This window comes from Monodelphis domestica, chromosome 5 (assembly GCF_027887165.1).
Source record: "Monodelphis domestica isolate mMonDom1 chromosome 5, mMonDom1.pri, whole genome shotgun sequence".
NCBI lineage: Eukaryota > Metazoa > Chordata > Mammalia > Didelphimorphia > Didelphidae > Monodelphis > Monodelphis domestica.
The window spans coordinates 48,331,821-48,573,163 of NC_077231.1; the positions used below are offsets into that span (position 1 = coordinate 48,331,821).

General features: G+C 37.7%; 1 protein-coding gene across 2 annotated transcripts; it reads left to right on the forward strand.

Annotated features, from left to right (window-relative positions):
* Nucleotides 1–19,911: 19,911 nt before the first annotated feature.
* LGR5 (leucine rich repeat containing G protein-coupled receptor 5) lies at nt 19,912–212,950 on the forward strand. 2 transcript variants are annotated; one of them, XM_001370010.4, is made up of 18 exons: nt 19,912–20,481; nt 98,312–98,383; nt 124,849–124,920; nt 141,987–142,058; nt 166,833–167,048; nt 170,052–170,123; nt 177,873–177,941; nt 183,344–183,415; nt 186,410–186,481; nt 186,581–186,649; nt 186,791–186,862; nt 197,491–197,556; nt 198,211–198,282; nt 202,632–202,703; nt 203,927–204,052; nt 204,825–204,970; nt 208,524–208,607; nt 210,169–212,950. In XM_001370010.4, exons 1-18 carry the CDS (start codon nt 20,261–20,263, stop codon nt 211,254–211,256), a joined length of 2,733 nt encoding a protein of 910 aa, XP_001370047.1. In that variant the 5' UTR covers nt 19,912–20,260; the 3' UTR covers nt 211,257–212,950. The 2 variants fall into 2 exon arrangements, with proteins under 2 accessions (XP_001370047.1, XP_007503113.1); XM_007503051.3 differs by lacking the exon at nt 183,344–183,415.
* The last annotated feature ends 28,393 nt before the right edge of the window (nt 212,951–241,343 follow it).

A 241,343-nucleotide genomic window follows, 5' to 3' on the forward strand; every position in this document is an offset into this window, starting at 1 on the left:
ATTTGCTATCTCCAACTAGACTCAGCTCTGAGATCTAGTAGCCTCACAGGAAAGACCCAATTTAATTTTTGGTTAAAGAATCCATAAGAAAGAATACTAAAACACTTGGTTTTCCTCATTATCCCTTTCTGACAAGGAGACCCAAGGTGAAGCTACCCAAGAATACAGCCACTAATAAAATGGAACTCTTCCAGTGAACTCGTCATTCAAGTAAGTCATCAGGGCTCGCTCCTCAGAGAGTTATGCTCAACATAGACAGCATTTTGCTCCATATTTTCTCCAGCTAGAATAAAATGTCTCCATCAATGTCATTTCTCCTTCTAATGAAAACTGACTATATAACCTTTGGCTCAGTGCTCCAAGAACTCGGTCAGGTTCAATCTCAGAGGCAGACCCTGAAAATGACTCTTTGTTCCCCTATACTTCAGACCCAGAGGTCCCTCCAGGAAATCCTGACTTGGCTCAACTATACAGCTCATGTCTAGGTACTGACAGATATAAATGGGCAAAAGGGGCCCCAGATCTTAATCATACATTCAAGGTAACAAATGAACTCATCAGATAACAGTATAATTTTGGTTCCAAACCACAGAAAATGCAGAAAACCAATAAAGGATTCAGAGTACAGCTTCCTGACCTTCTAGAGAGCCCCTCATTCACTTCAAAAGCTCACAGGAATCCTGCTTTATGGCAATATTCTGAGAGCATTGAATCTACCAGAAGCAAAAAAAATGGACTTGAGATTGCTGGAGTGGCAACTCCTTTCCCCTGGGACAATATCTTGTGGCAATAGCAGAGGGCAAAATTTGTGTCTTGTGCTCCCCTCTGTTATTGAGTAGGGTACTGCTTCTCCAGTTTCAGAGACCACATATGTATGTGATGCTTCTCTCTCTCCAAAAGGCTGGCACTGCTCAAAAACACCTCCCCTCCTTCCAGAAGACTGGATCTAAAAGTCTCTGACTTGGAGTTGCTTGTTCCTGAACAAGAGAACACACAGCAACTATGTGCCCCAACAAAAATAACCATTAAGAGTCCCTAGAACAAAAACATCCACACATCTCTAAGAGCCAAGCCTCTAAGATCTGCCCTCTGTAAAGTGAAGGGGGAAATGGAAAAAAATCAAAGGAGTAACAGTGATTACCTGCCTTTAAACACTCCGGGGATGGCTCTTCCCATGATGATGACTCTTCCCACTCCACAAGAATTCAACTCCATCAATTATAATCACTGAGAATCATCTTGAAAGAAGAATCAAGAAATATGTCCAGAGCTCCAAAATCTTCTTGGAGTCCTTACTCTCACTCACCCACATATATCTCTTCAATTGCCAGTTCTTGTGATTCCTGCCTCTACTACATCTCTCCTGTATTCCCTTTCTTCTAATCACACAATCACAAGCCTGATTCAGGTTCTCGACATTTTCCTCCTGTACCATTGCAATAACCTTCTAGTTGATCTCCTTGACTCAAGTCTCTATCCACTCCAAACAGCCACCAAAGTGGCTTTTCTAAAGCAAAAAATCCAATCAAATTTCTGCAGTAAACTCCAGTGGCTCCTTCTTACTAGCTCCCATATCTGGCGTGACTTGTGTTCTACTACCAATGGAACAACTCCCTCAACTCTGGGATCAAATTTAAGGATCTTTTGACATTTAAAGCTCTTCACAATCCACTCCCTATCTACTTTTTGATGTGTGTTTGTGTGTGTGTAGTCTTCTTCCCCTCCACACATTCTACATTCTGGACATACTTACCTACTCTTCCAGACACCCCATCTGTCTTCTTCTTGGTACCTTCACATTAGCTCGCCTTCATATTTAGAATGCTCTCCTTCCTTGCTATCAACTCTCAATATCTCAAGGCTAGATTTTAAAACATAATAAACCACAAATTCACCCGAGTTTCTCACACTCTCCATCTCTCAGAAATTACCTTGTATATATTTCATATTTAACATTTCCCACTCATCTAATTTAAGTTCTTCCAAGGCAGAGACTGCTTAGGCTTTGTCTTTGCATACCTAGAACCTAGAACATCACCTTGCTTATAGGATGCATTTAACAAATCCATTCTGAATAAATGAATGTTGAATTAATTTCCAAATATGGTTGCAACTAGAGAAAAAAATCAACATTGATTTTCTAACTAGAAAATATAGAGAAAGAATATTTTTAATTTTCCTAGAGATTTTTTTCCATTGCCAAATGGGCTATTTTGCATTTCAAAAAGTCAAAAAAATTTTCAATATATTTTCTGAATAGGTAATAATTCTGGGAAAGCCTTCTATTTAAATATTTTCAAGAAATTATTGTCTTTTCTACATACAAGTATTCAAGAATTACACTTTGGAGAATAATACACTTCATAGACTTTTTAAAAACCTCACTGCAAGGTGTTTTGTTTAGAGAATTTCATTTTTATTAAAGATTTTAGGTCATTCTATTGCTAATTAATATTATTTATGGAGAAAAGAAATATTCTGAAATTACCGTTAGAAAAAAATTTATCTTAAAGATGGCTGTAGAAATGATTTTTTTTTAAAATACAAAAGTATTCTTTGCATTTTCTATTTACAAAATGGCCTTTGGGTGGATGGGTTTGGCCAAAGCCCACTTCAAATTGGTTAAGTGAATAGCTTCACCTGTTTGGAGGGGAGAATATTAATTAAAACCCAACAAATCAAATATAATGATACCACTACTAACACCTCTGGTGCTATAGCAAATACATATTACATTACAAACTCTGTTCAACAAGAATCTGTTTCTATCATCACTTGGCATTTATTTTCTCTGCTGAGCTTAAATAAGAGCCACAAGAAAACCTTCTAGGTAGGAAGACAGACAGTCTTTAAAGTGCATCTAAACTTGAACTTAGTGCTTCATTATATGATACTTGCCATTCCGTCCACCAGTGAAATCCCATTTTCACCCTGATTTTTGAACCACAATACAGAATGCGTTTTCAAAAATGGTTATTTGCACAGTCTCAATTAATATACTAAATTAGGAACCAAGGAAACATCTATTTTTCTCTCCCAGAGATTTTTAATAGAATACAGTCAATGAATTCTTTCATCTTTTATATACCCCTGATCAAATATCCACCCCCAAAAAAGTCAGAAAGACTGAACTACATCATAACCCTCAGCAACACTTTCTTATTAACCACATTCCTCTGCATTCATCCATCACTTTAAGAAATTCTAGTTCATGTAATGTTGCCAGCATAGAGATAGATGAGCAACTCATTAAAATAATGACTTGTGTTCTACTAATCATGGAACTCAAATATCAAAGCTTAAACCTCAAATAAGTTTCTTTCCTACTTCTCTAGATTTATCACTTAAAACCAAACAGACTCCATTATAGATCCTTCATTGAAAAAAGAGATTTTCCATTGTTTCTCTTGTCCAACAGGATTTTAGGATCACAGATATAGAGATGAAAAGCACTTCAGAGTTGAAAACATCATCATATTATTGATGGGAAAACTAAGGTTGAGGTCTAGAATAATATAGGTAATAACCATCAAAGGTAGGATCTAATACTGTTAAAAAGATGTAGAAGTGACCAGAATTAACAGTAGACATTGCTTTTTTTTTTTAAACCCTTCCCTATTGATTCTAAGACAGAAGACTGGTAAGAGTTAAGCAGTGAGGGTTGAGTAACTTGCCCAGGGTCACAGAGCTAGAATGTGTCTGAGTCCTGATTCATACTTAAGACCTCCCATCTCTAGTCCTGACTGTCAATCCACTGAGCCACCTAGTTGTACCCTTACATGCTGCTTTTTAAAGAAAGACATATCCTGAAGAAAAAGAACAGAGTAAACAAGTTAGTTCATTATTTCAATTTTATGAATTGCGGTCTCAAAGGGACTCACATACATACATATTTTGTAAGAATGTCTTCTTTTGAAATTGTTTTGATGGAGCAGCTCGGTAAGGTCGTTCAGTGGAGTGAGAGACAAAAGGTCCTGGGTTCACATCTGGCCTCAAATACTTCCTAGCTCTTGTGACCTTGGGCAAGTCACTTAACCCCAATTGCTTAGCCCTTATCACTCTTCTGCCTTGGAACCCATACTTATTATTGATTCGAAGAACACAGAAGACAAGGTAGAAAGAAGGAAATAAGAAAAGAAAGAAAGAAATCTTACTTTCTCACAAATCTGATCACCACCCTTGGTTTCATTCAAAAATCGGTTAAGTGGATATTTATCTAAGTAAGGCTGACAAATTCTCTGCTTCAGGTCATGAAGATGTGTACTTGGTGAAGAAGTCGGAACACCAAAAACTAAGAGGCACTTTGGCAAACATGCTTGTATTTCTTGGAAAATTACAAGCTTCTTTGACATCTTAATCAGGCCAATCAAAAATCAGCATAATCGATGTAAATGTTCTTTATAGAACAAACACTGGGTAATTGGCATTGGGTTGGCCAATAAGGACATTGAATATGATATAGGGATCTTCTCAGCCATCAAATGGATTTTGACTTGCTAAAATGGAAGGGAATTTTAGCTACTTAATATTTTGCACACATACTTTTCAAAATCCTTTAATGTAACTTTGAAAATGATTTATTAAACCTGATCAAATTCTAATACTTTCATTGGCTCCACCCACATGTTATTCCTCTACATGCACTTTAAATGCTTAGAACAGAGAACCTAAGAATGACGGACCATGAAACAGAATCTTTCCCTACAAATAAGTAAAGATAGAAAGACAGAGGAGACAGAAAGAGAAAGATGGAGATAGAGGGGAAAAAATACTTGATAACAAACTTATATAGAACATTAATGTTTGCAATTCTGTTGTTTTTCAGTTGTGTCCAACTCTTTGTGGCCCTGTTTGGAATTTTCTTAACAAAGATACTGGAGTAGTTTGCCAGTTTCTTCTACAGCTCATTTTACAGATGAGGAACTAAGATAAACAAGAGGAAATGACTTGCCCAGGGTCACATAGCTAGTAAGTGTCTGAGGCCTCTCACGGTTTGCAAAGCACTTCAAAAATATTTAATAATAATTGCTAACATTTACATAGTACTTTAAAGAAAGTAAAACATTTTACGTATGTACATGTTACATGTTAACATACATATATTACACATACATGTATATTGTATTTACACATATATCATTTGCTCTTAACTTGTGGGGCAGGTGTGATTATTATACTCATTTTTACAGATGAAGAAGCTAAAGCTGAGATAGGTGAAGTGATTTACTCTGGATCACATCTCACTCAGATCTTTTTTTTAAAAAACATTTTTATGTGTAGATACAAGCTTTTATCATTTTTTTCTGACAATTTGATATATATATATACATATATGTGATCACTTTAAATTTTTTAAAAGACAAGGAAGGGAAGGGAAGAGAAAGGAGAGGAGGGGAGGGGAGAAGAGGAGAAGAGAAGAGAGGGGAGAGAAGGGAAAAGTTAAAGGAAAAAAGGGAAAGGGGTAGAGGGGATGGCCAAGGATAAAGGGAAAGGAAAGGGAAGAGAATTCACTTAAACATTCCTTTATTAGCTGGTTACTAACTAATTGTTTTCAGAGATTTATAATGAGTTACATTGAAGAAACATTTGTTTCAAACTGATTCAATAGCCATGTACCTCTGAATAGGCAAGATGCACTCTACAAGTTTTTTCAATGGATGCTTGACCTTAAGCAGTGGCCACCTGTTGGAACTAAAAGACCTGAATGCATGCATCAGAAAGCTGCCATAAAACCCTTAATTTGGCCTGAATGAATGTGTCTTCCCTATAAATTAGAAATGGTTTGGAGACAGCCAGGAAACACAGCAATGAGTCATCAGTTCTGAGAGGGTCACTTAGCAAGAACTCTCAGATAATTCAATCTGCAGAAGAAAGTTCAGCCAAAAACCAAGTTAACAGGTGAACGTGGAGGCAAAGCTAGTTTGCATGCAAGTCCACAATTTGAATTTGAATCCTTGGTAAAGTGTTTACCTTGTTCTATCTTGCTGGAGTTTCAAACTTTTCTATGGTGTGCCCCTATCACTTAAGAAATTGTAGCATAGACAACCCTACATGTAAATTCACAACCATGTGTGTTTTCTTATTTATAAATAAATACCAAAACATTCCTGGTCATCCAGCCTGAGAGTCTGGGACCTTGATCTGAATTTCATGCCATAGACATCCCAGTGAGGTAACTATAGGGTCAAGAGTTTCTGTATTTCTGCCTTTGCTGCTTAAAAATGAAACACCCTCATTTCAAGTCTTCCCTCTTATAGCAAATACTCAGATTTTTCCCCATCCTGTATTCTTTCAGCCTGTGGAAAGCCTGATTTACTTATCTTACCCCAGAAGAAGAAAAAAACGACTCATATAGAGTCATCCCAGTTCTTCAAATAAAAGACTTAAAGAACTTTTAAGAGATGCTAGAGAAATTGAGACTGGAGAGAAAACAAGGGTGTTTTGTCAAAGTTTTAGGTTCATGAAAGTGCTAAAATGGTGTGGGTTCCAATCTTAGCTATGATCTTTGGTGGTCATTGAAGATCTCATTCCTCAACTGAAAAAGAAGTTGAGTCGCTAAAGTCCCTGCCAGCTCTGAATCCTTAAAATGAGCAGCAAAGAACACAGATCCTTTCAAATACTAACTGAATAAAATTAATTTATAATTTTCATATGAGTATGGAGCATTTTATAAACTTATTGGTGTCTTATACTTTAAAATAACACTAGGTTTATATTCAAAATACTTTTAAAATCCAAATTTTGCAATTTGCCTTCTGAGTAACAATGAAAAAGTGACCTTTTCCCCTATTTGGGCTTCATTTCCTGCTCTGTATGATTAAAGTGTTGGATTGAATGATCCCTAAGGTCTTTTTCAGCTCTAAATTCCAAGAGGATGTCATCTGCAGGTACAGAAAGATATGGAAGGCAAAAGAGGGGAAATCTTAGGAGAATATAGGGATGGAGGTCCATGAATCCTGTAAACCAGAGGTGACAGCCCACCCTGGACCCTGAAGAGTCCAGGACACCAGTCCCAACTAGCTCAGCTGTCTCTAGATGTGAATTCGGTGAGACCAATGATAAATGAAAGCCTAATCTTCTCTTCCCCTTTCTCCTACTAATATGGTATAGGGGGATTATGTCCCAGAAGCACTAGGAGAAAATGTTTGCATGTTAATTTTGCCATATATAGTATTGAAGAAAATACCACTTTGTGAAAACTAATTAATAATAAATGGTTAAATGGACCTGGAGTGCAAACCCTATTCCCAATTATTAGATATTAGACATTTAACCTAAAGCCCTCCATTCTTGGCCAAAGTAATTTTTCCAGGGCCCTGAGGTGAAAGCATGGAGAGCAGAGCTTCTTCCTCTGCCTCTACCCCAGAGCTTAAATCCACCCATAGGGGCTGGAGGAGCAGGGAAGGGGTGGGAGGGGGACAGAGAAGGAATGACTGAGAGTCAAAGGGACAAGGAAAAAAACAGAAGCACTTCCCTGGGCAACACCCTCAAGAGCCTGTGCTACAGGATGATTTCAGAAAAATCTAGAAAGACATACATGAGCTGATGTACAATGAGGTGAGCAGAGCCAGAAGAACATTGTATACAGTAACAGAAAACTGTACAATGAACAACTTGGTTATTCTCAGCAATACAATGATCCCTGACAATCAACCCAAATGGCTCATGATGAAAAATGCCATCCACTTCCAGAGAAACAATTGATGGAGTTGAATGCAGACCAAAGCATACTACATTTCACTTTCTTCATTTTTTTGTTCATTTGCTTCCACAAAATGTCTAATATGGAAATGTTTTATGTGATTACACATGTAAAAATCTATATCTTACTGTCATTGGGAGAGAGGATGGGAGGGAGAGAGATAGAGGATTTAGAACTCAAAAATTGTTAATAAATGTTAAAAACTTTCCACATGTAATTGGGGGAAATAAAATATATGTATATTTTAAAAACTAGTGCTAGGAGGAAAATAATTAACAACTAGAGACATTAGCATCTTCTTTTCACTTACCCTATGAAAGATATCTGTTAATATTTAATAAAATGTAAATTATTTTTTAAAACTTACTAATAAAAATAAAATGGTACATCTACTTTTGAAAAGGCATTTTTATATTTTGTACATATAATTTTCTTAACTTTAACTCAAATTATAAAGAACAGCAGCCTCCAGGATCAATCTCTCACTGGTTAAAGGTAAACAACTGTCCTGGTTTCTGTGGATGTAACCTGATTAAACTATGATGGTGCCAATCCTCCACTTTCTTTAATCAGGATAAAGGATTCAAATGATCACATCACTGAGAAGAAAGAAAAAGTACAAAAGTTCACCTGCCACTTTAGCTCTCTAGCTATCTATCACTCTGAGGCTTACAAAGTTAACTTCATCTTAGAGGGAGAATAAATAAAAAGAGAATGAATAGTTAGTTCCCTTTTTTTAATACCCCCTCTATTGTTATTGTTCAGTCTTTTCACTTGTGTCTAAGTCTTCATGACCCCATCTGGGGTTTTCCTGGCAGAGATAGTGGAGTGGTTTTTCATTTCCTTCTCCAACTCATTTAACAGATGAGGTTCTGAGGCACATCATAATTCGACCAGGATCACCCAGCTATGAAGAATCTGAGGCCAGATTTGAACTCAGGAAGAAAAGTCATTCTTTTTCCAGGTCCAGAACTCTAACCACTGTGCCACCTAGCAGCCATCTCCATTTTCCTCTCCATATTTCCACAGAACCTATTCTCATTCCAATGGCTTTCGAAAAAATGAGAAGAGGAAGGGAGACCATCCAAGAGAGTAGAGACAAATAAAAAATATTCTTCCTCCTAGAAGGTGAATTTGTGATTCAGTCAAGATCAAATAAGCTAAAGAGATAGCCCTGAATCTACATAAATTTTAGTTCTAATATATGCTGGCTATGGACTCTAGATAAATTATTTAATCTATCACTGTTCTAAGCAACTTCCTAAGACTCTAAGTTGCAAAGAATGAGCCAATCTGCAATCAGAGAGGGAATTCCTCTCCTGGGAGCTCCCTATTCCAATAAAATTATATCTAGTCCCTATCCTAAATAAAATCACAGATCCAGAGCTGAAAGGGACCTCAAAAGCTATCTAGTTTTACCCTCTTACAGATGAGGAAACAGAGGTCCGCATCATTGAATACACAGTTTAATTTCTTTTTTTTACAAGTCCAGAAATTAGATGCCAAAGAAAAAGTCATGTGGCCTCAAATCAAGTTTTACTTCATGCTATAACTTTTTTCTTTTTTAAGGAACAGACTTGTCTTATTAATGCACTACCCTAGCCATACTAACCAAAACGTTTCTGTAAAATTTAACTGCGGAAATCTGGAAAAGTTTTTACTATGGCTCATTTACTCATTGTGTTTGTACATTGTACTTTGGTCTATTTCATGAGATTATTATTCCAATGAAATGCTTTAACTGTTTACATACACTGACCATATCACAATAAACTACTTCATGGAATGTGTGGATATATATTGTTTCATATTAGGTTTTTAATTTATTTTTCTTTTTTAAATTCTTTTTCCTTATGAACTTAACAATTATGAACATTTTAGTCTTTTTTTCAACTAATAAGCATTTGTTTTCCCTTCCACATACCCCCTTTTTCAACTAGGGGGTGAGAGGAGGGAACCCTTTGTAATAGATCTTAATGTTTAGGAATGACCAACTTCCACATTAGCCACATTCAAAAATGTGTCTCCTTCTGCATCTTGAATCTATCACCCCTCTGTCAGGAGGCGGGTAATAATTCATCATCAGTCCTATAGACTCAAGGTTGTTCTTCACATTGGTCAAGTTTAAGTTTTTTTGAAGTTGGGTTATTTTTTTCATAATGATGCCATTTTTGTATGAATCATCTTCCCGATCCTACTCGCTGTTTTCTATAGCAGTTCATATAAGCCATCATCATTTCTTATAGCATTATAATATTTTATTAGATCCAGTTACTCACCAATTGATGACCCTCCTGTTACTTTCTACTTCTTTAACACTACAAAAAGACCTACTACAAATATTTTTTAAATTTTTATTTATTTTTTAAACCCCTACCTACCATCTTAGAATCAGTACAATGTATTGGTTACAAGGCAGAAGAGTGGTAAGGATTAGACAATGAGGGTCAAGTGACTTGCCCAGGGTCACACAGCTGTGAAGTGTCTGAGGTCAGATTTTAACCCAGGACCTCCCATCTGGAGGCCTGGCTCACAATCCACTGAGCCCCCCAGCTGCTCCTGCTATGAATATTTTTGCATGTGTACACCTATCTTTTTCCTCTTCCTTTGATTTTTTTTTTGGGGGGTCGAATACCTAGTAATGCTATTTCTATGTCAAGGGTATACACACTCTAGTAACACCTATGGGGAATAGTTCAAAGCTACCTTCCAGAATGGTTAGACCAACTCATAGCTCCACTAATAGTGCACTAGTACACTTATTTTCCCACAATCTCTCCAACATTGATTATTTCCCTATTGTTGTCACCTTTGCCAATCTGACAGGTATGAGGCAGAATCTCAGAATTGCTTGGAATTCCTCTAATTATTAGTGATTGAGGGATTATTTTCTAGGGTTATTGATAATTTGGATGTCTTTCTTTAAGCAATGCTTGTTCATGTTTTTAGGCCATTTATCAACTGAGGAATGGTCTTTATTTTTGTAAATTTGAATCAATTTCTTTCATATACTGGAAATTTGACACTTATCAAAGAAACTTCACCATTTTTTCCACATTTAACTATTTCCCTTCTAATTTTTTTTGGCAAAAACTTTAAAATTTTGTGGAACCAAAATTATTGAGTTTGCTTGCTATGATCTTCTCAATCCCTTATTTGGGCATGAGCTCTTCCCCTATCCATAGACTTTTTCATTAAATTAGTTAATTTTTAATTGACTCTCTAGGATAATCTAAGTTCATTACCATATCATCTGCAAAAATCAGTAAGTTTCTCTTTTTTCCTAGCTTATCCTCTCAATTTTTCTCATCTTATTGCTCAGGCAATTATTTCTAGCAGTATATCAAAGAGTAATAATTATAATGGATATCTTTGTCTTACTCCCTGGTCTTACTGGAAGAGGTGCTAGTTTATCCTTATTACCTATAATATCCACTTTTGTTTTTAAAGAGGTGTGTTTTCTATTTTGATCTTATTGTCTTTGTTTATAATTTTCCTAATAATAAACCAATCTTGTATTCCTTATATAAACTCAACCTGGTCATAGTTTGTCATCTTTGTGATAGTTAACATAACTTCTTTGCTAATATATTATTTAAAAATTTTGCATCAAAATTCATTAGGCATATTGTTCTAGAGTTTTCTTTCTCTCTGGTTTAGATATCAACACAGTTTTTTTTTGTAACAAAGAAAGAATTTGGGAGGATCTCTTTTTTCCTATTTTTACAACTAGTTTCTGTATTATCAGAATAAATTGTTCTTTGAGTGTTTGATAGAATTCACTTGTAAATCCATCTAGTTCTAGGGCTGTTTTCTTTGTAAGTTCATTTATAGCTCGTTCAAATTGTTTTTCTGAAATTATGTTTTGTAAGTTCTTTATTTCTTATGTGCTTTTTAAATCTTTCAAGTCCTGAGAACTAAGTTCATAAATCTATCCTTTCTCTAGGGCAGGCAGGGGTTCTTAACCTTTTTTGTGTCATGGATACTTTTAGCAGTTTAACGAAACATTTGGACTTCACAAAATAATGTTTTAAATGCATAAAATAACATACAAAGGATTACAAGGGGAAACAACTGTCTTGAAATACAGATATCCAAATATTTGGGGGGAAAATGAATTCATGACCCTTAGGTTAAGGACACTTGCTCTAAGTGATGCTATACACATGACATTCCTGAATCTTTCACTGTTTCTGCTTCACATTTCCTTTCTAATGATTTCCAGTAATATTTTGTTCTTCTAAGTAAGGTTTTAAAGAGAAGATATGAGAAGACTATGCATGTTGCAATTGTGATAGTGCTTCAACTCTCTTCACTTCATTCAACTTCGACAAGCTTATACTTCGAAAAAGCACTGTACTAGGCACAGTAAGAAACACAAAGATAAATAAGATGGCAAGAAATTACAACCTCATAGTGGTAATAGGGAAAATGAAAACTTTTTTTTCTGGACAATGGGAAGGGATAGAGGAGGAGGAGATCAGAGACACTCTTTTGCTAGGGGTTGAGGTTGAGAAGAGGTAAAGTAGTAGAATTATTTGTGGGGACTACTTTTTCAAGAAGCTTCTAGGCAAGGAGAGAAGTGGGATGATAACCCAGTAGCTCAAGGTGGGTAACAGATTCATGAAGCTATTGTCTAGGGGTAAGGATTCCAAAGTATATTTATTGGTTGAAAGGAAGGAGCCAGTAGAGAGGGAGATGGATGGATGGGTGGATGGAGAGAGAGAGAGAAAGGGGGGGGGTCTTGAGAGGCCAAAGTTGTGGAACTCTTTGAGGCTAAGTGTTTATTTTTTGTCTTTGTATCCCTAGTAATGGGTATATAGGAAGTACTTAGTTTGTTGGATTGATTGATGGATAGATGGGACACATGGATGAAGGGATAGATGGATGAAGGAGATAGGAGAAAATGCGTTCAAGAGAAATAAGTAGAGAAATTAGTCTCCATAGGAAGAGGACCACTTCTTCCTATGGAAAATGTTAAAGTAATTCATTTTAAAAAGCTTTGGCCTGATCACTAAAATAAGAGGTAAAGTTAATGGAATAGAAATAACCAAGGCTCTAAAGTCAGAGGAAATAGATCTAAATCCCATATCACATTACTCATAGGATTTTGGCAAGGTCCTTAAAAAACAAGGGCCCCTTGTCTTAAATGTGAAGGAGTTGGACTAGAGAGCCTCTGAGGTCCTTTCCAGTTTTCAATCTATGATACTATGTCTGCCATAGACAACACACAACACTGACTAATTTTACTTCCTGATTCTCTTTCCACTTTTTCTATTCTAACATTCCTTCTCTTCTTTGAATTTTGTCTTTTGTTCTTTTTGTCCCTTTTTCTTCTTTCTTTCCTCGTGTTTATTTATTAAATTATTTTCTGGAAAAATATTTTATTTTACTAATTACATATAACAATAACTTTCCACATACGTTTTCTTCCTGGAACTGACAAGCAATTTGATCTGGGTTATACATGTTACACACATACTATCATGCAAAACACATTTCTATATTGTTCACTTTTATTCTTTTCTCTCTCTCTCTCTCTCTCTCTCTATATATATATATATATATATATATATATATATATATATATATATATTGTTCTCTTTGCACAGGAAACTAAATTAAACTATTTTCATAGTATACCCAACTACAAATCCCGAGAGAAATCAACTGTACTGGAATGGACATGTTAGCACCTAATCTCATTGGAGTCTTGTAGATAAGATTTTGAATCTTGCTAGAAAAACAAGTTGGAAAGTCTAGAGAATGGTTCAAGGAAAGATACAACAAGAGCAATGCTATTGAGCATATGGAATCTATTATCTAACATTATGTCTAGCAAAATTAAATGAAGCTTATACATGATTCTCTGTGATAAAATACAAATTTTGTGGCCTGACATTTAAGGTCTTTCATCATTTTCCTTCAACCTAAATTTTCAACATTATTTTGTGCGCAGAATCTCTAAACTCAGTGTTCTATCTCCTGCTTCAAGGCACCTCGTAAACCATCTCTTATCCCATCTCAGACCTGAGCTGCCCTTTTCATCCCTACTTCTCATTTTGTACAATTGGTTCAGTTATTATAGAAAGCAAAGCCCCCGAAGAGGAGATATGAGAAGTCACCTACTTTCCAGGTATAAGACTTTGCACATCACATTTTTTCCCGTGAACTAATTGATTTTTGCTGAGTTTTTTTTTCTCTTAAATTCTTTACTGCATAAAATGGCTCTCTGGGAGAGAGGGGAAAGGGATACAGGAGGAAATGAGCAATGAAAACAGATAATAAAACATTTTCTTAAATGAGATAATTTCTTATGTTCGTGAGATATGGATCTCATGGTTAGAGGACAAATACTGAAATTAATATTTATAGCTGGTCTCAAAATAGTATGATTCTTTTCTCTTTCCCCTACCCTGAATCACTTCAAATGCAGGAGGTCACATAGGACTCAGACTCTCTTGGTAATTTCTTTATTTCATGGGTTGTCATGGCCAAAGAATTCATCACTTGCTGTCTAATTCACTGATGATGAACTTCTCTGCACGTTGTTAAGCCAATCCTCAGAAATCAGATATAGCCTATAGCTGGAACCATATGCGAATTATTTCCATAATACTAAAGCCAGAGTCTGTGCTCCTTTGGCATACCTTTGGAAATGAAGGGTCACCTTCCCAACCCAAGAGGTATTAAATTGTTGAAGACCCTGCTTATATTAGGCACTCAATAAATGTTTGTTGAATTGAATCAAGGCAAGGGAAAAAGTTCATTTAGATTTTTTAAAATTATTTTCTCATTTTAGTATCACCTTAATTTTTTTAAAACCTTCATGATTTAGATGTTAGCTTAATTTGACTGATGTACAACAATGCATTTCACTGCCTAAAACCAATGAGGATCATACAAATTTATTAAATGGAAATATGAATGAAATTATGCATGATAGTCAAAATGGATGAAAAATTGATAAGTACAATTTATCACTAACCTTTCTTTTTACACATTGTGAACATCTGGATATATTTAAATAAAGGTTTACATTTTTGTTGGGTCAAATCAAATACAGGCCTGACTGATTTTACGTAATAGACTATTTAAAAGAGTGGATTAGTTGAACTAATTCTTTTTCACAAAATAAATATTTCTGAAAGAAAATAGATCTTTACTCTTAAATCCCCCTCTATCCGCCTCAATTAATTAGACTTTGATGGTTAAAAGGAAGTTAAGAAATTCAGCCTAAGACTGATTATATCATGAATGTAAAATGAGCAGGACAAATAGTGGGCTCTACATTCTTTTGAGCAAGTTAAATAAGTCCATAATAGCCCACCAGTTGTGTAAACACGATTTCCCTATACTTCTAAAAGAAATATTGACTTACCTGTTAACTAAAATTATCCTGGCTTGCTTCAGCTGAGCATATTAGTAATTCTTGTGGTGTACCTAAATGTTTTTTAGTAGTGAACTTTTGTCAAAGATTAAAAGACTTAGGAAAACATCCTTTTAGCAAACCCGGAAAAGAGGCACATGGAGAGTGCTCCCACAAAGTCTGCTTCAGGGACTATTCGCCTTAGGAGAAACTGGATTTTTTTTTTCATTTCTGGGGTGTTATAAAGCATTGAATTCAAAGTAAGAAATGAGGATCTTGTACCCAAGTATCTGTGACTTTGGCACACTAACCTTCCTCAGTAACAATATAGTCTTTCTCCATATTCCTGTAATATTTTATGTTAGGGCTCAGCAGGATAAAAATGATAGTAGAGAGCCTTCTCCTAGGACTATATACAATTAGTTCTGTCCATCTGTGGGAACCCTGCCTTCGAATGCAAAGTAAATATTACTGATTCATTTAAAGATGAATTGAACTTAAAATACCACTTTCTGACCTAATATTTGTGTGATCTTGGGCAAGCCCCTGGGGGAACCTCATTTCTCTAACTTTAAAGTTGTAGTGTTGGCTTCTAAAGTCCTTTCCAAGTCCACCTGCTCTAGAAGAATGGGACTTGAGTACAGCCCCTGGAACCTTCTCAGAACTGCCTTAGCTGTTTCTAACCCATCTTAGGTGAATCAGCATTGAAGAAACTGGGTGCTTTGGGATGATAAACAATGCTCTTATGAGTCCTTTGGTCTCATGATAGTAGCAATGAATGTTTACATGGACAGAACCAATCACTACACCAAAAAAGAGCCAATCACTGACTCAACTTTAAAAAGAAGAGACAATTTCTCTGTCTCTAGCTCTGAAAGAAAGGAAGAAAAGAAGGAAGGAAGGAAGGAAGGAAGGAAGGAAGGAAGGAAGGAAGGAAGGAAGGAAGGAAGGAAGGAAGGAAGGAAGGAAGGAAGGAAGGAAGGGAGGGAGGGAGGGAGGGACGGAGGAAGGAAGGAAGGAAGGAAGGAAGGAAGGAAGGAAGGAAGGAAGGAAGGAAGGAAGGAAGGAAGGAAGGAAGGAAGGAAGGAAGGAAGGAAGGAAGGGAGGGAGGGAGGGAGGGAGGAAGGATAAATAGACAGAAAGATATGACTCTCTCTGCCTTTGTTCTGTCTTTTATGTCTCTGACTATTTTTCTTACTCTGTATCTCCATCTCTGTCTCTTTCTCTCCATAACTGCTTCTCTGCCTCTATCTTTACAATTCTCTCTCTCTCTCTCTCTCTCTCTCTCTCTCTCTCTCTCTCTCTCTCTCTCTCTCTCTCTCTCTCTCTCTCTCTCTCTCTCTCTTTCTCTCCTTTCCTCTCCCCTCTGCTTTCCTCTCCTCTCCTCCCATTTGTATGTATGAAAGGGGAATAGAGCGAACAATATTGGCCCTAACTCCTTTTCCCCTGACTTTGTGTTTCTTTCCTAAACATTGCTGACCAAATGGTGATCCTGAGATGCATATTCCTAACCTTGTGAATGCAGAGACTATATGCTCTTAGGTCCTTCAGTTGGTGTTGGATGCATTGGTTGGTGTCTGAAAGTAGAGGTTCCCCCTCTAGTACCTCATAGAAATGAAGATAACCATTGACCGGAAGATGAATCTAAGCCCTTGCCTGGACCTTCAAGAAGACACTGAGGAGAAAAAGTAAAGGTAAAATGTTCACAGGACAATGCTACAAAATGCTTAATGCCATATCTCTAAAAATCAACATCCTGGGAGGATATAATAGCAATCATACTTCTTCATGTTTAAGTTCTAGTCAGTTATATACGTTGAGTTTTTGTGTTTTTAGCATTATGCATGTATGAAAGGAAATAAATAGCTGCCCTATACCTTGGATTTTGAGTATCTTCCTCCTCATCCTTTTTGTGCCAAATCTAACCTCCAAGTGATTCTCTCCAGGGCTTGAGAATAAGATGTAAAAAAATTAAAGAACTTTTTTAAAAAAGAGTTTGAGTCCTTTCTGTGAAACCAGGCTCCCTTAATCTGGCCTTAATCTGCATCCATAGGTCCAGAACTAAGAGGGGACCCCTTAGAAAGAGTATTAGTTTTAGTTTTGTTTCTGCAACTAGATGGCAGGGACTGGTTCAAATATTTAACTCTATATCTCCACTACATTGGACATTTACTACTCTCTTATTTGACATACGTATGTATGTATGTATGTATGTATGTATGTATGTATGTAGGTAGGTATGTACTGATTCATTGACAATGTATCGATCAAATGAGTGCTCAGGTACTTATTTCAACAATATTTCCTGACTTCAAAATTACTTACAGATTTCCAACTTTCCCTAAGGATTCTGATTGTTTTTAAGTTCATATTTTTCCAAAGAAGTTGATTCTGGCTTAATACAAAAGAGGAGGCAGAAATCCCAGGAAAGTCTTAAAAAAAAAAAAAACCCAAACCAGCATATTTGACTTAATCATGTAGGATCTCTCCTTACCAAATCAGATCAACAACTGCTCTTCAACTTTTAGTTTTAAAGTTTCCTAAACCACTGTTAGATGACTTTCCCAAGGTCATAACTGTCAGTGTCTATCAAAAGTAGGCCTTGAACCCATATGGGCTTGATTGCAAGTCAACACTCAATGTACTAAGCCAAAGAAGACTCTTGCTACACTTAAGTACATAACAATTAAGCAGATAAATCTGATAGAAGTTGAGAGGAGGAAAAGATGAATGTGGATTGGAGAATAGGGGCTTGAGAGGAGGAAAGAGGCTTGAACAGGAGGCAGAACGTCTAGCTAGGTTTTTTTAATTAATTAATAAATTTAATTTAGAATATTTTCCATGGTTACATGATTCATGTTCTTTCCTTCCCCTTTTCCCTCCCCCTTCCCATAGCCAATGAGTAATTCCACTGGGTTTTATGTATATTATTGTTCAAAACCTATTTCCATATTATTATTATTTGCAATGTAGTGATCATGTAAAGTCAACATCCCCAATCATATCCCCATAGAACCATGTGATCAAGCAGTTGTTTTTCTTCTGCATTTCTGCTCCCATAGCTCTTTCTCATAAGTCCCTCTGAATTGTCCAGGAACATTGCTTTACCTACCTAGGTTTTGAAACAAATTGAACCTATATAAGTAATGAACAATAGCATATATAATATGCTATTGTTATATAATTATATTATATATAAGTATATAAAAAGTATTATATAATATATAATAACAATATATAAATAATGAACGAAAGTAAGGAATTCAATAGCTATTTGCTGAATAAGTGAATGGATGAGAGAGTGAATGAATGAATGGGTAAATGAGTGAATAAATTAAATAATAAATTTCACCTTTGGGAATATGGAGGAGAGGGAGGGATAGCACTGAAGCTGTCCTGATTGGAGTGGAATATTGATGTTGCAGAGTAGTAGAAAATTAACTTGGGAAGATTAGATGTGGTCAAATTATAAAAAGGTTCATATTAAAGAAAGCTACTTAAGAGAATCTGGAGTTTGAGATTTGATAACAAGAGGCAACAGGAAATCTTAGCAGAATCTTGAACAGAAGAGTGACTTGAGAAATGCTTAGGTTTAGAAAGATTAACCTATGGTGGTCACATTTGAACTTCTTTCAGTCATTGTTTAATTCAGTTCTTAGGATCATAGAAGGGAAATTAAAAATAATTTAATTCAATTTTTATTTTAATGATAAAGAAACAGAGGATCAGAGAGATGAAGGTTTGTGCAAGGTCCACTAGATAATCCGTGATAGAATTAGTATTCAATCCCAACTCCTCTGCCTCTAGAGACAGCATTCTTTCCAATATATTACACTTTCCCCTCCAGGAAGATCCTTGAACTAGCTAGGAATGGGTTTTCTTTTAAAGGAAGTTTAAATTTCTGGTTGTTTCTTCTTAATCTTTGGAGAGTTACAAGGATTCATTTACTCCCAGAAGCTTTTCTGAAGGCTCCATATCTTTGAATTCAGGAGAGCACTGAATCTATATGAGAAAGCCTGGCAAGAACCATTTATTACATGTGTGACCTTGAGCAAGTCATTAAGCCTTAGTTTTTAAAGGAAACTAGAAGACTCCTAGGGGCCTTTCTAGCTCTAAATCCCAAGTTCCTCTAGGCATTACTATATTGTCGGGTGCAAGAATACAAGAGAGGTGTGGTTCAGGACCTGAACAAATGCAACTTATTGGTAGAATGTGCAAAGTTATTTTACTGAAGGTAATTCAGTTGAGATCCCCAAGCACTTTCAAAAATAATTAACCACTTCCGACTTTCCTACTGTCGTATTCGTTCAGGAGTCGTATTTATTTAGCAATTAAGCATAAGTCTGATTTCAGTCTAAAAGCAGGCCGGACCATGTGGTGAAAGCCGCAGAAGGCAAAGCCATACCATTGTATGTCACACAGTTCTCTAGTGACTACCTTGCTTATTGCAATTTTCCGGACCGAGTATTAGAGTTTTTAAGTGGCCTCTGACAGTCGTATTGGGGCAGTTTGAGCCTGGGTTCCGAGGCCCAGTGCTCAAGGTCGCTCCTGTCTTTCCAGCCCCAATACCGCCCCTTCCAGGAGGGTAGGAGAAGACAGAGGTAGTAGGCGACTACTGGGATGGGGGTCCATCCTGCCTGCTGTGTGCAAGGACGCTGGAATCCTCAGGCCTCCGCCCCCGCCCCCACCTCCTCCTTCCCTCCGCCCCAGAGAGTGGGGGAAGGAGGGAGAGGAAAGAAGGAGGGAAAAGTTGGGGCGGGAGGGGCGCAGGGGAAGCCAGGCTGCGCTGACGTCACTGGGCGCGCAATTCGGGCCCGAGCCCTTTAAAAAAAAGCGTGAACTGGGAAATATTGCTCCAGCCCGCCTGCAGCAGCAGCAGCCCCGCAGCAGTGGCGGCAAGATAACTAAAGCTGAGGCCAGCGCGGCTGGGACTGCAGGGGCAGCGGCTGCAGCAGCCGCAGCGGCAGTGCTCTAGCAGACTCTGCAGCTTCGCGTCCTCCCTCCTTTCCCCCTACAGGGCAGAATCGATCGCAGAGCTCCCAGCTGCAGGTCAGCGCTGAGAGACTTCCCGGGGAAGGCGACCAAGGGAGGAAGGAGTCCAGTGGAGCCCCGCTCTGCCCGCCAGCTCTCTTTACTGCCCTGCACGATCTCTCTCAGCTTTTCTCCCCCACCCTGATCTCTCTGGCACCATGGACACCTCCCCAGCCAGTGCGCTCCTGTGCTGGGCGCTCCTGCTGCACTGGGGGCGCCTGGTTAGCACAAGCCCAGCGGAGACCCTGGCGGGCAGACAGCTGGGGTGTCCGGCCCACTGTCAGTGCGATCAGGACGGCAGGATGCTGCTCAGGGTGGACTGCTCCGACCTGGGACTTACGGGAGTCCCAGCCAACCTCAGCGTCTTCACTTCTTACCTGTAAGTGCTCTGGGCTCAGGGTCAAGCGGCGCCGAGTTAAAACGGGGGCAAGGCAAGAGTAGGGGCGGGGGAGGGGGTATTGTGTGAAAGAGGTGGCATTGGCCGGGGGAGCCCCTTCTGCCCTCGCACGGAGGAGCAGGAGGTCGAGTCTTGGGTGGTGTGTTTGCTTCCAGAGGCGTGAGTCTGGACAACGTGCACATTCGTTTGCAAATGCAACCAACCATCCTTTCATTCATTCATTTTGCAAATATTTACTGAGCGCCCACTATGTGCAGGGCACTCTGGGTCAAGCAATCTTGATGAAACGACCCCAGGAAAAGACAGACTTCTATCGCTCCTAGCATAATGACGGACGCTCAAAAAAAGAAAGAAAGCAAAGAAAGTACTTGTCGAAATGAAAGGTTGGAAGTTTGAAGGCAGTTCTTTCTCGAGCCGTACAGAACCCAGCAGCTGGGCACTGGGCATTCCATAGAGAAGCTGATCCTTTCCTTAATCGCTAGAAACATAGTGATGGAAGTTTGTTCTGAAAGGAGAATCTCGGCTTCTGGAACTAGAAAGGGACTCCCAAGCTTACATCCCACCGCCGTCTGATGTAACTTTTTTTTTTTTTTAACTTTAAAACCAGGTGATTAAAAGTGGGGCAACCGCAGGACCTGATTAGACCTGCAAGAATGTTATCTTTACCTTTGGCTCAGTCAGGGAGGCTTTGAAGTGTGCCGGCTGCTGTGTAATCTTTAACTGATCTCCTATCAGGGAGAAAGAGGGAAATGAGAGGACGGCAGTAAGAGTGACGGAGGAAATAGCGCTCCCTGAGCAGTGGCTAAACTCCAGCTTTCTGTCAGTCCTCTACAAACCCCTCACCTAACCAACCCTCTCCGTGGCTTCCTCTCCTCTTCTCCTTTTCCTCGGCAACTCTGGGCAAGTCACTTAACCTGTGTCGTCCTCGGTTTCCTCCTCTGTAAAATGGGGATAATAATAGCACCTACTTTACTGGGCTGCTCTGAAGATCAAATGTGTAAAACGCTTTCCAAACCTTAAAGCTCTAAATAAATGTTAACGATCATTCCAGAATTATAATGCGGAGAGGAAGAGAAGCTTCTTTTCCCACCCGTCTTATTAGGAAATAAGGGGCGAGCAGGATAACTAGTGGTTGGAGACGCTGCCCTAGGGAAATAGATTCCCTGAGAGCCTGTACCTCTCTCCGTCCTCTGGGAACAAGTAGGTGCCTTGCCTCGAACTTGGTACTGTGAATTTGATTCGGAGTCCTAAAGTTGGCAGCCTCGTTTCTTGGCCCCAGTGACGTGCTGTATGGCTTTGAGCTGACACGTTTTAAGTTTTAACACGAGGTGTTGACTAAACCGTGAGCCTGCCCCAAGACAACTGCAATTACATTTTCTGCTTCTGTACCACACTGGCATTTGGATGCCATGCTGCTTTAATATTCTCCTTTTCCTTTGTCGTTTTCTGGAAGAAGAAGAAGGCTTAAGAGATGTGCAAAGTTTTCCCCAACGTAGTCATTCTTGTCCTGAAGAGGAAGAAAGGGGGAGAACTGGGAATCTTTAAGATCATTTTTGTGTCTACTTTAATGTTTGGGTTTGGAGAGATGGACCATGTCTGCAAAATTTCAGTAAGAATAGATGACATCCTTTCTCATTTACCCTGTTGCAATGGAACATGATTCTTCATATGATTTATTGTAAAAATTGTTCCGGCCATTTCTATACTTCTGATATACTTGGTCCCATTTCACTCTGTATTCTTAGAGATCTTTATAATAATCATCCTTTCAGAAGTCACCTTTTCCCTTCTATGAAGTTCTATCTCTTCTAGAGAGAAAGAACCACGTTGTCTTTCTGATTCCAAAAAGCAGTCCAGAAAGAAATCTGCATCTACTCTGGCAGTTTCACTTAGTAATCTAGAAGTAGTAGCACCAGACTAAAGGAATTATATTTATTACATTAGAATTTAACATCAAACTAAAATAAAGACCAATACAGAACCACAAAAGCAATATGCAATGTCTCCAAAGTCCTCAAGATAAAGTAAATAATAAACTCTAACTTTAAAACATGTTCAAAAATATGGAAGATCGTCTATGTTGGGGCAATGATCTAAAAGTAAAATTAATTTTTTCTCCTGCTTTAAAAGACATTTCTTTACTTTTATTGCTAAATATGAAAAAAATAAGTTTTTCTCCACGTATGATTTATCACTTGTTTATATGGGCATATGATTTGGGGTTTTGGTTGTAGAAGATTACTCTATTACAAAAATGAAAGTTTTTTTTAAAGCTTTTTCTCACAAGTCTCAAGTAGTAACTTCAGTGTGCTTACCTGAAGGCAAGAGTTCACCTGTGCTGGGCCCTTGCTTTCTCTTCCCTATATTATCAAAAAAGGAAGTAAACTTTTGGAGTTTTTGGAATTACATGGTTTTCCTTTTTTAGTTAAACATAGCAGGCACTTAATATGCTTGTTGAATTAAATTGAATTTTCAAGTATTATTTAAGACAGTCATGCTTTTTCTGAAGTTGTTACAGTTTGTTCTCACCAATGGAAAACAATTTATAACTTCATATGAGGGGGAATTTTTGACAGGACATATGCAATTTCACATCCAAAGAATCCTTTTTAGAGTAAAGCATTTAATGCTGATTTTTAACTTGCCACAGTTTCAGAGGAAGACTGCTAAGTGGAGATAGAGCTCCTGCATTAAATAACTCACCAAATGCTGCTAAGTTACAGTGGCTAATTGGTTTATTAGAAACCTCTGCTATGTAGTTTCTGGATTTGCTTTCCTTATAGAATTTAGAAAGCCTATGCCCATGTAGGGCCCATGTCCCATGTGTTGAGATTCCATTGACATCTATGGGAGTTTTGTGAAGACACTAAGGGTGGAATATGCCCTCTTTTGGTTACACCTAGTATCGTCCTATTTTTTTTTTTGTATTAAGTAGAATGACCATACCTTAAACCAAATAGAAAAAGAACAAATGAAAGAAAGCAAAAGTGGGAGCTTTACTTTTCTTAATTCTATCTTGAAAAAGATTTTCAATTAACTATGGGTCCAACCATTTGTTCCCTTTTTAATTAAGAACAGTCCTGTGATTCTCAAATCAGTGGTTTTTCCACTGTCCAATAGAATAGGGGTCCTAAGTAAATCCTAAAAACTGTCTTGATTAGCCTGAAGGTGAGATGAGAAAATTAAAGAAATGTGCAAAGAGATAACATAAATGTCTTTTATTTGCAATTGGTTATCACCATTTATTCAAGTCTAAATGTTATCTCTTAATCCTCTTGAAGCAAAAAAACTAACTTTGCTCTACAAACAGATTAATGGTAGTAAATTCCAACTATTTGTCAAATCCTTGGATACTCAATAACTGGCTAGTAAGTTTAGTTTTTTCTTTACGATTCCTTAGAAAGTGAGAATTATTTGCTCATCACTATTTATAATTTTTCTCTCTATGATAAACTATGTTTAAACTGAAGCCCCAGCACTAGCTACCTCTGCTCCTGACCTTAATACCTTAGCAGGCATCAAACTGGACCATTGAACACCATGGAGATACTGAAAATTCTGCTGATATCTTATGGTCACGGGCTCTAGTTTTTACTGGTAGGAACTCATAAAATTTACTTAGTGGAAAATTAGAAGCAAAATAAATTTGTGATGTTAAAACAGATGAAAGTGGTTCCAACTTTTGATTTCTTTAAGGGTATCTACTTAGACCCCCTAGAAGTCAAGTTTATTCAAATAGTTTGAGCTGATTTTCATAGTATATTGGCAATTATTGTGAATATGATTAAAATTATGCCCAAGAGCCTACTAGAGTCCATTTAAACTGAAATGCAGGTAGAAAACTAAATTCTAACATCCTAGCTCAGAAAACATAATTTTCTTTCATTTCATTTCATTCATTTCATTAAAAAATAATTTTAGATTTTTCCCCTAGCTACTTAATAATATGAAATGTTGCTCAAATTTGTCCTCAACTCTCTGAATATAGGGGATTCCTAATTAATCATTTTACATACATAACTGACAAATCATAAATCTGGAAAGGACCTTAAAGGTCCTTAAAGGTCCAAAAGAAATTGGATGTGATATTATAGAGGGAGAAACTGAGGCCAAAGAGATTAAATGACTTGCCTAAAGTCATGTAGGGTGTAAAGAACATACTGGAGTGTGCAACATGTTCTCTGATTCTGAAATCAGTGCCTTTTCCTATAGGCCATCTTGTTGCAATAAAGATCAATTTCTACTTACACTTTCAATTTATTTTAAATAGGGAAATGTTCAGAAACATCAAATGGTAAATACATGCATGGCTCTGATGATATACAACTATGAATTACAAAGCATCTTTGATGAAGTTCAAGATCTAAAAGTATTTTTAAAGAAGTCTTCCATAGTGGGAGGGGAAAAGGTTGTACTATCTTTTCCCCTAACCTTCAAGGAAAGATATTAAATAAAAGCCCTCTAAATTTAGAAATTATATCAGTCATACAAGTTTTATCTCTTTTCAGAAAAATATACAATGTAATCTGCTTTAATGTGTTCCAAATAAAATGGCTTTAATGTCTTTGGGGATCTGAATAAATACCTCTATTTTTGCAGGGCATCTAATATTTATTCGTAGTATTTTTCATATTGGGAGAATGAGAATTGAGTCACATTTTGAGAATAACATTTAAAGAGTTAAATCTAGGTGGTAAATTTTAGGAAAAATGTTTTGTTACATTTTCAGTTTTGAGTTATTATCATCATCATTCCCTTCCAACCCTGCTCTAGTGAATGCCAATTTGACATACTTCCATATATCAATTTTTCTCTGAAAGCGAATATAGCCTTTTCCTCCACAAATCCTCCTTATTGATTTGAATAATCATATTACTCAAAATAACTTAATTATTTATATTTACTATTTGAATAATATTGCTGTTGCTGTATACAGCATATTTTTAAACTTTACTTTCTCTTTCAGCAACAATTCTAAGACAGAAGAGCAAGGACCAGGCAAATGGGGATATGTGACTGGTCCAGTCACATATCTAGTATATGTCTGAGGACAGATTTGCACCCAGGTTACCCTGCCTCCAGGTCTGGCATTCAATCCACTCTGCTACCTAACTGCCCCTTCCCATGTTTTTCTAAAACCAACCTATTCATCATTTTTATAGCTTAATAGTATTCTATCACAATAATATAGTAAAGCTTATTCAGACATTCCCCAATTGATGGGCATCCCCTCATTCTCCAGTTCTTTGCCACCACAATGAACTGCTATAAATATTTTAGAACATTGAGGTTCTTTTCTTTTTTTCCTGATCATCTTGGGAAACAGATGTAATAGTGGTAATGCTGTGTAAAAGGACCCAGGATTATAACCCTTTGGGAATAATTCCAAATTACCCTCCAAAATGGTTGCATCAGATCATAATTCCACCAATAATTAGCATCCTAATTTTTCCAAATCCCCTGCAATAGTTGTCACTTCCCCCCATCTATTGTGTTAGCCAATATGATAAGTGTGGAATGGTACCCAAGAGTTGTTTTAATTGCCATTTCTAATCAATAACGATTTAGAAAAATTTTTCCATATGACTATGTAAAGTTTTGATTTCTTCTTCCAAAAATTTTCTATTCACATTCTTTGTCCATTTATCAACTGAGAATGACTTGCATTCTTCTAAATTTAACTCAGTTCTCTATATATTTGAGAGATGAGGCCTTTATTTGAGAAACTGGTTTTAATTTTTCCTCCTTCCTTTTATATGGTCCTTCTCGTCTTAGCTACATTGATCTTATTTGTACAAATCTTTTAATTTAATGTAATAAAAAATTATCCATTTGACTTCCTGCAATGCTTTCTCTCTCTTGTTTTCTCATAAATTCTTCATTTATCTATAAATCAAAAGGTATGTTCCAAGATCTTCTCATTTATTTATATCATCCACTTATATCTAGGTCATGTATCCATTTTGACTTAATCTCAGTAAATGGTATAAGATAATTGTCTTGACCAAGTTTCTGCCAGACTGGCTTCCAATTTTCCCAGCAATTTTTACCAGATAACGAATGCTTATCCTAGAACTTACATTTGCATTTATCAAACATGAGATTATTATAATCATTTACTACATTAAATTGTATAATCACCCTATTCCACTGATCTACCATTCTCTTTCTTAGCCAGTACCTGACAGTTTTGATATTCTCTCCCTTATAATAGAATTTAAGATCTGGTACTGCTAGACCTCCTTCCTTTATATTTTTTCAATAATTGCTTTGACATTCTTAACATTTTCTTCTTCCAAATGAATTTTGCTATTTTTTTCTAGCTTAATAAAATAATAATTAGTAGTTTGACACTAAATAAGTAGATTATTTAATGTGGTGTGGTCATTTTTTATTATATTAGCTCAGTCCATTCATGAACAATTAAGATGATTTCATTCCCAATATTTTAAATCTGATTTTATTTGCAAAAGAAGTATTTTATAATTATGTTCATATACTTCCTGGGTTCGACTTCGCAAGTATACTCTCAATTTTTGTCTCTGGTTATTTTATTTTTAAAACCCTTACCTTCCATCTTAGAATCAATACTGTGTATTGGGTCTAAGGCAGAAGAGTGGTAAGGGCTAGGCAATGGGGGTCAAGTGACTTGCCCAGGGTCACACAGCTGGGAAGTGTCTGAGGTCAGATTTGAACCTATGACTTCCCATCTCTAAGCCTGGCTCTCCATTCACTTAGCCACCCAGTTGCCCCCGTCTCTGGTTATTTTAAATGAACTATCACTTGTTATCTCTTCTTACGGGGTTTTGTTGTTGATAGATAGAAATGCTGATGATTTATTTGGGTTTGTTTTATATCCAGCTACTTTGCTAAAATTACTAATTTTTTCAACTAATCTTTAGTTGATTATGATTTTTCAAGTATACTCTCATATCACGTGCATAAAGAAACAGCTTTATTATCTCATTGCCATTCTGATTCCTTCAATTTCTTTTTCTTTTCTTATTGCTATTGCCAGCATTTCTAATACAATAATGAATAATATTAGTAAGAATGGACTTCCTCATTTCATTCCTAACCTTATTTGGAAAGCATCTAGCTTATCCCTGTTGCATATAATGCTTGCTGATGGTTTTAAGTAATGCCTCTTATTAATTTAAAGAAAAATTCATGTTTACCTCTGCTATTAAGTATTTTCCAAAGGAATAATGTTGTATCTTGTCAAAAGCTTTTTCTGCATCTACTGAGATGATCAAGTGATTTTTGTAGATTCTGTTATTGATATAATCAACTATGTTAATAGTTTTGCGGATATTGAGCTATCACTGCATTCCTGGTATAAATCCCATTTGGACACAATATAAAATCTTTGTGATATATTACTGTAGTTTCCCAGCTAGTGTTTTATTTAGGATTTTTGCATCCATATTCCTTAGTGAAATTGTTCTGTAACTGTTTTTGTTTCTGCTCTTCCTGGGTTAGGTACCAGCACCATATTAGTTTCATAAAATGAATTTATTAGATGTCTTCTTTGCCTATTATTCCAAATAATTTATTTATTGTTGGAATTAGTTAATCTTCAAAAGTTTGGTAGAATTCTTTGTAAATCCATCTGGTCCTGCTGATTTTTTCTTAGGAAACTTATTTATGGTTTGTTCCATTTCTTCTTTAAAAGTAGGTGTATTTACATATTCTATTTGCTCTGCTAATCTGAACAGTTTACATTTTAAAAGTATTCTTCCATTTCACTTAAATTCTTCAATTTATTGGCATATAATTGGGCAAAATAAGTCCTAATAAGTGGCTCTAATTTCATCTTCATTAGTGGCATATTCACTCATTATTAATCCTAGTGATTGTTTCTTCTCTTTTTAATCATAGTAACCAATGGTTTATTTTGTTGTTGTTGTTGTTGTTTTTCATAAAACCAGCTCCTAGTTTTGTTTGTGAATTGAGTGCTTCCTTACAACCATTAATATCACCTATAAATCTCAGTATTTCCAATTTGGTGTTTAATAAGGGATTTTTAACATGTCCTTTTTCTAGTTTAAAACATTTTATACCCGATCTATTGATCTATTTTGTTATTTTATTGATGTAAGCATTTAAAGATATAGGTTTTCCTCTGGTTACTGTTTTTGCCGTTTTCTTTGAGTTTAGGTTGTTTCATTATTATTTTTCTCTTTAATAAAATTATTTATTATTTCTATTTTTTGGTCTTTGACCCAATCATTTCAATAAAATTAGGTTATTTAGTTCCCAATTAATTTTAAATCTGTGTTTCTATGGTCCTTTAATGATTATAATTTTTATTGTATTACTATGTCAAACTGATATGCTTAATATTTCTGCTTCAATGCATTTAATATAAGCCTTTTATGCCCTTAAATAGGGTCAACTTTCATAAATGTATCATGTACCACTGGAAACCTTTTTATTCCAATTCAATTCTCTCCATTTGTCTATCATATCTAGTTTATCTATGATTCTCTTCATCTCCTTGACTTCTTTCTTATTTCTTTTTTGGTTAGGGGAGTAAACTTGTAAAGAATACTTAAAATGTCAATTCCCATGAATGAAATTTTAACAAATATATATCAATTGTGGTTGCTTTCATAGGTGGATTTGGATCTGAAAGGGAACCTTAGAAATGAATTCAATACCTTCATTTTACAGATGAGTAAATCAAGGCCAAAGAGAATTAAGCAACTTGCCCAAGCTCACTCAGGTAGTAATTATCAGAGATGGGATCTAAACATAGGTCCTCCAACTCCATAGCCAATGTTTTCCCCAATATGCCCACATCTACTTTTCTAGATCCATGGTGCAACTGTGGCTCTAAATGTTTATAATATGGAAGGAAATTATGAATCTGGCTCTAAGACATCTTAAATATCTTGCTAGGGAAGAAGCTTTAAAGTGAGAATATCTGTAACAAATTATGGGAACTAATAATACACCTAAAGGTATCTGGAGAAATTCCCTTAGGCCAAGAAAATACCCCTTTTTTCCATTAAGGCAAAAGCTTTTGTTCTTTGTAAAGAATTAGCAGAGTACTTATCATAAGGTTCCCTCTGCTGATTTTTTTAAACTTTCCCTCCTATGCATTTTCTTCATGGAAAAGTTGATTAAGCAAAGCAAGAAAATATAACGTGCATAATGGCATGGAAAGACCTATGATTAAGAGTTTGGCCCTCAAGAAATAAGCTTTGAAATGAAATAAAATCTTTCTCCTGGAAACATTCGGTTTCTCAAAAATGATTAAAAAATATGGAGAACCTAAAACTTGGTATGTGATCTTCTGTAGTAAATATTCTTCATTTGATACAGTTGGTTGTGTAGGGCTAGTCTCAACAAGTATTTGCCAGAGGCATAGAAACAAAAGCTAGGTAATACATCAAGCTAATGTGCCAATCTCAAGGGAAGAAGGTATTCTGCAATACCACCCTCGTTGGATGTTGTAAAGCCAAAAGCTATTAAAACTCAACAAACTCATATAAATTCAAAGCATTACAGTTGGAAATCTTTCAAATTTTAAAAATCATATTAGAAGGTTGGTTCCTTTTTCTAAAATATGATCATGCTTAGATGGGATGATGCATATTGGAAAAATTAAACCCAATGAATAAAACCTCAACTAGATATGTTGGACTTGGCTCACAATTGGTTCTTCTCTATAGAAAGGGAAATCCCCTCTTCTAATCTCTAACTAGGATTTTCTCCCAAAGTGCCATTTTTCCACACTAGACAGCATTCTCATTTTTATCAAAGTGAGGGGTGGTGACATGGGAATCATTCAACATAGGATTAACATTAGCTCACTTTTATATAGCATTAATGTATATGTTGTTGAACAGAATTCCTCACAATGCCAGTTCTGAAAGGTGGATAATACAAGTATTATTATATCCATTTTAAAGATGTGGGAAACAGTCAACTACCTACTACATTCCAGGTCACTGTGTTAAGCACTAGGGGAATACAAAGACAAGAACAAAATAGTCCCTTCCCCCAAGAACTTTCATTTTATGAGAGCTGGGTGAGATGAGATCTATGGGTGAGATGAGACAGGTAAAGATGACTTGCCTAAGATCACACATTTAATAAGTGTTGGAATCAGGATCAAGCTAAGTTTCCTGAGCTTAGGTTCAGTGCTCTTTCTACTATACCACACTGCCTCCCATAATCCATACCGACCAAAACTGAAGAAAAATTTCTCACCCCAATATTAACCTCTACTGGACTATTGCAGAAATTTACTTGTTATATTTGCCAAAAATCCCCCCAAACTACCATCACTTCTTTATTTCCTGATCTCATATTTTATTTTTCAAATCTACATTTCCATTCATTGAAGAACAAAATGGCATACGTCATAAATTTCATAAGGTTCATATCTTATTAGCAGTGGGAAGGAAACAGAATAAGATGAACAAGGGTTGGGTGGGGGGAAGGGTCTGCAATGGAAATTTTTTTAACAGAAATTTTCCTTATTCAGAAAATTCAATGTGAACCTAGTCCATTCTAAAAGCAGAAAAATTTCCCTCCAATTGTTTTGGTTAGTATTTTTGTCTCATTGACACCAAAAGAAGCTCCTCGCCTTAGGTGACTATGAAGTGATATTAGTAATTCCATGGAGTACTATGAAATATATTAAACTATCCCATGTTAAAATGTTTAACTCTGTACATTTTTGTCCACATCCAAAAATAACTGCTGAAGGTGGTATAGAGAGTGTGAGTAAAACTAAATTGATTGTAAACCCCATAGTCTATCCCTTATGTAGTATATTTTTGAACATTGTCCATTGTGTAATAGATAAAATAAATTTGGGGACTCTATATGTAAAACAAGGGAGTTAGAGTATTAGTGTTTCTGAAAGTATGGTGTGGGGAGACCCCTGAGGGTTCCTGAGATCCACATGGTCAAAAGTATTTCATAATAACATTAAGATGTTTTATCATTAAATATTTTATCATTTCCATTATGATAAATAGGACTATGTTTAGCCCACATAAATAAAAGCTTTTGGAGAGATTTCTTAGTAGTTTTTAAACATATAAAAAAGTTTTAAACATATAAAGCATTAAACATATAAATCCCAAGGCCAAAAAGTTTGTCACCCATTGGACTATTTAGATTTGAAGCCTAGAATTGTGGTAATGCTGAAATTTGCCCATAGCTCTTGAAGAGGAACGGCCCCAACAGTCTTATGATGCAGCTCCCCAACATGATGATCATATTAATGTTCAATACAACTTTCTTTAAAACCTAGTTAACACCTCTACCAACAAATCCATTGTCTGAAGGTCTAGCTTGATCCAACTGCTCAAATGACAGTGGAAAGAGCACAGGCTCTGGAGTTCAAATCTAACTTCTACTGCTTAAGAACCAGATGATATTGGGCAAATCACTTACATTCCTTGGACCTTCGTTTCCATATCTATAAAATGAGGGGGTTCAATTAGATTACTGCTAATATTCCTTCTAGCTTTACTTCTAAAACATATGTTATTGTTCAGTTGTTTTCTTCAGTCATGTCTGACTCTTGCATGACTCCATTTGTGGTTTTCTTGGAAGAGATACCAAAATGGTTTGTCATTTCCTTCTCCAGCTTGTTTTATAAATGGAAGGAAACTGAGGTAAACAGGGGTAAGAGACTTGTCCCAAGTCATATAGCTACTAAGTGTCAGCAGCCAGATTTGAATTTAGGAAGATGAGTCTTCCCAATTCTAAGCCCATCACTCTATCCATTGCACCATCTAGTTGCCCAATCCTATGTAATGGTCTGAAAAATACAAGATATGGAGTAGACATGCCAAATTATAGTGGAATAAGTTTCCACAGTTCTCATTTGCCTCACTAATGAAATCAGATCAAAACTTGACACTTTGGAAAAAAATAAATGTTGATCTTCAAAGTAGTCATATTGATAGACTATACATTTATTCCATTGGGTTGTCATTGCTTAAAGTCTTATTAAATTCCTAATTTGGAAAGTAGTTTCCCCAGCACAGGAGGGGAAAAAATCATGATCTTTTGAACATACACTTGTATATTTAATCAGCAGTCAATAAATATCAAGTGCCTCTTGTATGTATGCCAGGAACTGTGCCAAGCACTCAGGGCACAAAAAAGACCAAAAGAAAATCCTCCATCCTCAAAGAACTCACCACGAGGGAGACAATAAGCAAGCAAATGTGTTCAAACAAGCTATCTACAGGATAAGCATGAAGTAAATAAGAGAGAGAAGGTTCTAGAATTAAGGAGGGTGGAAAAAACTTCCTCTAGAAAACAGGATTTTCCTTAGGACTTAAAAGAAGCCAAAGATGAGGAGTAAGATTTTAGTCGGAATGTGCTTTTTTAAAGTTCACTTTCTACTGCAAACATTAGCTTCCTTCCCTGTCTCCTAGTCAGAGATAAACGGTAATAGCTGTCAGAATATTACAAAAAGTGATCAATAGGTTAGTACCTCCTTAGACAAGAACAAAGCTCCCCACCAGCACCACTACCACCTTCCTCCTCATATTTCCAGACACATGAGTAATCAGGTGTCTGGTAAACTAACTACCTTCTTTTGAATTATTCCTGGTTATTCTGGGACATTTGAGTCAATCTCATCTAAGTTTTTAACTTTGCAGGGGGGGGGGAGGAGTTGGACTAGTAAGATTATATCCATATATTGTCAAATTTTATGTATTTTATTATTAAATTATTAATTCCAGATGAAAAATTTTCATATCTTTTCTCACATTTCATCCTGAAAAATGAGTAACAATGAAAGTAGAAATTGATATTAATTATCTAGATAATTCATGCCCAAAAGAAACCCTCTTAGAACAAGTAAAAACCTCTGGAGGAATTAGCCACTTAATTACTTCAATTTTCTACCTGATTTCGCTGTTATAGATCTGGTTTGATTTAATTTTTTTCTTACAAAGTCAACATACAAATTTAGAAGCTACTATTACAATGTAGTCAATGAAGTCTTCCTTCTATAAAAAATGACATAAGAAAATTCAGGACAGAGTTGAACCCCAATTCTCTCCCATATGCTACTAAAGTCTCATTAATTATAATTTTCTAAATTTCTAGTTGATCATTTTTTTACAATTTTAATTCAAAAATTTGAAATATGGCTCATTTTTTAAAAGTAGGGGTTGGATTTTAACCTTTTATTCTCTGGAAATCTTTAATAGTCTGCAGATCCCTTATCAGAATAACATTCTTAAACACATAAAATAAAATACATTAGATTACAAAGGAAATCAATTATGGTGAAATCTAGTTATCAAAAAAATATTCTTCTAAAGTGCAAGCCCATGGAGCCCAGGTGAAGAGCATCTATTTTAAAAGGAGAGATTGTTGTTGTTGTTGTTGTTGTTTGGCCAGTCACTTTAATCTCTCCTGCCTTCTAAAACAATGCCCCAAAAATAAATGTTTCCACTTCTAAAGAATACTACTCAAGAGAAAAAGAAACTCAGTTACACATGTCCAAATGGGAAAAAAAATCCCACCCCCACCCCCTCTTTGTACCATTTGCTGAGTAGAAATGATACCCAGGTTTACAGGGGAATGACTGGGGAGGACCAAATCTTTCAATTAGAGACCCCAAAGAAGTGGCCGAATAGAAGGTACCTTCCTTTCGGTTTGGTAGCTGAAGTGCAGAAGAAAATTGTCCAGGCAGAGGAAGCCCAGCTCCAGCTGGGAACTTGTGGACTGAGCTGACCTTCCTACTCGGCATGCCAGCTGAAATTAAGCTTTCCTCAAGTGCTCCCTTGTTAACACAGGCCTTTCTTCCCGTGTTGCTCATCTTTCACAACTGGAAGCCAAGTGATTCAAACCCTGACTCAATTTTGCAGCCAAATCCTTTCCCTTTCTCCCATTCCTCACTTTTCCTTTCTATAAAAACCCAACGTAAATGCACATATCCCTCTCCAAATTCTTCAATAAAAAGGCATCTAAAGATGCTTTATATTTTACTTTTAAGTAACTGATAAATGCTCTTTTCACATTCTTTTTTCTTTTTCTTTTCCTTTTTTGACCCTAGAAGAAATCGGGCAGGAGCCTTCACAAAAGAGGCTTGTTTCTCTTTACAGAATTCACAATCCTTTGATCTGCAAGCCACAAAAGTGAATTTCTCTTCAGGACAAATTAAAAAAAGAAAAACCACACATGATCTCAGATGGAAAAAATGGGAAGACTTTGTTGAATTCATAACTCTAGCACATAGCTGAGATATTATTTTAAAGGCAGTTGGTTGATATGGGCTCTGGTGTGTCTTTCACCAGGTTCTGTCTTGGTCCAACCAATGTTGTTTTAATATATTTATGGCTTTGACACACCGAACACTAGATGGGAACAAGTTTTCAGGTTTGAGAGTGTTCTCGAATACTTATTTAAGAGAAGCTGGTTACATAATAAAGTAAAATTTAAGGAATTCCTTACAAAAGAAACCTTTTGGTCTTATTGAATGTACAGGGAATAGAATTAATTGCTGGTAGCTTGAGAGAAAAATCTCTGGCAGCAATACAGAATTGTCTCACTGCAAGAAAACAAAGGTAAACGAAAATCCAGATTTACACACACATACACATCAGAACTTAGAGGGTGATCATTTGTTTGACAAAGGGATTTTCCAAAGCATTTAGGCATTGAGATTCCCTGGTGTGGTTAAGATATAATTCAAGTTATCAGATGCCAATTAACCCGCAATGTTACAAGATCCCATAGACTTCAAATGGACCATTTAATCTCATTCTCACATTTTGCAGATGAGGAATCTGAGGGTCTACTGATTAAAAAAATAGACACAATTTCCATCATACAATCATTTTTCCCTTCAACGAAACTTCCACCTTTTGAGGAAAAATATGGGAAGGAGTTCTTGAGGAAAATCGAGGATATAGAGATAGTAGCCATTAGCACATAACCAGGGTGTGATCATGTTCATTAAAAGGGAAGTTAAGTGACTTGCCCAAGGTCATATAGATAGCAAGTCTCAGAGGCAGAATTTAATCCAACTTTCTGACTCTTCCTCACTCTCATGACTAAGGCACATTTCTGTTTTTTCATTAATACCAGCATCATATAAGCTTATCCTTAAATTTTGCCTGAATTGACAACTTGATATTTGTAGGATTTTGAATTTAAAGAAACTTTAGAAGTCATCTAATTGAACCCTCATTTTATGGAAGAGGAAACAGAGAAGCAGAGAGAAGAAACAATTACTTCTCCAAGATCACACAACACCCTGGACAAGTCACTTAACCTCATTTGTCTAGCTCTTACCACTCTTCTGCCTTGGAATCAATAGGATTCCAAGGCAGAAGATAAGGTTTGTTTGGTTTTTTAAATAAAATTTTGTGAAGAGGTGAAAATGTTTGGAAGTCTCATAGCAATGAACTATGGAATAATTAGTAATCATTTGTATTTGTTGATTTCCTATACAATTTGATGTACATCAAATTTACTACTGTTATATTAGGTGTTCCCAAAGTCTATTAAAGCTCCAGATTGCCCTTGGAGTTGGGGACACCCTGGGTTGAATACAAATCCAAGTCAAGAAAGATGGAGATTCAAGTATTAAACAATTTTATCTTTTTCTAAATATATTCAATCACTTCCCAAAAAAGGGAATCATCAAAGGTGTGCTAGCTACAATCATTTTTACCCACCTACCCATAGCCTACTAAATAATAACAAGGAATTAATAATAATAATACATTCATATAACATTTTTAAAGTTGCAAAGATCTCTACTTACATTAACTCAGTATTAAAGTATTATTATCTCCATTTTACAAAGGAGAAAATTTTGGCTCAGAGTAAGAAAGAAGGGACAATTCACACAACCAGTGTCAGAGGTGGGATTTTTATTGTCCATCCTCCCTAATCGATTTTTCAAAATGAAGGAGCTCAGAAAAATGAATAAGTAAAAGAGTGTGAAAAAGTACTAGTGATTCAAATCTTGTCTCAGAAACTTTCCTCCTAAGTGACCTTGGGTGAGTCACTTAACCCTCATTGCTTAGTCTTTTTTTCCTGCTCTTTTGCCTTGGAACTGATCTTTAGTACCAATTTTAAGACAGAAAGTAATGGCATAAAAAAACATTAGTGAGATCTGCTTTGCCACAGTAGAGCACAAAAACCTGGGCATAGGGATATTAGCTAAAGAGTCAAGTTGTAAGGCAGCAAATGAGCCAAGGGTCTTAAGGAGAGATAAAAATGTTTGGAATAATCTCTTAGAAATATGACAGAATAAATAGGATTAGCTCATATTTCCTATGCAATAAGTACACTTGGAATTTACTGGTATTATACAGGGTGTCCCAAAAGTCTTCATGCAGTTTTAAGCTAACTTTTAGGACACCCTGGGGAATAGATATAAAAGAATGAATTGGAATTCTTCCTACTTAAGTTATTCCAATACTCATTGGATTTTCCTATCCATCACTTCCAGAAGGTTTCAGCGAAGTATTTGAATTGTTTTGTACCCTCCTCCCAGATATCTCCTTCTCAGTTTTTGTGAGCTTCAGGAAAGGGGGCTATTGAATGGAGGCAGATCCCAAGGATGGAATCATCATAGTCATGTCTGGCCACTTGAGGGACCAAGGGCAACCTGGAAGAGCAGAATGAACACACTGGATTCAGAATTAGACTCCGAGGTTCAAATCCAAGCTCTGCCACTTACTAGCCATGTGATCTTTGGCAAGTTGGTTCATTTCTCCAGGTCTCAGTTTACTCATATAGAGAAGCAAACAGCTCCACCACACCCCATTCCGGTGCAGCCCTAATCTCCCCAGCTTCAGGCAACAGAATCCAAGGCATTCAAGGTCCTTTTTCCCTTGGTGAATCTTCAGAACTCTTATTACAGAAGGAAATAAGATTTTCTTAAACTGGCTTCACTCAAGCTGATAGCATCTCATTTGATGATCTCAAAGTACTTTAGTACCTTAATAAACCAATAGCACGTGTCCACAATTTCCATCTAACCATCACTACCTTCATTGTGACTCTTACCTCCCAGGTAGAGACATGAAGAACTGCTGGAAAGGTTGGGAGGGGAAAAAGAATTGAGTCATCTGCAGGTATGGGAAGTCACAGGTGTAGATGAGTTCACCAAATGACATATAGAAGGAGAGGAGGGCATTAGCTACAAAAAAGAGAGGATGAATGCCTGGACTTGAGAAGCCACTGAGACCCTCTCTCACTCAGCTGAAGAAAGAGCCAACCCTTGCAGGTGCAGTGGAAAGAGTACTGCCACCAAACTCAAAGGACCTAGATCTAATTTCACCTCTGAGTCTTTTTACCTGGGCAAGTAATATAATCATTCTAGGACCCAGTTTCCTCATCTTTAAAATGAATTGAATGGCCTCAGAGGCTCTTTTCACTTCTCTATCTATGATTCTATAAAGTTGCTTTTGCTCACTGGGTTTGTTTCCTTACCTGTAAGGTGAGGAGTTTGGTAGCCCCTAAGATCTGAATTCAATTCTGGCCTCATAGACACTTACTAACTATATGACCCTGGGCAAGTAACTTCACCCTGTTTGCCTCAGTTTCCTCATCTGTAAAGTGAGTTGGAGAAAGAAAGGCAAGCCATTCCAGCATCTTTGCCAAGAAGCCCCAAATTGGGGTCCTGAATTCCTTCCTGTTCTAAGAGGGTTGGACTAAACAGCCATTGAAATCACTTCCAGCCCCAGATCTGTGATCCTATATTCCTATTAAATTCCTTAACCTCCCTAGACCTCAGTTTTCTCATCTATAAAGTGAGGGGGTTGAACTAGGTGGTCTCTGACATCCTTTCTCCTTCTAGATCTCTTCTCCTCAAATCCCAAAATAGTTGAGTGGATTACCTTGTATTATGGTTGGGAAATTTAATTTGGAGAAAGGGTGATATGGTAAAACTAGTTCAGAGGTCAAAGCTACTAGCTGACAACATTTGGAGAAAATTTTATGGTGGGGAACTCAAGGGATAAGCCTTTATAAACAAATTGTAAGACCAAACTAAGCAGCACTAACCCTTGCATATAATGCAGAAAGCCTCACAATTAGGTAGTAAAAGGCTGTGCAATGTAATCTCTATTGATAGGGGATTGGCCTAATTACCCCCAATAAACCGATTAAACATCTTTCTGTTAGGTGTGCTGCAAAGGCTTTAGATGAGTCAAAGCTAGGTGAAAAGATGCTAAAACAGCCAAAAAGAAAAGAAAAATGATGGTCCATTTTCTAAATGTTACCAAATCGAATGCTCTAAATCCAAGTGTTTGTTATCATGGAACTGAAATATTCAGAGAGGTGACTTTCATGCTTATTCACTTTTCTGACCTTTGTAAGGGGAAGACTTCCTGTCTTCACTGCTAGTATCAAAACTCCTCTTTTTAAGTCAAGAATGGCCACTTTGTGGGTCAGTCCAATGCCTTTTACCCAGCCTGTCCTCTTTTCTCAATGAACTTTCAATAAGTATTGTCTCTCTTAAGTAATGCTGTTTCTAACCTTCTTCTCTTGGCTTCTGTGATACTAAACTTTGCAGGATCTTCTAGCTCTCTAACCACCCCTTCTCTATCTCCTTTTCAACCACCTCAACATCCCCTCTATACATAAACATAGGTGTCCAATAAGTTTCTGTCCTTGGTCCTCCCTTCTCCTTAGTTCTCTCTGAGAACCCTTCCATAACTCCAATTATCACCTTCATTTGGATAATCACAAAACTAATGTCTCATACTGTAGCCAGTCTCTCCCAAGACCTCTAGCACCTGATTTCCAACTTCTTGCTGGATCTATCTACCTGGACTTCCCAGAAACATCTCAGAGTTGACCATATCTCCAGCAAAAATTCACCGCCTTCCAAAACCAAAAGTTTGTTCCTCCTTTGTCTCATCTTTCTTTTGCTAGCACCATCCTTTCAGATCCCAGGCTGCAGTTCTCAATCATCTTTCCTTTCCCTCATGCCCATCTATGTCCAAATTAATTACCATATCCTACTGGTTTTACTTTCATAATGTCTCTGACATGCATATATCCTTGCTATTCTTACTGCAACTGTCTTTGCTTGAGGCCCAAATATGTAAGTTGTCATAAATTTTAGTGCTGGTTGAGAAGTCCAACTCTCATCAATCAAGCGATCCTAAGAGGTGGTGACATTTATTAATCACCTCTAATAAATGTTTTGAGCAGCTAGATGGCCTGGAGTCAAAAAGACTCATTTTCCTGGGTTCAAATCTAGCCTTAGACACTTGCTAGCTGGGTTAGCTTTGAAATTCATTTACCTCTGCATCAGTTTCCTCATCTCTAAAATAAACTGAAGAAAGAAATTCCAGTAACTTTGCCAATAAAACTCCCCTAAAATGGGGTCATATGATTGAAATAACTGAGCATCAACCACAACAATAGCTTTTGAGGTAGGATTTGGGTATTAGTCTTCTTAATGTAAAATCTATCCCTCACTGACTATATTACTCTGCACTTGATTGTTTCTCCCATGATCCTATGCTATTTGGAAGAGGAGTGGTCCTCTTCCCTCTGGATGGTCTCTACCACACTCAATCATCCCTCCCTTTTAAAGCAAATCCCACTGTGTTCGTGTAGCTCTGGGCTAACTAAATCCATGAATCTTCCAATCAGAGTGATAAGATTCCAGGGTCCAGACCATTATGGGAAAGGTTACCTCCCATAGAGATAAACATTAAAGCTAGCCTCTTACTAGGCTGACTCAATCAAGGAATTCTTTTTTTTTTTACTTTATTTTCTATCTTAGAATCAATACTGGGTATTGGTTCTAGGGCAGAAGAGCCAGAAGGGTTAGGCAATGGGGGTTAAGAGACTTTCCTAGGATCCCCCAGCTAAGAAGTATCTGAGACCAGATTGAAACCTAGGACCTCCCATCTCCAGGCCTGACTCTCAATTCACTGAGCCACCTAACTGACCCCCAAGGAGTTCTTCAAAGATTTTGTCTGTTGGTTGTTCTTATTGTTTTCAAACCCTTATCTTCCATCTTAGAATCAATACTGTGTATTGGTTCTAAGGCAGAAGAACAGTGAGGACTAGCCAAGGGGGGTTAAGTGACTTGTCCAGGGTCAAATAGCTAGGAAGTTTCTGAACTCAAATTTGAACCTAGGACCTCCTATCTCCAGGACTGGCTCTCAATCCACTAAGCCACCTAGCTGTCCCCACTTGTTGGTTTTTAATGAAAATATATTTGCTTAGCCATAGCTGGGAAAAGATATTCATTAAGGATATAGCATTCATTCACATAGTTTCAGGTTCCATTAACATCTAGAAAGTGGCAATCTAAGGTGCTAGGACTTGGAACTGAGTAATCTATCATTGGTATTGCCATATTAGTCTCAAACTTTCTCTTTTCTGGATTCTCTACCACACTGCTAAAGCCTGGACCAGGACCTCAAAAGTTACTAAAGTCCTTTCTCTGGTGATATGGAATGGGTTCAAATCCCACCTCTGCTGGCTTAAACCCTTTAATCTAGGTCAAGTTGTTGAACCTTCCTGATCTTTAGTCTCCAAAATACCTACTTCCCCAAACTACCTAGACTTGGTTATTCCCCATTTCCAGTGTTCTTCTTCCTTACCTCAGTCTCTGGGGATTCCCCACTCCCTTCAAGATTCAAATCAGCTGCTACTTCCTATTCAAGGCCTTTGATGATTCTCCCATTCTACCCTTCAGTAATTAATGTTTTCCCCTTCAAAAATTTTACTTTATGCATAGATGCTTCATATGTAACAATTTGTGTACCTGTGATAGACCATTTGCTCATCCGTCACCAAGGAGAATTTAAATTCCTTGAATACAGGATCTAGACACTCTTGTTTTTGTCTTTGCAAACCCACCCCTTTCTGGGCATTTGCCAATTTGTCAACATCCTTTGTAACTTTTGAAGTGAACACTACTCCACACGTGGTATAATGAGGGCAAAATCAGTCCCTGTAGGTTATGATCAGCTCTTCCTTCATCCTGGCCATTGTGTTTCTAGTAATTTGGCTTCCATGTCATGTTGAGCTTGTGGTTCCTTAAAACCTCACCTTTTTCATGAATTAATGAATGAAAAAGTGTTCATTAAGTGCTTACTATTGTGCCAAGTGATAGGGATACAAATAATCTATCATAACCACGCCTATAACTTCCTGCTTTGGCACAGATGGTTTGTTTGCTTTTTTTAATAAGCCACCAGTTGAGAAAGGATAGTGTAAGAGTTTCTTGAGTCATCCTCCATGTGAAAGAATAGTGAGATTCCTGAGTTCCTAAAGCAGTGACAAAATAGAAAAGTAACTGATTTAATACCACCTGGAGCCCCAACTTTAGGAATTTTTCTGGCTGTGATACATTGGGTCCATTATGGTAATATGCATTTGAATATTTGGCAAAGTTGGCTGATTCATACAAATGTTGGTAAACTGAGGTATTAGGTCCACAATACTTCCCGTTATGGTGGTCCTGGATAATGAGTTTTAGTGGCAAGTCTATCATTCTTAGAGTCAATAGACCAAATTGGAATCGGAATTGTGATTCTTTTTTTCTTAATGACCCTTATCTTTTGCCTTAGACTCATACTGTGTATGGTATGGCCAATACTGTGTATTGGCTCCCAGGCAAAAGAGTGGTAAGGGCGAGGCATCTAATTGTGATTTGTAATAACTGAGAGTCCCTGAATGCCACCCTGAGACTTACATTTCCTTCATTTCCAGTCAAATGGGACTGATCATACTTGTTTCTTTCTTATAATATAGTGGTAAATCTAAATTAAATTAAAATTTATTTTACTATAAGGTAATATTATTCTTTCCCATGAGAAAGCTGGAGCAGTATGAAAAGCAGTATAGTTACCTACCCAGCATGCAATGAAAGAATTAAAATCTTTCTGTCGAGTTACAGCGCCAATGATAACTCTGAAGGGAGGGAGAGGAAATAAACAAAATGATAAGGTTTTAGCTAGATAATGTATCATGGCTGATAGATAACATATAGATCACCTGACTGACAGACTGGATTTTATAGGAGAATAAATAAACTACCTAGGAGTTCCAAACTCAGCTGGACAACCAGTAGTCCAACAATTAAAATAAAGAGAAGTGACATATAATAGGATCACTTCAACTGTCCAAAACACAGAATTGCACTTACTGGTGAAGTGTGGTTGGAGCCAGAAGAATGCATGATGACCATTTACTAAGACACCAGTTCACATCCCTATTTTACAACATAAATAATCATTAAATAAATAATCATTAAACAAGAAGAAAAGGAAAGGAGCAAAGTGATAGGAATTCCAAGTGTACATTCAAGAGATTCTCAGGTATGGAAACAATTTCAAAGGTGGAAAGGATTGTAAACAAAAGTGACATAAATGGTGGGAATAAAATAAGAAATAACCTGATAGGAGAAAAAAAAATCTCAATAAAGATATTGCTGCTGAGGCACTTCAGTTCTCAGTATATCCCAGCACAAACTGCCATCTCTACTTGGGCTCACCAATAGTTTTTGGTTCAATCTGTTGAAGAATTCTGACCTCACCCATGAGAACATAGAGCTCAGTTTGTAAGCAAAGTGAATGGGAAAAAGCAAAACTGGCTTCAATTTTTTTTTTAAACCATAGTATTGGTTCTAAGTCAGAAGAACAATAATGGGTTAGGCAATAGAGATTAAGAGACTTGCCCAGGGTCACACAGCTAGGAAGTGTCTGATGCCAAATTTGAATCCTGGACCCCCAACTCCAGCCTAGACTCTTCATCCACTGAGCCCTGTATCTGCCCCGCAGAGCTTTAGAACCAACTTGGGTAGAATGTATTTACTCCATAGAATGTGTCTATTTCACAAAGTAACCTCTTTATAGTCTAATAAAAGAGGACCACATACTGCCAATGCAGCTAAGCCTTACTTTATTCTAAGTAATTGCTAACTTGACATATGATTAGTATCTAGTCGCCAATGCCATTGAATGGTGTTGCAAGTTTGGAGGGGAAAAGGCCTGCCTCCCCCTCTTTACTTAAGGTTACAGAACAAGCAGGGCTTCCTTGCTTCTCTATATTGAGCATTACTGAAAATGACTATTTGTTTTACAGTTTAGAAGACTCCACAGGTAGCCTCAGGAGCCTATTCAATTCATTAACATTAAATCAACAAGCAGCCCTTCTTCCTGTCTCTCTCTGGCAGGATTAATGGATGTGGGCAGGGTTTGGGCAGCTCATAGCAAGCCTCTTACTGAGAAAGCTCCCAAGCTTGACTAATTCCTCACAGTGCTAACTTCATAAACTTACTTTAGGCTTTTAACTTTGACTGAAGATTAAAGGTAATGACTTCATGCTGTTACCTTTTAAATGTGGGATGCTCAAAGAACTGCTCTGCTTAATGCACACACAGAAGAAGCATAACCCACATATCTCATTGGTCTGGGTACATGGATGTATGTCCATGCGTTCAACTGATGCTCAATTTGGCAGTTATCCTCGTGGAATTCAACATGTAAAGATAACGATAACAATGCCAGTAATAACAACAAAAATGGCAAGCATCTATAAAGAACCGAAAGGTTTTTAAAGCACTCATTTGAATCTCCAGACTACAAAATCAACTTGGGCAGGAACCAAGAGGCAGCCTCATATTCCAAGTGTAGTATCTACACATGTGTTTCTAAAATGTAAACATGAAAGAGCCTGGTTAGAGTATCAAAGTTCTCTGATGTAGTCCGGTTAGATGGGAAGGCTTAGCATCACAGAGAATTGTGAGTTTAGCCCCCCAAAATTGAGTATGATTTCCCACTTAACAAACTTATCGACTCAGAAAGGGCTTTCATCACCTGTAAAGAATTCCACACATGACTATGTTTATATCTCTTTTTTTCTCCCTAGCCAGTCTTAAATTAAATTCAGAATTCACAGAAGGGCACACAAAGAAAGGGGGAGAAAAGGGGAAAATACAATATTTCCAGCCCATCTGACAAGACTACATAAAAAGCCCCTGATCAAAGGGTCTTAAGTACACTTTACTGGTGTGACAAACATCATTTTTATCCTTTTATTAGATTTATTTTTCTTCTGAAAACTGCAGTGGCCAGTGCAGCGTTTGTGAAAGAAAGGTGGCAGGGCTGTGTTCTTTGATTCCTAATTAACACCTTCAGTCTCCAAAGAGAAGGAACAGAAATACCATAAAATGTTGCCGCTGCATTGTTCTTCCGCTCTGTTGGTTTGCTAAAAGTCGGCTTGGGCACTGGCAGCTGCAATAAAGGACCAACTCAATGGGTGTTTTGTATTGTGCCTACTGGAGTGAAAGAAGGCAACCATTTTATTCTCAAATGGGCAGCTGCATAGTGATGTTTAAATGGAGCTAAATGCAAGATTTACTGTTAATTTATAGTAATTGATTATAAATAAAGAAAATACAGTGCACTTTCAAGTTTGTTTATGTGAGCTCTCTCTCTCTCTGTCTCTGTCTCTGTCTCTCTCTCTGTCTCTCTCTCCCTTTCTCTCTCACCAGAAAAGAAGTTTGATGGAGAAATATTCAGGACAAGGAAATCATATTTGTTTTCAGTATAGGGCCAGTGATTAAATTGCTCCTCGGAGAAATGAGCCACAAGGGGAAGCATCCTTTAAAAAAAAAATCAAGATAGTAACTTTGCAACATCCAGGTTAATATGTTCTTTAGAAATTAGCACTTTGAAAGGCAAAAGGTATATGACTATACCATGTCTAAAAGGTTCCCTGGGTTAACATGATCCTTACTACACATATACCCATTTCCCATTTTATTGAATCTCTGAAATTTCCCTGGATGGGTGTTTATTGTATAAGAATTTATAGACTTTTCCTAGTCCCCCTCCCCTTTTTTTCTTCAGAGTATAGAGTTGTATTTTGCCTTGGTTAGAAGAATAAAAGAAGCATTTAACTCTGGTCAGATAAATCTCACTCACATTCAAAAAATGCAATTAAGGAAATATGTAAATCTAGATGTTTCATCAAATGCTAGCTAAGGGGTTAGTAGTTCTTTGCTCACACAATGACAGAACTGAAGAACTTTAGTGTCTGTATAAGGACTATTGTCCCAGCAGCAGTGCCTGTTGGAAACAGAGTCCAGCCTGGCCGTGGGAAATACCTACATATTTGACACAGACCCTGTTTCTGAGAGAAAAGGGGGTGGAATAGAAAGTATGGAGATTTTACTGTTGCATTCTAATCAGCCATGATCTGCCTAATTTGCTTTGATCAGGAAGATAAACTAATTTTCCTATAGGCTGGATAAAAGTAATTAGCAATCCAAAGCTTTCATGTGATTTGAAAGGGACCAAAGAAAGGGGGAGCAGAAATTGTAATGGTGGGAGCTAAGTACATCTTTTCGGCTCATCTGAGAGCATTGTGAGTTAAAAAAGGATGCTGACATAGAAGAGAGGCTCTGGAGAAAGATAGTTTCATGGACCCGACTGCCATTGTCAACTGTGATCCACAATACTTTGTAACTTAAACAAAATTATGGAAGGGTGATTTATAATTGGCTGCAGTGTTCTCTAGGTCTGTTCTCTTGTAGGCATCCTTTTGCCTTCCTGTGAAAAGGTACAACTGTAGTCTGTACCAAAAACATTGTTACACTTTCTCAAAGTTCAAGCTTTTTTACTTTTTCAGATTTTTGTACAAAGTTACCAAAAAATTGTGTTTATTTGAACTCCAAGCCACTGCTCCAAGGAGATAAACAGAGCCAAGCATTTTCTGTTACAATTGTGATTCGAGAGATGGAGATGAAAAGCTATCTAACTGTACATTGTTTGAATTTTATACCCTGGGCAGATCCAGGACCTACACAGCAATAATTGCTGTGGTTTTTGGTTTTTTTTTTTTCCTTTTTCTCTCCTAAAAACACAAAAGTATTTAGCTAGGAGATAAGAAGGTGGGGGTGGGAGTAGACATGGTTTTTTTCAATGGCAAAGAAAGCCACTCTTTGGTGTGATTTTTTTTTTCTATTGATGTAACCTTTGCACCTTGATACTATTTCCTGGTATTGACTCCAATATTTGATGCTGCATTTGTAACTCTATTACCGGCTTAATTGCCTTTTTGGCTTCCATTCTTCCTTCTGCCGTGTTTTGGGGCTCTTGGCTAATTTGTATTTCATGTCAAATGCTATGTACCTACAGTACAAGTGACTCTTTTAAAAGTTTTGCTGTGAAATTGGATTGCACTGAATTTCAACATTATGTAGATATGGTGGCTCTAATACTTTGAAGATTGATAATTTCACAAGCGGGTATTCCCCCAAAGATTTATAGAGCAATTCCTTGGTGACAGGAGAATGCCTTGGAGAGTTCATCTGGCCCAGGTTTCTTTACTTGGGTCCATAGAAAGATGCGAAAGGGTCTGTGAAGTTGGATGTGAGAAAATTACATTTTCCCTAGTCTTTGGTTCCTTTTATAATCCCATGTGCTTTATATGTGTTTAAAAAAATTATTTTGGAAAGAGGACCACCAGTGACAAAGGGTTCCATGACATAGAAAAGATTAAGGATCTCATCTGCAGGGTGGCCAGCTTTCCAGTAATAAACTCTTCTGAATTTTACAAGATAATAGTCTGTTGTCAATCTGTTGGTGGACACAATGCTTTGGTTAGCACAACCTACCAAAGCTCCCCAAATGCTGGCAGAATCATACCATGGGGAAAAGCTAAAGAAGGCCTTTAGTGGAAGATAGAATCGAATACATAGTAATTCCAGAGTTGTGGGGTAAGGGAGTTGACAATCTGCTTTTTGAGATTTTGTCTTATGTCAAGGATTTCTTGGGTATAGATATTCTACTGATACATATCACAACCCCTCCATATCTTAGTAGAAGGTCTTTGTAAATGGTTGTAGTCCTATACACACTCAAAAAAATTGTCAACCATTTTGACTATAGTTCTAGTAATCTAACTCAGATCTTAACTAGCCTCATCCATCAATGACAAATATACAGTCCAATGCTGAACCATTCCTGAAGCCTTTTCAGGTTGATAGGATTTCTGAAAGCTTATGCTCTACAGGGTTGTTTTGTTTTTTTGTTTTTTTTCTGTTAGTGAGACATAGTGGAGATGTATTTAGGTTGTTGTTTTGGTTTTATTTTGTTGTGTGTGTGTGTGTGTGTGTGTTTTTTAATAGAACAATACTGACCTGGATTCAAATCCCACTCTTTCCATTAATTAATTATGTGACTTTAGTTGATCAATCAATCAATCAATAAACATTTATTAAATATCCACTATGTGCTAAATACCATTCTAGGTTCTGGGGAGGCAAAACAAAAATTAAGTAGTCCCTACTTTCAAGAAGCTTACATTCTATAGAAGAAACAACATGAATAGATATGTGTAAAATATATACAAAATAAAACAAAGCAGCAGCAAGTTATTGAAAATCTTTGAGTCTTAGTTGCCTTATGTGTATAAGGAAGGGGTTGGTCTCCATGACTTCTAAAGTTTTTTCTGTCTCTAAATATTCAAAGGGGCAGGATCAAAAGCTGGAGGGAGAAAGGGAGATATAATGATAGATAGACAGCCAGATAGATATGACAGGATTGAGATGATTGATAGGCTAGAGGTGATAGATTGGAGGGAAATGATAAATGAATAGATAGGCAGTTGGATAGAGATGATAGAAAGATGGATGGATGGATAAATACATAGATACATAGAATGGAGATGAGACGATCCAAAATATCAACCACACTGCTTCTAAAACTACCATACCATCTCTTTCCTTTCATAGCCAAAATCCACAAAAGAGCATTCCATACTGGGTGCCTCCATTTCCCCATCAGATATCTGTTCACTCTTTAATCCTTTGTAATCTGACTTCTTTCCCTTACACCACTCAAATCACTTAAAACCCCTTAAATCTATTCCACAAACATTAAGCCATACTAATCCATAAGAATAAAAACATGAAAAACAGCCCTGCTCTCATGGATTTCTACAGTCATGAGGGATAATAACAGGGGCTTTCTGCATCGTGTACAAATATGCATGGCACAGATCAAAAGTCATAGGATTCTAGGAGAGCTTCAGAAAATGGCTCTAGGTCAGTGGTGCCAAACTAGTATAGAGACAGATCCTTGAGGAACGTATGGAATAGAAAATCACAAATGATAACTATTTATGTTGTATTATATGTTTATTTATATTTATATATATTTCTTCATTCTACTTTAGTCTGTTTGGGGAAGTTTTGCTAATGAGGTTGACACCTCTGCTCCAGGAAATGGTGATGAGGAAGAAATGATGTGAAGCTGGGAGGGCAGGGAAAGTTTTATGAATAAGAGGGCACCTAAGCTAGGCTTTGAGAAAAGAATTGATATAAGTTGAGATGAGGCAAAAGGGCATAATGGGCTCTAAGGGTGGCATGGAGTTTGAGAATATAGGATACATATACCCAGGGAAATGTATAGACAGATAACTATAACATATCTATCTATATATAGATATACATAAAAATATATACAGATGACTACAATAACAAATTATCCTATCATTAAGTGTATATTGCTCAATCATTTTTGAATTGTGTCTGACTCTTTATGACCCCATTTGGGGTTTTCTTGGCAAAGATTCTGAAGTAGTTCACCATTTCCTTTGCCAAATCTGAGGCAAACAGGGTTAAATGTCTTGTCCAAGGTCACATGGCTAGTAAATATTTGAGGTCAAATTTGAACTCAGGAAGATAAATCTTCCTGACTCCAATCCCAGCATTCTCTCCACTGTTGTTACCCAGCTGCCCACATTAAATATACAGGGGAGGTCAAAATACTATATGTATATTTTTTTGGGCTTCGGAACGACCTTGTAAAATAGATATAATTATCATTTCCATTTTCCATAAAAGGACACTAAGACTTATAAATATTAAGCGATTTTCCCAGAGTCACATAACTAGAAAATATTTGAGACAGGATTTGAAATAAGGTCTTCCTGACTTCCAGGTCCCGAAACATTACCCACTACATCTCCTAGCTAGCTGCTTCTGGTCCGTGATGTCTAAATTCCCACTGAACCTCCCTACCTGAATATCCTGTTGGCATCTCAAAGTTAAAATGACCAAAATCAAACTGTCCCTCTTCTCCGTGAAATTTTTCTTTTAAGTGGCCATATCATTTTAGTTACCCAGAATGAATGAATTATCCTTTCTTCTTCCCTGTCCCTTTCTCTCTGTTTCTGATCAATTGCCAAAAACAATTAATCTTACCTCTAAAACATTAAGTTTTTGCATTTCTTCTGTTACTATTTTAGTCCAATCTCCTATTACCTGTGGTATTGACCATCAAAAGTCCCTTCTAATTTTGTGTAATAGTTTTTTTTTTTTTTGCATGCATGTCTTATTTTCCAGTACATTGTTGTTGTTGTCATCATCATTGCTGGTCTTTCATACTCAAAGAGGACCAATGGCATCATGACACTGGGGCCAGGGTAGAGTATCTTCCACCGTGACTAATCAATTCAAGAAGCTGATCAGCTCAGAAGGCTCTACCAAAAGTCAGTACAAATAGTCTGCTTGAAGTTTTGGGATGGAGACATTGAAATTTGCTCATCTTAGACTTCCTTTGTTGTTGATTCTGCTTTGCTCATGGAAAGCAGCACCTTCTTTGATGCAAACACACCATTCTGAGTAGTCCTGTGCTAGCATCTCCCAGGTGTCACAATTGATACTAAAGATCTTTAGAGAGACCTTGAGAGGGTCCTTGTAATACTTCTTCTGACCTCCACGTAAGCGCTTGCCTTGGGTAAGTTCTCCACTAAATAGTTTTGGTTTGTGCATTTGCCTCTTGGTCTATGTGACCAGCCCTTCAGAGCTGCTCTCTCTGCCTTCTAAATTAGCAACTCTTTGAGGGCATGGATTATGCCTAACTCAGATTTGTATATTGCAGTGGACATAGGACAACGCAGTAACATTCAGGAAACATTTGCTGAGTGAATGAATAGACTTGCCCTGTTTTAGTGAATAACGTCACTATCACTCCCCCCTAGCAACTAACTGGACTCCATTATGGATAAACTATTGAGGAAAGGCAAGGGACAAACATATATTAAGTACGTATTATGCACCAGTCACTGTACTAAAGCACTTTACAGATTATTTCATTCTCACAATAACCCTGGAAAGTAGGTGCTATTTATTATTTCAATTTTGCAGTTGAGGAAACTGCCAGGATCACACAGCTAATAAGTGTCTCAGTCTGGATTTGAATTCAGCTCTTCCTTACCTTCAGGTCTATCCTTCTTGTCATTACACTTCCTTTTAAGAAACCTCAAAGATGTAAACTTTGACAACTTCAAAGCCACAATTTATTCTATGGTTAATCATGGAGTAATTTGCTGCTCCTCCATTGCTCCCAAGGCTAGATGGTCCAAATGTGATTCACTCACTTCCACACCCTCAAGTTACTGATCTCCTCCTTCATACTTTCTTCAATACTCAATTTTCACCATTCATCCTCATTTGACTCTTTGGGCTTACAAATAAGCCCAGACCACATTGTCCTTATTAGTGGACTTCTTTGGAGCCTATGGGCAACTAGGTGGTATAGTAGGTAGAACGAGTGCCAGGCCTGGAGTCTAGAATTTGAACTCAAGTCTAGCCATTGATATTTACTAGCTGAATGACCCTGGACAAGTCTTTTAACCCTATTTGCTTGGGTTTGCTCATCAGTAAAATAAGCTGGAGAAGGAAACAGTAAACCGCTTCAGTATCTTTGCCAAGAAAACCCCAAACAGGGTCATAAAGAGTCAGACAACTGAAAAATGACTAAACCACATATATTTAATGAAAAAATTCAGCAACACTAAGAATTGGGCTCCGTAGTAACCACTCTATCCATTTTCTTCCAATTCTTCTCAAGTTCCTACCCCTATATTATACACTTGCTGACAGCTATTTCTGTACCTTCTCTGAGAGACCTGGAGAAAATAGCATTAGAGATCTCCATTTCAGACACCTACAAGACGTCTGGGATTATCTTTGCCACCATCTCTCAAACAGAATATCACAAAGATACTGTCATCTATATTGATTCTTCCTTACCAAAACTTCCCCATCCTCTTAGGGACTTCTAGCATCTCTCTTACAATCTACATCAGGAATCTCAGTAATTTTCCATTTGTTTCTGTCCTTCACTCAACATATTTAAGCTGTTGTGTATTTTACATTTCTGCCCACATAATATCCCACATAAAGCCCCTTTTCCCATATCCCTATCATAACCCCTGCCTTTATCCAGGGATCTCAATATTTTTGATCTGGACTATCACAACTTTCTATTCACTGTATTCCCTTCCTGTAAGAACAAACTTCACCAGCCACCTCATTATCATCCAAGCAGGACTGTCTGTCTTCCTTACTTGTACCTTTGATCATATCACTCTATTCCTTGGAAAATGAAAGTGTCCTGTTATTTTTTAATAGGTCAACTCCACAATCTTCACCCAGTGCTTCTAGACAACCTCACTTCTCTCCTTTGCTGTCTCCTCTGCCACTATTCTCTTTAGTGTCCCTAGTGAAAGGCCCCTTTCATCTAGTTGGTCTATATTTGCCTCAGTGCCCTTTTTTCTACCAGCACTTTGACATATCATGAAAATGCTTTATCAAATTCATTAGGCTTTCATGGAATCTCAAAGTTGAAAGTTACCTTAGGGACCATCTGCTTCAATCTGGATCTGAAAATGAACAAGAATCCCTTCTCTAACATCCCTACCACTCATCTAGCCTTTGCTTAAAGACTTTTGATGAGGGGAAAATGTGCTATGGTTGAAAAATTCAATCCAATTCAATTCAGTGAGTACTCTTTACATCAGAGCTTAACTTAACTCTCTGAAACTACCACCCATTATTTCTAGTTCTGCTCTCTGGAACCGAGCAAAAGATTTCTACTCAATCTTCCCCATGACAGCCCTTAACATACTTTCAGAGCTATAATTCACTCCCTTCCCAAGTCTTCTCTTCTCCAGACTGAGCATCCCCAGTTCCTTTGGCTGAACCTCACGTGGCATAAACTCAAGGCTCTTCACCATCCTGGATGCCTTTCTCTGGTTCAGTTCCAAAACGATCCAGGAAGGGTTGTGAGAAGCACCTTCATTCATCTTCCATAATTCTGGCAGGAACACTGCATTGGAACAGTCATTTAGCATTTCTTGAAACATTTTAGCAACTGACTAATGGTGTGTTGTGTTAGCCTTAATCACAATCAGAAACAACATATTTTTAGAAAAGGGATATTTAATGAAGACTTGCAAGCATATGGACCAAGGTGTAATAGATAGAAAGCTGATCTTGGAGCCAGGAGTTCAAGACCTGCTTCTTACACCTACTGGATAAATGACTTTGGACAAGTCTCTTAACCTTTTGGAACACTAGGCAGTACTCTAAAACAAGTTGCAAAGAAACTATCATTGTCAAATGACAGAGGGAGTTTCTTGATCTTGGAGTCACTTATGTAAATGAAATTATAGGTCCAGTCTTGACCCCTATAAATACATAAAAAGTACTTCTATAAATGAAGAATATAATACTTAGCAATAATCCTAAAGATAGACATAAAAGTTTTCCTGTGCATTTAGTAGAAATAGATTATATGTCAATATTTTTCAAGGTTGGACTTGGGCTTATTTGACATGGGGTCATATAAATGGCAAGAAAAGGGACAGAGAAAGAAGCAGAAAGAGAGATGCTCTCTAGCACAGAGCAGAGAAAAGGAAATGTGGCCTCTGACCTGGTTATAAGAAAAGAGAAAGCCAAAAAGAAGACACTATTGCCAAGACTGGCCAGAAGCCAGACTCAGACAGAACATTACGACACCTGGCCCAAGCACAGGAAAACAAAGCCAGCCAGACAACCCTGGATGTGGCCTTCACAATTGCCATCCTGTTCTGATCTGTTCAATATTGTTGTCCTTGAGAGCTGGCAGCAAAATGGTAAAACTTTACCTTCTGTTTTTCGGGAAATGTCTTCTTATGGAGTAATCTGATACCCGTCAATTATATATTAACAGAATTTACAGTATATATATGTATATGTATATATGGTGCATGTCTATCTTTATGTGTATATTTATGAGCATATAGAATATTTATGTGTGTCTTTTTACACAATTTCAATGTAATTGTTTACTTTGGTAATCCTGTGTATTTGATAACCTTATTCTGAAACAAGGACCGCAGGCTTTCACTAGATTGCCGGAGAGTTCTCAACCTCACAGAGAAAAGGTTAAGAACCTTTCCTTTAAGTTTGTTTTAAACCAAGAAAGTCCAACTCACAGAACTGAACCTTTTCAACTCAGCCCCACTTCTGATCACTGCCTCCTTTTCTAGAGCCTGAGCTTCTGGGGAGATCTTTGGATCAAGGTAACAATGTCTTTTGACTCTCCCCTTCCCAGATAATTAGAAGATAGAAAGTATCAATAGATGATTACAGAGTAAGAAGTTAATCTGGAACAACTCTTTCGCTTGATGCTTTCTAGTAGAGGCAGAAAAACTGCCTACTCTTCATCTTCATTCCATCTTGATTCTCCCCTGTGCTCCACACCCTTGAGATGAAGCTTTTGCTTCCTTCACTTTAGGCTATGCATCTTGAAAAGACTTTGTCTGCTTCTGTACTATAATGCTTTTGTTTACATTCTCCAAATACATGAGGGGAAGACTCTAAGGTCAATTTCTATTTGATGTAGGCATTATTTACCGATCAGAGGTAAATACAGTGAATACAGTTCTTCCTAGACCTGAGGCCAGTTTTCTACCCACTGTCCCAGGCTGCCTTTGTTGTTGTTCAGTATTTCTCAGCTGTGTCTAACTCTTCGTGTCCCCATTTTGGGTTTTCTTGACAAAGATCCTAGAGTGGCTTGCCATTTCCTTTTCCAGCTCATTTTACAGAAGAGGAAACTGAAGCAACCAGGATTAAGTGACTTGCCCAGGGTCTCAGAGCTAGTAAGTAGATAAGTCTGGATTTGAACTCATTTGAAGATAAGTTGCCCGTCTGTCATACATATTGGCTCTGTAACCCTGAACAATCCCTACCCTTACTCCACCACCACTACTGTGCCTCTCCTAGGCAATCTTGCAATACAGATTGCAAACTGTTGGGTTAAATTGGTAGGAATTTTGTATTTGAATCCCATGTGTCAATGAAATCACATAGATCCAACCCCTATTCCTACTATTTACATATCTTCTGATTTCTTAACATAGTGGCTCAGGAAGGTAGATCCTTAAAGGCCACTGAACTATGAGCTAATACAACCATGTTGGAGAGCAATCTAGAACTATACTCAAACAATTATAAAACTGTGTATACCTTCGGACCCAGCAATTCCACTATTAGGTTTATTTCCTAAGGGACTACGGAATGAGGGAAAGTATATGTTCTAAAATATTTATAGCAACTTTTTGTGGTGACAAAGAACTGAAAACTGAAGAAATTGGGAAATAACTAAATGAGTTGTGGCATATGATTGTAATGGAATACTATTATGCTATAAGAAAGGAAGAAATCAGAAAAATCTGGAAAGACTTAAACGAACTGAAGCAGAGTGAAATAAGCAGACCCAGGAGAACATTGTACAGTGGCAGGAATGCTTTACAATGAACAACTGTGAGTAACAGCTATTCTCAGCAATATAATGATCCAAAACTTTTATCCCAAATGACGGATGATAAAAAATGTCCTCTACTTAAAAAGAAAAAGAACTAAATCAAAATCCAGGCTTTCTTTTTTCATTTTCTTAATTTTTTCTATTTGAGTTTCCTTCTATAAAAGGATTAATATGGGGAAATGTTTAACATGGTTACATATGTAAAATCTATATGAGATTGCTTACCATCTCAAGAGGGGGGTTGGAGGGGAGGGAAGGAAGAAAAGAATTTGAGACTCAATATACTTTAAAAATGCAAGAAGGTATTTTTACATGTAATTGTGGGGGGATAAAATAAAAATTAATACAAAGAAAAAAATTTGTAGTCTGAGTATGTCTTTTATCCAAAGACCAATCAGTCTGATTTGAAGGGGCATATTACCGTAAATCACCAGGTAAGGATTTTTTTTTTAAATTTTGCTACCTATGAAGACCATCTCCTAAAGTACAGGAGGTTTTTGATTTGCATTGCCAAAAAGAAGGATTGCCAAGGCCATTGAAGTGATGGATCTTTGACATAGAATTATAATTTACCTAAAACATATCCATTACCATATACTTGGAGTTTAGCCAGAATGAAATTGATAATCCTTTTCTTCATGTTTCTAAAATAGCTTAGAGGCAGAATGGTATAGTTGATAAAAGAGGTGACCTCTGGAGCCCAAAAGACCTGGATTCAAGTCTCATCTTGATACTTTTTGACTGTGGAACTCTGGGCAAGTCTACATTGGATTCTGGGAAAATCTATCAATGCTCTGGGTAGAAAAGAAGGTGCCACCTTTAATTACGGGGATGAATTTTATCATGTAGAATGATATTTTCCTTAATTAAAGGAAAATGCAAGTGCAGTCTCTATTCCTTCTGAAATAAAATATAGGTAACCCTTCCACATCATCACTTTCCTCATCATAGTTTCACTAAGAAATTAAATGAGAATTTGGGGGAAGTTTTGCAGAAGCTACAGACAATAGAAAAAGTTTAGAAACTCAGAATCCACGTATAGCATTATATAATATCAACATATTTTATATTTTGAAACCAAAAATATATACAATTTCTTTTTTAAAGTTAAAATAAATAAGAAATTCAAGTTTGTGAAAGAATCTGAAAGCCAGCAGATGACACACAAAGGCTAGAAATATCTTTAAAACTTTAGTGACTCATAAATGCATATTAGGTATTATAAACACCCCATAAAAGAAAAAGGAAAAATTCAGACTTCTTCCCTGGTGTGAAAGGAGAGCCAAAAAATTTTGCACATATTTTCCAGCTCATAGGAGCACCACATCCCTTACTCTATGATGTGTAAATGCTATCTGTATTTTGAAAATATATGATATTTTACCTTATTTGTTCTTATAAATATGTTTGTATGAATGTGTCTACCTTTCAAAGTAAATCCTTGGGGGCAGCTAGGTGTCTCATAGATTGGCAACCAGGCCTAGAGACAGAAAGTCCTGGGTTCAAATATGGCTTTGGATACTTCCCAGCTGTGTGACCCTGGGCAAGTCACTTAACCCCATTGCCTAACCCTTACTGCTCTTCTGCCTTGGAACCAACACACAGTATTGATTCTAAGATGGAAGTAAGGGTTTGCAAAAAAAGGAAAGTAAGTCCCTAGATGCTAGGAATGATGTCTTTTCAAAGTTATTTTTATAGCATCTATCAACTTATCATATCCATTAATTTATTTAATAAATATCAGCCACCTACTATGTGCAAGACGTGTGAGATAAAATGAGTGAAGTACAGCCCTTTTGCCCCAAATGACCGTACGTTTTAATAAAAAGAGATAAGGCATAAGTGTCTATAGTACAAGACCACTGATCACATGGAAAATGACAATTAGTTGGATTAAATAATCGTAAACGATTATTAAGTGCCTATTTATATTTGCCTTGTGTAGGGACTCCCAATAGAATAAGGTTAGCCCCATTCTTCTCACTTTGTGGGGTGGGAGTTGGGACTGCCTATGCAGGAGGGTGGAGTCAAGTGACCATGAGTTAAGAGAAACAGGAACCAACAAGCCAGACTGGGAGAGGATAAATCATGGAGCCCCGTGAATCTAGTAACAGGTGGCTTAGAAAAGAGCACCTTACCCTGTTGGCAAAGCTGGGTGGTCTTTGGAAGGGAGATGAAAGTGCTGGATAATGACAAAATAATAGAAGATTGAGAGAGTGAGATGATGTGCCTGGGCCTGAAGAGAGGGAACCACTGCGGATTGCTGAAGCTAAAGAAGCCTCAGTGGGAAAGATAGTAACTGGTGAAAATGGGTAACTGACAAGGATCTTCTATGCTTCTGGGGAATTCTGTGAGTTTTGGAGACTATGTCAATGGTCCAGGTGGGGTGAAAAAGAGCACTTACCAAAGAAAACTCAATTGCTTTGCTCTGGTTTCAGATCTGAGACTTACCTGAATGTATTATTGTTTTAAATAGAAATCTGTTTTAGGTTTGATACCCTTAGTAGACTAAGTACTTGCAGAAAAGCTGAGGGCCCTTTGAAGGGAGCAAAAGAAGCTAGATCTGAAGTCATCATCGCCTCTCTTAGGTAGGGTTGTAAACCAGAGAGATTTTGTGAGAGGCCTCCCAAATTCTCTCTGAGATTTCATATCTGGGTGGTTTTTCAGATACCAACATCTCAGGTCCAGGATAAAACTTTTACAATTAAAAAAAATTATGTTATTTTTAAAAATTAATTTATTTAGTCAATTTAGAACATTATTTCTTGGTTACAATAATCACATTATTTTCCTTCTCCCCTCCACCCACCCTTCCTTCCCACAGCCAACTGATGTGCAATTTCATTGGGTATTACTTGTGTCCTTGATCAGAACCTATTTCCATGTTGTTGGTGTTTGCATTAGGATATTCATTCAGAGTCTACATCCCCAGCCATATCCCCCTTGACCCATGTGATCAAGCAGTTGTTTTTCTTCTGTGTTTTTACTCCCACAGTTTTCCTTTGAATGTGGATAGGTTCTTTCTCATAGATCCCTCTGGGTTGTTCAGGATCACTGCATTGCCACTAATGGAGAAGTCCATTGCATTCAATTGTACCTATAGAGACCCTTCACGGAGTCCTATATAATTTATCTGTGGGTGGATGACCTGAGAAGGAGAATGGAGGCTAGAGGAATATGGATGTGAGACAGATAATGCAGTCAGAGGAAGAGACACAGGAATAAAGACTCAGAGACCACAAGTTAAAACACCTGGGGACAAGTGAGCTCTGTAATTACCTCTCTAGAAAGAGAAAGCAAGTGGAGAAATTATAAGTATGAGGACCAAGAGAACCTGCGTGGAGCTGAGAGCTCTGGGATACCCCCATGGGCCAGGTGGTCAAGAGATTAATGGGAGATGTGCAGGGCAGCTGTGCTGCTTAAGTCAGTCAGACACAAGGAACATAATAGGCCACAGCAAGATCAAGATTGTAAGAGGGAGAGCAAACCCTGTGAGAGTAAGAAGTGTAAGAGAAGGGAAGAGAGAGGAAGCTTGCACATGTTCCTGTAAACCTTAAAATTTCTTAAACTTATAAATGTTGGAAATTTCACCATTGGGAAATTTCATACTTGAAAAATTTCCTATTGATAGTGGGAACTCTATTGGAATGTGAACCCCATTGGCATGGGAGGTTCCTCCTCCTCCCTTCTTAAGATTACTTTAGGACAGAAACCTTTTGCTGAACAATGGAAAGGGCTTTGACCTATGCTTAAGCATAGAACAGGAATTTCTTTGAGTCATGATTGATTTTAGAATTGATACAATAGAGATACTTGGAATGACAGAACCAGGTCTTGGAAAATACAATTTCCACCCCACTCAGTCCTAACAGGATTTAGGAAGGGCTGCAGCAAAGGATCAAGATTTAAGTATTTGAGAATATGACCTTCAACAGACATGTGCAAAGCCACAGACCTCTGGGCGGTCCTGGGTTAAGCTAGAGCCACCATTGGCACAAGGAAGACATGGACAGTGATTGGTAGATGTGAGAACTGAGGGGAGGGAACTTGGATGGTTTCCTTAAAGATAGAGGGGTCTGAGGACTGAGGGGTGGTTGGTTGGAGAGGTTTTTGCTCTGAGAGGTGGTGCTTTGAGAAGTTTGCTCTGAAAGAAGCTGGAGGTGGAGGCCCCTGAGACTGTTTCTCCATTTTGGGTCACATGAGTGATAGGGACTGATCTCTTTTCTTTGCCTCAGGTATCTAAGGGCTTGGGCCTTTTGGCCCAGCCTAAACAGAAGGGGTATTTAAGCCCTATTCCCTTCTCTCCCCTTTCTTTCTCTCTCTCTCTCTCTCCTTCTCTCTATCTCTAATACCTTTCTTCCTCCTATTTGTAATTAAACTCCATAAAAGGTTGACTGCTGACTTGAGTTTTCATTTAGGAATTACATAGCTGAATTCCTTGGCGACCTTAAATTAATATCAATCAGTCTTTTAAAGTGATTTCCTTGTCACATTCCTCAGCCTTTATTAGGGACCTTAGGAATGTCAAGTGGGAGGTGATTAATGAATACGCGACATGATATAGGTTTTTACATTGGTAGCATTGACAATGATGGAATCAAAGAGGAGGAGATTAATCCAACCTGCGCTTTGCAAATGAATGTACACCAGGGCAGGGTGGCTGTCGATGCCCAGCCCAGGAATTTGCCCATCCTTTGCTAGTCCTTTGGACTGTCCCTTTCCATACCATGTGTCTGGTAAATGAATATACAGGATACAATATCAATACATCAATTCCAAGATGCTAACATGCCTGGTATGCTACAATACCACAGTGTATCAGTCTCTGTGTACAATGTTCTCCTGGTTCTGCTCCTCTCACTCTGCATCACTTCCTGGAGGTTGTTCCAATCTCCATGGAATTCCTCCACTTTATTATTCCTTTTAGCACAATAGTATTCCATCACCAACATATACCACAAATTGTTCAGCCATTCCCCAATTGATGGGCATCCCCTCGTTTTCCAATTTTTTGCCACCACAAAGAGTGCAGCTATGAATATTTTTGTACATGTATTTTTCCTTTGGGGTACAAACCCTGCCATGCTATGGCTAGATCAAAGAGCAGACAATCTTTTAGTGCCCTTTGGGCATAGTTCCAAATTGCCCTGCAGAATGGTTGGATCAATTCACAGCTCCACCAGGAATGCATTAATGTCCCAACTTTGCCACATCCCCTCCAGCATTCATTACTTTCCGTAGCTGTCATGTTAGCCAATCTGCTAGGTGTGTGGTGATACCTCAGAGTTGTTTTGATTTGCATCTCTCTGATTATAAGAGATTTAGAACACTTTTTCCATGTGCTTATTAATAGTTTTAATTTCTTTAACTGAAAATTGCCTATTCATGTCCCTTGCCCATTTATCAATTGGAGAATGGCTTGATTTTTTTGTACAATTGGTTTAGTTCTTTATAAATTTGGGTAATTAGACCTTTGTCAGACGTTTCTGTTATGAAGATTGTTTCCCAATTTGTTACTTCCCTTCTAATTTTGGATGCATTAGTTTTGTTTGTATAAAACCTTTTTAATTTGATGTAATCAAAATTATTTATGTTACATTTTGTGATTTTTTTTCTAGCTCTTGCTTGGTTTTTAAGTCTTTCCTTTCCCAGAGACCTGACATGTATACTATTCTGTGTTGACCTAATTTGCTTATAGTTTCCTTCTTTATATTCAGGTCATTCACCCATTCTGAGTTTGTCTTGGTGTAGGATGTGAGATGTTGATCCAGACCTAATCTCTCCCATACTGTCTTCCAATTTTCCCAGCAGTTTTTAATCAAATAGTGGATTTTGGTCCTAAAAGCTGGGATCTTTGGGCTTACCATAGACTGTCTTGCTGAGGTCATTTACCCCAAGTCTATTCCACTGATCTTCCTTTCTGTCTCTTAGCCAGTACCAAATTGTTTTGATGACCGCTGCTTTATATTATAGTTTGAGATCTGGGACTGCAAATCCTCCTTCCTTTGCATTTTTTTTCATGATTTCCCTGGATATCCTTGATCTTTTGTTCTTCCAAATGAACTTTGTTATGGTTTTTTCCTAGCTCAGTAAAAAAGTTTTTTGGTAGTTCAATGGGTATGGCACTAAATAGGTAAATTAATTTGGGTAGGATTGTCATTTTTATTATGTTAGCTCGTCCTACCCATGAGCAATCGATGTTTTTCCAATTGTTTAGATCTAGTTTTAATTGTGTGGAGAGTGTTTTGTAGTTGTGTTCATATATTTCCTGTGTTTGTCTCAGCAGATAGATTCCTAAGTATTTTATATTGCCTAAGGTAACTCTATTGCACTTGTTTGCAATGTTTTTATGTCCCAATACATGGTCAATTTTTGTGAATGTACCATGTACTGCTGAAAAGAAGGTGTATTCCTTTTTGTCCCTATTTATTTTTCTCCACATATCTTCTAACTCTAATTTTTCTAAGATTTCATTCACTTCTCTTACCTTTTTCTTATTTTTTTTTGGTTTGATTTATCTAGTTCTAATAGAGGAAGGTTCAGGTCTCCCACTAGTATAGTTTTTCTATCTATTTCATCCTTGAGCTCCACTAGTTGCTCCTTTAGAAATTTGGATGCCATGCCATTTGGTGCATACATGTCGAGTACTGATATTTCCTTATTGTCTATACTGCCTTTTATCAGGATGTAATTACCTTTCCTATCCCTTTTAATCAGATCTATTTTTACTTTGGCGTTGTCAAATATCATGATTTCAACTCCTGCCTTCTTTTTATCAGTTGATGCCCAATATATTTGGCTCCATCCTCTTACTTTGACCCTATATGTATCTACCTTCCTCATGTGTATTTCTTGTAGACAGCATATGGTAGGGTTTTGGATTCTAATCGACTCTGCTATTCGCTTGTGTTTTATGGGTGAGTTCATTCCATTCACATTCAGAGTTATGATTACCAGCTGTGTATTTCTCAGCATTTTGATTTCTACTCCTAGTCCTGCCTTTTTTTCTTTCACTTCCACATAAATGTGTTGTTTTTTAATCAGTTCCCCTAATTCCCACCCTTATTTTACTTCCCTTTCTACCTCCCTCCCTTCTGATTCCCCCATTATTTTCTTTACAGTCCTTTTAAACTACCCCCACCTCCCTCCCTTGTACTGCTTCCCTGCCCACCAGTCTGTTTGTTACCCTTCTACTTCCCTATAGGGCACAAATCAATTTTCTGCCTTAATGGATTGGATTGTTCTTCTCTCTTTGGGTCAATTTCAATGCACGTACGAGTTGAGTATTTCCTATCTACAACCTCTTTACCCTTCCAGTATATTGATGTTCTCCCCCTTCCTGCCATGTGCTTCTTTGTGACATATAAGGTTACCCCCTTCAGTTTCTTTTTCCATTTCTTTTAGTATTAACTTGTTTTGGTTTTTTTTGGCTCCAGTTTATATGTACATATACATATAAATACACACATATATGTATTTATGCATCTAGTCATTTCATCCTATATAATTTGTCACTGTTCCCTCTAAGTGTACTTCTTCTAGCTGCCCAGGTGGTAATAACAATTTTTAAGAGTTACCAATGACCTCTTTTCTTATAGGGATACATATCATTTTAACTTATTTGGTCTCATAAAAAAGTTGGGTTTTTTTTTCTGTTTTGTTTTGTTTTGCTTTTTTCCCTTTTTTAAAATTACCTTTTGATGATTCTCTTGAATTCTGTGCTTGGACATCAAATTTTCTGTTCAGGTCTGGTCTTTTCTTTACAAATTCTTGGAATTCTTCTATTTTGTTAAATGACCATACTTTCCCCTATAAGAATATAGTCAGTTTTTTGGGGTAGTTGATTCTTGGTTGTAGACCTAGTTCCCTTGCTTTCCAGAATATCATATTCCATGCCTTTTGGTCTTTCAGTGTAGATGCAGCCAGATCCTGTGTTATCCTCTCTGTGGTTTCATGGTATCTGAATGACTTCTTCTTAGCAGCTTATAATATTTTTTCTTTGGTCTGATAGTTCTTGAATTTTCTCTAACATTCCTGGGTGTTGTCAGTTGGGGATTAAGTAAAGGAGGTGATCTGTGGATTCTTTTAATCTCCACTTTTCCCTCTTGTTCTAGAATATCAGGGCAGTTTTCTTGGATAATTTCGTTTAGTATGATGTCCAGGCTTTTCCTTTTGTCATGGTCTTCTGGAAGGCCAATGATTCTTAAGTTATCTCTCCTGGAATGATTTTTTAAATCTTCTGTTTTATGAATGAGATGCTTCATATTTTCCTCAATTTTTTCATTCATTAAATTTTGTTTTATAGTATCCTGCTGCCTTGTGAAATCACTTGATTCTAGTTGTTATATTCTGGTTCTTAATGACTGGATTTCATCCCTGGCTTTTTGTTCATCCTTCTCTTTCTGGTCTGATTTTCTTTGGAGATCATTTTTCATCCTCCTACCTCATCTTTCATCTTCTTTGCCTCATCTTTCATCTCCTTTGCCTCATTTTCAAGCTGGTTGATTTTGGCTTTCAGGACACTATTTTCTCATTTTAGTTCAAGTGCCTCTGTTTCCAGATGACTTATCTTAGTTTTTAAGTTCTTTTCCCAATTGTCTTCAGCCTTTCTTAATTGTGTTTTGAATTGTATTTTGAGTTCTTCCAAAGCCTATGTGCAATTCACTGGGATTTCTATTTTATTGTTTGGTGTTTCCTCCTGCTCTGCTCGAAGATGAGGCCAGCGCTCACAGGCTGGTGGAGGGTTTCTCCCACTCCCATCTACTGCTATACCTGTGCTAGTTTTGTCAATTTCAGAATCTTAGCAGTAGACAGAAAGCAACAAGAACAGTTCTAACTTTCAGAGATGGTTGGGCCAGTGTCTTCGGTCTGAACCAAGTAGAGGCACTCCTAATCCAGACTTGGAAGCCAACGCCCCTTCCACCTCCAACACCAGGAAGGGAGTAAACCCGGAAGGAAGGAAGTACTAGTCACAAGACCCAACTGCCACTCCCAGTTGCCCCTTCCCCCACCAACTGTCAGTCTTGACAAATTCCTCTTTATGGATATTCCCACTGTTGCTTATTCTAACACAGCAGCAGAAAGTTCAGAACTTGTTCCTGTTTCCTTTCCACAGTTGTATTGCTATTAGTAGCAAAATCTTTACATTTGATCATTCCACAGTATTGCTGTTACCGTATACAATGTTTTCCTGGTTCTCTTAATTTCACTCTGAATCAGTTCATGTAGGTCTTTCTAGCTCTTTCTGAAATCGAGGGATGAAACTTTCTGTTTCAATCAGAAATACCTTAATCAGGATCACAAAGGCAGTTAATGTAAAGCAAGAAGATTTGAGGGTCCCCCCACTGAGCTTTAAAGGATTTCCAAAGTTAATGAAGGAAGAACCAGCAAGGACAGAAAAACAGCTCTCAGTGTTGAGAGCCATTCGTGCTCTCCCAGAAAAGCTTATTACACATGATGCCAAGGTTTGAGGGGAGAAGGAAGCCAGTGGTTTCAAAGACCACAAAGAAGTCAAAAAGGATGGTAAAAAATGTCCATTTTTCAGGAAGCAAGAGGGAATTACCCTGGTACTGTGGTTCTCAGGAGAGTATCAATCACCTAAGAATGTGAGATCTTCAAGGAGAGCAACTGTCTTTTGCCTTTGTCTCTCTAGCATTTAGGACAGTGCCTAAAACATAGCAGGAACTTAATATTTATGGACTGACTGGACTATGATGATAATTTAATAACCTACTTTTCTAGCATTTAAAGTTTTCAAAATACTTATATTAACTCACTTAAACCTATAGGTTAACACCTGTAATACCTTATATTGCAAATGAGGAAAGTGAGATTGATAGGGGTTGAATTGTACAAAGTCATAAAGATACAAAGTGTGTAAAGTAGGATTTGAACTCAAGTCTTCTTGCTCTCCAGACAAGACTGGCACCGAGGATCTTTACAATCAGTTGAATTTTCATGTTTGATTTTTTGTTTTGCCCTTTTCTTTTCCATGGGTAGTTGTTCTTTTACATATTTACATGCATGATCATTTCCACTATGCAAGAGAAGCTTTAAGAACCTGCATCTTTCTTCTTCTTTTGCCCTTCCTTAGAATAAAACCCTGCAAACTCCTTTTCATTTGATCTCCTTGAGAACTGAAATCTACCTCAGAAATATCACCAATTCCTCCTCCTTCAGCCCCATCAGCCTTTTCTCTTCCACCCTATCCATCTGCTATGTCATACTTAACAAATAAACCTTAAAATTTGTCTTACAAGAACAAGTCTTAGAACTTGATTTCTTCAGATGCTATAACTTTGTCAAGTAGAAGTGGGAATTTTTTCCCATTAGTTCTTTGCATGTAAATTATAAGATGACCACTTCCTGATGTGCCAGAAAACACTGAAGAAACAAATTAAATAAATTTGTGCAACTGTAGCAAATTGGGTGCTTAGTTGATCTTCAAATATAAATCCTCAGAAAGCAAAATGGATTCCCTTTCTAATGTAAAATGTCAAGCACATTGTTAAAAGTCAATAATGTAAAACAATTTCATCAAAAATGCACCTGGAAAAATTGGCATAAAATCAAAAAGCAGACTACCAGCATAGGAGTGAGTCTTCTGCCTTTCTTTCTATAGCCTTATGAAATAATCCAGGATTAACTATTGAATATATGTGGGCCTGGTTTTGGGTGGAGGTTCTTTGTCGTTGTTGGGGGGTTATGGAAGCAAAATTTTCTATATTTACTTGCAAAATCTTCTTTGATGGGGGGCAGCTGGGTGGCTCAGTGGATTGAGAGCCAGGCCTAGAGACGGGAGGTCCTAGGTTCAAACCTGGCCTCAGACACTTCCCAGCTGTGTGACCCTGGGCAAGTCACTTGACCCCCATTGCCTAGCCCTTACCACTCTTCTGCCTTGGAGCCAATACACAGTATTGACTCCAAGACAGAAGGTAAGGGTTTAAAAAAAAATAAAAAAAATCTTCTTTGATGACGTAGGTAGGTGATCATGGTTGGGAAGCACAGGTAAGAGGGGAATACAGTCATGCTTCTCCTTGTCATTCTTCCATAAGATCCCATTGACTTTCTGCTGCTGGCAGTCTGCAGGGGGAAGGAAAAGAGGAGATAAAGCTATGTTCCACTGAGGGAGAGGGAGCGATCTCCAAATTGGTGGCAAATTAAATGGTCCAATGGGAAGAACATTGATCTGAGAGGTTTGGGATCTGAGTTAAAATCTGAGCTGTCCATTTTGTTATCCAAGTGACTTTAAGCAAGTCATTCAACCTTTTTGAGCCTGTTTCCTCATCTGTCACACAAAGGGGTTGACCTGACATATTAATTAATTAGGTTTAAAGTAATTAATTTTTAAATTATTTGACCACAAAGAGAAGAATCATTAAATCCCAAGGGGCAAGCTAGTGTCTTTTGAAAATCGCACCTAACAATCAGATCTTAGAAAGCTAGTAATTAGCATTACTAATGTCAATGGTGTTCCTAAACTGGCCACTGTCTGTTCTGAACAGTTGAACCTGAATGTTATATAGTCACAATGTAAAGAGATCTCTAATACAAATGAGCCAACACAATGCTGGTGTTGACCTCAACCTTTGTGCCAATTCCCTTTGGTCTTCTAGACTCAACAGTATTCCCACTGGATAGCTCTTGTATTCCATATTTTCAGGGAATAAATTGTAAGATCGCCGCTTCTCTTTGGTGATAATCAATAACAAATTAGGGCAAAATGGCACCAAGGAATTCAAACAGTGACAAGAGAGAAAACTATAGGTTCAGGAATCTATTGCTGCTCTGATTTTATTGCCCGAAGCCTTCCCGAATCCCTAAAGGGTCAACCAATTCCAGCCACAAGTCTCTGATGATAGGGAAATGAGTGACCTAATTCCTCTATGTACATGACCCTTTTGACCTCCGTGGTGGGATGGAGGGGGCATTGGAAGGGTGGAAAGAAGATATGCACACAGGTCATAATGTTCTCTGCTTAGCAACATCTTATGAGCACTATCTACTGTATAGCCAGTAGGATGTGGAAAGCAAAAGCTATCCCAGATTTAATCATTTCTAGTTTTACTTTTTTCAGCCCTTGCCTTCTGTCTCAGTATCAACTGTAAATCTGAAGAGCAGTGTGGGCGAGGCAATGGAGGTTAAGTGACTTGCTCACACGGCTAGAAAGTGTCTGATACTAGAACTGACTCCAGATTTAGTGCTCTCTCCACTGCTACCTTGCTGCCCCTTTGCTTTGTTTTCTTTAATTCACTGGAACTTACTACATAAAAATACAAACAGATTTTCTTGGTCTTCTAATTATTGATTTAGTAAAATAGGAAGCAGAGCCTCCTTGGGTTCAGTTTTCATGTGTGTGTGAAAGAAAGGCACTAAAGTCATGAGGACTCTTCTTGTGTGACATTTGGAGCTACCAGAAAATTAGAAATGGGAAGTATACGCTTGATTCTTTAGGGATGAGGAAGTTTTAGAATGTTTGATTAAAAGATCAGCATCAACCATCAATACAAGTCATCTAAAATAGTTTGCTAACTATTTTCACTTTTGTTGATGGGGGTAGGGAATGCCTTCTATCAACACAGATGAACAGCTGTTCTTCCACTTTTGCTTTGTGAGTTTCTGTGGGGGCACAGAGTGCTTAAGAGAGAGATATGCCCAAGATCACCCAGCCAGCATGTATAGGAGTAAACTCAAACCCAGATCTTCCTTGCTCTAAGACTTCTTTATATTCCATTCTGCTATTGGGTATACATTCGTATAATATTAATCAATTTCAATGCATAAAATATTGCAATAAAATTTTAGTTTTTCCCCCACAGCTGAAGTGAAAGAGGGAGATTTTGCCTTGAGATCAACTGAGGAGAGTCTCTCTTTTTTTCCTGCTTGATTCTAGATGGTAAAGAAACAAGTTTTACATTTTAGCTTGAATAAGGAATGCTTTTTTTACTTAAAAAAAAGCACACCTTACTTTCTGAATTAGTAACAAGTCTAAGGTAGAAGGTCAGACTTTCCCAGGGTCATATAACTAGAAAGAGTCTGAGGCCAAATTTGAATCCAGGTCTTTCCAATTCCAGGCTTGGCACTCTATCCACCAAGCTAAATAAATGCCTCTGATGAATGCTTTTAGATTCCACTCCTCTGGAAGTGCCTGCAGTAGATCTGACATTATGTTTTAGGACTCAGATCAATGCTGAGAGCATCTTCACAAGAGGTAACAGAGAGCACCTGTTTATGGCCATCTATGGTGGCAGTTTTCAATTTATTGGCTTTCTTTTAGGGTGTTTCTATTGCTTTGGATCTATTTGCACATTCTAGTATAAGCATGTTTTATTCCTGTTATTTATTATGTGCTAATGCCTAACAGAAAAGAGGCAAAGATGCGTGCTTATCCTTAGTTGACCTACTTCTCGACTAGGAAAGCTTCATTGTCATTTTAACTCTCACTTACTTTCATAATCCTACCCTTTATGGGATTAATGTCATTATTCCAGTTGTGTGACTTAGCAGAGGGAAAAGCAGAATATGGAATCAGATTACCTCGGTTCAGATTTAATTCTATTATTCTTTTCATCATCATTTAGATACTTTAAGGTTTGTAAAACACTGTACATACATTATCTCTTTTGATCTTCACAACAGCCCTGGAGGGTAGATGCTATTATTATCCCCATTTTACAGATGAAGAGATAGAGGCATATGGAGGTCAAGTGACTTAGTTGGGGTCCCTCAGCTACTACGAATCTGAAGCAGGTTTTGAGCTTAGATCTTCCTGACCTGGTCTATCCACCTCATAGAGCCAGTCTCAAGATAAAGGAGATCTAGATTTAAGTCTTGTCCCCAACACCTAATGGAAGAGGACACCTGGGCAAATTGCAAACCTCTTTTTAGAGAAAGTTAGGCAACTTTCTAAGGCTAGCCAAGGCAGTGAAAGGGTTGAAAGGGTTTCTACTTCTGGGAGTCCCCAATAGAAATGAAATCAGAGGTCCAGTGCCCATTTATTCACTAAAGTGCTGTGATTTTATGTCATTTACTTACCCTATCTGGGCCTCCATTTTTTCCTTTTTAAAACAAACTAGATGATCACTCAGTCCTCAATCTAATTCCTACCAAAGCAGCAGTGTGGCCTTGAGTCCAAAAGACTTGGGTTCAAATTCTGTTTCTTACTCTTCCAACCACTTTGGCCTTAATGGAGTCAGTTTATCCATCTGCAAAATCAGGAGGTTGGATTAGTTGGCCTCTGAGACTAGATGGACTCAATGCACTCTCCAGCGATGGGCTCTATGATCCTAAAGTATGATCTGGACCTCAGTTTCCTCTGCAAAGTCAACAAACATTTATTAAGGACCAGCTGGGTGCAAGATGTTGGAGATCAGGTCAATAGAGACTGTTGCCATTCTCCAAGAGCTTAACATTAACAAAAACAACTCAATTCTCTAAGACTAGAAATTGCAGGTGCAATGCTGACCTGCATGATTAGAGGATGTTTTACAATCAGGAGGGAAATTCCAATTTTGACAGTCACCCAAAAGCCCCGAACCAAACCTCTTGTTAATATGATGCCTTCCCACAACCCTATGGGGTAACTGGTACAGATCTTATTTTCTCTGTTGTGCAGATGAGAAAATTGAGGCTCTGACAGGTTGTCAGCAACTTGGGTTCATACAGCTAGTAAACATCTGAAATGGGATTTTAACCAGACTTCCAGACTTAAGTCCAACATTCTACTCACTACACCAGACTACTGGAGGGAGCTAAGACTGATAAACAATTTCCAGTTCATTGTAAATTAAAATAAGGGTATTTGGATGAGGGGATCCGGAGGGTCAGATTCCATCGCCTTTGATTCCAGGATTAAGCTTGGCGACAGTTTGTATAGCTAATGACATTTGCTGTTAGCCTGATTTTTACTTGGGGGTTGGGGGGAGAGGGATTGTTTGATGATCGGACACATCAAAAAAAAATCTGAGAATTATGACAGTGGACATCAAAGCTGATATTTGCAGTTGACTAGAAGGGCCAAAGCAATCGATGGCCTTTTGGGCAGCAGACAGGGAGAGGTTATGTAACAGAAATGAAGCCTAAGCAGCTTGCCCCCACAATAACTGCAATTGCTTCTCTGACATTGTGCCTTCTGCAGCAGGACCTTCCAAGCCATCTATTGCCAATAGGGAGGGAACCCAAAACAGAGCAAAGCAGCTTTTAAAGTTGAAAGGTTCACTTTCAATCCCAAGAACCTTTATAGTTTCAGTGTTTGTTTTCTCAGAATCAGACCAGAGCAATAGATTAGCTGCTGCAGAGAAGCCAACGTAGGCTTCCTGGGTGGAAAACCTTCCTAGCATAGTCATTCAAAAGTGAAATGGACTGCTCCCAGTGGGAATGGGTCCTGACTCAAGCTATTCTTATATAGCGAATTCTTGTTGGAAAATGGCCTCGACTAGATGGCCATAAGGTGCTCTTCCAACTCTGTGATAGGAGGGAGACCAGCAACCTGGAAAAACAGACTGAAATTGAAGCCCTCCAGTGGCTAGATCATGGCCAGATGATGTTCAAAGAGAATTGAATAATTGAGTGTTTCTATAGAAAGCTTCTTTCTGGAGATCTCTCAGGGTCTTAGTTGAAGGAAATGAACGTATTAAGCATTTACTATGTGCCAGGCACAGAGCTAAGTGCTGAGTTTACAAATATAAGCAAAAAAAGAGGCATCCCTACCCTAAAGAAACTTACATTCTGATGGGGAAAGGCAAGACACAAAAAGGAGATGAAAGGAAAGAGGAGGAAAAGTAAAGGTCCCTAGCATAGAGTCCTGGTTTTGAAGTACAGGAAGTAAAAAATAGGTAAATTATTCCATGCAAAGGAGGACCCAAGCACTGAAGGAAAATCTAGGATGAGACCACATGACTTTGTAGTGCTGAAACTCAGGAAGAGGTCCAGGAGGGAATGAAGGGGTAGATAATATTATATACTTGTAGGTGATTTTAATAGAATCTAAAAATTTGGAAACATTTTTTTCCTTTTTTTTTTAAACCCTTACCATCAGTCTTAGAATTAGTACTGTGTATTGGTTCCAAGGGCTAAGCAATGAGGGTTAAGTGACTTGCCCAGAGTCACACAGCTAGGAAATGTCTGAGGTCAAATTTGAACCCAGGACCTCCAGTCTCTAGGCCTGACTCTCAATCTACTGAGTCACCCAGATGCCCCTGGATGCATTTTTAAAAGATTTTTGTTGTTCAGTTGTGTCCAACTCTTTGTTATTTCATGGACTATAGCACTCTGGGTCCTTCTATCCTTCACTATTTCCCAAAGTCTGTCCAAGATTATACTCATTATTTTCATGATATTATCTATCCATCTCATCCTCTGCTGTCCCCTTCTCATTTTTTTGCCTTCCATCTTTCCCAGCATCAAGGTCTTTACTAACGAGTCCTGTCTTCTCATTATTGGCCAGGGCATTTAAGCTTCAGCTTCCAATAAAGAGTCTGAATTAATTTCTTTAAGTATTGATTGATTTGATCTCTGCTGTCCAAAGGACTCTCAAAAGTTGTCTCCAGTAACAGAATTCGAAAGTGTTGATTCTGGGGTACTCAGCCAGTTCTCACCACCATGCATTGCTACTGGAAAAAGCCAAAGCCTTGATGATACAGACCTTTGTCAGCAGGATGGTGTCTCTGCTCTTTAGTATACTGTCTAAATTTACCAGTTTTCCTTCCAAGGATCAAGTATTCTTTAAGTTTATGGCAGCAGTCACCATCTGCAGTGATCTTTGAGCCCAAGAACACAAAAGCAGACTCTACTACCATTTCTTCTCCCTTTATTTGCCAGGAAGTGATGGGAGGGACCAATTGCCAAGATTTACGTTTTTTAGATTTTGTTTAAAGTCAGTTTTTACCTTCTCCTTTTCCAATCTCATTAAGAAGTTTAATTCCTCTGCACTTTCTGCCCTCATAGTGGGATCATCTGTATATCTTTAGTATGACTATCATGTTATTAATAATCATATTGCATTTATGACCTTTTGCTGTTCCAGAGCTATTTCCATAGGTAACACACCCCGTATAAGCAGCCCAAATCTCCCTTAAATCTTCAGAGAGGAAGTCTTACATTTGGGACCCAAAAAAATCAACTTGACAAGAACAAGATGGAAACGACTTGTCTAAAACATATCTAGGGGGTTTTGTGCTCTATATAAGCCAGTCAGGAGACGTCACAGACAAAAATATTATTCAGTAGTAGGCTTCATTCAGAGAAGAATAACTTCCAGGACAATTGAGGGAATAATTATTACATACTTTGCTTTTATCTGAAGCATTCTGTTTGACTTGGGGCCCTTTTATTTAAGAAGAACAGACAGAAGTCCAGAGAAGAGCAACAAGGATTTGGAATCTATGTTACATGAGGATCATTAACAAGAATTGGAGAATGGTTAGCCTAGAAAAGAGAAGACTAAGGGAAGATGGGAAGAGAAATACTAGTTGTTCTTATGTATTCGAAGGGCTGTCATGGAATTGTGACTAGACTTCAACTTGGTCTGAGAGGGAAAAACCAAGAGTAGTTCATGGAAGTTGCAATGAAGGCAATTTAAGTTTGATATCAGAGACATACTCCCTAACATTAGAGCTGTCTAAAAGTGGAACGGGCCACTTGAGGAGGTAGTGGAGCACCCTCCTTGGAGGTCTTCAAGTAGAGACTGGATGAATACTTGTCAGGTATGTTTAGCAAGGATACCTTTTAGGTATAGGTGGAACCATATGACCACTAAAGTCCCCTCTAATTATTAAACTCTACGATTCTGTGATTGTTATTTTTAGAATGAATTTTAAAATGACAAACAATTCAATATTTCATGAAAAACATAAAAGAGGATTATATAAAGAAATGTGGACTTCTGCTCCATAAAAGCACTTTGCTTGTGTGTGTGTGTGTGTGTGTGTTATAATTTAAAAGGAGTGGTGAATTTTCTCTTTTCCCTTCTGCACTTTTTTTCCGTTTTCTTGTGTGTACTTTAAATGTGGTACTGATGCTCATTTTCACATATCTACATTTGCCCACTAACTCATTCTCCAGAATAGTAGCTCTCCCTTGTAACAAATATGCTAAATCTAGCAAAACAAATCAACACATCAGCCACCTAAAATGGCATCTGTAATCCACCTTCTAAATGTAATATCTAAATTGCACACCAGGTGGAGATCTACTCAAGCCACCAACTAAGTGGTCTTGCCCAAGGTTGTTTGGTACATCTGTAGGTCTGCAGTATTTCTTGGGGCCACCAAAAAGCACTCAACCTGCAATTGCCCCCATGGCACAGAAGTGCAAGTCCACATGCCACTGTAGGCGAATTCACTAAATTTGAATTTAACGAGAGAATGCCCTTAGAATATTTTTTTTAAACTAATCTAAAAAGTAGAAAATTTCTGACTCTGAAATTCCCACACACACATCTGAAATTTCCTCTCATTCAACAACTCCCACATTTGCAATGCATGGGATTGCAACATGCACTAGGTACCTAGTTTATTGAACATAGTAAAAATGAGAAAAATGCTAAGCATCCTTATATAAACCCACCAGGGGCTAACTGCCTCCTCAACCTCCTCCTTCTTACCCTCCCACTTTTTCAGACATGTCTGATTATGATCTGAACTAATTACCTTTAATAAAAATAAGCCAGGACAAATAAAGGGGTTAATTCACTAAAGACTGACTGAACCCAACTTTGGGAGCCTAATAACTTGTTTTGCAATACCAGAGCAGAGAGGAACGATACAGGACTCCAATTGAGGAGATTGCTATATCCACAAGGTGGTTGAATTCTTCAAACACAGCCACTCATAGATCATGGGAAAGTTGAATAAGACAGGAGTGTTATGGGTCTGGGATCCTAGTTCTGGACCATGATATAAAAGCAAGGCAAGCCAGGAGCAAGGAAGGAAATCCCTAACCTTGGATGACTCAACAGCCTACAAGAATTCTATAATGGTCCCAGGTTTGGGGAGACAGTGTGTTCTCCTGGAGCTCCTGTTCTTATGTCTTTTCTAGATCTGAGTAAGTGCTGCAGTGGTAGGGTTCTTTGTCCTCGGATTCAAGGCATCTTGGGATTCTGAGAATCTGAGGGATTCTCAGGCTATGGTATTCTGCCACCAATACTGCTACCATACTAAAGCCCCATGTGACAAGCAGGAAGCTCAGCCTAAATGCAGTTATGTTCCACTTTTCACTTGCACATGCATCATCTTTTTTGCCCACCACCACCCTGTGAGATTGAGAAGGCAAATAATATTATCCTTATTTTACAGATGAATTTTCTGAGTCTCAGAAAGATGAAGAAACTTGAAATACTCTTTCTATAAAGCCATGTACCCTCAAAAATATTATAGAGCAGTGAAAATCTTACCTGTAAGAAAAAGGAATTCTAAGGCATGACATTTTATCTCAATAAAATGTAAAAACTACTTTTTAAATAAACAATTAAATGAATTGGGGGAGGTTAATACTCCAGAAAAACATGTTCAAAAAAATAAACATGGGAGGGGAGATATGGAGGTAGGAAAAGGGGGGAGAGAGGCAGAAGAGAAGCAAACAAAAATAACAGGAAAAACCTTCTTTTCCTTATTCCTTTTTAAAATCATACTGTTGGCTAAATGATAAGCAGGTAGGAGAAATAATATTCCAAACAGGTAGTAAGACACACTTTAAATAAGACTCAGAGTGATATAGGAGAACCAAGCCTTTTTCCTTGTGAAAAAGTTATGTCATTGTAAACTTGTCAGCCAGAGGTTATGATCTGAACTAATTACTCTTGATAAAAATAAGCCAGGACAAATAGAGGGTCTAATTCAGTAAAGATTGCCTGTGCCCAGCTTTGGAAGCTTAATAGCTTGTTTTGCAATACAAGCACAGAGCTGAAGTAACAACCTGGGAATACAACTGGGGAGGTTGCTCATTCACCACAAGGTGAATGCTAAGACTTTCACTTTTGAGTGGATCTTTTAATAAAGTTATGATCTAGTCTGTAAAAAAAGTCTTAAGTAAACTTACATGTATAAGTCACTGGGAAAATCTACAATCCATTGTTGAACTATTTGTAGAAGTTATTTTAAAGATATATTGCTTGTTGACTACATCATTTAAGCTCCCAATACCATGAATATGCCCTTAGAAAGGATCTTTTTTAAAATTTAGAATATTTTTTCCATGGTTACATGATTCATTATTTTTCTCAGCCCTCTTCCCTCCCCGATCCCAGAACTAAGAAGCAGTTCCACTGGGTCACACATGTATCATTGTTCAAAACCTATTTCCATGTTATTCATATTTGCAATAGAGTCATCCTTTCACATCAAAACCCTAATCACGTCCCCATCACACTATGTGGTTGATTATATGTTTTTCTTCTATGTTTCTAATCCCACAGTTCTTTCTCTGGATGTGGATAGTGTTCTTTTTCTTAAATTCCTCTGGATTGTCCTGGGTCACTGCATTTTTGCTAGTAGAAGAGTCTATTACATTTGATTGTGCCACAGTGTATCTCTCTCTGTGTACAATGTTCTCCTGGTTCTGCTCCTCTCACTCTGCATCAATTCCTGGAGGTCGTTCCAGTTCCCATGGAATTCCTCCAGTTCATCATACCTTTCAGCACAATATTATTCCATCACCATCAGATACCATAGTTTGTTCAGTCATTCCCCAATCAAGGGACATCCCCTCATTTTCCACCACAAAAAATGTAGCTATGAGTATTTTTAAACAAGTATTTTTCCAAATGAAAACTATCAATAAGCACATGAAAACGTGTTCTAAATTCCCCCTGATTAGAAAAATGCAAATAAAAACAACTTTGAGGTACCACTTCACACATAGCAGAGTGGCCAATATGGTAGCAAAGGAAAGTGATGAATATTGGAGGGGGTTGTGGCAAAATTGGGACACTAATACACTGCTGGTGGAGTTGTGAATTGGTCCAACCATTCTGGAAGGCAGTTTGGAATTATGCCCAATGAACTTTAAAAAGAATATCTGTCCCTTGATCCAGCTATATATCACAGCTGGGTTTATACCCCCAAAGAGATAATAGGGAAAAATACTTGTTCAAAAATATTTAGAAAGAATCTTAAAGGAAATCTCATCCTATGGAGGATAACTTATGGTAGCCCCAAACTTTGGAAAAATGAAGTTTCTTTCAGATATATATGTGTGTATGAGTGTCTGTGTACACACACATGTATAGAATAGGGTGTGCTAGTCTACTTCTTTTGATTGACTATGAAAATTGAACTTTTCCCAGAAGTCTTTGAATTGTGTTAACCTTTCAATTTACTTTCAACTCATTTGTTTTCATATAGTGGCTGAAAATAGCTTCCAATTTCAATTATTTCTTTGTAGATTTTAATAGAAATTGGTGTTTTGGTGTAAACCTTCACAAGTGATAAATTGCTTATTATTTCAAAAGAAATAACTTGCTCTAGAATCTTAACAGTTGAAAGCCATATAAAGGAAATTATGTGGTCCAACTTCCTATCTAAAGCAAGAATAGCCTCTAAAGTATATCTTCTCCCAGGAACATGGCAGTAGAATTTTACTCTCATGGCTTTACTCAGGTTTTTACTTTTATTCTTGTATTTCTTCTACTGAAATTGATTACTAATAAATCTTATAAAATATAATACTTGGAGCTATTGGATATTAATTTAAATTTTATAGGAGATGTAATAAGCAACTTAGGAGAGGGAACATATTACTTTCAGATTTATGTATAGAAGAATTTATGAATAAACAAGAACTAGAAAGCACTCTGAAATGTAAAATGGATAATTTTTAATATATCAGATGGAAACATTTTTGTACAAATACAACTAATGTAGCCAATATTAGAAAGAAAGCAATAAGGTTTAGGAAAGTTTTTATCAACATTTTCTCAGATAGAGATCTCATATCTAAAATATATGGAAACTGTCAACTATACAAGAATATGAGCCATTCTCCAATTGATACACGGTCAAAAGATATGAATAGATGAGTTTTGGGCTAAAGAAATCAAAGTTACATATAAGTATATGGGGAAAATGCTTTGAATGATTATTGATAAGAGAAATATAAATCAACAACTGTGAGATATCTCACATCTACCAGATTGGCTAAAATGATAAAAGGGGAAAATGACAAACATTAGAGAGGATGTGGAAAAATACTGACACATACATTGTTGGTGAAACTGTGAACTGATCCAACCATTTTGGGGTTTGCCATCTGGAATTATACTCAAAGAGTTATAAAACTGTGTATATCTTTTGACCCAGCAATAACACTATTTGTTTTATTTCCTAAGAGGATCAAGTAACGAGACTGTATGTTCTAAAATATTTATAACAGTTTTCTTTTGTGGTGGCAAAGAACTAGAAACTGAAGAGATGTCCATCAATTGAGGGATGGCTGAACAAGTTGTTGTATATATAATTGAATACTTTTCTGCCATAAGAAATGGCAAGATTATCACAAGTTGGAAAGATTCATATGAAGGGCTACAAAGTGACAAAGTGAAACAAAGAGAACCAAGAAAATGTTGTGCACAACAACAACAATAATGCATGATGATTACCCATGAAGGACTTAACTATTATCAACAAGGCAATGATCCAGGACAACTACAAGAAACTCATGCCACAAAAGTGTGTTCACCGTCATAGAAGAAGCAGTCAGAATGCAAATTGAAACATATAATTCTTCACTTTATTTCCTCCATGAATTTTTCTCTAGTGTAAGCAAAATATGTCTTATTTCACAACATGACAAATAGGGAATTATGTATTATATGATAATATATGAACAACTATCTGCCTTCTTGAGGAAAGGGGGAGAGGTGGGAAGGAGTGAAAAAACATGGATTACAAAATGTCAGGAAGTGAATATTAAAAATTATAATATAATTAATTGACAGGTAATATGGAAAAAATAAACGTGGTAAGACTGAAAAAAATTAAATAATATTTAATCCTACAATCATTAAGAAACCTGAATGAGTAAGGTAAAGACAGGATCACATCTGTATTTTAGGAAAATTACTTTAACAACCATGTGTGAAGGGTGGATTGGAATGGAGAGAGACCTGACACAGGAAAGCTAATTAGAAGCCAATTACAGTAGTCTGGACAAGAAGTGAAGAGATCCCAAACTAGGGTGGTGACTGAATGAGTAGAGAGAAAGGGATAGATGAAAGAGATTCTAAGAGGGTTAGAAATAGCATGTTTTGACAACAGGTTATATATGTGAGGTAAGGAATGTTGAAGAGTGGAGGATGATGTCTCTATTAAATAGATTTCAGGGTGTAGTATGGTGTCTGATGAGGAATAGGTTTGGAGGGAAAAGACAATGTAATGTGTTTGAAAATGCAAACCACAACCTACTCATCTGGAGTGACTTACTCTGACACACCCAAAATAAAAATGGAGGAGGTAAGGCCCCTTCTCATTGGTCACCACCCTTTATAGGCCACTTTGTAGCCACTAAACCAGAGGATCAATTGATCAAGTAATAATCATTTATTTAATGCCTACTATGTGTCAAACACTCTTTGGGGCACTGGGGATACAGAAACAAAAATGCAAGTTCCTTCGTTCAAAACTGTTCATATCTTTTGACCAATTTATAAATTGAGGAATGTTTCATACATGAAATCAGGAAGATTAAAATAAGCAGACCCAAGAAAACATTAAATACAGCAACAGAAATATTGTTCGAAGGATGGCTTGTATATGTCCATCTCCAGAGAAAGAATGATAAAGAGAAATTTGCAAGACATAATTTTATATATACATATATATTTTTGCCAAATGATGCTGTCTCTAATTTTTAAAAAGACAAGTCCCTTAATGCATAGCTGGTGGAGTTGTGAATTGATCCAACCATTCTGGAAGGCAATTTGGAATTATACCCAGGGGGCTTTAAAAGAATGCATGCCCTTTGAGTCAGAATACCACTACTAGGTTTGTACCCCAAAGAGAAAAAATGATTTGTGCAAAAAATATTTATAGCTGCACTCTTTGTGGTGCCAAAAAATAGGGAAATGAGTGGGTGTCCCTGATTGGGGAATATCACAACAAATTGTGATGGCAATGCAATACTATTGTACTGTAAGAAATTATGAGCTGCATGATTTCTTATATGAACTGATGCAGAGTGAAATGAGCAGAACCGGGAGACATTGTACACAATAACTGAAACATTGGGGGACAATTAAATGCAATCGACTTTGCTGCTAATAGCAATGTAAAGATCTAGGACAATCTCAAGTGACTTATGAAAAAGAATCCTATCCACATCAAGAAAAAGAACTGTGGGAGGAGAAACACAAAAGAAAAACATGATTCATCACTTGTTTATATGGGTATAGAACTTGGGGTTTTGGTTTTAAAAGATTACAAAAATGACTAATATCGAAATAAGTTTTGAGTGATAAAACATGTATAACCCAGTGGGCAAGAAATTAAATAAACAAATAAATAAAAAGATAGTCCCTTTGAACAATGAAATAACATTCTATTGGGGAAAACAACACAGAAGACTGTAGGAAAGGAGAAAGAAGAGGAGAGACACCAGGGAGTAGCTGTTGTGGAAGCATCTTTTTCTGTGATGTTGAAACCAGGTAGGGCAGCATATGCAAAGTGGGGTGAACTGAGGGTCCAGTTCCAAGGGAAAGGAAGTGGAAGGAAGAGGAATCAATCAAGGCTTGAGCTAGCAGCCTGGTGGTGAGTTTAGAAGTAATGTGCTTCACCTGGGAGGGACATCTTGTTCCTTGGAGTTGAAACCAGTCAGGGCAGCAGATGCAAAGCAGAATTTATATAAATGTATATAAAATACATACAAAGTAGTTTTGATGTGGAACCACTAGACAGAATGGTTTGGGAAAGTTCTGATTTAAGAAGTGATTTTGAGTTGAATGTTGAAGGAGAAAAAAAATTATAAAAAATAGAAAAGAGGAAAGAGTGAATTCCAGGCATAGTGAGAAGCCAGTATTAAGGCATTAAGACTTAAGATGAAATGTCACAAATGAACAACCATTAAAAGACTGATTTGGTTAAATCTTAAAATGCATAAAGGGGAACCATGTGACTATAACATGACTGGAAAAGTAAACTGAGGCCAAATCATGATGGACTTTATTTTTTTTTTATATTGAGTCCATTTTATTCCATGCTGTTTAATAAACATTTATATATCATTTATTTGCCCAGTTCATGAAGGACTTTAAATGGTATCAATTTGTATTTGATCCTTGAGGTAAGAGGGAGTGAACAGAATTTATTGGGCAAGGGGATGACATTGTCAGAGCTGTGCTTTAGAGATCACATTAGCAGCAATACGAAGGATGGATTAGAAAGTAGAGAAGTGAGATAAGGAGACCAATTAGAAGGCTCAGGAAGTAGTCCAAGTGAGCAATGATGAAGACCTGAACCCTGGATAGTTGTAGTTGCATGGGGAAAAGGCTAGAGATGCAATAGCCAAATGCAGATTAGTTGAAGGTACTGGATGTGTTTGATATGGAGAAGAGAAGACTGGGGAGGTCAATGAATGGGGAGGCAGGGGAAATGGAGATATGAACACGGTCTTCAAATACGTGAAGGATTGTCATATGGGAAGAGGGATTAGACTTGTTTTTCTTGGGCCCAGAGTATAGAACTAGTAATTATGGATGGAAGTTGGGAGCAGCAAATTTGCACTGGGGATAAGATAAAACTTCCTAATAGTCAGAGCTACTCAAAAGTGGAATATGCTAATAGGCTTCTCAAAGAGGTAGTAGATTCCTAATAGCTGGTTATCTTAAGACAGAATCTTGATGGCCTCTTGTTGGATTTATTATAGAGGGGTTTTTCAGATATAGTTTAGAATAGATTGAGGCAGCGAGGAGGCACAGTGGATAGAGTATTGGACCTGGAGCCAAGAAGATCTAAGTTCAAATGCAGCCTCAGATACTTACTAGCGGTATGAATCTGGGCAAGTCCCTTAACCTCTGTCTGCCTGTTACTTTATCTGTAAAAACTGAATCTACTTCCTAGGGTTGTTGTGAAGATAAAATGAGAAAATATTTATAAAGTGTTTTACAAACATTAAGGCAGTATGTAAATGCTGGACTTGTGTTATTACAGCTATGATCCCCCCTTTTTTTTTCAACTTGACTATATTTCACCTAGAATGGAAGTACAAGGGATCCTCGTGGATCTACTCCCATGACTGATTGGCACAGACGTTTTGACCTCTTCTATTTCCAACTTAGAGGCAGTCAGATGGGTTCAAAGTGAATAGAGTGCTGGACCTGGAGTCAAGAAGTCCAGATTTCAAATTTAGTCTCAGACACTTACTTGCTGTATGACTATGAGCAAGTCACTTAACCCTGTATGCATTTGTTCGTCTGTAAAATGAGCTGAAAAAGGAAATGGAAAACCATTCTAGTATCTTTGCCAAGAAAATCCCATGCCCAGTAGTATCCACAGGGTCACAGAGAGTCAGACAGAACTGAATGACCAAACATCAATAATAACAAAAATTTCCACTTTAAATTAGTTTGCCCCTTCTTAAGCCATTTGGTATCCCCTATGCTTTTGGAAACTTACCACCATGAACTTAAGGTGGACACAAATCTGGCATAGCCCATTACAACCCCAAATCCTAAACTCAAGAAACCTGCCAACCTTAATGTTCCCATTAAGCTGTGATTACTAATGCTTGCTACCACACCTGGACCTCTTTAAACTCTTGAGATTCTATGAGCCTTTGATTCTGAGTCATTGAGGAAAAAATTGGCATATATGTTATTCTTGGTGTTATGTTTTAATTCCTTCAAAACTGGTAGTCTATATGTGTTTAAATCTTGACTTTGACATTTATTGACTGCGAGCAAGTCATTTAACTCTCTGCTTTTTGGTCTCTGCACTTGTAAAATGTGAGTAATAATATTTACTCTACCTACTTATCTGAATTATTGTGAAAATCAAGTGTGATAAAGTATGCATAATTCTTTATAAACCTAAAAGCATTATGTCATAAGTTATTATTATTGTGGGGTCTGTGATAACTTTCAGTTAATCAGTCATTCTGAATAAATAGTTAACTTAAAAAATACAAACAATGCACCATAATGCCCTTCAAATAATAGCACACTGGCAATCAGTCCTCCATAGGTAGAAAATCTAAATGGTGTGATTTGTAGGCAAACACCAAAGTGTCTCCATCACTCGCCTCCCCTCCTGACTGGACATAAAACCCTACAACAAAGGTTTCTCTTTGGGACTTAAAAGCAAAGTCAGATACCTATAAGTTACCTGGGAGAGGAACCATCAGGGGCATCTTCTAGCTTTTCTTCATTAGCAAGTTACAAGATAAGAATTATCTGTGCAATCAGAAAACAGGACCTCAAAGATAGAGGTAAAGTATAATGTGGTTCGGAGAGGAAGAGAGGATGTCAGCAATAGTCAAAGGGCAACAAGGAAGGCAGACAGAGGCTACATGCCAGACCTCTGGCAGCAGAAGGAAGGAAGAAGGCACTATACTATAAAGAATGATGCTGTACCAGGTGACTCAAATTAAATTTCTGAGCAGAGGGTAGAGTCAAAAAGATGGGCCTTTGTTCTGCAATGAGAACATTAACTCTGCTAATGCACTTTAGCAACTGCTCTGAAATTTATAATCTTAGTTTCCTGGAACACTGAGAGATTAAGTGATTTGCCCAAGATCACACAGAAGTAAATGTCTGAAGCCAGATTTGAACTCAAGTCTTTCTCGCTGCCTTCATGTATACTGTAGTCACTTATTAAGCACATTATCTACAGAATATAGAAGTAGGAATGGAGGAAGGGGATTTGAGGTGTGATGAATTGAAATCTTTATACAAGACAATAGGATCTCTTCATACCGTATTATAAAATGCTGCACTGGATTTGATTGTATTTTAGATTAAAACATCCTTCACGACCATGATGATATCTTTCTCATTATATACAGAAAGTAGCCTATTCCTCCCCTGACAACAATGCAATATAAGTCAGTTTTACTGTATCACAACTATTGGCTATCCTGATGACATTGGGAATCTCTCCTCAATCATAGGGAATCGGATGCATTAAATATGGCATCTTCTTTACCACTCTAGTATGTTCCAGTGACTCAAAGAGCTTGTTATGACCAAGAAAGAACAAGGGAGAATGTGTATTGTATTGATAATGAAGTTCCAGTAACATTGCCATGGAAAAGCCATGGAAAAAGTACTTGAGTCATTCCCAAGCTCCGTAGGAAGCAGAGTGGGAGCATGGTGCTCTGGATTTGATGGCAGAGGACCTGGTTCATGTCGTCCCTATGCTGCCTCTGTGACCTGGCACAAGTCACTTTACCTCTACAGACCTGTCTTCCCATCTAAAAAATGAAGGGATTGGATTCACTAAAATCTAAAGGCCTTTCCAGCTCTAAATCTCTACTCATGTGATCTCTGTTCCTTATTCTCACTGAGAACAACAATTAGTGTTAGCTGGCAGCTTGATGGAGAGGGAGGAGACAGAAAAAACTCATGAAAAGGATAGCAATCTGGTACATTTAGCCCAGAGGAAAAGTTGCCTCCAAAGCCTCCTTGGGCATGACTATTTTTGAGCAGTGTGATAAATGCGGTTGAAAATTATGTGATCAAAAAATTAAATTATTTTCAGTTTAGAGATGGGAATAGGGAATACCCTTGGATCGAGTGCCATCTGATAGGTGAAAATATCAAAAAAAATTGGGTTTTTAAAGACTTGCTGAATAAACGGTGACTATGAAACACTTCGTTCCCCAACCATGCCCATAAATAAGGTGTCCCTGCTTCGGGATGTCCAAAGTGGGCACATGAGTGATTAGTTCCAAAAGCCTTTTCCAACGCCAACAGCAGCTGATTACCTGCCAACATTTAACATTTGGGTTCATATGATCTCACTTAGAGTCTGTTTCACATGACAACATGCAGCAATTCATTGTAATCTTTAATGGTTTCCCATTTGATCGCCATGTTTGGAATCAAAAACAATGTAGCCACTGACCATCTGCACCAAGAGGCCTGGAAAGAGTGAATTATATAATGCTTGAACTTGGAGGAAGAGGAAAACATACTTCATAGCATAGAGTTACTTTAAAGCTTTCATGTTAGCCAAGGCAGATTAAATTGCCTTTGGCTTTTACAGACGCAGAAGATTCCACTGGTGTGCTTTTCAAAGCAAAGACAGATGATATTAGGAAATAAAGCATGAGTGCTTTTGCCTTAATCTGTCCACACTAATGTTTTGATCTATGACTAATCTGAATTGTAAGTAGGGTTCAAGAAGATCCCGCTAACCAGCCTAAGCCCAGCAAACACTGGAGTCTCCAAATATATAAAAATTGTAAGACTGCCTGACCACAAGAGAGAGAAAACATGAGAAGGATTGTTCTGGTTTAAGCCAGTTAGTGTGTCCAGCTGAAAAATAATGCTAAATATACACAGGAATTGATAAAATTTCACTCTTCACTTTCAAACAAGAGAGAGAAGAAAGTAGAGTATCAGAGGATTCAGGTCTGGGATCCACGGAGGAGGGTTCTTAAGCTTTTTCTTGTTTTGTGGCATAGACCCCTTTGGCAGTCTGGTAAAGCCAATGGACTTCTCACAATCATATTTTTAAATACACAAAGAGTCTACCATTGTAAAAGAAACTGATTCTGTGCATTCTTGTCAAAACATTTTTTAAATTCAAGGACCCCAGGCTAAGACTCCTGGCTTAGATGTTTATCCCATCCAACCCCTTCATTTGACAGATGAGCAAATAGAGACCCAGAGAGGTTAAGTGACTTGGAAACCAGTTCCAACGGCAAGTGCACCTCTTTTTCCATTGCACCCCATTGTCACTAATCTACTTTGCAATCCCTAAATTTAAAGCTTTAACCAGTCAGTATTTTTAATCAATTTAATATTAATGATTAATTAATGATAATCAATATATTATAATACATAAAAGAATAATGTAATTGATAAGTATTTTTAAGCACCAGCTATGTGGTAGGCACTGTGCTAAACCCTCACTCTCAAAGCACTTCTTGATGCTTTCAAAGTAGGCATTTGGAGGAGAATTTAAGTTTAGAGATTCTAAGAATTAAGTAATGAATGTTGATCCATTAAACGAATCCTCCAACTGCTGGGTTAATTCTAAGAGAGTTAAACCCTGATTCCAAGAATCATCCCCAACTCCAGCACATGCTGATATTTCAAATTGGGGGGATCTGTTTTGGTTTATATGACTTCACTTATATTCTGTGGTAACAAAGTGTAGCGACTTCAGAGTAATTCATTCTAATCTTGGACAATTTTACATTTGATCACTGTGATTGGAATCAAAAACAACATAGGCACTGACCATCTGCACAAGCAGACCTCCTGGTAAGGGGGGATTATATAATGCTTGAACTGGGAGAAGGAAGGAAACATGGGATTGGGGGGGGTGGAGGGATCCTTTCATCTCTTGCCAATAACTTAAAAGCAGGAGCTTTTTTGCATTTCTTATAAGTAGAACAAGTCTATTTTCTATTAGAGGACAATCTCCTTTGCTTTTGCCAGGGAAATTTCCTGAAACTCACCTTCATTCATTCATCTTCAGACTTTCAGAAAGAGTACTGAAATAGTTTCATATCCTAACTCAGATACTTAATGGATGTGTGACCCTAACCAAGTCATTTAACATTTCTATATCTCTTGATTTCCACATCTGTAAAATAAGTTGTTTGGACTAAATAACCTTTAAGGTCTCTCCTAGCTCCAATGCAATAATCCTATGAACTTCCCTGAGTTCAAATCCAACCTCAGCCATCACTTAATCCTGTTTGCCTCAGTTGCCCCAACTGTAAAATTAGCTGGAGAAGGAAATGACAAACCACCCCAGTATCTTTGCTAAGAAAACCCCAACTGAAGTCATGGAGAGTTGGACATGAGCAGAATGACTGGACAACATCAAAAATAACAACATAGAGGCCAAACAAAGCTAACATTTTCAGACATGGTCTGTGTTTTGAGTTATTTTGCCTGACTCTGCAGTACTTATTTGTAATAGGGAAGTGTTCTATTGTGTATTGGTGTAAGATGGGAAGCTCTAGTCATTTTTTAAAGATCATCAGTATCAGAATTAACAGAAAGAAAAGAAACCCTACCATAGCTTGGACTCTGTTTATTCCTAGCCTGCTTCATAGGGATGTTAGGAAGGAAACATTTTTTGAACTATGAAGTAATGAACAAATGTAAACAGTTGTTATTAGTAATATAGAAAAGGGAAGGAAACAAGCACTTATTTATTAAATGCCTACTACGTGCCAAACACTTTACAAATATTTCATTTGATCCTCACAACAACCCTAGGAGGTAAGTACTATTTTTATCCCCATTTGCAGTTGAGTAAACTGAGGCAAATAGAGGTCAGCTTGCCTTGCCCAGAGTCATGTAGCTAGGGTCTGAGGCTGGATTTGAACACAGGTCTTCCTGTCTATAGACATAATGTAAAGATAGTTTATTTTTTTTAAGATAAAAGATTTGATGTATAAAATTTAAATGTGTATAAATACAAATGTGTATGACATAAAAATATAGATGTGTATGAAATTTCTTACCTGAAACTAATTATCAGAATTTGATTTCATTGCAAGTTCCTTTAGAATATGATCTGTATCAATTGTCTTTATATCTCTGACATCACCCAGGACTGAACCTTACACTTAGAAAAGGCAGATAAATATTTCTTGAATACATGTATGGATTACAAAGCTGCTAACATTCCATCTTACAGTAAATGAGTACTTCTTTGCATCATTGATTCCTAGGGATTCGCAGCTACAGAAAGTTTCAGCCTTTAATGATCATGAGATCAGGAACTGGAAACAACCACAGATATCATATGGTACAACTCCCTTGTTTTATAAATGAGGAAATGAATTCTGAAAGATGTGATGTATTGTACCAGAGATCACAAGGTGACCATGATGTCGATGATAACTATTATTTCAATTGTTGCCAGTCTAAACCAGGAAATCCATTGAGATGGGTAAGTTCCAGTACGGGAGCTCCCTCTACCAAATGCAAACACCAACGCAGGCCCTCTAACCACTCCATACTGTCTCATAATTAAAATAGCCAAAAATCTTTAGTGCCTCAATATTTGCAAAGTTCATTACATTCATTATCACATTTTGGTTAATAAGTAGAAGAGCCAATAGACACCAAATTCAAACCCAGTTCTTACTCCAACTCAAGTGCTTTTTTAAAATAACATTAGACTTTTTTTTCATAAAGACTTTATAAGAATGAAGAAGTAGGTATATTGGTTCAGTAGGTGCTGATGTCTTTTTTGCTCATTTTCAGGGGGCAGGGAGGGAATAGTAAGGTGTGGTGTTTTCCATTCTTCTGGAATTATTTGTCTTCAAGATACATTAAAAATCCATTTCTGAGGGCCTTTAAATATGTATTCCTCTGTGTGTATTTGATCCCAACCAATCATTCCTCCTAACTTCTTCTGAAGGCCAGTCCCATTTCCCATCACAGCACACTGGGTACCAACCTCCTAATGTCCAAAAGTGGTGCTTCTACTATCATTGACATAGAAAATTATTCTAGAAACAATGGTAAATCTGCCTCATTTTGTACCTATTTATTATTTCCAATTTCATCTGTAAGTATTTTGACCCAACTTAATTCAGTTAATTAAAAAATAAACTTCATTAATTTAATTTTTTTCTTCAAAATCCTTACCTTCCATCTTAGACTCATTACTGTGTATTGTTTCCAAGGCTGAAGACTAATAAGGGCTGGGCAATGGGGACTGAGTGACTAGCCCAGGGTCACACAACTAGAAAGGATCTGAGGCCAGATTTGAACCAAGAGCTCCCATCTCTAGACCTGGCTCTCAATCCGCTGAACTGCCCCCTCATATAAAGCTTTGTGCAGACTTGGTTCATGTGTGTTGAAGATGGGGTAGTTAGTGTTTGGTTTCCTAATTTGGATTCCTAAAAGCTTATAAAGAATAAGATTTTAATGTGTCAGTCATTAGGCTCGAATTAAAAAATGTCTTGCCCTGGTTTTTCCATTTTCTCAAGCCTTGTAACATATTAACCAACCATCATAAATGATTACTACCTTCAGTTGTTTTTGTAACGTAAGCTGGTGACTTATTGCTTTCCAAGGCATTCATCAGCATGTGAATGAGCAGCTCTATAGCACATTTGGAGAAAAGGCAGATACTAATTTTAAGGTCATACATGATATTCCGAAAAGCAATAAGCCTCACGATTAGTCTCTAGAACTAAATGACTCTTGGTTGATTAATTCAGCTCGTTGCTCCTTCTGCATCTGATGTCTTTCTTCACCCCAATTGTTGTTCTACCCTCTAATGGAGTCTTGGTTAAACTGAGTCAGAGGAGAACTATTTCCCTCAGAGAACACTCATGTGTTAAATACTTATGTTAGAAATGCTTCTGAGATTTAAGCAAAGATTAATATTGATTGCTATGAAGAAATTCACATGAGACAAGCAAAAAGTACTGGACACAACCAAAATCAATTTCCTCCCTCCATTTCTATCCCAAACTTGTTTTCATAAGATTGCTTTTCTTTTTTTTTCCTTAAACTCTTACCTTCTTACTTGGTCTCAATTCTAAGACAAAAGTGGTAAAGGCTAGGCAATCAGGGTTAAGTGACTTGTCCAGAGTCACACAGCTAGGAAGTATCTGAGGCCAGACTTGAGCCCAAGTCCTCCCCACCCCAGCCCTGGTGTGTTCTATCCACTGTACTATCTAGCTGCCCCATGCAATAGGCTTTTCATAAATGATAATTGAATTTAATCAAAGTTCAAATCTTAGATAACGTGAAACAGTTTTGGAGCCAATTTAGTGCTCACCTCATTTTTATTTTATAGAGAATCAAAATTAAATTTAACTAGTGACATATAATCACTTGGATGTGCTGAAAATAAAAATAAAATAAAAGTAACAATAAATAATAAATTTCATCCATCATCATTATATATTCATATATATCTCAGAGAAGTGCAGAATAACTTTTATGTATACTGGACCATTCAAGTCTTTGGAGGAAAATGGAGACCACATATTATTAAATTAGTTCATGGGTAAAATGATGAAGCTAAGGAGAGATTCATGTAAATTTGTTCAGTATCACATAGTAGCAAACAGACAACATGGGATTCTGGAAAGAGTACTGAATTTGGAATCAGAAGCTCTAGGTTTGAGTCCTGGCTCTGCCACTTCTTAGCTGAATGACATTGAAAAAAATCTCTTTACCTCTATGAGCCTCAGTTTCCTCATCTGTAAAATGAGGGTGTTAAACTAACTTGTCCTTTCTACTTCTGCAATGACATGATTCCATGATCCATGCTTTCTGACACAATAGATTCTACACTAAAATAAATATGGATATAGATATAGACATGGTTATATGTTAATATAAAGAGAAGTTCACCTGTGTGGAGAATTTTCCATGTGGAAACTTTCTTCTTAAATGTAGCTATGCAAATATTCTGCATTTTTTTACCTTAATGAGTTGCCTGGGGCATTGAGAGACTAATATACTTTGCCAAGGTCACCCAGCCAGTATGTTTCAGAAAAGAACATGAAATGAAGTCTTCCTTTCTCCAGGTTGATCCTCCATCCACCAGTACACTGCCATCCTAGTTCTTAATTAGTATTTACTGAATTAGGTCATCCTCATCTGCATATGAATATACAGTTTGTAGCTGAGACTGGATTTGAACTCAGGTCTTCCTGATTCTAAGACCACCTCACTTTACCAATAGGAGTGAGACAGTGACAAAGACAAAGAGAAAAGGAAAGGAGAGAAAGAGATAGAGAAATAAAATATGTTTATGATAAAATGAATATTATTTACACATTTGAGTTACAATTATTAATATAAAATTCCTCTCTTACTATTGTTAGACTATAAGCTTCATGAGGGCAGGGATCATTTCCCATTAAAACTTTGCATCTCCCCTAGCGAATCAAAGAGTAGTCGACTCAGGAGACTCTTAATAAATATCACCACCACCTCCTCCTACATAAGGCTCTTATACAAATTATATTCAATCAAATATGCTCCCTTAGAAACAAATTTTGTTCTCTTTTTGTCTTCCACAGATCATTTAATTAGAGCAGGGAATCCGCAGTTGGAAAGCCCTTTTTGCATGCAGATGTTCACCTCTCCTCTTAGAGAGTTGCCTAGGGCACTAAGGGACAACACAACTTGCCCATGGTCTTAATGCCAGTATATGTCAGAGCTAGGATTTGAACCCTGATATTCCAAATTCTGAAACTCACCCTCCACCCACTGTCACACTGCCTTTCCCCTGCACATAGCAGGTGTTTAATAAATGTTTATTGATTTCCATTAGATTGAATCATCTCCACTTCCATGTGACTATATAGGTATTACAAAGAAGGTATGTATGTGAGCCTAGAATGGAGACATTTGGAGCTTAATCTCCTGGATGTCTGTCCCCAGCACATTTGAGGTGAATGAGGATGAGTGAGGAGCTGACAGGTATATTATCATCGATAGGGGCATAAACCAAGTTAATTCTACGCATGCCTCTTCTCTCCTCTAACTTGTCTGGGAGCCAAGATTAAATCAACAAATTTGCAGTGTGCTTCCTTTTTATATGTACTAAAGGCAATAGTTTGCTCTTAATGCTTCTTGGGGAAAAATATACAGTTTCATTCTATAAATATCCAACATTTAAATAAAATGGAAAAAATATAAACATTCTATAAATATTCAACATTCTTAAAATTTTTGCCTGTTGGACGCCCAGTGAAAACCCCATCATACCTGTACTTTTCTTGAGAAGGTCTCAAAAGCATTATAAAAACTCAATTTATTTTCATTTGGACAATATGAATGCAATGATTTAATTTATTATTCATAAGCTCTTCTGATCTGAAGTGTCTAATAATATCTATTTTTAAATGTGCCTATAAGTGAACAAAGCATTATCAAAATCCCATGGCAAATGAAGAATTGTACGGTCTAATAGTAATTGATTTCCAAAAAGCTTTAGATGTCTTTTTGTGTGTTTATTCCATTTATTTTATTTTGTATGTCTGCCCTGACCAGAGAATTCATGGACAATATGCTGGTGATGAATTCTTTACTAGATGGGTCTTCAGGCAGCAGACTCTAATAGAGTTTCTGTTGAAACTCATCAAGGCTTAACATTCTCAGGCATCATGTTCAAGAACTCCTGGTCATTTCCATGCCATAATAAGGCATCAGAATTAAGTAGATACTAGGATCCTATATTTGAACCTAGAAGAGCCCTCATACATCACCTGGTCCAAATGTATCCCTCCACATTGGAAGAAATGAAGAGCCAGAGAACTGAAGTGATTTGCCCAATGTCACACAGATAGTAAAGTTCGGAGTCAGATTTTGAACCCAGGTCTTCCAGCTCCAAATATATCAAAACTTTCTACTGAACTATACTCTCCGGAGGATGTATGGGAGAATTTTTTGGCTAATCTCTGGGTACTCCTGACACTCTTTTCCTTCTAGTTTGCTGCTTCAAACTTGCTCTGCACCAGGAAATCAGATAACCAAGTTTGTTAGAAGAGTGTCCAAAATAAGCATAATTAGGCTATGAGTAAGAATCTAAGTGGGCCAGTTGGATGGTACAATGGGTAGAGTACTGGTCCTCAAGTCAGGTAGGCTCATCTTCACTGAATTCAAATCTGGTCTCAAACACTTGCTTTGCTGTGTGACCCTGGGCAAGTCACTTAACCCCATTTATCTTAGTTAATGAGAACAAAACAATAGTAACACATTGTTTTCTTTTTGTTGTTTTGAGTATTTTGGTCTATTGCTTCTGAAAGTTTCCACCAAAAAGAAACATCAATGTGTCCTATTTGGTAATGACTCAGGAAAAATTAATTTAGTGGCCAAAAATGCTACTTTTAAATATTCAATAGTTATGTCATGGGCTTTTTACCCCCAGATTTTCAGGGGAGGTATAAACATTAATAAACAGACAGATACTTCCTTACTGGGACCTCATTTTAAGTAAACGTAATACATGGGAATTCATGTCTACATGATTGGCAATTTAAAAGAATAAAGGCAGAAAAATAAACAAAATAAAATGTCTAATTATGTGCTAAATCCACTCCATTTATCAGTTGGCCAGATCACACTCATTGTCACTCTGAGAAGCATTAGTGTGAGTCATGACATTGTTTTGGGCCAAAACAATGAGTTTTCCCTTGTAACAAATGATGTCTGCATCAGAGCAATGCTTCTCTGTTGAATTGACTCAATTTAGTTATTAATAATGGTCCAAAAGTACAAGACTACCGATACTGATAGTTCTGAGAAGCCTAAGAAAAGTCAAGAGCCTAGTTCTGTTCATATGAGCAATATTCATTAAGTAATGGAATTCACCATTATGAATGCTTTGCAACTCACTCAAAGGGTCGTGGGAATGAATCGGTTACATAAATCAAGGTGCTATTGTACACACAAGAGAGGTATCTGCAGCAATGTGAAATGGTTCCATGTTAGAGGAAGGGAATTCAAGTTAAATGGCCTTGAGGTTGAAAACACCAGGTGAGAAAAGGAGCTGGAAATAAGATTTTGGGAGAATGTCCAGAAGAGCCCCAGGCAGCTTCTCGGTGCTCCCTCTGAACTCCTCCTCCCTGGAAATACACTTCAAAAATGAACGACTCAAAAATTAAAGTGTCTCTAACCTGTTGTGCAGAGTCTCTGTCTGGTGGAATGATTTCCAGAAAGATAAAGTCTATAAAACCCTTTGAGACCTATTTGAAGTGATTGTTTTTAGATAATTTGGGGATTGGCCGAAGGCTCTTTTTTATGATTAAATAAATGTTTTTATTGATGCTCTTTTTATTGCTTTGATGTCATTTCCCAATAATTCACACACCCCAACCCCAACAGAACTCCTCCTAGAAACAAAGAAGCATAGTTCAGAAGAGTAAATCAACATCCAGACCATGTCTGCTAACATGCCTAATTCGATTCCAATAATCCTGTCCCTCTCCACTGAGACGGAGATGTGACTCGCCAATTGAAGTCACTATTCGCACTGACCTTCTCAGCAAGAAGGGGTCAGCTTAGATTGAGGCAGAGTTTGGGCCAGAGGAAGCGGGACTATATGATGATTTCATTCAACAAGAACTCTACTCTCTATTTAAGTCCATCATTGCTCATCACCGTGAGAGTTCAAGTCCCTCACAGTTGACCATCCCACACTATCCACTTATCGCTCAGGTTGGGAATAACTCTTCTAGATTAGCAGATTTTGACCATAAAAACACACTCTCTTAGTCTTGAATTTTTTCCTTTGCATTTCAATGGATTACAAGTACAAAAATGTGTGCTACTTGACACACATTCAACACATATTTGTAAAAACTCCCTACTATGTGAAAGTCACTTTTAGACATTGGGTATAAAAGGATGAAATGAAACCCAAACACTGCTTCTGAGTACTCAGCATGCAGACATTGAAGGGGTGGATAGGGAAAAAGGAAAAGACAAAAGATGGGTTCACTAATAATAATAATAACTAGAAGACTTTAAGGTTTCCAATTGCATTCATTTTATTTATCATCATCATAAGTCCATGAAGTAAACATTGTAGCCATTATGATCTCTTTTTTACAGATGAGAAAACTGAGATCTTGAGTTTTCGTGACATGCAGGTTCTCATGGAGCTAGTAAGGGTTTGAAGCAGGAATTGAACCTAGGTCTTTTATTTTTAAATTCTTAACCTCTGTCTTAGAATCAATACTGTGTATTTATTCCAAGGTGGAAGAGTGGTAAAGGCAAAGCAATGGAGGTTAAGTGACTTGCCTAGGATCACACATCTAGGAAGTGTCTGAGGTCATTTTTGAACCCAGGGCTTCTGATTCTCTATCCACTGAGGCACCTACCTTGCCCTGAAACTGGGTCTTAAACTCTGAAGTTAGGGCTTGATTCTAAATCCAGTGTTTCATCCTCTATGCTGGTGGTATCAAATTCTAATAGAAAAGGGGGCTGGGGAGCCTCTAAGCTTGCATAATATCCTCACAGGCTACAGACTGACTTAGAAAACAATATATTATTATCATCATCTGTATTATATTGTATTTATTTTGTTAAATATTTCTCAATTATATTTTTATCTGCTTTGGGCCACCCTCAGGAGCTTGGCAGACTGCATATATGGTTTAATGTCTCTGTTCTATAGCACTACTGTCTCAACGGTGAGTTGTCTTGTACGAAATAAGGACGAGTCATTAAGTCAACTAGCATTTATAAACTGCCTATTCTGTGCCAGGGCACTGTGCTAAGTACTTGGGCATTTTTGCCAAGTTCTGGAAGTACAAAGGAAATGCCCCAATAAAATGCTCTGAAGACTTTGAAGAGATCATTTTCACCTGGGTGGATCAGGGAATGCTTCATGGAGAAGGTGATTCTAAACTCTAAACTAACTCTAACTCTAAAAATAAAGATTCTGACTCTAAAAGGAAAAGGAAGAAGAGTTGAATAGTTTCCCTAAAGACCAAGTTGCAGAAGGTATGGGGAGGGGGAAAGAGAGAGGCCATGGTTTTAGAAAATTATAACTGATAAGTTATATTTGAGCCAAACTATAATCACAGATTTGTTGCTAAGAGGGACAGTCAAGGCTGAGGAGTCCTGTCCCTTCATTTTATGGAATAACCCCAGAGAAGTTAAGTGACTTCCCCAAGATAACATAGCTACTAAGTACATGAGAGGGTATTTGGCCCCAATCTTCCTGATTCCAAGCCCAGCCCCCTTCCCACTAAATGCACTGTCTTTGAGTGCCATCATAACAATTTCATAACATGTGACCAAATAAATTATTATAGCTCAATGAGAAATCTGATTGACTCAAGAAAATATTTTGGTTAAGAGAAAGTCATAATCAAGGAGGTTCAACCCAAGACCCATTGCTTCCATGCAACAGGATAATGAAACTTTTTGTTTTTATTGTTGTTGGGTCATTTTAGTCCCGTCCAATTTTTCTTGACTCCATTTGGGGTTTTTGAGGCAAATGTACTAGAGTGGTTTGCCATTTCCTTCTCCAGGTCATTTTACAGGTGAGGAATTGAGGCAAACAGGGTTAAGTGACTTGCCAAGGGTCACACATCTAGTAAATGTCTGAGGTCAAATTTGAATTCATTAAGATGAATCTTCCTGACTTCAAACCCAATGCTCTGTCTAATGTACCATCTAGCTGCAACAAAATAAAGCCAACGTTCTGCCAAAATTTCTTATTTACAAAACCTTTTTCAGCTATTTGGTCTCTACTGGACCCTGATTGATTAATTTTAGTTCTCTTCCAGAATTTAGAAAATAAGAAATCATAGAAAAAGGTAAAAAGCTCAACATTAGAGTGAGATGTGGAAAAGGGTTAATGCACCACAGCATCACAGGTACAAGGAGAACTTTGGGGAATTAATTTTATTCCTTCAGCTACTATTACTTTCTCTCTCCTACACATATTACCTCAAGAGCCCCTGAACCAAAATCCATTTCCTTGGAAACTTTGAAGCAAAATGAAAGCAAGCACTGGGATGTAATGAAAACAGAAGGAAGTTGGGAAGCAAGTGGGAGGAAGCAAGAAGGAAGAAGGAAAGGGAAGGAAGCAAGGAAGGAAGGGAGGAAGGGAGGAAGGAAGGAAAGTGAAGCCTCAACCTGATGCCCACTCCTCACTATCCCCCGAAACTCTTCTTTTTCTATGTGCTTCTCCTTCCTTATTGTCCCACAACTTCTTCCCAGTGTCTTACCTCACTAGTCTTGTTGTCACTTTCCCATTACCCTGTCTAGATCCTCAGTTTCTCCAATAACTCATCTGATTCTTTACCCCCATTGTTATTACATTAACTAGCCAACTTCTTGGAACCTTTCAAATATTAAGAGATACTACCATCTTGCTACATAGGCAAATTTCAAGCAACACTTAGCAATTGCTGATATCTTTCGGGATGGCGGGGCATTGTTTTCTAAAACATGAGTGAAAAAACCACTCCTCTTTGATGGAGGGGGAAAGGAAGAACAGAGACTCTAATGTAAAGATATCTAAATAATGATATTCTCTCTCTTCTCTTGCTACATGGAGAAAAAGAGGGAACAATACTTTAAAAAAAGACAATTACTGTCTTTTCTCTGATGTTTAATCATTAACAGAATTTCTAAAACAACTAAGAAAGAACAGTAACTAAAATAATAGGCATAATCCACAGTTCTTAAAATAATTCAGAATATTTGATTATTTACCCATAGAGGTAAGAGAAAAATTTCATTCTGAATCCATGAAAGGAAACAAGTGGGCAAACTAGGGATTAATGGTTAAGTAACTAGAATGTATCTTGGCATTTCCTAAGTAGTATAATTTTGTGAGATAAAGAAAGTCCAGGTTCTAGACTCAGGGCTTCCAGTGACCTGAGGTTAGATAAGTCATTGAACTTCTCTGATCCTCAATTTTTACCATCTGCAAAATTAATGGAAAAGTAATTACAATTCTATTATTTTTTGAGCGAGTCAAATGTGTCCTACACAAGATTGCTTCTTTTTCACAATTGCTTGTTGCTTGTTTGACTTTGATTGACATTTGGTTTTTTATCCAATTTTTTTTCAGTTGACAAGCATTTCTTTCTTTCTTCCATGGAAAGAAAAGAAAAACACCAGTGTAATGATTAAATATAATCAAGCAAAATGATTTTGCACATCAGCTTTTTCTTAAAATGTATGTCTCATTCTGCATCTTGACTCCATCATCTCTCTATCAAGAGATGGAAGGAGGCAGCTAGGTGGCTTAAATCTGTCCGCAGACTTCCAAGCTCTGTGACTGTGGGCAAGTCATTTAACCCTGAATACCCAGCCCTTGCTGTCCTTCTGCCATATACCAATACTTAGTGTTCATTCTAAGACAGAAGGTAAGGATTAAAAAAAAAGAGGTGTTAGTTAGACAATATGCTTCATCATCAGGACTCTGGAATCATGACAGATCATTGAATTGATCAGAGTTCTTCTATTTTTCTTTTCTTACAGTATTGTTGCTAGTGTCTAAATTGCTTCCCTGGTTTTGCCCACTTTTCACCTCAGTTCATCCATTTTAAGCAGTAAATAAAAATTTTAGAATCCCTAGCTGGGAGTTAATGGGTTACAAGTGATGTGCATGTTTATTCAAGTGAATATTGGAATTAAAATAGCCTACAAAAAAGTAAATTAGTTCTCTTCCTCAATTATCTACAAAACTTCAGCTCCCTTAACCTGGCCTGGGAGTAACACAATACCATCATTTAATTCATTTTTTGAATTTGCATTGACTCCCCCCCCCCAAAAAAAAAAGAGCTACCAAATCTGAGCTGGGTCTTTTTAGCTGGGGCTGGATTCAGCTGTGGGTCTTTGAGTTTCCAGCCTAAGAGATGCAAATCTGGGTGATTTTGCAGAAAGATGTGAAATGCAGTAAAGAAATATAAAAGTAAAAATTAGATTAAGCCCAATTATTTGGAATTTAGCCTAAAACAAGAATTGATTGAGTTCTGCCCAGAGAGGCTAGTTGTTTCCTGAGCCAGGAACTACTGTAGAACCCCAGCAGGAAGTGTGCTGCATAGCAGGATCGCATTACACCCTTGTTTTATGGTTCATTTCACTTATTTAATGCAATCTGAGAACCTGCAAAAGGAGCATGCTGGAAGGGAGGAACGTTGTTGTTTTTTATAATTGAGTTTCTTTGAATCAAAATATTTGTCTTTACAAGGTGCTTAAAGTTAATAGGCTTTTTACAGATGCTCAACAAAGGCATTTTTCATCTTCCCCAAAATGTGATCACCACAGAAAAATGTATTTCTCCAGTAGTTGAGTTCGGCTTCATTCACCGTCTTACACATTCATCTTTGAGCCTACGAGAAAAACAAAAGACAACCTTTCCTCTCGTCATTCTAAATGATTTTAAATCTTAGTTGTGTGCACTATACTTTGTGCCAGATGCTGATCGTTTGTTTCATTTGAGAAATCAGGATTGTTTTTAAGATGCAAAAGAGGCTTTCCTTAGTCTGGGCAAAGGCTCTGATTCTTCCCAATGTATTCCTTGAAAATGTGGGGAATGAACAGCTGGATACTGCCGCTGCAGCATATGTTGTATTAACACTCTGTCTGTTTTTTCCTACAGTGATCTCAGTATGAACAACATCACTAAGCTGCCCCCAAACCCCCTGCACAATCTCCGCTTCCTAGAAGAATTGTAAGTATCATTGTATTCTTGATGGGTATAGTCAGCACTGGACACATTCCTGTATTTGTCTCTCATACTTACTGTGGGAACCAGATAAAACAGTGTAAGAAAGCTGTCAGCACCCGAAGCTTTTGGCACATGAGGAAACACTTACAAAGGTTTTAAAAAAAACAGATTCCTTGTGATTCTGGAAATGAACTTATATATATATTTAAAAAAAGAGTAACGGTGAGGCTACAACTTTCTAAGGTAAGGCTGAGCCAAGCAAATTAAAATTTTAAAACAAGGGCTTTTTAAAAGAGCTGGATGACTTTTTGGAAATAGTTAAGCAGCAGGATATTAAAAGTTTGAATACTGGTTCATGTTTATTAAAATAGCAAGTAAGACCATAATCAAAACCAAAAACCTGTGGCCTCATTCTGGTTGTGTCAAGGACAATTGAGCCCACATTTCATAGCACCGAGCCTTCTTGTCCTAATCACTTTTAATTACTGTTTCCCTACTTTTAAATTTAGCTTCCCTCAAGGCTAACTAGTAAAACATGAAATCCCACAAAGAACTTAGAACTGAGCTATTACAAACTCACTGTAAAAAAATGTAGACAGCAAAAATTAGTTAACGATACACAAAGGAATTTTGATTAAGACAGTAATCACTTGCCAGAAGATGAAAGGAAGTGTGTGCACCAAAAATTTTAGTTTAAGAAGATCCATCTGAAACTCTTGCCCTTTAGTGGGATGAAGATTAAGGAAGTGATATCCTGCAGTCTTCAAGAGGAGAGATCGGTGCCACCAGTTGTCTAAATCCTTTGACTATTGATTAAAGGAAATGTTCAGGCACTGACCTCTTTTGAAAAAGATTTCTTTATAAACCCCCCCAAAAAACAAAAAAAACAGGACCCAGTTTGGAGAATAGTTTAAGTTGCTAGTTGACCACAAAATTCCCTACTGGAGGTGGAAACAAATCTAAGATCAAAACAAAATTATATTATACTTATAATTTCTTTACAAGGACAACAGACTCAAATTTCAGCTTACTGGCGTTGTCTCTCCTTTTTATCTTTGGATGGCCATATGTTTTCATCAACCTCTCTGGACTCTTTACATCAGTTGAAGAAGTTATGTTATTATGAGAGGTTTTCTTACTGTCCTAGATTCTATAACCAAACTCTTGATTAGTCTTAAGATGAATCTCCACTCTGAATTTTCCAGGTGTCTGGTTTTTCCTCCACTCTCTGTGACTCCTTGCCTGATTTTTTAGCTATTTCACTGCCCCTTAGCACCTCTCCCAGAGAGTGAGCTGAGCAGGAAAAGGTAGAGAGAAGCTGCTACTTGTTAACAACTTGGATATAAGTTTTCATGATAACTGAAGTGGATTCTATTACCTGAATTGTTTTAAGTTTGCTGGTAGGTTTCAATGATCAATATTTGTCTTCTTTCCTCATTGCAATGAAATGCTTTAAAGAATGCACAGATGCTTTTCTCCAGAGATATAGTCTCTATAAACATGTGAAGTACACATTTTATCATCCTATTTCCTTGCACTCACCCTGTGATGGAGAAGTATCTTTTCCCTTTATGTTTAGGGCCACTGCTCCAGCAGTGACACATTCACCTCTAGTGGAACTTTTCTGGTCAAGTCAAACATAAAGAGATCTTGATTTAGCCACCCAGTTCACTCACAAATGTATTCACTTGTGTTCATGAAATGGTTTCTATCTCTACCCAACATGGAATTTCCAGTAAAAATAATTGAAGAATATTCAAATAATAATAAAAAATTAAAAATATTTTAATTACACTTTTTATGGGTGATACTATTTTTGTACTTGTGTGCACAAATATTTGTTATCATTTGACTGCATGTGATGTTTGTCGGACATGGTACTTCAGACTAGCCTTTAGGAAGTCAAAAGAGGAAACAATTCTTCATTTTTACTTCCATTCTAAACCTAATAACAACTGGGGGCTCTTTGAATTCATCCTTCATTTGTGACACAAAGAAATAGGATTTGTTGAACCTGGCAAAATGATCATCCATACTTGGTTTACTCTTGTTCCCAAGGCTAAATATTGTTGATGACTGTGGGGGCTGGTAGTGGGGATGGGGATGTTTGTGTATTGGATGGGGAAAGAGAGAAAAGGAAGAAGGTACAAAAGAGCTGTTACTACTTATTATGTTTATAGCCATAGGTAATTTCTTTAACGTCTCCTCAATTTCCTTGCCTGTAAAATGAGGTGGGCAGGAGAATAGATGATCTCTAAGATTCCTTCTAGCTCTAAATTTTTTAATTCTAGAACTCACTTATTTGTAATTTAATCCTCAATTCTAAATATTTGTTTATTTCTATAAACCTGTATTTTTCTACTCTGTCTCTACACTAGTCCAAAGCAGATTTTCAATCCAACTTTTTATTATCAAAAGTCATGTCTTAGCATTTCTAAACTCAACAAGCTAACTTCAGTCTGAGTCATTCTCTTCCTTATTCTTTCATCTCATTCCTCCCACTCCAATCTCCCTCCTTCTTCTGCCTTTCTGACCTCAATTCCCAAGCCACAGAGAGTAGCGTAGAGGCTACAGAGTTGGGTAAATTGAAGCCAGAATGGTGCATGTTATACAACAGCATAGTTTGGGTTGGAAAATGACAATATCATGTTTTTCTTCATTGTGGTAATTAATGTCTACTAGAAATTTTTATTTATTTGAATCTTTAGACATTAAAATTTCACACATCATATGTTTCAAAGCGGGGATATAGCCTCAGTAAATAATTTGACATATAGATAAATTTAATGAAGAAATAGTATTTGTTTAAAGTAACAAATGGTCATTAACAAAGTCAAGTGTAAGAATATATATATATATATGCATATTGTGTATAATGTGTATATGCATATATGTGCCTATGTGTGAATAATTCTGAGAAACTATGTAGATAGACATTGTCTCTAATGGTGCAGGGTATAATCCCTCCCTACTTTATACCTTCAATTCCTGTGACTGTCTTCCTAGAAATCCTCTTCAGAGGATCTAGCCAATTTCTCCAGTCTTTCTCCAATTGTTTTAATATTTCATGGGCACTGTTGAAAAGCTGGTGCCATTTTCTATACCAAAACCTTGGTAAAGAAAGCAGCCAATGAAACTAAATATACAACATTGCCCACAAATTCTAGTAACATATCCTGTTTGTCCTTTTAGTATCTTTAAATAATCTACACATTAAAGAAACCCATTAAATAGCTATTTTGTTCTTCCTCTGCAGATAAATGCAATAATCATATTTAATCAATATAGGTTATAAACCTCCTAGACAGCAGGAGTATTCTATAGGAGTCCATGAACTATTTTTAATTAATTTTTTTAATTACATGTAGAAACCTACATGTAATTTAAAAAATTAATTTTTGACAGTTGTTTTCTGACATTTTGGGGATTCAAATTCTCTCCTTCCCTCCCTTTTTCCTCCTCAAGGTAGTAAATAATTTGATATACATTATACTAATACTCTCATGCCATGGATATTTCCATGTTCCCTATATTGTGACTGAAGACACCTATTACAAATATGATTTTAAAAAAACCTCATGAAGGAAATAAAGTGGAGGATGGAATGCTTTGATCTACAGTCAGATCCTAATAGTTCTTTCTTTTGCTGTGGATAGCATTTTTTGAAAGCATGAGGCTTTTGGGGTCATCTTAGAACCTTGTTTTGCTGATAATAATTTAGTTCTTTGCAGGCAATCATCATAAAATATTCCTGTTACTCTATACACTGTTCTGATTCTGTTCACTTCACTTTAAAGCATTTCATATAAGTCTTTCCAGGTTTTTCTGAATTCGTTCTGTTCATAATTTCTTATGGTGCAATAATTTTCCATTACAACCATATTTCACAGCTTTTTCAGACATTCTGCTGTTGATGGACACGCCCTCAGTTTCCAAATCTTTGTCACTATGAAAAGAGCTGTTAAAAATATTTTTGTGCAAGTAGATCCTTTTATCCTATTTCTGATCTCTTTGGGATTCAGACACAGTATAACTTTTTATTTTAATACTTGTATTTCAACATAATTGACTTCCTTTGAATTCTATATATTTTGTTTTATGCATTTAAAACATTCTGAAAAGGAGTCCACAGGCTTACCCAGACTTCCAAAGAAGTCCAAAACATGAAAAGGTTAGGAGTTATTTTTCCTGAGATAGATATGTAGCACTTTCTCTGGGCTACCTCCTCAACTTGCATGCACAGATTAGGTCCTGGAAGGGTACCTGTTAAGTCAAGCTTCTTGGGAGTACCCACATCTAAAAGTATAACTTAAAAGCCCCACAAGTGTATTCATTGACAACAGCAAATATAATTAGCTCACAGGAATAGTATTTACTAAAATGCAATAAAAATAGTAGCAAAAAAATTCATTCCCTACAAAATTTAGAGGGTACATTCTCACACAAATATTCATGGTATCAATCAGAAGAATTAACCTAATTGGAGTTCAATAGTAGTGAAGCACATATACTGCCAAGACACTCAATCATGAAGTGTTGCAGGGTCCCATAAGAAGCTCCAACCTGGATGCAGCAGCATTTCCTGGGATCCTGTGGTTTATTTCTCTATATTGACTCTTGATTGCCAGGACTAGTCTCTACAGATGACTCCCTTCTTTGTTGCCAGAAGACCATCTTTTAACGGTCTTTCCTCCCTCAATTGACTATTTCTCTTTATCTCTATTGATGAGGAATGTGCACCTCTGTTCCTTCTGCAAGCAGTATCTTCTACTGCTTGAGTAATTCCAAAGTATCATTGCTAATGAGGCAGGGAAGAGAGATATAACCCCTCTTCCTTCTGAGGAGGAACTCCTCTCAGGGTGAAAGCTGGAGAGACAGTTCTTCCTCTTCTATTTCCTGGTTTAAACTCCCTTGAATGCATCCCAATCTTGGCTCTTTCAAGTCTTGCTGATCCAATAAGACTGCTTGTTGTCTTTAATTCTTTCAAAGAAAAATGCTCAAAATTCATAAAGAGATCATTTGGAAAACACTTGTAAACACATTAGCACCTCATTACCCATTATCTTTGTCACTGGAGGCTCCTGGAAAGAAACAAGAAGACTGCTTTTACTGGATATTACCAATCAGTCAAGACTGGACTGTGTTGGCCTCTTGCTCCCTTGCTTATATCCTGGGCCTTTGATCTAGGCAACCCTCTTAACTGGACTTTGAGTCTGAGTCTGTCTCATTCCCTTTGTCTATAAAAAGAGGTAACAGGCAACCCGTAGTCACAAGAGTAGTATCCTTCATGACCCGAAATCAGGCCTAACAAAACACTGCAAGCATAGTACACTACACAGTCTCAATGAACTGAAACAATTGGATATACAGAGACAGATCCTTTCATAGATGAGACACATTAGCTGGCTGTTGTGATAGATGGACACGTGTTGATCTACTAAACCTACTTCAGAATCAACCATACCAGTAGCCACATCAGAATAGTGACTGCAGGAGCACAAGTTTAGAGCTATTAGAGACCTTCAGAATCATCTAGTTCAACCCCTTCACTTTACAGATGAGCAAATTGAGGTACAGAGAAGCTCTTTGACATAGGTAGTAAATGGAAGTGATTAATTGAAACTCAGGTTCTCTAACTACAAATTCAGTACAGTTTCCATTGTACCTTACTGCCTTTCTAATCAACAGAAGCTGTACTGCTTGGGTAGCCTGTTAGCCATAAAGTAGACAAGTAGTTGGCAAAGCCTTGCATTGAGAGTAATTCATTACTGTCTCTGAGCTTTTGAAATACTTTCTTTGAGTGATGAGGTAGAACCTCACAAGCAGCTCATATGAGAAATGTAATCAAAACCATTTCAGAAAAATCTTCTCTTTCTAAGAATGTTTCAAACAACTCTATTATTGAATATCTTTTTTTTTCATTCATGATTAAGCTCAGATTGTCAGTGTAGGGAGTAAGATTGAGTTCTATTTCAATCTCAGATACTTATCTTGCCTCATTTTCTCTGTTTCTCCCCTCTCATGCAGGAATCTTTTGTAGCACATAATGCTGCATGCTGCTAGCCATCAAGGTTCTAGCAAAATTCCATATGTAGGAGCCCAGATCTTCCTGGTACTGAAAAGAGAGAGGTCAAGGTGTGGGGTTGTTTTGTTTTAAGCCTCTAAATTAGTTAGGTTCTTGGGTCAGCTAGCCTCATTGACTATAATGTGATGGTCAATAGGGGAAGAGGTGCTATGTGAGCTCAGGATGGCTTCAGAATGAGCTCAGTTCATGTGGTTTTTTTGTTTTGTTTTGGGTTTTTTTGCTTTCTTTTGGGTTCCAAGTGTCCTCTATTATAGGAGAGGCTGAACTTTCTTTACCTTAGGAGTATAATTTCTGTTTTGGAAAAGTTTGAGAAGTTGTAAGGGTCAGAGAAAATGTCTAGTGCTCCATATTAAGTCTCTGTTCTCAGAAAGCCTTTCTCATCACAAACTCAGTCTTTACTTGAATATAGATGTCCTCATGAAAAATGGGTAGTAACAAATGTTGCTACAAGGTACCAGACTCCTAGGAAAAGAACATATAAATAGACATTTTCCCTAGTCTGCTTCCCTGTAGAATGGTAAACTCGCTCTGCAAATACTATAGGCCACAAAAAGGAACTTACTGACCTACTAAGAGCCTTTTCTCTTCCTTGAATATCCCCTAAAACACTAGTTCTTTGAGCTACACAATGGTAGAACTGAGTTTGACTAGTGTTTTGGTGCTGTCCACTGTCCCAGTGCTGAACAATCCTTTTTTAAGCTTCAACACAATCACTAGACACGGTAGAGTCTTCTCTTATCACAACAGTGCAAACAACCATCAAACTGAGTGTGCCTACTTTACCCAAAGTTATTGTATAAGTATCAGTATCCAAAGCATTGATCATTAGGAAAGAAAGAGGGGAAGAGAAGGATGTTAAAGAAAATTTTTGTCTTTCATGGGGTTCTTCATGAAAATAATGCACTTTGCTACTTCCTCCTTTGTAAGAAGTCATCATCTCCATTCTGGAAAGGTGTACTTATTATAGAAAAAATATTAGACTTGCTCTGCTTGATTAGGAAGCCTTTCATTCAATAGTCATACTTTTAGATCAAAACAAGGGAAAACTTCTTAACCAACTAGAACTATTTAAAATGAGGATGGGCTATCTTGGGGAGCAGTAAGTTCACTGTCAATGAAAGTCTTCAGGCTAAAATAAAATAATTGTTTAAGGTTTAATAGGTAGAATCCATAATTTCCATGGAAAAATAGAAAAATCCACATATATGTGGAAGATTACCCTGTTAGTTATAGAACTAGTAAAATGAGACTATTTTCTAAATTATTTAAAGAGGGAGGAATACAGAACAGGTGGGTGAGAAGTAGAGATGAGGGAATGGAAAATAGGAAACAATCCTAATGGTATCATTCCAGCAAGAAGTTTAAATGGGGGACTGAGATCATACCAGGCAATAAGTTTTAATCTATTGACACCCTGAATTTTTAACTAAACTTTCAATCAAAAAGGCCTTCTTCTCAACATGTGCCTAGTAGAACAGAACCACTTATAGAACATCTGTCTTCCACATTCTCTCTGAGGAACTTCCTTTCCACACTATCACAACTCTCTTAGAAACAGTCTCCCAGAATATCCCACAGAGTCACATTGTATATGTGTCCAGACCCTTTTACATCTGTATCTTATATACACCCATACATAAATGCATGCTATCCCCCCCCCCATTTGAATGTAATCTCACAGAAGGCTGGTATTGATTGGATTTTTTTAAAAATTATTATCATAAATTAGCATATTTATTTTATAGTTAATAAATGATTATTGATGGGTTAATCATGCTTCACCTAATGCAGTTTAACCAAGACCATCTTAGCTTTTGCTCTGTCATATCAGTCTGATGAAATGGCAGGCTACTAAAATCTCTAGATCTTTTTCATAGAAACTTCTGCCTAGACTTTGCTCCTTCATATTATACTTTTAAGAAAGATTTTCTTTTACTAAAGGGTATGTCTTTGCATTTATTCCTATTTAATCTCATTCTGTTTGATTTGGCCCAAAGTTCTAGCTTGTCAAGATTGTTTTGAATCTTAAGTCTATTATCCAGTTTAATGATTATCACTCCCCGGTTTGGATCCAACTGAAGATTTGGTAAATATAGCATCTATGACTTTAGCCAATTAATTGATCCAAATAGCACAACACAAAGATTTCCTTGTGATGCTACACTGATGGAAATTTGAAAGATATTTGAGATCTCTTTCAGGAGGTGATCAGTGGAATCTTTCATTTCTATTTTGCCCTCTATTTCTAGAATATCAGGGCAGTTTTCCTTGATAAATTCTTGAAAGATGATGTCTATGTTTGTTTTTTGATCATGGCTTTCAGGTAGTCCAGTAATTCTTAGATTATCTCCCCTGGATTTATATTTATATTTATATTTATATTCCAGGTCAATTGTTTTTTCCAACAAGATATTTCACATTTTCTTCTTTTTTCATTCTTTTGACTTTGTTTTATTGTTTCTTGATGTCTTATGGGGTCATTAGCTTCTACTTGCCCAATTCTAATTTTTAAGACATGATTTTCTTGAGTGAGCTTTTGTATCTCCTTTTCCATTTGGCCAATTCTTCTTTTTAAAAAGTTTTTTCTCAAAGACTTTTTGTACCTCTTTTCCTATTTGGCCCATCTTGTTTTTTAAAGAGTTCTTCTCTTCATTAGATTTTTGTGCTTCATTTACCAATTGGCCTATTCTGCTTTTTTAAGGATTAATTTCTTCAGTTCTTTTTGTGCCTCTTTTCCTGAGCTGTTGATTATTTTTTTCATGATTTTCATGATATTTGGAGGGTCAGCTAAGCATCACAGTAGATAGAGTGCCAGGCCTAGAGATGGTAGATCCTGGTTTCAAATATGACCTCAGACACTTATTAGCTGTGTGACCCTGGACAAGTCACTTAACCTCAAGTACCTAGCCCTTGTTGTTATTCTGCCTTAGAACTGATACTAAGACAGAAGCTAAGGGTTTGATTTCTTAAAGTTGATTTATAAAAAATAGCCAGTCTTGGCCTTAGAAATTGTAGGGTGAAGCCTATCTCTCTCCTTTTAATAAGTAGGTAGGGAACTATTGATATGGAAAACTTAATACTTTATCAAGTCTTGTCACTGAATTAGTTCATTTTGTTTAACTGTTTTGCTTTGTTAAAAGGAAGCCCTTTAGGGTAGTATGGTAGTGATGCTGGTGGACATATCTGGGAATGCCACTGATGTAAAAATGAAAAGGAATCAAAACTACCTTTAAAACTCTATCAAGTTAGTTCACAAGTCAAAGTATATCTACCCAATTAAATAACTGACTTGAAATATTTTATAGTGAAGTTTATATTCAATGTCAATTATTGAACTTTCAATGTATTTTTGACTGTGAAGTAAATAACCTTTATACATGTGTAAAATAATATAAACAATAGCACATTATAATATAATAATAAATATATACTAATAAAATGTTTTATTTTTACATTTAATTTTTTTTTTGCTTCTATCACCACCTACCACCACACAGGGCTGCTCTAATTATTAAGTAAGACTCAATAAACAAAGCCTTCTCCTTTCTTTATTTCTATCTTTCTTCCCAATTACATGTAGAAACAATTTTTAACAATTGTTGTCTGACATTTCATAATTCATCTTCTTTCCCTCTCTTCCTTCCCTCACTCATCTCCAAGGCATTAAGTAGATTGATATAGATTAAACCAGTGCTGTCATGCAATACATATTTCCATATTTCTCATGCCATGAAAGAAGATACATATCATACATACAATAAAAAACTCATAAAGGAAACAAAGTAAAAGATGGCAGACTTTGATTTGTGATCTGACTCCCAACAGTTCTATCTTTGGCTGTGGATGGCATCTTTCATCATGAGCCCCTTGGAGTTATTTTAGAACCGTTAAGCAAAACCTTTTTTAAATGCTTTGATGATGTCAGAATATTCAATTCATTGTGGTATGAAGCTAAAATAAATGAGTACTCCATATTAACAGAAGAATAATAAACAGTTAACCAAAACCAACTTTCATGGTGACAAGGTTTAACAGTATATAAAATCAATACCTGTAGTCACCTACAACTCTACCTAACGGAAGTTCTCTCTCTTGTTCATTACAATAATGCTAAGTTCATCCTCATTTTAATATTCTTTTTCTTTATGTTTTCATAGTGTATATTATTCTCTTGGATCTGCTTACTAATTTTGCATTGTCTTAGATTTATGGATTCCTTGTTTATTATTTCTTATAGCATAGTCACATTGGAATAAAAATGTTAAAAGATGAAGTATCCTAATGTTTTTTTCAAAGAAAATCTTTTGCATGAGAGCCAATAGCTTTTTTTAAAAGTCACTAATAATGGTTTGGTTTGCTGAATGACTATCTATGAAGGCTTTAAGGAAGTAAACCAACAGTAATGTCAAAACTGCTTAGAGTAATGATGAATGAGACAGATCTGGTTTCCTTTCACATATTGAAAAGTTTGTTCTTTTAGCACAAAAGCAGGATACAGTGGGCAAAAATCCAAGCAATTGCTTTTTTACTTTAACTCTCATTCAGGAGCCCCAAAGCAGGTGTTTTAAGCAAAATAGAGCAAGGGGGGATGGGAAATGTGGGTTCTTTTCATTGTTGGGTGTTACAATTTTTAAAAAATTTTAATAGAATGATTTTACAGTAAGGGTTTCATATAACATCCTTTTTTGCCAAATGATGCAAGAAAGCCATCTTTCATTTAATTCTGCCCACTTTGCAGGTGCAAAACAATTTGTTGCTCTTCATATTACCTTAAAGACTTTGAGAGCTTCCTCCCTACCTCCATCATCTTGCAGATTGATGACTACAGCACACCATCTATTATTAGAAGTATTGTGTCTGTGTCTTTTGTTATTTGGAGTCTTATTTTTTTGCAAATGGTCTGATTATGGAGTAAAGTCAACAGATTTCAGGAAGAATATGACTATATAATTTGATCAATGGGCATAAAGCATTAGAATCAAGTGTAAAATTCTAGTATGCCAACTGCACATCTTATATTGCTTACCTTACTATTGACATTTCAGGGAGGAGGAAGGGATGTTCCTACATAAAAAAATAGAATTAAAATTAGAAAAAGGCCTCAAATGTGTACAGATGTCTAGAATAAAAGCAGCATCATTTGAAGATGACAGTCATCATTGATCACCACTTTATGGGTGTTAAAGCATTGTCAATCCATTAGTTCAAAAATGAGAAAAGGGGGGCAGCTAGAAGTGGATAGAGAGCCACATCTGAAAATGGGAGGTCCTGGGTTCAAATGCTAGGTACATGTGAATCAAGGAGATAAAAGACAAGATCTTAGCTTGGTTCAATTTTTTTCTTCTGGGCCCTGGATTAATTTATAGACCCATCAAAGAGGATATTGAGAGTAAGACTCTTTTCAGCATCCCAAGGGGGATTTTGAATAGAATCCTGAAGTACATTTTGGGAGCATAGATTAACAATTAGGGAGGTAATGGGAACTATAAAGAATTTCCTAAGCATGAAGCATCTAGGCAGCTCAGTAGGTAGAGAGATGGGCCTAGAGACAGGAAGCCCTGGGTTCAGTTCTTGCCTTTGACCCTAGATGTGTGACCTTGGACAAGTCACTTAACCCAATCCTTACCACTCTTCTGCCTCAGAACCTATCCTCAGTTTAGATTCTGAGATATAAAGTAAGAGGGTTTTTTTTAAGTCTACTGTGTGCCATTGTGTTCTGAATTACAAGAGTCATGAAAAGTCCTTTCCCAGAAAAGCAAAAGAAGCAGTTTGAAGTTAGCCATACTTAAACAAAATGTAGCACAAAGGTAATTGCTTTAATAATAATTTAGAGTTTTCCTTTTTTGTTTTTAAATTTTCCAAACTTTAAAATATTTTCCTCAAGGGGGCAGCTAGGTGGCTTTGTGGATTGAGAGTCAGGCAGAGATACAGGAGGTCCTGGGTTCAAATCTGACCTCAGTTACTTCCTAGCTGTGTAACATTGGAAAATTCACTTAACCCCTATTGCCCAGCCCTTGCCACTCTTCTGCCTTGGAGCCAATACACAGTATTATGCAGAAGACAGAAGATAAGGATTTTAAAAATGCTTTTTCTCAATTCTGCTTAAAAGAAAGCACTCGACCAAGTTGATATGGTCAAACCAATTTATAAAACTAAATTACAACCATGAGTAAATAAATACTGACATTATCCTACACTGAAGGATTTAATCCTTCAGAATGAAATTGCCCTGTTTATTGGTCATTTTGATCAGAACAAATCAAATCACATGACAGAATCATAGAGCATCACAAGTAATCCAGTCCAATTCACACCAGGGCAGAATTTCCTCTACAGAATCTCTGAGAAATGGTGATCCAGAAAACTTTGAGTAACAGGGAGCTCACTTCCTCTCAAAGCAGCTCCTTGCATTTTTGGACAGCTACCATTGCTATGAGTCATGTGCATGTTGACACTGGCATTCCCATTCTAGAGCAGCGCACTCCAAATATTCTTGATTGTGATCCCCTCTCATTAAAAGTGTTTTGAACATGAATCCACAATAGATCCCTGACAAATAAGAACTACTGCTGGGCGCAGGACCTGGAATATGATGTTCTCTCTTTCTTTCTATTAAATGATCTCTCTCAGCTCTGGAACTGTACATTCAAACCAGTTCGGTCCTAGAACAGCTTGACCAGCTAAAAGAACGAGTCAGGACCTTTTGCTCATACTCTTTGGTTTATTACCCTCCTCACTCCTCTACTCCATGAACAATTATTTAAATCTTGGGTTTGGTTCCTGTCTAGGCTCTCCCCAAAGTGGAGAGTAGAAAGATACTGGATGTACAATAGAAATTGCATTACATTGAGAACAGGGACTGCTTAGCAGAGTACCTGGAACATAGTGAGCATCTAATAAATGTTTGTTGATTGATTTGGGGCAGCCTTTTATTTCTTCTAAATCATAATAGCAGTGGCTAACATTTATATAGAGCTCACTATGTTTCAGATACTAAGCTAAATGTTTTACAAGTATTAAATTATTTGATCCTTACAACAACCCTGGGAGGTAGATACTATTATTATCTCCTTTTACAGACAAAGAATCTGAGGCAAACAGATGACTCTCCCAGGGTCATACAATTAGTAAATGTCTGAGTCCAAATTTGAACTCAGGTCTTCCTGATTTCAAGTCCAATGCTCTAGCCACTGCACCAGAAATGTTTACCACACCCATAATCCCCAAAACTATATTGACAGAACTTAAAACAGAATTAAATTATAGCCAGTGTTCCAAATGGTTGAAATTTGAAACTGTCAAAACATAAAGAATCTCGCAGAACTTCTGAAGAGTCATTTTTGTATTTCACCTCAATTCTCCACTATCTAAAGTGTTCTCTTCTGAACCATGTCTTGTGGCATGCTAGACAAAACGTTGAGCTCTTCTTCTCTGTCTATGGAATCCTCCCTAATGCAGAAAACCCCTCCCCTGCCATTATTTATCTTAGACCAATTGACCCAGGATCTTGGGATCTCTTAAACTCAGTTACCTACAAAACTGAACACATCCATATTGGGATGAATATTCAGGCAACTACATCCAGGGATAGAACACAATGAAAAGGAGACAGCTAGAAGTCCCAGGATCAAGCATGCATGCTTCAATGAGCATCTCTACTTTATCTACCTTATGGAAGTCATTGTCGTGCTACTGGGTAAGGGAAATGGCAGCTTTGTTCCTGTTCTCTCTCAGAGGAGAATTGTTTGTTACAGATCTTGGAGAGTTAAACAAAGGAAGCAATGACTTAGAAACTATCTCTCCTTTTTAACTAATGTGACATTCGATTGTCCTGCTATTCTGAGGCAAAGGGAGAACAAAGGGTCCAAACAAGGGTCCACTCAGCCCTGAATCATAGCCCTGGTTGACTAGAAGCAGACGGGGCTTCTCTGCACATGATACAGGCTTATTATATATCTATATATTTTTTATAGATTATATACTAAGCAAATGGGGTTAAGTAACATGCCCAGTGTCTGAGGTCAAATTTGAACCCAGATCATCCCAACTTCAGGCCTGGTGCTCTAACCACTGTACTACCTAGTTCCCCCAACCATATTGGTTTCTACAACTTCTAATTGCACTTCTCCACCAACAAAAAAGTTGGTATAACAATTAAGCTAATGTCTTAATAATTCAGATTAACTCAGAGTCCTCCTGAAATTCTGGCAAAAACAGCCCTAACTATCAATTGATTCCAAGGCATTTCATGAGCACCTGCAGTACTATGAGCAATGAAACATGGGCAAGGACAGAAATGAAGAGAATGGCTTGGAGCAGCTTTGTAAATGAGACAATTGGTGCATCCAGACAGCATCCAGGCAGGTGTGATCCAGTCTTCTGTTTCTCTTCATTATGCAAGGTTTACCATCCTTGCCAGCTGAATCGCACCTTCAAACACCACTTTGTGTGAACTGTTTCCAGGAAAAGACATAGGCATCCAAACTCATACAATTAGTTCTATTTGTTCATGGATGTAGATTTCTATGGTGCAGAGTATTGAATAAAGGCACAAAGCCATGAGAAGGGGATGGGAGGGGAGATCACTGGCAAATAGATTCAGGAGATGTGAAAGAATGAGGTAAAATTGATTATTATTTTTGAGCTGATTGAGTAATTCAATTATCCTTTGATGATAAAGTACATTGAAAAATTCATTTTCTGGATTTTACTAGTAGGGATGTGTGTGAGAAGGTAGCAAGCACTAGTAATTCTCTTAACATTGGGAGAAGGAAGACAAATGTTAATTAAACATCTACTGTACATGCTAGGTAGACAGCTAGGTGGTTGAGTGGATAGAGTGCTGGGCTAGTAAGTAGTAGACAAGATTCATCCTATGTCTTCTGACTTTAAAGCTAATTCCTTTTTCTATTATGTTATGCTGCTTCTCCAAGAGAACTCTTTGCATTTATTCAAAATCTGAATTCTGGTCAGTGTTTTTTTAAATAATAGTTTATTCCCCCATATTATATATAAAAACAATTTTTAAATTCTAATTAACTAATTTAGAATATTTTTCCATAATTACATGATTCATGTTCTTTCCCTTCGCTCCTTACTCCCACCTTCTACAGCCAACAAGCAATTCCACTGGATTTTACATATATCATTTATTAAAACCTATTTCCATATTATCAATATATAAGGAAGGAAGGAAGGAAGGAAGAGAGGGAGTGAGGGAGAGGGAGGGAGGGAGAGAGAGAGAGAGAGAGAGAGAGAGAGAGAGAGAAAGAAAGAAAGAAAGAAAGAAAGAAAGAAAGAAAGAGAGAGAGAGAGAGAGAAAGAAAGAGAGAGAGAGAGAGAGAGAGAAAGAAAGAAAGAAAGAGAGAAAGAAAGAAAGAAAGAAAGAAAGAAAGAAAGAAAGAAAGAAAGAAAGAAAGAAAGAAAGAAAGAAAGAAAGAAAGAAAGAAAGAAAGAAAGAAAGAAAGAAAGAAAGAAAGAAAGAAAGAAAGAAAGAAAGAAAGAAAGAAAGAGAGAGAGAGAGAAAGAGAGAAAGAGAGAAAGGAAGGAAGGAAGGAAGGAAGGAAGGAAGGAAGGAAGGAAGGAAGGAAGGAAGGAAGAGAGAGAGAGAAAGAAAGAAAGAAAGAGAGAGAGAAAGAGAGAGAGAAAGAAAGAAAGAAAGAAAGAAAGAAAGAAAGAAAGAAAGAAAGAAAGAAAGAAAGAAAGAAAGAAAGAAAGAAAGAAAGAAAGAAAGAAAGAAAGAAAGAAAGAAAGAGAGAGAGAAAGAGAGAAAGAGAGAAAGGAAGGAAGGAAGGAAGGAAGGAAGGAAGGAAGGAAGGAAGGAAGGAAGGAAGGAAGGAAGGAAGGAAGGAAGGAAGGAAGGAAGGAAGAGAGAGAGAGAGAGAAAGAAAGAGAGAAAGAAAGAAAGAGAGAAAGAAAGAAAGAAAGAAAGAAAGAAAGAAAGAAAGAAAGAAAGAAAGAAAGAAAGAAAGAAAGAAAGAAAGAAAGAAAGAAAGAAAGAAAGAAAGAAAGAAAGAAAGAAAGAAAGAAAGAAAGAAAGAAAGAAAGAAAGAAAGAAAGAAAGAAAGAAAGAAAGAAAGAAAGAAAGAAAGAAAGAAAGAAAAAGAGAAATAGTGAAGGCGAGAAAGAGAGAGAGAAACAAACAAAGAAACAAAGTGGAGACACAAAAGGAAATAGGGTCAGGAGCCCAAGTAGAGTGAGCAGTATTGGAAAAGAAGGGTCACTTTCACCTATGAGGGGGGCACTGCTACATAATATTTGTACTACCTTCTAGTAATAGAAGTAACTAATAGCAGTCATTATAAGGAAAACATGTGGAAACTTTAATGAGCTATGTAAATGTGAAGTACCTTATTATTAATATTAAATATCCCCCACGGAACTGTACAGTCCTCTCTGATTTCTTGCCCTACCCTGGGGGAGCCCCACTGGTTCACTCCTCCATTTTGGTGTGCTGTGATTACTGCTCTTTCCCTAATAACATTCTTCCTATTCATGTGCCCCCCCCCCAATTCCTCTGACTTGCATTCCCAGCAGGCTTTGTCTGGCTTTCTCAGCCACTTCTGCTGTCCCCTGCTCTACATTATTGCTTCCTGCTTGTTCAGCTCTCTTCCAAAAGATAATGACTAAAAAGTTGTGGCATGTTATTGTGTCAGAATAATACTTTGCCCTAAAAAATGACAAGTTTAAAAACAAGTAAAAACCTATATGAAATGATAACGAGTCACACAGGCAGAACTAAGAGAACATTATATATAGTAGCAGAAATATTGTTTGAAGAATAACTTGTATGTTCACCTTAAGAGAAAGAATGGAGAAATAGAAATAAGCAAGACATGGCTTACTATATGCATATATCTTGTTGTCAAATGGTGCCCTCTCTAGGGAGGGGAGGGAGGGAGGGAGGACGATATCTGAAAGTTTTAATGTAACAAAGTAATCCATTTTTTTCATTAAAAAGAAACTGCCCCATTAGGAATGGCTGAATTATAGAGGATTTTGCTGAAGACTCAAATAGTATAGCTCTTTCCCATCGCCAGGTCTGAGTATTTCTAGCCAATTTAAACCTTCTGCTGTTTGATATCTGGGGTGTGTGCTTCACTCTCCAAACAAAGGATGTCTTCCATTGACTACGAGCGTACCTTCTTCTTGAACAATCCCAGATCTCTGCTGTATGTTAGTAAATGTTTAACAACCTCCTCTCAAAATAAAAATACCCAGGACACATTTTAAAGTTTAATCGGATTTTTTTCACATGTTCTCTATCATTTCCTAAAGTCTAGACAATCAAAAAGAATAAAACAAAGCCTTGCTTTGTAGCACTTATTGATTTCCAAAACATAACTGCTCACAGTGAAAATTTAACACTTGGCTCTCCCAAGTAGGTACAATGGAAGTCAGCCCATGGAGAGTTTGTTTGTTTCTTTTTACCTTCTCATCTCCCAAAGCTTAAACATCACATCTCCCATTTCTACCAGCCCTTTCCTCAGAATCTTTCAAATGGTTGGTAAGGGAATAAGCATTTATATGGCACCTCCTACAGGCTAGGCATTGTGCTCAACATTTTTTACAAATAGTGTCCCATTTGACCCTCACAACAATCCTGTGAGTTAGATACTATAAGTATCTCCATTTTACACATGAGTTAGCTCAGACAAATGGAGCTTAAGTCACTTGCTTAGATACAGCTAGTAAATGCCTGAGGCTGGATTTGAACTTGAGATTTCTTGACTCCAGACCTACTCTTCTAGCCATCCAAACTTGCTCTTCTTACCTCTTACTTTCTGTCTTAAAATCAGTACAAATATCATTTCCAAGGCAGGAGAGAGGTAAAGGCTAAGTGATCAGTTAAGTGACTTGCCCAGGGTCATACAGCTAGGAAGTGTCTGAAACCAGATTTGAACCCAAGAACCCCCCAATTCCAGGCCTGGCAATCTATCCACTGAGCCACCAAATTGCCCCTCTGGCATTTGCTTTTTACAAGTTCAAAAAACAATCATTCTTTTTTTCCCCATTTGACTTTCCATCTTGCATCTTTCTTCTCAACCACTGGGCTCAATTATGCAGATTTCAATAGATTGTGTTCTTTAGCATCTCCAAAAGGTAAAGAAGAGAGGCAGTAAGTCAGTTACTCCCAGCACAGACTGACCTCTGAGACTTAGATGGACTAGAGCAGTCATTACCTACATTATGAACATATATAAACCATATTCCTTATCTATAAAATAGTTACAATAATGCTTGCATTGTCTACTTCACAAGGCAGTTAGGAAAAAAGCATTTTCTAATTCATAAGGCAGTATATAAATGTGAGCTATTATTATTCTTGGAAGAAAACTGCCTGTCACTTGATCCTTTCACCCAATTGTAAGACACTCCTGAGAGATACATGACTTCAGGCTTGAAGAAAAATTTTCCTATGTAGCAAAAAAAAAAGGGGGGGATGCCAAGGGATTAACTATAGAAATGCCTCCACCATTGAGTATTGCCAGGTAAAATACAGAATATTTACACTAAAAGCACATAAATATTACTATCCCATTACTTTTTGCTCACCAGTTTCCCTAGAAAGCATGAAAATTTTTATAAAACATGTAATTAGCATCCTGCCAGTAAGACAGTCTACTTCATTCAGTGTCCCTTGTCCAAAACCTCTGTCCCCGAAAATCAACCTCTGAGACCTTCCCAAGATTCTAGAGGGGATCCTCAATCCTTGAAGGCTATGCAGGATACTGAAAAGGCTTCATGACTTTCTAGTGGAAAGGGCAATGCAGTCAGAGAATGGTTCAAGTCCTCAGTCCACTATTTAAGTCGTATGATCTATTTCAACTCTAAATCTATGAGTCTTAAGTATCAATCCAAAAACAGATCATGTCTGCTCTCTGCATATTAGTCAAAATAACTCATCAGCAAAAGATGGGTCCTAAAATCACGAATTTTATGGGCATGGCTATCTATGAAAGACAAAAATATGAAAGAGCTTTCAATCCTCTGTGCCCCTGTTCTGCTTAAAATTAGTTACTACGGACCCTGCGTTCTGCCTCAATGATACTCTTCACATCCATATTCTACTTTCTATTCCCATTGTTACCATGCTAACACCATCTGCCTGAATCATTCCAGCCACTTTGTAACTGGTTTTACTGTCACCAGCCTCTGAGCTCCCCAATTTATCATGTATACTGCTACCACAATAACATTTCTTATATGCTGGTCTGGTGTCCTTGTTCCTTTTTTCAGAATTCTTCAGTAGCTCCCTATTGCCTACTTAAATAAAGTGCAAGTTCTTTGCCCTAGTATGCAATGTCCCCTACAATCTGGCCTCACTTTATCTTTCCAGGTATCTCCATATTGTAGAGAGATCGTTCCCATTATCCCTCCACACAAACTCACCATTATAAACTAGATTTAGGTTCAAAGGATAGTGATAGAACTATTTAGATGGAGAGATTTAACCCTGTGAAGGAAGGTTTTAGTAGTAGTACCTGTCTTATTTGAAATACCAAGTGGCACAATGGATAGAGCCTTGAGTCAGGAAGACTCATCTTCTTGAGTTCAAATCTGGCTTCAGACACTTGTTAGCCAGATGACCCTGGGCAAGTCACTTAACCCTGTTTGCCTCAGTTTTCTCATCTATCAAATGTCCTGGAGAAGGAAATGGCCAACCACTCTAGTGTTTTTGCCAAGAAAATCCCCAGTGAAATACTTCCCTGCCTCACTCACTCTACAATGCATACACACTCTTCTTCTTACTTTCCCTCGAAATCAATCCCCCATCCCGTGCCAGTGCTTTCCCAATGCCTAGAATGCTCTGCCCCCTCACCTCTATCACTTAGTTCCCCTGCTTCCTTCAAGAATCAGCCCAAATATTACCTACTGCAGACAGGATTTCTTAGTCCTCCACCGAATGCCTTCCCTTCTCAGATTACCTTCCGTCTCTTCTATAGCTTGAATACTTAGCTAAGTCTTGCCCATTAGACAGTGAGATCTATGAAGGAGGGACTATTCTAAGTCCAAGGACTTAGCACAGTACCTGATACAAAGTAAGTGCTTCATAAATGTTTCCTGAGGTCAGCTGGGTGACTCAGTGAATAGAAAGCCAAGCTTGGAGTCTTGGTCAGACAGTTCCTAGCTACGTGACCCTGGGCAAGTCATTTAACCCCAATTGCCTAGCCCTTACTGCTCTTCTGTCTCAGAATCAATACCTAATATTAGTATATTAGAAGGCAAGGGTTTAAAGAAAATTTTAAAGTAAATAAATGCTTCCTGACTGACAATTGGGAAGATACATGGTTGTGCCTCATCTCTCTGTTGGACTGTAAACTTCAGGAGGTGAACAATATGGACGTATGTTTTGCATGATAACGCATGTGTAACCCAGATCTAATTGCTTGCCATCTCTGGGAGTTGGAAGGGAAGGAAGGGAGGGGGACAATTTGAAACACGTAACTTCAGAAAACTTATATGGAAAATTGTTATTACATAGAATTGAGGAAAGGAACCATGTTTATAAAAAAACTCAATGAAAGCAGGGATCTCCATTTGCTTAAACTTTGTATCTACCACTGACTAGAGCAATGTTCTGGGCAAAATAGGCATTGAGAAATGTTTGATGAAAAAAATGACTCTTGCAGGTAAATAAACTGAAGTCCAAATAGGTTGAATTAGTTCACCATGCTAGCCGTAGAACCAGGGCTTTGACTCCAAGTCCTATTGTTTTCTCCTTGTTCTTAAAGATAGTCACTGCTGCATGAATGAATTCCTTTGGGGGTATTTTATAGCTCCTTTGGTTCTATAGATATTGTGAAGAATGTCTGGTACCATGATTTAATTCCAATTAGGTTAGTCTCTCCTCCCCCTTCTCCCTTCTCCCTGAGGAAGGAAGGAAGGAAGGAAGGAAGGAAGGAAGGAAGGAAGGAAGGAAGGAAGGAAGGAAGGAAGGAAGGAAGGAAGGAACAAAGGAACGAAGGAAGGAAGGAAGGAAGGAAGGAAGGAAGGAAGGAAGGAAGGAAGGAAGGAAGGAAGGAAGGAGGGAAGGAGGGAAGGAAGGAAGGAAGGAAGGAAGGAAGGAAGGAAGCACAGAAGGAAGGAAGCAAGGAAGGAAGCAAGGAAGCAAGGAAGGGAGGAAGGGAGAGATTACAAAAGGTATTCCTTTTTTATTTTTAAACTCTTATCTTCCATCTTAGAACAATACTGTGTATTGGTTCTGAGGAAGAAGAGCAATAAGGGCTAGACAATAGGCGTTAAGTGACTTGCTCAGGGTCACACAGTTAGCTGAAGCTAGATTTGAACCAGGACCTCCTGACTTTAGAACCAATTCTCAATCTCCTGAGCTATGGAGCTACCTCCCAAAGATATTGCTTAATAAATTGTCAAAACATTAAGCATATGATATGCACATTTATAAATGGTACCTTCTCAAATTAACTCTGAACAACTTACTATGTACATGTAAACTTACTGTTCCATAAAGAAGCATACTGTTTTTAGACTCTTTATGGATCACAAGCAAGAAAGAAGTCCCAATTGCCTTCTAAAATCAAAAGCTTTAATGCTACCATTGTGCTATTATTCCTAAACCTTTTAAGCAAGTAAATCAATAAACCCTTTGTTTCTGATCCTTCCAAGTATAACACTCCCTCTGAGCTAATTCCCCAACTTGTACTCCCTTTAACGAATTGTGTCCTCAGAAAGAGGCTAAAGCTCTAAAATTCTTGGTGTAACCTATGGGTTCCTACTTGTGAGACCCCATTGGTGCACTTGCCTTTAATAGCCAGTAGACACAATTGGCTCAAAGCAAAAGTATTTGCTCAAAATGGCATGAGAAAAAGTATTCCTGCCCTTTGCATCCAGGATGCACTCTTTCACAGAAACACACAGTACCCATGGAAAAAGTAGTACCAGAGTACAATAGCAGGAACATGCCCATTTAGGAAGTCGGGGGTTCGAGGTAATGCATGCTTCCAGTGCTAAACAGACTTGGTGTCCTTTCTTTATGAAATGCTTATATGACTCCCTCTCGGGTCTAATATCTCTCCTGGGTGGACTGCTCAGCTGGGCTCCCAGAGTCTGCCCTTCTCCATTGATCAATTGAAACTGTCTGGGACATGACCCAGCCAATTCAATAGAAGAAACTCTTTGACATTTTACACATCTTTATATCATTAGATACCCATTTTTGTTTTTTATGATTACATTCTGGGTTTCCTGGGATGAAGAAGGAAGTACTCAAAAACCAATTCCCCTACACAAGAACAAAAGGATATTGCTGCTTATGTCCACTCCTTCCAGCATTTTGAGTTCAGAATTTTGAGGAAGACAATAGCACGGTTATCAATCTCTGAAAGAAAATCAGCAAAAGGAAATCATTTCAAGGCAGGCAACCGAGTCCTCTTTCTTGCTTGTGATCCATAAAGAGGCTAAAAAAAAAATAGTGTGCTTCTTTATTGAACAGTAAGGTAGTGAAGAACTTTCCTTCTTTTCTAAAAATTAAATGTTCCCTGCATAAATGCATCTTGATTCTCTATATTCGTGGCATGCTCTGCTGATTTTACTCAGAGTTCAGGAATTTAAATTATCTGATGCTTCAAATAATTTTGCATTTTAAAATCTTAAACTCTACCAACTCACAGATTTAGATCTGGAAGGAACCTGAGAGACAAACTAATCCAGAGGTTCTTAACCATTTTATGTCATAGATCCCTTTAATCAATCCAGTGAAGTCTGTGTCCCCTTTGTCAGAGTCATATTTTTGTTGCATTTGTAATTGAAGGAAATGCTAACTTATAGTTAGAGGTTAATAAAAATAAACATTATATTGTCCCATCCAAGTTCATGGACCCCCAGAAATCCATCTACAAATGTCTTCAAGGTCTGTAGACCCAAGTTAAGAACTTCTGACCTAGTTTGACTCTTACTTTACAAATGAGGAAACTGAGGCCAGAAAGATTAAATGGCTTACCCAAATTTGAACAGTTAGTAAGTTGCATATCCAGAATCTGATTGCATAGTATTAGAGATAATTTTAAAAGAATGAAGGCCTAGAATTCAAGTGATTTGATTCTATGTTCTGGTTCATACTGTAAAGATAATTTTAGGGTTGTGACTTAAAATCTAAATTAATTGGTCACCAAGGAAAAAATCCCAAATAAAATACCCAAGTCAGTCTGGAAATTTATGGTAATTTTAATTAATATAGAGGGAAGGATTTGAGAAAGAGGGAAGAGGGTATAGGTTTTCTCCTGCCTGGCCTGTGCCAGGGGGAGTTTAAGATCTCTGCTGCTATGTCTCTGAAGGAGATTAGAGGCTTCTAAGAGGATAAAGTTTGGATAGTAAAGGAGGGAAAACTCAGCCAGAAACTCACCACCAAACCAGACAATAGCTTGTAGCCACATTAAGATGCCGAAAGGCCCAGCATGCTGCCACCAGCCAAATCTCCACCACCAAAAGGTCCTGGAGAGAGGAAGTGAGCAAAATATATAGATCTTTTACCCTTGTGTCCTCTCCTCTAAATGCCCATTCTTTAGTTCTCATCTTTTTTCATTAGATTATATCTTTAAAGTTACTTAACACTTCTTTAAGTTCACCTTTTGTGAGTTACTTAACCTTTTTGTGATTAATTTAAACTTTATAGTTATTTAACACCTTTTTGTATTAAGATCTTAAAACAGACTTAGCTTAAAGTTCTAGCTTCACTATAAAGTAAGAACTAAGTACCTTCATTGTTCAATCAGGAGATTACAATTTCATCTTCACCATAAAGTAAGATCTAAGCAGGGTGGAGTAATTTAAAGTTCACAAGACATGCCTGATTTTGTTAGACTAAGTATCTTCATTGTTACAATCAGGAGATAACTAAATCCAGTCTTCACAATACCCTTCAGAAGCTCTTCATTGTCTAGAATTTAAGTTCCTTTGGCTGTCATCCAACTCTCCACAATCTTACACAAACCTCTTCATGAATATTATACTCCACTCATACTGAAATAAGAAAAACTCTGTGCTATGAACAGGTCCTGTCTTTTCTTATTTGCTATTCCTTTGATGATTCCCTGTGCCTAGAAAGCCCACCTTTGCCAAAATCAGCTACTGAATTCCAGCTTCGAACTTAATGCTCAATCCAGTTGCCATGGTCATTCTCCAGGAAGCCATGTCTGATTCTCACCTCCATGAGTAATGATATTTTCCCCTTATCTCACACAATACTCTCTTTTATAGTCTTCCTATATAACAGTGCACATTATGGTTATCTGATTAGCATGCTGTTGCTCTGCTTTAAACTATCTTCATAAGAGTAGAGGTCATATAAATCACAGTTGCAAACTTTCTGTTCATACTATTTGGGAGGGGAAAAAATCATCATGAAAGGAGGGAGGCTTTTTTTTCCTTATTTTTTTCCTCTTAGTTTTCTGTTTCAGAATGCTCACATCTCTACTTACAGATAGGGAGTTAGGATAGCCAAGGGACCTTTTGTAGCCCAGAGTCCATTAAAAGTTCAGATTGATTCCAAACGCCCAGAGGAACAATTGATCAGAGCTCTCTTCCATATTACTGTTCTGTTTGGCTCTGAGATTGAGCCTCAGGTGGCACGTCTCCAGATATCCAAGAGAATGCCAATTTTTTTTTTATGCTGTTCTCTGCCTCCCAAAAAGGATCCTATCCAAGGCTTCAAAAGTCAAGACTCAGCTTAAAGCAAAGGTACAAACAACATTTAGGACCTAACAAAAATGAATCCAGATTTGAGAGTGAAAGGAAACTTTGGCAAAAGTTTCAGCTATCAAAACATGGTGGGGAGCACAAGCCCAGTGAAGATGATTGGAAAAGAAAGCTGTTTTCAAAAGAAATGCTAAATATTTGTTAAATTCATTTGGAGGAGTTTTTTCCTAGTGGTCATTTTTTTTTAAGTCCAACACCCTGACTTGCAAAATCCCTTCAGTCAATTAGTAAACTGAACTACATGTTGATTTGATGGGACCCTGTGCCTGGGAAGGGCTGTTTGTAAAAAGAAAAAACCTCACCTGGTGAACTTCTACAAGAAGAGAAGAGTAGGATTTTGCACGCCCTCTTCTTTAGTCATCTCCTTTGTAATTCCAGCCTCTCCTCCTACCACCAGGGTGACCCACTCTCTAGCCATCACGATCAGCAACACCCAACAGAGGAAATACATGAATCAGTGTGGACACTCACTCTCTACCAAATAACAACTACCATTGAACTTGCTTTTGGGACCCAGACATTCAACTTTAATGGCATAGGAAGTTCCTCCTACCAATGCAGTTCCATTCTCAACCCTGTAGCTTATTATCTTATTATCTTATATTATTATATTATATCTTATATATTATATTATTATCTTATTATCTCTTATTATCTCTGTGAGTGATAGAAACAGCAAGTGTCCAAAGTGGGACATTAATTGAAGGCTCACTGCCTTTAAATCCAGCTCTCTATTCGTGAGACTCTGGCTTCTTTTCTGATTGTTTACTTTTTAAAGTTAGGCACATGAATATTTATCACTGGAGCACAAATGCAAAACCCAAATTGGGAGAGTGTCATATTCCAAAGCATCTTGGAAAACATTCATCCTACCTACACTTCTTTATGAAATTTCCCAATTAAATTCAGCATTTTGTGGTGCATAAGACAGAAGCACTTCTTATCAGTTTCATAGCTGATGGTTCTCTTTTTTTTTAATTTGTGAAAAAATAATTATAATAGCTCAGTAGTGGCTTAATAGGTCAAGGCCAATAGGATTCAGGAAAAGATGTCAGTTCAAACCCTGCCTTTGACACATACTAGATGTGTGACCTTGGATTAGTCACTTAACCTCTCAATGCCTTAGGCAACTAACTATATGATATGTAGCAACTGGAAGAGGTCCTATTTCTGGAGTTTGAGAACCTTGACTCAAATCCTATATATGTATATGAGATCTTCCCTGGAAGAAGAATGTGGCTGCCATTGTGTGTATGTGTGTGTGTGTGTGTGTACCTGTGTATTTGTGTATTTGTGTATTTGTGTGTGTGTCACCCAAATTCTTCCAATCCAATTTTTGAAGTTGGTCAAATGGTACTAGCTCTTACCTGGAATTGTTTTTAGACAATTAGATCTACAGTGAAAGTCATAAAGTTGATGTATAGTGAAATTAGTAATTGACTCTTTCTTGCTTGTGTATTTCTACAGCCAACAATTTGACTCTTAATGTATAAGATTTTTTTAATAAAATACTTATAATAGCCAAACAAGGCTCTTAACAATTCTTTCTGGCATCTCTAGTTTGAAACTAATTTAATTGTGTTGCTTTTTTTTTTCATTAACAGTGAAGTTAATTCCACACAAAAAGAAATGTATTTATTCTCCACTCCCTCTCTTTTAACTCCCTTAGGCGTCTCGCAGGAAATGGGTTGACAGGCGTCCCCGAGGGAGCATTTGCTGGTCTTTTCCGTCTTAAAGTGCTGTAAGTAGACTGTGTGTGTGTGTGTGTGTGTGTGTGTGTGTGTGTGTGTGTGTGTGTTGATCTATTTCTGATTTTAAGCCTGAAGTGTTCCAGGAGCTAATTAACTTGTAAACTTTGGATGTCTCTAATGAATTGCTTAGACCGCATTATATAATCCATCTGGAGGCCAAATACACTACACTATAAAACTACATCGCACTTTTCTATATTTGTTTATGGGGGGAAGCCACCCCCACCCCCTCCCAAGCCTCAGCATCAGTTGAGAGTTAGAGCTCGTTTTTCTCCAAAGCAGCCGAATAATCAGCTCGTCTCTGGCTGGGCCACTCAGACTTTTCAGTATAATTTCTCAGAGGAAGAGTTCTTTAAGGCTGCCATCCTGATGAGAAATTAAAAATGATTTTGAGCATTTTGAGAAATGATTGACTTCCTGCAGCTCTGGTGCTCTTTAGTAACAGACTGGTTACCTATTTGGAGTTATTTTCCTGCTCCCCACTGACTATATCAAGAGGATATTCATATCAAGGACATTGTTATCCACATGGCCAGAACCTGGGTTCCACAGCAGATTTCCAAATAATTTAGCATATCATAGTGCCTGGGGCGGCACCCTCAAAGTCAGGAATACCTGGGTTCCAGGTTTGCCCTGCCTCATACTAGCATACTGTGTGACCATGGGTAAACGACAGCTTCTCAGTGTTCTAGGTAATCATAGTGATCAAAGACTATAAATTACAGAGCAGATGCCAACCTGCATTAACAGAGAGTTTTCTCACCCAGGAATTCCTTATATCATGGATCCATTCCTTAGCCCTATTTCTTTTTTTTTTATTTTAAACATTATTTTATTTGGTCATTTCCAAACATTATTCACTGGAAACAAAGATCATTTTCATTTCCTCCTTGCCCCCCCTCCCACCACCTTTCCCTCTCCCATAGCCGACACACGATTCCACTGGTTATCACATGTGTTCTTGACTCGAACCCATTTCCCTGTTGTTGGCATTTGCATTAGAGTATTCATTTAGAGTCTCTCCTCAGTCATATCCCCTCAACCCCTGTAGTCAAGCAGTTGCTTTTCATCGGTGTTTTTACTCCCACAGTTTATCCTCTGCTTGTGGATAGTATTTTTTAGATCCCTGCAGATTGTTCAGGATCACTGCATTGCCACTAATGGAAAAGTCCATCACCTTCAATTGTACCACAATGTATCAGTCTCTGTGTACAATGATCTCCTAGTTCTGCTCCTCTCACTCTGCATCAATTCCTGGAGATCATTCCAGTCTCCATGGAATTCCTCCACTTTATTATTCCTTTGAGCACAATAGTATTCCATCACCAACATATACCACAATTTGTTCAGCCATTCCCCAATTGATGGGCACCTTAGTCCTATTTCTTATTGGAAGCAACTGGTAGCATGGTGGATTGAGCATTGGTCTTGAAGTCAGGAATACCAGAGTTCAAATCTGACCTCAGATACCTACTTAGTGTTTGGCACACAGTAGACTGTATGTAAATGCTTATTCTCATCTTCCCTTCCCTTCATTAGAAAGCTATGTGATTCCTTCTGATTTTTGATCTGATTCCATGTCTACATGCCACATTAGTATTAAAGAAAATCCACCGTTTTGGTGAATGAATGAATAAAGCTATTATTGATCACTTCTTATGTGTAAAGTAAGGTGGAGAATACAAATTGAAAAATCAAACACCACAGCTCTCAAGGAGCTGTTATGATTAAAATTCTCTGGAGACCACATCATAATTTTATAATTATTTATTAAATAGCAAAAAGTGGGTCAGAAAAAAAGAGAAGTGTAAACTAGGCTAGCTAGCTCTTTTAGCCACCTCTTTCATGAGCCCCAGTTGAGCCAGTCCCAAGTCAGACTATACCCTCTGTAGTCCGTGGTTCCAAAGGAAAAGGGTGTCTTCCTGTCCCTTCACCAATTTATGCTCTTTGTGGAATTCCTTTCCCAAGCTTGTCTGATTGGCAAACTCAGAACTTGGTCCAGACAAGAGGAAAGTCTGCTAAACACTAGGAGTAACCAGAGTGCTTTTAGAATGGCCACACAGTACATGTAGAGCATCTCCTACCATGGTTGGTAAAAGTAGGGAGGACTGTACCCAAAGTTTCAGGGAGATACAATCCAGAGTTCCAAACCTAAGATGTTCTTGCTTTAAAATCAAAAGGTTGACTTTTCAGATCATAAGGCAATAAAAATAATGATCAGTAAAGGCACATGGAGAGCCAAATCAAAAATTAATTGGAAATTAAACAATATGATTCTCCAAAATCAGTTAGTTAGAGAACAAATCATAGAAACAATTAATAATTTCATTGAAGAAAATGACAATGATAAGACATCCTTTCAAAATCTATGGGATGCAGCCAAAGCAGTACTCAGGGGGAAATTTATATCCTTGAGTTCATATATTAACAAATTAGGGAGGGCAGAGGTCAATGATTTGGACATGCAAATCAAAAAACTTGAAAATGAACAAATTAAAAATCCCCAGAAGAAAACCAAATTAGAGATCCTAAAAATTAAGGGAGAAATTAATAAAATTGAAAGTAATAGAACTATTGAACTAATAAATAAGATTAGAATCTGGTATTTTGAAAAAAACAAACAAAATAGACAAAGTACTAGTCAATCTAATAAAAAAGGAAAGAAGAAAATCAAATGAACAGTATCATAGATGAAAAGGGAGAACTCACCTCCAATGAAGAGAAAATTAAGGCAATCATTAAAAAATATTTTGCCCAAATATATGGCAATAAACATGCCAATCTAGGTGATATGGATGAATATTTACAATAATATAAATTGCATAGATTAACAGAAGACAAAATAGAATTCTTAAATAATCCCATATCAGAAAAAAAATTGAACAGGCCATCAAAGAACTCCCTAAGAAAAAATCCCCAGAGCCTGATGGATTCACAAGTGAATTTTATCAAACATTCAAAGAACAGCTAATCCTAATACTATACCAATTATTTTATTTGACATAATAAGCAAAGAGGGAGTTATACCAAATTCATTCTACAACACAAATATGGTACTGATTCCAAAGCTAGGCAGGTCAAAAACAAAGAAAGAAAACTAAAGACCCATCTCCTTAATGAACATAGATGCAAAAATCTTAAATAGGATACTAGCAAAAAGACTCCAGCAAGTGATCAGGAGGGTTATTCACTATGATCAGGTGGGATTTATACCAGGTATGCAAGGATGATTCAATATCAGGAAAAACATCCACATAATTGACCATATCAACAAGCAAACCAACAAAAATCACATGATTATCTCAATAGACACAGAAAAAGCCTTTGACAAAATACAACACTCATTCCTATTAAAAACACTAGAAAGTATAGGAATAGAAGGACCTTTCCTAAAAATAATAAACAGTATCTATCTGAAACCATCAGCAAACATCATCTGCAATGGGGATAAGCTAGAAGCCTTCCCAATAAGATCAGAAGTCAAACAAGGATGCCCATTATCACCTTTATTATTTAACATTGTACGAGAAACACTAGCTGTAGCAATTAGAAAAGAAAAGTAAATTGAAGGTATTAAAATTGGCAATGAAGAGACCAAGTTATCACTTTTTGTGGATGATATGATAGTCTACTTAAAGAATCCTAGAGAATCAACTAAAAAGCTAGTGGAAATAATCAACAACTTTAGCAAAGTTGCAGGATACAAAATAAACCCACATAAGTCATCAGCATTTCTATTTATCTCCAACACATCTCAGCAGCAGGAATTAGAAAGAGAAATTCCATTCAAAATCACCCTAGACAATATAAAATACTTGGGAATCTATCTGCTGAGACAAACACAGGAACTATATGAACACAACTACAAAACACTTTCCACACAATTAAAACTAGATCTGAGCAATTGGAAAAACATTAACTGCTCATGGGTAGGACGAGCTAACATAATAAAAATGACCATCCTACCCAAACTTATCTATCTATTTAGTGCCATACCCATTGAACTTCCAAAAAACTTTTTTACTGAATTGGAAAAAACCATAACAAAGTTCATTTGGAAGAACAAAAGGTCAAGGATACCCAGGGTAATAATGAAAAAACAATACAAAGGAGGGTGGCCTTGCAGTACCAGATCTCAAACTATACTAGAAAGCAGTGGTCATCAAAACTATTTGGTACTGGCTAAGAGACAGAAGGGAGGATCAGTGGAATAGACTTGGGGTAAGTGACCTCAGCAAGACAGTCTATGACAAGCCCAAAGATCCCAGCTTTGGGGACAAAAACCCACCATTTGATTAAAAAAACTGCTGGAACAATTGAAGACAGTATGGGAGAGATTAGGTTTGGATCAACATCTCACACCCTATACCAAAGTAAACTCAGAATGGGTGAATGACTTGAACATAAAGAAGGAAACTATAAGTAAATTATGTGAACAAATAGTATACATGTCAGACCTTTGGAAAAGGAAAAATTTTAAAACCCAGAAAGACTTAGAGTCATGAAATGTCAAATAAGTAATTTTGACTACATCAAATTTAAAAGTTTTTGTACAAACAAAACCAATGTAACCAAAATTAGAAGGGAAATTACAAATTGGGAAACAATCTTCATAACAAAAACCTCTGACAAAGGTCTAATTACTCAAATTTACAAATAGCTAAATCAATTGTACAAAAAATCAAGCCATTCTCCAATTGATAAATGGGCAAGGGACATGAATAGGCAATTTTCAATCAAAGAAATAAAAAGCATTAATAAGCACATGAAAAAGTGCTCTACATCTCTTATAATCAGAGAGATGCAAATCAAAACAACTCTGAGGTATCACCTCACACCTAGCAGATTGGCTAACATGACAGCAAAGGAAAGTAATGAATGCTGGAGGTGATGTGGCAAAGTTGGGACATCAATGCATTGCTGGTGGAGTTGTGAAATGATCCAACCATTCTGGAGGGCAATTTAGAACTATGCCCAACAGGCACTAAAAGACTGTCTACCCTTTGATCCAGCCATAGCACTGCTGGATTTGTACTCTAAAGAGATAATAAGGAAAAATACATGTACAAGAATATTCATAGCTATGCTCTTTGTGGTGGCCAAAAATTGGAAAATGAGGGGATGCCCTTCAATTGGGGAATGGCTGAACAAAGTGTGGTATATGTTGGTGATGGAATATTATTGTGCTCAAAAGAATAATAAAGTGGAGGAATTCCATGGGAACTGGAATGACCTCTAGGAAGTGATGCAGAGTGAAAGGAGCAGAACCAGGAGAACATTGTACACAGAGACTGATACTCTGTGGTACAATCGAATGTAATGGACTTCTCCATTAGTGGCAATGCAGTGATCCTGAACAACTTGGAGGAATCTTTGAGAAAGAACACTATCCTCATTCAGAGGAAACACTGTGGGAGTAAAAACACCATAGAAAAAACAACTGCTTGATTGCATGGGTCAAGGGGGATAGGATTGGGGATGTAGACTCTAAATGAACATTGTATTGCAAATACCAACAATATGGAAATGGATTCTGATCAAAGACACATGTAATACCCAGTGGAATTGTGCATCAGCTACAGGAGGGAGGAATAGAAAATGATTTCTGTAACCAGGGAATAATGTTCGAAATTGACAAAAAAATAGGAAATAAATAAATAAATGAATAAACCAAAAGGTTGATTTGGGGACCAAAAAAAGGGTTCAGATTAAGATTAACTTTCCACAGAACACAACATAACAGGTATTTAAAACCCCCGAATTTCTATTTCTAGTGTTCACCTCTCCTGTTGGTTTTATTTTTTATTTATCTTTTTCATTGTTACCTTTTATTTTTATACCATCTTTATTTCTGAATGCTCTTCTCCTCCTACCCTCTCCAGGAAACCATCTACTATAAAAATAATTTTTTAAAAAGAAGTGGGGGAGACACAGCTAGGTGATTCAGGGGATAGAACAAAGAGTCAAGAGGACCTGGCTTCAAATCTAATCTCAGACACTTGCTGGATGTGTGACCCTGGGCAAATCGCTTAACCCCAATTGCCTAGCCTTTGCCATTCTTCTGTCTTAGAACTGGTACTAAGAAGGTGTGATTTTCTTAAAGGAAGAGGAGAAAAATTCAACCAAATCAACAAACATATAAACTACATCTGACAGTCCTTGTCATAGTTTTCAATAATTAATAAATAATAATAAGTTGTTAATGCTTATTGACTGGCAATATATACAAGATCCTAGTTTTGGGACTTCTAAAACATTTTCTTCATTCGTGAATTATTCATTCCTATCCCTCTATCCTACCATCATTTGCCCTCTCAGTGAACCCTCAAAGGTGACCAAATGTTTGGCCCATTTGCATCTGGGCTGTTACAAAAAGTCCCAGCCCCACAGGACTTGGAGACATAATGATAACAGAGAGTAAAGATGCTCTGCTGTTTGTAGATTTCAGGAACATATGGTTAATGATTCCAGTGGTGTTCCAGGGTGTATGATCTGTCTTAAAACCAATTAAAAAGTCCAAACATGACCATCTGGCTTTAAAAAGAATTCAGATCAATTTCTTTTATGGAACATGGAGATGCACATGCAAAAACAGGGGAGGAGGACAGAGAAAGATATACAGCATCAGACCCCATCACCAAAAGGCAGTGATCATCATATCCAATGTTTGTGGAGGGAGGGCAAAGATCAGAATCTCACAGACACCCCTCAATTCAAAAATGAGTCTGTACAAGGCCACATGTGGTTCTGTTGGAGGAAAAATAAATAAATCTCTTGCCTTCAAACATCAGGAAAACTTAAGACTCTAATCCCAGCTTAGTTACCTGCTGGTACCATGAGCTTGAACAAAAAATATACTATTCATATATCATAATATCATACTCATAATATCTCAAATATGCAAAGAGGGAAAGGGTACATTGTCTCATCTTTTCTTATTTCTCATTCATTTTTTAAAATCCTTACCTTCTGTCTTAGGATCAATACTGTATTGGTTCCAAGACAGAAGAGAAATAAGGGCTAGGCAGTGGGGTTTAAGTGACTTGCCCAGGGTCACACAGCTGGGAAGTTTATGAGGCCAGAACTTTTTTAGAAGAGCCAGGCAGAAGATAACTTTATTCACTTCATGTTAAACTAATAAATTCAAATTTTAGTTATTCAATCAGAAGAAAAAGGACAAAACTTTTTCTTAGGTTCTTATACCATGCAACATAAAGTATTTCACTGTCCTAAGGCTAGAAAATGGGGATTCCTAGTCAAGCAGCACTTACCCAGGGACAACCTTACAACTCCCCTCCTACCCCATTTTATTACCCCACAATAGAGCAGATGATAAGGTAAGTGATCTGGGAAATGGGGAGTGGGACTCAGTTTCAGACCCTCAGAACTAGAGCTTCAAACAGTGATGGCTGGGGCCAGATCCCATTGGTCCAGTCTGCGAGGCTCTGACTCTAAGCCAGTCTCCTGGGGCTTCTCTCCCTATGGCTTCTCAATCTGTTTCAGGCTTATACCAAGGCAAACCATCAAATAAAACAGCTAAGATAGACTTTGGTCAGTATGGCAACACCAGGGCAATTTGGGCTGATCTAGAATGGAGACCCAGGTCCTCCATGACTTGGTTTTATGCTTAGTCTAGTCAATCAGCTTAAAGATTTTATGTAATCACCATCCAATCAATAGCCAAGGATATCTGCGTCAATACCCTTATATACTGGCAGCAAGCCTACAGATGGTTCCTATACATTGGGTAAACAATTTATGGCAAGTATTATAATAGAAAGGATACTGTGGGAGCTATTTCTAGTTGTAATAAATGAGATACTCTGGAGTGACTAGAGAGCTACTGGGGGAAACCTTAGGGTGCCTAGTTGTAATGAAGACAGAGATACTTCTGAGAGATAGAGAGATACTACTAGAGGGGATACTCTGGGGTTGCCTATTGATCACTACTGCTGGCTAAAATAGATCAAGATATTTCCTACCCTCCACCCTTTACCTCCCAGTTTTCCACCTACACCCTCCTGCTTCCCTTCCCCTCCCCCCTGTTAGTCAGTCACCCTTCTAAGTAATTCAAAGGTGAACTGTGAGGCTTAGAGAAGATACTCTTGTTCTCTTTCTCAAGTAAGGAGGTTTATTGGGGAGGACAAGGATGGAAGATGAGGTGAGAGGGATCAGGTTTTCCCTAATCTATAATGAGGGTTAGGAGGATTTTGGGAAATGTCAGTCCTGTCACAGCTGTGACACAAGAGTCTGTCAAGGAGATGGGAGAATAACTGTTTAATCTTCTTTCTTCTTCCTTCCAATTCAAATCTTAGAGACACAAATATCTTCTTCACCACACTAGCCACCAACAAAAGTTAATTTCTTCTCAACCTAGCTCCAGAAGCTCCCCCCCCCCCAAGGGTCCTTCCTCCTAGGACAGAAGCTAACATTGATCCAGTTCAGAGCTTCTTCCCCCTTCAGCCTGGCTTGACTCTCCAACTGACTTTCCTGGGAACATTCCATTTGGAATGTTCTTTCTTGATTGACAGCTGAGGTCCTTTACTTTGTTTTGCATGATTGGCTTGGCTTGTAAATGCTCTCTTACACAGTATGTCTGGCTATTTTATATCCAGCAAAAGGTTTTCAGCATTCATATCAGCCTGCCCTGACCAAAAGCTGGTTATGACAATTTACAAGGTCATATTTGTACTCAGGACCGCCCATCTCTAGCCCTGGCTATCAATCCAATGAGCAACCTAACTGTCCCACCTCCACTTGCCCTCATTCACTTTTTTCTTTTTGGTGATTTGAACATTTTTATTTAAATAATTAATTTTGAATATTTTTCCATGGTTACATGATTCATATTCTTTCCCCTCCCCTCCTCCCACCTTCCTCCCATAGCCAACAAGCAATTCCACTGGGTTTTACATGTGACATTGATCAAGACCTATTTCCATATTATTAGTATTTGCACTGGGGTGATTGTTTAAAGTCTACATCTCCAATTATATCCCCTCGACCCATGTGATCAAGCAGTTGTTTTTCTTCTGCATTTCTGTTCCCACAGTTATTCCTCTGGATGTGGATAATGTCCTTTCTCTTAAGTCCCTCAGAGTTTTTCTGGATCATTGCATTGCTACTAGTAGAGAAGTCCATTACATTCAATTGTACCACAGTGTATCAGTCTCTGTGTATAAGGTTCTCCTGGTTCTGTTCCTTCCACTCTGCATCAATTCCCTGGAGGTCGTTCCAGTTCACATGGAATCCCTCCAGTTCATTTTTCCTTTTAGCACAATAGTATTCCATCACCAACAAGTACCACAGTTTGCCTCATTCACTTTCAAGTTAGCTCTTGGCAAAGTTGGTAGAGAGGATATTGGGACAGTCCTCTGGGTAAGAGTGAAAATGCAAATTGGAATTAATCTGGTACAGTTTTAACAGTCATTTTGTCTCAGAGGACATTTCCTATTGTTTTTTCTTTTCTTACTATGTTTAATTTAAAGGGGGAACTCTTAGGTATAGTATATTGTATTTAAATAGTCTTAGCTCTTATTTCCATACAAATGAATTTGAATGCAAATATTTTCTTTAATTGAATTCAGGAAATTAAGTAACTTTTTAGTCTCTGTAAATGATTCTCTTTCCACTTTTAAACAAGCTATTTGGAGGCCATGTAGACAGTTTAAATCCCTATGTTTCCAGATTTCAGAATTGTTCTGATGGTGGTGAAATCCAATCCAACCAACATTTGTTAAATGCTTACTTTGCAAAGGACTCTGTACTAGGAACTAGGGACACAAAGACAAAAATGAAAAACAGATCCTGCCCTCTAGAAACCTATATTTGGGACCATTAGGTAGCACAATAGACAGAACCAGGTCTGGATTTGGGAGGATTTAAGTTCAAATCTGGCCTCAGACACTTTCTAGCTGTGTGACCCTGAACTAGTCATTAACCCTATTTGCCCAGCCCTTGATCTTAACTGATACTAAAACAGAAGGCAAGAGTTTAAAAGAAGTTTATATTCTAGAAGAGATGAAGGAACATATAAAAGGGTAGGCATATACATTATAATTTAAGTGGGGGAGGTCATGAACAACTAAAGGAGTTAGAGACCATATATGAACTAAGACTTGAAAGGAACTTGTAATTCTTAGAGGAAGAGATGATGGAAGACAAAAGAATGGAGGTGAGAAATGGCATGCCCAATATGGAGATGGAAAGTAGGCAGTTTTAATAGAAATTAGAAACTATAGAAGGTAATAGACAATAAACCAAGAAAGATAAACTAGAGCCAGATCATGAAGGGTTTTAAGTGCCAAAGTGGGTTTCTTTTGTCCTAGAAGCAATAGTGAGCCACTGACATTTTTCATACCACAGCTGAGTTGGTCAAACTTCTGCTTTAAGAAGATTATTTTGGCCGCTGTGTCCATCACCTATTATCTCCATGACACCAATCAACAAGATATTTGAAACAATCTAGATAAGAAACTTATTTCTGTTTGATGTTGTGTAAATGTAGATGACACAACCAAAGTGAGGGAACTTTCAAAAAATATATTGATCCGTCTCCTAATCTATGTTTTGAAAGCATACTAAATAGTAACTAAATTCATTATGCTGCCCTCAGGCTTTGAGTTCATTTAATAAAGTATTTGTTCAGTACTAACAGAGCAGGTTTATTTATTTTCTGGTATACAAAATTGGAGTTTTAAAAAAACAACCTGCATTCTTATGACTTCAGAGCCAGCCTTCGCTCCGCCAGTACCATCAAACTCAAATGTGCATAAAGAACTCTGCAAGCCACACATATTAATGTAGATTTAAGTTACATTATCTATATTTTATTGCATTTGTTCATTTTGTTAAATATTTCCCAATTCCATTTTAAATGATTCAGGAAACTCTCAAGAGTGTTGCTGGTCCTAATGCAGTTGCTTTATATTATGCAGCCTCTCAAGATTTTAACAAAGTGTCCCCAAAGTCATTGTACAGTAACACTTTGAGGACACCCCCTATAATAACCAGAAATACAAGATTACTTTAAGTGAATATTATATACTCAATATGCTTCGTGTCCTTATTTCTTACCCCTGTTTGTCAATTTCTTATATGTACGTAGCATCTGTTGTTATTACTACAAATGACAACTGGCATTTTATACAATTTCATTATAAATTATAACTAGAACTTGCATAGTTATTTAAGGTTTATACAACTTCCTGACACCCTCTAGGGAGTAGATAAGAGAAGTATTGGTTCAATTTGGAAGATGAAAAACCGAAAAGTCTTATGACTTACTAGCATACATCAAAGGGAACATGGGAAGAGAAGAGAGAATGGGCTATTGAGAAATTAGAAAGAGAAAATGCAGGGGAAAGAATTGGACCCAACATTTGAAACCCATACTAAGAGCAACTCCCCCATGGTTGGCCCAATAAGCATTTCGTCCAAGATCCTGTAAGCGTTCACTGTGCAGAGTGAGGAACATCTCAGATGATTGTTCTCTGCACAGAGTGTCCTTTAAGGAACAAGGGCTTGGCTCTGGACTGCTCATAGCCCAGCCCAATGGCACCTCCTAAACCACGCTATTCCCATGAGGCTGCAAGTTCTTGTTGTGAACAAGACCAATCTATTCAGCCAAGGAATGGCTTGCCCGCCTGCCCTCCCTGGACCAAAACAAAGCCTCCATGGTGGTGAGCGCGGTAAGGCTGTGTTGGGGATAGAATTATAGAAGAAGCTCTGTCGATTCAGACTGAGTCCACCCCTGGGAATTCCTGGGTATTGAAACACAGAGGGCACATTGGGTTTTGCTTGTTTTGCTGAGATTGGCTAAGAGTGGGGGGGGGGGCTTTTTTATTCTCCCAGAGTCTCAGAGTCAGTAGGTGGCCTTTCCAATAAGTCATTTCATCACTCTCACTCCCTATCTGTTCCATCTCTCTATCACATCATATGAGTATGCACATAGACGTACATATGTATATGCACTTCTAAAAGGGGTTATAAATAATTATCCAGTTACTGCAGCAGAGGGATGCTCGGTGAATTAACGAATGTTTATGAAGGGCTTTAAAGCTTCTAAAGTGAGAAGAATTATAGAAATATGAAGTGGCCCTTTACTTTCAAAGAGAGTGTTTCATTTTATTTTCTTATGCCAGTGTGGGTGTGAAAAATCAATTTACGAGAACCTAGACTCATATTCAGTTAATAGCCTAATCTATTTATATTCCAAACAGTCCTTTCAGAACCTTTTTTTTAAAAAGAAACCACTAGCTATTGTGAAAGCCTTTTTCATTACACTCCAAAGTGCTGCAAAATCTTTTTGTTTTCTCCAATTGAAATACCTTAAGCAGAAGCAGAATTTTCCAATTAATGCCTGTCAATAATTGTTGAGGCAGCCAGAAGGAACAGTGGATAGAGTCTGCCGGATCTGGAGTTAGAAAGACATCTTTCTGAGTTCAAATCTGGCCTCAGACACTTAATAGCTGTGTGACCCTGAGCAAGTCATTTAACTCTGCCTCAGTTTCCTCATCTATAAAATGAACTTGAAAGGAAATGACAAACCATTCCAGTATGCCAAGAAAACCCTAAGTGGAGTCATAAAGAACTGGACATGACTGAAAACAATTAAACAATTATTATCAAAATATTAAAATGATAACTTGGTGTTAATTCACTTTTGCTTTGCCTATCAGAAGAATAAATGGAAACATCATTTTTTCAATTATTTTAGTTTAGGATTAGGGTTTAATAGGTTTGATATATATTCTGAGTCTTGCTTAAAAAAACAATGTAGAAAAGGATTTTCAGCACATAGAATTAGGGTTAGGGTTAGGGTTAGGGTTAGGGTTAGGGTTAGGGTTAGGGTTAGAGTGATCAATCAATCACCTGTCAAGTATTTCTTAATCACCTACTATATTCCAGGCAGTAGGAATACAAAGATAAAAATGAAATTGTCCCTGTCTTCAAGGAGCGTATATACCCAGAAAAGTATGTACAAAATAAATGCATAAATACTAGAGAGTGGAGAAAAGGCTTTATGCAGAAGGGAATGAACTAAACATTGAAGGAAATTAGGGATACTAAAATGTTGAAGTGAGAGAGTGAATTCTAGGCAGGTAAATTTTTTGTGCAAAATCAAAAAAATAGGAAAGTGCTGCTTGTGAGGAAGAAGAAAGTCCCTAAACCAGGACACAGGTTTGTTTTTATTATTAAAGCCTTGAATATAATTCATTCCCAGAGACCAGGTATATAGAGTGGAGGTGGGGAGGGGATTGACTTGCCCAGGGTCACAAAGCTAGGAAGTGTCTGAGGCCACATTTTAACTCAGGAGGAAGTTATAGAAAGTTACCTCTATATCCCCATTTCCTTTAACTGACTCATCCTCAACTCAATTACATATAATTATTGAATTTCAGAGTTGGAAGAGGTCTCAGTGGGCATCTAGTCCAACCCAAGTCCAAAAAAGAATCTCCAATAATGCATCCCCAACAAGGGTTCATCTAGCCTTTGCTTGAAGATCCCCAGGGAAGAGCCCCCACCTGCAGAGAAATGTATCTCAATCTTTTGTGTCTCAGGACCCATTTGCACTCTTGAAAATTATATAGAACCTGCCAAAGAACTTTTGGGCATGTGAGGTTTATCTATTGATATTTACTACATTTGAAATTAAAATATTTTAGTTTTATTTTAAAAATAATTCTGACTTTGTAGGTCCCCTAAAAGGGTTTTAGGGATGTTCAAGGGACCCTTGGTCATACTATTAGAATCACTACTCCAGAGGAATCTCATTCTACTCTAATTATTAGGAAGTTAGAGGGTTTTTCCCTTAAGACAAGATTAAATTTGTTGCTTTTCAATCTGTACCCAGTGCCTCTAATTTTGCCTTCTGAGAACAAGGAGAAACAGTTTAATCCTTCATCCATTTGATAGCTTTTCAAGTATTGGAGAACAAGTATCTTGTCCTCCCAGAGACTTCTCTTCTCCCATCAGCAAATCCCTCTTTCCTTCAACTCATCTTCTTGGAATGTGAATTTGTATTCTTTCGCCATTCTGATTACCCACTTCTGGTCCTTCTCCAGCTAATTAATGCCCTTCTTAGTCTATGGTGCTTAGAAACAAAGCCAATACCACAGATGTGATCTCTCCAGAGAAGAAGCAAGAGTATCACCTCTTCATTCCTTGTAACGATGCCTCTCTGAATGTGGTCCAAGCACACAGTTGATATATTGAGCTTATAGTCTACTAAAAAAACCCATTATGTTTTCAGATTAATTTATCTGGAACCATACCGTTCCCCATCTTCTACTTGTGAAGTAAATTTGGGGAACCAAGTATATGATTTTGTATTTATCTCTGTTAATTTCAACTTGTTGGGTGACAGCATCCAAGATGAACAATTATTTTAAGTACTGTCATTCATAACCTAAGCCCCATATTCCCCACAACTTAGCCATCATTTTTGGAAAGAGGTCAGCCCATGACAATCTTAATGAGAGATTAGCAAAGGGCAGCTAAGTGGTTCAGCAGATAGAAAGCCAGGACTGGAGATAGGAGGTGCTAGGTTCAAATCTGGAATTTCCTAGTTGTGTGACCCTGGACAAGTCACTTAACCCCCACTGTCTAGCCTTTACTGCTCTTCTGCCTTGGAACCACTATGCAGTATCAATTCCAAAACAGAAGGTAATGGTTAGAAAAAAGAGAGAGAGAGATTAGCAAATATGAGGTGGCATAAGGAGAATTCAAATAGTACTTTGCATTGACCAATTAAAAGACATCAGTTAGAGCTGCATCTGTGAAGAACTTAATGCACACATTTTGGTCCTGGTTGAGATTTCTAGGGTCAATTCCCAATATCACTTTGTTTGAACCTAACTACTTCATTGAAGTCCTTAATGAACACATCGATCACTAGATAGTAACACATTTGACTTTACAAGGAGATTTTAATTCCATTCCTCCTCAATTTGCTAGCTTCTGGAACTGACCAGCATCCTTAGAAGGTTCGCTCTAGTTTATCTTCCATATAGCTGCCAGATTAACGTTTCTTAGTCACAGCTCAGCCTATGTGACTCCCTTGCACAAATACTAATGACAGCAGCTCCTAGCGGTCTCTAAAAGAGAGAAGGTAAAGCAAAGCTCCTCAGCCTGCCATTCTCAGTCCTTCACAAATAAAATTCTCACTCACTTTTCTATGCCCCCCTCATATACTCTTTATGTTCTGAGCATGCTAGCCTGGCAATAACAATAACAACTCGAATTTGTGTAGCATTTTAAGGTTAACAAAGATAGAGAGGTAGATTGACAGATGGATAGATATAGATGGATGGAGAGAGAGACAGAGTGACACAGACAAAGACACAGACAAAGATATAGATAGACAGACATATAGACAGACAGAAAGATATGGACAGACAGACAGACAGAGAGACTGATATGGACAGACAGAAAGAGAGAGAGAGAGAAAGATAGGCAAACCTACAGATAGATAGATAGATAGATAGATAGATAGATAGATAGATAGATAGATAGAAAGATAGATAGATAGATAGATAGATAGATGGATGGATAGATAGTTGGATGGATGGATAACTAGATAGATAGATATGGACAGACAGACAGACAGACAGAGAGACTGATATGGACAGACAGAACGAGAGAGAGAGAGAGAGAGAGAGAGAGAGAGAGAAAGATAGACAAACCTACAGATAGATAGATAGATAGATAGATAGATGGATGGATGGATAGATAGTTGGATGGATGGATAACTAGATAGATAGATATGGACAGACAGACAGGTAGATGAGATATATAGACAGACAGATAAGGATGGATAGATAGATAGATAGATAGATAGATAGATAGATAGATAGATAGATAATGTATATCCATATCCATTCAGGGCCACTAGATGGTACAGTGGATAGGGTGCCAGGCTTGGAGTCTAAAAGACCCAAGTCGAAATCTAGTCTTAGATACTAACTAGCACTATGACCCTGAGCAAATCATTTAACCCTGTTTGCCTCAGTTTCCTCATATGTAAAATGAGCTGGAGAGAGAAATGGCAAACTACTCTAGTATCTTTACTAAGAAAATGACCCCAAATGGAGTCACACAGACAGACATGACTGAATAACAACAGCCACAAATACATATGTATATAGATATATCTATACACACACCCATATATACATTTTACATATGAGGAAATTAAGGTCTGGGAGAGAGGTTAAATGACTTACCCAGATCATCCAGATATTATGTAGTCGAGGCAAGATTCAAAACCACAACTTCCAGACTAGAGATCCTACAGTCTCTACCTTGCCTCCTGGAGTTGTCCCTGCTTCCTAGGTATTCTTCAAAAAGGCATCTACTATCTCCCTGACTAAGTGAATAACTTGCTTTTCTCTTCCTCCTGTCAGACTCTTTAGCTCTTTCCAGGATCTATCCCAGGAAGCCTTTTCTGCAGTCTTATTATTCAGAGACCATCTTCGAATTACTTCCTATTTACTTATCTATATTATGTTGCAGTTGACTCATTTCAGTCAACTATTTGGGACTCTCTTTGGGTTTTCTTGGCAAAGATGCTGCAGTGGTTTGCCATTTCCTCAACCAGCTCATTTTGCAGATGAGGAACTGAGGCACACTTGCCCAAAGTCACACAGCTAATAATTGTCTGAGGCTAGATTTGAACTCAAAAAGATGTCTTCCTGTTTCCAAGCCCAGTGCACCACCTAGCTGTATTATACCTCCTCCAAACTCATGTCAGTTCCTTGAGGGCAAGGACTGTTTCATCTTTGTCACTCTAGCACCTAGCACTGTGACTGGAAATAGATACTTGATAAACATTCAAAGAACTTCATTGTAGTGGCACGTATCCTTAAATAGGACATTAGGATTTTTGTTTATTAAACTTGCTAACAAAAGGGACCACAATTTAACAAATACATGGCACCTTCTTGTGGCCAACATTATTCTTGTTCAGCTGTAAATTTCAGTGCATTCTTTCAGTAATAGCCATCTCTTTTTGGTTATTTAATTTAATAGCGCATTTCTGTTTTTTTCATGCCAGTATGTTGCAGAATAATCAACTAAGACAAGTACCTGCAGAGGCTCTCCAGAATCTGCGAAGTCTTCAATCCCTGTAAGTATATTTGAAATAACATGGCCACGTAGGATCAATTTGGGCTCATAAGCCCACTTAAAGTTTGGATTTGTCTGTTCCATTAGACTAGATCATGAGATTTAGAGGCAAGAGAAATCTTAGAGATTATCTAATCTAATCTCATTAGACAGATGAAGAAACCAAAGTCCAGACTAGTGAAAGAACTTTCCCAAGGTCACACAGGTAGGAAGTTATCAACTAGGATTCCACGTCCATTATTACTTAATTATCTGGTCTCAGTTTACTCATCTGTAAAATGAAGGGGTTAAAGTGGATGGCCTCTGAAGTCTCTTCTAGAATCAAGAATTTATGACAAAATTCATCAGGGTTGAGTCAGACTTTAGTGAATTGGGAACATTAATATTATTAGAAGGGACTGGGACATAATGGATAAGGTCAGAAACTGGGTTCAAGTCTCACCTCTAACTAGCTACATGACCCAGAAAAATCTGTAAGACTTTTGAGTTGAGAGCAGATGTATGTCTGCACTGGCCAAGGGAGAGTCTTTACCAGGTAATGCTTCTACCAGTGAATAAATAGATTTGAATATGTACATATAATGTAACCATGGAAAAAGATTATAAATAAATAAATTTAATAATAATAAAAGAAAAATGAATATATACATATAGTCATAGTGTTTAAAATTTATTTTAATATAGTAATATAGAAATATTCTTTTTTAAACTTTATTTTCTATGTTAGTATCATAGTAAGAGAGAAAGGCAAGAACCAGGCAAATAGGATTAAGTGACTCACCCAGGGTCAAACAGCTAGGAATTGTCTGAGACTGGATTTGAACCCAAATCCTCCCAGGTCTGGACCTTGATGTTCCATTGTGCCATCTTGTTGGCCCTACAAAAATTAAAAATTATTTAAATTATTTAAAAGTAGTAAAACTATTTCATTATATATCATATAAATACATATGTAAAACTATTTTTCATGTATATGTATTTATATAAGGTAGAGAAATAGATAAGAAGTCTCATAGAATCTTTAGCATTCAAGTGTTCCTTCCCTAGGAAGGAATATTTTCTTGATTTGTTTTTAATTTATTTTTTTTAATTTATTTATTTACACTCCAAAAGGTATGTCTCACTCCTCCCACGAAACACAATGGAGTCATTGTAGGACCATTTTTTGGTTCTATCTTTGCATCCACAGTGCTGAATACAGTTCTTTGCACATGACATTGGCTGAATTTCATGTAATAACTTACCCAAGCAAATGAAGAGCAAAAGAAGGCGAGAGATTGGGGCCCCAAAGTAAATGCATCAGTTTTCAGAGCCAAATACCAAATCATAAAGACAAGAAAGACACATAGTATAACAGAACACATAATCGATTTGGTTGGACTGAGAAGACTTTGGTTCAGATTCCTGCTCTGATATTTACTGGCCGTATTAACTTGGGCAAGTCACTTAACTTCTCTGAATCTGTTTCCTCGTCAATATAATGGGAGGAAGAACTCTTGCACTGCCCAGCCCACATGGCTCTTGAGAATCAAGCACTTGGCAATCTTTAGCCCATATTGCACTAGAGCTTTATTTATCCTGGTGTAACATTTGTCTCAAAAGCCAGTCCTCTAGGGGATAGAATGCATAGAATTGAGGATTTGGCAGTGAAGGCTGGCCATTTCTGAGCAACTGAAAAGAGAGAGTTAATGGAGATGGTTTGAGAGAAACTATGGCCGAAACTGAGAGCAAGAAATGAGAAAATGCTTTGGAGAAAACTGTGTTCATTGCTATTTGATGAAAAAAAGTATAAGGAGAATTTTATGAGCAACGAGTCTTAAGTATTCACCATCATAGAAAGAACTGAGGGAGTCTCAATGCATTTTGCCATTGTTCACATTATTTCCTCCATGAATTCCTCTTTAGTGTAAGCAATATGTGTCTTCTTTTCCAACATGACGAACACCAAAATGGGTCTTGTGTACACATGTACAACATATATTACCTCTGCCTTAGGGAGGCAAGCAGGGAGGAAGAGAACATCAATCACAAAATATCAAAAAATAATTATTAAAAATTGTACCAACATGTAAAAAAATTAAACATTTTTCAAATGAAATGAATCTAAGGAGAAAAATGAGTTATATATTGTAAGAAATTATAGAGGATATAAAGAAAGAAGGTAGAGGAAACTTCTCTTCTTGATGGATTTGTTATCTTTCAGAGAAGATAAAAAGAAATCCTGGGAAGCATCTTTGTTGGTACTGTGAGTGAACTGAATGGTAAAACTATGTTTCCAGAAATCATCTGTATTTACAATGATAGAAGTGACTCTGGCTATGGTCATTCTGACAGCTAAAATATTATAATTACTCATATCTATGTCATTATTGATTACATTATTAATAAATTATATGACCAGGAAATTCAATATTTATTTAGTCTTGAGGTAAGGAATGTTGATATGAAGAGAGATATGAGCAATCATTTATGAGGAAACTCATTTCCAGAGGTTGTTAAATAAACATTTAATAAGCTGGGGTGGGAACACCAAGATAATTAATTGATCAGACATGTAATTAATAATTAATGAAGAAATATCTAAACATGCCTCTGTATTATCCTAGAATTAAGAATGATGAGACCAAATATGGTAAAAAGTAAAGTAGCAGGCTGAGGGGTGACCTTCAAGAGATTGTAGCACACCCAATAACATGATTACATTAATTGGCATTCATTAATTAATTAACATCCTGAGTTATTATCTTTTTTTTAAGCTCTTACCTTCCATCTTGGAGTCAATACTGTGCTTTGGTCCCAAGGTAGAAGAGTGGTAAGGGCTAGGCAATGGGGGCTAAGTGACTTGCCCAGGGTCACACAGCTGGGAAGTGTCTGAGGTCAGAGTTGAACTCAGGACCTCCCATCTCTAGGTCTGGCTCTCAATCCACTGAGCTACCCAGCTACCCCCAAGAGTTATTATCTTGAGCTAATATCAGGATAGTCACATCTACCTCCAAGAAGTGAGCCAAAAAAAACTGAACACCAAGAGACTTCTTTTTATGTGATCTCCACTTCCCCATCCACCACCAATTTTTAATCTTTCAGGGTCTCTGATTATAGATCTAAGCCAATGACACATCCAGGATTCCTAGTAGGAAGGGAGTACCACACTCAGTGGCAGATCCTTTCCCATCTGCTTAGGAATTCAATGCCTACATATGAATCCCAGCCTGCAGTGACCTCAGCACTACAGGAAATGAGAAGAAGACTTACCCCAATAGCCTGGTGGTCTCTGCCACATATACAATTTGTTCAAAGAACATTTTCATGAGATTAACATAGCTGGAGTATATAAATTATTGGACCTGGAGTCAGGAAGTCCAAATCAGTCTCAGATACTTAATAGCTGTGTGACACCAGGCAAGTCACTTCCAACTTTATGCCACAGCTTCCTCAACTGTAAAAAGAGACCAATAATCACAGCCTTTGAGGGTCAAATGGCATACTATTTATAAAGCATTTACTGCAGTGCCTGGCATACAGTAGGTGCTCTATAAATATTAGTTATTACTATATACCTTTTACATTGCTAAAATACTGATGAATCCCAACTATCCATTCATTAAGCGGATGATGCCACGATGACTTGGAATATATCTAAGTCTAGACAATAGGTTTGAGATGATGCCAGAAATACTTTGTCAAAATTGTGACAAAGTTGTGACAAAATTTAATTTTGTCACATAAAAAAAATTTAAATTTTTGTAATCTGTATTCATTTTAATTTATTGAGAACTTCTCTACTGAGGATTAATTTGAATTTGTTTATAATCTATTCCATGCTTTCATGTAGAAATGTACACATAGACTTCAATCTATGTTTCCATGACTCTTCGCCTATTTTTCTATTTACTACAACATGCTTCTTTCTATCCCTATGAGACAAATAGCCTGTGGAATATACATACATATATATGTCCACAATACCAAAAGATCACAGTTTTTCAGAGTTGGAATGGACTAATATCTACATCCAATGACTACCCCCATAAAAGTCCCTTCTAGAATATATGTAACAGGTGGCAGCCCTCTTCCTTCAGAGGCAGTCAATTCTGCTTTTACCTCTAACTAGTAAAAAAAACAAAGTTCAATGACATGAAGTCTAAATCTGCTTCCTATCTGTTCTGGCTTCAGTTGCATAAGAAAACACTTTATTGAACAAAATTTTGATTTCTGATCTTAAATAGGGGAGAAGAAATTTCTAAATTGCATTTACCAACGACCTAGTAAAGGCAATAATAAAATTACAAACAATCATTTGAAAATCAGTGTTCAGAATCAGTTGGTTAATAATTACTAGTTCAGTTTACTCAGTTCCCTTTACTGAAATGACATGAGAGAAAGAGCATGAGTCTTTCAAGATTATTCTTTTGATCTTTTTTTTTCTTCTAAAAACAATGAGGGAAATTCTGCATTGGAGATTATATCCAGCTCTTTTTAATTTTTTTTTAACTTCAAACATACAAAGTCTCTTTGCAGTTCTCGTCATTCTATAGGTATTCTGGACCAAAGATAAGCAAGCCAACAAGGGCTCTTTGTTGCCTAGGGAGGATTCTGTTGAATGTCCAAGGCTGTTCCTCAATAACATGACAGTATCTTTGGTTCTTTGTTGCCAATGCCTTCCCCTGAAGTAGAAAAGAAGAGGCCAAAGAAGCAAAAAACATGCAGTTGTGTTGTCTCTGTAAAGGCCTGGTATCTAGTGACTGAATTAAAATCAAGATAATGGCATTGGCCAATGGGGGCTTTAAACAGCTGGGAAGCAGACAGAAGATGGAAGGATAAGCATTGGTAACCAAAAGCCATTATCAGCTGAAAAGAAAATCACTGGCAAATGTGAACTCTTTGAGGAAAAAGAAACCATGATCCTTTTGTTCCCCCTCCAAACTAGGGCTGAACTTCCCTGATAAAAGTGGATGGGTTTGGTTTCTGACTTCATACACTCTAATAGTTTTTTGTTCACAAGGTGTCACTGGCTTGGGAAGTTCTAATGTACCCTAACAATTACCTTTCCTTTCCACGGAGGACAGCTATGTTTACAAGGTTTCCAGAAATGAAGAGTTAATTTGATACTTATGTCATCAGAAACAGGGGCATCAAGGTAGATGCATTAACATTGGGATGAATTGGGTTTTATCAATGGCATTAGATGTGTACTCATGAGGACACCCTTTTCTCAGATTTGAGTCCCTTGGGAACATTGGAAGTTGGCTTAGAGTGCTGCTGTGTATTCCTTTATTAACCAGAGTTCGTTAAAGTGCTATCATCTCCTGGTCAGATTTGACTATAATTTTAATTTTCTTAAATTTTGATTGCTATGTAATTATGATTTCAATGGACATTAACAAACTTGAGCATATCCTTATGAAAAGCTTACATAGGAAACTCAATTGAATATGGCTTGGTGGTGGGGGATGTTCAAGTATATCAAATTTAGCATAGTAGTGCCAAACCTGTCCTTGTTAGGAGAGTCTCTTCAACTTCCTTTGCTCTCCTTTCTATACATTATAAATGTTTAATTGATGCTCTTTCCTACTATTTTTTACATCATTTTTACTATTATCTCACTACTCCCAAGAGCCCCTTCCCACTCCTGCAAAAAAACAAAAAACAAAAAAGACCGCTCCCTAGTTATAAATACATTTATTCAAGAAAGATAATTTCACATGTTGGTCCTTTCTAAAAATGCATACCTCATTTGCATTTCTGCCAAGAGGTGAGAAGCATGATTCGTCATCATCAGTCTCCTGGAGTGAAAATTGTTCACTAAATTTATCAGTTTTTAAATCTTTCAAAGTTGTTTGGTGTGGAACTAAATTTAGAGAATATTTTTATATTATATTGTTATGATCCAAACTGAGCAATTAATATTTCTCTAATTATCTGAATCATCCTTTAATTCTACAAAAGTATTTTGTAGTTGTGTTCATAAGATTCCTACTTGTATCTTGGTAATTTCTTTTTCCATCTCTCCCTGCTGAGTTTTGTTGGTTCTATATAGAAAGGCTAACATTTTTATGAGTTTTTTCTAATATTCTACTACTATGCTAAAGTTATTTGTTGTTTCAATTCATTTTTAGTTGAATCTCTAAGGTTCTTTAAAAAAAACTGTCAGCTGCCAAAAAAAGGGGATGATTTTGTTATTCCTTTGCTTGTGCTTATACCTTCAATTTCTTTTTCTTTCTCTTATTTCTATAGCTAGCACTTCTAGAAATAAATCCAATAGTAGTAGCAAAAGACATTCTTGCTTCGTTCCTGATGTTATTTCAAGGTCCTCTGAAATTTCACCATTACTAATAACGCCAACTGTTGGTTTTGGATAGATACTGTTTAACATGTTAGGAAAATATCTATTTATTCCTATGCTTTTTGAAGGTTTTTAGAAAAAATTGGTGTTTTATTTTGCCAAAAGCTTTTTTCACATCTATAAATATTATATGAATTTTAATTATTTGTATAAATATTACATCTTCTTATATACTTCAAACATGAGAAGTAGTAAGGTCTCCTACTTCCTCATTTCTTCCCTAGTCTATTCTTTTTCTCCTCACTTTTCTCCTCTATTAAAACCAGCAAGATGGAACAAAACTATCTCATAGATCCTATTTCTTTTTTTACTCCCTCTTTGATCCATGAAGATAATGTGATCCTAAAAGGAAATCTAGTCCTTTCCCACCTACAGAATATAAACACTTCATCATCATTTCACAACTTCCAGTTACTGAAATTTAATTTGCCTCTCTAGGTTTTTCTTGTCTCTTGTTTGTCCTTCAAATATTCTAGCCAGCAGTCATCTTTTCATCAGGAATACTTGAAAGAATTCTGTTAAAGGACAAGGTTTTTTTTCCCTTTTCCATAAGATTATGCTTAATTTTTCAGGGTATGTTATTCTCATTTGTGTCTCTTTTCTTTTACCTTTCATATTGTATTCCAAGATCACCTCTTCTTTATAGTAATTGCTGATAAGTTTTCTTTAATCCCAACTCTGGTTCCTTACTATGATTTCTTTATTTCTCAATATTTATTATAATTTTCTTTCTTGTAGAAGTTTTATACTTTATGCCTTTTCTGAGCATTTTTAGTTTAGGTTTGTTTGTTTGTTTGTTTCCAGATAACGAATATTAGATTCTTTATATTTTTTACTTTTTCCCTATAAATTTAATTTACATTATCAATTTTCTTCCATGATTTCCTAAAATATGGTACCAAAAGGTTTTGGGTTTGTTTGTTCATGGATTTAAAAGAATCTGATGATTTTTGAATTATCTTTTCTTCACTTGCTTCTCATGTTAGTTGTTTTTTATTGTAGTTATCTCATATGTTCTTTTGATTTAAAAAAATAATGTTGTTCTGATAATTCTTGTTCTTTCATAGAACTGTAGAGTTCTTTTGGCTCCATTGTATTTTTCAGGAAGGCCACCACTTGGGTATAGTTTTTCAACTTCTGTTCTAAGCTATTTCTTTCCCTTTCAACTTTTTCCTCAAGAGCTCCAATTTCCATTTTTATCTCTGGCTTCATTTCCTTTAGCTTCTCTTACAGTCCCTGTGTCCAAGCCATTCTTTTCCCTGAGGCTCTACTTGTATTTGTTGTGAATATGCTCTCTTCTTCTTGGCTTACCTCTTAGGTTTCTCTTAACCCATACAAACATGTCTTCGTTGTATTCAGAGCTTTCATCAAATCTCCAACCTTAGCTCCTAGATTGAAACTTTGGCACTAGGGCCACGTTCTACACCTTCCTGTACTCTCAAATGGGGTTAGCAAGCCCTGTTCTATCTTGTCCCCTCTATAAAGGAGATGCCACTGCCATTTGTAGTTCTGGAGAAGATGACTACTACTATGTCCCCCACCTTTGACCAAGATCCCATTTTTGGTGGTATGATAGTCACAATTACAAATGGTCTGACTATATGATGGATAAAAAAAAAGAAAATATTTTGTGCATTGACTAAATTAGATGTTTATTTCACTAAGTATGTAGCAGGCAGGCCACCCAAAGTATCTTTTGACCATTAGACCCTGAGCTCTTTGTGAGCCAGGACTATATTTTGCCTTTCATTATCTGCCCAGTGCTTAGCACAGTAACTGACACATGGTAGGTACTTAATGAATGTTGATCTACTGATTGAAGAGTTCTACTGGAAGCAGTCGGAAAACCAAAGAAATCTGACCAGCTCCAACTGCCCACTTTGCTGTGTCAAAATACACAGAGCCACTGCAGCAAAAGCTTTCGAGAGGGTCATGGAGCTTGTCTGGTAATCAGTGATGAAGTTGTATTTCAGAGAATGCTGGTTTCCAGTTTAGTTGTGTACAAGTGAAGGGCACTTTCTGTTCTTGATGAAAACACGTAGGGGCTTTATTTCTTTTTCATTCTCTTCTTCCAAGCACAAAGTTATAATATCAGAGAGAAAGGGGGAAGGAGCAAGTGTCAGAGGCAGCCAGTCCAGTGCCTTGACAATGTAGGTCATGTGTATTTTGCCTTTTGGCAGCAAACCTGACTGCCTTGGTCCCAGAATGGATTTTGGGGGTGGATAATGTAATCAAATATAATTTAATTTCCTTTTTTCTGGAAGGAAATAGAAAATGTAATCAGAATTCACAGTGAGTTACATTTCATTGAGGAAACTTTGGGTCTAGGAGTTATTTAAGGACTAGGGTCAGATTGCAAGTGAATTAGTGGCAAGTCAGATCTTAACCCCTCCCAAACCCTGGCACCTTGCAAGTTAATAATTTAAAATAACAATAATTGTAACAGACACTTCTTTAGGTCTCTTTGATTTGTAAATGGATTTACTAACATTATTTCATCTGATCCTCAAAACCCTCTGCCAATATTGTCCCCATTTTATAGACTAGGAAACTGAGATTCAGTGGAGTAAAATACCCTGCCTGACATCACAAACCTAGTAAGTGACAGCCAAGGCAGGTCCTCAACTCCACATCCAATGGTCTTTTTTCCTACTCCAGAGTAAAACCAAGTCTTCATTTTTGTTCCTCTGGAAGTCTGTTTAACTAGTATTTCTGGCCAGATTGTTATAACTCTGGGCAAACCATTTCACCTCGATGGGCCTCAGTTTCCTCATCTCCCAAATGAAGTCTCTTCTACCTCTAAGCCCTAGAATCCTAAGAAAATGAGAAAGAACTTGAGCAAATTTTAGATCTATACTGAACCTCCTTACCAAACTACTATGAATTTATTTAGTTAAGTCAGGCTAAGAAAGACCATGCACATTCACCAGAATTTTCCAATCAAATCCCATCAAATTTGATTGATTTTGATTCCAATCAAATCGATCAGCAAAGAGGAATTTTGATAATTGCATCGACAAGTCAAGCAGTTAGAGAGAGGCGAGAGGAAGAACAAGGGGGAAGGAAGTTCTGGGGGTTGACTACATACCCAGCTTATCCTTTGACCACATTTGGCTACCACGTACATTTTCTAATGTGGTCAATTTTACTCTGAACCCTTAGAAATGTGAAGCCTTCCTCCCCAGAGAGCCATTTCCCCGGGCTGATGACGACAACAGCAGCAATAATCAATACAATGATCCAAACAACTCCGAAACACTCCCGATGAAAAATGTGGAAGATCTGATAAACTCTGAATGTAAATGCAAGCAGGCTTTTTCCAATTTCTTTCTTGCTTTCATTTTTTTTTTGTAACATAGCTAATAGGGAAATATGCTTTGCATGACTTTACGTGTATAATTGATATCATACTGGTTGCCTTCTCAATTGAGAGACAGAAGACAGAAAATTTGGAACTCAAAAAAAATTTAATGAATTTTTAAAAATAAATAGTATAATATCATGAGCAGTTGGGTGAATAGAGAGCCAGACCTGGAGACCAAAAGTCCTGGGTTCCAATCTGACCTCAGACTTACTGATGCTACCCTGGGCAAGTCACAACCCCTTTGTCTAGGGCTTGCCAATCTTCTACCTTGGGACCAATACACCGTATGGATTCTAAGACAGATGATGTGGGTTACAAAAAAACAGATAAATAAGAATGAACTAGATTTAATTTTGGAGGAGTGAAAAGGAAGCTTTTTGCATATTGGCATATGCCACTATTGACAATGTTCACTGCTTCCTCTTTCTGGCCAAGGTGGGAGAAAATAAAATATAAGCCTGCAGAGCAAAGAGCACTCAGGGACCTTCCTCATTTTCCTGTGACTGTGGGAAAGTAAGTTAGTTGGTCAATAAAGATTTATTAAGCACTTACCATGTGCCAGGTACTGTGTTAAGCTCTGGGGATACAAAGAGAAGCACAAGACATCTGCCCTGCCCTCAAGGAGCTCATATTGGGACAGGAGAGAATCTTTAATTAATTTTTTGTTATTATTTATATATATTTAATATAAATTAAACTTAATTAATTTAATTAATCTCTCTGAGTGTAAGTTTATTCATCTATAAAATGGATAATCATTCAACATATATTAAGAGGAAGACGAAGCATGGCGTTTAACTCTTGAGAGTTTTCAAAGTCGTTGACAAATTTATCTCATTTGATCCTCTCTACAACCCTGGGAGGAAAGTGATTACTATCCTCATTTTACAGATGAGGAAAGAGACGTAGACAGAAGTTAAGTGACTTGCCCAAGGTCACACAAATCAGAAGTATCTGAGGCATGATTTAAACTCATTTATCAAGTACCTACTATGTGCTGCATTTACAAGGACAATTTTTTTTAATTCTCAGTATCAAGTCTACTTTCATAGAGGTAAAAATATATATAATTTAAGGAGAAGGAGAGACTTAATTGGAAAAATCAGGAACATCACACATAGGGAGTGCAAAATTAGTTGAATCTTGGAGGAAGCTCAGGATTCTGAAGGGCAAAGCTGAGGTAGAAATGCATTCCAGAAATTTAGGACAGACTTTTCAAAGGCAGGAGTTTGAGGGCAAAGTGTCCCCATTTGTCTGCCATGGAGAATACGTGAGGAGGGTTATGGTGTAGTCATTTTTCAGTTGTGTTCAACTCTTCATGACCCCATTTGGGGGTTTCCTGACAAAGATACTGGAGTGGTTTGCCATTTCCTTTTTCAGCTTATTTTACAGATGAGGAAACTGAGGCAAACAGAGTTAAGTGATTTGTCCAGGGTCACATAGCTAGTAAGTGTCTGAAGTCGGATTTTAATTTGGGACTTCCTGATTCCAAGCCTGATGCTCTATCCACTGAATCACCTGGATGTCCTAAGTAAGGAATAGTAATCTGAAATGTTTCTAGAGTCAGATTTTAGAGATTTAGATATCAGTTTTAAATACTTACTCTGCCTACCTCCTTTCACTGAGGCAAATAAACCCATCTAAAGCTTATCAAGTGCTAGAGAGTTGTCAGAAGCACATAAAAATTGTGACTAATCCAGAGTCACACAAAAAGAATCCAAGAATTATAATGTGTTTCTTTCTGAAATTCCTGCCCAATATTGTATCCACTATGCAGAGCTGCCTCCAAAAGAATAACCCAAATGTATGAAGAAAATGAGGTTTCTGGGGAAAGAATATATCCCTGTATCATTGGGGCTCCAACCTCGATTTCTGACAAAAGCTGGAATTCAACACCCACTGACTGCATGCCAACCCTGTGCTAGGCATGTAGGTGATTTTGAGGAACTACAATCATTTACATCTACAGAGAGTTTTAAGATGGAGCACATTCCCCCATTCCTCTCTCAATCCTGCTTCCCTCCTTCTCTCATGTCTTTCCTATTTTTCTACATGCAGTTTGTACAGAATTTTGTTTTCTCTCCCATTCAATTGTAAACTCCTTGAGGTCAGGGATTGTCTTTTTTTTTTCTGTTTTTGTATCCAGACGGCTTAGCGCAGTGTTTGGCACATAGTAGGTATTTAATGTTTATTGATTGACTGATTGATATTCCTCATAATAAATCTGAATGGCAGAAAATGAACATCTTATTATCCCAAACTTACAGGGGAAGAAACTAAGGCTCAGAAAATTTAAATGACTTGTTTAGGGTCAGATAGCTCGGAGAAGAGCAGAACTAAAATTCAAACCCACAGCACTCCCTTCCAGGGGCTAAGTCCTAAGTTTCCTCAGCATACTATAATAAATTCTTGTCCTTCAAGGCTCTTACAATCTTACAGGAACACCAAGATAGTTAAGTAATGAATTCATGGAGAATAATATGGAACATAAGTTGGCAAAAGGTCAAATAAGTGACAAAGATGATGTGTTTGTAGTTAGCCAAAGAATGAAGAGATCTAAATAGTCTGGAGGGGCATCAAAGATGGAAAGCTAGAAAGGATCGCAGAGGTCATCTGGTCAAATGCCTTCATTTTTCAGATGGTGAAACTGCAGCTCAAGGGTGTTAAATGAATTGACCAAGGTCATACAGGTGGCCCTGAACACAAATCTTCCGACTATAGTCAGACCTTTCTATCACATCACAAGAAATTGTCAAGGAAGCATATCAATTAACTTAAATGTCCATACCCTTTGACCCAGAGATTCCATTACGAGATATATGCCCCTAAAGAGGTCATTGATTAAAATGGCAGTCTCACATGCTACGAAATATTTAGCACCTTTTCATGGTGGCAAAGAATCAAGAACAAAATAAGTGCCCATCACATAGGCAATAGCTAAGCAGATTATTGTGCATGGATGTAGTGAATTATTATTATGCTCTAAGAAGTTAGGAATATGAAATCAGGAAAGCATTCAGACTAAAATAAGCAGAGCAAAGACAAGAAATATACATAAAATAATAGAACTGGAGAGAACAACCACAAGACAATCAAAACCCTCGAAGGATAAGTAGGGGCCCAAAGAAGAAACATAATAAGATGCCCTCTCACACCCTCATTGGGGCAAATCCCTAGTGCCAGAATTTCTGGAACAAGCATATGGACATATTAGTTCATTTCTTTGTTTTATTGACAGTTTCACATGGCATGGTAGAAAGAGCCTGATTGGAGCCAAAGGGTTTGGGTTCCATACTACCTGGTGACCTTGGACAATTCATTTAACCTGCTTGAACCTCACTTTCTTCATCTGAAAAATGAGACGGTTTGGCTAGATGACCTCTTAGGAGATTGGGGTCCATGGATATGGATCATTCCTTATATATTCAGATAATTATGGTGTGCTGCTGGGTTTTGCTGAATTTTTTCCCATCTTTTATTTTCTTTTTAAAAAGTTCCTGGTAATGTAAGACAGCTCTCTGAGAGGGCTTAGGAAGAATGATACAATGGAAAATACAGGCAATATAAAAACCAAAGATGCACCAATTACATTTTTTAAGAGACAGGGAAGACTTCAAGAAAGAGATGGGACTTCAACTGGCTCTTAGAGATTTGGCTGGGAGAGGGGCATTCTAGGTGAGGAGGACACAAGAGCAAACGTTTATTGATTGATGAAAGTAGGAATGAGCACTGGCAGGTGTGGGTGACAAAACCAGAATAACTAACCAGTACACAGAGAGTGAGAGATAAGATTAGATAAATAAATTACTGGAGATTCTTGGCCAAGGAAGGAACGTGATAAAAGAAAGATTAGGACAAGACCAATCTCCCAAAGTTGTTTAGAGAGGATCAGCTAAAGAAAGACCAGTTAGAAGTTCTAGGTGACGTGATGGATAGATAGATTGCTTGACTTGGAGTCATGAGGACATGAATTCAAATACTAACTTGGAAATTCTCCAGCTGTGTGATCCTGGGCAAGTCACTTGATCTTTCTCAGCCTCCATTTTCTCCTCAGTTAAAATAGTGGGTAAGAGCACTTACATCACAGAATTGTCAGGATTAAGTGAAATATTATTGTCATGAAGATTCAATGAGATAATTTTAAAGTGTTCAGGCCACAGAGTAACTGCTATATAAATGTTTATGTTTATTATTATTATTTTATGTAAGACGCTTTGCAAACCTTAAAGCACTGTTGAAATATTAGCCACAGAATCAGTCTTCAATCCTTGAATACTTGAATGTGGGCTTCAAGAATTTGTGATTTGCCTAGGTATAATAACTTCTTCTGCTGACGTAAGTCATTAATTAGCCTTTCTGCCTCAATTTACCAATTGCTCTGGCCAAGAGGATTGGCCCCTAATGGGCAATGTTCATGGACAAGAACATAACTCAACTAGACCTTGGCCAGCAAACACGGAGTCAACAGGTATCAGGCCACCCTCAAAATCTATCTAGCTTGAGAGGATCTAGTAAAACATGTATTCTGCTGGCCTGCCCCCCCCCCCCCCGAGCCAGAAACAGCTCTCCCCACCCCCAATGTGCCCTAATGGCAATAGTCAGTGCAGAAGAGGAGTGGCAGAAAATTACACATTTATATCATCTCAGAAAAACTACCAAAATCATTGGGACCAGAGTCGGGGGGTAGATTTACGTTAGTCCTCGAACTTAGACGAGAAGAAGTATGAATCTATTTCATCACGCTTGGTTTCCTTTGTAATCCAATGAATTTTATTTTATGTATTTAAAAATGTGGTTCTGAGAAAGGGTCTATTGTCTTCCCCAGATTGCCAAAGGGGTCCATTGTACATACATACATATACACACACACACATGCACACATACACACATGCTAAAAGCCGTTGAATAGTCTAGCTTGTACCCAAAGCATAAATTTTGGTTGTTAATTTATTTATTCAGTACTTAGTGGTTTGACTTTGGGGATGAAGGCAAATATATAGATACAAGAGATATTTCAAAGAGGACTCAATAAGGCAATTAGGTAGTAAACAGTACATAGAGCACTGGACCAGGACCTAAGTTCAAATCCAGCTTCAAATACCTCAGAGGTGTGTGGTCCAGTCTCCAAGAGATTATGACTTACCCAAGATCACTGGGTCTTATCTTATCACTTACTGATAGTGGCAAAGTAAGAACTTAAAACCAAGTATTCTGTCTCCAAACCTAAAGTGTTTTTATTGAATTAAACTATCCCTCTAACAATGTGGGGTTGTATTTTCTCCATTAAAAAAAAAATAAAATCACATCACTGGCAATACCACTAAGACACAAAGTATCATAATAGAAGTTATGCTACTTGTTAGAATTTTGCTACCTACTTTTTACAAATTACAGAGAAATAAAGGGTCTCCTATGGGCTGCTTTGCATATTCTATTGACCTGGTAAACTTTGGGTTTGTTTGTATTGTTTCAATAAGCCCATAGAATTTGTCAATCCAAAATTGGTGAGATTGAAGATATTTTCACTTCTCCAAAACCCCCAAGTCTATGTCTCTTCATGCCATCCACATGCAATCTACAGGAAATAGTGAAAACTATTCATTTTTTAAAGTTTTTTTTAAAAGAGACAAATCAAAAGCTAATCATTACACGCACCTGGCGTGGTTATCTGACACCAGTAGAACTATTTACTTATTATTTATATATAATTATAACATATATTATAGAATGATATTTATTATTTATTTATATAACTATTATATATTATGCCATGCTCTGTTTGGACATGGAACCTCAGAGAGCTTACGGTGTTTCATATGACTATGAGGTGCCTCCTATGCAAATCTCAGGGGTTATATAAACATTAGTCCACGCCAAAAAAAAAAATGTCCTAACATTAAAGAGAAGAATGGAGCAAATAACATGAGAGTAAATAATGTCATTGCAGTGAAAAATCTTTTCAACCAATAAAATTCCAAGGAACAAATTTATTTCAAGAAATGTTATCATAATAAAATTATGTATATATCTCTGTTACCTTTTTTAAAAACCCTTACCTTCCATCTTGGAATCAATACTATGCATTGGTTCCAAGGCAAAAGAATGGTAAGGGCTAGGCAACGGGGGGTTAAGTGACTTGCCCAGGGTCACACAGATGGGAAGTGTCTGAGGTCAGATTTGAACCTAGGACCTCCCATCTCTAGGGCTAGCTCTCAATCCACTGAGATACCCAGCTGCCCCCCTCTGTTAACTTTAATACAATGGAACTGGTCTATAAGTTGAAAGCTATCCTATAGTTAAAATGAAGTAACAATCCAGAGAACTTAAGTGTCTTCCCTAAACAAATTCCCTTTTGTCCCTCCTCTGTTTACAAATTGCTTCTCTCTCCACCCCCCCAAAAATCTAACTAATATTGAACTATGTATAACAGAGTTAATTATTTAAAACCTGTTAAAGAACAACTAAGTTGTTAACCTTGCTCTAAATTCACCAAAATACATATGAGGGATGTTAATGACATAAAAGCCAAGGCTGTAAATGTGTTTTTAATCTTAAGAATCTCTAAATAGCTATTTTAAAATGAATGGGGCTAGAATAGGGGGCCTCTGGGTTCCCATCCTGTTCTGGGAACATCTATGAACTAACTGTATCATTTTTAATGTCTCTATTTTTTTTTGAGCAATCCATGTTAATAATTGATGTTATTACAGCTTATCTCAGATGCAGAATGAGCCAAGATCAATGGCTTATCTTTTGACAGGTGCTTTCTTCCTTGTGGTTAACTGTTCATCAAAGGCATTAACAAACAAAGGCAGACGTTTACAGGAGACATTAGTAAGATGTTGTAGAAGATAGAGAATGAGGCAATTTGTAGGAAAATGATGGTTTAAAAAGAAAAGAGAAATCATGGTGGCAGTAAAAGGGAATCTCAGAACTTGAAAGTCATGGAGTCCATAACATATCCCATGAGTTTCTATAGCAAAGGGCTGGCTTGTGTGTGTTTGTGTTAGGGGGAGAGGGACTGGCAAGAAATGTCCAACAGCAAAGCAAGCCTGAATGTCTTTCCTTCAGACATAATCACATGCCTTTTGCAGACTGTATGACACAAAAGGGGACTGGCCTGGGGCACAGATCGGGGTTTGGATTGTCAGCTGTGTCAACTGAACCCAAAGTTTCTTCCTCTTTAAAATGGGATAATAAAGTTTCTGTAACCCACCTCACAGGACCATTAGGAGGGGAAAAACTCTTGAGCCTTAATCTTGTTGCTGTTCAATAGTTTTCAGTCATGTCCAATATTTTGTGAGCCCATTTGGGATTTTCTTAGCAGAGACACAGGAGCAGTTTACCATTTCCTTTTCCAGATCACTCTACAGATGAGGAAACTGAGGCAGACAGGCTTAAGTGGCTTGCCCAGTATCACACAACTAGTAAGAGGCTGGATTTGATCTCGGGTCTTCCTGATTCCAAGCTTAATATTCTATCAATTTCACCACCTAGCTGCCCCGGGCCTCAAATCATCATGTAAATGTCAGTTATTGTCATTTTCATTAAGAGAAATATTAATTAATTCAAGGGAACATGTCAAATTGAAAGAAAAGTAATGGTGGCAGTAAAAGAGAATCTCAGAACCTGAAAGTCGAGTCCAAAGCATATTCAACGTTTTCCGTTCTTTCAGTTTCTGTATCAAAGGGCTGGCCTGTATATGTGTGTCTCAGAGTTTGTAATCCTCTGGACAACACTGTATAAATTCACACCTTGGAGGCCATCGAGTCCAGCCCCATCTTTTACCAGGTGAGAAACTTTAGCCCAGAGAAGTTGTTTCTTGCCCAGATCACACAGTAAATAAGTATCTGAGGACCTAAGAAGACATCTAATGTAACCCTGTCATTTTCAAAGTGAGAAACTGAAGCCAAGAAAAGTTAAATAAATTGTCAATAACTATCTGAGATAGGATTCTAATCCAAGTCTTTCTGACTCCTAAGTCCCATGTTTCATCCACTATGCTGTCCATCTTCTTCTAGAACTATTTTGACCTCTGATGCTTTTGTTAACAAGAAAGAAGAGGTGGAACATGATTACACCTATAATCCTAGCTAAGCAAAGCTAAGGCTGGCCAAGCTCTGGTGCTCCAGGGTTTTAAGCCACAGTGGGCCACAATATGTGGGTGTCTACACTAAATTCAGATGAACTTCTACAGCTCTGGCCCACCAGCTCTCCTAAGCAGGGACAAAGCTGCCCAGATTGGAAATGCTCCATTGGACCAATCGATCAAAGCTCCGAATATGAGCTGCCCCAGCATTTTCAGCCTGAATGAGATAAGGAGACAGTCTGAGAAAGAAAAGGAAGAGAGAAGGCAAGGCAAGACAGGATGAGGGAAGGCAAGCTAAGAGAAGGGAATGCAGTGGAAGGAAAGGGAAAGGAAAGAAGGAACAGAAAGGGAAAGGAGAGAGAAAGGCAAGGCATGGCAAGAGAGGATAAGGGAAGGGAAGAGAAGAGAAAGGAAGGGAAGAGAAAGGAAAGAAAGGAAGAAAAAGAGAAAAGAAAGAGAAAGGAGAAGTATGGGAAGGCAAGGGAGATGATACAATAAATTAAAAATAATACAAGAAAATATATTTCAAAATTTCCATTTACTACTCCTTAATTTCCCATGGTTTTCTTCCTATGCTTATAGATATTGCATTTTCTAAGATGAAAGGAGAATATAAAGCTTCTGCAGGAAACCAGACTGATAGGATGTGAGCCCTTTGTTTACTTTTTCAACTAGGGCACACCTTGTGCCCTGCCACCTGCTTTGTCAATGACTCTTCCGAAAGAGCCACCTGTAGGTGTGATAGGAATGAACTACTCACACCTATTCAGCCTTGGAGTCCCCTATAAAGATTACATTTGGAAACAGCATCCAAGTAGGGATCATCTCCCATCCTCTGAACTCATTTTACACTATAACTATCCCATGTCGCCTGATTAAACAAAATAGGAATTTTTTAAGTCCATCACATTGAGTATTTTTTGAAAGTGAACCCAAAAATCTTAAGCTAGTTGCATGAAAAAATACATTCTGGACAGTAACCCATATTCCTATATGCTCTTAAGGTTCTCAAGTACTTTCCTATAAGGTAGACTGTATAAATGTTATTATCCCCATTTTGTAGATGAAGAAACTGAAACAAAAGAAATTAAGGGATTTAATAATAATAATCAGTATTGATATAGAACTTTAAGGTTTGCAAACCAAATTCATGCATGCTATCTCATTTGATTCTCACCATAACCCTATAAGGTAAGCACTGTTATTATCCCCATTTTACAGATAAGGAAACTGAGACTGAAAGAGGTTAGAATTTGCCTAGGATCCTGGGATAGCCAATAAGTGTCTGAGGCAAGATTGGAACTCATAGCATTCTACCCACTGCTTCACCTAGCTGCCCAGGGCCACACAGCTAAAAACCAGTGGGTTTGGAATGAAAACCAGATCCTCTGATTCCAAATTCAGTTTAACAAACATTTGTTTATAAAGCATCTACTATATGGTAGAGTTGAAAGCCTACTAGACTTGGGATCAAGGAGGTGGGTTCAAATGTCACTTAGACACTTATTAATTACATGACCCTAGACAAGCCACTTAATTTATCTGGAGCTAAATTTCACCATCTGTAAAATGAAAGAATTGTCTTCAATGACCTCTAAGTTCCCTTCCAGCTCTAAATGTAAGATTTTATGTGCTAGACACTAGGACACAAAAACTAGGTGTGAAGGAGGAGAATTGCCCCTGCCCTCAAAAGGCTTATAGTCTAAAATTTATTCTTTCCACTACACCATGCTGGCTAAAAAAACAAACAAAGAAAAATGTTTGTGCCTTATTTCAGGCAGCAAAAATGCTGTCGAGAACTTCAATTGGATGTTCAAAAAGACTTAGCCAACCTTGTGATTTCCTTTTAAATGCAAAATTGTTATCCTATATTAAATCTCCACCTGCACTGTGCCCCAGACATGATTACTAATTTTTCATTGCTAATTGTATAATGATTGCAATGCATATAATCGACATGGGTGCTGTCCAGGGAGAAGGACTGAATATAATCTAAGAAGGATGGTCAGTTTTCTTATGAAAGAGCAGGCAGCAAAGAAGCCCATCTGCAAGCTAAGGTCTTGTTTGTGCTTTCTAAAAAAGGCACCAGAAAACATTTTTGACATTTCACTGACATTTAAGGTTATTAATCTGTGCAGCCTGTAGCAATTCTGGGATAGTTTTGGAAACTTCTTGTCATTTCACAGACTCCTTGTCATTCCTACCAGTAGTATAATAGAGAGGTAAGAAGGAGGAAATGTCATGGACTGGGATCAAAGGAGAATTTACAGCCTATCTTTTATGCTGGTAAACTTCCTTCCTTCCTGGGCCTCAGCTTCCTCATCTGCAAATAGAATGAGGGGCTCAGACTTGATTTCACTTAACTCCAATTCCCCAGCCCTTACTGTTCTTCCACTTTGGAACTGTTCCTTAGTATTAATTCTAAGACAAAAGTCAAGGGATTCTAAAAATATTTTTAAAAATTTTAATTGCCAATTTATTGATCTTTTCTTGGTCTCCTCAGTCTATCTACTGCATTTGATGCTGTTGACTACCCTCTCTAGTTTTTCATGATTCCACTGGTTCCTGGTTCTCCTTCTACCCAACAGCTCCTTCTCAGTCTCCTTTGCTGATCTCTTCACATCAAGTCCCATAAATGCAAGCATTTCCCAAGACTCTTGTCTTGGGTCCTCTTCTTTTCCTCTTTCTTTGAGATCTCATCAGCTTATCTGAATTCAATTATCTTGTTATTATCATACCACACATCTCAAGCTTCATATGTCCAAAACAGAACTTGTCTTTCCCCCAAACTCATCTGTCCTCCAAATTTTCCTTTCCCTATCAAAAGCACCACCATGCTTCCTTTCCCCAAGGTCCATGACCTTAACCTTTTCCTCACCCTCCCTCACCGCACAAATCCAATCAGTGGATGGATAAATCTTGTGCTTCCTACAACATTTCTTACAACTGCACCCTTCTCTTTACTCATCCAGCTATCACCTTATTTCAAGCCCTCAACACTTCCCACCTACATTATTGCAATGGCTTCCTAAATGAGTTCTGTCTCTCAAGTCTCTCCCATTCCTCATCCATAAATTCTCTGATGAAATCACAGATTTAGACCAGAAAAAAAAAGAATAAAGTTTCTCTCTTTTAAATAATAGCAATTAAAAGAGAATGAAAACACCTAAGGATAGAGATGATTTATTGGGACTTTTAATCCCCCAAATATAATATGATTTGCACTTATTGGAAATCATTTGATTGAATTGAACTTGTTGAACAAATTATGCTTTCTAACTATAGTAGAATACTATTTTGCCATAAGATTTTATGTAAAATGAAGGGTTGCAAGTATTCTCTTTCTTATTTTTAATTAACAACATTTTAATTTCTCTTCTTCCCACCTCCTTATCCACAAAAGGCAGGAAAAAAAAAGAAAAACAAATAATCATAGCAGTATACATAGTCAAGCAAAATATTCCTAACGTGGCTGAGTTCGAGAATAAATATGGTATTTTACATCTTGAGTCTGTCATTGGACAAAAACAAAATGATGAAAAGAAAAGAGTTTTAAAAACCCTAGAAAGACTTAAAGGAATTGAATTTAGGTAAAGTAAGCAGAACTAGGACAACAATTGCCACAATAGCCACAACATTGTTAAAAAAAAAAGACAACCAAAAACTCAGAAAGACTTAAGAAACGTAATGACCAACCGGAGGATTAGCGATGAACCCATGCTACCCACTTCTTGATGAAGAGGAGATGGACTCAAGATGTAGTATGTACTATATGTTTTAGAAGGGGCCCATGTTTGGAATTTGTTTTGCTTGATTATGCACATTTCTTTAAGAGCTTTGTTTTTCTCTTTTTTTCTCCCAGAGAGGATTGAGTTTGGAGAAAGAGAAAATTAATACTTGTTCATTGAAAAATAAACAAATAAATAAAGAGAACTGAAACCTTTTAGTTCACATACCACCGTGTCACAGTAAAAAAAGAAAAAAAAGTTCTCCTTCTAGTCAAATCAAGCAATTATCTCCCAGCCCCTGAGCAAATTATTCCTAATTTTAGAACATAATCTAAGCTTAGTGTTGCCTGGAGAATAGAGGCGAAATGGCATTGAGTTTTCCTAAACATTTCCAGCTCCATTTGTTGACAGAACCTTATGCTGTTTTGGAAGGGGAGTTTCTGCTGCCTGCCATGTCCGTTATTATACTGGAAATTTAATTGTAAGAGGGCTTTGACACTGAACCTTTAAAATTTGTTCCAACTGACCTTCTCTGAGTTATTTGCCAGAATCTGGCCCGGTGCCTCAAGAGAGATGATTTGTTCCCATTCAGTGGGTAGGCACAGGGACCAGGAGACAGAGCAGACCTAACATTATGGGGACTAAAAATGAGGAAACCCCTCTAAATAAAGAGATTAGTTTCCTACCCCAGAGAGCTTCCCCTATCTCCAAACTGTTTGAGTTTGCTTTGCAGAGGATTATTTTGTTATCCTAGAATGCTTCCTGCATCTGCTTAGTCTTAAGGGCTTCCAAAAAACATTTTTCAAAATCCATTTGTGCTCTTCTAAATAGCTTTCTAGTATATAGAATTAAAATGAACCAAAAAAAAAAGACTCCGATTTTGAAATGGACTCATGTGCCTGGCAGGGGGAAAGCTGTCAGAAGCAAATGAGAATCATGTTAATTTTAGGGATCATAGATATACCTCGGACCAGCGTGCATGATTTATGTCATTTCAAGGCAGGAAACAAATGGGACCCAATTCCAGCCCTTGTTAGTGTTGGACCCAGGTGAAAAGAATGTGTCATGTGCGCCCCCTGCTGGCTTTGGCGTAACAACAGCTCATTAACCAGCCCGACATTAAGAGAGACATGAACACATGAACACCAGTGGCTGCTGGATAGAAAAAGAAGTAAACAGCACCAAGGTCATTAATTTGGTTATTCCCTGGAAATGGCATTATAACTTGGGTCCACCAAAATTAAAGGGGGGGGGAGCTAGGATCAGAAAGATATGTTATCTAGTTTGGGGATTTTTAAATAGATTTGAATAGTATCCATTCAATGCTGTTGTAAAGACAATATATAAATCATTTTAAATTCAATATGTTGTATATCATATAAACATGTGGTTATATATATATATATTATTTAACAATATTGATTTTTGATGATATTTAATGGTATCAATTAAATTCAAAAAATAAAAACAGTAACAGCAAAAATAAGCCTCCCCTCCTTCATCAGCAATGTGCCTTTTAAATCACTGTCATTCAAGCATCAAGATAATCATTTCTAGGGTCCAACTGAACTAGCCAGTAGCCAATAGGCTCATCTGTCTGGAGCTGGTTGAGACCTCAGAGGCTAGCTAGTCCAATGGTGTCAGACTCAAATAGAAATGAGCTAAAAAATAATAATAAAAGAAAGGAGAAAACCAAAGCTCCAGTATCAAAAATGAAAAGGGCAAATTCACAACCAATGAAGTAATTAAAGCAATTATTGGGATTTATTTTGCTCAGTTGTAGGCCAATAAATCTGTCAGTCTAAGAGAATAGATGAATATTTTCCAAAAATATAAATTGCCCAGACTCACAGAAGAGGAAACATAACACATAAACAATCCCATCTCAGAAAAATAAAATTGAATACCCCATCAATGAGAAAAAATCCCAAGACCAGGTGCATTCACAAGTGAATTCTACCAAATATTTAAAGAACAGTTAGTTCCAGTATTATATAAACTATTTGGGGAAATAGCTGAAGAATGACCTCTACCAAATTCTTGTTACAACACAAATATGGTACTGAAACCTAAATCAGGGAGAGAGAGAAAAAAAAACAGAGAAAGAAAACTATCGACCAATCTCTCTAATGAATATTGATGCAAAAAAAATTTAAATAAAATACTAGCAAAGAGCATATATCACCAGGATCCTACACTATGACTAGGTAGATTTTATACCAGAAATGCAGGCATGGTTCAGTATTAGGAAAACTAAATCTAATTGGCCATCTCAATAACAAAGCAATAGAAACCATATGATTATCTCAATAGATGCAGAAAAAGCTTTGAACAAAATGCAATGCCCATTACTATTAAAAATTCTAGAGAACCTTAGAATAAATGAAGCATTCCTCAAAATGATAAATAACAGCTATCTAACCTATCAGCAAGGATTATCTGTAATGGAGGTAAATTAAAGAGTGTATGCTCATTTTTATGTAAGGGTCTCTGGGAGCCATATGTTGACTTAGCTTTCAAATGTAATATTATCTATGTTTTATTACACTTTTATTTATTTTGTTAAATTTTTACCATTTACATTTTAATCTATTTCTGGCAACATATGACTATGCTATGGGCTCCATGTGGGCCATTGACCACATATTTGACCCCTCTAATCTAGTCCAACCCTTTTATTTCACATATAAGGAAACCAAGATCCTGAGATGCTAAATTACTTACTCAAGGTCACCCAGAGATGGGATTTGAACAGATCAGAATAGAACAGAACCCAGTTACTCTGACTCCCAAACCATATACAGTCAAGAGACAGATATTCATTTTGTATTACAGACTTATCTCCTGGTTTCATTAAGAAAAGCTAAAAGGTCTGCAATCCTGAAACCTCCACCTTGTGAACTAGTGACCTCCCACCAGTAAAAAGTATCCCAGCTGAATACCACTAAAAGGGAGACCAATTGAACTGTAGGTCCAACTTGACGGGTAGTCTAAAACCTCAAAGAGAATCCTAGAATCTGAATTATTTTGCTGGTCGAGACCTAAGAGTCCATCTTGTTGACTACATTGGGAATCCAAGGAATTAAAAGAGAAGAGGGACATTCTCTAGCTACAAGGGGACTCCAGGGCCAAAGAACAATGACAGAGAAGTGGCTTCCATACACACACTTGGATCGTTGACCCATTGACATATCTGAAATAGGTGTGTTGCTATGTTTCAGCTAATGCTGTGCTCTCTTTTTTTTCCTAAGGCGTTTGGATGCTAACCAAATCAACTATGTCCCACCCAACTGCTTCAATGGCCTCGTTTCCCTGAGACACCTGTGGCTAGATGACAACTCTTTGACGGAAATTCCTGTCCAGGCTTTTCGGAGCTTATCAGCATTGCAGGCTATGACCTTAGCTCTGAACAAGATCCATCACATACCAGACTATGCCTTTGGAAACCTCTCCAGCTTGGTAGTACTGTAAGTTTTGCTGAATTTAAAACACACACACACACACACAACTTTCTGATTTCACTACATGACATAGACTTCAAATTGCAAAACTCTCAAACTTTGATCAGGAACTTGTAACATTCTCCTTCCCTCCTCCCCTTCCAATTTCAAAACATACACATACTATGGAGGGGTTTATAAATGGTCTATTTATTTCATACCCATTTTCTGTTGTAATTTATAGCAAAAATTGGTCTCTTGTCTGAGTGTCTGAGAACAGATTTGAACCCAGGACATCCCATCTCTAGGTTTGACTATCTGTATTATTTTAAAGTTCTTTTTTTCCTGAGACATGTAGATCTCTTTTCTTATTTAATCAAATCTTTTATCAAGTAGCATTTATTAAAACAAATGTCTTATTGTTAGGAGCCATGTAGATAGTGATTATCAGGGGTGACTGAAATGAGCAAGCAGGGATTTGCCCTCAGATCCTTGAGATGGTCCAAGTTAGATCAAGTCAAATGAGGCTTCTAAGTGGCTCAGGGGTGTTAAGAAGTTAGGGGTTTGGAAGCACTGTGTTCAAATGTAGTTTCAGACTCATTCTAAGTGTATGACCCTGGGCAAGTCACTTGACCTCTGTTTATCTCAATTTCCTCAAGAATAAGATGGAAATGATAATAGTACAAGGTTGTAGTGAGGTTCAAATGAGATAGTTATTACAGAAAGTGCTTAATACTGTGCCTGGCATGCAGTAGGCACTATAGAAAGGCTTCCTGCCTTCCCTTCCCCTCCCTTCTGTGAGATCTAGAGCATACTGACAGGCTTATACTCCTTCAGCAGAAACAACTGACCTTAGCACCTCGTGAGCAAGAATAATTATTGAAAATAAAAAGCTATCGATGCCATGCTTCCTTTCAGTCCTTCCAGCCACCCACTCCTTACCATCCACAAGTGAGAGGACCTCAGGCTCTTCCCATCCTCCAGCCCAGGAGAGCAGCAGTATCCCAAGGTCTCTCCCCTAAACCCTGACTCCTAACTAGGTTTGTCTTTGAAAGATAATTTGAGGGTGGTTCCTTGCTGCTTGCTCTGACACCAAAATTGCTCATCGGCAGGTGACGTCAAGTCAGCCAGCTTTTATGCAGTACCTACTCAACACTGGAGATTCAAAGGCAAAAAATACTGCCCTGCTCTCAAGGAACTACGTAGAATTAATACTAGTTCACAGGAAAAGGAGTTGGTTAAATTCACACAAAGTCCTAACAAATCTTTTAGAAAATAAATCACAGAAGGTAGCTAGGTGGTTCGGTGGATTGAGAGCAACGCCTGGACGAGGGAGGTTCTGGCTTCAAATCTGGCCTCACACACTTCCTAGCTGTGTGACCCTGAATAAGTCACTTCACCCCCATTGCCCATCCCTTATTACTCTTCTGCCTTAGAACCAATACACAGTATTGATCCTAAGATGAAAGGTAGGGGGTTTTTAAAGAAAAAGAAACCACAGCCTCCTAGGATAAGCAATTACAGGGGGACTAATATGTTCCAAGACCCTTTGCATAAATTGAAAATCACACATAATAGCAAACTCCATTATTTAATAAATATTTCTTATACGAACATACCTGGCACTTTCTGACTCTTCTACGGCTTATCGGAGCTACCAGCATCGCTACTCTTGTACTTTGTAGCCATTAGCAATAGCTAAACAGCATCAATGAAACAAAGAGCAGCACTGCTCTGATTCAGACTTATTACAAGCCAGAACTCTGGGCAAAGACTACAAGACATTGTAAAAAGTCACAAGTTCACTTCTCAGAGAGAGAATGAGCATGATTGGGGGAACTGCTTGGAGAAATGGCACAGATTTAGCACATAATTAAATTTTTTTTATTTTATATATTTTTCTGCCTTTGTTTTTTTTTTCAATAGCCAATCATGAATACCTGAACTCACATCAGTTGAGTTCATGTAAAACAAGATCCTACTATAATGGACGTTTTTTAATAATGCGATTTGTCATGCTAACCTGGCTCCCAGAATGTTTGCAAAGGGCTCTATGTATATTATCTTACTTAAAAGACACCTAATTTGTTGTCCTTCCTGAAGGAAGAAAATACTGACCCACCACCATTCCTTGAGGGTAGGAATTGCTTCATTCTTTGAATTTGTATCCCCTACCCCTGGTATGGTACCTGGAATCTAGTAGGTGTTTGTTGATCAATTGGTAGAATGTTCATTCCAGTGGTGGTGCTAGATTGATGCTGATTCTTTCCATACTTCTCTACACAGTTCACCTTGTAACCAATTTCCAAAATTCATGTTAGGAGTTTAGTATTTCACTAGGGAATGAAAGAATACCAACTGGTCTCCATAATGATCCAGTCTACGACTTCTTTAGCACAGCAACCTGATCCACTATATCTCCCACCTCCATGACATTAAGAGAGCTGGTCTCTTTGGACAAGAAATCTAATCTGTGCACGGTCACTTGATATTGAAATAAGAACGTATTGCTCACTGCTGCTGACTGAATACCCTCCAGAGTATGGGGGGGTAGGGGGGGAAGCCTTCAGTTTTAAGACAGAGCTAGGTTTGTAAACCTAGGACCTCGAAAAGCTGCCCTGTCTTGGAAAAATTGGGGTTTGGGGGGACAAGGAAACCATCAAATCCAGGGAAATCTTTAGAATCCTCCTTCCCCAAACCACAATCTCTTTCTGTAAGGCCCAAGAAATCAATTAGGATTTTTAGTTGACCTGTACCATTCTTGTGTCAGAGCATTATGTGTTTTCTGACCTTTCCAGCTCAAAAGAAATAAATGTCTACCTGTTAAATTTAAAACCAAGACACGGAATCAGCTACATGTTTATGGTTGAATAAAGGAAAAATACAGGCTCTCCCTCTGGATTGTTTTTTGGTTTTTTTGCAAAGCATTATTTATATGTGTTTCTTTTGATTTTACCAATCAAAATGTTTTGCCCAAGTCCACTGTGTTCAGTGTGCTCCCCTGACTGTGTCCTTAATGTTCTCCTACAGACATCTCCATAACAATAAGATCTACTCCCTGGGAAAGAAATGCTTTGATGGGCTCCACAGCCTAGAGACTTTGTGAGTTGACCTCTTATTTGTTTCCTTTTTTCAATGTTTTCATTAATATTCTAAAGAATCAAAACAGCTTTAAAACCAAACGTGCTTTTTGGCCATGTGCATGTTATTTACAATCGCTATCACACATACATACACACACACACACACACACACACACACACACACTTATTTCCTAAAAAAACAGATTTAGAGGATCAATAATTTAATCCGGGCAATAATTATCTCTTATTAGAGAATTCATTATCAGCAAAGAAAGATACATTACTATGAATCAATCTATAAACATATATTAAAGTGCCTACTATGTGCCAGGCACTGTATAGGGGAAATCCCATTCTGATTTTAAATATATATATATATATATATATATAATTTATTTGTGATTATATATACAAAATTGGAAAGGGATTTCTTAATATATATTAAATATGTTTACTATATAATAAAATATATAAATATTTATTTTAAGGGATCAGCTGAGTGTCATCTCTCAACTTCATTATTATTGACTTCAGATACACCTTTACAAAGGAAAAAAGGGAGGATAGAAAATATACTATACTGGGGCAGCTAGGTAGCACAATGGAGTTGGGAGGACCTAAGTTCAAATCTGGCCTCAGACAAATCCTAACTGTGTTAGCCTGGGCAAGTCACTTCCATATTGCCTAACCCTTGCCACCCTTCTGTCTTAGAATTGGCACCAAAACAGAAGGTAATAGAGAAGGAAGGAATGAAGAAAAAAAGGAAGGGAAGAAAGAAAGGAGGGAGGGAGGGAGGGAGGAAAGAAGACAGGAAGGAACTGTATGAAACAACCAACAGTTATCAACAGATGTCTAAAAAAAACCTCAATAATGGCCAAGAAGTCTTACCAAGGAAAATAGAATCCAAATTAAGGCAGTTCAAAAGAATGCCTGAAATTCAGTTATGACTTTTTTATAGGGGTAAGTCACAAAATATTAATCATAATAATAATGGCTGGAATAATGAACAATTAACCATTTATAAAGTATTTTACTTGTATCTTTTGATACAAAAGGGATGCTGATAACCCCAAATCAGATAACCATTGACTTCTAAGCCAGCTCTAGACTCACCGACATAGTGAAAAAGGTGCCAGTCTTGTGCCAGGAGCCGTCATCTATGCCAGGAGTCCCTATGTTTTAAGAAGTAAAATCAAGAATCACACGTCGGCTATGGGAGAGGTGGTGGGAGGGGGGGAGGGAAGAAAAGAAAATGATCTTTGTTTCCAATGAATAATGTTTGGAAATGACCAAATAAAACAATGTTTAAAAAAAAAGAAGTAAAATCAAGATAGAGAATTTGTGTGCCTAGGCAACACTTGAAAATTCTATCCCCTGAGTGTTATTATTGTCTATCACAGACTTGCAATCTTCAATAGGACATATGTGACTTGGGGTTTTTTTGACACTGAAGCAGGATTCATTTGTGTGTAGACCTCTTCACATCAAAATGCCCTCCACTAATCCAGCTCAGCAAATAGTCTACAACTGCTAGTCTTAGGGATTGGTCTGGGGTTCTGACTTGCTTCTGGTCACACAGCCTGTATATATATGTAAGAAACATAATTTGAACCCAAGACTTTGTAACTCCAGGGCTGCTTCATTAACCATTTGACATTCTATGACTTATCTTATCACAAAAGAAATAGTTATGGGCTATGGAGGACGGAATTGTCCGGCTTTAAACCCATGTTCATTTATAAAGAATATTCAAGGGAGCACCTGGGTAGCTCAGTGGATTGAGAGCCAAGGCCTAGAGATGGGAGGTCCTAGGTTCAAATCTGGCCTCAGACACTTCCCAGCTGTGTGACCCTGGGCAAGTCACTTGACCCCCATTGCCTAGCCCTTACCACTCTTCTGCCTTGGAGCCAATACATGGTATTGACTCCTAGACGGAAGGTAAGGGTTTAAAAAAAAAAGAATATTCAAAGTGTTTCTTGTCACCCCCCCCTTTGGGGGTTGCTTATCTTTCTCATCTGTAGCCCCACATGTAGTAAGGGCCACTTTTTTAATTTCCCCAAAGCTTTGAGGTCAACAGCAGCTGAAGAAAGATCAATCATTAGGTCCTCAAGTGGACAGAGAAGGAGAATGTGTATATAGTTTCTGGATATTGCAACTCCCTGAAATTTATCTGCCAAAAAATAAAAAGGAATATTGACAATTGACTAATCTAGACTTCAAGATTTAGATGCCCATGTCTATCTACATCATTAGTTCAAGTCATAAATGGAGAAGAGGAAGGCATCCGTTATCACTTTGGGATCCATTGCTCATATGCATGCTTAGTTCAACACAGAAACTAGGGCAAAAGTAAATGTGATTACTCTGGTTTCTTCCACAAATGCTTTGGGGAGAGGGGGCATCCCAGTTGGCTGTTTTTATGGACAGTGGGAACCAGCGATTGTTCACCTTGCAGAATGACATAAGGGATTCCTCTCAGGCACCAAGAGAACAGGCAAGCAATGTGGAAAATGAGAGTAGAACAATAATGTTTGAGAATAATTAGAGTGCCCTACTAACTGACATAGGGAAGAGCTAGGAATCTTGGCAGTCATAAATTAATACTCTTTGTCCTGTGCTTCCAAGCCAAGTTCAGGATTCCTGATTTCATTAATAAGAATACAAGGAATTTAAGTTTCAGTAGTGATGCCCTCCAACTCATCCTCTTTTTTTTTCTTCACAAAGGAGTAACTGAGGGCCTGTGATGATCTATATCTGGGAAATTTAACACTCTACAGCTTCATGATACTTTTTGTGATCATCAAAAATATTAAAATACTTTTTAAAATATTCCAATACTTTAAAAGTACTTATCATAATATCTGGTACATTTAATAAATACTTATAATATAAATATATATTTATATAATATATACTATTTATGTTATATATTATAATATATAATAATATATAATAAAATAAAAATATAATAAAAATATAAAAAATTTAAAAATAAAAACTTAATAAATGCATGTTCCTTTCTCTTCCCCTTCCCTTCATATAAAGTTTGTGCAAGAATTTCATTTTTGTGTAAGTCTAAAGAAGATATGTTAATCGGTGCTTTGGTTCTTTCCAAATTCCTATTTCCCTCCTCCCCCCTACTGGAAATCAAGTAATTTATAAGGGCCCAAGCCTCATTTAATCAAAACATAGCATCTGGAGGGATTTACCAACAGGAAGGAAATTTATGTCCACAACCAACATTATTTCCTGCCTGCCATGTGGCTTAGTGATAGTTTGTACCAGACAAATATGAATCGTGATTCATGTCGGACTCAGTTAGATTAGCTCACTTTGTAAATTAACTAGCAATTCTTCTCTACAGAAGAACATCCAACCACATCTGATTAGTTGACCAAAGGCTTTCCTGAGTCATCTGGGAAATCTGCCATTCTCAAAGACTAAGAGACAATTATTCTTCTTCTATCAAAGTATAGAAGAAAGGTATATTAAGTCTGGAAAGCATGTTAAATTGTGAATATAAATGGAAAGCCTGAGGATATCTTTCTCAGATGATCATTGCCAAGTCTTTCCATTGCCAAAGGGCAATGAATAGGATGATAGATCATAGGTATAACAAGGAAGTTGAAGTATGTTCCCAATGATGACTTGGGTGTTAAAAGCAAGGGAAAAGATATTATAAAAGACATATATGACTGGAAAATCATTCAGGTATGTTTCAAGAGCATAGTGTGACCAATGGATAGCCTGAGTGCTGCACTAGAGTTGACAAAATGCATAAATTAAAAAAAAAAACAAGGAAAGCCATCCACACCCAACCCCCCCCCCAATCAAATAAGCAGATCCTCTTTTATGGAGAATTTATGAAAATATGCAAACAAGAATTATACAGGAAAAGAATATTTAACTGGTAGGGTTATGATCTGTACCTGTAGAGGAAGTTCCCAAATGGAGATCAGAACTCCTTGAGAGTATAGAGTGATAGGATAAAATTGTCTAGGGAAAGACTTTGGACTCCACCAGAGGTGTCAAACTCCCTTCTCTCTCCAATGAGGCTGGGAAGCAGATTAAAAAGAAATCGTGAAAGGTTGAACAAAATAAACAAAAACGCACCACACAACAAATAGGATAAGATTTAAGAGAGAAAAGTTTGAGTCTGCCATCTCTAACTCTGTACTAAAGAGAGAAGATGTTGTTCTTTGAGTATTTTTATGGAATTTTTCACTCATCACCTCATCGGTTCTAACGTTTTATAATTGAGCATTAGTACATTCTGGGTTCAGGATCATATGTTACTTTTGGCCTGAATCATTAATTATATTCTGAGATAATCTTGGAGTTGGTACACTTCTCCAAGACAGAGGTGGAAACTTCTCTTAAAGGCAGAAACTCCAACTGCTGTAAAAGTTAATCAGATTTGGAATCAATCAGTTCTAATCAATTAATCAAATTTGGAAGCCAGATACTAAGCAGGAGAATCCATAGGCATGGTATCAGAAATCTGAGAGGCCCAGTGCGAAAGGGGCAGGCAATGAAGAGACTTGATGGTTGATCGAAAAACATCAAAGTACAACAAAACATGCTAGCATAGGTTTCCAATGGACAGGGAAGCCCCAAACCCCAAGAGGTGTCTCTGGATCACAGAATGTCAGCTGGATTATACCTCAAAGGTCATCTAGTTGAACCATACCTGAAAAAGAATTGCTTCTACGAACTCACCAATGTATAGTCATCTAGCCTTTGCTTAGAGACATGGGGGAAAGGGGAACTCACTACTCACCAAAGGAGCCCATCCCACTTTTGTCAAGACCAGATATCTTTATCTTCATTGATTTGGGGTTCTCTCAAGGATTAAACTCCCTTTGCCAATAAAGATCAGCACCTATTTTGCAACTTGTATTCTTATAGAGCTGTCTGGGGATACCAAGAAATTAAATGATGTGCCCAGGATCATCTACCAGTATCAGATGTGGGACACAATGAACCTAAGCCTTCCTGACTCTGAAATAGCTCCTGATCCAAAACTATGATGTCTATCCACTTTTTGGAGAGCTCTAGCTGGGGAGAGCTTAGAAGTTTGCCATTTTTGTCCTTCTTGTTGTTCAGTTTTGTCTGACCCTTCATGACCCCATTTGGACTTTTTCTTGGCAAAGATGCCAGAGTGGTTTGCCATTTTCTTCACCAGTTCATTTTACAGATGAGGAAACTTAGACAAACAGGGTTAAGTGACTTCCTCAGGGTCACCCAGCTAGTTAGTGTCTGAAGCCAGATTTGAACTCAGGAAGATGAGTCTACCTACCTCCAGACCTGACACTCTATTCACTGTAAATGCTCAGGTTCACCCTTAATCTAAATTAATCCCTTTACAACCTTTTCCCATTGCTCTTAGTTCTGATCTCTAGAACCAAACAGGAGTCTAATCCTTTTTCTTTATGAAAATCCTTCAAGATGACTTTCCTGTCCCCCATTCCCTAGTCTTCCCTCCTGCAGACTTAATAATGCCCAATTCCTTCAAAGGATCTTTTTATGACATAAACTCAAAATCTTGGGATTTAAGGAGTTGGTACCTAAGCAAATGGCCTCCTGACTCTGTCCAAGCTTTGTTGCTAACATTGATCTCAATTCTCAACTAACCCAGGGCCCTACTGAGCACTGATTAATCAGCATTTCCAGAAAAATAAAAGTCTGATAAAGAGAGGATCTTTCTCCTTCTAAATCCAACTCTTCTATAAGTACCACTGATTCCATCCTCTTTTGTCTTCTCTAAAAGATAGTCCCACTGTAATCCCTATTCTCTCTCTAATCTTCAATTTCTTCATATCTACTGGACTAAAAATATGCCCTCTCTATAGCCTACCATTCCTGCTAGCTAGCTTATTATTTCTTCTCTCCTCTTCAAACATCTTGAAAAAGCTATATTTGGAGGGAGGCTAGGTGACTCAGAGGATTGAGAGTCTCCTGGCTTCAAATTTGGCCAAAGACACTTCCTAGCTATCTGACCTTGGACAAGTCACTTAACCCCCATTGCCTAGCCCTTACCACTCTTCTGCCTTGGAGCCAATATATAGTCTACCATATTTGCAAACTTAGCATCAGCATCAGCTCCTCAATCTCATTCACCCAAAATTTCAAATTAGTTACTGAATTATAAATCTAAAGCTGAAAGGAAATGTTGAAGTTATCATCTAACCCTCTCATTTTACAGATTGGGAAACTGAGAAACAGAAAAGTTATATAACTTGCCCAGAGTCACACAGTACTTGAGGTGGTATTTGAACCTAAGTCTTCCTGATGTTAGATCTAGTGCCCAATCATACTTTATCATAGAGTCAATTTCAGTTTTTTTAATATTAATCAATACTCATCAAATGTAGATTCTTTTGATTCATTTCTTTAAGATTCATGCACTATTTTCCATGACTGTACATATATATATATATATATATATATATATACTTGAGAAGGTAAGCATATATATGTATATATATGCTTACCTTCTCAAGTAGTGGGGAGGTGAGGAAGGAAAAGAGAGAATTTGGAATGCAAACTTTTAAGAAATAAATGTGGAAACTTTGCATATAATTGAGAAAAATTTAAATAAAAATTAAATGTAAAAAAAAAGGATTGATAATGTATAGGAATGAAGCTTCCCAGGAATCAAGAAGCTTTAGGTGTTTTTCATTTCTTTATCACAAATATTTTTGGAGTAATTTCTACCATTTTTCTACCTTACCAGTGGTAACAAATAACGCTTCTCTCAACCTTCATTTAGAAGATCCTGTTAAATTCTCTACTTCTTCAGCCTCTTCAATGGATCCTAATACAGATGCTCCAAGTATCTTTATGGTGGCCGATGCTTTTGAGCCTATGATAGATAAATCATCTCCAACAACCCCTTTCATTACCTGTGAGCCATTCTTACAGTTAGCTGCAACTTATTTTTATCTTCTGATTTTATTCATAGGGAAAAGCTCAATATGGAGGTGGTTCAGTTCTTCTGATAGGTTACAAATTAATGAAATGTGCTTTTCTACCTTAAAAGCAACAAGAGTTAAGTAAAAGACATCCAAGAATCATGTGATTCTTGGCACCTATCGCCCTCTTTGCCTCCATTCTACTGCCATTGTTACAACATGATTGAGAATCATTTAATACTTTTGTCTATTTCATAGATCAGCATAGTCAAAAGAATTGATTGCAAGACAGTTAATTTTCTAGTAATAAGCCTGGGTATATTTAACAAGGCTTGAACCGAAGACACAGGTTGTTTTCTGGGTCTTTGCTTGAAGCCTTCCTAGTCCCCCTTGACTCCCCTCACTCAGGGCTAAATGGCAAGGTGGACAGATCAATAGACTCAGATGCTTAATAGCTCTGTGTCCCTGGGAAAGTAAGTCACATAACTGTTTGCTTCAGTTGCCACATCGGTTAAATTAGCTGGAGAAGGAAGTGGAAAACCAATCCAGTGTCTTTGCCAAGAAAGCTCCAAATGGGCTCTTAAAGAATCAGACACAAACTGAAACAACTGAACAACAACAACTAACTCCACAGCATAGTGAGATATCAGAAGGCTTTTGAGATCTGAAAATAATAAATGTCTTATTTGGTGTTCCTGTTTTATTGTATTACTTTGTATTAATTCATTTTAGTGCAGATAAAACTGATGTAAAATCTACAATACAACTCTTAAGAAAAATCCTACTTTAACTAGGCATATTCTGTACTATTCTCTCAATGGAGAGTCTAAAATATGATCTGTTTATTTTCACAGAGATTTAAATTACAATAATCTAGATGAGTTCCCCACTGCAATCAGGACGCTCTCAAGTCTCAAAGAATTGTAAGTATTTGGAATAAACGTACCAAAGTGATTTCTTATACAATGTTAATGATTTTCACTTAATGATATTATAAATTCCCAGAAAAATCAGTAAGTTCAAAAATATAAGAAAAAACAGAGACATTACAAATTGTGTATTTATTTCTCTCTTAATGGCCAACAGAAATAGCATCTGCTGATTATTATGTGTCTTTTCCCTAGCATGTCATCTTTGTTTTCTTTTCTTAAATTCTACTCTCTTATTCTATGCACTTTATAGATGTCTCTTGCAGTGGTGATGATGACAGTGATAGCAAATATCGAAGGCAACTGGGTAACTTGCAGAATGATCCTAAATTGGCTAAATTTATGCCAGACTAAGTTGCATGAGTCTACATTGTAGAAATCTCTAAGTGCCATCTTTCAGGAGGAAAAGACCATAGCTGGATCTAACCAAAACCAACTAATAGCTTTCCTTTATAGTTCTATTCTGTAATTAAATTAATTTTTCTCTGTAGTTAGAATTAATACGGTACCCAATATTAAGAATATTCTTATACAGTAAGATGGACATACATTTTGTGGGGCCCTAAGAGAATTAGATGTATGTGTGAGTGTGTGAGTGTGTGTGTGTGTGTGTGTGTGTGTGTGTGTGTGTGTAAGGGATGGGGTAAACAATAGTAAGAAAAACCTCAGAGGCTCAGCATCAGTAAATCCCATATGTGGTTGTCTTACATGCTTAACTTTAATCTGGGAAGTCACTATCATATGTGGGCTGGGAAACTAAAGATTTTCCACAGGAATGATTTAGCCAAAGACTTTCAAAGGATGCAGAGAGTCTATTTACTCCATTCCCCCTGCCTTTGGACCTAATTTATCCCAGACAAATGAGCAGTAATGTTAATAAAACCCTCTGGGGGTGGTGGAATCTTCCTCCCTTCTGGCATGTGTCCCTCACTGTCAAGAAATCCCTTCTGAGAGCTACCCTAAATCTGTACTGTAACTTCAATCAGTTTCTTCTTTTTCCAGCTTCCAATAATCCCCACAATGGACAAAAATGAGTTGTCTTCTCAGAGTGTTCTTGCTTATTGTTCTATTGGTTGTCAGAGGTGTTTACTTTCTTCCCCCAGAGTTGGGTCATGTTTTCACATAGAACAGAGTTTACTGTCAAGTCTCTTTGTCTTCCTAGTGAATAAGGGCAAGTAGCTAGTTTTTCCTTGACTCTTGATTCTCCACCCCTGTACTTGGTCGGGTGCCAAGTTCTTGTCTTTTGTATCTCCACAACATCTCTTGTATGTGATCCCTTCATTCCATTTGCCCCACAACCAGGCTTTCTTCACCTCTCATCAATACTCTTGCATTTGTCTCCACATTGGTCTTCCTGTTTCTATGGTTTCCCCTTGCCAACCCATCCTCCAGGCTGCTACCAAAGTGATAGTCCTCAAATATATTCAAGAGGTGTCAGAGGTTCCCTTTCCTATGGGATTGATTAAAAGAAACCTCTTCCATTTGGTAGGGCAGCTAGGTGGTGTAGTGACCTGGAGTCTGGAAGACCTGAGTTCCTATCTGGCCTCAGACACTAACTAACTGTGTGACCCTGGGCAAGTCACTTCACCCTATTTGCCTCAGTTTCCTCATCTATAAAATGAGTTGGGGAAGGAAATGGCAGACAATTCCAGTATCTTTGCCAAGAAAACCCCAAATTCTGTCACAAAGAGTTAGACAGGACTAAAATGAATGAAAAAAATCTTCTGTTTAGGCATTTAAAGTCTATTATATATATATATATATATATATATATATATATAATACAATCTAGCTATGACCTATGGCGTTCCCATTTTTCATGTAACACTCCTTCCTTCCCCCCCCCCCCAAATGCCCTCTACATTTCAGCCCAACTGGTGTGTGTATTGTTCCTAGTACTTGGTATTCCATTTCCTATCCTCTTGGTTTCTGCAGACTATTCCATGAGCATGAAATGCTCTCTCTCCCCAATATTAGCCAAGATAAATTCAAAGTGGGTCAATGGCAAATATTAAATAGGGAATGAAATCATGAATAAATTAGGTGAACATAGACTAGTATAGCTGTCAGATCTATGGGAAAGGAAGGAATCTAAGACCAAGCAAGATAGAGAACATTACAAAATGTGAAATGAATGATTTTGATTACATCAAATTTAAAGATTTTGTACAAAGAAATGCTCTCTCTCCAAGTCTCCACCTCTGGGAATCCCTATTCCTTTTGAAGGTTCGGCTCCAAACCATCTCTTTATTTGAGTCCTTTCCTATCTCTCTCCCTACCAGTTTTCAGTATTTCCACCCTCCCCCCCAAAAAAAATTACCATGGATTTCCATTGTATATAATTTTGTATTTATGCATTTGTGTTTACATCACAGGAAAAGACCCAGAATATCAAGGAGGTGCTATTTTCTGTTGGCCATTGATAGGAGAAAATGTCTATGTATCTGTGCATGTGTGTACATGTGTGTGTGTCTGTACCAACAGAGAAAACATTTGAAATGTCTCTTCTCTTCTCTATCCATGAAGCTATAATACCGTTTCTGCCATCTTAGGTAGGCGCTCCTTGAGGGCAGGGACTCTCATCTTCTCATGCCCCGGAACATACCCCATAGCTTTTTGTTGAATTCATGGATTTACGGGTCATCTGTGAATTAAACTTTATATCTTATATTACTAGCAAACATTCCCACAGAGATGTTCATTTATTCTCTCATTTGATCCTGACAACAACCCCTATAAAACAAATGTTGTCTCCATCTTACACATGAGTAAACTGAGGCTTAAGTGACCATCCTGGGGCACACAGCTAAGAGGAAAAATTCAAACTCAGATCTTTCTAGAATCAAGTCCAGCATTCCTATTCTGACTATAAGAGATATTAATATTAATTAATTAATAATTAATTGATATTAATTAATAAAATATTAAGCACAAATAAATATTACTACACAGAATTTATATTACCTTCTCTCTTACCTTTGTTCACTTCTGTTTCCAACTGTCTTGTAACACATTCTTAGCTTCTATAGTAAGAGTGTTTCAGGGGCACAACTGGGTGTCTCAGTGCCTTGAGAGCCAGGCCCTAAGATAGGAGGTCCTGGGTTCAAATTTGGCCTCAGACCTTTCCTACCTATGTGACCCTGGGCAAGTCACTTAACTCTTTATTGACTATCTCTTACCACTCTTCTGCCTTAGAACCAATACACAGAATTGATTCTAAGACAGAAGGTAAGGGTTTGAAAAAAAAAGTGTTTCAGACTAAAACAGTTTTAAACATTGGGATAGTGTGTAAGTGGAAGAGAAAGGAAAAAAATAAATTTAAAAAAGGAAAATTACTTCTGGCCATTTGCACTGTCTAAGAAATGCTAGATGAAGAGTAAATGGAAACCAGAGCTCCACTGCTCAGATTCCCCCATCAGTCTTGCTCAGTTTATCAGTTCAAATCAGCAAATGTTAAATGTTTAAATATTTACAGTTTAGGAGTTAATATGCTAGGCTCTGGGGGTACAAAAACTAAGATAAAGATGCGCTGTAGATAATACTGCACATATACAGATAAGCTAATGCATTAGAATAGCTTAATATGTATAACATGTATAAGGACAAACTAATTTCAGGCAAGTTGATGAGTAGAGAGGGACCACAAAAAAAGCTTAATAATAAGATGCCACAGGGGGCAGCTGGGTGGCTCAGTGGATTGAGAGACAGGCTTAAAGACAGGAGGTCCTGGGTTAAAATCTGGTCTCAGACACTTCCCAGCTGTGTGACCCTGGGCAAGTCACTTGACCCCCATTGCCTAGCCCTTACCTCTTCTGCCTTGGAACCAATACACAGTATTGATTCCAAGACAGAAGGTAAGGGTTAAAAAAAAAAAAGATGCCACAGAAGCTATGATCTAAAGGAAACTAAGTATTCTATTCAGAAGTCAGAAAGGCCTAAGTTCAAGTCTAGCCTTGAATATTTATTAGCTGCATGACCCTGGGCAAGTCATTTAACTTCTATTTGACTCAGTTTCTTCACCTGTAAAATAGAGTAATAATAGCACCTACCTCCCAGGGTTGTTGGAAGGATTGATTAAGATATTTGTTGTTATAATTTAAAATTATCGGGGGTAGCTGGGTGGCTCAGTGGATGGAGAGCCAGGCCTAGAGATGGGAGGTCCTGGGTTCAAATCTGACCTTAGACACTTCCTAACTATGTGACCCTGGGCAAGTTACTTGACCCCCATTGCCTAGCCCTTACCACTCTTCTGCCTTAGAACCAATACACAGTATTGATTCTAAGACGAAAGGTATGGGTTTAAAAATAAATAAATAAAAAATTGGGGGTAAGAAATATCAGTTGATGGAATTGGTTAGGCTACCATCATAACCAATAAAGTGACTTCTAGATCAATGGCCCTCCTAATTGAACCCCAGCCCCCAATCCTCATGAAGCAGCTTAATTAATTCAGCCCCTCCCTTGAATATCCCAAGACAAACAGTTCATCAGAAGGTGGTCCATCAAACCCTCAGCTGGTAGGCAGGTGAAGGTCTGCTTGCACCCTGGAAAAGAATCCTTGCCCCCTTCCTTTATTAACCAAACCCCATTTAAAAGGAGGATATTCTTTGGGATTCCTAAAACAAAGAAAATGCACCACCAAGTAGTAGAGTGGAGAGATTCTCAGACCCAGAAATACACAGTGATTCTCCCTAACATACGACATTGGGGGCTCCCTGATACAAGAATTAATGCCATATCTGAGAAAATAAAGCCTCGCGTCATAAAGCACTTAGCTCAGTGCCTGGCATGACAATCCTGGGCTCCATCATCGTTGGCTCCTATTGTCGTTGTTACTGCTTTTGATTCCTCTGTAGAAGACCCGAGATGTGATGTGGATTGTCAAGTAATGTTGACGATATCTATAGCTAGCAAGTCTGTTTGCCTGGGCTATTTCTAGACCTCTTAAGTTTGGATTTGCCATTATAACCAGCTCCTAAGAAGATACGAAAGGAAGACGCCTTCTTAACGACTGTATAAGCTCCATGAAGGCAGGGAGTACCCCTATCGAAAACTGGTATTGGCTCCGGGGCTGAACACAGTGCTTGGCCGCCTTGAATGAATGCTGAGTTGAGTTCAATTGAAATTGGCACGGGCTTGGCACCCCCAAAACAGAGGCAAACCAGAAACAGGGAAATTCCTTGAAATCGAGCGGGCAAACTGTATCTTTTTTTTACATGTCAATACAATTTCTAATAATTGTTTTCTGACATTTTGCAATCTGTGATCTTAAAATAGAATTCTCTATCCACAAATCATGATAGAGGTGCTTGTGACTGCCACATATTAAAAAAAACTACTAGATCATTTTTATCACAATGCTAATACTGTCCATACTATAACTTTTCTCTTTCTAGGGGATTTCATAGCAACAATATCAAATCAATACCGGAGAAAGCATTTGTAGGCAACCCTTCCCTTATAACAATGTAAGTGGCCATATAGAGGAGGGTTTTCTTAGATTGAATGGACTTTCTATATTTTTCCATTGCTTTTTATTCCTGGTAATATGCCTATATGGAAGAATGGATGTATGGATGGAAGTAGGTTTGAAATGGTTTAATGTCAAGTTTGGATGATAGTATGAAAGGGACATTAATAAGTTAGTTAATCAATATTTATTAAGTACCAACTATGGCAAACATAATTGGGGCAGCTAGGTGGTCCGGTGGAGAGAGTGCCAGGTCCAAGACTCATCTTCTTGAGTTCCAATTTGGCCTTAGACATTTACTAAGTGACCCTAGACAAGTCACTTAACCCTATTTGCCTCAGTTCTTCATCTATAAAATAAGCTGGAAAAGAAAATGGCAAACCCAACCAGTATCTTTACCCAGTAAACCCCAAATGGGATCGCAAAGAGTCAGACACAACTGAACAACAATGTGCCAGACACTCTGTTAAGTGCTGGGGATGCAAAGAGAGACAAAAGACAGCCCCTGCCCTCAAGGAGCTTACAATCTAATACGCTGGAGAGTATCTAGAGGAAAGTGGTAAGAAGGAGAAAGAGCTGAGTATATGACATATGAGAATCAATGAAAAGAATTGGGAGAGAAGACTTAGTAGTAGGGACAAGATAACAGTTTACAAGGATATGAAATGGTCAACTTGAGGGCAAAACAAAAATGGTGGGTGGAAGGTGCAAAGAGACCAATAGAAGACTGATAAAATCAGAAAAAGCTTCTTTACCGATTAAAACCATGCAGAAGTGGAATCAATTGCCTAGAGAGGTGGTGAGTCCCTTCTTGGAGGTCTTCAAGCAAAAACTGGAGAGCCACTTAAGTATTCCCTAGTGGGGATTTCTTTCCTGCCTGAGTTGGACAAGATGATCCCTGAAGTCCCTTCCAATTCACATATCCCATGATTCTGTCATTCTGGTGAAATGCCATGGTATATAGGAAGCCCATTGTGAAGCAAGAGATCATTGACCTGTTAGCAATCAGAATAGCATCTGTACTATTCAAACCACCCACATCTTTTAAATATGCAGCAGCCATTGGTTTTCTGCCCAGGCCTGCCTTTCTACAGTCTCCAGAAAGGATTTAATTAGTTTACGTGAATATGTGCACTTATAAAAAGAATTACATGCTCTGTCCAAAATGGTATCATAAAAGATATATTATAAATCTAACACAAGCAGAAGAAAGATGATAAACAGATATGAGTAATTGAAAAATACCTTCCCACTAGAATTTCTGCCAGAAACATATGATGGTTACAGCTTAGGGTGTGGGCTGCATTATGATGTTGGGGAGAGGGAAGCTCCAAGTACTAGGGAAACAAAGTCAGAGAGTTGTGCAAAACTAGTCTAAACTACTCTTACAGCTTTAAGTCCTTTTTTTCCCCCAAAACATACTTGATGGCTTGATAGAGAGGACATCCACAATCACACGAGGCATTGTCTACCAAACCCATCACGCCAGATAATGTTGTCTTATTTTGTAATTCAGGAAACTATACGTTCATAATGTCTGTCTCTATTGACTCTCTACTACCAAGGTAATGATTTCTTTATGGAACAAACACAACCAAAAATAAAAATGTGAAGAGCTATTTGTCCTCATTAGAGGAAGCTGGCACCATTCAATGGGAGATAAACTGGCATTGGTTTCCTCTTTTTTCTTCCAGGACCACATTGTGGAGTTTTAATCACTTTCTTGACATGCTAATATCTCTTAATGAGAACTTACAACTCCTACAGTTTACAGAGCAGGTTAGCCCAACTGTAGTCTCCACCAATGCTAGATTATTAACTAGAAGATTACGTCTCACTAACAAATACCATCACGACAACTTCTGGGTAACAAATAATAAATTCCCGCCAGTATCTCATGATTTTTTAAAAATTCTATCATGGAAAATTCCAACACAACAGCTTGTACCTAGGACTTTGCTGCTATTTGACCTATTGGTTCATTGTTTTTATGTGTGCTAAAAACGTCCTTTTTCACCAAATTTTAACAAATACTCCAACGTCTAGAAATGCCTTCTTCCTGGTGGATTTTTGGCCCAGGTTGAGGGCAAATGATGATTCTTTTTTAAACATAAAGAACCCTCGATGAGTCTTTTTATTTCATTATATCCAACTAGAAGCAATCCTAGAAGTCATCCGGCCCAATTGCCTCATTTAATAGTCAAGGAAATTGAATCCTAGAGAAAAGGGACTTGCTCAAGATAACAGTGTTAGCATACATTGCCAGACCAACATTTAAAACTAGGTCTTCTGTTGGTACTTTCCATTATTCTATGCTTCCTCTCAATTCTTAGTATTCCTCCATCTAATCTTAATATCATGAGATCACAGATTATAACCTGAAAAAACCTTAGAGCTTTTCTAATTCTATCTCTTCATTTTTCACATAAAGAAACTGAGGCACCTAGAGGTTAAGTGACTTGCACACAGTCTTGTGTCTAATGTAGGACTTGAACCCAGATCTTCTCAACTCAAAGTCTAGTTCCCTAGTCATTATGGCATGCTTTGAGAAATTTGTAATTATACATAGCACAAAATTCTTTGTACATCACTAAATGTTCATTGAACTTCTTTTGAGATTCACCTATCACTTTGTAAATAGAATCGCTTTGTGCAACTTTATTTTTAATCCAAACTTATGATTTCATCAAAGGAGGGAACTCCTTGTGTGAAAAGTCCTTCCACAATGCAAATTAGCCACTCACAGGCAACTTATAGACCTGGTTCAGTGAGGGATTAGGTGACTCACATGATTCAGAGACAGGATTTGAACCGGGGTCTTCTCAACTCCAAAGTATGGCTTTTTATCCTCTACACTACAATGCCTCTTCTTACGGGATCTTTTACAATAGAAATGATATTAATGGATTTAACGTGCTTGTTATTTCAAACTATCATCCATTTGCCATAGAAGCTTTATACTAATACTTAACATATTTTTATTTTTTGGCAGACACTTCTATGATAATCCAATCCAACTTGTTGGGAAATCTGCTTTTCAACATTTACCTGAACTGAGAACACTGTGGGTTCTTACTTCTGCCAAAAACCATTTTTCTGATGAAAAATTATGCCTCTCCAGACTCTTTCCCTTAATAACCTTAAAGTGTGTCCTTCCCTTTAGGACTCTGAATGGCGCTTCGCAAATTACTGAATTTCCTGATCTGATGGGAACAACGAGTCTGGAAAGCCTGTAAGTCCATGAGTTCCGTTGCTTCAGATTGTCCAGAATCAATGCACTTCTTTGACTCTGGCTAGCTCTAACCTCCATGATTCAAGTATTGCATTATGTAATCCCTGAATAAAAGAATGTGTCTACTTTGTGTTTCAATAGGACCCTGACCGGAGCACAGATCACCTCTCTTCCCCACACCGTCTGTGAGCAGTTACCTAATCTCCAAGTGCTGTACGTTTCCGTAAGGTTGATCATATCACGTAAATAGAAAACTTCCACTTCCATGTTGCATGGGGATCTTTTTTTCAGATGTCCTTTCACATAGAAAATTCTATTCTCACAAGTCTCAAAGCCTTCTTTTTTCTACTATTCCTTCTTGGGCCAGTGAGCAATGAAAGGGCATCCCTGCTCCCAGTCCCACAATGGGGCATTTGCATATGTTGATGTGCCTACCTTTTGTTTCTGGGTCACACAAAATGGCCATTAATGTCTCAGTTGGCAAGAGTTTCCTTTCACAGTCAAAGGAAATAAAGCAAAATAAACCAAAAAATGAACCTTAACGCTTAAGATTTAGTAGAGCAGAAGAAAAATCTATAACGAATCATCGGTGTAAGACATGTCAAAATAAAAAATGAAGCCAAGAACTCTGCATTATTTTGAACAAGTCTTCCCAGATTTCTCTGAAACTGGGTTTTTTTAATGATAGAATAGTATTCCATTCAATTCATGTGCCATAATTTTTTCAGACATTCCCAAATAATGGGGACCTCTAAGTTTCCAATTCTTTACGACTACAAGAGTATTAAGAGTTGACATAAATATTTGTGTATATATGGGTCCTTTTTCTCTTTCCTTGACATATTTAGAGATAAGCCTATTATCTTGTCAAAGGCTACATGCAGTTTTTGTAACTTTTGAGGCACAATTCCAAATTGCTTTCCAGAATGACTGGACCAATTCATAACTCTATCAACAGTGAACAAATGTGCCTACTTTCCCATAGCCTCTCTCTTGGTCTTAGTATCTTGGATTTTTTTGTTGTTGTTTGTTTATTTTGGTTTTTGCTTTTAAAAAAAAGCCAATTTTTTATTTGCTTAAAACTTCTGCATATTTTTACAGATTTACATATTTTTCCATGGAGAAGGGTAGGTGGAAAGGAATGAAAGCAGTTTTCTGTTCTTTGAAAAAATAAAATTAAATATTAAAAAATGAAAGAATATAATTGGTGGACACACACACACACACACACACACACACACACTGATAAAATCTGCCAAAATCTCTTCCTATAGCGTAGGCACTATATATCTTTGACAGTCATGGCTAACATTTAAATTGCTTATATGAGCTATTTATGCCTCTCTCCTCATTTCTCAAGATGTATTTAATTGAATTCAATTGAAACTCAACTTGAGTTCAATTGAATTTTTTAAAAACACCTAAGAAGCCCCTACTAGGTGCACAGAACTGTGCTACTTTTTTCATACTGGCAATAAGTGGGAGAAGTGATAAAGACTAACCCTCCTCACTCTCCTATTCCTATAGTGTCCTGCCTCTCATTCTCGATTTGGAAAAAATACCGAATAAAAAAGGAGGGAAAGGGAAGGATATAAACATTTATGTGGTACTTACTCTATGCCAGGCACTGTGCTAAGTGCTCTACAAATATCCTCTTATATGATCATAGAGCTAGTTGTTCTGCATATCTTTTGTTTCATCAATAATAATAATAATGGTTACTCCTAGTAATAGTTTATATAGCCATAACTTTCATAAAGTGTTATTGTTAATAACAAATATTTTTATTTCTATTATAAAATTAAATATACATAATTTATTATCTGATATATTATATAACAAATATACATATTTATTATATTTGCATATAATAAAATATATAAATTATATATAATTACTAACTTATAGTACTTTAATGTTTACATAGAACTTTACCTGATTTGCTCTTCCCACCATTTACTAGGTGCTATTCTTATCCCCATAAGAGGAAAGTAAAATATATTTAGGTAATTAATATTCTACAGAAGATTCACCATTATAATGCTGTTATAAAGTCTTCCATGTTATGCTTCAATTCATTTGAACAAAAATTTATTAAAGGGAAGGGAATGAGCATTTCTAACAGCACTTACTTTGTGACAGATACTAGACTGAGCACCTTTCACAAATATTGCATTTCATCCTTGCAACAACCCTGCAAGGTAGGGGTTATTCCTCAATTTACAATTGAAGAGTCCAAGGTAAACAGATTAAGTGACTTGCCCAAGGTCACACAGCTAGTAAGTGTCTGAGGCTAAAACTGACTTTCAGGTGACTCCAGGTCCAGCACTCTATCCACTATGCTGTGAAATATTACAATAGAATTGAAGGGGTTTTAGGAAAGAAACATAGAAGAAACATATAAATATTCTGATTTTATTAAATAAGGAAGGGGAAGGGGAAGGGAAAAGGGAAAGGAGAAAAGGGAGAGATTGTAATTATTTTACCCTCTAAATTATAAGCTATCTGACTAGAACTATCTTATTTCTAAGTACATTAAAGGCAACGTCTTTAGGGATTAGTAATCTTACAACAGTCTTTTGGTGGGCAAAGTCCAAGAATCCCAGGAGAAATATCCAAAGGTGGTCTGTTCTATCTGCCCAGCAGAAGAATGAAGACTGCCTTCTTCTCCAAAGTCAAAGATATTCCCAGGCTTGTAATTTGAATGATGGCTTCTCAAGCCTCCTCCTTCGTCCAGGTCCAAAGAGATCGTGCCAGTTGCTTAACTGTTTCTCTGGGATTCTATTCCACCAGTTCCAGGGAAAATTCTAATCCCATGCCCTGTCAATCACCCATGTCCTAAGTCTTATTTCCTCTTTTAACAGCCACCAGCTGCCTTTAAACGCACAGCAGAAATATAATGTTGGGTAGTGGACAGAAAGCTGGTCTCAGAATCAGAAAGAGTGGGGTTCACATTGTACCTCTTACATATGCTGACTACATGATCCTAGGCAGGTCACTTAACTCAATCAGTGTCCCCTAGCAAAATGTCACTTAATCCCCACCAAAAAAAAATTCCAAGGCTATAAATTGTTGGCCTACATTGGAATTTCCTCTTTGGGGATTTCCTTGTATCAATGAAATCACAAGTATAGTTCTTTCCCCCCCCCCCCCGCCAAAGAATTGTGCACACCACTAGGCACTAGTGATGAAAAGATAATAGAGTCTCATCCATCAACGATTTTTCATGGGGGAGAAAATTAATCTATCAACAATCATTTACTAAGCACCAGCCACTGGGAATACAAAGAAAAAGCAGGAAATCTCTGATTTAAGGAGCTTGCATTTCTAATGTAGGGAGTAATATATAAATTAATGGATACATGGGGCAGCTAGATAGCACAGGGGGGAAAACTCTAATTCTCTAGTCAGCAGGACCTGGGTTCAAATCTAACCTCAGACACTTCCTTGCTGGGTGACCCTAGGAAAGTCACTTAACCCCAATTGCTTAGTCCTTGCCACTCCTCCGCCTTAGAACTGTTGCTTAGATAGAAGGTTAAGAGTTGTTGTTGTTGTTGTTTTTTAATGGAATGAAGAATTCAGAAGGGGAGCTTTATGGATTTCCTATGGACTATCCAACTAGAAATGTGCAGTATGTAGTTTAGTGACGCAAAACTGGATCTTAAGAGATCTCTGGAAAATATCTACATAGAAGTGAAAGAGAAATGTAATAGAGGCAGAGCGTGATTCAGGCAAAGCACATGATGAAAAAGGGTATCAATGGCCCCACACATTTTGTTCTACCACCATTTGGCTTTCTCTCCACAACACCAATCCCAACCACCATCTTCTCGGCAGGCTCCCATTTCACCATCCTCCTCCAGATGTCCATTACCTCTTGCCCAGGCTATTGCAATAGCTCCTTCGTGGCCTTCCTGCTTCCAGCCTCACCCCTCTCCAATCCACTTACACACATGCCAAATTGATAGTCCCAAATCCCAGGTCTGACCATGTCACTTTCCTGCTTAGGAGACTCCAGTGGCTCCTTCCATTTGGAATAAATGAGTCAATTCAATGAGCATTTATTATGTTCTAAGCATATAATAAAAATACAAAAATTAATCCACCTTCGACAATCTTAAATTCAACTAGGGCAACATCATGGCAAGGAAATGCAAAATAAAAACAAAGGGATTCTTTTTCAGGAGGAGCAGGGATGACTAATGATTAAAGCAGCTGTAAAATACAATTTCTTGTTTGGTATCTTGGGACGATTCTAGGTATATTGCTCATTATCATTTTCCTTCAGGTACTCTCAGGTCCGGTCAAACACACTTACTTGGTTTTTCCCCATTCACATTGCTCTATCTTCCAATTCCATGCCTTGTCATCTCCATGCCTTTCCTCTTCACCAACTCGTCACAGAATCCAAAGCTTTCGCCAAGGCTAAGTTGAAGTGCCAGCTCCTACCCAAAGTCTCTCCCAATCCCCCTAGTTGTTCCTTCAACCTAAAATTCCTTTGTACACTTGTATCTATTTCATATTGACTTCTCTGGGGTCATCCCTCTCTCCAATGGAATACAAACTCCTTGTATCCTTGTATACTTGTCTTGTATCCCCAGAATTCAGTACAGTGCCAGTAAATAGCAGGTGATTAATAAATGTGACCCTAGGAAAGTCACTTAACCCTAATTATCTAGTCCTTACTTACCTACCACACATCTGTCTTGGATCTGATGCTTAGTGACAACTCTCATACAAAATGTAAGAGTTTAAAAAATTAAAAATAAAAATAAATTCTTGTGGAATGAAATGTAAATGAATGATGCCAGTGTGGTAATTGTATATGAGGTGGATGTAGAAAGCATCCCTCAACACCGTGCCCGGTTTATGCCAAGGGAAAATTAATCCAAAGTAAATAACACGCTGTCCTTGATATATAAACTCGTTGTCACTAACTCACTACCATATGTTTTGAGTTGCAGTTTTCCTATTACGGTAATATATTTGCACTCGTGTGTCCCCATGGTTTTACCCAGCCCCCTTAGTGATCGATGCAACATGTTTCCATAATGCCTAGCCAGGGTAACAGATTCAGGGTTAGTTGACCATAAAGTATACCTACCTGGTCCTATCAGACCTGTAAAGGTGAGCTCATTAAAACCATACTCTAACCAACTGAGGTTACCAACCAGAAATGGTCACAAGAGAGCTATAGTCACCCTCCTGATTAGCTTCCACCCAACAGATAATTGCTCCTATAGAGGGGGAAAAAAAAGTCCTGGTCATCCTCCGTTGAGCAACAAGCTTGTACCATGACTATCACCAATGCTACCACCATTCCACCATTACAATCTCAGCCCACTCTGGAAATATGTCATGTGACCAATATCTAGACTACCAAATATCAAACACAGATTTCTCACACATACACCAAATACAGCATCCAGTAACGAGGAGACCACGGCAGAATTGGGTGGAGAGAAAGGCTCCCATTGTCCAAAAGGCACTTAGCAAGTTAACGTGGTATTTAAGGGAGGTCGTGTTCTATGCACAATAGTGGACTTAGAGGCAGGGAGAAAGGGGAAACCTTTTTAGAAACCCCTCCAAAGCTGTTTCCCCAAAAAAGGAAATAAGGATAGATTAGAACCATGTGAATTCAAAAAAGTCTTTTTTTCACCCAAGAGACTTTGTTACATAAATGATTTTCTTTGCGAAACGAAATGTCTGTTGATGTGTAGACCTAGTCTACCTGGAATGTGAGGAGGCGAGGACTTTGATTAGTTGTTTCTTTTGTGGAAACTAAATAAGAAACACGACTGTGACTTCATTAACACAATCGTCTAAAGTCTAAGCCTTTAATCTGATTTCAGATGAGGTACAATACAACCAATAATTAAGCAATATGCTGACATTTCCTCTTATAATTGTTCCACAACCTTGGATTTGGTATTATTGATGGTAATTATTCTTTGTTTCTTTGTGAATATGCCAGGAGCCCCATATTTCAAGTATTAGCTCACTCTGAATATGTTCAGCATTAAAAGCCTTTCTAGTCATTATATTTTGGCATCGGTGACAAATTGCTGGGGTGCCAATCTATTCAAATAATTCTTGGACATATTGTAAACATTTCCATGTTCTAAATATGGAAGTAAAGTTAGTAGACTGCGCATAACTCTTCAACTATGTCGACTCAGACGAAGTAAAATAAACATTGAAATAATAATTTGAATAATTCAAGGGGAAAAGTAAGAAAGAATTATTGTGGGATTTTGTTTTTGCCAGAATTGTCTAACTTATAAAATACTGTGACATCGTGTATAGACAGTCAGCCTTGGAGTCAGGAATGCTTGGGTTCAGATCTTAGATCAGCTATATTCTAGCCATGTGACCCTGAAGAGTTCCTTAAGGGACTGCTAGGTGGCCTGGAGTCAAGAGGACCTGGGTTCAAATCTGGTCTTGGACCATCCTGATTGTGTGAGACCCTGGACAAGTCAGTTAACCCCATTTGCCTAGCCCTTTAATTTAGAGTTGTTACTAAGACAGAAAGGAAGAGTGGTTTTGTTTGTTTTAGAGTGAGTTACCCTTTTATTATCCTCAGGCAACTCCCTAAGACTATGTTACAGAAAAGCTAGCCATCTGCATCAATTGGAAGTTCCCACAACATGGATGCAATAATGGATGTCATCCAAAAAAGCATCAAGATTGTAACCAATACTATATGCCATGTAATCTCATATAATTTAGTTTTTATCTTCATTTTGGTACTTTCGTTTGTGGAGAGACACAAGTTTGGCATTGTTTATTGTTCTCACTCAAAATGATCTCTGGGCTTGCTTCTTCAAAATTAAATTAAATCGCTTTTTAACACAAATTGTACACTCTTTACTAAATCAGCCCATTATAGATAGCTAGATTTGAAATCAATATGATATGGTTTGAATATTGCTTCAGACACTGTGTGACTCTGGGCAAGTCATTTAACCTCTGTATGCCTCAGTTTCCTCATCCATAAAATGAGGTGATAGAACTCAAAAAAACTCTATAAACCCTTCTGGTTCTAAATCTATGTTCCTCCAAGTGATGCTATTTCCTGCCATGCTCCTCTTCCCTAAAGCACTGCTCAGTGGGTACAGGTAGAAGCTCAGTGATGTCTTTAAGCAACACCCAGATAACTGTTCATTGAGGATATTATGACATAAGGGGATTCTAACTCAGAAATGGGCTGAATAGGGGGCAGCTGGGTGGTTCAGTGGATTGAGAGTCAGACCTAGAGGTTCTGGGTTCAAATCTGATCTCAGACACTTCCCAGCTGTATGACCCTAGGCAAGTCCCTTAACCCCCATGCTCTAGCCCTTAACATTCTTCTATCTTGGAACCAATACACAGTATTGATTCTAAGATGGAAGGTAAGGATTAAAAAGAAAAAGAAATGGTTTGGATGAGAAAATTCTTGAGTCCTTCTCACTTCTGAGGTTCTGTGATTCTGCTTCCAAATGAATTAGTGACAATTTCTTCCTTTATCCCTTATGAAAAAAGACTAATTTTAAAAATTCATTTGTTGACAAACTCTGAACAAATGTTGATCAATCTTTGACAGATAATCAGATAACAGTAAACTTTCATAATGAAGCTTCAGACTTTGTGCTCAAGAGAACTAGGTTCTAACGCCTGCCACTAATTAACTGTGAATTTGGGGTAATCATTCAATTTCTCTGGCCTTGACTTTCTCATTGGCAAATTGGAAGGGATTAAATGGTCTCCAAGGTTTTTTCCAGCTTTAAGATTCTCTTTGAATGCCTCCTAGATAGCATTCTTGGCAAAATTTCAGAGGCTGGGTGTGTGTGTGTGTGTGTGTGTGTGTGTGTGTGTGTGTGTGTGTGTGTGTGTGTGTGTGTGTGAAGTGCCTATGTGTCTGTGTTTATATCTCAGAAATATGAGAATAGAATGAGATAACATATGTAAAAAGCTTTGTGAACCTTAATGCACCATCTATATAGCAGCATTATTGTTGTTACTATTATAAATAACTCATTTTGTACTCAATAACTCTGGGAGGCAAGAGTCATTTTATTATATACTTATATATTATATACTTATATATAATACATATTATTATATAATACTATTATATTTATATAGTTATATTTTAAATTTTCATATTCATATATGTTTATATTTTATTATATAATTTATATTATCCTATAGTATATGTAATAATTATAATGTAATTAATATAATCATTTCTATACTATGATAATTTCTACATAATAAATTATTATATAATATATCTACATGCATGCATGCATACATATTCCAGTCCACTATTTATAGTCCAACCTTTAGCAGAGTGCTCTTTCCATTACGCTTGGGAAATGGGCTACAAAGCCAGAAGAAATAAGCTTTTCCTTTTGGCAGACCAGTATGCCAGGAATCTAGAATAAGGTCCTTTAGGGCAGAGACTTTTTCATTTTTGTTTTTGTAAACTCAGCACCCCATGCAGTGCTCTGCCTATAGTAGACACTTAAGGTTTGTTTAGTTGAATCAAGTACCAAGTACGTAGAATTGTGTTGGCGCTAGAAATATTGGTATAGAATTCTTTTCTTGGAAAAAAAAAACAAGAATATTATTGCATCACCATGTAAAGTCAGTCCTCATTTGAAAATCTACCAGGATAAAATTCACAAGGCATCACTCTATGCCCAAATCACAGTTCTTGCAAAGGTGCATAATTATTCCTTAATAATCCCTTGGACAACTTGCAACTTACTCATTTAGAAAGAAAATTAAGTAGAAAATCTAAAATGTGCCAGATTGCTCAATGAATGAATGAATGATCTGATCTACAAGAGAATTGTGTGTAAGAGTGCTTGTGATTGATAGAGAGACATTTTACAGATCTAGAAAGGAATACAAAGAGAAACAAGATTCTGCTGCTTTTAATAATACCATGGGCAAGTCATTTAATTTTCCTGGGTCTCAGTTTCCTCATCTGGATAGCAGTATGTAAAACTGGCCCCAGTACTTGAAATAGTCCCCCTTCTGACTGCCACCTCTTAGAATCCCTGGCTTCCTTAACGACTCAGCTCACACATCACCTTGTACAGAAGGGCTTCTGATCCCACTCCACGTCTGCTAGAGCCTTCCTCTCTATCAATCTGTATCTCAATGTATCTTGTAGCTACATAGTTATTTCTTTGTTGCCTCCCCAATGAGATGTTTTAAGGCGAGCCTCCATCTACCCTGCAGATACCTTATATGAGTCTAATTGTTGATATATTATCTCCCCAACTAGAACTTAAGCTCCTCACCCTTTGTTTCTTTTCCCCGGCGCTTAGCATAGTACCTGGTCCATAGTTATTATCTAATAAAGGCTTATTGATTGATGGTTGGACTAGATGACAACTAAGCTCTCTTCCAATTCTAAATCTGTGATCCTATCAACTAGCTCACTGGGCGGTATGGTTATTGGTATGTTGGCTTTTTTAGTTAGGTCAGTTCATAATTTGGGGGAAAAAACTGTTATTTGGGTTCTGTTGGGGTTCACGAAACTGGGGTGATTTATTCTAGTTTCTGTTTCATAGTTCAGTTTGAGTTAAAATCTCTAGACTTCATATTTCCAAGACAGCTTACACTTGACTCGTCCATGTGTAATGAAATGCACTCCATTCTTTTGTAAATCCCATTTGTTTCAATAAACTAAAAGCAAAATAAAACAAGTATTGCAAGTTTAAAAAAAACTTAAGTGACTTTTAAAAACATGAATTTTCAGTTATGTAATGGCCATTTAGTTTTAAGAATTCGAATCAGGCATGAAAATATGTGAGCTAATTAACTGATAAGTTTTAAAGAAAAGAAAAATTTTATATAATATTTCTTTCTCTTTGCCTTTCTCACCCCCTCTCTCCTTCCCTCTCTCCTTCTCTGTCTCTCTGTCTCTCTCTCTCTCTGTCTCTATTTCTCTCTCTCTCTATCTGTCTCTCTGTCTCTCTCTGTTTCTCTCTCCGTCTCTGTCTTTGCCTCTGTCTCTGTCTGTCTGTCTCTCTGTCTGTCTCTGTCTCTCTCTGTCTCTCTGTCTCTGTCTCTGTCTGCCTGTCTGTCTGTCTGTCTGTCTGTCTGTCTGTCTGTCTGTCTGTCTGTCTGTCTGTCTCTCTCTCTCTCTCTCTCTCTCTCTCTCTCTCTCTCTCTCTCTCTCTCTCTCTTTCTCTCTCTCTCCCTCTCTCATCCTTTCTGCCCCTCCCCTTCCCCTGTTAAGGTCTGTGCAAATTACCATAGCTTGTTTCTGATTAGTTATATTATGTTATAAATAAGTCCAGATGTTTCTATTATTCTGTAATTTGTTGAGTTTGGGCTAAAGTCTTTCTAGAGGTCTCCCCCACCCACCCCCTGTCATGATTGATTTCCATGTTAGAGCTATGTTGTGAATTGGAGTTTTTCCATTGGTTTTTAACCCAATAACTATTCCCTTCATCTAGAGAGGTAGCAAGTCTTGGGATCAGATGCAAGATCATTTAATTTGACAAAGTTCATTTCACTAAAGTAATAACTAGAAAGTCTGCAGTTGTCACATATATATATAGAAATAGATTCTAATATATCAAATATATATTAATATATAAATATAACTAGACTAAGCAAATTTACATTGATTAAAGAACTGTAATTGCTACATTTTCAATAAACATATTAAATCTACAGCTTAATCCAACAATGGCCACAAATATATCATTGGTTCATTTTTGTGGACAATCCAGAGCCTCCCTTTTGAAAATGTCATCTTGAAGAAATGAAAGTAAGATCTGTTTTGTTCCAAACAATACATAACAGATATTTTCTTTTTTTCTACTTCTGTTTTTCAGGGATCTGTCTTACAACCTGATAAAAGATTTACCCTCCTTCTCTGTTTGCCAAAAACTGCAGAAAATGTAAGTGTATGAAAAAAGCCCACTTCCACGTCACCTCTTAACCGAAATGTCTGAGCACCTTCTTTGGGAGGTGTGGGCTTAGACAGCTGCCCAGAGCACTGAGTAGTTAGTTCAGTGCCTCACCTAGGTGATACCTGATCCCAGACTTTCTCTCTTCCAAGCATGCCGCCATCCATTCCATGTAATGATAATAGCTAACATGTACTCAATGCATTAAGGTTTGTGACGTACTTTCCATCTATTATATCTCTACAACTCTGGGAGGTAGATCCTCCATTTTATTGTTGAGAAAACTAAGCTAAGGAGCAGCAAAGAAGGTATCGATCTGTATTAGTAGAGGATGCTTCTCATGGCGAGCTCCCCAAACCAAAGAAAGCACCGATCCCTTCCCTATCCCTCGCCCCATCCCAACTAATTTGGCTGATTTTGTGAAACTGGAATCTGTTGAATAAGGATTCCAATCTTTTCAAGTAGGCTAAGACGGAGCTGACAGGTATTGGTTGTAATACTAAAGAGCAGGTATGATCCTCAATTAACTAAAATCAGTCCCACTCCCTTGTGGGATGCCTCAGATCTATTTCTCTGAACCAAAGGTGCTTAACAGTTCTCTGATGTTGATAATCTTTAAAACGAGACTCTCAACTATCATTTCAGCGTTCTGCGGCACAATGAAATCTCTGAGATTAAGGCAGACACTTTCCATCAGCTGATTATGCTTCATTCACTGTGAGTATGAGCAGGGGGGGGGCTCCCTTCCTCCCTCCCTCCCTCCCTCGCCCACAATGATTTTTAGATTTTTTAAGCAACTCCTCCCCACCAAAAATGAATTTCTTTTCATTTTCCACTCTCATCGTTGGACTCCCAAACACATATTTGCCAAAGAAAAACAAACATTGTTTTTCCTGCTGATAATCTCCAGGATTAAATTTGAAGTTGTGAATTTGCAGTCACAATATCTACTGGTCTAAAGAAGTTAACTATTAATAAGCAAGAAAAAAGGCAAAACTGTTCAGTCTTCTACAGTATTTGTCAATTATGCTGTTGGTAATTGGTGGTGATCAGTCAGCAGCAGACAAGAAATGGGTTGCAAAGGCCCTTCCAGAATGTTCTGCCAACTTGTCTCTGCTCTCCGGCTCCTGTGTCCTACTAGAGAATATTTCTGTAGTTCGGTCAACTAATAACTGTAATTGCATTACTCCCAGGTTGTTGTTTGGTTTGGTGTTAGGGGTTTTTTTGGGGTTTGATTTTTTTTGCTAAAACCATAAAAGTCCTCAACCATTTTTAAAAGCTGCCTTTAATCACAGTAGCTCACATTTCTATAGTGTTTTGCAGATGACAATAGCCTTTTGTGGCAGCTACTACAAGCGTGACCGTCTATATTTTATAGATGAGGAACGCGAGTCTCAGAGAAGCGAAGAGATTTGTCCAAGATCACATGGCTAGAAGATGACAGAAACCTTATTAAAAACCAGGAGTTCTCCTTTCACAGCTAGAATTCTTCCCATTATCCCATGCCCTCTGGTTTTCAACAGTTTCTAATAGTATTTGCAGGGGCAGCTAAGTGGCACAGGGGATCGAGAGCTGGGTCTGGATTCAGGAAGACTTAGCTTTGTCTTCCTGAGTTCAAATCTGGCCTCAGACTTCAAACTGGCTCTCCATCCACTGGACCACCAAGCTGTGCCTCCTCCAGACCCTGTCATAGGATCTATGAGGTGAATTATTTTTGTACCAATGCTAAGATGTTTTCATTTTGAAAATAGTACATATGTTGATGTAGGAAATATTGATAGATAACCCAAGTCAGCAAAGCCCTTTATTCCTTCATAATTTTAAGAGCTTTATTATTTATAATATAAAATAAATATAATATATTTATTCATGGGTCTGAGAGTAAAAAGATTGAAGAACCTCTCAGGGCTCTGCTGATAAATGTTTAACAACTGGCACACCAAAAAAAAAAAGTACAATTATGCACTTTTATTTATTTGTTTGTTTTTAAAACCCTCACCTTCTGTCTTGGAATCAACTGATTCCAAGGCAGAAGAGCAGGAAGGGCTAGGCAATGGGGGTTCAGTGACTTGCCCAGGGTTAAAGAGCTAGGAAGTATCTGAGGCCAGATTTGAACCTAGGACCTCCTGTCTCTAGGCCTGGCTCTCAATCCATTGAGCTACCCAGCTGTCCCCCAATTATACACTTTTAGGTTTAATCTTTGTTATTAATTTTTTTATTTTTCATTTTTTAACTCTTACCTTCTGTCTTAGAATTAACACTAAATAATGACTCTAAGGCAGAGGAGTGGAAAATGTTAGGTAACTGGGGTTAAGTGACTTGTCTAAGGTCACACAGCTAGGAAGTATCTGAGGCCAGATTTAGACCCAGATCTTCCAGACTCCAGACCTGATATTCTATCCACTGGTCCACCTACCTGCCCCTGTACTTTGCAATTCTAATGATTTATTAATAGTGTTATTATTGTTAATAAAAATAGTCATTGTAACCATAGCAAGAGGGAACACTGAAACAGGTTTTTGCTGCTACCTTCTAAAAGCTAACATACATTTTACTTTACACTTTCATCATCTTTTTGTTCCACACAACAAAATTTGTTTCATTAGTTTATAGCTATACATATATATTACTTAATAGACATACTTTATTTCTATTAATAAATAGAATAGATAAATAATTAATTTGATAGACAAATATGTAAATAGATTAATAGATGAATGGATGGATGGATAGAAGGATGGATAAAATAAATAGGAAGTAGGAAAATAGAATAGCTGTCTATTTTAAATATAGATTAAAAGAAAATACTCAACTATCCAAAGGTTGACTATATAATTTGTAGGTTTTTCCATCCTCTTTATTCAATTACTCTAGCCAGCTTTGTTCCTTTCATGCCTGCCTCCCAGGCTGGATGGTAAAAATGATGAAAGGAGGTAAAAATGAGAAACATTTCCTTTCTCTGCTGCTTAGCACCTCTAGCAAATGAGAATTCAAGCTTACCGATGAAGGTTTTCCAAGTTACCTAATGCCAGTGGGATACAGGAGTTACTCATACAAAAAACAAAAAATAGAGCTACGCAGATTCATTTGGCTTTAAGTTATCACAGACTATTATTGCACCTTACCTCCTCTACATGATTAGAGGAATTGAATTGCATGAACATCTTCACATTCATGACGCCCTTGCAAAAATGTGGTTGATTTCAATCTCTGCAAGACAGTCATCTGGATTTTCTTTTTTTTTTTTTAAGCTCTTACATTAGTATCAATTCTAAGACATAAGAGCAACAAGGACTAGGCAATTGGGGTTAAGTGACTTGTCCAAGGTCATCCAGCTAGGAAGTGTCTGAGGCCAGATTTGAACCCAGATCCTCTTACCTCTAAGCCTGGTACTCTCTCCGCTGTGCTGCCTAGCTATCTCCAAGCAGATTTTCTAAAGGAATAAGTGAGGTACCATTTTTCTATTAATTATAACTCTTTTTGTTCCTATGGAGATGATGCCCACAGAAAATGTATAGTTTCAAACTGAATGGCATGTCAATTGAAAGGAAGGAACTGGACCCAGGATTTCATTGATATAGGGAACTCCCTAATGAGGACATTCCCTCTCTCAATGTAACTTCATCACCTTCTCTGCCATTTACAGTCTTAGAGAATTGCCCAGGACAGTAGGAAAGTAAGAAGAGAGTAAGACTCCAGGTCTGACACTCCATCCACAGAGCCACCTAACTGCCCTATTGAATTTGTTCATCTTATTTGTAGAGGGAGTTTTCTTACTGAGAGTTACCGTTATCAATGAAGTCATAGATCTGTCCCTTTCTCCCTCCCCAAATATCCAGAGAGAGAAATGGGACAGAGATTCACCAAATCATCTAAAGAATGGGGAAGAATATGCAAGATAAGACAGAATCATTCCTTTTATAAAGTGTACTAAGTTGGTGACTTTTCTTGATTTAGTTGCCCAATACTGTTTGGATAAAGGTCTGGGGAGAGGACGCTGTGACAGGGACACACCAAGGGACCATCTACAATGCCAAGTGTCGTTGATCACTGAACCAGCACTTGGAAAGAACAGGGACACACATGTCACCAGTGTATTTTAAGCACAATCTATGAGTTTTGTGGATTAAACCCATTACACTAGAATGCATTCCCTCCTTGCCCCCCATCTCTGAGAATCTTTAGCTTCTTTCAAGCCTCCATTAGGTCCTTCCTGATTTCGTCAGTTATTAACAGTTTCTCCTCCATTAAATAACTTTGCATTGACTTAATCTGTAAATGGGATGTATTTGGAATATAGAGCATAAACTCCCTATTTCATTTTTGTCAGTATCTCCAGTGGCCTGAATATTTGGGGAGAAGAGAAGGGACAGGTCTGGGATTTCATTGATAAGTAACTCTCTAGGAAAACTCCCTCTACCCATGTAAATCTGCAACTGATTTTAGCTTCTGATTGTAGAAAGTTGATTAAGGGGTTAATTAGGGACAGCTACATGGCTCAGGGGAGAGAGTACCATGTCTGGAGTCAAGAGGACCTGGGTTCACATCTAGCCTCAGATATTTCCCCACCCTGTGACTTGGGGCAAGCACTTGATTCTATTTGTCTAGCCCTTCTCCTTCTGTCTTGGAGTTGCTACTAAGACAGAAAGGGGGGATTAATAAATTTTAAAAGAAAAAATTAAATGACTTGCCCAAGCTGCAACAATCCATATCAGTCAGAAACTTTAAGCCACACCTCTTTGGCTTCCAGAGTTTGGCTTTTCTACCCACTGCACATAAATGTTTAACCACATTAATAAATGCTTGCTGAATTGAGTTGAATTCTTTTTATCTTTGCTATGTTCTTCTAGACTCTAATTTACTGAGTACTTACTCTGTAGAGTAAAATTAAAAGCACGAGCAAAAAAATCTATTAATCAATAAATATTATTAAGCACTTACTATGTGCTAGACACTATGCTCAGTTATAATTTCATGCATTCATTCTTGGGGGAAATACTAGGGTGTTTTTTCAAACTTAGATAATGAAAAGAGTTTACATAATTTTTCTATTCCCTTTTTTATAGGGATCTAGCTTGGAACAAAATTGTTACTATTCACCCTAATGCATTCTCCTCTTTGCCTTCTCTGATAAAACTGTAAGTATTCTATTTCATTTTTCTTTTGTTGCATAGATAGTCATAATTTGGGGCCCTATAGTTCATAAAAGTTCTGGTTGATCCAATGGCATCTCTAACTTGTATTTCATACAATCCAAAAAGAAGTACTAGCCATAATATGAGTCTATTCCACAATCTGCATTAACCATCTCCCTCTCCAAGAAGTGCTCCTGAAGGAAACATAAGTCCTTTGAAAGAACACATCATCCGCCCTTTGAAAGAATAGTTAAAAGAAAGCTAAGTAATAAGGATAGGTTTTCAAGACAATCTGAAAATTCAAAATGGTAGAATGAAATGAAATTAACGTCCCATTCATTTCTGGGAGTGCTTTATTTTCATTCTGTGTTGTTGAGTGAAAAAATCAAAACATTCTTGTCCTCACTCCATTTTCCTCACAACCTCCCATCTACCATTTTATCCTTCTTGCTTTCCTGCAAGTAGGGATCAATTCATTCTTTAAATTTGTATCAACAACACCTAACATGGTTGGTAGGGGATCGGGGGTGGATTGTTGACTGTTGCCTATCACACTTCAAGAGAATCAAAATGGTATCACTGGTGTCTTTTGACTTAAGCATAATTGGATTTAAGTGAGGCTGAGCTGAGCAAAGTCATCAGCCTTACTCTCTTCCAGAGTCATCCAAGAACAAAGGCAAGACAAAAGTCAAGACCTACAGGGTCCATTGAAGGCATACTTGGCAAATATTTATTGATTGATGTATTATTTCTTTCCTATCTCCTTCCTCCCCTACCCTCTGATACAAGGGAGAGAGCCATCAGTCAGCCAGGCAGAGAGGAGGAGTCTGTCCTTTTCTCCTCCTATTATCATCATAGCCCTGGGCAGTACCAATCTCCAATTGAAACATACAAATCTCCACCACCTTGTCTGTACTTACAGGGCAAACGGAAATGAATAGAGAACTTGGTCCTTGGATGGAAATGAGACTGCTTTCTTTCACAATTGAAATTTTAAGTGGAAAGGTCATTGGGAACTAAAGCTCAAATGGTTACATTTATGGTTGTATACATTAAAGTATGTGGGTATAATATATGAAAAGATTCCTCAAACAGTTTCCAATTAAATGGGGCCCTACTTAGGAGACTTTTATTGAGGAGAATAATAATCTTTAAGTTGTTTTTTAACATAAACTTTCTATGCAAGTAGAGACTAAAAAAGCCAATTTCTCTTTGATGTTATGCAGGGATCTATCATCCAACCTTCTGTCGTCTTTTCCTGTGACTGGGTTACATGGTTTAACTCACTTAAAATTAACAGGAAATCATGCTTTGCAGAGTCTGATATCATCTGAAAGCTTTCCAGAACTCAAGTGAGTTTGTCATTAAAACTAATAAGATGCATTTGTGTTCTTGTGAAATAATAGACATAGAAGAGCACTTCTCAAAATTCATGAGGTCATGGAATCTTTCAGAAATGTATTTCGTATCCTGAGTGGGATGTTGGGACGGGAAAGGGAGGTCTTAGAGCATCTTCCTCCAGGTCTTAGAGAATCGAAAGAGTTCCATGGAATTCCATTTGAAAGGCTAAATCAGGTAAAGCTAGCACATATAATTAAACAATAATCACTTCACAAATTTGAGGGCAAACTTGGACAATTTTTCAATTCTGTTAGATTTTTCTTTGTAAAGGGGGTTGGGATAGCAAGCAATACCCATGATTTCATCAATGTGTGGAGATTCTCCCCACTGATTGTGATTCGTGACCCCTCTCTAATTTATAGTTGTAGAGATTTGCTTGCAACATTGAGAAGTTAAATGACTTGCCGATGAACATATAGCTTACATGTTCCAGAGGCAGAACTTCAACCATGGACTTATTCTGATTCCAAGACCTTCTTTCTACCCATGATATTCCCTCTACCCATTGTTCCCCAGGCTTGCCTACCTCAGTTATGGATTTTTTAAAATTATATTATCAATTTACATCTGAATGAGAAGTGGATGCTCTTCAAAATGGAGCACACCGAAGGCTAATGAAGAAATCACCTAGGATGATTTAAGGAGAAAAAAACTAACTCACCACATGTTTCCATAGGTGTGATGGTTTCTGGGGGGGGATTGCTTTTGTTCTTTCATCCACAGGTTAATGGAAATGCCTTATGCTTACCAGTGCTGTGCATTTGGGGCCTGTGAAAACCTCCATAAAATTTCTAATCAGTGGAATAAAGGGGACAACAGTAGTGTTGACGAATTTCCCAAGAAAGATGTTGGGATGCTACATTTCCAAGGTAAGAGCAGCTCCCTTTTTACGCATAAAACTAGAAGAAAAAAAAGAATTTGGAATCACCTCATCTACTTCTTTTATGGGCAGCTAACTAGATGACTCAGTAGATAGAGCACCAAGCCTGAAGTCAGGAAGACTCATCTTCCTGAGTTCATATCTGGCTTCAGACACTTATTAGCTGGGTGACCTTGGGCAAGTCACTTAACCCTGTTTGCCTCAGTTTCCTCATCCGTAACTAGATGAACTAGAGAAGGAAATAACAAACCATACCAGTATCTCTGCCAAGAAAACCCCAAATGGGGTACCAAAGAGTCAGACATTACTTAAACAACCAAACATAAAAAAACCATTTCCTTATCATCCCCTAGGTTCATACCTAAGCTGTACTATTTTCTTGGGAATCCGTCCTAATACCTACTCTTTGCTGTAGGGGAATTCTTCGCATTTAGCTTAGATCCCTCTGGCCAAAATGTTGTGTTGTCTGTTGTCTTCCGAGCAGAGTACAAAGAAATGTCTCATAAAAGGTTTCCACAGACTTTAATATGACCCTCTCCAGGTGGGTTGTGTTTACTTTACCTTTCTGGAACATACTTTCCTCATTTGTTTTCCTCTTCTGTCTCCCACAGACAGGGGAAGCCAGTTAAGCCTTCTGATGTCAGTTGTGCCACAGACGTTTTACCATCTTGGTTTCTAAATCAGCTGATTAAAACATAGCCTACCTCCACTCTCCTACTCACATGAACAGCAGGAAATGAGATAATGTCTGTAATGAAGTACTTGGTGTTCCTTGACGAGAGAAAGACATTCATTAAACTGAAGGCAGTACACCTCCCACCATACCTGTGGTATCTGAGAGAAGCCGCGGGCATCAACTACTTTCCCTCCTAGCAATAGCTTGACAAGTCAGCACAAAGTCAAAAATGACTTGGTTTCCATGTTACAAGACCCTCACTATCACCTCTGCTTCTCAAGCAGTCTGCAGGCGATGAGTGTGTTTGCGCCTGTGATCATCGCTCGATTTTGATCATCCATCTTTTCATCCTACAATTGGGGTTTCCCTTTTTTCTCAGGAGAGTCATTTAATTTTTAATGAATCTAACTCACAAAATTGCAAGGCTCATTTCTGCTCTATTCATTGTATTGAGCCACTGAATTTCCAGTTTTGTAGTTGGCTATAAACCCAAACACCAAATATTTAAATGGTTTGCAGAGGGCATTAAACTCACCATAATCCTACTACAACCAAGTACCACTGCTTGCTGCTCTGGGTACATCTGGAATTTTGTGCTAGTTTCTGAGCACGGAATTTTAGGAAGGACATCAAGAAATGAGGGGAAATCAAGAGACGAGTAAGTAGGATGGTAAGAGCCTTTGAGGTCATGCCACGTCAGAACCAGCTGAAGAAACTGGGAATGTAAGCCTACAGAAAATAAGATTTGTCAGGGAGAGATGATGGTTGTCTTCAAGGATTATCACATGGAAGATGAGTTCTGCTGGGCTTGATCCCAAAGGACAGAGCTAGGAATTATGGGTGGAAGTTGCAATGAGGCAAATTTAGCATTTTTTATTGGAAAGATGAAGAAATTGGAAAGATTTAAGGTCTTTCCTCTGAGATTAGCTCCATTTACCCTATGTGCATCTCCCCCACTAGAATGAGAGCTTCTTTAGGGGAGGGATCATTTTGGCCTTTCCGTGTACTCTCTAGCATTTAGCTCAGTGCCTGGGACTTAATAACTCTTTGATTGTTGACTCATTAAATTCAAAAAAATGTTTATTCAGGGGGGCAGCTGGGTGGCTCAGTGGATTGAGAGCCAGGCCTAGAGACTGGAGGTCCTAGGTTCAAATCTGGCCTCAGACACTTCCCAGCTGTGTGACCCTGGGCAAGTCACTTGACCCCCATTGCCTAGCCCTTACCACTCTTCTGCCTTCTAAGACAGAAGGTAAGGGTTATAAAAAAAATATTTATTCAATGAGGGTCTTCCATGTTTAAAGCATTTTGCCAGTCATTGAAGAACATAAAGGCAAAAATAAAAAGCTATCTATCTTCAAGGAGTTGATATCTAACCAGAGGATATAATATATAAATATATGAGGTAATTGCTACCATAAGAGGTATAAGAATAAGAATAATAGCTAATATCTATATGATACCTGCTATGTGCCAAATACTATGCTAGCCACTTTACAATTAATTATTTCATTTGATCCTTCTAAGAACCCTAGGAAATAGATGCTATTACTATCCTCATTTTCTCTCTTTTTTTTAAAACCCTTACCTTCCATGTTAGGATCAATATTGTGTGTTGGTTCCAAGGCATAAAAGTGGTATGGGCTAGGCAATAGGGGTTAAATGACTTGTCCAGGGTCACACAGCTAGGAAGTATCTGAGATCAGAATTGAACCCAGGACCTCCCATCCTAGGCCTGGCTCTCAATCCATTGAGCCTCCTAGCTGCCCCAAATCTGCATTTTCAGTTGAGGAAACTGGGGCAAACAGAAATACAATGACTTTTCCAGGATTCTAAAGCTAATAAGTCTGAGGCCAGCTTTGAACTCAGGTTTTCCCAATTCCAAACCTGGCAGACTGTCCATCATACCAACTAGCTGTGTCACATAAGATGCCTTTGAGGCAGATAGAGGTTAGGTGACTTTTTCAAAGTCACACAGCTAGGAAGAGTAGACTTGATTTGAACCTGGGTTTTCCTGATGCCAGGCTGCCCAGCTACCACTCTATATCAGAAAGAGAGTTGAATTTAGAGCCAGGAAGGCATGAATTGTGATTACACCTCAGACATTTACTTGTTGAGTTAACCTGGGAAAGTCATTTGATCTCTCTAAGCCTCAGTTTACTCATCTTTAAAATGAGAGGGTTAGACTCAATGACCCTTAAAGTCCATATTAGTTCTACATCTATGACCCCCTAAACACAAACTTTGGGTTTTTTAAAAATAAAGAAAAAAAAGAAATCTCTTCTGGTCTCTAACCACTTACCTACTTTTTTTGACACTAGAAAATATTATATATACATATGATTTAAACTGCTTTCAGGAGTATACTGGATAGAGTGTAAGATCTGGAGTCAGGAGGACATGGGTTCAAATCTGGCCTCAGACATTTCCTAACTTTCAGGGCAAGTCACTTAACCCCAGTTGCCTAGTCTTTGCCACTTGTCTGCCTCAGAATAGAAAACAAGAATTAAAAATAAAAAAGAATATAAGTTACTTTTTTAAATCATCTAGAGGCAAATAGATGACATTGGATAGAGAGCTAGACTTGGAGTGAGGAAGACCCCAGTTCAAATCCTTCCTGAGATATTTTCTGGGCAAGTCACTTAATCTCTGTCTGCCTCAGTTTCTTCATCTATAAAATGGGAATAGTCCTTACCTCCCAGGATTATTGTGAGGATCAAATGAGATAATGTTTAATGGCATGCTTACATTTCTAGAAGGGAGTGGGAAGAAGAGAGAATAAGAGGATTTATCCTCCATCTCCTCGCAATCTTGTCCCCAAAAGAAGGGATTGCTCAACTAAACTCTCAGGAACTTTTCTCCCATACAGATGAGCGTGACTTAGAGGATTTCCTCCTTGACTTTGAAGAAGACACAAAAGTCCATCATTTAGTGCAATGTTCACCACCTCCAGGTAAGAAATTTACAGGAGCATGACTCTGAAACAATTTTTATAGGGAAGAACCCCAGCTGGTCCCCCAAATTCCCTTCAGGAGCCCTTTTTGTCAGTTAAGTGGTAGGATGTCTTTTGATACAGGTTAATAGTGGCTTGGTAGTTGACCATGTAAAGAAGCTTTTTTAAGAAAATCGCAGCTGAACATTAAACTAGTTGTTGATCCATGAATTTATACAAAAGCTATTTTTAAGCAGTTTAAGTCAACTTTCCAAATAACCTGCTTAGCAATTGGTCCCTAGAAAAAGAATATTGATAGAGTGCTAGACTTAGTGTTAGGAAGGCTGGAGATCAAATCCCGTCTCAGAGTCTTACAAACTGTGTGACCATAGACAAGTCATTTTAGTTCTGTCTGCCTCAGTTTCCCCATTGATAAATGGGAATACTAATAGTCTCTACCTCCCGGGGTTCTTATAGGGATAAAATGAGCTAATGTTGGTCAAATGCTTTACAAACCTCAAATATATACTATATAAATATAAATATATATATATATATATATAAATGCTATTATTCATTCCTGAGTAGAAAATAGACAATTAAAAAGACTTAACAAATACTATGCATTTGGTATTTGTTGGCATTGATGATGATGCACTAAAAAACTACTTTGTTTCTCTTGCCAAAGCATCAAATGTTAACTTGGCTTTTATGTGCTACAGAATTCCACTCTACTTGTAGCTTACTGTTTATATAAGGTGACATCAGAGGCAGCTAGGCAGCTCAATAGATAGAGAGCCAGGCTTGTAGGAAGGAGGTCCCAGGTTCAAAACTGACCTCAGACACTTCTTAGTTGTGGGACCCTGGGCAAGTCATTTGACCCTCATTGCCTGTCTCTTAATACTTTTCTGATTTGGAACCAATATTTAATATCCTTCTAAGACAGAAGGAAAGGGTCTTTTTACATTTTTTTTAAAGGAAAAATTAACCTGGAATGGTTAGTCCTCCAACTATCAAACTTTTTAAAAAATGTTTCCATATTTCATTAAATATTTCCCAAATACATATACAAATATTTCATTTTTAAAGCATTCCTTTCATTCTACCTTTTGAATTGCAAATTTTCTTGCTCCTCCCTCCTTGAAAAGATAATTTGATATCAATTGTACGTGTGAAATTATGCAAAATATATTTGCATATTAGCCATGTTACAAAAGAAAACAGAAAGAAAAATCAAAAGTTTAAAATGTGTGCTTTAATCTGCATTCAGAATTCATCATTTTTCAACTTGGGTTCTTTGGAATTGTCTTGGATTATTGCCTTGATCAAAGCAGTTAAGTCTTTTCCCAACTGATCATATTTACAGAATTGCTATTACCGTATACAATCTCCTCGTGGTTCTTCTCTCTTTGGCTTTGCATGAGTACAACCATTAAACTTTTTGAAGTGAATGGGATAGGGGAAGAAGCACTGGGGATCTGCGTTTTAGCCACCATCTGATACTAGGCAATATAATATGTGTGTAATATAACTTAAGCTCTCCCATTTATCTCCTTTGTCAATCTCTCCCTTGCCATTTCAGGGCCCTTCAAACCATGTGAACATCTATTTGGTAGCTGGCTAATCAGAATTGGAGTGTGGACCATTGCGTTTTTGGCTTTCGTTTGTAATGCTTTGGTGACCTCAACAATCTTCAGATCTCCACTGTATATTTCCTCTATAAAACTTTTAATTGGATTGATAGCTGTGGTAAACACCCTAATGGGTGTCTCCAGTGGTGTTTTGGCTAGTGTCGATGCATTAACTTTTGGCAGCTTTGCTCAATATGGTGCGTGGTGGGAGAATGGAATAGGTTGCCAAGTCACTGGCTTTCTGTCCATTTTTGCTTCCGAGACGTCTGTTTTCCTACTTACTCTGGCAGCTCTGGAGCGTGGGTTCTCTGTAAAATGTTCTGCAAAATTTGAAAGCAAAGCATCTTTTTCCAGTGTGAAAGCAATAGTTGTGCTTTGCTTTCTGTTGGCCCTGACCGTCGCGACAATTCCCTTGCTCTGTGGCAATGAATATAGTGTGTCCCCCCTGTGCTTGCCCCTGCCTTTTGGAGAACCCAGCACGACTAGCTACATGGTGGCTCTGGTCTTGTTGAATTCCCTCTGTTTCCTAGTGATGATCATCACCTATACTAAGCTCTACTGCAGTTTGGAAAAGGGAGAACTAGAAAATATTTGGGACTGTGCAATGGTAAAGCATGTGGCTCTTTTACTCTTCACCAATTGCATTCTTTATTGCCCTGTGGCCTTCTTGTCCTTTTCTTCTCTGCTAAACCTCACATTCATCAGTCCTGAAGTGATTAAGTTTATTCTCTTGGTGATCGTGCCACTCCCCGCATGCCTCAACCCTCTCCTCTACATTCTCTTCAATCCAAATTTTAAGGAAGACATGGGGAACTTCCGAAAGCAAACATTCTTGTGGAGAAGAGCAAAACACCCAAGTCTGATCTCGATCAACTCAGAAGATGTAGAGAAACAGTCCTGTGATTCAACCCAAGCTCTGGTCACCTTTGCCAGTGGCAACAGCTCTTATGACCTAACTTCTTGTTCAAGAGGGCCATCGTCTTATCCAATGACAGAAAGTCGGCGTCTTTCATCTGTGACATTTGTTCCTTGTCTCTAATGGGAGTTGCAAGACATAAAGAGAAAATGTTTACAAAATTTGCAGACCCCAGAGGGGAAAGTGGGTGGTATAGTTGGTGGGACAGAAGTCCAGTGTTCTTGATGACTGTTCCATGCACCTGAGAAGTGGTAATGAAAAAGAGCTGAACTTGAACCTTGATCAAAAAAATAAAATCTCCCCTCAACCAGTGTGAGGAAAAAAAAATACAAATTGACTGACAATTTGGGATGAAAAGTGATTCTGAAGGCATTTCAAAGTGCCAATTTGATTACTTTTATCCACAATTGAGTGATTTTTTGACCAGTACACCACAAAGAGAAAAGTTAATCCCTCTCCCAGGATGCTCCATAATTTTAATCTATTTCTCCCTAAAGTCATCCACAAAGAGCTTTAAAAGAAGACATTTACTCACAAAGTGGGTTCCATAAACCCTAAAATCCTTTAAAGGGTGGTTGAAATGGGTTGGAGAAAGGAAATTGAAAAATCATCTTCATTACTAAGCATAAGATATAACAAAAAGTAATTTGATTCTCTGGATTCATGCACAGAGAGCTTTGTCTCCCTTCTGCCTTTCCTACCTATAACAGGCTGCTTCTTTCAGATCATTAATCTGACTGACCTTAGAGGGGAGGATGTTATTAGAATGATCACCTTTGGAGGGTATTTTATTCATCATTCTGTTTTACCTTTGCAGGCACTAGTTTCTCTTTTAAAAGCCAGTTCACTCTCCAGATGATCAACCTATTTCTAAAGCTAAATGAACTCAAATTATTATCAAGGAAATAAAGGAAAGATGGTTTCCGACTGGCCTCATTCATCTTTAACTCCCTGGTGCCCAGATCTGGGATTTTAGGAGCAAAGTTCATTGCTGGCAATGGATATCTGTAGAAATACCAACAAATAGTTTGGGGGGGAGGGTTGGAAAGGTGTTTTTAGCTAAAGACTATAGCAATCAGGTGATCTGAGCTCACAGGCATGTGGAAAGGTGACATATATTAAATCAGTCTACACGAGAATCTCAAACTTTCTAACTCTAGAAGCTTTGGCAGTAAGACAACATGAAGCTAGAGAATGAGCTCTGACACCCCTTTGGCTCCATGGATACATTATCCTATTTACTTAGCTTGATTATTAGCTGCATTCCATCTGGGCTGCACTGCTTGATATCAGTGGCATTCCTTCTCCACTTTTCCATATTTAATACATGTGTAAAATGTTTTGAGAAGCAAAATAATAAAGCACGGGAAGTTGAAAGATTAATTCATAGCTTCTTTTATCAGAATGTTATTAGTCCACCAGGCATCCAAAACAAATAGCCATTGGGTGGGTTTATTTTTATAAGCATGTTTGAAATATTTTGATCAGATGTTTTAATTTGGAATTAAAAAAATACGTTTATGAGATTTTTTATAAGATTTGTAAATATAGAACTGTATTTATTATTACAATATGATACAATAATCATAAAGGACACAACAGTAAACCATGTACAGTTGCAGCCTACTACTTAGATATTCCATTTCCTGGCCAATTATTTTCCTAAATTTATTATATGTATATAATATATGTAAATGTGTAGTGCCTGTAAATAGGTTACATACTTGCTTTTCTACTGGCATAAGAAATAAAAGGAATTTGTAATAAAATGGAAGACGAAAGCCAAGTGTATTTCGGCTCTATCATGGACCACAAAAGCAGATGTACGGTCTCTTATTTATTGGTGTTTAAGAACGGTTGCTATGAATGGTGTTATCTCACACCAAGCCAACTGGAAACTGGAAACCCCAGTGCTGTAAGTATTTAGGGCATGACTTGTGAAATCAGCCTTTCACAGAATCCAATAGAAATATCTTTGCCATCTCTTAGAATGTTACTGCTACTGCTCTTGTCTGATTATGGTTCACAATCCACTCTGTCATTAAGTTATTGACGGTCATCGTTATACGTGGTGATTGGGTTTGTCTTCCGGACCTTCCTGGGTCTTACGATGCTGTAACAATGAGAAGGGGGGTAGGGAAAGACCCACAATTAAAAACACAAGGCTAAATGGCAAATAAGACTATTAAAGACTCAACATGTTCAGCCAAAGTACTTCTGTAAATTCTTCCTTTCAAGCAATTTCATTATGTGACCACGGTAAGGCCAAAGCATGAAGGCATAGGATTCTTCAGTCCCACAGGAGGAAAAAAAACATACTGTTCTTTTTCAAACTCCCATCAGCCAAGAGATCAAGGGGAGCTAATGATCTCTCGGAAGCAAACAAGTCAGAACTCCCTGAGGGCCTAGTCTTCATTTATTAAGCCCATGGAGCCCATTAGCCAAAAAAAAAAAAATCCCTCAGCAATGATTCCTCTTCCTCTTCTGTTCAGTAGAGGCTGACAGAAAAGAAAAGAAAAAATAAATAAAAAGCAGAAAGGGAGCTGATCATTTTTTACCTGCATTAGTGGTATCTCTAGAATCAATACTGCTTGCCTGAGCAATGTACTATTCATCTCACCACTCTCATTCAGGGAAAAACCACATGTTTCAGCCTGATTCTACCAAGAGATAAACATGGTGATCTCACATAGTGGCATCAGTAATTTGGCTTGCCTTTAAATGAAACTATTTTTTTTTATTCCGATTTATAGAATTACTGGATCTCTTGAGTTAGAATGGACCTCTGAGGCCTTCTAGTCTACCTTGTACCTGAACAAAAGTCCCTTTTATCAACATTCCCAATTAGCAATCATTTAGCCCATCCTTAAAATCTACCATTGATGGGAAACTGTTGTTCATCCTCCATTTTTTGAAGAGGACCAATGATGAAGAGAGGATGAGGTTGGTGACTTTGTACAGTTCTATCTCATTTAAACCCAATTCATTCACAAGTTATAATATATAATATAATGAACTGGAGCAATTCTATGTGAACTGGAATGACTTCCAGGAATTGATGCAGAGCGAAAGGAGCAGAACCAGGAGAACATTGTACACAGAGACTGACACACTGTGGTACACCCAAATGTAATGGACTTCTCCACTAGCAGCAATGCAATGACCCAGGACAATTCGGTGATATCTTTTTTTTTTTTTTGAGGAAAGGGAGAAGATGTTTATTTTTTCAATTGAAATTTTTTATTTAATTAATTTAGAATATTTTTCCATGGTTACATGATTCATGTTCTTTCCCTCCCCCCACCCCATAGCCAATGTGAAATTCCACTGGGTTTTACTTGTGTCATTGATCAAGACCTATTTCCATATTGATAATTGCACTAGGGAGATCATTTAGAGTCTACATCCCCAATCATATTCCCCATCAACCCATGTGATCAAGCAGTTGTTTTTCTTCTGCATTTCTACTCCCACAGTTCTTCCTCTGAATGTGGATAGCATCTTTCTCATAAGTCCCTCCGAATTGTCCTGGGTCATTGCATTGCTGCTAGTAGAGAAGTCCATTCATTCAATTGTACCACAGTGTATCAGCCTCTGTGTACAATATTCTCCTAGTTCTGCTCCTCTCGCTCTGCATCAATTCCTGGAAGTCATTCCAGTTCACATAGAATTGCTCCAGTTCATTATATTATATATTATAATTTGTGAATGAATTGGGTTTAAATGAGATAGAATTGTACAAAGTCACCAACCTCATCCTCTCTTCCACCTCAAAATATTAATAGAACAAAATGTGACTTCTTAACTGCCATTGAGGGCATTTGGGTATCTGGCTCCCACCTAATTTATTTCACTTATACTTATGTTTGTATGTATTGGGTCATTGTTTTTCAACCTTCATTTCAAAAGGGACTCAGGACCTCAGAGGGTGAAGTGTTGACTTGCTCATGAATTTGAATTGGATTTCAAGGGATCTGAGTTGTCATCAGCCTCACTCTCTCTTCCAGAGTCATTAAAAACCAGTGGTAAGACCAAAGTCAGGGCAGTTTACCATGAGGAACTCAGTACCTAATGAATCAACTTATTCCACCTTTGGATAGCTCTAACTCTTGACACTCCATTTTCCCTTACACTAAGACTAACTCCAGTTAACTGCAGCTTCTACCTGATTGATACTATTTCTGCTCTACATGGCTAGAAAGCACAAATTTAATCCATATTCTTTCTACATGAAAGCCCTTGAGTACTTGGACATAGCTCTCCTGTCATCCTTAAGTCTTTGTTCTCTGCTCCTCAAGGTCCATTGACTAGGAACGGAACAGTCATTATCAATCTCATTGGTAGCCAGGCTCCAACAAATGCTCTAAAATTAAACATTTAAATTATGATGCTTCTATAAATGTTGGCATATATCAACAAAATAGTGGTTTTTAATGGGGAAAACTTTGACTAGGTAGGACAAAAACATGTTTTATAGACAGAATGCTGAACTCAGTGTCAGAAAATCCATCTTGAAGGCTATATGTCAACCGAGAAGTTCATCAACCTCTCCAAGACTCATTTTCTCTTCTGTAAAATGAGGATAATAATAATGCACATGGCATCTACCTTGCAAGGCTGTTCTAAGCTCAAATATTAATTAAAGTGTGTGGCAAATTTGAAAATTCTAAATAAATTTCATTTAAATTTTTTTTTATCATTGGGTCATAGATTTTGAATCAGAAAGAATCTTAAATATCATCTAGTCCAATCCCTTCATTTTATAGATCAGACAGGTTAAGTGACAGCAGACTCAAGGTAACATGGTAGCAGAAGAAAAATGTGAACTTGGGTCCTGGAACTCAAAAATCAGACAATCTTTCCACTGTATCACACTCCCTTTTGGAAGAAAGGCAGCTAGGTGGTATTGTAGATTAAGTGCTAGGCCTGGAGCTAAAAAGATTCATCTTGAGTTCAAATCAGGCCCCAGATGCTTCCTAGTTGGTTGACCTGGTCAAGTCACCTAACCCTGTTTACCATAATTTCCTCGTATGTAAAATGAGCTGAAGTTGGAAATGGCAAACCAATCCAATATCTTTGCTAAGGAAATCCGAAACGGGGTCACAAAATGTCAAACATAACATAAAACAACTGAGCAACAACAAACTGGAAGAAAAGGAAAGGCATAATATTTTGAGACCTCAAATATACCCAAATTCTGCCAATTAAACTAATAAGCTCGCCATCTTTCTTTTTGTTTCTTTATCTTCTCCACTAATCTCTCTTACCGAACAACAAACGGTTTTCTTTTGCATTCGGTTGTTTGTTTTGGGGGGGAGAATTTAAAGTAGATGTTCACTGTTTATGATAAAGATAAAGGTGAATGATTTCTTAGAATCCTTATACAAAGAAGACAGGATTTCATGACAGATAAAAAAAAATCTTTTAAGGTAATTTTACCAAAGAAGAAAAACAAAGTAGTGAATGAAAAAATGCTGTGATTTTCTTTTCATTTGGAATTGCAGAAATTCTAATATTGGGAAAGTTATAGCTGACCTATTTCTTTTGTTTATCTTGTCATTGCTTCTGGCCCCAGGGACTAGTAACCAGCATGAGAATTTGCTAGCAGAATAGGCAAGAGGGAACTCATTTTGACCTCATTAACTTTGTTCTTATTCTTCAATATACCAAAATTTTCATTTATGGTTCAGCTTTGCAGATAAAAGAGATCTCCTCTCTCTAGGTCATTAAACTTGGGACACTCTTCGTCAATTTGTGGAGAGTCAAAAATCTAAATGATATTATTATGACTTTTCCCTCTGATGATTTTATTAATCATATCATTTTATTAAGTCCACATAAAAGAGACGGTCCTAAAGATGTCTAACTGATCCCACACAGCCTCATTCATCAAGGAAAGCTCTAATCAGTTCTGATTCAGGGAACCTACTGTGTAGGAAGAAGAGTGTTTCAGTTCTGATTTGCATCTTGGCGTGACTCTTTCTGGTTAGGAAGGCTCCAGTGAAAAATAGACATGACTAACTGGAGAAGCGCTTTAGTCTAGTAGTTGTCTCTCGGTAACCGAGGATGACGATTGTCTTTGTGCATTTTTGTGCACACAGACACTTGTGCATGAAGATTTAAGTGGAAAAGTCGATGCACAGAGACAGTCCCACTCTCTCGGCTTTAGAAGCCTGGGTCCAGTGGCACGAAAAGTCATTACCTCTGGAGACTTCCTCAGCTGCATTGGATGGCCGTGTTGTCTTTTGTGCTCCAACACGCCCTAAGCACTCCACAGTGCCTTGCTGCGTCGCCATCTCAGCCGTTGAACCTTCTTATTGGTTTCTTCCATCTGTTCAGCTGAAGCAGTCTTCACATGCTGGGTGAGAAAAGCCCTAGTTCACCAGGGGTCCACGATGACCCGATGGCTACCCTCACAAGGTTTAGCCGGCCTGTCGAAGCCGTTGCCTGGGGTGTGGCCGCTGCCGCATGCTAGCAGCTACTGGGAGCCACAAGTGAGAGCTGAGTGTCAGGTGGGGGTCAGAGGCTGGAGAGCTGCCCTAGGAGGGCACGACAAGCCCTCCATACCAGAGATACTATCCCTCCCTGAACACCCCATACACCCCAGTGCTTTAGAACACACACATTTGGACGGTTCCACTTGGTACTGGCCACTATAATTTAAACACAATATTGACAATTAAGACAGACTATTAGAAGGTGGTCTAGGGGATATCAGGTCTAGACACCATAATCATGATAACAATAATAGCTAACACTTAGATAAGGTTTGTAAAGCTATTTGTATATATTATCTTATTTTATCCTCAACAATTTGAGAGGCAGGTACAGTTATTTTCCCTCTTTACAGATGAGGAAACTGAGGCAGAAAAGGTTAAGTGGCACCTAAGGTCACAGCAAGGAAGTATCTGCAGCCAGATTTGAACTGATTCTAAATCTAGCACCACACAGCTGAGGAAACCAAGGAAACCATGACAATACAGTTAAAGAAACCAGGAATGTTTAGTCTAGAGAGGAGAAAATTAAGAAGTAATGGGATACTTTGGCATTTCGGTGACTGGTTTCATCAATATGGACACTCTGTCCACAGGGGTGCAGAGGACAACTCATTCACACCTTCTTATCCTGAAGGACTGTGGTCCATGTGTTCCCATAAAGTATCCCAAAGGGACCTTCTTCTAAGTTTGCTGACATGATTGCTGTCTTTTTGAAGTATTTTTTAAAACTATTAAACAGAACAGAGTATGGATTTGATCTGGCCAAAGAGCAGAACTAGAGGAAAGAAGGCAAGTCACAGGAAGAGAGGCATCACCTCAGCATAGAGCAGGAAGGTTCAGACTAGAGCTGCCCATCAGTAGATGCAGTCAGGATGCCCAGTGGAAATACTGGATGCCAAATGGCCACAGCTAAAGATCAAGTCCTTTAAGTTCTCTTCTGACTCTTTTACTCTTAGAAAGCATTTCTCTCTGAGAAAAATGGTGAATCTTTTTAAAGAGTAACAAAAGAATTATGGGGAGACAAGACGGAAATAAATATCTTAAGGACCATCTTTAATTCATAAATAAGCATAAAGACCATCCAATGAATCCTAAATAAGTAAATGTTATATAGACTATCCAAAGACATTGATAAGGACACAGACCAAGATTTTAAATCCAATCCTTAAGGATTCATATTGAAATAATAGCGAAAGTCACGCCATCTCCATGTAGACAATTGCTGATAGGATGACCACACAATAACAGATCCAAATTTGACAGTTTTTTCTTTAAGACTCATAATAGGATAAGGAGGAAGTCCCAAATTCTCCATGCAGACAATTAATTGCCTGTGAAATTTCCCCTTTGTCTGTGATTGTCACAGCAACTTCTCAAGGCTTTGATAGCTATTGAAGCTTTTACCTGCTATCAACTTGGCCATTCAGTCTTAATCTGGGTAGTGGACATGGCCAAGCAAAGCTCTAAAGAGTCTTTTTTGGAAGCAGTAGTACCAAGTTACAGGATTCTGTGGTCCCGCCCCCCCTACCCCCCCCCAACCCACAAGGATCATGGACAGTTAACTGCAAATCACATTTCAATAGTAATAACTGACATTTACATAGCGCTGGAACACTAACAAAGTGTTTTGTGTGGACAGTGCAGCAGAATCACATTTGAATCCCAGGAAAAGGTAGGTGTAACAGGCACTAGAATTATCCCCATTTTACAGGTAAGGACACTGAGGTTCTCAGAAGTAAAGTGACTTCTTACAGTTGGGCAGGATTTGAACACAATCCTTCCTTGACTCCAAGTTCAACACTATATTCACTATAGCTCAGTATTTTCTCTGCATTACTACCTACTCTTTATTAATCAACATCAGTGGGAACTCTTCAACTTCCCTTCCCAATAAGCTTCCCTCTTGCCCCCCAGAGTATATATATATATATATATAAAAATATGTATATATATAGCAGCTGATAGTACAAACTCCAGAATAAAACACAGACTAATTTCATTGAAAAAACAAAGTCTGTTTATAATTTGCAAGGAATTTTTGGCATAAATTTCTGGCACAAAACGAATATGTAAATCTTATCAAGGATCAAGCCTAAAATTTAAAAAATACTTTTAACACTCTTCCTTAAATATTCAAGCAAAGACAATGGGATCAGTTTATAGATGTACCCCTCCTGGTCATACTGAATTGATGCCACGCCCCTTAGGCTAACTGCAGACGTGGCCCCAAAATGCAATTTCTAAAAAAAAGGAGCAAGATAAAAAGAAAGAGGGCAGATACCTCCCAAACCCTGGAGAAAAAGAAGAGAGGTACATAGTGAAGACAGACTTTTCTCAAAAAAAAAGAAGGGATGCAGAGTATTTAGCCTCTGGAACCCAAGAGAACCAAAGAGGTCAGAAAGGAAGAGCAAAAAAGAAAGATTGGGAAAGCTACTTTCTTTTTTTTTTTTAATTCTTACCTTCCAACATGGAGTCAATACTGTGTATTGACTCCAAAGCAGAAGAGTGGTAAGGGCTAGGCAGTGGGGGTTAAGTGACTTGCCCAGGGTCACACAGCTGGGAAGTGTCTGAGACCTGATTTGAACCTAAGACCTCCCCTCTCCTAGGTCCGGCTCTCAATCCACTGAGCTACCCAGCTGCCCCCAGAAAGCTACTTTCTTAAGGGGAGACGGGGAAACTGGAGGAATACTGAAATCCTTACTGAAGAGTGGAAACAAGTGTGCAAGGTTTTTTGTTGGTCCAGTAATGGGCCCATGATGCAAAGAGAAAGAATCTATGTGTGTTTGCCCTTTTATATTAATTTTCAATCGAACCAAGAGCTTATTTAAAAATTAAGAAGGTTCAAGCAAAATTCTTTCCCAATAAAAATAACAAACATTTATTTGGTGCTTTATAATTATTATCTCATTTGTTCCTCACAACAACCCTGGGAGGCAGGCACTATTATGATCTCTATTTTTAAAATTGGGGAACTGAGGCAAACAGAGTTTAAATGACTTGTCTAGGATCACACAGCTAGCATCTAAGGCCAGATTTGAAATCAGGTACTCCTGAGTTGAGACCTAGCCCTCTATCAACTGCACCCCCTGGCTGCCCAACTCCTTGAGAGTAAGGACTTTCATATTTTGCTTTTGTACCCTCAGTGCCTGGCAGATGACAGGTCCTTAATAAATACAATTGTTCAGTCATTTTTCAGTTGTGTCTGACTGTTCCTGACTCCAATTAGGGTTTTTGTGGCGAAATTACTGAAAATTACTGCTCATTTTTTACAGATGAGGAAACTAAGGCAGAGAGGGTTAAGTGACTTGCTCAGGGTCATACAGCTAGTAAAAGGAGTCTCCCTGACTCCAGAGCTGGTACTCTAACCACCATGTCACCTAGCTGCTCCATTGCACCTCCTTGCTGCCACTTTTCCACTGAACCACCAAGCCTATAGGTAAAAGCAGTTACAAAGGGAAAATAGAAAGTCTCTGACAATAGATTGGATACAGGAGTTGGGAGAAAGTGAAGAGTCAAGGATGACTGGGTGGATGGATGGTAATGTGTGCAGTAGTGACAGGGAATTTGAGAAGGGCTGAGGGGGATCTGCAAAAGGGGGCAAAGATAATGAGTTCAGTTTCAGACACAAGTTTAAAATTTCCATTGGACATCCAGTTTGAGAAACCCAGCAGAGAGTCGGAGCTGCGAGAATAGAGGACCGGAGAGGTTACTGATGAGAGGACAGCAAAGAGGCTAGGAGTGCCCAAGTAGAACTGACAATCATCCCTGTAGAGATGAGCATTTAATGCTTGGGAGCTGATAAAATCACCATGTGAAGTAGAATAAAGAGGGGGAAAGAAAGAGGCCAGCACAGAGCCCTGGGGGAACCGCCTAGGTAAGTACAAGTGGGCTAGAGGAAGCAAAAAGAATCCAGGCAGTGGCCATGTCCCAAAATAGATGTCTTCTGCACCAGACTTGTCCTTTGGAGACATGGCTGATTTTTGCACTGACTGAAATTCTAAAGTCTTTCCAAACTGTTTGTCCTTGCAATGTTAGCCATTTTTCTCCTGATTCTGCTCATTTCATAAGTCATTTTTCTCCTGATTCTGCTCATTTCATTCTGCATCAATAAATACAAATCTTGGGAATGGTTGACCAAAATGTGGTCCATGTTGGTGATGGAAGACTATTGTGCTATAAGAAATGAGAAGCAAGATGATTTCAGAAAAACCTGGAAAAATCTGCAGGAACTGATGCAGAGCGAAATAAGCAGAGCTGGGGGAAACACTGTACTCAGTAACGGCAACATTGAATGATGATTATCTATGAAAACTTGGCTACTCTCGGCAATGCACCAATCTGGGACAAGCCTGAAAGACTCATGATGGGGAATGTTTTCTGCATCCAGGGAGGCAGATGGATGCAGATCAAAGCATTATATCTTTCACATCAGTGTGTTATGGTTTTATTTGGGGGTATTGCTTTTCTCTGAGCGTGCTCTTACAGCAATGACCATAGAAGTGTGTTTTGCATGATAAGAAAAATAAAATTAAAACTAAATACAGATCGTTCCACCTTTTGCTGGAACCATCCCTTGAGTCATTTCTTATGGCACAGTCATATCCTATTATATTAATTTATCATAGTCTATCAGCCATTTCCCAAGTGATAAGCATCTTTTAGATTCTAGTTCTCTTCTTTTTCTTTCAATTCAGTTATGGTTGAATTTAATCTGGTTTTTCATCCTGATAAATAAACTCAATATATTTTCTATAGGTAGTGTCTGTGACCCAGAAATTCAGCCTTCCCATCTTACATGAACAGCTATGCAAAGGTTATACTCCTCTATGAAAAATTATTGAGTAAGAAATTTCTGGAAACACCCAATTAAAGAGGTCATCTTTTACCACTAATCAAAACCAAAATTTCCTAGTTAACATCATGATTCAAGTATCAGAATCTCAGGATCTCAGCAAAGGAGTATCATATAATGACAACCACAAATTGTATTCATTTCTTAGGATTTATTGCTAGTTCTAGGTATACTCAGATGATTGCTCATGCTCCAAAGAATAAATGAAATAAGGAAGCTATAAGATCGTGTATGGCTTCTGAGAGCTATTATTCCAAAGTGTCAAATCATACAAGTAGGGGGCAGCTAGATGACTCAGTGGGTAAAGAGCCAGGCCAAGAGACCTGAGGTCCTGGGTTCAAATCTGACCCCAGATACTTCCTAGCTGTGTGGCCCTGGGCAAGTCATTTAACCCCCATTGCCAATCCCTTATCATTCTTCTACTTTAGAACCAATAAATAGTATTGATTCTAAGATGGACAGGAAGAATTTATTAAAAACAGAAAAATACACATTTAGCATTCTCTCTCCTTTTTAAACCCTTACTTTTTGTCTTTTTTTTTAAACCCTTACCTTCCGTCTTAGAATCAATACTGTGTATTGGTTCCAAGGCAGAAGAATAGTAAGGGCTAGGCAATGGGGGTTAAGTGGCTTTCCCAAGGCCACACAGCTAGGAAGTGTCTGAGACCAGATTTGAACCTACAACCTCCTATCTCTAGATTTGGCTCTCAATCCACTGAACCACCCAACTCCCCTACCTTCTATCTTAGAATTAATAATAGATATCAGTTCCAAGGCAAAAAAAAGCAATAAGAGCTAGGCAATTGGGGTTAAATGACTTGCCCAGGATCCTACAGCTAAGAAGTATCTAAGGCCATATTTGAACCCAGGACATTGGGTCTCAGCCTGGTTCTCTATCCACTGAGCCACCCAGCTGCCCTATCATCCTCTCTTTGCATTTTGTTAGTGTTTTAAAGTTATAATATATATGGATTTGAGTAAAAGAAATCTGCGGAGAAAAGAAACTACGTCTCTCTGTCTCTGTCTCTCTCTGACTCCACTTAGAAAAGACATCTACAGTACCTAATTTAGGAATCAGAGGAACTAGGTCTTTAGAACAGATGATTGGGCAACTAATCTTAGAGCAGAGGCAAGGAATGAGAAACAATTCATAGGTTCACCTGAAAAAAAGAGTAATGGAAGACAAGACTAGTGAGGGATTTGTTGGCAGTAACCCTGACACTTCAAGTAAAGAGAATTTCATGCTAAGCAAAATGAATTAATCAAAGCAATGACTACCTTGCAGCAATAATCAGGGCAAAAACCTCCCTCCCCTTAAAGAATTCCTTGTTTCCAAAAAATTTAGATTACTAAGAAAAGCCAGGAAAACTCATCATTGAATAATTTGGGAAATGCCTCAGAATACAGCACGTTTCATTATAATTTTTCTGGCATCTCTTGCAACATGTCAGGTTCGAGAACACCGGCAAACAGAAATGACAAGGTGACTTGAGCTTCAGTGCAAGTGGCCTAGTGCTTAAAAAAAAGAAACCAAGCAAAATTTAATTCGTGAAGAAAGTTTTCCTAAGTTGATAGTCTTAAAATCATAATTCTCTAATTCTAACTTTAAGATAGAATTGAAAAGCACTGGTAGTTCATTGATGTTTTACATCACTCTGAGATGTAATGCTATCTATTTCCAGCAAAGAATGAGAAGCAAGCTTGTCCTGAGATCAGAAAGAAATGGGTAGTCTGGGAAAGTGGTTGACATGGTAGGCAGGTAGGTGGCTCAGTGGATGGAGAGCCAGGCCTAGAGATGGGAGGTCCTAGATTCAAAGCTGGCCTCAAACACTTCTTAGTGTGTGTGACCCTGGGCAAGTCACTTAACCCCCATTGCCTAGCCCTTACTGCTCTTCTGCCTTGGAACCAATATATAGTATCAATTCTAAGATATAACATAAGGATTAGAAAAAAAGAGAAAAAAAAAAGCATTTGATTTTCCAACTCTTCTTGATTTTCCAAGTCTTCACAGTACAGTTTCATTTTTTGATTTACAGTATCAGAAATTCCCAGACTAGATTACATCCATACAAAAACACATTCCAAAGTCAACTACAAATGATATGAACAACATCCATATCACTGTTCCCTACTGTAATAGATGATATTGGAGGGGGTGTATTTGATGGATAAATGATAACTAATGGATCAGGTAGTTATCATCTTTGCCTACTCTCCTCCCTTTTATACCTCCCTTCCTCCCCTCTTCCAATCTTTTCCCCTTTCCCCTTATTCTTCAGCCTCCTTCTAAGTCACTCAGGGTGAGCTATGATGTTTCAGAGGAAATACTCTTTCCTCTTCTTTATCTCAAGTAAGGATTTATTGGGGAAAAAACAGGAAAGACAGAGAATGAGGTAAATGGATTGGGATTTTCCCTATTATCTACAGTGAGTTTTACATTGGAGGATATTGAGAGAAATGGCAATTCAGTCACTACCATGAAACAGAGCTAGGCAGAGAGAAATATATGGACTATTGTCCTTCTTCTTCTGCCTTCAAATCAGCCAGGCCACCTCCAACTTGATTATCCCAAGTCCCAGAGATAAACCGAGCTTCTTCCTTCAAAGTCACCACCATCAGCCAAGCAGCCCAGAAATCCAGTCAACAGTTGGCCCTTGCCTTCCACTGTTTCCTGTCACATTCCAAACAGAATTTTCCTTTGATTGACAGCTGATCAATCTCCAGCTTCTTGTCTTGCTGCATGTCTTATAACTTCTCTCTTGTCCACACTACACACATACACACACACAGAATAAAAGTATACGAATAATTCCAGATTTTTCTAGTTCAATTCCTCCTAATAACTATAAAAATCAAATGAAGCTAAGAATGAAAATGTAGATCCCAGCATATTTATCATAGAAAACATTTATTTCCATTTTATATTTAGGTTGCTATAACTCTGATATATGTCTATTCAAAGTCTTAATCTCAATTCTTCAAGTAAGATATTTAATTTCCATTTGTGACCAAATCTTACAAGTCCACTTAGCAGTTCATCTGACATGATAAACCTCCAGAAAAGTCAATAAGTAACCATAGGGATTTAGAGGAATTGTGCATCAGTTACAGGAAGGGGGGGGGGGGAGGAAAAGAATCTGATTCTTGTAACCATGAATAATGTTCTAAATTGACTAATTAAATAAAATTTTCCAAAAAATAAATAAATTTAAAAAATAAAAGTAAAGAAATAAAGAAATCAAAACTATTAATAAACACATTTTTAAAAGTAACCATAGGGATATTATCTACGTAAATAAACAGTTTTGTATTTTCTCTGCATCTTTTTAAAAAAAAAAAACAAGAGCAGAAGTAAGGATTAGAGGGGAACTTTGATCTTAGGTGGGGCAAATACCATTGTTTCCTATTAGCATTACTTTCCCAATGGAAGAATGAGAATTCCTGATTTGTTGCTATGTTAAAATAATTTTTAAAAGATTGTGCCGATTTGTTTGCCCCCTAAAATCTCTGGTACCTTTTTACTTTAAAGTCACTCTTTTTTTTTCATCTGGAATATTTACTAATGAGAAAATTTTAATATATTTTCCAGGCTTGCCAAAAGAGCCCACTCCCGAGATCAGTGGAGATCCTACACAGTCAATCTTTGAAATGTATAAGGAATTCATTTTGTTTTACTTAATGGAGAAGCATAGGGTTAGCCCTAAGGATAAGAAATAGATGATTATATGGATAATAAAAATGATGCCTAGCATTAATATAGTATGGGGATACAAATAGAAAAATTGAGTCCCTGCTCTCAAGGAGCTCACACTTTCCCTGCCAGAAGCAATATATAAAAGATAGTTTAGATTTGGGCAGAAAAGAAAGGACTGCAAGTCCCATTAATATTATCAGTAGAGTAGATGGCAAGGTACAAGGCTAGTTAGGTTATATCAGTATTTCAAATGACAGAATGACAGTGTCAAAATACCTAGAGAGAGGAGAGATTGAAAGGTCAGGAATATATTAGAGTGTAGCAGCAGGGTAGATAGTAAAGCCTGTTGGTCTTCTATTTCACCAGAAGTGATAGTCTTGGTGATTCCCATCTCATTTGACTCTTCTGAGCAGTCAAGCAGCCCTAATGGTTTCTAAGTGGCCCAGAGGCAAGAGAGGGGCTGGTGAGTAAGACAAAGAGGGAAGGCTTGGGAAATGGCTTGTAAAAAAATAGTAAGGCTAAAGAGGTAGGTGGGAGCCAAGTTGTGGAAGGTGTTGAATTACAGGCAAATAATTTGCATTTTATCTTATAAAAATTGGGAAGCCATTGATAGTTTTTGAGAAGGGGAGAAATGTGGTCAAAATTGTGACTTAGGATAAATATTTTGGTATCTGTGTGGAGGATGGATAAGAGAAAGGAAATCCTAGAAACAAGACGACTAATTAGAAGATCAAAATAGTCTAGGTGAGAGGGATCAGTACCTAAACTAGTGGGTTAGCCATGTAAAGTGATCAACGGGCACAGAGTAGAGAGATGTTGTAAAAATGAATTCATAGTACTCTTGGCAACTGATTAGACATGAGATGGTAAAGGAGAGAGATGAGTCATTGATGACTGAAGTTATGAAACCAGGAGACTAGGAGGTTGGTGATGTCCACACCAAAAATAGACAAGTTTGGAGGAAGAAGAGGTTCAGTGAGGAAGATGAATTCTGTTGTGGATATATGTAAATTGAGATGTCTGTGAAACTCCATAAGAAGAAAATATCATATGATCACACAATAGATTTAGAGCAAGAGTGGACCTTAGAAGCATCTCATCCAACTTCTTTTGTCTTACAGAGGAAGTAAGTGAGACCCCCAAAGGTTGTGACTTGCTCTGCATCATACAAGTGATAAGTGGCAGAGTCATGTTTTGAGCCTATATCTTCTGACTACAGATGCAGAACCCTTCTTGTTGCATGCTACTAAAATATCCAGAGGAAAGTTCATGATGTGTGATGAGTCTCAAAAGGCACCAAAACAAAATCAAAAGAGCTGTTAAATCTAGAATTACACATTTAGGAATCATCTACATAAATATGGTAGGTAGTCTTATAGACTCTGATGAGACCTTCAAAAGAGTGGGTATAAAGATGGAAGATAATATGGCTTAAAATCGATTCTTCCATTCTAATAGGGTGGAAAAGGAGCCTGAAAAGGAATGGTCATGCAAGCAGGAGGAAGACCAGGAGTAAGGAGTTATAGAAGCAAGGATGTAAGGTTAAGAATATTTAAAACTACACAGAGTTCAAGGAAAATAAGGGTTGAGTAAAGTCCATTGGTTTTTATGAGCTGATATACTTTAGTATTTTTTTAAACCCTCACCTTCTGTCTTGGAGTCAATACTGTGTATTGGTTCCAAGGCAGAAGAGTGGTAAGGGCTAGGCAATGGGGGTCAAGTGACTTGCCCAGGGTCACACAGCTGGGAAGTGTCCGAGGCCAGATTTGAACCTAGGACCTCCCATCTCTAGGCCTGGCTCTCAATCCACTGAGCCACCCAGCTGCCCCCTACTTTAGTAATTTTGAAGAAAGCTATTTTTACTAAGTTATGACATCAGAAGTCAGAATCAATTCAGTAAACATTTATGAAGCAGCTACTATGGCTAAGGACTGGAGATAAAATAAGAAGCAAAAGACAGTCCCTGCCCTCAAGGAAGACAATAATAAAAAGAAGCTGAAAAGAGGAAGTGACAGAAGATGTCCAATTCAGAGTCATGACAGAGTACAGTCCATAAAAATGCAGTTGATGGGAAATGAAGATAACTGACCTGGGAGCCCTTTTTAAATGGAGAATTTGGGAGTTATGACTTCTGGGTAGTATAATGGTTAAATTGAGATTTTGGCTAAATAAGAGAGTTATAAAAAGTGGTTGCCAATTATTATCCCTTAAGTCAGGAAAATCATTAGCAGTTTTTAACAATTTTGTTTAATTGGAATATTAATAAAAAGAGGAAAATGTGGTAGGGAAAGAGGTAAGGAGACTGTCTAAACTTCCCTAAATGCCAATCCAGTGAAATGAAGTTCACTTCCCGACAGAGTTCCAATCTCCACATGGGAATCCTAGTCACTCACCAGCGAGCTGGGCAGGATCCAGGCAAGGTGTCGATTCAGAAAAACCATTGTGAGCTAAGCTAACCGAGGCAGCAGTGAACCCAACAAGAAAGTTACCAACTCCAAGACGCTCCAAAGAGGAAAGTCAAAGTCCCAAAGTCAAAAATTCCAGTCAAAAGGCCCAAAGCTCCAAGTCAAAGTCAAAGTCCAAAGCCCCAAGGAGCCATCCTCCAAAGAAATAGTCCAAAGGAGAAGATCCAAGGAGCAGAAACTCCAAAGGAGAAGTCTCAAAGAGAAGTCCCTTGGACAGGAAGTTCAGGACTTTTTATAGTCCTTTTTCCATGTCCCTTCCCCACTTTACAAGAACCAAACATAGTCTTTCAATTTGCCTAGAAGTGGCCTTTGGAGTTGTCACCCAGTCTAGGAAGTGACTTAGGTACTAAGTAGGGGTACTTAAGTTTTTGATTGATTAACTTGCTGATTGATAGACAAAGAGAGTGATTCACTCTTCATTGTAGCCAAGGTAATGAAGCTATCAGTCATAGGAATTTAGGAGGAGAATGAACTGGAAGACCAGAATATTTGAGGGAGCACAACTTATATTGAAGTACCTAGGCAGAGGAGGAGAGATGAGTTGAAAAGACTGTGACACAGGCATCAATATCTAAAAGCTAGTAGAACACAACTACAAAGGTCTGATCCAAATGAGGGGAACCTTAAAAGAAGTTTCTGGGTAATGACAGAGGAAGGATCTGGAAATAGCCCTGAGAAACAAGATCAACTCCTTATCCTGGTGCAGTGCATCAGATGACTTGCAAGAAGATGCCACCAGCACTGGAAAAGGGTGGAAACGGATGCAGAATCTTTTGGAGAGAGATGAGTTTCTATGGGAGCAAAATGATAGTATGTAAAAAGTGGTCAAGGATGAAGGAAATGTTACCAATTACTGTGAGTTACTGAAGGCACAATGAGACTAGAAAGAGGAAGAAATGGACTGGAAAATGGCACAATTAAACTTGAGGTAAGGAAGGGAGCATGTTTGAAGAGAGAGAACCAAAAAAAAAAAGGTAGATTAGACCTTGGGAAAGGGTGACTCTGAGTCACCCAGACACATAAGCGCAGAGCACCCAGGTACTGTGGTATGTGAGGGGCAGAAGTGGCCAGAGGTTCACAGAGGAAAGATACAAGTTGTTAAAGCTGAGAGACAAAAGAACTCAGCTCTCTCCACTCCCAAACTAGAGAAAAGCACAGAGAATTAAGTAATTATTCTCCACCAGTGAGGAAGAGTCATGCAAACAAGCTTGAGTCTCTGGTAATGAATGTTACATAATTCCATTTTGTATGCAATGAGAGCATCTATGTCTGGTCCTTTCAGTGAAAATGTAAGGTCCTTGAGGGTGGAGACAAAGTCTCATTCATCGATACATACATAGCACATTGCTTTATAAACTATGGATACTTAATTTGTTAAATTGTTCCTAAGAAAAGCTTTTTAAAATAAAAAGTCCTTCATACTGCCCTTGGCATTTTTCACATACTTCAATTCATAGTGGAAAGAGGACTAGATTTAGACTGAAGAGTGGTCTAGCTTCCTATCCGGGATCAGCCACTTGGTTGGTGGTTGTCCGTCATACTCAAAGAGGTCCAAAATTACATCACTGGGTGATATCTTTTGACTCACACATAATTGGATTTAAGTGTGGCAGAGTTGCACAGAGTCATCAGCCGAACTTTCTCTTCCAGAGTCATCCAAGTCCAGTGGCAAGACAAAAGTCAAGCTGATTGATGATGTCCTGAGATGCTAGTCCACTGCAATGTTCAATGTCCGACCCGAGGTTTGTGTTCCACAATGCCAGCTTTAGCCATCTTCCTGGCCATTGAAACAAATCATTCCCCTTCCACCAGGGGAAGTCTTCACATGCCTTGAGTAGACACTGTCTTAACTCACTGATGGTTTTAGGGTCTGTTGGTTATCTTCAGTCTGGTTTAGCCCACCTGCCAAGTTGATTTACCAAAGTGTGGCTACTACACATGCTACAGCTTTTTGGAGCCATGGGGTGAGAACTGGGTGGTAGGCAGGCACCAAAGAAGAAAAACAGCCCTGAAAAGGGCAAAGCAAACCCTCAAACCAGAGGTACTAGTCTTCCCTGAATTTTCCATAGGACCCAAGGTCAGCCACTGGTTGCATGAGTGAACTAGAATAAACCATAAGTAGGATAGCAAGCCGGGACTTTTCCCTGAGGCACCAAAACATAAAGGGGCAAGTGTTGTCCCCTAGCATGTGCAATTTCTATACTTCTTTGTTCTTTTCTGCTCTATCTCCTTTTACTTCAGCTGTCTAACTTTCATTAATTACCCCTATGAGCAAAGTCACTGCCAATAAATACACTAAGCCCATGATCCATTTGCACATTCTCCCACCCCTAATAATCCTATCACAATAATCTCTCTCCTGGGATCCAGTAGCATGTAAGCACCCCTAACTAGGTCATTTTGCTGGAATTTGGAAGTGAAAGAGACTCTGGCTCTGGGATAGATTATCTAGATTGGGGATTGTCTATACTCGTTGCTCCTTTTCCAAAAAGCCTGCCTTTGGACCATTTCATTGTTTTCTTAACACTTTGTCATAAGGAAATTAGGGACTCAAGGAGATAAAGCTTCAATTATTCCATCTTGCCATTTTTGGAAGAGTTCCAAAAAGAATCAGGGAACGTGTTTCAAATTAATATTTAGAATGAGTTTATTAGATTAACTCTCTTGAAGTTAACAATGCTTCCTCTGTGCCTAAGCCTCTTCCAGTTACTACTAGGTGTCCTACATGGTACACATAGAAAGAGTACTGACTAGAGTCAGAGGCCTTGAATTCAAATTCTTATATTGTTACCTATCCCCTTGTGTGATCATAAGAAAGTCACAAAAACTAGGTGGGCTTCCATTTATCTGTAAAATGAGGTAGAACTAGATGACCTCTAAGGTCCCTTATAGCTTGAAAACTCTGATCTTATGATAACCAAAAGTGGATTAAATATAACTAATTTTGGATACTGGCTCTTGGAGAATAAGTAGCTTTCTCCCTAAATTTCAACACAAACTGAAATCAGTTAAGATACTGTCAACCAAAATGCATGAGGACTAAGTCCTGAGGAAAATGGTTTTCCCAGCATTCCCCTCTAAAACTCACTGATCCTTCATAACCTATAACCTTAATGCCAAGGCTCTTCATTTATTCTTTTGCCTCAGGTGGTGCAAACACCGGAGAGTAACTCTTAGAATGGACCACTGAACCCAAGTTGGAGCTGGCCAGTTCCTCTTATTTGTATTTTCCTAATTATGAGTCAGTGCTGGAGGCTTGGCTATGACTATGGGCATGTGTTCTTTATCAACTCAGAATAATGAAATTCTATCCCTGAGAAGCATGCTACAATTTGCCACATCCCTTTGCACTCATGTGGGGTTTTAAAAAGGTCCCCCAAATCAATCTCAGAAACAACATTACACAGGAATTCTATTTTTCTAAGCATTTTCCATCTATTGTCTCATCTGAACCTCTAGGGTGGGGTAGGGACAAGAGTTGGATCTGTAAATTCATTGATTATGAGGATGTCCCCAAAGAGGAAACTCCCTCCATGAGCTTAAGAGTTCTCTTCAACTTAAATCCTTGGAGAGGTGCCTAGAGCACTCAGAAGATAAGTAAATTATCCAGAGTCCCAAACATGGTGTATTTCCAAGGCAGCCCATGTCTTTTCCAACTTGCCTCTTGTGAGAGTTATCATTATCCCAATCTCAGATTGGGATAACTGCACTGGAAGGACTTGCTAAGGACGGGACTAGAGCTAGCATGACCAACTAAATCCCAGACTGCCGCTCGTGCCGTTAAACCAGAATTTCTTCATACTCCCCTTCTGTCTTTTCCTTCTTGCCTGGACCTCCCATTGAACTAGCACAGAAAAAAGCAGATCTGTATTCAGACAGACTCATAAACTTGGTAATATGATGTGCCAGGCTGAGTGTTTGTTTTGGCTGCACTATGAGATATATGACACATCCCTTAAAGCCTACAGCTTGCTGGGCTGGGCTTTCCCCACCACGTCTTCCTAATTGGTCTGGACCACCTACGGTACCGGCTGACCATCAGCTATCACCACTTGACTTCCAGAGGGGTTATTTCGCAAAGTAAGAAGCCATGGAAAAACAATGGGATGGGATGACCACAAAAGGAAACAAATGGTATTTTTAACCTCACCTTTGATCTTTGCTAAGCAAAGAAAAAACAAAACAAAACAAAAGCTGGCAGAGAGCCCTCAAACTACTGCTTAGGCGAGATATTCTTGAAGAAGGGTGGTAAATAGAATCATATTTCTATATGTCTGTTTGGTTTCTGGATTTCACAGACACTGATTCACACCAGAGGGCCTTCAAAGAGTAATACTCATTATTTACATTTTGGATGGACTCCAAAAAGCATGTATCAGCTTGCCCAAAAGAATTAAAACACCAATGTTATTTTACTGCATTTGTGGGGCACTCTTCCCTGCTCTCCACACACAACTTGTTGGCTTCTGTGAGAGTAAGATTTTTAGTCTGGGGAAAAAAAGACCTGTCTGGTATCTCTGCCAAGGTCACATCCCAGCTAAGGCCAATATTAATTGACTATAGAAGCCACATGCTCTGGGATTTATGCTCCCTTGATCAGACCAGGAAGTACATGTTCCCAAGCCTGAGCAAATATTTTTGTTCCCCAACTCAAGTATTTTGTTCTTGGCATTACATAGTTCCAAGCTGATTGCAAACATTTCTGGTATTTGGGGGTAAAATCTATCCTGGGGGGGGGGGTAGGAAGAGGAGAGAAATAGCCCTTTGAATCACTCCTCTGATCATCTCTGGCTAGTGTTCTTCTAAGTGGTATGAAAAATCAACACAACTTCCCAATGGAATAAAGTTACTTTTTTGTTAGTTTTGGGTTCCTCTGGGGATTCTGGATGGTGCAGGGTTACCTGTGAAGTTTTAAGAATCTGGCACTTCTGAGATGCAGTTACAGAGCTTTGTCGAGCTGCTATTACAATCAGATCTTCCACTCATAATCATGTGCCCGTTTTGTAGATGTTTGCAGGACAGGAAGCTGAAAGTGCCCAGCCTAGTCAATAACTAGGTTCGTGTGTCTGATTCCGAGTACAGAAGGGCACTCATCCTCATGATCTCCTCCAAAATCATCCAGTTTATGTTTGTGCCCTTGAAAAATGTAGAGACGTCTTCCATAGGTCTCTTCTGAGAAACATTAAATTCCATACATAAAAATTATGCATGCAAAACCATGCTCTAATCTGGTTTCTCTTGGGAAGGGAATCACATGAAAGAAGAGTTTCCCTCAGTTGAGAAATGGAGATACATTCCCACCACTTAACTCAAAGATGTTAAGAAACTTTTTTATCAACATCTTATTCTTTGATCCAGAGATACTAGGCTCCTAGCTGTTCCTTAAAAAAGACCTTCCATTTCAGTTCTGGGCATTTTTGTTGAATAGCTTCTATGCCCTGGAATACTCTCCCTCCTTATCTCTGTCTCCTGACTTCCTTCTAATCCCATCTTCTATAGGAAACCTTTTCCAATGTCTCTTAATTCTAATGTGAGCAACAAGGTGGCACAGTGGCTAGAGTGCCAGGCCTGGAGTCAGGAAGATCCATCCTCCCAAGTTCAAATCTGGCCTCAGATTCTTCCTAGCTGTATGATCCTAGGGAAGTCATTTAATCCAGTTTGCCTCCATTTCCTCATTTGAGAAACAAGCTTGAGAAGAAAATGGCAAATTCCTCCAGTATCTTTGCCAAGAAAACCCCAAAGGGAGAAGTCAGAGAGAACTGAAAAATGACTCAGCTTGAGAACTGAAAAATGACTGAATAGCTTAAATCTAATGCCTTCTTTCTAGTATTTCCTATTTATCCTGCGTCTACATTGGCTGTACAAAGGTTTTTTCATGTTGTCTCCCCCATTAGGTTGTCAGATCCTCAAGGGCAAAGACCGCTATTTGCCTTTCTTTATATACCCAGAGTTTAGTTTGTGGCTGGTACAAAGCTGGAGCTTAATAAATGCTTGCTGATACTTGAAATCTTGAAATGCCCAATCCACCTCTCCTTAACTTTTACTGTTATCAGTATTACTAACATCTGAAACAGGCAATAGGATATGTCAGGAATCCTGTCTAGCAGCAGCCTAACTTGAAAGACCAAACCAAAAAAGGGGGGGGGGTGGCAGAAAGGAGAAGCGAGGTTTGAATCCTTGGGTATCTGGTATCTTCTTCTGCAATCCTCTGTGAAGCAAAGGGCCCAAATGCCCTGTGACTGGTACAGCTATAATACTTGATCCAAATTCATGGTAGAGCTACAGGATGGCCAAGAAAAGGAAGTGAACCAAAGATTGAGAGAAAATAATAAATAGCTAACATTGATGTGGTGTGTCCCAAAATTCTGGTTGTAGTTTTAAGGCAGTAAAGATTTAAATTGCAGCCAAGATTTTTGGGACACCCTTTATAATTCTTTAAAGTCAGCAAAGCACTTTAGTACATCAACTAGAATTTATTAAGTACCTACAGTGTCAAATACTGTGCTAAGCTTTGGAGATACAAGGGCAAAAAAAATTGCAAAAAAAAAAAGTTTTTTCTCAAAGAGTTCATAATCTAAAGGGAATCTCAGAAGGAAGGCATTAACATTAAATAAGAGTGGAAAATGCTTCTTTCAGAAGGTGAGCCCTGAAAGAAACCAGGGAGGGGACAGTTAGGTTACACAGTGGATAAAGCACCAGACTTGGAGTCAAGAGGATCTGGGTTCAAACCCAGCCTTAGGTATTTAACCCTAATTGCCGAGTCCTTATGGCTCTTCTGCCTTGGCATTGATATTTAGTGTCGATTCTAAAACAGAAGATAAGGTTTATTATTTTTTTTCTTATTGCTACTAAGACAGAGAGTAAGGGTTTGTTGTTGTTGTTTTAAAGAAGGGAGCCAGAGAAGTCAGAACATGGAGATGAGGAAGAAGCACATTCCAGGCACTGGGGACAACCCATGAAAGTGCTCCGTGAGGAGATGGTGCAAGATGTTGGAGAAATTGAAAAGGGGACCAATGACATTAGATCGTAAATTATATAGCAGGAATAAAAGAAGAAAATTGCAAAGTTAGGAAAGGATCATATGATAAAGGGTTTCAATCTGAATGGAAATAGTAGAAGCCACAGAAGTAGATGAAATTGCAAACATTGTGGAAAAGTGGAACAAAGATTACATTTAATGGAATTCCAGCATTATGGAGTTAGGCAACAGAGAGCTCGGATAGAGAACCAAGAGAATGCAGAGTCTCAAAAACCAAGAGATTACCTAAAAGGATAAATTAGCACCAAACATTCCAGAAGTCAAGGAAAACATGAACTAAAAAGGCTTTAGGATGAAGGGATAAAGTCATTAGTGACTTGAAAATTAGTTTCATTATAGGTGAGTGATGAGGAGGTGGAGGCAGCAGTTGCAAGTGGAAGATCATTTTCAATAACTTTGATTGAAAGGTAGTAGAGCAGAAGCTTTTTTTAAATTGTTGATTAGAGACAGGATAAGGGTGGGAAGTGAGTTAAGGACATGAACAGACTTGGCAAAAAGGAAAAGCATCTATCCTTGATGAGGCAGGAAATAAAGAAAAGAATGAAGACATTGCAGAGATACCTTAAAGTGTGTAGAGGTAAGGAATTGAGGGGACTACTCATTGATTGAACTTAATCTCATTTAGAAGGAAGTTAAATTCACTTGCTTTGACATAGGTGGGGATGGAATCTTTAGAAGAAATAATAACCAAAAAATAATTGAAAAAGTATCTCTGCACAGTGAGAGAGAAGCAAAGAGGGGAAGGAAAAAAGCATTTACATATAGTGCCTACTCTATGCCAGGCACTATGCTAAGTACTGGTTATAAATATCTCATTTGATCCTCACAACTCTTTGAGGAAGTGCTGTCATTTCCCCCATTTTTATAGTTGAGGAAACCAATGCAAACAGTAGTGAGTTGACCAGGACATATAACTAGTAAGTGTCTGGGACCTGATCTAAATTTGCCTGCTGGACACCAGGTCCAGAGCTCTGTCCTAGTGGGGCCATCAATTTCTTCTGTGGCAAGTAGAACCAGGGATCAGATCATTGATCAAGAAAGAATCCAGCTTTAGTTATGAAACAAAAATCTGTATGAAAGCAAGCTTGAATTTGTAGCATTTTCTAGCAATGTACAACAGCCTTGGAGCAAAAGTGATCTCAGATGCGGAAGGATGCACTGAGTTGTAGATTACATTAGAAATGATGAGACACAATTGTGGAAAAGAATCAATTGATTCCAAGGCAGAAGAGCAGTAAGGGCTAGGCAATGGGGGTTAAGTAACTTGCCCAGGGTCACACAGCTGGGAAGTGTCTGAGGCCAGATTTGAACCCAAGACCTCTCATCTCTAGGTCTGGCTCTCAATCCACTGTTGTACCCAGCTGCCCCCAATCCAGGACAATTCTGAGGGAACTTATGATGGGGAATGGTATTCATTTCCAGAGAAATAACTGTTGGAGTTGGAATGTAGATCAAAGCACACAATTTTTTACTTTATTTGGTTTGGGGGGGTTAATATGATTATTCTCTTCAAAAATGAACAATATGGAAATATTTTTCATGATAATACATGTAAACCCAGACTGAATTGTTTGCCAATTCTAGGAAGGAGGCGGGAAAGGAGGAAGGGAGATCATTTGGATCATATGACTTTGGAAAATGTATGTGGAAATTTATTACATGTAATTGGTAAAATAAAATATCCTTATAACAAATAAATTTTTTTTAAAGATGACCGTGGGGTTAACTGATCATAGAGACAAGTAAAGCCTGACTAAAGGCTGTAGACCCCCCAAAATAGAAGAGGGCAAGAGTACCACACTGAGGACAAAGAGCATGTTTAGTACATTCGAATCACTCTATTTGACCACCACTTCTAGAAAGAGAAATGTATATTCACTGGATCACTTGCTTATAATATCTTTCAGTCATCTCTACCACTCTGAAACAGCTTTCTCCAAAGTAACTGTTAGCCTTTCTTAATGCTAAACCTAAATGTGTTTTACCTTCCCCTTATCTTTCCCCCTTACAAGTCTCTGTAACTACTCTTGCCTTACTTTGGTTCCCTTCCTAATTGATTGCATCTCCTTTGCTACCCCCTTTCTTACCCTCCTGTCCCTTAAAACTGAGCATCCCCAAAATTTTCACTGACCCTTCTTTTCTCTATTTTTTCTTTGACTTGGTAATTTTGAAAATTCTGATAGTTTCGATTATGCAGAAAATTCCCAAATCTGTAGCCCCAAACTCATCCCAGAGCTCTGGTGAAGTTCCAGGTGCATTCTAGTGTCCCACCAACTGAACACGACCTTTCTCAACTCCCCTCCCTTTGTCCTTTGTCATCTCTAGATGTTTATATTTTTAGCTCCCCCCCCCATTCCCCCATCCAAGTTGTTGACTTTATTCCTGTCTTTTGGAAAGTTCAACTCAGACACTATTCCATGACCCCATTCTCTTACAACCTGCCCAGCTCTATCCTCAAATCTCTTGAAACTTTGCCCTCTACTCTCCTTTGAGCTTCAGTCCCCCCCCCCAACTTTTTGTTAAATCAATAACTTATGTACATCTTTCCTATAATTAATCGGATCTTGGTGGGAGGCGGGTTAAGGGAATGGAGGATGGTCTCGGTATTCTTAGCACTACCTAGTGTTTGGAAAATGCTCAGATGAATTTCTAGCTTTAACACTTCTACCACCTGAATCACCTTCAGTTCAATATAGACTCAAGGAAATTATGAATCTATGAAGCCACTACAAGTTTACGTCTTATATACTGGCTCTGAACTTTATTCTCTCCAAAGAACTCGTTCTCCCCAAAGAACAAGTAAATATTTGCGTTTTCTAAGTCATTGCCAGTTTATCATTCCTAATCACCTCTTCTTGCTTGTGTGCGCAGTGTAGTTTCTTTCCCCACTTATTTGTCGCACCTGGAGTCTCGTGCTTCTTTATGATGTAGTAGATTTATGTACCCTTTAATTGAAAGTAAACCGCCTTAGATGATTCAATCACAACACTGTTACAAGGTCCATTTTCAGTTACAAGGTACACACAAATTACCATCATCAAATCCCTGGGCTATGCTCCCTAAAATAAGACGGAAAACAAGCTGCCATCTGGTAGTTCTACTTCATTTACCAGAAATATTCCAGAATTTACAATTGCGTCCCAGGTAAAATGTTGTTCCTTCTGTCTTGACTCTACAAGGCAATCTCTTATTTCTAGCTGTTGCCCTCTAATGATTATTTTCTACTTATTCTGAATAGACCGTGTAGTGTTGTTTGCATGTGAACTCGAGGAAAGAGTGTTATTTGCCTTGCTTTAGACCCCAGTACTTAACACCATGCCTGACACATTGTAAGCACTTAATGTTTACTGACAATACTGCCTTCTAAAAATGATTTTTCTCACGCTGAAAATTCAGCATTCCATTCAACAATTTGTTTTTTTTAAAGCATTCTAATAAAAAATAACTCATTTGAGGGAGGAGAAATCAATGATCCTCAAACCTTATCCTACTATTTATAATAGTGGATAGTGATATGGGCGAAGTGGTTCAATGGATTGCAAGCCAGGCCATGAAGAGGGCCTAGTTTCAAATCTGGCCGGACACTTCCTAGCTGTGTGTGACTGGACATTTGCCCCATTGCCTAACTCTTACCATTCTACCATCAAATCTTTCATATATAGTATGATAATGGGCTACAATGGCAATTACAGCCAATCTAGGGCAGATTCATTAACCACAAGATTGGAACGTACTGTAGACAACTCAACCTAGACAAAACCAAACTGATTACTTCCCCCTCCTAAAATTACTGTCATGGGCACCACCACCCTCCATCAACTAGGCTCATGACACAGAGGTTATACTCAATTCTTCCCTCTCAGTCCTCATTTCCAAACTGTTGCCAAGTCCCAGTGATAATACTCTTGTAGAATCTCACGGATGTGCCATCTTCTTGGACCCTGCCAACGGCTCTCAAAGTCTCATCTAACCTTTGAGTAGAAAACGTAATTTGACTTTTGTAGTCTTTTAAAACCTAGCCCCTTCCTACTTCCCTCCCCTGTACATGCTGGCATTCAGTGACATTAGCCCTCTTGCTATCCTCTCACAAGACATTCCCAATCTCGTGCCTGCATTTTCACTGACAGTCTCCCAAAGCTAAAAATGCTCTCCCTAATCTCTACCTTCTGGCTTCCCTTGCATGTAGACCAATATTCTGTACAATTATTTTCCCAGTTCTCCTAAATGCAAAGGTCTTCCCTTTTTTACTGTATGTAGTCTGTATGTCTACACACACAGACACACACCCTCCCTCCCTTCCACCTATAGCCTCCATTAGATTGTGAGCTCCTCGAGTGGAGGAGACCTTTTGCCTTTGTATTCTATGTTTAGCACAGTACATAGCGAGTGCTTAATAGATGCATTTAATTCCCTTGGAAAGATTAAATCCGTTGTTTATAAAGGTTCAGTGGTCTTCAGGGAACCACAAATCTCGTAAATTCTCAAAGTCCATCAGTCTATCTCCAGAAATAATGGAATCCTCAAAATCCCTCATTTGCTCATCAAATAAACTGACTTAAGGGCTGACTTAAGTCTTTCAGACTGGATGCCAACTCTTCAATGCATAGGGAATTCTCTCTTCACTGCTCTGCTGCTTTTTTGAATCAAGTATCATGTAGAATTGAAATCGTAAATACATTTATATTGGATAATTTCAAAAAACAACCAAGGATATAAATATTGGCAATCAAGTACAGACTTTTGAAATTTTTTCTTAAATTTTGAAAAGTCATGCTGAGTTCCAATTATTTAGATAAGTGACATGTTACAAAAAATTATAAAAGTAAATGTGTAAGTAAATTAATGATCAATTCAGAATCATCTTTATCTTGGAATGCATTAAATCTTTTTTCCCCCAGAAAACTTTAGCTTCCCAGCCTGAATCTGTACCAACATTCTAAAGGACATAGGGAAGACACACATATCCTAATCTGTGGATAAAATATGGAGTAAGACATGAGTCAATGTACAAGAAAAACCTGTTTTTGTTTTTTTTTAAACCCTTACCTTCCGTCTTGGAGTCAATACTGTGTATTGGCTCCAAGGCAGAAGAGTGGTAAGGGCTAGGCAATGGAGGTCAAGTAGCTAGGAAGTGGCTGAGGCCAGATTTGAACCTAGGACCTCCCATCTGTAGGCCTGGTTCTCAATCCACTGAGCTACCCAGCTGCCCCCAAGAAAAACCTGTTTTTAAGCAGTGGCCATGAAAAATGTTTTTATGTAGCCTATTATTTTTATCCAGGATCTTGTTCTTACTCATCTAGAACTTACAAAATCCTAGACATTTTTTGGTTTAGTTCCACATTATGAGTTGTCTTTTTTTTTTTTTAACCTCCCAAGAATTCTAACCTTCTAAGATTGAGGTCCTAAAACATTGCCTGCATTTGAGAAGTTAAATGGATTTCTCTTTAAGTTCTATGGTCTTTTCAAAATTTGGTACAGTGGTAAAGCCCCTCTAATTGGTGTCAAAAGATTTGAAATTGAATCTCTGCCATTACCTGTGTGACCTTGAGTAATTTGCCTTCCCATAAGTTTGGATTTGATGATCCCTTTTGAAATCTTTTAAAGTTAAAAATCTTTTAAAATTAAAAAAATCTCTTAAGTGCCAAAGTCTTGACAACTTTTAA

Coding starts and splice junctions, on each gene's coding strand:
- LGR5 (XM_001370010.4), top strand. CDS start 20,261: ATGGACACCTCCCCAGCCAGTGCGCTCCTGTGCTGGGCGCTCCTGCTG. Junction 98,384..124,848: donor CTCCGCTTCCTAGAAGAATT/GTAAGTATCATT, acceptor TAACTCCCTTAG/GCGTCTCGCAGGAAATGGGT. Junction 198,283..202,631: donor CTGATTATGCTTCATTCACT/GTGAGTATGAGC, acceptor CCTTTTTTATAG/GGATCTAGCTTGGAACAAAA.